The sequence below is a fragment of the Scyliorhinus canicula genome, chromosome 2 (genome assembly GCF_902713615.1).
Source record: "Scyliorhinus canicula chromosome 2, sScyCan1.1, whole genome shotgun sequence".
NCBI classification, from domain to species: domain Eukaryota; kingdom Metazoa; phylum Chordata; class Chondrichthyes; order Carcharhiniformes; family Scyliorhinidae; genus Scyliorhinus; species Scyliorhinus canicula.
This window is the reverse complement of record NC_052147.1, coordinates 131,279,788-131,505,890: the sequence shown is the minus strand read 5'-3', so window position 1 is coordinate 131,505,890 and position 226,103 is coordinate 131,279,788. Positions and strand designations below refer to the sequence as shown.

Below are 226,103 nucleotides of genomic sequence, written 5' to 3'. Positions count from 1 at the left end.
CACATTAGACTAACATGTTTGAGACACTGGATCTGTTGTCCTAACTTAAAGTAAACCCCATGTTTAAAGTTTTAAAAGAAAGACCTTGTATTTCCTTGAGGATTTTTCACAGTGCTCACTACCATGAATTACTACTTGAACTATACTCATAGGTTCTATGCAGCTTTGCCGAAGATGTGTTCTGGCACTTCATTGATGTTAACTGAAGTGTCCCTTATAAATCAATAATTGCGTGATTGGGTCCAGCACTTTAGCAGAAAGACATTAAACTGCTATTCGTATCTTATTCCTCAAATTGAAGTTCTGCAAAAAGTTCACTAGCAAAGAAATGAAGTTTGCTTCGCCTAAAAATTCAGGCAGCTGCATTTTCACTGGGCCAGGGATTGAATTGCATCGATGTAATGACCAAAAAAAACCTTAAGAACCAAAAGCAATTGTGAGGGTTTTTCATTTTTTAATGTGCTATTTCTTGCTTATTGTTGATCTCCTGCTTTGCCTCTTTATTCAGTCACTGAGTGGCCAGCGGTGACTGATTTTTCTCCATACACCTCCCAATTTTTGCTCTTTTTTCCCCTCCTGTATTATGCTTCCTCTCTCACCTTTTCCTCATCAGAAGATTTTTCTGGCCTCGGGTGGAACAACTGAGATTAGGAGATGGAAGTATAAACAACAGGTTGCAGCTTCTCACTTCAAGCGCAGTAAGGCCATAATCCCAGTTTTAGCCTTGACTCAAGTGATAATGGTTGTATCTAATGAAGCCACATAGATCATACTCGGTTCTGATCTTAACTGGGGCAAGTTGTAGGTTTCGTTTTGGACAGGTGGTGGTGTTTGCTACTGAATGTTTTCTGGTGGTCTTTGAACATGTACATCAAGTGAGGGTAGAAGCAGACTTGGCTGGGCATGATTCAATTGCAGCCAGGTTACTTGGATTAGGCACTAGAATGGTGACTATTGCCTGTGAAATTATACTGGAAAGTGGGGTAGAAAATGTGATGCAAGTAATTTGTTAGTTTGATTTATTTAATAGTTGGACAGCATGGTAGCACAGTGGTTAGCACTGTTGCTTCACAGCGCCAGGGATCCTGGCTCGATTCCCAGCCTGGGTAACTCTCTGTGCGGAGTCTGCATCTTCTCCCTGTATCTGCGTGGGTTTCCTCCGGGTGCTTTGGTTTCTTCCCACAAGTCCTGAAAGACGTACTTGTTAGGTGAATTTGCCGTAGTGTGGCGATGAGGGGATTTTCAGTTATTTCATTGCAGTGTTAATGTTGGCCTATTTGTGACACTAATAAAGATTATTATGAGTAATGTCCAAGAGACACCTTATCAATGTGTAGTTTTGACTGGATCACCGTATTCCAGGCAAGTCTAAGGCTATTCTAACGTCTATTGGTTAGAAGCTGCAGTTTGCCTTGTTTGAAGACCCATTAAAAATACTTTGCAAATATCATAGCCCTACCCTAATAAAAGAATGAAGCCTGTTTAATGGATGATGTTTGTTGCTAGGAAAATTATTTCAAATTACTCTATGATGACTAAGATCTTTGTTTTATTATCACCAAAAAGACTTTCTTCTCATCCCTTTTCTGCTTTTCATCTCTCCTGAAGACTTGGCTGTTGCTGCAGTCTGGTTCTACCAGTGGCAATCAACCCGAGAGTGCCTCAAATAAGTCCCTGGTCTTGCATGAGTGTGGACAGCTCTTTGACCCTGGGGGGGGGGGGGGCATTCCTATGGCAAAGGACCCTATCGTTACTTGACGTAGTTGTGGCTAGTTTCCAGCTAAAGTCACTAGATAGTCAGGAATGTGTATCCTGACCTATTCTGTCCCCCCTTCTTATCTCAAGTGATGAGGCCTGCCTTCTACCATCGTCCCAACTAGGAAAATAAATTTTGTTTATTTTACTTACATCTGGAATTTTCACCAGTAATTAAGTGCAGATCTCCACTAAACTTGTGGCGGCATGATAATCCATTGACTTCCTTGCATCATGGCATTCAGCATAAGTACTAAGTACAGCTGTAAACCTCGAAGAGAAAACAAAATCCTATAATTGCATAAAGCAGAGGGCTAAAGAGCTGGCTTTTAAAGCAGACCAAGGCAGGCCAGCAGCACTGTTCGATTCCTGTACCAGCCTCCCCGAACAGGTGCTGGAATGTGGCGACTAGGGACTTTTCACAATAACTTCATTTGAAGCCTACTTGTGACAATAAGCGATTTTCATTTCATTTTCAAAAGACAGTTGGTCCTCGCCGTCTGTGTGGACAACTACTCATTCTGGTTATGACTCGGAAATCTGGTTGTGAGTGCAGTTGAGGGCAAAAATGCGTGGTATTCCCAATTCTGATTGCTGTCCTGTGACCACCCCCACCTCAAGTATTTGTGAACTTGGGGTGAAGACACCTTCAAGTTTGATAATGATTGTCACAGTCTCTAGGATTCAGATACTCGTTTTGATCTGTTCTTTCAGTTTGATATTATCTGGCGCTCAGAATTATTTCTGTTACTCATTAATCTACTGTTCAGTATATAAACTCAATTCTCTGCAATCTAGCATGTTGCTCTGTCCATAACACATTCAAATTTATCGATCAGATTCCACCCTCCCTAAGAGTTCAGTATCCTGCACATCCAATTAAATTACAAATCTTCCAAATTACCTTCACTAGATGACATTTAATGTTGTAGTAATCCATCCCAGATACGATTTTGATTGTTGGTGTTTTAATGATTTATAATTTATGAAAACAAGTTCTATTGACCACATATTACATGAGATACATTTCGATTTGTCTGGCCTTGCCATTGGTAGGATTAAACCACATTGATCATGGTGACAATAGAATACACCTTTCAATTTATTTTGCCAGAGTTGTCTCCTGCATTGAAATTCCGCGCTTTTACCTCTGGGGCGCTCTTTTGCAGACATTGATACTGCTCTGCTGTTGGCGTAGTTCCGGTGTTTCTGCTATTGGAAATTTCCCAATTTCAAAGATCTTATTCCGTCTTTATAAATGGCCCAGCTATATATTTTTAAATGCAAACGTTCAGCATTTGGTCGTGTTCTTGGCCCGACACAGTTCGAGTCAATAAAGATTGCAAGAGACCAAATCACTGCCGACTTTTTTGACCTCTGCTTGTTGAGGTCACTGATGACCCCTGTTCTGGGTGACGAAAATGTTACTGAAAAATCACTCGGTGCTTCTGCTATTGGTAGATGCAAGTAAAACACAGGTGGTAACTGTAAGTTTACAATTTTCTTGTTTGGTAAAGGTGTCCTGTGTTTAAGCAACTTTCTCATGGTCTAAGACCACATTTTGCAGAAGCAGACCCAATGACTGTTAGTTTAATGCTGCTGACCAAATGTTTAGGAGTTGTTGAGATTCGCTCAACAATTGAGAAATGCAACTATTACAACCTTTGAACTGGAAACTTCCTTTGTATTGCATGAAACGTACGTAAAACAAGTAAAGCGGATGATTAGCAGGAGGCATTGTGTGTTCATTAATTGCTGTAATTTTCTTTCAAATGTAAAAAGGGGTTGGTGGGACAAAACTGCTGATTTCAGTCTGCACACTTGGGGGGAGGGGGGAAATCATATGTTGACTTGTGCTGAACATGTCTGGGTTCCTCAGTGCTATTTTGCCTTTTCTACCGCGATCCTTTTTCTTTCATCACAAACCTTACACCCGACCACAGCACCCAGACCGTGGTCATGTTATCTTCACCCTCTTGGTGAGCTTAAAAGTATTGATATCTCCCCGATTGGAGTGAGTGCGCCAATTTACCTCTGCACAGCTGAAGTCAGGACTGAGATTCACAAAATGACAAGCAATCAGTTTAAGAGTAAGTTGTAAAATGGAAACGTCGGAAACCTGGACATGATGCCTTTGATATGAAGTGCCGACAACAGGGATGGAGTGATACGATGAGGGTGCATGAATATGAAGATCAGAGAAGCACACAGCAAATGCCAAAACAGTTTAATTTTCACAGACTGAACTGAAAAAACAGCTGGTCAAAAAAGCATTGATTTTGCCGTGTGTCCAGGACATTAAGTTTCCACTAAGAATATAATACGTTGGACACTGCCTTGATTTTGCTGCAGTTGCCACCCATAAAATATCCTGAGTCTGCAATCAACAAGTAGCACCATAAAGGGGAGTTGGGTTGTTAGGACATGAAATTAAGTCGCCAGAGGACCTTCTCTTACTCCTTTGAGGGTTGACTGGTGATTTAACCTGAGGGTCACCACGCCTCGGGTGGGGGGCAATCCAACTAACCGACGCTCCAATTGCCAGGTCACAGAATCTGTGACTAGCGGGGTCCTACACTCTAATTGAATATAGACTATACTGAATACACAATTACAGCAGGAGAAATACAACTGCAGGTTTCTAGATTGAGACTGAAACGTGGCCACGGGTATTTTAATCAGGGTGGAATGTGATAACCCCCCACCCCCGACACCAATCTCTTACGTGGAGCAATTGCTTGCCAGTTTTGTGGGCAGGAACTGACGTTTGAATAGCCGCGAAACAGCATTAAAGATCGTCAAAACTCCAGCATCGTGATTATAGGCGCAATTAACATTTTAAGCGTTATTTCATTCAGTTCCACCCAGATTAAGCTGATGTCTGGGTGGAAATAGTGCGGAAACTCTCGGCTAAATGCGTTAAAATGGAAAAGGAGCAGGTTATAAGCCTGCAATAATTGATTCACCTGGCAGTAAGGAAGCAACTGGCAAACATACAATTTTCGAGAAGGAGAACGCTTGCACTGGAACCAATTTGAATGAATTCAATTGAATGAGGTCTTAGGTAAATGTATTAAACTGGGCTGAGCTGTTCACAGGTAAACCTCGGGAAAATGCGAGATAGTGGTGCTGAGTCCATTGGCCACTGTTTACAGCGACAATTTGAACATGGGAATCAGAAGGGCAGTTTCAAAAGTTGTGCTTCACACCAAATTAGGTAGTATAGTTAATACTAAGGGAGGGTGGCAAATACAAGAATATTAAAAAATTTACAAAATGGATGTGTAAATGGCAAATTAATTTCAATAATAATTGAGGTCCATTTTTTCCAGAGGAATAAAGAGGCCACATATCCCCATTTAGACTTGGTGAGGAGATGCCGGTAGTAGGCACAGTAAGAAGTCTTACAACACCAGGTTAAAGTCCAACAGGTATGATTGGCATCACTAGCTTTCAGAGCGCAGGTGAGTCATCTGATGAAGGAGCTGTGATCCGAAAGCTAGTGATGCCAAACAAACCTGTTGGACTTTAACCTGGTGTTGTAAGACTTCTTACTATTTTCCAAGGAGTGAGGATCAAAAGGAAAGAGTAGAATCTAGTTGTACCAATTCACAAATCATTGAAAGTAACAGCGGCAGGTTAACAAGGACACTGAACGCATTGGGTTAATTTCTCGAGGTTTAGAATATATACTTTTAATACTTTTCACTGTATACTAATACATGTGACAATAAATCAAATCAATATATAGAACTCAGGTTAGACTAGCACTGTGCACATTTCTGCTCTCCATCTTACAAAATAGATACAGAGACAAAGTACAAAAATATTTACAAGGATATATCAGAATTGAGGGTACAACTATCAGGAAAGTAGGGGTTTTTTTTGTCCAGAAAGACCTCAAAAATTATGAAGGAGGTTGGTAAGAGTAGATGGGGGAATTTCAAATCTGGGCATCATAAATATGAGGTGGTGGTGTGTTATAGTTCACTCAGAATCTGTAATTCGTGTAGGCTGGTGCTATGAGTGGTGATGGCTGAAGCACCAACATTCTTTCCATCACATGGCAGACTAGGAATCTAATTCCCCCCTCTTACAGCCTGCAGTTGGTTTGTGTTGGATGGATTTGCAGATTGATAAGCACCTTCATTTGATCAAGTCCTGAGGTGTGATTCAAACCCAGCGCTTCAGGATAAGAGCAGTAGTATAGTGGTTAGCATAGTTGTTTCACAGCTCCAGGGTCCCAGGTTAGATTCCCGGCTGGGTCACTGTCTGTGTGGAGTCTGCACGTTCTTTCCGTGTCTGCGTGGGTTTACTCCGGGAGCTCCGGTTTCCTCCCACAGACCAAAGATGTGCAGGTTAGGTGGATTGGCCATGCTAAATTGCCCTTAGTATCCAAAAAGGTTATGTGGGGGTTACGGGGATAGGGTAGATACGTGTGCTTGAGGAGGGTACTCTTTGTAAGAGCCCATGCAGACTCGATGGGCCGAATAGCCTCCTTCTGCACTGTAATTCTATGAAGAGGCAGGAATGCTACCTTCTGTGCCACAAAACTTCCTTCATAAATATAAACAGTCCCAAATGAGCCTAATCAGGAATTGAAGATCAACTTCTTTACCAAGAGTAGTTAGTATATGGAACCACAAAGAGTAGTTGACTTAAAAAACATAGATATATTTAAGGAAAGATAGTACATGAGAGAGAAAAGAATAGAAGAATATGCTGGTGGGGTTAAATGGAGTAGAGTGGGAGAGGGTTTGTAGGGAGCACAAATGTAGGCAATAGAACTTATTAGCTTCAATTCAAGTAACAAAATGCCACTGGAGAAAATAACAATTAAAATAGATAAATCTCTGGACCTGATGGGTTCCACCCCAGGCTATTAAAAGATCTCTAAGGAAATTGCAGACCAATCTTTCAAAACTCACTTGATTTGGGAATTTTGCTCATGATGCTCCATTATTTAAGACTAGGACAGAAATGTCAAGTAACTACCAGGCTTATCTAATTCCAGGAGATTCGCCACAGCTTGAACAAATAGCTGATCAGAGATGGTCAACATGGCTTGGTTAAATGCAAGGCTTGTCTGCGTAATTTACCTTAGTTCTTCAAGGTCATTAGTCACAGTCAGAGATCTTAGGGGTCGGTTTTCAGGATTGAGGGAGCTGGAAGCGAAGGTTCCTGGAAGCTGGGGGCTGGAGCAGGGAGAAATGTTTAGATACATGCAGGTTTGGGATTTTGCCAGGAAGGAGATACCGAGCTTCCCGGAGGGACCGGCCTCCACATTGCTGGAGGAGGTGCTGACAACGAGGGGACTGGAGAAGGGGGTAGTGTCAGCGGTGTACGGAGCTATTTTGGAAGAGGATATAGCACCACTGGAAGGGATCAAAGCAAAGTTGGAGGAAGAGTTGGGAGAGGATATGGAGGAAGGGTTCTGGTGTGAGGTGCTCCAGAGAGTAAATGCCTCCACCTCATGTGTGAGGTTGGGGCTGATACAGCTGAAGGTGGTATATAGAGCGCACCTCACGAGGGTGAGGATGAGCCGACTCTTTGAAAGAGTAGAAGATGTGTGTGAACGTTGGGGGGGGGGGGGGGGGGGGGGGCGCTAATCACGTTCATGTTTTGGTCCTGTCCAAAGCTAGAGGATTACTGGAAGGAGGTTTTAGGGTAATTTCCAAGGTGGTGCACCTGAAACTGGACCCAGGACCCCGAGAGGCCATATTCGGGGTGTTGGACCAGCCAGGGTTGGAAACAGGTGCGGAGGCAGATAGCGTAGCCTTCGCCTCGTTGATCACCCGAAGGTGGATCCGGCTGGGATGGAGAGCAGCCTCTCCACCCTGTGCCCTGGTGTGGCAGGGGGACCTGTAGGAATACTTGACCCTTGAGAAGGTTAAGTTTGAACTGAGGGGAAGCTCAGAGGGGTTCTACAAGTCATGGGCATTATTTATTATGCACTTTCAAGAACTGGATCACATCGAACATTAGTTGAGGGGGAGCTTGGGTATATTAAGGATGACTATGGGTAATCCCTGATTCCTTTTTGTCATTTGTTTATGTAAATATGCGGGCTGATGTTTGGGGGTTGGTGGGAGGATGGGATCGTTGTTATTGTTATGGGGTTTGACATATCTGTTGCTGATTATTGTTTATTGTTGGTGGGTATAAATATGGAGAAAATGTGAAAAAGGAGAATAAAAATATTTCTTTAAAAAAAGTCATAGTCAGAGTTTTACAGCACAGAAAGAATCATTCCAGCCCAGGTAACATCCAAGTGAATCTCCGCTGCACCCTCTCGTGCAATAATATCCTTTCAAGTGTGACGACCAGAACAGCACACTAGCTGTAGCCTAATGAGTGTTTTATACAGCTCCACTATAACCTCCCTGATCTTGTATTCTATGCCTCAGCTAATAAAGGCATGTGTCCCATATGTCTTCTTAACCATCTTATCGATCTGTCCTGCTACCTTCAGGGATCTTTGGATATGCACCCCAAGGTCCCTCTGGCCGTCTGTACTTCCTAGTGTCTTACTGTTGTAGCCACCTGGGGTGGCCACTTCCCGATTCCAAAATGGATGCCCGCAAAGAATGCAGGAAAAACAAGCAGGTGCAAGGTTTCCTGTGTATTAAGATTTGCAGAACCCAGACAGAACCGAAACCAATAGCCATCTACATACTAATGAGCGATCCCCAGAAACAATCAGAAACATTAAATCAATCGGGACCAAACCAGACTCCCCGGCACCAGCGGGAGCCAGGACAAAGGCAGGCCAACGGACACATAGGGCCCGCCCAACGATCAGCTCCAGTATTGGAGAAATCGATAGAAACGATTGGGACATGGTCCAATTAATTGGGACCAAGTCCGAGGTCCGCCCAAAAGGGCGCAAAACCCCTGGGGACTATAAAGTAGAATCCCCAAGTTCAGTTCGCGCTCTTGGCTCTCAGCGAGGAGAGACCTGCCTAACAGCTCTTGGCAGCTCTCAAAGAACTATTGACCGTGACTCTCAGCAAGGAGAGACCTGCCTAGCAGCTGCACCAACCAAGTAAGTCTCCAGTCAACGCACGCTACGAGATAGACGCTCCTAGCTACTATTCTTAACTTTCTTTAAGCTACCTGCTTAAAGCCAGCATATTCAAAGGCCATTGTTCCTCTGACCTGGTGGGCCATTTGAAAGCTAAGTATAGGCCTTTAGTAGTAGTGATAGTTCAGTAAGTAGAATTTTATGCATGAGTAGTGATTGACTGTGTGTATAATAAATGTGTTTTGATTTGAAACTTACTAACTGGTGTATTGAGTTATTGATCAGCACTTGGCTTTGAACCTCGTGGTGGTATCAGAAAGATACCTGGCGACTCTACAGCAAGGTGATTAAAACAGAGCAATTAAGTAAAAGCATAACGAGCAACACTGTTCAATGAGTATTCCCTTGCCTTGTTATTCTTCTCACAATGTATCACCTCACACTTTTCAGGGTTAAATTCCATTTGCCACTGTTCTACCCATCTGACCAGCCCATTTCTATCATCCTGTAATCTAAGGCTTTCCTCCTCACTATTTACATCACCAATTCTCATGGGTTTCCTCCGGGTGCTCCAGTTTCCTCCCACAGTCCAAAGATGTGTAGGTTAGGTGGATTGGCCATGCTAAATTGCCCCTTAGTGCCCAAAAGGTGAGGTTGGGTTACGGGGATAGGGTGGAGGGTGTGGGCTTCAGTAGGGTGCTCTTTCCAAGAGCCGGTGCAGACTGATGGTCTGAATGGCCTCCTTCTGCACTGTAAATTCTATGATTCTAAGTGATTGTGTAATACTGTAGTATGGTATAAGAGGTCACCCACTTTGGGAAAATAAATTGCATTATTTTCTAAATGCTAAGAAACTATAAAAGAACAAAGAGTACCAAGTACACAAATCATTTAAGGTAAAGACAGGAATAAAAAGCAAATTAAATGCTTGCCTTTACGTCAGGAATACAAAAGGGTGCAAGAAGTGTAGTGTTCAATTTTGCATTGAATCTGAGGGAGGATATTTTCAGTTGGAAGGGTTGCTGTGCACATTCACCAGAATGAAACTAGGACTTTGGATGGTTAAAGTATGAAGACAAGTTGCACAAACATGCTTTGTATTCCTTTCTGAATATGAGATAGAGGAGTGATCTGATTGAGACATTTTAAAGAATTAGGCAAGGGACAAAGAAACTTAGGGCAAGCAAAATAAAGGGTCTTGCTCTTAAAATTAGAGCTAGGTTAGGAGTGAAATCTGGAAGCACCTTTCCATAAAAAAAAGGTAGTGGAAATCTGGAATTGTGTTCAAGAGGCTTTGGATGTTGAATCAATTGGAGCTTTCAACAATGAGATTGATAGATTTTTGTTCGATAGGGCAACGGAACCAATGCAAACTGGCATTTATGCTTCATTAAATCCTTAGGAGAGGGTGTCAAGGGATAATAGGTCAAAAGTGGGGAAACAGTTGAGGATCTAATTGAATGGTAGAGCAGGCCTGAGGGACTGAATGGCGAACTCCTATTGTTTCTATGTCACATTGCCTAACTAATGCTGGTTGACACCTAAAGATAGATGAAAACATAGCTAAAGATAAGATAAAGTTTGTAGTTGTGCGCTTTCCCTTTTGAGTTAGCAGAAATACAGGACTACAGTACCTGAAGAGATGTTAACAACTTTTACAGAGTCTGTTGTGAAGTAAAATCCTGAAGTGCTTCACGTGTAAGTGGTAGAGGAACCAAATGCACTGATGGAGTTTAGAATTGATGAAAGCTTTTGGAGAGAGTGGTTCTTAGGGCTAGAAAGAATTCCAGAGCACAGTAAACAAAGCAGGGAGGAATTTAGGCCAAGTGGACCAAAGATCGCTTGAAGGGTGATCTTCAATTCGATGTTCTGGTGCCTAATGGGTTTTGTGAGGGTGGATGTGTGAAATTGGACATAGGCCGTAGGGTATGGGGCAGTTTGAAGGAGTTAAGTAAAGTTGTAAAAGCCAGTGGATAAAATATTCCAGGATAACGGAAGTGTGGGTCACAGTTTTAGCAGAAGGTGCATTAGTTATGAGGTTTGAAACCCATTGAACAGGATTCTTGCAGGTTCAGGCTCTGCAAACAGTGGAGTAGAGATGGAGTTGATGTTTCAGGTTAAAACATTTGTGCTGGGAAGCAAAATAAATGTGCCTAATGTTAAGCACAGCATATGAATCAACCTTTTTCGCACATTTGAGATCGAGCAGTAGAATTGGGTGGAAATTGAACCAATGAATGTAGAAAATGGCTGTAGATGAGGTATTGGTTGTGACTGAGTCTAAAGCTTTGGAATACTTAGCCATGATTACCTCAGTGTTGAGAGAAGTGGAAATGGAACTAAGAATGGATTACAGAAGGTGGTCACGAAGAGCCCTTATAGAATAAAATGGTTGATTGGGGTGGAGGTTGGCAAACCTGCAGACCATGGCTCTTCACATAGGATGCTGGCATCTTAATAACAGCTACCATCTACTTCATATACATTTTAACACTGCTGAGATTTTCCAGATGAAATTTAAACTTTACCTGGTAATTTTAAAGGTGCTGACCTCTGGCAAAAAATAAAAACGTGACTGATAAATATCGTAATTAATATTAAATACTAACGTGTCTCACTGGGAACAGAAGGATTTGTTTTGGTTGTATAAAGGTGCATTTCAAGAAGAAAAATAAAGCCGCGAAGCACATGTTGAGAAATTACTGTTTTTAATAGAAGAGGCAGTTTCCAGACAATCATTCAATAGAAAATACAAGTACTCAACCAGTGCAGAAGCTTAAATCCTACGCTTTCATTTTTGACAAAACATTTTTTTTAGTGTCAATAAACTTTAGTGATATTCCTTCTTTGTAAAGTTACACTCCTGTCATTGCAACATGGCGCTCCCTTAAACATGGGAAACAAGATTACATAGTCCACGCAAACTGCATTTTCCATGTATGCAATTCGCATTACTGATATGGATTTGATTGGGTGCAATTCTGGAGCAACCACTGAAATTCTCGGTAGTAGGAATGTTGATACTGAAGATGGTCTGTGCATAAAAATCAGTGGAATTATTATGTAACTTTACACAGTATATAGATGTGTAAATACTAATGGATTAGTGTTATGTATTTGGTGATTCGCGCTCCCTTTACTCCTGCCAGCCACTGACATGCTAATTTAAGGTTCACTGGATACTGACAATTTACTCAAGTCGTTACAATTCACATGAGCCTGGATAGTGGGCTAGCAGGAGATCCCCAATGGACAACATACAGGCCACAATCCAGATCAACCAACAAAGCGGGAAACAAACCTCTCAATGCTACCAACAAAATAAAGGAAACAGACTGACTTTGTGGAGGGAAGAATTACATTTTATGTACGTCATCTTTAGAAAAGTATCCATTAGGGCAGTACGGTGCGTGGGTTAGTCCTGCGGCCTCACGGTGCCGAGGTCCCAGTTCGGCTCTGGGTCACTGTCCGTGTGGAGTTTGCACATTCTCCCCGTGTTTGCGTAGGTTTCGCCTCCATAACCCAAAGATGTGCAGCTAGGTGGATTGGACATGCTAAATTGCCCTTTAATTGGAAAAAGTGAATTGGGTACTTGGAATTTAAAGAAAAAGAAAAGTATCCATGATGTGGAGATGCCGGCGCTGGACTGGGGTGGGCATAGTAAGAAATCTCAGAACACTAGGTTAAAGTCCAACAGGTTTATTTGAAATCAAGCTTTCGGAACGCAGCACTTCAGGTGAAGCGCTTCACGAAGGAGCAGCGCTCCGAAAGCTTGTGATTTCAAATAAACCTGTTGCATTTAACCTGGTGTTGTGAGACTCCTTACTTAGAAAAGTATGATACAGACAGGGTTCACTACACTCTTTAGATTAATCCAGTGAATTATTTTTTTAGTATAGCTTTTTAAATATTTCCAACATTTCAATGGGTTGAGTGTTCCAGTCTTTAGAGCACCTGGCAGGCTATCAAAAGGCCCATCCATCTTTCATAATGGTTGTTCCAGACACCAAACTGCTTTGCCATGTGAAGAATATTCCAAATGTCACAAAGCAGTTGAAACTGGGTAGATTTTTCTATACTGGAGAGCTTCTTTATAAAACTAAAACAAAGCACACAGACAAATCATAAACCAACAAATGGTAATGAATAGTGCGAAAGATTTTAAGGCTGATATGGTCACTAAATTACTGCTTCTTCGGTTTATAGTATAAGGTTTAGTTTAGGGATTATTGGAATTGTTATTTGTCACTAGACTTTTTCCCCTTAGTCCTGTTCTTTCACAGACACAGTCTAATTGGGGTCAGGTTCCCATCTTGTAACTCACTTAAGGAGCCATTCCTCATGTATCAGGCAAGAGCAGCTGTCATGACAGCTGAGAAGTGGCATGCGCTCTTACACCACTACTATTCGGACTTTTAGCTGAGGTTTGTATGTAATCTTTGTATGTGATTTGCATTATATCCCATACAGGCTGGACAGTTCTGTAACTGGCATGGTGGGCATACACAGTTTTGCTGCATGGGCAAGATCTCAATATATAGAAAGTTGCAATCAAATATAACTACATTTTTATACATGCACTTTTGCAATCAAACCTGGCCAAACCAGGGATCTGCTGGGTCTGAATGGCTCAATTTCACATAATAAATTGACTAGTTCATAGTTCCAGATTTTAACTTCATTGTTACAGTACAGTGTGTGGAATGAGGCAGTGTTTAATTCCAGTGTTTGACAAGGTAACGGTTTCTCTTAATAGAGATGCTCTGTTCGAGTGCACTTCATCACAGAAATATTTTCCGATTAAATGGTTGTAACTTAACAGCACAAAATGTAACAATTTTCTGCATATTATTTCTTCATTTGTTCCCATAAGATCCATAGTGATAGCTTTTTGTATAAATACATCTTCTGTTCAAAATACACCCTTTTCTAGATTCTCCCTGGCAGCATCCTCCTCCCCGCTTAAAATTCGGAATTAAGCACGGAATTCTAACCAGTGGACAGTGCCATCTGTCCAATTTGAGCTTCAAACCTACACCTGATGATGATAGTACAACACGTAATGGGAGCCTGGGAATGCCACTCAGCATCTCAGCTCATTAGAGGCTTTCACAGCCCTTAAGGCGTCAATGAAGTTCAGTGAGTTCCTGAGGGATAAGTGAAAACAAAAACTGCTGGATGTTGCACATCCTAGATCTTGTGTCAGTGCTTCAGTTCCACAGGTACTGGGTGCCTCCCTAGTCTTCAAGGGCAAAGCTGATCATCAGGCTAAACGACTGGAACAGATTATTGCTGACAGTCAGTTTCTCGCAGGTTTTGCCAGGTAACGAGCTGGAGGGTAGGAGCCCCGGCTGATTGCTACCTCATTAACATAATGGCACTAAGGTTATAACTGAAGTTCAGTTAAAATATGCTTACTTAGTGTCGGATTTGTTATTCTTCAGGCTGGCACCACCAGGAAATCATTTGTGTTTCCTGCTTTCTAAGGCCACAGTTAAAGATGTGACTTTTAACTGCCAGAAAGGTGCGGTTTGTTACTTTTACCATACTCCAACTCCCCTTGCCTCCCTGACTAGTAGTGTATGAATGGAGTGAATATTTTAACACATACATCCTCCCAGCGTACAAGGAAGGGTTTAGATCTCTCTCCAGCTTGGTCAAGCCACAGGTCCTCTTCAGAAGAGGGTGCTCGAGCATGGCTCCGCAGAAGGCATTGAAAGGAGGGATAACTTCTGCTGCCCATAACATCAGTGATAAACTCAGCCTATGTGCCGCAGGAAAAGCTTTCACTAAAATGACAAACAGCTGATGCAGTGTTTTTGTGGTGGAGTTAATAGCAGCGCACTTCTCCCACCGCAAGGAAATTAATCAAAATGAGATAGACCTGTGTCTGGTAACAAACAATTTGGTCCATTGTAGCTTATAGATATCACACAAAACAATCCCGTTTACTTCTTTAGTACATTTTATAACCTGCTCAACCATAAAAGGTAAATAATTAAACTCAAGAGATAGACATTAACTATTAATTATACATTCAAACAGCATCTCCTGATTTCAATGTTTTAAAAATTGTTTATGAAAGAAACAGTATATAAGCTGCTGCAGCAAAACAATGCAACAGCAATGACGATGACATCCTTTATCTATACTGAGATGATCCAGACAGCGGGTGTTTCCTAACACAACCAGAAGACTGGACTGACCTGTTGTGTCAGCACAGCTTCTACAGCAAGTTTGCAGCCCTGTCAAACAGCCCAGGACCTGTGGAGGACTAGTTAACCTCTACCCAGTAATCAACAACCAGGATTGCAGCAGCAAAGTCTGAACATGGGAAAATAAACAGGAAATCGGTATCACTGACACCACATCCCCAGGAGCTTAATGGTTTTGTAACGTTCCATTTAACTGTTTATAATTCTGTAGCTTAAGAGATAGTAACCCAGTGTTTTACTAAATATATATAATATATATATATTATATATTTATAAAATTGCAGTAGTTAGACATTTGTGTATTACATAACTTAGTCACTTCCTTCCTCCTTCTCCCCATTTCCCCAGCCTCAAGCATTAAGGAGTTCCTCATCTGTTCGGCCGATGGCATCAGGATTAGAGAGAGGATCCAGGTCCGCAAACAGATTGAACCAAGCTGATTTGTCCTGAATGTTGCCCTTAGCAGCTGTAGGGAAGAGGAAAGATTTATTAACATCTTCAAGCAGGGCAGCACTGTGGCCTACGGTTCTGAGGACCCGGGTTCGATCCCGACCACAGGTCACTGTCCACTGCTAATTTGACATCCTTCACTCTGCTGTACAGATCCGTTGCCAATATAAACAAACCTCATCATGGAGGTCAAGACCCAATGTGCTGATTTCCAACCCTCTGGTCTGGCACTTGAAGACACCGAGGGTCTCCATCAGTTTCCTGACCTCAGGGACCAGTGTCTAATTTTTCAGCATTATCCTGCACATGGCCTCAGAGGATAGAAAAAAAATAATTGGTGCATTTGACCAATAACTGCCTTCTGGCACAATCTGTACAGTGAGACATTTTCATTCTCAATCTTTCTCTCCAGTGCCTTCTTCAAACGAAGATGCAAACTCACACTGGACTGGAGTTCCACAGCTTCTGGCATCATTATTCACCATAATTGAGCCTAGACAGGGAGTGCCAGTAAGCTACCTGCGTGGGTTTCCTCCGGGTGCTCTGGTTTCCTCCCACAGTCCAAAGATGTGCAGGTTAGGTGGTTTGGCCATGATAAATTGCCCTTAGTGTCCAAAAGAAAAGTTGGGGGGTTACTGGGTAGGGTGCTCTTTCCAAGGGCCGGCGCAGAATCGATGGGCCAAATGGCCTCTTTCTGCACTGTAAATTCTATGATTTTATGAACTATGACTCCAGTGAAGCCTGTGTCCACTCTGCCCGTATGAATTGTTGAGAAATATGAAACACACCATACTGACTTTGGTTATCTCGGTCACATACCTTTGGACGGGACCTTTGGCAAGGTCTGAGGGGGATTCACTGGAACCTTTGGTTCTGGATGCTGTGGGGTTAGAGTTGGTGCTGGCTGCGATTTGGGTGGATCAGTCCAACCTTAAACAATAACACTGTATAATTAGAATAACAGACTCAAACCACACCGAGTAAAGGACTGAAAGGGAGTCTTGTGGTATGGCAACTGTGTATCAACTGTGGAATGATAGGGCAGCATGGTGGCGCAGTGGGTTAGCCCTGTTGCCTCACGGCGCCGAGGTCCCAGGTTCGATACCGGCTCTGGGTCACTCTCGTGTGGAGTTTGCACGTCCTCCCCGTGTGTGCGTGGGTTTCCTCCGGGTGCTCCGGTTTCCTCCCACAGTCCAAAGATGTGCGGGTTAGGTGGATTGGCCATGCTAAATTGCCCGTAGTGTCCTAAAAAGTAAGGTTAAGGGGGGGTTGTTGGTTTACGGGTATAGGGTGGATACGTGGGTTTGAGTAGAGTGACCATGGCTCGGCACAACATCGAGGGCTGAAGGGCCTGTTCTGTGCTGTACTGTTCTATGTTCTATGTTCTAAATTGGCCCTTAATTGGAAAAAAAATTGAATTGGGTATTCTAAATTTATTTTTTAAAAACCGTGGAATGATGCTCAGGCCTGTTTTGCACCCTGCCCTGATCTAGCCAGTCCTTAGCGAATCCTATCCCAAAGTTTCCAAATCTACCTTTCCAACTTATTTATTGTAACATGGCAGAACATTTTCACATCAGACACTGAGATTTTCCAGGGGAAGTTTCCGTGGCTGACAAGTTCAAGGAATGTGGGTTGAGGTGACCCAATCTTTCCCCCTATATTCTTTCACAGGATGTTGTGTCACTGACAAGGCCAGCATTTGTTGCTGCTGAACTGAGTGACGTGATCGGCCATTTCAGAGGGCAGTTCAGAGTCAACCACATTGCTGTGGGTCTGGAGTCACATATAAGCCAGACCAGGTTCGGACGGCAGATTTCCTTCCCTAAGGGACATTAGTAAACCATATTTTTTATGACAATCGACGATAGTTGTGAGCTCACCTCTAAAGGGGCTGATTTAGTTCAGTTAGTTGGACAGTTGATTTCTGATGCAGAGCGAGGTCAGCAGTGCGGGTTCAATTCCTGTACCATCTGAGGTTATTATTCATGAAGCCCCGCCTTCTCAACCTTGCCCCTCGCCTGAGGTGTGGTGACCCTCGAGTTAAATCACCACCAATAATCTATCCCCCTCAAAGGGGAAAGCAGCCTATGGTCATCTGGGACGATGGCAACTCTACTTTTACTTACTGAGACTAGCTTTCAATTCCATATTTATTAACTGAATTTAAATTCCATCATGGAATAATTCCACAATGGAATCTGAACCTGTGACCCAGAGCATAGGCGTGGGCCTCTTAATTACTCATCTATTTTTTTAAAATATAAATTTAGAGTGCCCAATTAATTTTTTCCAATTAAGGGACAATTTAGCGTGGCCAATCCACCTACCCTGCACATCTTTGAGTTGTGGGGGTAAAACCCACCCACGCAAACACAGGAAGAATGTGCAAACTCCACATGGATAGTGACTCAACGCCGAGATCTAACATGGGACCTCAGCGCCGTGAGGCAGCAGTGCTACCCACTGCGCCACCATGCTGCCCTTGATTCCTCATCTGTTGACCATGCCACTACGCCATTGCCTTCTCAGTGCCCTGCCCTTCACAAAAGAATGAGAACTCTCTCGGGCTCGGGAATCATGTGTGTTGTTGCCACACTGGACAGTGGGAAACACCTCTCCACATTCAGGGATCCGATCTCATCGCTGTGGCAATGTAGCCATCACCTGCTTCTTTATAAGTTATTCCCTCCAAATGTCCTTGGAGTAATAGGAAGGAGCAATAAATGCTGGTTTGCTAATGTTGTTCTGATTGTGCATCATAGCAAGCAAGAGCCGATTAGAGAGAGAATGTTTTCCCTCGTGGGATGGGGTGGAAGGAAAAGTGGGTGGAAGAAAACAAAGACGAGGGGCAGCAAGGTGGCGCAGTGTGTTAGCCCTGCTGCCTCATGGCGCCGAGGTCCCAGGTTCGATCCCGGCTCTGGATCAATGTCCGTGTGGGGTTTGCACATTCTCCCTGTGTCTGCGTGGGTTTCACCCCCACAACCCAAAGATGTGCAAGGTAGGTGGATTGGCCATGCTAAATTGCCCCTTAATTGGAAAAAAGTGAATTGGGTGCAATAAATTTAATTTTATGAAAATTAAACAAAGACGCTTTTGCTGACTACACGGTAGCATTGCAGAGGCCTGTGAGCTAGGTTTCAAACCATGATATCAGCAAGGGAAGGTTTGTGGTGCATGGAGTGTATAGGAAAGGACAATGAGATGGGGAAAAAAATGTGATTAGGCTTTATTATAAAGGTTATGTTTTTGACATTGTATCTCGGTTGGATAAAATGTAGCTTTTGCATGTCAGTGAATGGGAAAAGTGTGATTGAATAAACAATAAGACTCACCAATGAAAGCTCCTGCTGGGTCATGGCTGAGGTCAAAGAGCTCAGATGGCAGGAAACCGGTTGGTGCATCAGCCAGTTTGGGTTCGACCGCTTCAGTTAAAGGCCCTGGACTGAGCCCTGAACTTCCAAATGTACTCTGCCACTCATGGCTCAAGTCATTGGGTGCACTGGGTTTAGGGTTCAACAGGTCACTCAAAAATGTTAACTCGTGCTTCTCCAGACTCTCATTGTCTAACATGTCTGGCAGTAGGTCCTTCGGCACTGAAACATAATAATAATAATTCTTCAAGGGGAAGTAGTGATACAAACTGAGTGAGATAGACATTTCATACAAGTATTTCCTAATCAATGCATGACAAAATTGTACAGGTTACAATCATATGGCATTTACTTTGGGAACACTTGCTGAAATTGGGATGTATGTTGAATGACCGTAGACAGCACAAAGACCTGAGATAATCAGAGAAGATAGTAATTGTGAAAGTATTGATGCAAGATTCATTAACTGCTCCAATGAGGGGGAAAGTCTCCATTTGTGAAAATAAATAATATTTAGTGCATTGTTCGTCACAACGAACTGGAATAGTCCAAGACAATTGACCAAAGACACTGTACATACATAACCAACACAATGCGTCTCACAAAGCTGCAAAAACTTTTAAAGAAATAAAAAAATAACTTGCATTTATATAGTCCATTTCATGACCTCCAGATTGACACCGTCCACCAATTGATCTTCATGTTGAAACCCCGTCCAGGATTGCCCGTCTATTTTTGTAACCTTCTCCAACGCTACCACTTCCAAAGACATTTGGGCTTATTGTGCATTGTCACTTATTTTGTTCCATCACTGCTTGCTGGGACTTCTGCATCTATAAGCTCCAGACCTCCCCACCTCTCTCCTACTGTAATACCTTCCTTAAAACCTCGTTGACCAAGCTTAGAACATAGAACAGGCCCTTCGGCCCACGATATTGTGTCTAACTTTTGTCCTAGATTAAGAACAAATTAATCTACATCCCATCATTCTACCGTAATCCATGTACCTATTCCAATAGCCACTTGAAGGTCCCTAATGTTTCCAACTCAACTACTTCCACAGGCAGTGCATTCCATGCCCCCACTACTCTCTGGGTAAAGAACTTCCCTCTGACATCCCCCCTATATCTTCCACCATTCACCTTAAATTTATGTCCCGTTGTAATGGTTTGTTCCACCTGGGGAAAAAGTCTCTGACTGTCTACTCTATCTATTCCCCTGATCATCTTATACACCTCTATCAAGTCACTTTTAGTCCTCTGATCTCCAAAATAAACCTTAGTTGCATTAGCATTGAAATTTGGGTCTGATTAGGCTCCTGTGAAACATTGTGGAACATTTTTCTAAATGAAAGTTCTTGTTGTAATAGAGACAAAAAGGACATTAATAAAATGTGTTTTATTCATTCATGGGATCTGCATGTCACTGGCAATGCCAGCATTTATTGCCCATCCTAATTGCCCTTGTAGAATGTAGTGAGCCACCTTCTTAGAAGCACTGCAGTCCTTATGAAGGTTCACCCCACCAGTGCCGTTAAAGAGGGATTCCAGGATTCCCAGGAATGATTAAGGTATGATCCTGTCCAGGAGATCATGGTATAAGACTGGTAAGTAGTGGTGTTCCCACGCATCTGCTGCCTTTGTGTTTCCAGGTGCTAGCGGTCAGAGGTTTGGGAGATACTGTCAAAGAATGAGTTGCCACAATGCATTTTGTAGATAGTACACACTACAGATATGGTGTGCTGGTGATGGAGGGGCTTAATCTTAAGATGATGGATGGGGTGCCGATTAAGCAGGTGGTTTTTCCCTGGAGCAGTACAAATTGGATATTAAAAATTGAGAAATTTGCAGTTCAAGGATGGACATCAATGGGAAAATCAGGGTGCTAAAGAGCCACGGTAGTGGAGGGATAGGCTTTAATAATAGTTGTATACTTGAGAGAGGTATTAACTGAAAGAGTTTCTGTACTGGAGGGATGGGTTGAATAGGCTTAATGTAATAGGATGATGTACAAATGAGAGTGGATGAGAGAACGCCAACATGGTTATGTCTGACTGATCTAACTGAATCTGTCGAGGTAATTAATTACATAGATAGAATTTACAGTGCAGAAGGAGGCCATTCGGCCCATCGAGTCTGCACCGACTCCTGGAAAGAGCACCCTACCCAAGGTTAAAACCTCCACCCTATCCCCATAACCCAGTAACCCCACCCAACACTAAGGGCAATCTTGGACACTAAGGGGAATTTATCATGGCCAATCCACCTAACCTGCACATCTTTGGATGGTGGGAGGAAACCGGAGCACCCGGAGGAAACCCACGCACACACGGGGAGGATGTGCCGACTCCACACAGACAGTGACCCAAGCCAGAATCGAACCTGGGACCCTGGAGCTGTGAAGCGATTGTGCTATCCACAATGCTACCGTGCTGCCCCGGTAATAATGTAGATAAGAGTGGGGTGGCACAGTGGTTAGCACTGCTGCCTTATGGTGCCTAGGGGTTCGACCCCGGTCCGGGTCACTGTCAATGTGGAGTTTGCACGTTTTCCCCGTGTCTGCGTGGTTTTCACCCCCGCAACCCAAAGATGTGCAGGATAGGTGGATTGGTCACGCTAAATTGCCCCTTAATTGGAAAAAAAAATAATTGGGTAGTCTAAATCTATTTTTTTTTAATGTTACAGTTATCTAGAATCTTGGTCTGACAGCAAGTACATTCAGTTTGGAGCACTGCATCTCAAACTTAATGTACCAGTGGGATGGGGCTTTAATAGGAGAGTTCACTAGGATGATGCACTCTGCTGTGCCTAATGGCCTTTACAAAATACTGCGGTTATTGGAAATCTGAAAACTGGAAATACTCAGCAGGTCTGGCAGCATCTGGAGAGAAACAGTGTTAACATTGTGAATCTGATGCAACTAAAAACATTAATTCTCATTTCTCTCTCCATAAGTACTGCAGGACCTGCTGAGTATTCCCAGCATTTTAGCATTTAGTCATACTAGACTTTGAATTATGTGAAATACTGACACACTATGAATATTAGCAAAGTGATCATTTCTTTTCTATTGAAGAGGAATATGATTGTGAATCAAATTTCAATAACTAGGGATAGCATCGTATTTGTTTTCCAATGCTTAAAGGCAGAATCAGTACTTCTGCAGCACTAAGACCCCCTTGTCACATTTGCACGGGAACAGAGTCAGGTTGGCTACCCGACACGATCCCCCTCCGAACAATCTTGCCGGAGTTGGGGGTCATATTAGCAGTGGCAGCCAACAAATTAGTGGCAAATAAGTGGCCACTTGGAAACAGATTAAGGACGCTGCTGGGATTGTACCAGTGGTGGATGGGCCTCCTGCTGAAGCCAAGTCCCGTTAGATGCTGGAGTTGGCCTCCCAGCATCAGACCCAGGGGGGTGGCAGCAAGGCTACCATTATCTCTCCCGCCCACCCCAACCCCACTCCACCATTATTCAAAGACTATGGATGAAATCTTTGCACCTTTGTGTTCCAAACTCCAGCCCTTCCCTCTGCATCAAGTGACCTTTTGAACCTGAACATACCCACGGTACTGTTTGAAGTTTGAACCCTGTTTGAACCCAAGGAATTTTGAATGGAAGTTTAAAGCAAGGGAATTAAATGAAACATTGGCTGAAAGCAAGTTACAGACAATTATTCCATTCTGCACAGTCACGTCACAACAGAAATAACTAGCACTGTTACACAGTAGCTGACTTTCTTCCCTGCAGAGCACAAGTCCTTTTCACATGACAGGTTTGGGACTACAAACACTACTGTGGCGTTGGGCTCAATATTTATTCCTCCACTCAAGTTTAAATCTGATGAGGGCCTTGAAAAAGAGTTGAGACCAGCAACATATTCATATTCATTACTGTGGCACCACCGTCTGGTCTGAGCTGCTTTGTCGGTGAATGAGTTACAAGCTGTTCTGGCAGTTCCAGAATTATCCCAATCTGAACTATCACTAGGCTGCCAGAGTTTGGACATAGGGGACATAGATAAAGGGTAGTTTATCAGTGGAACATCTGACACGATCTTAAATGGCAGGGATCTGGGATCTATTTCATATAACTAGCAGGGGAGTTGGGAGACAAAGCTAAAGGTACAAAGACTGGGAAAGAGGCCTGTGAACATAGAGTTAGGAAACGCCTGAGGAAAGAGGTGGAGAGAATTAGAAGCACAAAAAGAAAGGGCAAAAGTGGGCGGCAGATAAAGACACCAGGATCATTTCTTTGTTGGATACAATTCTTGGTCATTGGCACCTCATTCAAGTCATCAAGTCTATGATCCTCTTTAGCGGGGAGATTGAGCAGAAACCAATCACAACCAAATCCAATTCTGTTACCATCATTTCATACGCATGCACTTTCACCATGGGTCACTGGACAGGGATCCGCAAGAAACAGTCGGAGGCACAGAGGTCAATGTGATACATCATACTAATGAAGATCTGCCAGCTTGGCACTAACTAGGGATCAAAACTGCTAGCTTCCTGACCAGTACTGCTCAGCTATTTCCTGCAGAAATCATTCATCAGAGAGCCAGTCAATATTTCCTGTGACAAGTGAATTATTCATCAGATCAAAATGGTTCTCATTCCTACAAAATGCAAAGCATCTGCAGATCACATTGTCCATGAACCTCTCTACACTTGAAGCATGGGTTTTGAGATCTGAATACAGAGTTAGTGGATCACCACTCAGAACAGTTTGAAAACATTCACAATGTTGACTGCCTCCAGGCAAATTCCTCCCCAGCTTATCACAGGAGCAGTCCCACGTTTCCTTTGGAATTAATAAATTCAATCCATTCTGGAGCTAGATGAATCATATGTCTCCTGTACATTGAAAAATTGGTGGGGTGAGAGTTATGAACTTTCTTGGCATTTTCCCCATTACCATTGAAGCAAATTGGTACAACTCAAAAAGTTGTTGTTTCGGGAAGTCGTCGATCAGCGCAACAGTGCATAGTGACTGGTCTGTCAGCGTCTCAGTGCATAGTGACTGGTCTGTCAGTGTCTCAGTGCGGAGTGACTGGTCTGTCAGCGTCTCAGTGCATAGTGACTGGTCTGTCAGTGTCTCAGTGCGGAGTGACTGGTCTGTCAGGGTCTCAGTGCGGAGTGACTGGTCTGTCAGCGTCTCAGTGCATAGTGACTGGTCTGTCAGCGTCTCAGTGCGGAGTGACTGGTCTGTCAGCGTCTCAGTGCGGAGTGACTGGTCTGTCAGCGTCTCAGTGCGGAGTGACTGGTCTGTCAGAGTCTCAGTGCATAGTGACTGGTCTGTCAGCGTCTCAGTGCATAGTGACTGGTCTGTCAGCGTCTCAGTGCATAGTGACTGGTCTATCAGTGTCTCAGTGCATAGTGACTGGTCTGTCAGCGTCTCAGTGCATAGTGACTGGTCTGTCAGCGTCTCAGTGCATAGTGACTGGTCTGTCAGCGTCTCAGTGCATAGTGACTGGTCTGTCAGCGTCTCAGTGCATAGTGACTGGTCTGTCAGTGTCTCAGTGCATAGTGACTGGTCTGTCAGAGTCTCAGTGCATAGTGACTGGTCTGTCAGCGTTTCAGTGCATAGTGACTGGTCTATCAGCGTTTCAGTGCATAGTGACTGGTCTGTCAGCGTTTCAGTGCATAGTGACTGGTCTGTCAGCGTCTCAGTGCATAGTGACTGGTCTGTCAGCATCTCAGTGCATAGTGACTGGTCAGTCTGTCTCAGTGCATAGTGACTGGTCTGTCAGCACCACAGTGCATAGTGACTGGTCTGTCAGTGTCTCAGTGCATAGTGACTGGTCTGTCAGAGTCTCAGTGCATAGTGACTGGTCTGTCAGCGTCTCAGTGCATAGTGACTGGTCTGTCAGCGTCTCAGTGCATAGTGACTGGTCTGTCAGCGTCTCAGTGCATAGTGACTGGTCTGTCAGCGTCTCAGTGCATAGTGACTGGTCTGTCAGCGTCTCAGTGCATAGTGACTGGTCTGTCAGCGTCTCAGTGCATAGTGACTGGTCAGTCTGTCTCAGTGCATAGTGACTGGTCTGTCAGCGTCTCAGTGCATAGTGACTGGTCTGTCAGCGTCTCAGTGCATAGTGACTGGTCTGTCAGTGTCTCAGTGCATAGTGACTGGTCTGTCAGTGTCTCAGTGCATAGTGACTGGTCTGTCAGCGTCTCAGTGCATAGTGACTGGTCTGTCAGCACCACAGTGCATAGTGACTGGTCTGTCAGCGTCTCAGTGCATAGTGACTGGTCTGTCAGCGTCTCAGTGCATAGTGACTGGTCTGTCAGCGTCTCAGTGCATAGTGACTGGTCTGTCAGCACCACAGTGCGGAGTGACTGGTCTGTCAGCACCACAGTGCATAGTGACTGGTCTGTCAGCGTCTCAGTGCATAGTGACTGGTCTGTCAGCGTCTCAGTGCATAGTGACTGGTCTGTCAGCGTCTCAGTGCATAGTGACTGGTCTGTCAGCGTCTCAGTGCATAGTGACTGGTCTGTCAGCACCACAGTGCATAGTGACTGGTCTGTCAGCGTCTCAGTGCATAGTGACTGGTCTGTCAGCGTCTCAGTGCATAGTGACTGGTCTGTCAGCGTCTCAGTGCATAGTGACTGGTCTGTCAGCGTCTCAGTGCATAGTGACTGGTCTGTCAGCACCACAGTGCATAGTGACTGGTCTGTCAGTGTCTCAGTGCATAGTGACTGGTCTGTCAGCGTCTCAGTGCATAGTGACTGGTCTGTCAGCGTCTCAGTGCATAGTGACTGGTCTGTCAGCGTCTCAGTGCATAGTGACTGGTCTGTCAGTGTCTCAGTGCATAGTGACTGGTCTGTCAGCGTCTCAGTGCATAGTGACTGGTCTGTCAGAGTCTCAGTGCATAGTGACTGGTCTGTCAGCGTCTCAGTGCATAGTGACTGGTCTGTCAGCGTCTCAGTGCATAGTGACTGGTCTGTCAGTGTCTCAGTGCATAGTGACTGGTCTGTCAGCGTCTCAGTGCATAGTGACTGGTCTGTCAGCGTCTCAGTGCATAGTGACTGGTCTGTCAGTGTCTCAGTGCATAGTAACTGGTCTGTCAGCGTCTCAGTGCATAGTGACTGGTCTGTCAGCGTCTCAGTGCATAGTGACTGGTCTGTCAGCGTCTCAGTGCATAGTGACTGGTCTGTCAGCGTCTCAGTGCATAGTGACTGGTCTGTCAGCGTCTCAGTGCATAGTGACTGGTCTGTCAGTGTCTCAGTGCGGAGTGACTGGTCTGTCAGCGTCTCAGTGCATAGTGACTGGTCTGTCAGCGTCTCAGTGCATAGTGACTGGTCTGTCAGCGTCTCAGTGCATAGTGACTGGTCTGTCAGCGTCTCAGTGCATAGTGACTGGTCTGTCAGAGTCTCAGTGCATAGTGACTGGTCTGTCAGCGTCTCAGTGCATAGTGACTGGTCTGTCAGTGTCTCAGTGCATAGTGACTGGTCTGTCAGAGTCTCAGTGCATAGTGACTGGTCTGTCAGTGTCTCAGTGCGGAGTGACTGGTCTGTCAGCGTCTCAGTGCATAGTGACTGGTCTGTCAGCGTCTCAGTGCATAGTGACTGGTCTGTCAGTGTCTCAGTGCATAGTGACTGGTCTGTCAGCGTCTCAGTGCATAGTGACTGGTCTGTCAGCGTCTCAGTGCATAGTGACTGGTCTGTCAGTGTCTCAGTGCATAGTGACTGGTCTGTCAGTGTCTCAGTGCATAGTGACTGGTCTGTCAGCGTCTCAGTGCATAGTGACTGGTCTGTCAGCGTCTCAGTGCATAGTGACTGGTCTGTCAGCGTCTCAGTGCATAGTGACTGGTCTGTCAGCGTCTCAGTGCATAGTGACTGGTCTGTCAGTGTCTCAGTGCATAGTGACTGGTCTGTCAGTGTCTCAGTGCATAGTGACTGGTCTGTCAGCGTCTCAGTGCGGAGTGACTGGTCTGTCAGCGTCTCAGTGCATAGTGACTGGTCTGTCAGCGTCTCAGTGCATAGTGACTGGTCTGTCAGTGTCTCAGTGCATAGTGACTGGTCTGTCAGCGTCTCAGTGCATAGTGACTGGTCTGTCAGTGTCTCAGTGCATAGTGACTGGTCTGTCAGCGTCTCAGTGCATAGTGACTGGTCTGTCAGCGTCTCAGTGCATAGTGACTGGTCTGTCAGTGTCTCAGTGCATAGTGACTGGTCTGTCAGCGTCTCAGTGCATAGTGACTGGTCTGTCAGCGTCTCAGTGCATAGTGACTGGTCTGTCAGCGTCTCAGTGCATAGTGACTGGTCTGTCAGCGTCTCAGTGCATAGTGACTGGTCTGTCAGCGTCTCAGTGCATAGTGACTGGTCTGTCAGCGTCTCAGTGCATAGTGACTGGTCTGTCAGCGTCTCAGTGCATAGTGACTGGTCTGTCAGAGTCTCAGTGCGGAGTGACTGGTCTGTCAGCGTCTCAGTGCGGAGTGACTGGTCTGTCAGTGTCTCAGTGCATAGTGACTGGTCTGTCAGTGTCTCAGTGCATAGTGACTGGTCTGTCAGCGTCTCAGTGCATAGTGACTGGTCTGTCAGCGTCTCAGTGCATAGTGACTGGTCTGTCAGTGTCTCAGTGCATAGTGACTGGTCTGTCAGTGTCTCAGTGCATAGTGACTGGTCTGTCAGTGTCTCAGTGCATAGTGACTGGTCTGTCAGTGTCTCAGTGCGGAGTGACTGGTCTGTCAGCGTCTCAGTGCATAGTGACTGGTCTGTCAGCGTCTCAGTGCATAGTGACTGGTCTGTCAACGTCTCAGTGCATAGTGACTGGTCTGTCAGTGTCTCAGTGCATAGTGACTGGTCTGTCAGCGTCTCAGTGCATAGTGACTGGTCTGTCAGCGTCTCAGTGCATAGTGACTGGTCTGTCAGAGTCTCAGTGCATAGTGACTGGTCTGTCAGCGTCTCAGTGCATAGTGACTGGTCTGTCAGCGTCTCAGTGCATAGTGACTGGTCTGTCAGCGTCTCAGTGCATAGTGACTGGTCTGTCAGCGTCTCAGTGCATAGTGACTGGTCTGTCAGCGTCTCAGTGCATAGTGACTGGTCTGTCAGCGTCTCAGTGCATAGTGACTGGTCTGTCAGAGTCTCAGTGCATAGTGACTGGTCTGTCAGTGTCTCAGTGCATAGTGACTGGTCTGTCAGCGTCTCAGTGCATAGTGACTGGTCTGTCAGTGTCTCAGTGCATAGTGACTGGTCTGTCAGCATCTCAGTGCATAGTGACTGGTCAGTCTGTCTCAGTGCATAGTGACTGGTCTGTCAGCGTCTCAGTGCATAGTGACTGGTCTGTCAGCGTCTCAGTGCATAGTGACTGGTCTGTCAGCACCACAGTGCATAGTGACTGGTCTGTCAGCGTCTCAGTGCATAGTGACTGGTCTGTCAGCACCACAGTGCATAGTGACTGGTCTGTCAGCGTCTCAGTGCATAGTGACTGGTCTGTCAGCGTCTCAGTGCATAGTGACTGGTCTGTCAGCACCACAGTGCATAGTGACTGGTCTGTCAGCGTCTCAGTGCATAGTGACTGGTCTGTCAGCGTCTCAGTGCATAGTGACTGGTCTGTCAGCGTCTCAGTGCATAGTGACTGGTCTGTCAGCGTCTCAGTGCATAGTAACTGGTCTGTCAGCGTCTCAGTGCATAGTGACTGGTCTGTCAGTGTCTCAGTGCATAGTGACTGGTCTGTCAGCGTCTCAGTGCATAGTGACTGGTCTGTCAGCGTCTCAGTGCATAGTGACTGGTCTGTCAGCGTCTCAGTGCATAGTGACTGGTCTGTCAGTGTCTCAGTGCATAGTGACTGGTCTGTCAGAGTCTCAGTGCATAGTGACTGGTCTGTCAGTGTCTCAGTGCATAGTGACTGGTCTCTCAGCGTCTCAGTGCATAGTGACTGGTCAGTCTGTCTCAGTGCATAGTGACTGGTCTGTCAGCGTCTCAGTGCATAGTGACTGGTCTGTCAGCGTCTCAGTGCATAGTGACTGGTCTGTCAGCGTCTCAGTGCATAGTGACTGGTCTGTCAGCGTCTCAGTGCATAGTGACTGGTCTGTCAGCGTCTCAGTGCATAGTGACTGGTCTGTCAGCGTCTCAGTGCATAGTGACTGGTCTGTCAGCGTCTCAGTGCATAGTGACTGGTCTGTCAGCGTCTCAGTGCATAGTGACTGGTCAGTCTGTCTCAGTGCATAGTGACTGGTCTGTCAGCGTCTCAGTGCATAGTGACTGGTCTGTCAGTATCTCAGTGTGGAGTGACTGGTCTGTCAGTGTCTCAGTGCATAGTGACTGGTCTGTCAGTGTCTCAGTGCATAGTGACTGGTCTGTCAGTGTCTCAGTGCATAGTGACTGTTATGTCGGTGTCAGTGTTGAGGGAGTGAACCCTCTGTGTCACAGTGAGTGGTGCAATATGTAGAAATTGTTACAGTGAGGGACAAGGGATCTTAAATCAGAAAATTGAAACTCTCCCCATTTCAGGTACCTGGTGTCAGCATCAAACACTCCTAGGGAGGTACAGCACAGGTTAGACAGAATAGAGCTTCTTCTGCACTCTCACATCAAACACTCCCAGGTCAGTTATGGCACAACTGGATAATCCTAGAATCTGCTTCACTCATAGAAGACAGCCCCCTCTCAACTGCATAGATTTGACATTTGTCATCTCCACCATAGCAACCCAATGGCCTCAGGTTGATATTTTCTCTTATGTGACGAGTCAGGAGAGCTGTGCTCATATTCAAACCCTGTCGGATTACACCACATTGCATTTTGAACAATCTCAGTTCACTTAAAACGAGTGCCAAGTCTCACATTGTGTGGTTTGCATTTGAATATAAATGTGACAACCCAATTTCTAACATATTGTGCCAACTTTTCTTTCCTATGTTTCTTAGGACTATTTGATAGATATTTATTGGGCAAATTTGCCAAATTCTCAGCTGATCAGATTGAAGGTTTTTGAGCATGTGTAACCTAACATTAAACATAAACCTGAAGAAGGAGCCGTGCTCCGAAAGCTCGTGTTTGAAACAAACCTGTTGGACTTTAACCTGGTGTTGTAAGACTTCTTACATTAAACATAAAGGCTGGGCAATGGAAATGTTGTCTTGAAGGTCAATGAAAGGATGAGGCCTTTTGTTTTATTGCAGCAACCAATTGGAAATGACTCAATGCCAGACCAAAAGGGGTATATAAGAGCAATCTAAATTTTAAGCAGGCAAACAACATGATCTTTTTAATCCATTATGTTTTATCTTACCTTTACGTTTCATGATGTTACACAATATTCATCCTATGCTATTCAATAATTGGATATTGGAAGGTATGAAACACTGACATCCTTTTGTTCAAATCCCTGCATTGATTTGCCCTTCCCTATCTCTATAACCTTCTCCAACCTTACTACCCTCAGATTTCTATGGTCTCTACATTCTGGCCTCTTGCACATCCCCAACACCACTGTCCCAATTCAGGAAGGCCTGTGCCTAGAAGGTGCTGAGGAGAGAATTCCTACTCAACACTTTCCATCTCTCTTTCTTCCTTTAAACACTCCTGAATACCTACTTCCTTGACCAAGCTTTTGTCACCTTTGAAAACATCTCTATTTGGCTGTGTCTGATTTTTACTCAACGGTGCTCCTGTGAAGCAGCTTATTCCATTTTGCAATGTTAAAGGTGATACATAAATGCAAGTTGTTGTTGAACATTCCAAGTAACTTATCCACAGTCCTCTCACTCCCTCTGGTAGACTCTCCCAATACTGCCACCAAAATTGGAACTTTCCAAATAGGCTTTACTTGATAAAAATATTTATCCCAGTAATTTACAGCAAGTGTTACTAAGCAAATACATGGCACTCATTCTCAAGGTTGCTGTTAATGTTTTAAAATTATGAATACTCTGCACATGCTTTTTAAATTTGATTTCTGGATTTGGATATTCCATAGAATCATTTGGATATGTCATAGAATCAGTGCAGGAGGCCACTCAGCCCGTCGAGTCTGCGTCGGCCCTCGGAAAGAGCACCCTACTTAAGTTCATGCCTCCACCCTATCCCCATAAATCCAGTGACCCAGTCTAACCTTTTGGACACCAGGGGGCAATTTAGCCAGGCTAATCCACCTAACCTGCACATCTTTGGACTGAGAGGAAGCCAGAGCATCTGGAGGAAACCCACGCAGACCCAAGGAGAAACTCCACACAGACAGTAACCCTAGACTGGAATTGAACCCGGGTCCCTGGAGCGGTGAGGCAGCAGTGCTAAACACTGTGCCGCCAAAATTTGTTGCCATTTTCTAGTTGCCCTCATAACTGAGTGACGCGGGGCAGCACGGTGGCCTAGTGGTTAGGGGGCAGCACGGTGGCCTAGTGGTTAGGGGGCAGCACGGTGGCCTAGTGGTTAGCACAACCGCCTCACGGCGCTGAGGTCCCAGGTTCGATCCCGGCTCTGGGTCACTGTCCGTGTGGAGTTTGCACATTCTCCCCGTGTCTGCGTGGGTTTTGCCCCCACAACCCAAAAATGTGCAGAGTAGGTGGATTGGCCACGCTAAATTGCCCCTTAATTAGAAAAAATAATTGGGTAATCTAAATTTATTTAAAAAAAAAGAAATAACTGAGTGACGTAGGAGTCAATCACATGTCGGGAGTGACATGTCGGCCAGACCTGGAACGATTGGCAAGTTCTCTCTAACGCTGAACCAGTTGGGTTTTACCAGTAACCTGGCTACTTTTATGGTCATTTTCAGGTAGCATGCCACAAATGATCAGATTTAGTGATTTACATTTCACAATTTGCCATGGTGGGATTAAAAACTCCTAATCTCTGGGTTGCTATTCGGTTACAAGAGGCTGCTACACCCCACAAGTAGCATCATGTACTGAATTCCTGATTCTAGCTGCAGCAATCACTCACCTAACAGCTAGTTCAGCAAGGCACACATATTGGCTCAAGTGTAGGTCACCAATCACAACCCTTAAGCAGTGGGCAGAAAAAAAAATGCTTTTATATTGTGTTTTGCATGTCCTCAATGTCCTGTCCACTTTACAGGCAATGAAGTAGTCTTTAAGTGTATAACTATTAGTTTGTGGGCAACCAATTTGCGCACAGCAAGGCCCTCCAAACAGCAACGGCATAATGATCACATGAACTGTTTTTGCTGTTGATTGTGTGATACGGTGTTACATAGCCTTTACAGCGGGGAAGCAGGCAAGTTCAGCCCAAAAAAATCCATGATCGTGCTTCTGTTCTACCAAGGGTCCTCCCAACTTACTTCAGCTAACTGCATCAATGTACCTTTCTACTGTTTCTCTGTCATCTGTTTATTTCACTTCCCATTTAATGCATCGTTAACTAGTCATCCAACTTTTCCCTGTGGTAGAGCTCCACATTCCAACCTCTCTCTTGGTAAATAGGTTTAATTCATGACTAGCTATATTTATAGCCACTACTTTTGGCCCGCACCCCCAAATGGAAATATCTACCACGTGCCTACCACACCGAATCCTTTTCTAATCTAAAAGATTATGAATCTCGTCTTTTCTAGAGAAGAGAATTGGTCCTTTTTAATCTTTCTTGGTAAGTGTGCCCTCTCAATTCAGGTATCATTCCGTGAAATCTCTTTGTACTATCTCCAGTATCAGGTATCTTTTTCATAATGTGGAGACCAGAACTGTTCACAATACTTCCAAGTGTGGCCGAACCAAGATTCTAGAGAGGTTTAACATTGCGTCACTGCTGTTAAATTCTATTCTCTAGAAATGGACACTAGTGCTTTGTTTGGATCCTTTAGATTCTCACTGATCTGCATTGCTTCTTTGTTTTTTTTTGTATCTGTAATCCAGATCTCACCAGCTCCTCTAACCAATTTGGATAGATCCGATCCCCCCCCCCCCACCACCACCAAGTGCCGCAGGATACCAGACATGTATCTGTACAGGCAAACAAGGCCTTAACTTTATGTCTTGTCTGAAAATGACACTACCTCCAACAGGACGGCATTGAAGGAGTCACATATAATAAGTCTTTGGAATGGGACTTGAATCCACGACTTAGCTGTCAGAGTGCTGAAAGTGTCTTAAGTATTGAATATTTCATTCAAGTACTTTGTAAACTAGATTGAAATATGGTATTACGGCTTATATTTTTTTCACTTTGTAAATAGACCGAAAGGAGTTGGTTGAGTGGTCTTTTATTGTTCCAAACTTATCCAAATCAAATTTGAGGGTTTTTTTTATTATCAAGAGATAGGGATCAAATGTGGGTAAATAAATTGAGGTGCAAATTAGCCATGACATAACTGAATGAGGGCTGCAGGATCTCCTGTTTGTTGTTGCAATGAATGTAAGAAATTGTCATATTTTATATTTTTTGAGTAATGTTATTAAAACATGGATTAAGATGCACACAGACAGTATGACTGTTTGAGCTGTGATTAAGGTATCATAAAAGTGAGATAATCATTGATTTGCAGGTGAAGTATTCTTCCAAAAGATATTGAGAAAGATTTACTTATTCACAGATAGCTAGCTAAAAGAATATTATTCATGTTGAAGGACCACTGGGGTGTAGGTAATTTATGTGGGGTATTATGTTTGACCTTGGCTAGACATATTTAGCTCAGTGGGCTAGACCGCTGGTTTGTGATGCAGAACAAGGCCAGCAGTGCGGGTTCAATTCCCATACAAGCTGAGAATTCTGAATTCTCCCTCGGTATACCGGAACAGGTGACGGAATGTGGCGACTGGGGGCTTTTCACAGTAACTTCATTGCAGTGTTAATGTAAGCCTACTTGTGACAATAAAGGTTATTATTATTATGTCAAGGGATATCTTGTAAGAAGAAACAAAATAACGCCTTTTGCTTTGGGTGCAGATGACGTAGTTAATGGAAGGACCCTGGTCTGTTTGAAAAGTCAGTTGGTCCTAGAACTGCTCATCTGAATGGAGGTATTTTAGTTTGGTCCTGAAATGTTTTCCCTCCAAATATTCTGCACAGAAAAAAAATCAAGTAGAATAATAGTAATCTTTATTGTCACAAGTAGGCTTACATTAACCCTGCAATGAAATTACTGTGAAAAATCTCCTAGTCGCCACACTCTGTTGCCTGTTCGGGCACATGGAGGGAGAATTCAGAACATTCAATTCACTAAACAATACGTCTTTGGACTGTGGGAGGAAACCGGGGCACCCGGAGGAAACACATACAGACACAGGGAGTTCGCGCAGACTCCGCACAAACAGTGACCCAAGTGGGAATTGAACCTGGGACCCTGGAGCTGTGAAACAACAGTGCTAACTACTGTGCTAGCGTGCTGCCCAACCTGGTTGTTAACTTTACTCATGAGTAAGCAGTCAGCGGGCATGAGATAGGGGTAAGACCAGCCCTGGGAGGGGGGGTCCACCACACTAGCAGGGATAGGTAGTGCAGGAGGTACGATAGCAGGGGGGGGGGGGGGGGGGGGGGGGGGGGGGGGGGGGGGGGGGTCCATGGCGCACCTGCACCGACGGGGGAGGAGGGGGGGAAAGATAGTCGGTGGGGGAGAAGGAACACGAGAAGAAAGGGTTGGGTCTCAGATTGGTTTCAGCAGGTAAAGTGCAGGTTGCAGGAACAAGATGTCGCCGCAAACAGCCACTTTGGACGGTTCCTAAACAAACGGAAACCCCGGATACAGGGGCGTGTCATACACACATTTGGTGTCCATGATGGGTACCCCCTGGTCAAAGGGAAACTCTGGAGTGCAGGGGCTGACCTGATGGTGAGAGCAGTGACCACGGTCATTTTGGACAGCCCCCTAACAAAGGGAAACCCCAGAGTGCAGGGACACATCCACCAGGTAAGCATGGTTGATAGGAAGGAGGGCACAGGATTATTACCTGGAATGTCAGGGGACTTAACGGCCAACTGGAAAGACCCAGAGTCTTCGTCCATTTGACATGTCTTCCTGCAAGAGACACACCCGAGAGAGAAGGACTGGTAAGGAAGGGCTGGGTGGGACAGGCATATTTATGCTATGGAACGAAGGCGAGGGGGGGTAGCAATACCGATTAGCAAGAGGATGGTGTTTACGGTGTCAAGGACGGTTACGGACCCAGGGGGAACGGTACGTCATGGTCAGCGGTGTCCTGGAGGACATTTACTAATTGGGATGACGCAGATTTCATAAAAAAGACCATGGAGGAAATCCCCGACATTAACACGCACATACTGTTCATTGGGGGGGGGGGGGCAACTTCAACTGCGTACAGGATCCATTGATGGACCGATCAAGCTCCAAAACGGGGAAAGAGACAGGCATGGCTAGGGAACTGGGAATTTTCATGGAGCAGATGGGGCAATGGACACATGGCGGTTCCTATTGATTCCTTTGCAGTGGGGCAATTAGTGCTTCTAGAAATAGTCAGGGTGGAATACTCCGCGACAGTTATCTCTGACCACGCTCCACATTACATGGATGTGAAGTTGGAGACAGGCTGTGTCCCATGTCCCGCATGAAGGTTGGACACTTGACCGACAAGGTCTTTTGCCATAAGATATCACAGGCCATAGGTGAGTACATCACTAACAACCAGAACGGGGAAGTCACACCTTCCACGCTCTGGGAGGCATTGCACTGAAGGTGGTGATTAGGGGCGAGATTATAGCCTACAAGGCACGTAGAGACAGGGAAGGATGGCAGTCCAGCAGCAACTAATTGACTCCATCCTGAAGGTTGACAGAAAATACTCAAAGGACCCGACCGTAGAGCATCTGGTGGAGAGGAAAAAGCTACAGGACTTTAACCTGTTTTCCACCAGGAAAGCAGTGCACCAACTCCGCCAGCCACAGGGGACCTTCTACGAACACTGAGAAAAGGCTAGCCGCTTGTTGGCTCACCAGCTGAGAATGCAGGCAGCCACAAGGGAGATAGCACAGGTGAAAGATAGCAGAGGCGGACTGGTAGACAAACTAAAAAAGGTCAACCAAGCATCCTACCGAGGACTGTACACCTTCAAGCCCCCCAACAGGGATGCAGGGATGAAACAGTTCCTCGATGGACTGGGCATTCCAGTCATGGCGGAGGACAAATGAGGGGAGCTGAAAGCACCTATAGGACTGGGAGAGATCATCAAGAGCATCAATTAAATGCAGGCGGGGAAGGCGCCGGGACCTAAAGGCTTCCCGGCAGACTTCTGCAAACAATTTGCACCAACCCTGGCCCCACACCTACGGGAAACATTCGCAGATTCACCAGCGAGGGGCACCCTGCCTCCAACACTAACACGGGCCATGATATCGCTGATACCCAAGAAAGACAAAGACCCAGTAGAATGCGGATCATATAGACCCATTTTGCTGCTTAACGTAGACGCGAAGATACTTCTGAAAGTCCTGGATACGAGACTGGAGAACTGCATACCAGAGGTAAGGGTAGACAGCTAACTGAGAACATCAGGCGACAGCTGAATGTAATAATGACTCCATTCGGCGAGAGAACACCAGAGGAGATCGTCTTCCTGGACGCAGAAAAGGCCTTCGACAATCGAATGGAAATACCGCATTGGGGTACTGGAACGGTTTGGGCTAGGGACGGGGTTCACCTCATGGATGAAGCTCCTGTACAACACCCCCAAGGCGAGCATTTGGACCAACGTCACCAGCTCTGAATACTTCCAGCATGAGGCACAAGGCTGGAATGCCCACTGTCCCCGCTCCTGTTCGCCCTGGCAATTGGACCCCTAGCAGTTGCTCTGCGAGACGCAAAAGGCTGGAAGGGCATCCGAAGAGGAGGCAGAGAGCACAGAGTCTCACTCTATGTGGATGACCTGCCCCTCTACATCTCGGACCCACAAAACGGCCTGAAAGTAATCATGAAGCTCCTGGAAGAGTTTGGGGCCTTCTCGGGCTGCAAACGCTACCCGGGCAAAAGTGAGGTTTTCACGGTGAACCCGAACAGGGAGGGGCAGAGCTGGTTGGGGGGGGGGGGTCTACGACTGAGGATCCAGATAGCCCATGACTGGACACGGATCCACAAATGGAATCTGACCAGTCTGGCGGAGGAAGGACCTACAGAGATGGGATGCACTCTCGCTTTCTCTGGCAAGTAGAGTGCAGACGATCAAGATGACCGTGCTGCCAAGGTTCCTCTTCAGATCCATACCGATCTGTCCTCATAACCGAGATGTCCTCCATTGCCCCCATCTATGGTAACCACAAATTACCGCCAGTCATGCTAGACGTCACCTTTAAGAAGTGGAGACAGGATGAGGGTCAGGAACTTTTACATGGGGGACAGACTCACGACCCTAGACAAACTAACGGAAGAACTGCAGCAACCAAAAAGACAGGCGCTCCGGCACCTACAAATCAAAAACTTTCTCCACAAGAAGACAATGAGGTACACCAGTGTCCCAAGAGATACTTTACTGGAGGAACTACTGGACACGGACAATAGGAAGGGGAACTGTGGGACATTTATGGATAACTTCTGGAAGGGCAAGAACACCATTAGACGGGGCGAGACAGAAATGGGAAGACAAACTCGGAACGGAAGTAGGATGGGGACTCTGGAGTGTAGCATTATGTAGGACCAACTCCACCTCCTCCTGAGCAAGGCCTCATGCTGTTTAAATTAGTGCACAGAGCTCACCTAACCAGAACCCGAATTAACAGGTTCTTTCCGGAGGTGAAGGATAAATGTGAACGGTGCCAGGGAGGACCGGCCAACCATGCCCACATGTTCTGGCCCTGCCCCAGACTTGTCTGGCTCTGGATAGCCTTCTTCGGGGCGATGTCCAAAGTTGTGGGGGTAATGGTGGAGCCGTGCCCGAGAGTGGCAGCCTTCAGGGTTTTGAACCAGCCAGAACTATATATGGGGAAGAGGGTCGATGCCCTGGCTTTTGTTTCTTTAATCGCACGCCGGAGAATCCTGTTCGGCTGGCGATCAGCAACACCACCCACAGCTGCAGACTGGCTGGCAGACCGGTCGGAATTCCTCCACCTGGAGAAGATCAAGTTCACCATCTAAGGGTCGGAAGAGGGCTTCCACAAAGCATGGGAGTTATTCATCAGCCTCTTCCAAGACCTGTTTGAAGCCAATAATGATTAGGAAGAAAGGGGGGAGGGGGACCGATGAGGGAAGACAAGGGCACATATAGCACAGAGGAACAAGGGGAGGGGGGAGGGGGAGGCAAGGAAGGAACCCAGGGGAGTATCAGGGAGAGACACGGAAAAAGAGTGAGGCGCTCCTCCCCAGCGAACAACAACGGGAAACACACAAGGAAGGAAATAAGTATAACAATATGACACCCAGGGTGAAAAGTGGAGCCAGGAGAGAGCCCGACAATCAATGGTGTGTGTGGGAGTGGGAGAGGGCTTATTGAAAGGGTGTGTGTAAGCATCATACTCTGTAAATGTTATGCGCATTATGCGTCAATTTGTTAAACTGCTAAAATTGGAAAATGCCAATAAAAATATTAAAAAGACAACTTTACTCATGAGTGGTATTTGAAATATATTGGTTTGCTTAATTGGAATATAGTGGCAGGTCTGGGAAGTAGGTTAAAGTTTTCTCTTTTTTATGAACTGTTGCAACTGTTAACTGTAAAGCTATTTCTTTGTTGCAAATGTGGTTAATTATATGTTAAAACAAACATAGAAGATACCCATGGGTCAGTGTTATCACTCCTGGTGATAAACTGAAAATAGTTGGGTTTTTGTCCAGGATCTTCACATTGTTTGTCACTACACTGTGCATCCAATTTACTTCTTTAAAAAGCCTGTGATCATGTTGATACCTACATAAACTCTGGCTGTCAATACAATTTGGTTTTTGTTAGAGCTTTAGATAAAAGATCTCACCAACACCAAAAAAGAGTTTGAGCATGCACATGGTTTTTACCCATCTCATAGAATTGCTGTGTGTTGCTAGATGGTTCCAGCTCTGCATTTAGCTGCGGGGCATCCTGGCTGGCAGTGTTCATTGCTACTTCACTCTGACCCCCTGTTAAATGTGGAGCAACATAAAATGAGGCTACAAGACACATAACTTTAAGACTAAAAAACTAATGTACAGGAAAAAAATGTATAGTCTCCCCCCCACACCACAATACAAGGCTGGAAAAATTCCAGAGTCGTGTATACACTTATTTTATTCCACAATCAGTAAGAGAATTGGGACTGTCTCTCCATTCTGGAACTTCTTTGCATAGAAATTATGTAGAATTGCTCAGCATCATTCCCAAGTAAGCTGGATTAAATTGGGAAATTAATCAATGGCATTATGGATAAGCAAAGAACATTATACACTAATATGCTATGCCAAAGTGTAGTTCAGTACAATGAGATTTGTGAGATCTTGAATCATGGCCCTGTTGGGCTAAATGTCCTGTTCCTGTGCTATAATTACTATGTAATCTCTTAAAATACTTCTTGCTGCATCAACATTGCTAATTCTTCCAAAATACCGAATGATTATCTCTAAGAGAACACAATCTTACTGCTGTGACAGAATTACTGCTCCTCTGCAACATCTGAGCTCTAATGCTGTATGAAAGAATGCCCATTTGGCAAAGCTGGCCTATTACTGAATGGCTGCCTGACTGGCAGGCGATTAACTGTTAAAATTACAATGTCAATTTAATGCAGTGCATTGCTGTCTGTGTGCCCAGCTGGTTCCTTGTCCTCATGGTCTCAAAAGAGTACCAATCTAAGATAGATTACTCATTGCCTGTCTCCATAATGTTACCAAGTACTTGCATTACTACTTAACACGTCCGGACAAATAAAAACCCTCAGGCAGAGAGAACAGAATCTGCTGCTCCACATGTATCAGGTTCTGACTTTAAGAAGCCACATAATAAAGACAGAAAATGCTGAAAAACGCAACAGGTCTGGCATCATCTATGGAAATAGAAACAGAGTTAATACTTAGAGTCCAATAGGACTCCTCTTCTGAACTGGAGAGGGGTGGAAACGTGATAGGTTTTGTGCTAGCGAGAAAATGGGGCGGCTGGTACAAAACAGAAGGTCAAGATAGGTTGATGGGCAGCAGGGATTAAATGAGAAAGGAAACACGGAACACAACACAAAGGGAGTGAGAATGATGATGATTGTATAAAGATGAAAGCTTTTCTCAGAGTAGGTGTTATCGTAGCAGAATAAAGATCAACACTGTCTGAAAGCAAAATAGTTGAATATGTTAATAGCAGAAAAAGAGGTCAGCACTGTCTGAAAGCAAAAACAAGAGAACATATACAGATTGGGGAAGAAAATTCAAAAAGGAGGGCAGAGTTCATGCTTTGAAATTGCTGAACTCAATGTGGACTCCAGAAGGCTGTAAAGTGTCTAATCAGAAGTTAGGATACTGTTCCTAAGAAACCACATCTCCAGAAGGAAAATCACTTCACAATTTGACTTTGCAAAGAGCCCATGTGACATATATTCATACATAAAGACCTATCCTCTATCGGCAAAAGGAAGATGTCCAGGCATTGTACCATGTTTGAATTAAACAAAGTGCGGGACAATAATTTCTTGCATTTTCCAAATCAATACTTCAACCAATCAGAACCCTTTTCCCTGCATTTTAATCTCTTGCTCCTTTAAAATTGGTATTCTTGCATCTGTTCTGATGAGTGAAAGATGAAAAACTTTTGTCAGCATGTCTCTTTTTTCAGCAATAAAGATAATTAATTGTAATCACTTCTCATACTTGTGAATAATGCACAGGGGATACGGGGATGGGATGGGGAAGTGGGCCTAGGCAGGGCCTATTTCGGAGGGTCGGTGCAGACTCAATGGGCCAAATAGCCTCCTTCTGCACTGGAAGGATTCCATGATGCTATGGACATTTAAAATGAGGACCTGTACTGGCCGAGGCTATTCATGAATTGTTCTCAACCTTGCCTGAGGTGTGGTGATCCTCATGTTAAATCATCACTAGTCAGCTCTCCCCCTCAAATGGGAAAGCAGCCGATGGACATCTGGGACTATGGCAACTTTAGTTCTACCTGAGGAAAAAAAAGATATACCAACAGTAATTTAGGGCAGCATGGTGCACAGTAGTTAGCACTGCTTCCTTATGGCGCCGAGGACCTGGGTTTGATCCGAGCCCCGGGTCACTGTCCGTGTTGAGTTTGCACATTCTCCCTGTGTCTGCGTGGGTCTGGCTCCCACAACCCAAAAAGATGTGTAAGGTAAGTGAATTGGCCATGCAAAATTGCCCCTTAATTGGAAAACAAGAATTAGGTACTCTAAATGTATTTATTTTTTAAATGAGGGGACTACTTCTAGAATTTTCCAAACTCTGCCCTCATGAGCAGAGCAATGGGCAGCACGATAGCACAAGTGATTAGCACTGTGGCTTCACAGCGCCAGGGTCCCAGGTTCAATTCCCCGCTGGGTCATTGTCTGTGTGGAGTTTGCACGTTCTCCCCGTGTCTGCGTGGGTTTCCTCCGGGTGCTCCGGTTTCCTCCCAGTCCAAAAACGTGCAGGTTAGGTGGATAGGCCATGGTAAATTGCCCTTAGTGTCCAAAAAGGTTAGGCGGGGTTATTGGGTTATGGGGATAGGGCGGAAGTGAGGGCTTAAGTGGGTCGGTGCAGACTTGATGGGCTGAATGGCCTCCTTCTGCACTGTATGTTCTATATCTATGACTCACTTTGTACCCAATGTAATACTGAGACCAGGTTTGATTCCTAGTCTATAGAGAGATAACTGATCTCGATTATAGCAGCAACAGGTACAATTTTACAAATGGTCTCGACTTTTCGTCTAAAGAGGGGAAAATCAGCCAGAATTTCCACCCTCAATTATTATCCAATAATCCTTAGCAGAAAGTAACAGGGGATCAGCCTCACCAGGAATGCCCTCTACAACTGGATAACCTACTGATATGCAATGTCTAAGCTCAATTTGGGGGTATATTCATAGTTGCTGGCATCAATGCAAGCGGGACAAATAAAACAACAGAATAAAATTTGCCAACTACAGAGCATTCTGATACTATACTTGCAGTTAGAGTCAGATGACTCAAAGGTGCTAACCAGCTATACTAACCAGAGTATGCACAATGGCCAGTTTTTAAGCCCAAAGCCTTTTAGGCTCTACAGGAAAATCTGACCTTCCTCCAAGCAACAAGTGTTTTATCTGCTTCAGGTCAACAACGACTATCGACCAGGGAAAGCAATTAGCTGGGGAGATTCCTGGAGTTACTTAGGAATCAGGGTTTGGAACATTGCTCAAAAGCAATGAAAGACACAGGTAAATTGATCAAAGACTTGGGAGTACTTAATCAGAAGTTCCCCTGAGCACCAATAATAAAAATATGAACTGCCATTTTTGTGAACATCCACATCCTGCATTGGACTATTCAGTCATGAGAGGCCCAACTAAAGATGATGATGATGATGAAATCATTGACAGCTTAGATCAACTGGAACCATGAGTCTATTACAAAACTTTATACATCGAGTCCTGTGTACTGTCCCCAAATAACATTACTGCTCAAAGACAATAGGCCTTGTAGACTAGTGATAGAAGCACCTTCTCAAAACAGTCCGGTATTTTTGTCACTTTCCTATGAAGTAGGACCAAGGACACATGTTAACTAATCTATGGCAGGCAGGAGGGAATACTTTTGACCAAAGTTTCAATGAATCTTGTTTGAATTGGAATTGACGCACCCCTCTGGTACTGCTGGCAACACATTGTGGATGCAACTCCCTCCCAAGCATTTACCTGCACCAGGTCCAGGCTCTTGATCTTCATCCAGAAGTACCAATCTAAAAACAAATAGAATCACATCAGATAGAGAAACCTTTGGATCATCCTACCAGTTTATATCATAGTTCACTAATCCTCCAACACCTGTACCAATAAACATTCGGAGTCCAGAAGGCTGACTTAATGAGCAAAAATGTCCTTGAGGATCAAAGAAATGTCCGGAATAACAGACATCAATCAAACAAAGCATCCTTGTCAGAACTCAAACTCGACCTCTTCATCCTTCTTGTGCATGTTTCAAATACCATCTCTCTCTACATCCTGGAAATCATTGTTCGCAATATCAGCAGATCATACTAAACAGGCTAAAGCCTGCAATAACAGTGGACAAAAGAATTCCATCGTGCCCTCTAATCAGCAACAGTAATTATTAGGTTTATTTTTAAAAAAAATTTAGAGTACCCAATTTTTTTTTCAATTATGGGCCAATTTAGTGTGGCCAATCCACCTAGCCTGCACATCATTTGGGTTGTGGGGGCGAGACCCACGCAAATACGGGGAGAATGTGCAAACTCTACACGGCCAGTGACCTGGGGCCGGGATCGAACCCAGGTCCTCAGCGTCGTGAGGCAGCAGTGCTAACCACTGTGCCGTCCGGTTTATCTAGGAGTTACTTTTAGTCCCCCTTTTTGGTATTAAGTGTTTCCTCATTAGCCTCCTGTATTTGTATGCCTCCTGCATGCTTTTGTATTCATTTCTGTGCATATCTTTCACTTTGTAGCTCGTTCTCATTTTATGTTTGTGCTTGGCACTCTATGTGCCTCTTGTGCTTTCCGTCTGCTATATTCACGTCTTGATTGTTCTGAAAGTCCCAGAAATAACTTTGTCTCTTTGAGGATGGCATGGAAATCAGCCAAAAAGCCTTCTCCATTAGAATTTCTATGGTTCCAACTTCATATCTGTGTCCTTCATCGATTTCCTTTGTCCTTCTTACTAGAAAGCCAGGTTAATAAAGTTTCCTCCCATTCTTCCTTCACTTGTTTTTATCATTCTTTGCTTTCAGTTTGACTTTAGTTCTCTCCCATTCACTGCTATATTGTGTCCTTGTTTCCTGTCTATCCTTCATCTTTATATTGCACACTATTTCAATTCTGCATCACTCTATCTCTTCTTTTACTAGTCCCTCTCCCCTGTTTTTCTCTCTCCCCTGGTCTTCATTTGTTTTGCTCTCCTTTTTTTCAGTTTCTCCCTCTCCCTCACCTTCACATGTTTCTCTTGTCTACTTCTAAACATTATTTTATCCTCACTCCACTTGTTGCCTCTTTTGTTTCTTGTTCAGCAAGATGTTATGCTCTATTTCTTCCAACATTCAGCAGGATGGAAGCAAGAAGGGAAGAGGGAGGGAGGGATCTGGTGGGGCCTCAAATTTACAAAGAGGACAAGGAACTGGATCAGAATTTTTTTTTCATTTCGTGTACCCAATTTTTTTCCAATTAAGGGGCAATTTAGCCTGGCCAATCCACCTACCCTGCACATCTTTGGGTTGTGGGGATGAAACCCACGCAGACATGGGGAGAATGTGCAAACTCCACACGGACAGTGACCAGGGGCTGGGATTGAACCGGGTCCTCAGCGGCATGAAGCAAGTGTTAACCACTGTGCCACCGTGCCGTCTGGACCTGAATATTAAGAACTGAGAGTGCAGGAGGAAAAATGAATTCCTGGTCAATATTTATCCAGTAACCACTATCTCTTAAGCAGACTATCTGGTCAGTTAGCTCATTGCTATTCATCTGACCCACCTGAGCGAGCAGATGAGACCACGTTTTAACATTGCATCCAACTCCAACAGTGCAATATTCACTCTGTATGCCACTGAAGTATCAGTCTGGATTATATGTTCAAGTCTTTGAAGTACAGCTTGAACTCACAACCCTCTAACTCAAGATTATCACTGAACCAAGGCATGATGTGATCCACTCAGACCTGGAAATGAAGGGAGGGTAGACTAATAGCACTTCAGATTAATTGAAATCTGCACTCCTTGAACTTTAGGCTGTGAAAATAGAGGCCAGTGTAGAAGGAACAACCACGGTGGGAAAGAACTACCTCCTCCTCCATACTCTTCATCCTCTCTGCATTCACACCGAGGGGAATGGACATTCAATTGACTACTTTAATACTTTTATTTCCAGGGCCTCAAGATGTGAAATTCTGGACTTTGTTCCAGTCATTTTCTCCTCCTAGAATCTAAAGCTTTAATACCTAGCCTCAGCATGTCCAATCATTAGTTCCCATTTTACTTAGATTTCGTCTTTGCTCTTTTTAATACTAATGGTGTCCTTTGGCTCATTCTCTTGGTATCTAAATAATTTGCTTTTGATAAGCATCTAATATTCTTTATAATGATTCTTCTTAATGGGGAAATATGTGAGATCGAACAGCAAATAATAAAACACAGCAAGGTACTTTAAAACAGTCTACAACTATTTTGATTAACATAAGTCCACCATCAAGCTAAATGGCAACATCCAATTATTTACACAGTAAAAATGAAAGGCTCATTGTTGTGGCCCCAGCCTAAAATGGTGTTGGGGGGGAGGGGGGCGGGGGGTTAATAAAAATACTTTTGAGATTATGACCTTACTTTTAACAAAACAATTATTTGGTATGTGACCAGAGTCTTTGATTCATGACTTTGGTCTTCAGTAAAACTATCAGTGTGGGAACTGTCGGTGTGCTGCTGCCTTGACCATTACCTAGCAAACAACAGAAGGCTGTCATGTCTTTCATCCTGCTTCTTGGGCACCTCTTACAGCCAGCTCAGGAAATAAAAAGTGGAAAGTCAGGAAATGAGTGGAGGAAGGGGAAATCTAAATGTACCTTTCCTGCCCCCAAAAAGCTTCCATGTTACTCCCTGAATTACCTCAGTGCATCTTATCGCAATTCTAGACTACTCTATAGACAAAGATGTTCTAGAGTCGAATAAGGCTAGCGACTAAACTAAAGACCAAAGAGGTTACCCCATACTTTTAGTAACTTGATATTCGTAACAGATATTTAGTAACAGAAACTATTTGTTCTTGCACAGTAGCCACTTTTAAAAAAGGAAACTGATCATTTAAATCAAATTAGATCATTGCACACCCAGTGGAAAAATAATAAACGTTACAAGTAATTTATAAGTTGCTGAGGCAACCCTTTGAGGACTACAATAACACCACAACGTTTCAAAGTCAGAAACAGTGCAACAAGATCACCATTTTTATCTTTGTCCTGGAAAACATTCCTTCATTTACATTTAACTTACTATATACAAGTTATAGAACAGTACAGCACAGTACAGGCCCTTCGGCCCATGATGTTGTGCCGACCATTTATCCTATTCTATGATCAACCTAACCTACACCCCTCCAATTTACTGCTGTCCATGTGCCTGTCTAAGAGTCGCTTAAATGTTCCTAATGACTCTGACTCCACCACCTCTGCTGGCAGTGCATTCCACACACCCACCACTCTGTGTAAAGAACCTACCTCTGATATCTTATAACACTTATCAATAGAATTTATTCTTTATATCTCTAAGTGTTCCTCCCTATTACTTCTTAAAAAGTGTGTACATGCGTATGTCCAGTAGGATCAGAAGACTTCCAGTATTTCATCCTGAAGAGCATTCTTCTCTGAAAACCCAGAGCTCTGGTTACTCAACCAAGGAAGGCAACACAGGTAAGCCCCACCTTGAGGAATCTGGACGGCATATATAGCGACAAACTGTTCCTACTTATGAAAGGATCATGAACGAGAGGGCACAGATTCAAAGTACTTTGCAAAAGAAGCCAAAGTGATTAGGGTTCGGAATGCACTGCCTGAAAGTGTGGGGGGAGGCAGGTCCAATTGACGCATTCAAATCGTGAATGAGCCAATTTGAAGTCAAAGAATGTGTAGGGTGCTGTGGAAACACAGGAGAATGGCATTAAATTAATTGGTCATTGGGAGAGCTGGTGCAGATATGATGGGCCAAATGGCTTCTGTACTGTACATTCTCACTGTCACGATTCTAGTCTCCATCCAGTATCCATGCACAGGTGCATTCAAGCAGCAGATGCTGGACTGTGATCATGAGAAGAAACTCTGGCTCTTTCTCCATTACACAGCTTAGAGTTACCTACCTTCTGCTCCAGCTGAGATGAACAAACTCAGGACAGCCTGACGAATCACATCAGGGACCATGTTCGCAAATCAGAAATACGAAGTATAATGCACATCATTGCATCTCCAAGACGCAAATACAAGCAAGCTTTTAATCAATATTCCATACAATTTGCAGCAGCAAAAGAGCCTAAAAAAGACAAAGATGCTCCACTCCCATCACAAAGAAAATGCCCTTTTCTCACTCTGGACTTGCTTTCCCGTCTGGCAGTGATTTTCATAATATAAACACTATTTGTGATCCTCAAACTGTTCATCTGCAATGCTTGGCAGATAGCGCTCCATGTGCCCACAGCTTGGATTGATGCCAAGTCTGATCCAGATGATCAATGCTATTTTCTTTTCATGCTCTCCAGCCAGGTGATGCTACTCCATTTTAGTTACCTCAGCTCCCAAATAATACTTATAAAGGTTGGACATAGGATGATTGAACTTGGGAGTTTATTTTTGCCTCCATTTCACAACTGCACACAATTGAAAGATTGAAATTAGGATCTCTGCGTATGGGAACAATTACAAGCATGGAATTCTGTGAACCACTTTCTTCAAGAGGTTCTCAACGTTAGTTAGAATTGTGGTCATGCCAAAACAAAAGTGAGCAGATATATAAAATACTCACATCTGAACGTTGAGCATAGATAATCCTACATATGAATCCCCCCCCCCCCCCCCCCCCATCCGCTATCCTTAATGTGTTAGCAGGGGGAATGTAACAAAGAACTTTTAAACACACAGAAACTTAAGTAGCAAAGCACACTCGAGCACAAGAAGCTTTGCAAGTTGCAGTAGAACAAAGGAGGGTCACACCTACATCAGATAATATAACATCTATTCTATGGAAGGCACGGTAGCACGGTGGTTAGCACTGTTGCTTCACACTCCAGGGTCCCTGGTTTGATTCCCGGCTTGGGTCACTGTCTCTGTGGAGTCTGCACGTTCTTCCCGTCTCTGCGTGGGTTTCCTCTGGGTGCTCTGGTTTCCTCCCACAGTCCAAAGATATGCAGGTTAGGTGGATTGACCATGATAAATTGCCCTTGGTGTCCAAAAAGGTTAGGTGGAGTTGCTCGGTTACAGGGATAGGCTGGAGGTGTGGGCTTAAGTAGGGTGTTCTTCCCAAGGGCCGTGGTAGATGGGCTAAATGGCACTGTAAATTCTATGATTCTATTCTATGATTCTATTCAGCTTTTCCACATTAAATGAATTTTATCAAAGCAGTTACAAAGTCAATGGAAGACTCTAAGCCAGAGATAAGGCCAATTTGGAGAACAGCAGAAAGTATATAATAATCTTTATTGTTAAAAGTAGGCTTACAATAATACTGCAATGAAGTTACTGTGAAAATCCCCTAGTTCGGGTAGAGGGAGAATTCAGATTGTCCAAATTACCTAACAGTACATCTTTCAGGACTTGTGGGAGGAAACCGGAGTACCCGCAGGAAACCCACGCAGACACAGGGAGAACGTGCAGACTCTGCATACACAGAGACCCAAGTGGACTGATGATTGAAGAGGCTGGAAACAGACAGTGCTGAGACAGACAGTGCTTTGGAAGGGCAGATCCCCTGTGTGAGCGCTGGAGGGTAAACAACACAGACAACTCTCAGTGTAAGGGAAGCAGGTGAGTTAGCTCCAAGTCCATGTGGAGGTGTCGGTGTTTGGCGAGAGAGGAGGTGAAATAATCCTGATACAAATTGATAAATATGATGATAATACCACTGGATGGTCCCTAACTAAACTTCCCACCTAGAAAATCCCTGACCTTTCTTTCCATACAGTCAAACTACATCACGTAGTATCATTATTCTGAATTCGGAAGTTTGTTACCTACTAAAAATGATTAAAAACTTAGATTAGAAATCTTCTTTTACACCTCAGAACACCCCAAAGCACTTGACAGCCAATGAAGTGCTTTTAAAGTGCAGCCACTGCTCTAACGTCGAGAAAGGCAGTACCTTGGTGCACAGTAAAGCCCCACAAACAACAATAAGATAATGACCAGATAATCTGTTCTAGTGATCTTGGTAGAGATAAATATTGCCCAGGAAACTGAGGAAAATCCCTCTGCACTTCTCTATATCATATCTTGGGATCTCTTACAAACACTTGACAGAGCAGATGGCAGTTCAAATTATTGTCTTGTCCGAAAGTCAGTGCTACCAACAGTGCAGCACTCCCTCAGCGCTGCATTGAGTTGACAACCTAGACTTTGGGCTCAAGTCTCTGGAGTGATACAGAAAAGCAAGCAGTGGAAATGTTAGGGGTAGAATTAAGAAATAGAAAATAATTTAAATTTGCACTGAGAATTGTGTGTAGGGCTCCGTGTAGCAGCTGTGTAGAGCTAAAAGAGTGTATTAATGCAGAGATTACATTTACTGCATGTCTATTGTACTTTCATTTTCATATCATTTCAAGTAAAGGCATAATGGTGTTAATGGGGGATATCAACTTTTATAGACTAGAATAAGAGACAAACTCCAGTCAGAAGCATAATGGATTTCTTAAATGTATTCATAATTTCCACAGCAATATGTGCAGGAACCAACAAGGGAGCAGATCATATTAGATTTAATGAGCAACAAGCCAAATTTAGCTATAGCCTAATGGTACGTGTACATTTATTTAATAGTGACCATAATGTGGTTTGAGTTTAATGTTACATTTGATAAGTAGAAACATGGAACAAATATGAAGATTCTATATTTAGATAAGGATGACTTCAACAGGATGAAAGAGACTGGCCGTAGCAAACTACACAATGTGTTAAATCTTCCAAGAAGTCAAACAGCCTATCATCTGTTGTTGGGAAATTACTAAAGTTTATAGTTAAGGATGGAGTTGCTGAAAAATTACCACTGATCACAGAGAGCCAGCATGTATTTTCAAAGGTATAGTCATGCCTGATGACGTTGAATTACATTTTCCAAAGATGTGACTAAAGTAGTGAATCTAAGAATGCTCATGTTATTTATATGGGCTTCCAGAAAGCATTCCTTATAAGAGACTGCTAGCTAAAGTTGAAGCTCATGGAATTGAAGGTAAATTATAGAACTGGTTAGGAAACTGGCTGAGCAGACAGGAACAGAAAGTAAACAGAGAATAGACAGATATTCTAATCGGCAGAACGTAATGAGTAATGCGCCACAAGGACTTATACAGTAAGTTCTCACTTAAAGTTTTAAAACTGCATCCCTGAAAATTGCAATTGGATGTGAAACAACTTGAAGCAAACAGCTTTTTCCACTACAACTAATGTAAAAGCTCGGTAAAAGTTAGGTTTTGTAGGACCCTTTCCATCAGTGTTAATAGGTCTGTATCCTGGTGTAACTTGTTATAGGAAAATGCCCATCATCATGAATGAATTCTCAACACTAGTTCTCAGATGATTATTCAAAGCCAGAGTTTATGGACGCGATTCTCCGGAAAAATTTCTAAGTGTGGTAGCGAGCAGGAATTGCCGTGAGCCACCCGGCGTCGGTCCAGCGAGGCCGGCAAAACAATTTAATGTTAATTGGTCTACTTTACAAGGCCCCACAGACGCCTCGCCACAAATGGAGGCTCGCCAGCTGACTCACCGGGACTGCGCTTGCCAAACCCCTGCTGACAAGGTCGAGCAGCACTTCAAGTGCACTTGCTCAGCCAACCCCAGCCAGCTCACAATATGGCGCCGAAGAGATCCAGCTCCTCATGTGACCCCAACCCTCCCTCCACCCCCTCCCTCTTCAACCATGCCTTCCACCACTGTAAACCACACGTATGGCTAATAATGCTGCTTCCGTATCCCTTCAGGAAAAGCTCTCCCATAATCATCGGGAGAGGGTCCAGACTGGCTGAGGGTTGCCGGACTTAAGAATCCTCTCTTCCTTCGTGGAGCGTGCCTGGAGGTGACTGGGGTGCCGAGGACAGATCGTGCACCCACGCGGAGACTGGCGGACACCACTAAGGTAAAGAACCTCCGAGCTCCACCCGGAGGACCAGTCAAACGTGAGTTGTTATAGCCTTATTGACTGATTCTTCCTTCCCACTGACCACATGTCCATTCTCCCGCAGGTCGACTAGCCGATGGCACCGGCTCATCCCGGGCTGCACCCTCTCCTGAATCCCAGGAAAACACCTCGGAGGAGAGCTTGAAGGATGTAATTCGTAGTCGAGGCACAGCTGTCATCTCCACCCTCCATCAGCGCAGAAACACACACCTCGGTGGGACACATTAGTGGACAGGCTTCGGGGGCACAATCTGGTGAGCACCACACTGGTGATGATGCACATCAGGTGGAGGCAGGAACCCCCAGGCGATACAGCTGGATCCCTGGACCTAGCTGGGTCCCAGCCTGTGGTACAGAGGTACTTGAAGCTAATGGAGACGATAGAGAGCAGCTGGGACATTCAGAGGGAGATGTCAGTGTAACTCCAGCAGATCCTTAGCCGATTGGAGGAGTCCCAGACGCTACGGGCGCAGGAAATGGCGCCGGCAATGAGTGGCACAGAAAACAACATTGTTAGGGTGGCGACTGCAGTGGAGAGCCTGGTGCAGGTTGTCTAATCAGTACCAACGTGAGCAATTGCTGTGGAGGCTGCTGAATGACAGGAGGCCGTTGGATATCGGATGGCTCCCGTTAATTGGGCTTAAGTGGTGATAATTGGTTTCTCGCCTCGCTAGGGCGAGATTCTGATTTCGCCTACGGGAGCAGGGTGGTTGCATTGCAAATGGTTTGGTGCCTGGCGCTGTTCTCGTTTTTGGCCTCTCCCGCTATTCACCGGCCTCATTTCACAAGGCCAGAAGATCGTGCCCTATATCTATTTTACTACTTCATAGAATTGTTGCCATAAGAACACAAACAAAGCATGAGGCAAGAAAAAGTCATCCAACAGAGTAATTTAGCTTCATCGAATGGGAATTTCAGCTGCTAAATAAATCTAGGCTAGGGTAAACCATGTAAATCGATACACTATATGGCAACAAGAAGGAGATAGATATATTTCTGATTTACAAAAATGGATTAAAGAGATATGGGCACCAGGTTGGGAGGTGGATTTGAGACCAGGAAGAGGTCAGCCATGATCTGATTGAATGGCGGAACACGCTCGAAGGGTGGAATTGCCATCCTGTGCTCCTAATTCCTATGTTCCTATATTAATATATAAAGTGAATGTGCCAAATAGACATGTGTAAGGCCAGCCACTTTGGACTTAAAAAAGATAGAGTACTTCCCAAATGGTGAAAAGCTAGAAATTTAGGGTGCTATGAACATAAATCATCAAAATGTCACAGACAGGGGCAGCACGGTGCAGATGCAGTGGTTAGCTCTGCTGCCTCATGGCACCAAGGACCCAGGTCGATCCTGGCCCTGGGTCACTGTCCATGTGGAGTTTGCACATTCTCCCTGTGCGGGTCTCACCCCCACAACTCAAAGATGTGCAGGGTAGGTGAATTTGCCACCCTAAGTTGCCCCTTCATTGAAAAAAAAAGAAAAAAATGCCTCAGAGGACAAAAACATAATCAAAAAGGGTACTGAATTGCTTGCCTTTATATCTAGAGGAATAGATACAAGAGAGTCGAAAGTGTGCTGTAGCTATACAAAGCACTGGTAACAGCATTCATTTCTGGGCATCACACTTTAAGAAGGATCCACTGGCCTTGGAGGGAGTACAGTGTAATCTTACTAGATGATACCTGCACTCCAAAGGTTAAATTTGACAAACTAGATATATTCCCTGGAATTTAGAAGTTTAAAAAGTGATCAAAAAGTGAACAACTATAAGGTGGATAGAAATAAATTATTTTGGCCAAGTGGGAGATATTGGGCGGGATTCTCCGAGCCTCCATGCGGGGGCGGAGAATGGGGTCCGGAGAATCGCCGCCCGATCCAGCGCCGGTTGGGGGCCGTTGAAAGAGACCCCCGCTGCGTTTCTCCACGATCGACCGGCCGAGTTCCACCGGCGTGGTTCCAACCTGGTTCCACCTGGCAGCAGCTCGGACTCGAGGCCGCGCTGCGTATCCTGGTGGGGGGCCTCCGTTACGGACAGGCCTGCGATTGGGGGCTACCGATCGGCGGGCATGCGCAATCCGGGGGGGCCTATCATCTTCCGTGCTGGCCCGCTGTGTGGCTTCGCCATGTTGCGCAAAAACAGCCGCCGCACGCACGCGCAGACCCACGCCCGAAGTGTAGGGCCCCGTATCGGCAGCAGGAGCTGTGCGGTGCACGCCGGGGCTCTGCTACTCCTCTTAAAACCAGAGAATCACTCGCACCCATTTTCCGGCAGGCGTGGGGACATAGCCCCATTTTCGGAGAATCCCAGCCCATAAGTCTTAAAATAAGAGTCAATTATTTCAGGAGTGAAGGTATTCACAAATACTGAATCAATTGTTCACTTTAAACCTGGGATTAACAGGTTTCTGTTAACCAAGGATAAAAAGGATAAGGCACACTGGTGTGCATACGGAGTTAGGTCACAAATAAACTGTGATCTCACTGAATGAGAGAAGAGGCTCAAAGAGCTGGATCATCTTGATCTTCAGACACAGAGGCAAGAATGCTATAACTGAGTCATGACTTACATCAATGATGAACCTCGGTCAATTTGCTTGTCATTTCAGGCCACTTATCAGGAGTGTGCAATATAGATAACACATGTAAGCCCCCTTTCCAATACATTCCACTGTTTGCAGATGTACAGAAAGTCTTCCAAATGCAAACCAATAAAGTTGAGTCATCCTCAACTCAAGTCAATTTCAACTGATCTCTGACAGACAACTGATGAAGGTTGTTAAGTGAAATCATCTGGAAGAATTTTTCCCGCAACATTGGAATAAAGTGATCACTGAGCTCATCCTAAAATGTACTGCACATGTGCCTTGTGGACAGACACGTTTTATAGCAGCATCTGTAGATTGCCCAGGCTTATTTCTAAACTGCCAGAAACCAGCTCCAAGCAAGGCATAACATGAGTGGTCCAGCAAGTGAGCAATGTGGTTGCTGCCCAGATACAGTTATTTCCTTCTATCTCCCCCCCAACTTGTGAATACAGGAATCATTACTCACTTGTCTATGTCATCAGTTATGCATTCCTTCTCTTTCTCCTTACTCTGGTTAAACTCCTCCTCAGTCAGATGATGAAATGGGTCCTGCAAACTCTGTTTAAGAAAAAACAGCCAAAACATTTAAAGCCTGAAAAGAGACCTTGTAAATAACAACTAGACAGGATTTAATTATTCCTGAGTCTAATATTGCATGGGGGTGGATTGTACATGTTATTGAGTACTGTGGTATGAAATCGTGACTCCTTTACTAAACAGTCTCATTAACAATCTGCAACAAAACACAACTTTGGGTCTGGTATTAGTCAGCAGTGACTGATATTAATGTCAATTGATGGTACAATTGTCATGTCTGCCCTCTCTCCTCTCAGATAGATTTTAAAAATCCCATGGCACCAATTGAAGAGAAGCAGGAGGTTCTCCCCAATGTCCTGGTCAATATTCATCCCTCAACCAAATTAGATCCATGAATCTTTTATATCACTGTTGTTAGTGGCGTATAAATTATCTGCTATTGTTTCCAAAATTAGGTACTATGTAAAAATGCACATTTGTTTTAATCTTCAAGCAGGTCATTGCCTCAGTGATACTGACTGCAGAAATTCCTTGACCAATAACACTTCCTTCAATGTAAGATGAACTCTCTGCTTGCAACTCAAGTCTAGTGGACCACGTGCTCCACGAATGAGTTTTGATTATCCATTATTATTCCATTTATATACAAATATACATTGAAACCCTCACTGGTCAAGACCCCACGTGGCTAAGATGCCAGGGAAGCGGGTTGCTTCCAGCTCTTTGATAAGCAACTCTATTGGCAACGAGAAGCTAACAGTGTAGCCTGGGAAAGATCAGCTCCCCTTTTAAAGAAACCGGTGATGACACTACAAAAACAAACTGTTGGCAGTGGATGACTTTGGTAATGTTCTGAGATGTTGAAAGTTATAAATGGAAGCGGAATCAGTCCAAACTTGACACAATGCCACCTGATGGCTACTGGGATTGCAGTCACATTCACACAAATGGACGACATTATACCTTGTTTGTTTTTTGCACTAAGATTGAGAGCTCAAGCTATACCAGAATCCCATTTATGACTGGCCACCTAGTATACTCAAATATTGCTGAAGAGACATGTTGCCAAAGCTTTTTAACTGGCACTCATCAGGACAAGAATGCCAAATTTCAAATGATCACAACAATTTATATTGCAGGAGAAAAGAATGCTGATTGGTTGACAGATTGTCTTTGTCGTAAAGTTTTATAGCACAGAAAGAGGCCCATTCGACCCATCATCTGTGTGCCAGCCATCAAGCACGTATCTGCTCTAACCCCATTGTCTGTAGCCTTGTATGCTATGGCATTTCAAGTGGGCAGCACGGTAGCATGGTGGTTAGCATAAATGCTTCACAGCTCCAGGGTCCCAGGTTCGGTTCCCGGCTGGGTCACTGTCTGTGTGGAGTCTGCACGTCCTCCCCGTGTGTGCGTGGGTTTCCTCCGGGTGCTCCGGTTTCCTCCCACAGTCCAAAGATGTGCGGGTTAGGTGGATTGGCCATGCTAAATTGCCCGTAGTGTCCTAGGAAGTAAGGTTAAGGGGGGGGTTGTTGGGTTACGGGTATAGGGTGGATAAGTGGGTTTGAGTAGGGTGATCATTGCTCGGAACAACATCGAGGGTCGAAGGGCCTGTTCTGTGCTGTACAGTTCTATGTTCTATGCTCATCAAAATGTTATTTAAATATTGAGGGTTCCTGCGTCGAACACCCTTTCAGATAGGGTGTTCCAGATTCCCATCACTCTCTGGGTGAAAAAAGGTTTCCTCAAATCCCCTCTAAATCTCCTGCTTCTTACCTTAAATCTAAGCCCCTTGGTTATCTACGGAGGGGGACGTTTCTTCCTATCTACCCTATCTATATCCCTAATAATTTTGTACACCTTGATGACATTCCCCCTTAATCTTCTCTCTCTCTAAGGAAAACAACCCCAGTCTATCCAGCCTCTCTTCACAGCTGAAATGCTCCAGCCCGGGCAACATAATTATGAATCTGCCTAGCTACCCTTTCTAGTGCAGTCACATCCTTCCTGCAGCGCGGTGACCAGAATTGCACATAGTACTCTAGCTGCAACCTAACAAGCATTTTACAGAGCTTCATCATACTTCCCAGCTCTTATATTCTATGCCTCGGCTAATAAAGGCAAGTGTCCCATATGCCTTCTTAACCACCTTTTTTTATCTCTCCTGCTACCTTCAGAGATCGTCAGATATGCATCCCAAGATCCCTCTGATCCTCTGTACTTCCTAGCATCCTAGTTCATTGTGGATTCCCTTGCCTTGTTAGTCCTCTCAAAATATATCACCTCACACTTTTCAGGGTTAAATTCTGTTTGCCACTGTTCTGCCCATCTGACCAGCCCATCTATATCATCCTGTAATGCAAGGTTTTCCAGCTCGCTATTTACTACACTACCAATTTTCGTGTCATCTGCAAATTCACTGATCTTACCCCCCACATTCACGTCTAGATTATTCATGTACACTAAACAGCAAGGGACCCAGCACTGATCCCTGCAGTACACAGGTTGCTACTCACAAAACCAACCTTCGACATCACCCTCTTCCTCCTACCAGTAAGTTAATTTTGGATCCAATTTGCCAAATTGCCCTGGTGACCATGGGTTCTTACCTACTTGATCAGTCTCCCATGCTGAACCTTGTCAAAGGTCTTACTGAAGTCCATGTAGACTACATCAACTGCACTTTGCTTGCTGAGCATTGCCATAGCGAAGGCAACTGCAGGGTCTCCATGCTTCCGGGTAATAAAAAAAAGTGCAAGGCTTGAGCATATTCCTTTTATTTGCAGAAAACGGTTCCGTGTGTAAGAATGTATGTCTCTTCTAGCAACTGTAAATGTGGTTGGTGTAAATGAGCCACGTTACGAGCTCAATTGATCATCTTACATTTCTGTTAGTGTAGGTATTAGCATAGTCAGGATTAATCGGCAGGTCCTGCCCAATCGCTGAATAGCATCTAAAAGCAGACTTTAATTTTGGGTTCAGCAAGCGCAGACTGTTCATAATAAGCAATTGTTCCGAAGACAACTTAGTATGGATCTCTTAGTGTGTTGTATGAACAAAGAAAGCCTACTAATCCATTGCCATCCACAATCTGTTGCAAATGACTCTAGTCGTATGTGATATTTGTGTTGCTTGCTCGTTTTAATGCTGAGGGTACAGCCAACGCAAACCATTCTAGTCATTGGTTGCACATCTTGTAAGATCGGGCCAGAAATTGTGTTGATGATGCCAGTTAATGGCAGCCTGCACTTGTTAAAGAGAACACCAAGGAAACACTTCTGATTGAGGAAATTATAGATTCGGGACTTCTGGTGGCAGCCATGGAGTGAGTGGTCGCACATTTGGTAGCTCCCGCTCAAGGTGGAATTTTGCGGTCCTTCCCCCGTCTGAGGGGTGAAATATTTGGATGGAAAGAGGTGTAGGAATGCCAGGAGAAGGTGTAAGTCCTCTGATGTGGTTGGTGGATAGATCCACGGACTAGGAGTGGGTGGAGAAAAAAGGGGCTGTTGGACTGTTGGAACAGGAGAGTCTTCGAGGTGTGTCACAGGTTAAGATGGTGGAGGGCATAGGGCCTGCTCTGTCCGCCCAGTGGTCAACGGAGCAGCTGGTGGAATTTTGAAATGGTAAGTTCAGCCAACAGAGAAGGGAGGCCCAAGGTGGTAGAGCCACTCAAAGCAGGGATGGAGTACCAGGGGAACAATCGGAACAGCTCTCCGCGCTGGCGGCCGAGATTCGGGAGACCGAAAAGACGCTGAACTGGAAGGTGGAGGACCTGGAGAATAGCTCCAGAAGGCAAAATTTGAGGAATATGGAGATGCCCGAAGGCATCGAAGGAGCGGAGGCCGGCTTGTACGTGGCCAAAATGTTGGAGAAGCTGGTGGGAGAGGGGGCCTTCAGCCGGCCTCTGGAAGTCGACCGAGCATACACGGCATTGATGAGGATGCCACAGGCAGCTGAGCTGCCGAGGGCGATGGTGGTGCAGTTGCACCGCTTCTTGGACAAAGAGAAGATTCTTCAGTGGATGAGGCAGATGAGGAGGTGCACCTGGGAGGGGAACGAGCTGCGGGTGTACCGAGGCCTGGGTGCAAAACTGGCTAAGAGGAAGGATTAATTAGGTCAAGGCCGCCTTCTTTAAGATGGGGTGAAGTTTGGAGTGCCGTATCCGGCCCGCCTCTGGGTGACATTCCAGAATCGAGAATATTATTTTGGTATGCCAGAGGAGGCGATGGGGTTTTTGAGGGACAATGAACTAGCAAGACATTGAACTTTGGAGGAGGTGTTTTCTTTCTGCGTTCTTGGAAAACTTTCTTCCCTTTGAAATGTTTTGTTGGGTTTGGTGGCAGGTTCCTTGGAGAGCTTCAAGGGTGAGTGCACCTTTTTTTCTGTTTCTTTATTTCTTGAGGGAGTGTGGCCGGGGGAGGCCTTGGCGGGGGCTGCCATGCTAGCTGGGAGCACAGTGGGGGGTGGTCAGGATGTAGGTACAGGGGAGGAGGATGGGGTTGGTGTTTATTTTGGGGGGGGGGGGGTGGTTGTTATGGCGCAGTTGGAAAAGGAGTGATGACAGTGGACATCCGAGGGTGAGCCGGGTGGGTCGCATGACACAGGCTGAGGGCTGGCCCAAAAATGGATGTGGCTGATTGGCATAAAGGGGGCAAGGAGCCCCCTAACGATGCTGGTCACGTGTATCATGATGGGGCTGAAAGGGCCGGTCAAATGGTCACGAGTCTGAAGGCGGAAGTGGCTTTTCTACAGGAGATGCATTTAAAGATAGGGGACCAGGCAAGGTTGAAGAAAGGATGGGTAGGGCAGGTGTTCCATTCGGGACTAGACATGAAGACAAGGGGGTGGTGGTGCTGATGAATAATGTTGGTGACGTTTGAGGTGGGGGACATTGTGGCAGATTTGGGGTGGGGGGGGGGGAAGAGGAGAGATACGTGTCGGTTAGTGGGACGTTGATGGGGATGCCGGTGGTCCTGGTAAATGTTCATGCCCCAAATTGGCTTCTCCAACATTTTGGCCAGGTACATGCCGGCCTCCGCTCCATCGATGCCTTCGGGCATCTCCATATGCCTCAGATTTTGCCTTCTGAAGCTATTCTCCAGGTCCTCCACCTTCCCCTTCAGCGTCTTTTCGGTCTCCTGCATCTCGGCCACCAGATCCCTGACCTGGACATGCATGTGCACAGGGTGTACACCCGGATTAACTTTTTTTGTGGTGGACAAGGCATTGCTGCGGGGTGGTCAACTCGGAGCATTTGGCAATTGTGGTCTCAGATCACGCATCGCACTGGATGGATTTGCAAGTGGATGGAAGCGGGATGTATGGCTGTTGTCGGATGAGGAGGTGTGTGAGTGGTTGGGGGCCGCTATTTGAGGGTACGTGGAGCTGAATGACATTGGGGAGGTCATGGCCAGCATGCTGTGGGAGGCATTCAAGGCGGTGGTTCAGGGGAGTTCATTTTGATTTGGGCACATAGGGAAAAGGCGCAACAGGTAGAGATGGCAAGGCTGGTGGAAGAGATTCTGAGGGAGAACAGGAGTTATTCGGAGTCCCCGGAGGTAGGGTTGTTGAGGGAGAGACTCCAGGTGTAGTTTGGATTGGTGTCCATGAGGAAGGCGGTTGGGCAGTGGCGGAGGGCTGGGTGGCAATACACGAGTATAGGGAGAAGGCGAGCAGGATGTTGGCCCATCAGCTTAGGAAACTGGAGACAGTGAGGGAGATTGGTAGAGTGAAGGATGGGATGGGAAGGGTGTTGCTCGACCCGGTGGGGGTGAATAGGGTATTTGAGGAATTTTACAGGAGGTTGTATGAGTCGGGGGGGGGGGGGGGAGGTGTGGCGCTTCCTGGATGGGTTGGAGTTTCCCAGAATGGACGAGGACTTAGGGATTGGGGGCCCCTATTGAGTAGAGGGAGATGATGGTATGGGGGTGATGCAGTTCCCAGGCCCGGATGGGTTCCCGGTGGAATTTTATAGAAGGTTTGGGGGGGATCTGGGGCCATTGCAGATGAGGGCATACAATGAAGCTACGGAGAGAGGGGAACTCCCTCCTACACTGTCGCAGGCATCCATCTCCCTGATATTGAAAAGAGATAAGGATCCGGAGTGTGGAACCTACTGTCCAATATCGTTGCTGAATGTAAAGTTGTTGTCGAAGGTGTTGGCTTCGTGAATTGAGGACTGTGACCTGTGGGTGATAGGCGAGGACCAAACAGGGTTTGTGAAAGGGAGACAATTGTCAGCAAATGTGAGGAGGCTGCTTAATGTGATTATGAGCCTTTGGAGGGGCAGGAAGTGGAGGTGGCAGTGGTGATGGACGCCGAGAAGGCTTTTGACCAAGTGGAATAGGAGTATCTGTGGGAGGTGCTGGGGCAGCTCGGGTTCGGGCAGGGGTTTGTGGACTGGGTCCGGTTGCTGTATCAGGTGCCGGTCGCAAGTGTGGGAATGTACCGAGTGAGCTTGGAATATTTCAGGCTGCACGGTAGGACAAGGCAGGGCTGCCCGCTCTCCCCATTGCTTTTTGCCCTGGCTATAGTGACATTCGAAATGGCGCTGAGAGTGTCGAGGGACTGGAGACGGAGGGAGGGGCGTCGAGCACAGGGTTTCGCTGCAAGCGGATGACCTGTTATGTATTTCGGACCCATTGGCGGGCATTGGAAGCATTTTCTGGGATTTTAGAGGGGTTTGGTCGGGTCTCCGGGTACAAGTTGAACATAGGAAACAGCAAAATCAAAGAGAAAATGCTGGAAAATCTCAGCAGGTCTGGCAGCATCTGTCAAAGGAAAGAGCGAGGTGTTCCTGATTGAGATCAGAGGCCAGGAGCGGAAGTATGGAGAGCTGCCGTTCAAGGTGGTGGGGCGAGCTTTAGATACTTGGGCATTCAGGTGATGCAGGGTTAGGCGTGGTTGCACAAGTTAAATTTGGCTCAGCTGGTGGAGCAGATGACGGGGATTTTAAGAGATGGGATGTGCTGCCCCTGTCGGAACGGCTGCAGACTGTGAAGATGACGGTGCTGCCAAGATTCCTGTTCATATTTCAGAACCCTCTGATCTTTATCTCAAAGTCATTCTTTAAGAAGGGTAATGCGCTGATCTCGGGGTTTGTATGGGCGGGGAAGACCCCGCAGGTCAAAAGTGCTTTTTTGAGCAGGGGCGAGAAGAGGTGGGCGGTGGCGAATATAATGAATTACTACTGGGCGGCAAATCTCACTATGGTCAGGAAATGGGTAATGGGGAGGGGGCGGATGGAGACGGCTTCTTGAAGGGGAACGTGCTTGTGGGCATTACTAACGGCGCGTCTGTTGTTCTCACCGACCAGGTACTCCGTGAGCTCTGTAGTGGTGTCAGCCTTCAGGATATGGGGGCAGCGTTACGAAATTAGAGGACCTGGAGGAAGATTTTGAGCTGCCCAATGAGAATGGTTTCAGGTACTTTCAGGTCCGGGATTTTGTGAAGAGAGAGGTGCCATCCTTTCCCGAGGTGCCACCCTTAGGGTTTCAAGATAAGGTGTTGTCAAGGGAGCGGATATGGGAGGGGAAGGTGTCTGAGGTCTACAAGGAGTTGATGGATTGGGAGGGGCCCCAGTGGGGGACATTAGCGGAAGTGAGAGGAGATGGGGGAGGGGGGGGGGGGGGGGGGGGGGAGGACGTAGGAGGAGGCTCTGTGGAGGGTGAATGTGTCCTCGTCGTGTGCGAGGCTCAGTTTTATTCCATTTAAAGTAGTTCACAGGGTTCATATGACAGTGGCAAGGATCAGTAGGTTCTTTGAGGGAGTAGAGGACAGGTGTGGGTGGTGCGCAGGGATGCCCATGAATCATGTTCACATGTTCTGGGCATGTCCGAAGCTAAAGGGGTTCTGGCAGGGGTTTGCAGACGTAATGTCCATTCGGCGGTAGGTAGCGATATTTGGGGTGCGAGAGAAGCCCAAGGTTTGGCCTTTGCCTCCTTGATAGCCGGAGACATATTTTGCTTGGATGGAGGGACTCGGAGCCGCCGAAAGGGGGGGGTGTGGGCGAGCAACCTGGCGGAATTCCTGTTGCTGGAGAAGGTCCGGTTCGTCCTGAGGGGTCGGTTGATGGATTCGCTCGGAGGTGGCTGCCGTTCATTGACTTCTTTAAGGAGGATTGAGGTGTCAGGAGAGGGAGAGGGTGGGAGGTTAAAGGGGTTAAAATGGGGAAGGCAGGACACTAGGAGGGGAAAGGCAGGGGTGGGGGGGGGGGGGGGGGGGGGGAGAGGGAGTGAGTGTTGGTTATTTATTCCATTGTATAATTTTACTTCTGCTTTAATTTCTTTAATTTGTTGTTTGTTTATGCAAATGCCTGAATAAAATATTTTTCTTTTAAAAGAAGAAATTATAGTGTCATAAATATAATCATAGCATAATGCAGTGTAGAAAGAGGCCATTTGGCCCATCATGCCTGTGCCGGTTCTTTGAAAAAGATAAGTCTTATGCCCATAGCACCAGAAATGTTTACTGTTCAAGGTTATCTAAGTCCTTATTGAACATTATAGAATGTGCTTCCATCATCCTTTCAGACAGCGCACACCAGATCATCACTCATTGCATAAATAAATTTACCATACCTCTGATGAACTAGTGAAAATGCATGAAGGTGTTCCAATGCTGCCATGGAGGCCCGATGGACGCAATGGACAGGAAGACACGCATCTTCTCTCCACACTGAGCATAAAGCTCTCTAGGCATCAAGCAGCATGTTAAATTCCCTTGAAAACATTGATTGCAATCTTACTCTATAGTATTGTTTTGATGGAGTGAAGAGAAAACCTGTGGGACCATTCGTCAGGAGACGAACTGATGGATTTTTGGAAGAAACAGACTCAATGAGCTGAAGGACCTCTTGCTGCTTCAAGCTTTCTTTCAGTCTTACCTTCAGCGCAGTAAATTTGTATGGCTGATGGCCCTTGAAACTCTCGTGAATCTGAGACATCATATGGGCTGTCCTCTCCCAGAAGTGAAGCAATGTATTCTAGTGGAAGGAAGAAAAAATAATCGTCATTTCCATGTGTACAATGAGAAAATAGATAAGACCACCAAATGAGATTAAGAACGAAAGGTGACAGGGCACACAGTGTTAAGTCTGACTAGGCAAGTTGCTATTATAAGACATAGGAGCAGAGAATTAGGCCACTCGACCCATCGGGTCTGTTCCTCCATTCAATCATGGCTGATATTTTTCTCATCCCCATTCTGCTGCTTTCTCTCCATAACCCCTGATCTCCTTATTAATCAAGGACCTATCTATCTCTATCTTACAGACACTCAGTGATTTGGCCTCCACAGTCTTCTGTGGCAAAGATTCACCACCCTCTGGCTGTAGAAATTCCTCCTCATCTCTGTTTTAAAGGATTGTCCCTTTAGTATGAGGTTGTTCCCTCTGGTTCTAGTTTTTCCTATTAGTGGAAACATCGTCTCCAAGTCCACTCTATCCAGACCTTGCGGTATCCTGTAAGTTTCAATAAGATCGCCCTCATCCTTCTAAATTCCAACGGGTACAGACCCAGAGTACGACAAACTCTTCATTCCAGGGATCATTCTTGTGAACTTCCTCTGGACCCTTTCCAAGGCCAGCACATCCTTCTTTAGATACAGGGCCCAAATCTTCTCTCACTCCTCCAAATGGGGTCTGACCAGAGCATTATACAGCCTCAGAGGTACATCCCTGCTTTTGTATTCTAGCCCTCTCGACATGAATGCTAACATTGCATTCCTAACTGCTGACGGAACCTGCACATTAACCTTACGAGAATCTTGAACAAAGACTCCTAAAGTCCCTTTGAGCTTCTGATTTCCTAAGCATTTCTCCATTTAGAAAATAGTCTATGCCTCCAATCCTCCTTCCAAAGTGCAAAACCTCACACTTTTCCGCATTGTATTCCATCTGCCACTTCCTTGCCCACTCTCCTAGCCTGTCCAAGTCCTTCTGCAGCGTCCCCTGCTTCCTCAATACTACCTGTCTCTCTGCATATCTTTGTGTCATCTGCAAACCTAGCAACAGTGCCTTCAGTTCCTTCTTCCAGATCGTTAATGTATATTGTGAAACGTTGTGGTCCCAGCACCGAACCAAGGTACACCAGGAGTCACCAGCTGCCATACTTACAAAGATTCCTTTATCCCCACTTTCTGCTTTCTGCCAATCAGCCAATCCTCTATCCATGCCACGATCTTACCCTTAAACCATGGGCTCTTAACTTATTTAACAGTCCCCCAAGCGCCACCATGTCAAAGGCCTTCTGGAAATCTAAATAAATCACATCTAACTTCCTTGTTACCTCCTCAAGAAACTCTAACAGATTTGTCAGACATGACCTCCCTTTGATGAAGCCATGCTGACTCAGTCCTATTTTATCATGTACTTCCAAGTGCTCCGCAATCTCATCTTTAACAATGGACTCTAAAATTTTACCTCTGACCAAAGTCAGACAAACCGGCCTATAATTTCCCATCTTCTGCCTCCCTCCCTTCTTAAACAGCGGTGTTACATTAGCCATTTTCCAGTCCACTGGGTCACTCCCTGTCTCCAGAGACCCCTGAAAGATCACCACCAATGCCTCCTCAATTTCTTCAGCTATCTCCTAGAACCCTGGGGTGTAGTCCATCCGGTCCAAGTAATGTATCCACCTTCAGACCTTTCAGTTTCCCGAGAACCTTCTCCTTAATAATGGGCACCGCACACACCTCCACTCCCTGATTCTCCTGGAGCTCTGGCATCCCATTGGTGTCTTCAACCATGAAGACTAATGCAAAGTACCTGCTTTCAGATTCCAGTATCAGCAGTAATTTGCTTTTAATGCAAAGTGCCTATTCAGTTCCTCTGCCATTTCTTTGTTCCCTATTACCACTTCTCCAGCCTCATTTTCCAGTGGTCCAATGTCTATTCTTGCCTCTCTTACCTTTTATATATAGAAAAAATCTATTCCCATATCTTTATATTACGAGCTCACTTACACTCATATTTCATCTTCTCCCCCCTTATTGCTGTTTTAGTTGTCCTGTGCTTGCTTTCAAAGGCTTCCCAATCCTCTGGCTTCCCACTTCCCTCATCAGGCATGGATGCATTGTCCTCGATTTAAAGTCTAGTATTTCTTTTATTTAGTTAATTAACTTAAAAGTTGCTGTTTGGTCTATAAGGTGGTGAATTTTGAATCAGCTTTAAACAAGGTTCTACTTGGACTTACTTGCAGCTGGAGCTTGTTAATTAGTTAATTGCATTAGGCCAGTTTTCAGAAGCTAGAGTCACAGTATAAATAGGAGCTAGTTACAGTGCAGACTTTGTTTGCACTGGAGTGCTGAGCTTGTGGCATTTGAGTGCTACAGTGAGAGTTTGGTGACTGAGGGAGTGCTGAGCTTGTGGCATTTGAGTGCTACAGTGAGAGTTTGGTGACTGAGGGAGTGCTGAGCTTGTGGCATTTGAATGCTACAGTGAGAGTTTGGTGACTGAGGGAGTGCTGAGCTTGTGGCATTTGAGTGCTACAGTGAGAGTTTGGTGACTGAGGGAGTTAGGTGAGGAGGGAGTAAGGTGCTCCTTACATTTCATTTCCTATATTTATCAAAGAGCGTGAAGGGAGCCAGGAGTTTAGAGTACAGCTGACTGGAAGTAGAGTCGGAGGGCGGAGGTCCAGTTGGTCCAAGAGGCAGCTAATTCTGTAAAGTAAGAGGGGATGGAGGCTAGGGCAGTTGCATGCTCCTCCTGTAGGATGTGGGTGGTGAGGGATATCACTGGTGTCCCCGCTGACTATACCTGCGGGAAGTGCACCCAACTCCAGCTCCTCAGAGACCGTGTTAAGGTACTGGAGCTGGAGCTGGATGAACTTCGGATCATCCGGGAGGCAGAGGGGGTCATAGAGAAGAGTTACAGGGAGGTAGCCACACCAAAGGTACTGGACAAGAGTAGCTGGGTTACAGTCAGGGGAAAGAAAACTAAAAGGCAGACAGTGCAGGGATCCCTCGTGGCCGTTCCCCTTCAAAACAAGTATATCGTTTTGGATGCTGTTGGAGGGGATGACCTACCGGGGGAAGGCCCCAGCGGCCAGGTCTCTGGCACTGAGTCTGGCTCTGGGAATCAGAAGGGAAGGGGGGAGCATAGAAAAGCAATAGTAATAGGAGATTCAATGGTTAGGGGAATAGATAGGAGATTCTGTGGTCGCGAGGGAGACTCCCGAAAGGTATGTTGCCTCCCGGGTGCCAGGGCCAGGGATGTCTCTGATCGTGTCTTCAGGATCCTGAAGGGGGAGGGTGAGCAGCCAGAAGTCGTGGTGCACATTGGTACCAATGATGTAGGTAGGAAAAAGGGTGTGGAGGTAATAAACAAGTTTAGGGAGTTAGGCTGGAAGTTAAAGGCCAGGACAGACAGAGTTGTCATCTCTGGTTTGTTGCTGGTGCCACGTGATAGCGAGGCTAGGAATAGGGAGAGAGTGCAGTTGAACACGTGGCTGCAGGAATGGTGTAGGAGGGAGGGCTTCAGGTATTTGGATAATTGGAGCGCATTCTGGGGAAGGTGGGACCTGTACAAGCAGGACGGGTTGCATCTGAACCAGAGGGGCACCAATATCCTGGGGGGGAGGTTTTCTAGTACTCTTCGGGAGGGTTTAAACTAATTTGGCAGGGGAATGGGAACCGGATCTGTAGTCCAGCAACTAAGGTAGACGATAGTCAGGACGCCAAAGCACGTAGTGATGCAGTGGGGAAGGTAACAATGGCAAAGGAGAGTACTTGCAGGCAAGGAGATGGGTTGAAGTGTGTATACTTTAATGCAAGAAGCATCAGGAATAAGGTGGGTGAACTTAAGGCATGGATCTGTACTTGGGACTACGATGTGGTGGCCATCACGGAAACTTGGATAGAAGAGGGGCAGAAATGGTTGTTGGAGGTCCCTGGTTATAGATGTTTCAACAAGATTAGGGAGGATGGTAAAAGAGGTGGGGGGGTGGCATTGTTAATTAGAGATAGTATAACAGCTGCAGAAAGGCAGTTCGAGGGGGATCTGCCTACTGAGGTAATATGGGTTGAAGTTAGAAATAGGAAAGGAGCAGTCAACTTGTTGGGAGTTTTCTATAGGCCCCCCAATAGCAGCAGAGATGTGGCGGAACAGATTGGGAAACAGATTTTGGAAAGGTGCAGAAGTCACAGGGTAGTAGTCATGGGCGACTTCAACTTCCCAAACATTGAGTGGAAACTCTTTAGATCAAATAGTTTGGATGGGGTAGTGTTTGTGCAGTGTGTCCAGGAAGCTGTTCTAACACAGTATGCAGATTGTCCGACCAGAGGGGAGGCCATATTGGATTTAGTACTTGGTAATGAACCAGGGCAGGTGATAGATTTGTTAGTGGGGGAGCATTTTGGAGGTAGTGACTATAATTCTGTGACTTTCACTTTAGTAATGGAGAGGGATAGGTGCGAGCAACAGGGCAAGGTTTATAATTGGGGGAAGGGTAAATACAATGCTGTCAGACAAGAATTGAAGTGCAGAAGTTGGGAACATAGGCTGTCAGGGAAGGACACAAGTGAAATGTGGAACTTTTTCAAGGAACAGGTACTGCGTGTTTTGATATGTATGTCCCTGTCAGGCAGGGAAGAGATGGTCGAGTGAGGGAACCATGGTTGACAAGAGAGGTTGAATGTCTTGTTAAGAGGAAGAAGGAGACTTATGTAAGGCTGAAGAAACAAGGTTCAGACAGGGCGCTGGAGGGATACAAGATAGCCAGGAGGGAACTGAAGAAAGGGATTAGGAGAGCTAAGAGAGGGCATGAAAAATCTTTGGCGGGTAGGATCAAGGAAAACCCCAAGGCCTTTTACACATATGTGAGAAATATAAGAATGACTAGAGCGAGGGTAGGTCCGATCAAGGACAGTAGCGGGAGATTGTGTATCGAGTCTGAAGAGATAGGAGAGGTCTTGAACAAGTATTTTTCTTCAGTATTTACAAACGAGAGGGGCCATATTTTTGGAGAGGACAGCGTGAAGCAGACTGATAAGCTTGAGGAGATACTTGTCAGGAAGGAAGATGTGTTGCGCGTTTTGAAAAACTTGAGGATAGACAAGTCCCCCGGGCCTGACGGGATATATCCAAGGATTCTATGGGAAGCAAGAAATGAAATTGCAGAGCCGTTGGCAATGATCTTTTCGTCCTCGCTGTCAACAGGGGTGGTACCAGAGGATTGGAGAGTGGCGAATGTCGTGTCCCTGTTCAAAAAAGGGAATAGGGATAACCCTGGGAATTACAGGCCAGTTAGTCTTACTTCGGTGGTAGGCAAAGTAATGGAAAGGGTACTGAGGGATAGGATTTCTGAGCATCTGGAAAGGCATTGCTTGATTAGGGATAGTCAGCACGGATTTGTGAGGGGTAGGTCTTGCCTTACAAGTCTTATTGAATTCTTTGAAGAGGTGACCAAGCATGTGGATGAAGGTAAAGCAGTGGATGTAGTGTACATGGATTTTAGTAAGGCATTTGATAAGGTTCCCCATGGTAGGCGTATGCAGAAAGTAAGGAGGCATGGGATAGTGGGAAATTTGGACAGTTGAATAACAAACTGGCTAACCGACAGAAGACAGAGAGTGGTGGTGGATGGCAAATATTCAGCCTGGAGCCCAGTTATCAGTGGCGTACCGCAGGGATCAGTTCTGGGTCCTCTGCTGTTTGTGATTTTCATTAACGACTTGGATGAGGGAGGTGAAGGGTGGGTCAGTAAATTTGCAGATGATACGAAGATTGGTGGAGTTGTGGATAGTGAGGAGGGCTGTTGTCGGCTTCAAAGAGACATAGATAGAATGCAGAGCTGGGCTGAGAAGTGGCAGATGGAGTTTAACCCTGACAAGTGTGAGGTTGTCCATTTTGGAAGGACAAATCTGAATGCGGAATACAGGGTTAATGGTGGGGTTCTTGGCAATGTGGAGGAGCAGAGAGATCTTGGGGTCTATGTTCATAGTTCTTTGAAAGTTGCCACTCAAGTGGATAGAGCTGTGAAGAAGGCCTATGGTGTGCTGGCGTTCATTAGCAGAGGGATTGAATTTAAGAGCCGTGAGGTGATGATGCAGCTGTACAAAACCTTGGTCAGGCCACATTTGGAGTACTGTGTGCAGTTCTGGTCGCCTCATTTTAGGAAGGATGTGGAAGCTTTGGAAAAGGTGCAAAGGAGATTTACCAGGATGTTGCCTGGAATGGAGAGTAGGTCATACGAGGAAAGGTTGAGGGTGCTAGGCCTTTTCTCATTAGAACGGAGAAGGATGAGGGGCGACTTGATAGAGGTTTATAAGATGATCAGGGGAATAGATAGACAGTCAGAGACTTTTTCCCCGGGTGGAACACACCATTACAAGGGGACATAAATTTAAGATAAATGGTGGAAGATATAGAGGGGATGTCAGAGGTAGGTTCTTTACCCAGAGAGTAGTGGGGGCATGGAATGCACTGCCTGTGGTAGTAGTTGAGTCGGAAAAGTTAGGGACCTTCAAGCGGCTATTGGATAGGTACTTGGATTAGGGTAGAATAATGGAGTGTAGGTTAACTTCTTAAGGGCAGCACGGTAGCATTGTGGATAGCACAATTGCTTCACAGCTCCAGGGTCCCAAGTTCGATTTCGACTTGGGTCACTGTCTGTGCGGAGTCTGCTCATCCTCCCCGTGACTGCGTGGGTTTCCTCCGGGTACTCCGGTTTCCTCCCACAGTCCAAAGATGTGCAGGTTGGGTGGATTGGCCATGAAAAATTGTCCAAAATTCTATGATTAACCTAGGACAAAGGTTCGGCGCAACATCGTGGGCCGAAGGGCCTGTTCTGTGCTGTATTTCTCTATCTATATCTCCCCTTAGCATGTGTCCTCCTTGGGATGAATGTCTGTTGTGTCTCGCGAAGAACCCACTAAAACTCCTGCCATTGGTGTTCCACTGTCTTCCCTGCTAGGCGCCTCTTCTAATCAACTCTGGCCAACTCCTCCCTCATATCTTTGTAGTTATCTTTATTCAATTGTAATACCGTTACATCTGATTCCAGCTTCTTCCTCTCAAATTGAAAGGTAAATTCTCAGACACGCCACTGGGATACACATTGAAAGAGGTGCAATACTGCTGAATGGACTGTAGTAGGCAGGACAGGTGGGGCCGAAATGGGAGAATTGCCTCAGCCCTTCTCGAGTACTAACAAGTAGGATTGTCAATAGTGACGTTGACAAATAAGCTGAGTCCCCTCCTATTCAAGCAGGAAATGGCGCATCATCGAGGAAAGAAGGGAGGAGGGATACAAACCTCAGAGCCTGGGCACACAGTAGCACAGTGGGTAGCACTATTGCTTCACAGCTCCAGGGTCCCAGGTTCGAATCCCTGCTTGGGTCACTGTCTGTGTGGAGTCCACATTCTCCCCATGTCTGTGTGGGTTTCCGCCGGGTGCTCCGGTTTCCTCAACAAGTCCCAAAAGACGTGCTTATTAGGTGAATTGGATATTTTGAATTCTCCCTCTGTGTACCTGAACAGGCGCTGGAGTGTGGTGACTGGGGCTTTTCACAGTAACTTCATTGCAGTATTTTGTTAATTTTTAAAAATAAATTTAGTGTACCCAATTCTTTTTTTTTTCAATTAAGGGGCAATTTAGCATGGCCAATCCACCTAAACCTGCACATCTTTGGGTTGTGCGGGTGAAACCTGCATGGGGAGAATGTACAAACTCCACACGGACAGTGACCCAGGGCTGGGATTCGAACCTGGGTCCTCAGCGCCGCAGTCCCAGTGCTAACCGCTGCGCCATGTGCCATCCCCATTACCGTGTTAATGTAAGTCTACTTGTGACAATAAAGATTATTATTATAATAATTTGTAGGGAGGGATGGATTTATGAAGTGGGATAAAGGAAAAGGCTGACTTCATGCTTGTTCTAGGCTTATATGCAAGACCATAAGAACTAGGAGCAGGAGTAGGCCATCTGGTACCTCGTTGACTATTTTAAGGCAAAGATAGATAGATTTTTGACCAGTAAAGGAATTAAGGATTACGGTGAGCGGGCATTATTGAATGGTGGAGAAGGCTCGAGGGCCAGATGGCTTACTCCTGGGATAGGGCGGTGGAGTGGGTTCAGGTAGAGTGCGCTTTTGGAGGGTTGGTGCAAACTCAATGGATTGAATGGCCTCCTTCTGCACTGTTGGGATTCTATGGATTCCAGTAACTGAGCAAGAAAAATCCTATTTATTTTCGCTTTAGATCTTTTGCAGAAGTTTTTAAGTCCATGACCTCTGGCTCACTTGTCGGAAGGAATAATTTTTCTCTAGTCACTCGATCAAAACCTCACATCATGAAAATCTCATTTTGGTCACCTCTTAACATTCAGGATCGTCTGCAATACTTCACTAAGGCTTAGCTGGTGATTTACAAAGTTTAACGTGAGCCCTTTGCTTTTGTATTCTATGCTTCTACTTATAAAACCAAGTAACTTACATTCTTTTTTAACCACATCAATTTGCCACACTACCTTTAATAATTTGCCTATAAGGGCCAAGATCTCTCTGCTCATTTGCACATTTCAAAATGTTATTATTTATAGTATACGGTCTTTCTATATTAGTCTTCCCATAATGTATAATTTCACACTTCTCCGCACTGAAATCCATCTGCCATGCTTCTGCCCACTTCATCATTCTATCTGTCATCCTGAAGTCTACAACGATCCTCATCATGGTTTCATATCACCTGCAACCTTTATAATGCTGAGTCTAATTTAAGTTTTTTAATGATCTAAAGGGCAACTGATCCTTGGAGAACACCACTGCAAACTACTTCCTTGTCTGAATACCATTCATCACCAATCCCTCTACCTCCTGTCACTGAGCCAATTCTGTACTCATACTACCAATTTTCCCTGAATTCCATACACATCCACCTTCTTAAAAGTTTTCTGTGCGACACTTTACCAAAAGAGCAAGAAGTCCAACGATTCATCATATTGGACTCAAAACGTTAACTCTTGCTTCTCTCAGGGCAGCACGGTGGCGCAGTGGGTTAGCCCTGATGCCTCACGGTTCTGAGGTCCCAGGTTTGATCCCGGCTCTGGGTCACTGTCCGTGTGGAGGTTGCACATTCTCCCCGTGTCTGCGTGGGTTTCATCCCCACAACCCAAAAAACGAGATGTGTAGATTAGGTGGATTGGCCACACTAAATTGCCAATTAATTGGGAAAAAATGAATTGGGTACTCTAAATTTATTTAAAAAGAAGAAAAAAAACCCTCTTGCTTCTCTCTCCACAGATGCTGCCAGGCTGGCTTTTTCTCTCATTTTCTGCTTTTACAGTATTTCAAATTTCCAGCATCCGCAATATTTTGCTCTTAATTAGACATGATTTGTCTTTCACAAATCCGGGGCAGCCATGGTGTGTGTGGTCGCACACAGGGCAGCTCTGGCTCGAAGGTGTTGTTTTGAGTTTTCCCAAAGCAAAAGTGGGGTAATTTTGACAGAAAAGTGTAGCTGAGGTCCCCCTTTGAGTGGCATGTCTGTTGGTTACCAGACCCAGCAGAAAAAGGAGAAAAAAGACCTAGCCAAGGAACAGGAGGAGACCAGTGCCGCAGGAGCAATGGGGAAGATGGCGGAGGGGGAAGGGTTGTCTAAAAATGTGGGTTAGGTGGATTGGCCATGCTAAATTGCCCTTCGTGACCAAAAAAAAGATTGTGTGAGGTTACTGGGTTACGGGGATAGGGTGGAGGTGTGGGCTTGGTTAGCGTGATCTTTTCAAGGGCTGATGCAGACTCGATGGGCGAAATGACGTCCTTTTGCACTGTAAATTCTATGATTCTAAGTTGGAAAACCCGAGAGGGGACAGTGGATGGAGTTTATTACAGAAGAGCTCCGTCAGCAGCGAAAGGAGATGGATGAGTATCAGTTGAAGGCCATCGAGGGTAGAACCCATGAAAGGATCGATGGAGTGAGTTGAGAAGAGTTTGGAGGCACAGGGGTCACAGATCCAGAATATGGAGACGGTGGTGTCCGATCACAGAGATCGGTGGGTGGCATTGGAGGTGGAGGTGGGCTCCTCGGGTCCCTTTGCAAGTCGCTATGGGCAAAGGTAGAGGAGCAGGAGAACAGATCCAGAAGGCTGAACCTGCGTATCGTTCGCTTGTCTGAGGGTTTGGAAGGCACGTGCCATGACATACGACTCAAGGATGCTGGTGGGGCTGGTGGTGGAGGGGGTTCTGGACAAGGCCCCGGAAGTGAACAGGGCTCACAGGTCCCTAAAGCAAAAGCCGAGAGTGGGGAAGCCACCACGGGAGGTGATTGTGAGGCTTCATAAGTTTGTGGAGAAGGAGAAGATCCTATGATTGGCCAAGGAGAAGCAGAACTGCGAATGGGAGGGGAACAGGGTCCGAATCTATCAAGACATCAGAACAGAGCTGGCAGGGCAGCACGGTGGACTAGTGGTTAGCACAGCTGCCTCACGGCGCTGAGGTCCCAGGTTCGATCCCGGCTCTGGGTCACTGTCTGTGTGGAGTTTGCACATTCTCCTCGTGTCTGCGTGGGTTTCGCCCCCACAACTCAAAAATGTGCAGAGTAGGTGGATTGGCCACGCTAAATTGCTCCTTAATTAGAAAAAATAATTGGGTACTCTAAATTTATAAAAAAAAAATAAAAAAAGAAAAAAAAAAGAACAGAGCTGGCGAAGAGGCACGCCGGATTCAGCAAGGCCAAAGCGGGTGTACATCGAAGGCAGATCGGGTATGGGGTACTGTACCAGGCAAAACTGTGGGTGACTTTTGAAGGCTGGATTTGATGCAAAGTCTCAGGGATGGCTATCTTGCTGAGCAAAAGGACAGGTTTTGTAGAGCTAAGGAAATGCGGGACCTGGGTAGGAGATATGTGATAGTGAGCGGGGAGTTGGAGGGGACGCCGTTGGTACAAGTGAACATTTACTTTTTAAAAAATAAATTTAGAGGACCCAATTCATTTATTACAATTAAGGGGCAATTTAGCATGACCAATCCACCTACCCTGCACATCTCTGGATTGTGGGAGTGAAACCCACGCAAACACGGGGAGAATGTGTAAAGTCCACAGGGACAGTGACCCAGAGCCGGGATCGAACCTGGGACCACTGCGCCGTGAGGCAGCAAAGCTAACCACTGTGCCACTGTACTGCCCTACAAGTGAACATTTACCTGTTGAATTGGGACGACGTGGGGTTGCTGGGAATGATTCCGGACTTGGACACCCACCAGTTGTTTATGAAGAGTGATTTTAACTGCATGCTGGAACTGAGGGTCGATAAGTCGAGCCCTAAGTCACTGGGAAGGTTGAGGATGGCGAAGGAGCTGAGGGTTTATGAAAAGGATGGGAATGGTAGATCCGTGGAGGTTTAGGTATCTGGGGGGAGAGGGAGTACTCCTTCTCGCACATGTACAAGGTATTTTCTAGAATTAACTTTTCTGTAGTGATCCGAGCAGCGTTGGTGGGGGTGGTGGGGGCAAAGTACGCGGGAATTGTGATCCCAGACCATGCGCCACAATGGCTGGAGGTCAGGCTTAATTCGAGGCAGGAGCAGAGGCAGAATGGAGGTTGGATCGGGGCTTTTGGCAGACAAGGGGTTCTGAGAGGAGGTGCGGTCGGTGATCAGAGACTATGTGGAATTGAATCAGAATGGAGAGGTATTGCCGGCCACAGTTTGGGAGGCGTTGAAGGCGATGGTTCAGAGGGAGGTTATCTTGTCAAGGCACACAAAGACAGAAGGAGGAGGGAGGGGTATGGGCGGTTGTTGGACGAGATAGTCAAGACGGACAGGAAATATTTGAGCGCCCCCACCAAGGAGATGCTGTGAAGAGAAAGAGGTTACAGGGGCAGTTTGATAGGTTGACGATGGGGAAGGCAGTGGGGCAACTATGGAGGGCAAGGGAGTGCAGCATGAATATGGAGAGAAGGCGCGCCGTATGCTAGTCCATCAGCTATGGAGGCAGGACGCATCCAGGGAAATTCTGAGGCTGCGGACAGGGAAGGTGGGGGTAGTGTCGGAGCCGGGGAAGATTAACAAGGCGTTCAGGGAACATTACGAGAAGTTATTTAGGGCAGAGCCTAGTATTGAGGAAGGGGATATGGGGCGGTTTTTGAATAAGCCGGAATTCCCACGGCTGGATGAGGAGAGGAGGCAGGCACTGGAGGAACCGCGAGGGCAGAGAGAGGTGATGGATAGTATAAAAGGGATGAAGTCGGGGAAGGTCCCGAGACTGGCTACCCAGCGGAGTTCTATAAGGGGTTTTCGACAGAGTTGGCAGCACACTTGCTGGGGATGTTTAGCAAGGCGCTGGAGAAGGGGAGCTACCGGAGACACTGACCAAGGCGTTGATCTTGATCACTCTAATCCCAAAGAAGGGGAAGGACCTGTTGGAGTGTGGGTCATATCGACCCATTTCACTGCTAAACACGGATGTGAAAGTGTTGGTCAAGTCAGTGATGGGGAGGGTAGAAGAATACGTTCCAGGGGTGGTTGCAGAGGACCAAACGAGTTTTATAAAGGGCAGGCAGTTTTCCAGTAACATCAGGCGGTTATTAAATGTGACCATGACCCCCCTCGAATGGGCAGGTGCTGGAGATAGTGGTCTCTGTGGACACATAGAATCGGGTGGAGTAGCGGTATCGGTTTGAGATTTTGGGAAGGTTTGGGTTTGGTCCGAAGTTTGTGGCGTGGTTGTGTCTGTTGTATGTGGCCCCGGTGATGAGTGTACGGACAAACGAGATAAGTTCATGGAGCTTCGGGTTGCACAGAGGAATGAAGCAGGGGTGTCCGCTGTCGCCGCTGCTGTTCGCGCTAACAAGAGCGCTTGGCGATGACCCTTGGGGGGGGTCAGTAGAGTGGCAGGGGATAGGGAGGCGGAGTAGGGAACACCGGGTGTCGCCGTACGGGCCACCTGCTGCTGTTCATATCGGACCCATTGGAGAGTACGGAGAGAATTATGGACATACTAGAGAGGTTTGGGGCCTTCTTGGGCTATAAGCTGAATAGCAGGATGAGTGATGTGTTTCCAGTGAATGCGGCAGGTCGGGTGCCAATATTGGGACATTGCCATTTAGGGTAGCCAGGGACAGGTTCAGGTATTTGGGGGTTCAGGTAACAGGGGAGTGGTCGACGATGCACAAGTGGAACTTGCCAACATTGGTGGAGGAAGTTAAGGGGGACTTTAGGAGAAGAGATACTCTACACCTGATATTGGCGGGGAGGGTTCAGGTGGTAAAAATGAAAGTTCTGGGCAACACGGTGGCACAGTGGTTAGCACAGCTCCCTCATGGCGCCAAGGACCCGGGTTCGACACGTGTGGAGTTTGCACATTCTCCCTGTGTCTGCGTGGGTCTCAGCCCCACAACCCAAATATATGCAGGGTAGGTGGATTGACCATGCTAGATTGCCCCGTTAATGGAAAAAAAATGAATTGGGTACTCTAAATTTATATTTAAAAAAAGGATGGAGGAGGAGTCCTGTAGTGGGTTCAGCCTCGGGACCCTGATGACGGCATCGCTTCCGATGGCACCGAGGAGGTACACTGTGAGCCTAGTGGTACAGACGACGATTAGGGCATGGAACCAGTTGAGGAGACACTTTAGGATGGAGGGGATGTCGGTGCTGACACCGTTGTGCGGGAACCATGGGTTTAAGCCGGGGTAGACAGATGGCATGTATAGGAGGTGGAGAGAGGTGGGTCTGGTGAGGGCAAGTGATCTATTTCTGGAGGAGAGGTTTGCAAGATTTGCAAGAGGTTTGCAAGAGTTGTGGGAGAGGGTGGAGCTGCCAAAGGTAAGTGAGTTCAGGTATATGCAAGTGAGGAATTTGCGTGGAAGGAATGGAGAGCGCTTCCCAAGCTGCCAGAGTATACCCTGTTGGAGCGGCTGCTGCTCCCACATGTGGAGGGGGCGGGTAGGATTGGTGACATATATTGGTGGCTGGGGGAGCAGGGGGAACGCAGGTGATGAGGATTAAGAATGAATGGGAAGAGGAAGAGGAGCTGGGGGGGTGGGGTAAGATGGGGAGTGTGGAGTGAGGCGACACACAAGGTGAATTCAACCTCCTCATGTGCGAGGATGAGTTTGATTCAATTTAAGGTGGTGCACAGGGTGCATATGACTCGGGCAAGGATGAGTGGGTTCTTCCAGGGGGTGGCGGACGAGTGCGAGAAGTGTGGGCGAGAACGAGCAAATCACGGGCATATGTTCTGGGTCTGTGAGACGTTGGAGAGATACTGGGAGGGAGCGTTCAGGATGCTGTCAGAGTATGGGGGTAGAGGCTGGGCCGGATCCAATGATGGTGCTTTTTGGGGTATCAAAAATGTGGAGCTGATGGAGGGGAGAAGGGCCAATGTTGTGGCCTTCGCCTCACTTGTTGCCCGGCGAAGGATTCTGTTGGAATGGAGGTCGACAATGCCACTGGGAGGGCAGCACGGTGGCCTAGTGGTTAGCACAACCGCCTCACGGCGCTGAGGTCCCAGGTTCGATCCCGGCTCTGGGTCACTGTCTGTGTGGAGTTTGCACATTCTCCCCGTGTCTGCGTGGGTTTTGCCCCCACAACCCAAAAATGTGCAGAGTAGGTGGATTGGCCACACTAAATTGCCCCTTAATTGGAAAAAATAATTGGGTAATCTAAATTTATAAAAAAAAAGACAATGCCACTGGGGGTGGGGACCTGGTTGAGGGACCTGTACGACTTTCTCCGGCTAGAAAAGATCAAGTTTGAATTGAGGGATTCAGCGGAGGGATTTGTGGCACAGTGAGGACTGTTCATTTTTTACAAAGTATATTTTATTACAAACATGTTTCAGCCAATAAATACCGCAACAAACATTCTTCCCAACAATCAACTATACAGTCTGTACAGACATCCCCCTCCCCCCCATCCCACCGACGAACAGCTCCTCAAACACGGTCACAAGCATCCCCCACCTTTTCTCAAACTCCCCTGCTGAGCCCCTTAACTCATACTTTATCTTCTGCAGGAAGTCATACAGGTCACCCAACCAAGCTGCTACCCCGGGTGGTGATGACGACTGCCACTCCAGCAAAACTTGCCACCGTGCAATCAGGGAGGTGAAGGCCATGACATTGGCCTTCCTCCTCTCAATGAGCTCTGGCTTCTCTGAAACCCCAAATATCGCCACCAAAGGGTCCGGGTCCATCTCCTCCTCCACTATCCTGGCTAAGACCGCGAACATTCCCGCCCAGAATCTTCCCAATTTTTCACAACCCCAAAACATGTGCGCGTGATTCGCTGGCCCCCGCCCACAGCTCTCACACTCATCTGATACCCCCTGAAAGAACTCACTCATTCTCGCCTGAGTCATATGCACCCTCTGCACCACCTTAAACTGCATCAGGCTTATCCTTGCACAAGAGGTGGTCCCGTTTACCCTTCGCAGTGCCTCACTCCATACTCCCCAATTGATCTTCATTCCTACCTACGCTTTCCATTTCTCGGTGGGGACTGTTCATGACCATGGTTGAAGAATTGTTTGTCATGGGGTGAAAAGGGGAAAAAAACTTGCACGAACTGTGGGTTGTGGTGAATGTTTCTTGATTGATGTCTCTGTACTTTTGAATATGTTTGGAATAAAATACATTAAATCCACAACTTTCAAAATTAAAGTTTATTTTGTCCTTGGTAATGGCTTCTTTGCTACCATAATAAGTTGATTAGCCAGTAGTCTCCTGGTTTATCCCTCTCCCTTCTCTTGAATAGTGGTGTAACATTTGTAAAACTCCAGTACCACTCCTGCATCTAATGAGGATTGAAAGATTGTGACCAATGCTTCTCTGTGCAAAGTAGAAGGCATTCCAGCTGGGCTAAGTAACTGAATTTCCAGTAATACTAACCTTTTCAGTATGTCTTCTCTATCTATTACTAGCCTGCCCAGAACTTCTTCTAAGTGTAACCTTCATATATTTAACTTCCTTTGTACAGATGGAGACACTCATTTAATATTTCAGCCTTGTCCTTTGCCTCTGCATAAAAGGCCTATGAAACCCAACTCTTTCCATTGCTAACCTGCTGCACTTTATGCATATGAAATCATAGAATCCCTACAGTGCAGGAGGCAATTCAGCCTATCGGGTCTGCACCAAACCTCTCAAAGAGCACCCTACCTAGACCCACAGCCCCGCCCTATCCCCGCAATCCCCAATGGCACTAAGGGCCAATTTAGAATGGCTAAACCACCTAATCTGCATATCTCTGGACCGTGGGAGGAACCTGGAGCTCCTGGAGGAAACCCACGCAGACTCCACAGAGACAGCACTCAAAGTCGAAATCGAATCCGAGCCTCTGGTGCTGTGAGGACATCGAGTTAACTACTGTGCCACCTTGCTGCCCACAGGATGCCACGAACTAGCAAGCTATTCTGTGGTGTAGGGATGGACAATAAATACTGACCTTGTTCGTAATGCAAACTTCCAGAAATTGAATAATATAAAAATAACTGGGCAGCCTCACAGCTCAAAGGAGTTACAAAAATGTTTTAGGGATCATGGAAGGCCCCCCTTCAAATAAAACCTCTTCAGCAGATATTAATAATTCTTATTAGTTAAGCATCAACTGTGCACCATGCCAACTGATGCCAATTATTTTAGTAGTGTGATGCTGTTCTGTTAATTGACAACAAAGACAAGACATGAAAGGGTTAAAGCACTTATCTCCCTGCAGAATGAGCACAGTCCCAAAGTTTACAGATGTTATTATGTATTGCTCCTTGGTTGTGTGACGTGTTCAGCTCCAAACCCTCATTACCTGGTAAGCAGCAAGTGACTGGGAGAGCAGATTGCAACGGCTGGCTCCAAGTAAGTCCACTTTCTGACAGACATCATTCTTTAGTTTGTCAAAGTGAACTTTAGTATTCCGCACTTGAGCCTGGACCTGCATTGAATCACACATGAACATTGTTCAGCCCTTAGCCTATTCAATTAACAGAAATAATATAAACTCTGCTTTTCTTTGTAAAGCACAAACTGAGTTTTCACACGGTCACATGATTGACATGTATGTTTTGATTCTGCCAATTATTCCATTCCGCTCTCTCGAAGGCAGGACTTTTGTTGAAGGAACTGTTCTATAGGTGTTTAAAACCCTCACCAGAGCAGCCAATCATCATGTCAAGACCAGTCGGTGAACAGTGGCAGAACATTCAACCATTAACTGTATCACAGCTGAGCCCAATCCTTTTCTCACCCGTCATCTACACACCCGAGTTTCACAGCAAAGGTCATGTACAGTGATCGGGAGCAGTGTTTCCACTTCCTTGACCCAATCACTAATGATGTGAAGATGCCAGCATTGGACTGGGATGGGCACAGTAAGAAGTCTTACAACACCAGGTTAAAGTCCAATGTTTGGAGTCATTAGCTTTCGGAGCACAGCTCGTGCATCAGGTGAGTGAAGAGGTGGGTTCCACAAACTCATATATAGACAAAGTCAATGATGCAAGACGATACTTTGAATGCGAGTCTTTGCAGGTAATTAAGTCTTTACAGGTCCAGATGGTGCGACTGGAGAGAGGGATAATCACAGGTTAAAGAGGTGTGAATTGTCTCAAGCCAGGACAGTTGGTAGGATTTTGCAAGCCCAGGCCAGATGGTGGGGGTGAATGTAATGAGACATGAGTCCAAGGTCCCGGTTGAGGCCGTACTCATGCGTGCAGAACTTGGCTATCAGTTTCTGATTGGCAATTCTTCGTTGTCGCGCGTCCTGATAGCTGCCTTGGAGAATGCTTACCCGAAGATCAGAGGCTGAATGCTCTTGACTGCTGAAGTGTTTCCCGACTGTGTACCCGAACAGGCGCCGGAATGTGGCAACTAGGGGCTTTTCATAGTAACTTAATTGCAGTGTAAATATAAGCCTACTTGTGACAATAAAGATTATTATTATTAAATAATAATCATTAGAAAAAAGTATGAGGCAAACTACGGGACTAAAGGCTGACAATTCCCCTAGACCTGATGCCCTACATCTTAGGGTCTTAAAAGAAGTGGGATGCAAAGATAGTGATGTATCAGATGTAATCTTCCAAAATTCCATGGATTCTGCAATGGTCCCACGATAGGAATACTTCAATGAAATATCACAATTCCATGCAGGAGGGAGACTGAAATCGGAAACTATAGGCCAATTAACTAACATCTGCAATTTGAGAAATGGTGGAATCCATTATTAATAGTAGTAGCAGGGCAGTTAGGAAATCATAACACAATTAAGCAGATTCAACATGTTTTTATGAAAGGGAAATTGTGTGTGACAATTATTCAAGTTGTTTGAGAATGCAACAGACAGGGCGGATTAAGGAGAACCAGTAGATACAACTGGTGATTTTACAGAAGGGCTCATTCCTCACTACCCAACGTCCCTCTCTATCAAAAAGTCAGTCAGCATCATGCCGACTTTAAATCTGGCTGCTCCACATCAATAATAAACCAGGGAAACACTTAATGAGTTAAGATCTGGACTTCCGTTCCTCAGGGTCAGAAGGTCCACCCTCAAGAGCTGCCGGCCAATTTACTTTTCCAGCAGCTCTCTAGCACCATCAGCATCAGAACAAAGTAATGGCCACTGCTGGCACTGCAATGAGTCCCGATAAAAACAAAAGATAGATTCCGGACTCTGGGTGTTTTGGTTGGGGATATTTTTGTGAACCCAGGAAGAGGGTGAGTGGGAAGGTGTTGAGGTAGTCAGGCTCATGATAGGCACAGGGACATAACCCCAAAAGGAGGCAATCACCTTATTGGGCTGGCTACTCAGCTTTCCACCTTCCCCAGCCACATGCATTATTGCTACGTGTTGTATGATCTTGTATGTGTCTGAATGCCACAGTAATGTAAAATTGCTTGGCAGAGCAAGTGTTAACGTAGGATTGGAGAATAGCACTGCCCATGGCATGATAGAATTCCTACAGTGCATACAGGGGCCATTCGGCTCATCGAGTCTGCACCGACCCTCTGAAAGAGCACTCTACCTAGGCCCACTCCACGCTATCTCACCTTAACCCCACCTAATTTGCATATCTTTGGACACTTAGGGGCAATTTAGCATGGGCAATCCACCTAACCTGTACATTTTTGGACTGTGGATGGGAACCGGAGCACCCGGAGGAAACCTCATGCAGACACAGGAAGAATGTGAAAACTTCTCACAGTCGCCCAAAGCCAGAGTTCAACCCGATTCCCTGGTGCTGTGAGGAAGCAGTGCTAACCACTCTGCCACCTTGCATCAAAGCACATGGGAATAGACTCAGAACATTCTAGAAAAAAAAACCAATCTGCATTGCAGCACCATATATGACTGTAACTGGGATTTGTGCATTATTAAAATGTTCATGTTTCAAGATACAAGTCTCAGGACCTTATTGAGACACCAAATGATTTTCACAGTAACTTCATTGCAGTGCTAATGTAAGCCAATTTGTGACAATAAAGATTATTATTATGCACACATAATAAAACATGGTGCTCTGTCGTGTAAGAAAGGTGGCATTTAAACAATGTGCATTCTCCCCATGTCTGTGTGGGCACTCCGGTTTCTTCCAACAGGCCAAAGATGTGAAGATTAGGTGGACTAGCCTTGCCAAATTGCTCCTTAGTGTCCAAAGATGTACAGGTTACGGGATAGGCCGGAGGAGTGGGCCTGGGTAGGGTGCTCTTTCGGGGGGTCGGTGCAGACTCGATGGATTCTATGAGAATCCCCAAGATATAAAATAAACTAAAAATAGCTGAAACCTGACCAGAGAGATGTGCAGCCAAGAAGAAAAACTGAAGAAACAGTTGAAGAGGCTTTTGTACAGACTTAGAAGTTGGGGAAACCCCCAGAGTAAGTGACGGTCCACTGCAAGACCCCAAGCGACCTGGTCAGGTCACAAAGATGGGTGAGCAAAAATAAAATAAAGGTAAAACCCAAAGTGAAGCAGAGTTAAGGAACCTGGTCAGGTACAGGTGAGCAAATTACACAAAAAACCAGAAGCTGTACTGACATTATAAATAGGTGGGTTTCCCAGGGGAGAAGATTGCAGACGGTGGAAGAGAGCAGCAGGAAGGGTCTCCAGTGCCACCATAACACGTGGTCGCTGTGCTGCACTGAAGTGAACTTTAAAAAGTTAGAGAGAAACCTGCAAAGTTTAAGAGAAAGGGAACCTCTTTTAGTGGAAAAAAGTAGTTTTGCAGCAAAGAAAAAAACAACAGTTGTTCTGAAGATTTATTTAAAAGAGGTCTTTGTTATTGAAAAAAGGCTTCTGCAGAGTTGACAGTTTTAAAAGTTAGAAAAAAGGACCATGATTTTGAGGATCCTGAACCTGAAAAAGTGTGGGTAAATCACAAAGACAGAACTGACAGCTACAGACTGTTACTGCAAAGATAGCCTTAAAGAGGCAACAACATTTAAAGTGCAATCACTACAAAAAAAAAGCCATAGATAGATAATTAGAAGAGCCAAGCATAGTTTGGATAAGCAAAAGGCTAAGCCAGACCAAAGAAAAGACATTTTTTTGTGTACAAGATAATTAGAAGATTAAATAAGGAATCAGAAGAAGTACAAATTTATACGTTTTTTATTTGTCTTTGGTTCATTTTTGGGTGAAGTGCTCCATAGCCAACCCAGTACTCAACAACATTTGGTGAGTTATTAAAAGGCTTTGGCAGATATGTTAAAAAAGTTGTGGAGAGCATGCACCAGTGATGGGCAACTTAGGCAAGTGAGTAAGCTGTATGAGTGGTCCTTTTTCATCTCGGTGGGCTGCAAGACTGATATCAGTTTGTTCGCTAACCATGACCCCCATGAATAAGATTAAATACATTTAATACACTAAATATTTCAAACAAGTTACAGAAAATGTTTAATAATTTATATATTAATAGAATTATCAACTTCAAATGGTAAAAACAAAATTAATATTTACAGTTCAGATGCAGAGGGAGCACATGGCTCTCACAGTCAATGTTGTGAGCTATCAGCACGCACCTCACTTCACTTATCCTGGCTCTATATGCGAATTGCTTCAGTCATACCAGTAGGAAAAAAAAACGACGCAAACAAACAATGGTCAGCAAAATGCCTCGTGGGCTGCACACAGAACTCAGATGGGACACATGTAGCCCCAAGCCGTAGGATGTCCACCACTGACATGGACCCACGGAGAAAGTCTTGCACACCCCCAATAAAGATAAAGAGAGGACAACAGAATAACCCAAAGAGAGGGCAACCGAATATATCAGAGCAAGAGAGACCGAATACTCCAGAGCGAGAGAGACAGAATACCCCAGAACGAGACACAGAATACCCCAGAACGAGAGAGACACAATATCCCAGAATGAGAGAGACACAATATCCCAGAACGAGAGAGACAGAATATCCCAGAACGAGAGAGACTGAATACTCCAGAGCGAGAGAGACAGAATACCCCAGAACGAGACACAGAATATCCCAGAACGAGAGAGACACAATATCCCAGAGTGAGAGAGACACAACATCCCAGAATGAGAGAGACAGAATACCCCAGAGGAAGAGAATATTCAAGTAAACCGCAAGATAGCTGCCGATCCTGTCAGTGCAACTAAATGGATGAGCTGAAGACTTTAGTGCGGAAAAATAAAATAGCTGAGAAGCAGCCGAAAGGCTTAAAAATAGAGTTTTTTGAAAATGCTGACAGAGTACCCAAACTGCAAGAGCAGATAGCAGTGCAGAGCGGGCAGGTGGCTGTGAATGAAGGAAAGCTATCCGAGTTAACTCAAATCAAACAAAATGTGTAAAAAGCAAATGTAAGTGTTCTATAAGAAAATATTGACATCAGAGCTGAACTGGAAGTTTTGAAGCACAGGATTCAAACCGAGTACATATCTTTGAAATTGCACGATAAATTGAAGTCTTCAACGAACCAAGCTTTTCAAGAACTGAACAAACAAATTTCAAAGGCAGCACAAAGGTACCAAGAAGAAATAACAATCTTCAATTCCACAGTTAGCAAATCAAAGCAGAAATTGGGAATACTCAACCGGATATACAGACAGGCAAAAACAGCAGGCAGAAAAATTGTGTGACCCTGAAAGACTCCTTGAAGAATCAATACTAGCCATGGAAAAAGATGAGGAGCTACAGAGGACATTGAATATTACTTCAGAAAAATCAACTTTGGAACTACTGTATTAGCAGCAACAGCACGATGCACTGAAGCACAGAGCGAGTTGGTAAGAGGTCAACAATAAAGTAAACGGATCAAAGAACAAATGATTGTCCTTCAAGATCCAGTGCAAAAGGAATGCATAACCATTCAGGAACATGAAAAAATGGAAATGGTTTTAAACAGCAGAATGGAAGATCAGCAAAAGAAATTTGAGGACATTCTGCTAAATTACAGGAAAACTCAAGATGAAGTAAACGCGCTTCACTAAGAAAAGGAAAACCTGTTGAAGAATCATCCCACAAGTTTTTCCGGAAAATTTTGAATTTAACATCACTCGAAACAAACTGAACAACCAGTTGGCACAGAAGACTTAATAATGTTCTAAATTCCCAGAAGAAGCCAAAAGCTACAAGATACAAACTGAACAGGGAGCTGAATGGTGAGGCCAGGAGTAGCATAATTACAGAATTGAAACAAGTTAAGATTTTGCCACAGAGAGCGCTGGAACAGTGAAACCAAATGAAGGGTAAGAACAAAGCTCTGCTGCAGAGAGAGAAAGACAAGATAAAAATAATTTAAGAAAATATAAATCCAAAACTGAAGTGCAAGAACCTAGAAGAAAAAGCACTGGATGTCTCTGATGTACAGAGGATCACAGAGTTACTGAAAAATGAAACAGCAAACAAATGTTTGGCTGAAATTGTGAGGTGTGGAAATGAAGGTTCAATTCGCAAAACATATATGTCCAGTAGAAACATGGCAGATACCATGGAAGAAGAAAATTAGAATCCTCTCCATATGAACCTTTCCAGGGGTACGGTACCACAGTGGGTAGGGGGGGGGGGGGGGGGGGGCACAGTAGCACAGTGGTCAGCACAATTGCTTCACAGCTCCAGGGTCCCAGGTTCGATTCCCGGCTTGGGTCACTGTCTGTGCGGAGTCTGCACGTGTATGTGTGGGTTTCCTCCGGGTGCTCCGGTTTCCTCCCACAGTCCAAAGATGTGCAGGTTAGGTGGATTGGCCATGATAAATTGCCCTTAGATTAGGTGGGGTTTCTGGGTTATGGGGATAGGGTGGAGATGTGGGCTTACGTGGGGTGCTCTTTCCAAGAGCCGGTACACTCGATGGGCCGATTGGCCTCCTTCTGTACTGTAGATTCCATGTGACTTTTGGAAGATTGCCCTCAGACGGAACAGGACAAACCACAGTGTCCTGAAAAAGCAGACGGGTTATTAATAAGGCAAAACACAATATGCAGGAGTGCAAAAGCGAATCAAATGGATATAACCAATTACCAGAAACATGGAGTACCACTACCATTCCTCCTAACGTGACAGACCAAGATGTGGAAGAACCGTCAAGCCTCAGAACTGCCTGAATTTATACCGTCAGAGACTTGAGTTAAGTTTTCTTTTGAGAAGGAGGTTGTTGTATGTCCTGAATGCCATTGTAATGTAAAGGTGCCCGGCAGAGCAAGAGTTAACATGGGACTGGAGAATAGCACCACCCATGGTATGATGTCTAGAGTCACATGGTAATAGACCCATAGAAAATTCCTGAACCAAGCTGCATGGTAGCAGCATCATGTTTGACAGTAACAGTGATCGGTACATAGTTAAGGATTAACAATAAAGTGTGCATGATTAAACGTACAAGTCTCAAGATCTCATAATTGAGACACCATGGGGCAGCATGGTGGTGCAGTGGTTAGCACTACTGCCTCAAAGCGCTGAGGACCCGGAATTGATCCTGGCTCCAGGTCACTGTTCGTGTGGGGTTTGCACGGGTCTCACCCCCACAACCCAAAAAGATGTGCAGGGTAGGTGAATTAGCAACGCTAAATTGCCCCTTAATTGGGTACTCTAAATTTATTTTTTTTAATTAATAATTGAGACACCAAACAAACCATAACATGATAGCGGAGGCAGAATTAGGTCCTCAAATGTTCGTTAATTGGCCATTTATGAGCCTCAATAGGTATAAGAAGCGCATTTGATAAGCTGACATATAAAAGGTTACTACACAAGCGAAGATTGGGGGGTGGTGCCTGGTGCAATATTACCATAGATAGTGTCTACCTAACTCAGGAACCAGAAGCAGGACAAAACGGTCATTTTCAGATTGGCAAACTATAACCAGAGGTGTACCACAAGGATTCAGTGCTAGGGCCTCAATTATTTCCAACTTTTATGAATGACTTTGTTGAACGAACCAAGTGTATTGCAGCCAAATGTGCCGATGATACAACAGTCTGTACGTGGGAATATAAGCTGTGAGTAGGACACAGAGAGTCTTCAAAGGGGTATAGCTAGGTTAAGTGAGTCGGCAAAAATGTGGCAGATGGGGAATGTGAGGTTATCTACAGTACTTTGGTAGGACAAATAGAAGAGCAAAACAAATAGAAGAGCAAAACAAATGGCCAATTGATGAGCGTTTGAGGACCTAATTCTGCCTCCGCTATCATGTTATGGTTTGTTTGGTGTCTCAATTATAACTTTTTAAAATAGAAGAGCAAAATGCCACGGTTTATGTTCATTTCTCAGTGCCTGCCAATCTTTTTGCCAAAGGTGTTTTTAAGGAAGTGGAGAGGATGATTACCTTGTTTGTTTTGGGGGTGGGGGTGGCTTAGGAAGGTAGATTTGGAAGGTGTTGTTGCAGAGGACGGCAGTCAGGGGGTTGGGTCTCCCAAATTTACTGTATTATTATTGGCGGCGAATGCTGAAAAGGAAAGGAGCTGGGTCGGGGGGAGGGGGGGGGGGGGGGGGGGGGGAGAGGACTCCCAGTGGGTTAGAATGGAGGAGAGTCTGTGCAGGGGGTCGAGGTTGAGAGCGCTGGCAACAGCGCCGCTCCCAATGGCCCTGGGAAAGTATTCGGGGAGTCCGGTGGTGGAGGCAACGTTGAAAATCTGGAGGCAGTTGTGCCAGCACTTGGGCGGGGTGAAGGGAAATGCCGATTCAGGGGAACCATAGGTTTGAGCCAGGGAAGTGGGATGGGAGTATTCGGAGATGGGAGGAGAAGGAAGTTAGGGTATTAAAGGACAGGAAGTTAGGGTATTAAAGGATGTATTTCTGGGAGAGATGGTTTGCAAGGCTGGAAGAGGTACTGACGACAGGGAGAATGGAGAAGGGGGTAATGTCGGCAATTTATGGGATGATTCTGGTGGAGGACAAGGTATCGCTGGAGGGGATTAAGGCAAAGTGGGAGGTAGAGTTGGGGGAGAGCATGGGGAGGGGTTGTAGTGTGAGGTGCTCAGGAGGATGAATCCCTCAACTTTGTGCGCAAGGTTGGGGCTGATAAGGTGGTGTATAGGGAACACCTCACAAGGACCAGGATGAGCCGACTCTTTGAGGGGATGGAGGATGTTTGTGAACACTGTGATAGGAATCTCGCAAATCATGTTCATATGTTTTGGACCTGTCCAAAACTGGAGGAGTATTGGAGGGAGGTCTTCAGAGTAATCTCAAAGGCAGTGCACGAGGCTCGAACCAGGTCCCTGAGAAGCCATATTCGGGGTGTCGGATCGGCCGGGGTTGGAGGTGGGTGCGGAGGCAGATGTCTTAGCCTTCGCCTTGCTGATCGCCCAAAGGCGGGTCCTGTTCGTGTGGAGGTCAGCTTCTCCGCCCTGTGCCTCGGCATTGCGGGGGGAACCTGCTGGAGTTCTTCAAGCTCAAGAAAGTGAAGTTCGAGCTGAGAGGGAGGATGGAAAGGTTCTACAACTCATGGGCTTTGTTCATCATGCATTTTCAAGAATTGGATGACATTGAACATTAGGGGAGACGGGGGGGGGGGGGGGGGGGGGGGGGTGGGAGCGTTTGGAATGTATAGGTTATTGGTGATTATGTATGGGATGATGGTGGATTCTTCATTCTTTTTCTTTCATATTTTGTATTTAAAATGTTGGAACTGTTTGGGGATGGGTGGGATAAAGAGATTGTTGGCCAGGGGATTGTCATTGTATTTGTTATTGCTGATTATTTGATGAAAATGCGAAAAAGGAGAATAAAAATATATATTTTTTAAATGGAGAGAGACTACAGAATGCTGCTGTACAGGGGAATCGGGATATCCTTGTACATAAAACACAAAGTTAGCATGCAGGTACAGCAAGTAAGTCAAATAGAATGTTGGTCGTTTTTGCAAGGGAGATGGAGTATTACAATAGGGATATCTTGATACAACTGTACAGGATGTTGCTGAGAGCGCACTTGGAATATTGCGTGCAGGTTTGGTTTCCTTATTTGAGGAGGGATATATTTGCATTCGTGGCAGTTCACTGAAGGTTAACTGGATTGATTCCAGGGATAAAGGAGTTGTCTTATGAGGAAAGGTTAAACAAGTTGGGCCTATACTCATTGAAGGTTAGAAAAATTAGACAAGATCATAGTGAAACATAAAAGATTCTGAGTGAGCTCGACAAGGTAGATATTAAGAAGATATTTCTCCTCATGAAAGGAATTGTAAAGTCGGAGGCACAGTTTCAGAATATGGGCTCACCCATTTAAGGTGGAGATGATGAGAAATTTCTTCTCTGAGAAGGTTGGGTATCTTTGCAATTCTCTACCCCAGATAGATGTGGATGCTATGTCATTGAATAGATTTGAGGCTGAGACTTTGTTTGAACTGTAGGGGAGTCAACGGTCATGGAAACAGACAGGAAATTGGAGTTCATGTCGAGATCAGATCAGCATGATCTTATTGAATGGTGGGCCAAGTTCAAGGAGCCATAGGGTCTACTCCTGCTCATATTCATTATGTTCTAATATAACATGTTGAGGTTAATTGTAGAGCCCTGCCTAATACCAGCTAAATGAAAGGGGATTCTTAATGCCAGATCAGATTTGCATTTACTCATTCTCAACTGAACTGTAAGGTCTGGACAAAGCAACTACACTTTCAAAGGCTTCAATAAATTATTTTTAAGTCTATGATGCAAAATGTTACTTCAAAGAGATGTACTGTATCCAAAAACTGATTAAAACAGAGTGTTCTCTTCCCCCCGAGCGAAATCACCTGAAAAACATCTGCCGTGCAAATTTCAGCCACGTGCTTAAACATACTGACACAGCCTGTTAATGATTTTCCTTTTGTTTAAAAAAAGAAATGATTATCGTAAAGAATGTCTGGGAGCAGACTTCAGAGTCAAAGCCACGTTTAGGATTTCAAAAGCATGACCCTAATTTACATGGTGGAAAAATGACAGGAAATTCATCTTTAGATGGCATACTTTTCAAGGGACAGAGGCATGTTGTAGTGAAAAAATAAAACTCAATGTATTACATGCGAGCAAAGCCCACAGGTCAGAACCGAGTTCAGATGAGGGCAGCACGTGGCATAGTGATTAGCACTGCTGCGCTGAGGACCTGGGTTCGAATCTCCCCGCCTCTGCGTGGGTTTCACCCCCACAACCCAAAAGATGTGCAGGTTAGGTGGATTGGCTACGCTAAATTGCCCCTTAATTGGATTAAAAAATCATTGGGTACTCTAAATTAAAAAAAAACAAAAAGAACTGAGTTCAGATGAAAGCTACCCGACCTGAAATACAAATTTTGCTTTGCTCTCTCAAGATGCAACTAAGTATTTCCAGCATTGTTTTTATTTCAAATTTCCATCATTCACAATATTTTTCTCAAGATTTTTAAAATTCTTAGTGAGCAACACTGGCAAAGCCAGCCTTTATTGCCCATCCCCTATTGCCCTTAAGAAATGAGTTTCATCCTTACTGTATCCATTGGATTGGAAACAATGAAAGAAGTCAGATTTTAAAATTCCCTCTAATATTTTAACTTTACAAACCGCTGGTCTCCTTGGACCAGGATGGCAGGTGGCGAGCTCTCATGTCTTCAACTAACTGCTCTTGGTTTAATTAATCCATACTTCCAGATTGCCTAAATCCATTGCAATTTGCATACTGCCACAGCCGGTCCACAGTGAACGCTATCTCCCTGGCCCTACAATCATCCCTGGAGCATCTCAACAACATGGGCTTCTACATCAGACTCCTATTCATTTACTACAGCTCCACCTTCAACACCATAATCCCAGCCAAGTTCATATCCAAACTCCAAAACCTAAGACCTGGCTCCTCACTCTGCAACTGGATTCTCGACTTCCTGACCCATAGACCACAATCAGTCAGGATAAACAACAACAGCTCCTCCACGATAGTCCTCAATACCAGGGCCCGCAAGGTTGCGTACTTAGCCCCCCACTATACTCCCCATACGCACACGATTGTGTGGCAAAATTTGGCTCCAGCTCCATCTACAAGTTTGCTGATAGCAAAACCATAGTGGGTCGGATTTCAAACAACGATGAATCAGAGAAAAGGAGGGAGATAAGAACCTAGGTGCAACGACTGAAGAAAGACCACACCTTGAGCACTGGCATTAATCCATGTCACACCAATCTCAGTGATGAACCACTCTGGTACTGTGGTTGCCCTACTAGTTTCCCATGTATTTTCTGCACATAACCATAGCAGATGATAAAAGATTTATAGTTGTTTTGGCACATTACAAAAATGAAAATAAATATAATTCCACTTCAGGAGTTTTATAAAAACAAGAAACTACGTGGTGTTTAAAAAAAAACTCACATGCACACAGCAAGAGTTTTATTCAGAGATTACCAGAGCATTTGCTAGAACGTCATTAAAAAAGCATATTGGAGTATACTGATTGCCACAAGGTACTTCGAGTTTTTGCCGAGTATGTGTTTTGCTGTGTTTATTTGTCCTATTAGCTAGAGAAACAATTTAGAGCTGACAGACTACAGAACCATTTAATCTCTGCTGGAACAATTGGCCAATTGAGGGAGGTTGTCAGCAAGTGAAAGCATTTCATGTGCTACTGCTTTTGCAACTTAACAACAACTCTGTAAACGATTAAAGCTGCCCCAAAAGACTTCAAAGCTTTGATTGGGTTTTGTCCCATAGCATGGATAATTCAGGCTACAGTTTGTAGTCACTACACATTGGGATAGTGCCAAACCCCAGAGAGGCTGAGGCATTCATGCAGGCAATTCTCAAAGTAATGGCTCCGAGACTAGATTCTAGAGCAAGGATCTTTTTACTTCAACAATCAGGCTCATCATCAACCCAGCAATTGGCAGAATACTCTTGATCTTGCATCCTCCTGAGGATCGTAATGCCTGCCTGTTTTTTTTTCTATTTTTCTCTTCAGTAAGAAAAGCCCCCTCCTAATTTACTAGGGAACTACACAATAGGTAGTGTACTATCCTTTTTCTGGTTTTAATAACATGTTTGCCCATATCAGGTGTGATTCAGTGAGTAGCCCCCAAGTCAAAAGGTTGTTCGTTAAAGATCCACTCCAGAGACTTGAGCACAAAATCTGGGCTGATGTTTCAGTGGAGTACAGAGCTGCTGTCTTTTGGATGAAATATTTAACTAGGGCCCTAAACTGCTCTTTTGAGTGAACATAAAAGATCCTATGGCATTATTTCAAAGATGAACCAGGGTGATGCTCTGGTCAATATTTATTCCTCAGCCAACATCGCTTCAAAACAAAAAATCAGGTTATCTGTTTGTGGAACTTTGCTGTTCAGATTGGCTGCTGTGTTTCTTACAATACTTCAGTGGGCACAGCTCAAAAGTACTTCATTTTGTACAAAGGAATATAATGAGGTCATGAAAGGTGCTTTATAACACAAATTATTTCCTTCACCTCTGGAGTCTTGAATATCAGCTCAGTCTATGGCAGCGCAGTGGTTAGCACTGCTGCCTCACAGCACCAAGGACCTGGGTACAATTCTGATCTTGGGTGACTGTGTGGAGTTTGCACTTTCCCTCCATGTCTGCATGGGTTTCCGCAGGGTGCTCCAGTTTCCTCCCACAGTCCAAAGATATGCAGGTTAGGTGGATTGGTCATGATAAATTGTTCCTTGGTGTCCAAAGGTTAGGTGGGGCTGTGGGCCTAGATCACGTGTTAGTTCAATAATTTATTTTTAAAATTTAGAGTACCCAATTATTATTTTTTTCCAATTAAGGGGCAATTTAGTGTGACCTATCCACCTCACCTGCAATTCTTTGGGTTGTGGGGGTGAAACCCACACAGACACGGGGAGAATGTGCAAACTCCACACGGGCAGTGACCCATGGCCGGGATTCAAACCCAGGTCCTCAACGCCGCAGTCCCAGCGCTAAGTGAATCCAGATTAATAAAATCAAGTCTCCAGTCAAATGTGTCTGCTGTGGGTCAGTTGGTAGCAATCTCACCTCTGAGTCAGTTGTGGGTTCAAGTCCAACTCCAGGACCTAACACAAAAATCAAGGCTGACAGTCTGGTGTATTACTGAGGGAGTGCTGCACTGTTAGAGATGCTATCTTTCAGATGAGGCGTTAAATCGAGCCCTGTATGTAAAGCACTTCAGGACATCCAGTAACCATGAAAGGTGGTACTCCATAAATGCAATTAAACATAGAAACATAGAAAATTGGAGCAGGAGTAGGCCATTCAACATGGTCATAGCTGTTCCTCAATCACAACGTTATACTCCAACATTCTTCCATAAATCCCAACCCCAGACTTAGAATCTGTACTTATTTTTCAAATGACTGTAACATTCGTAAGAGAAATGAAACTGAAATTGCACAATTAGGTTTGTCACTGGTTATGAATTTATATTTTTTTCTGAAATAAATTTAGAGTACCCAATTATTATTTTTTCAATTAAGGGACAATTTAACGTGGCCAATCGACCTATTCTGCACATCTTTGGGTGTGAGGCAAGACCCACCCAAACACAGGGAGATGTGTAAACTCCACACAGGCAGTGACCCAGGGCCGGGATCGAGCCCGGGTCCTCAGTGCCGTGAGGCAGCAGTGCTAACCACTGCACCACCGTGCTGCCCCCACTGCTTATGAATCTAAAGCACATATTCATACTGATTGCTAGTCTCATTCAGTTAAGCTGCGAGAGTGACTGGTTTGGGAACTCATAAACATGATTATACAGTGGAGGGACACTCAGAAAGCAAATTAGACATTTTACCCTGCTTCAATCTTGTACTATATCTGACCTGGAACTTCTCGAGGTCAACACTGGGTACAAAAGGATGATTTCTAGTGGTAGTGATGTGCTTATCGGCTGCACATTAGCTGGCTCTCCTCTGAACCAGGACAAAAAAAAAAGCACTTTTAGTTGTATTTTGCCCAAATTTCAAGGGAAAGAAAATCCCTCAACAACAAAAGGAGGGTTACCAAGGAAAGATGCTCAAGCGGGAGCTCAAGGGGCCGAAGAGACGGCAGAAGCGGCGGGAAGTGCCATTGCCAGCAGGCAGTCGAGACGGCGAACCCACGAGGCGAAGGGGCCCCGGCCACCCAGGACAGAGGGTGGCCAACAACCCGAGCATCAGCTTCTAGGATTGTGGGCTTGCCCGAAGGCATTGAGGGCAAAGATCCGACGGACTTGGTTGCCCAAATGCCGGGCAACTTAGTGGGGACAGACAGCTTTCCCAAACCCCAGAGCTCGACGAGCGCATAGGTTGCTTAGACCGAAACCCAAGGCCGGGGAACTGCCCAGGATAATTATTGCAAAGGGCGGCACGGTGGAATAGTGGTTAGTACTGCTGCCTCACAGTGCCAGGATACTGGGTTCAATTCCGGCCTTTGGTGACTGTGTGGAGTTTGCACTTTCTCCCCGTGTAAGCGTGAGTTTCCTCACGCAGGAAAGTGGTGCTTCCAGGAATAATCTGCTAAATTGCCCTTTAGTTCCCAAAAGGTTAAGTGGGGTTACGGGGAGGGTAGAGGCGTAAGTAGAGTGCTCTTTCCAAGGGCTGGTGCAGACTCGATGGGCCGAATAGCCCCCTTCTGCATTGTAAATTCTATGATCAAAGCTCCACCAACCAAGACAATGAGAGGATCCTGCGTTGCACATGGCAAATAAAAGCAAGCATTTGGGAAGGACATCGAATCAGAATTTCCACGACATTGGGGCAGAACTAGCAAAACGCACAGCCAAGTTTAATCAGGCAAAATCAGCCCTGTACAAGAATCTGTACAGGCTCTGAGTCGCATACCAAAAGAAGGAACATTACTTCAACTGCCCAGAGGAAGCGAATGAGTTCGTCAGAAGCAACGGCTGGGACAAGGGACAGGCACAGCAACGATGAGAGTTGTACAGGGAAAGACTCTGAAAGAGCAAAAAACTCATTGGACAGCGAGCATGTTTCTGCGGGACTGTGCGGCCTTGTTCGAATCATACAGGGAAGACTAGGTCTTAGAAAGGAGTGGTGTAGCCATGCTGGCCACGCAAAATGGACACTGAGCCAAAGTAAAATGGAAGACAGAAGGAAAAGCCTGTTTAGTGAGAACAGACAGCCTGCTCTCAACTAATTAGCATTTTGCAAGCAGCAAACCAGTTTCTGGCCAGGTGCAAGATCTCCAAGCCAAAGGTGTTAATGGCAAAGCGCTTAGCATTCTGATGAGGCAGCCCAGATCCAGGCACGAACAATGGCAACATTTCCATCTCAATGTAACACTTGATTGGTTGCGCAGACAGGATGGCACCAGAGTAACGAATATCGAAACCACCCCCCAACATCGAGGAAGGCCCTCGCATTGGAGGATTTCGAAGGTAACCGTTTGGAAACGCTCCAATCGGTACCGAAAGGTAGAGCCCGCCTAGAAGGGGGCAAGGACATTAGAGAGGGGTATAAAGGCAAATTCCCCACATAGCCCGGTCTGTTAAACCCGTGCTCCGGCTCTGACTGACATCTTGCATCCTGACTCCAGCCGTTGAGCACCAGCCGCCGAAACTGTAAGTTCAACGCTCGCTACGCGATCCAAGCCCACTAGACCCCCAGTACCAGAACGCTTGCTGAAGGCTGCAGTACAAGACCAGGACGAAGGCCTCGTTCCCTGACCTTGCCTGTTCCTGTTAGATAAGTATTCTGTTCACTTAAGTTTAGTTATAGCTTAGTCTCTTAGTGTGTGCATGAGTATTTATTATAACTGTATAATAAATATTATCGTTTGGACCTTACTAATCGGTGTATCGTCTTTATTACTTTGAACTTGACCTTGGAATACTTGTGACGTTGTCTATACGGCAACTGGCGACTCCTAAAGCTGAATAAATACATACAACAGAGCCTAGTAGTGTTAAGCACACGTCGAATACGGAGGCGTGTTAATACACTCCAATAAACGCGTTTTACGCCCATAGTAAAACGTGCAACATTTAGTGGCGACTCCCTGGCGGGATACGGTTGTAAGTGGAAACCCCACACCGTCCAGGACCCTGAAATTTGAATTAGAACTCCAAATTGCAGAGAAAGAAAGAGATCACAAGTATTCAAGGTGTTCAAAATAATAAGCGTAATTCGGAAGTGTGTTTAGTGCATGCGTACTAACAGGGCTGTAAGGTAAAACTGAAAGCTTTTTGTTGCGACAAACTATCGGTAGTTTTGTTAACGGAACATAGCGTAAGCCGTACCCGTTTCTTGAAACACAACCCCAACAACCCCCTGTTCCAAATTATACAAAGAGAGTCAGAGGAAATGGCCATGCAGGCAATGGAACGTCTGATGGACCCAGAAAGGTTTGTGGTCGCAGCGACCAGCAACAGTAGCAGGGTAGGCCAGTGTCCCACGTGGGAGCTGGAACTCCGCAAATATTTACAAGGAAAGGGATGGCCCCTTTGGAAAGAGTTTTGTGCAAATGAGGAGACAGGTCCCGGGAGTATAGGTCATACTTGGTGGGAGAACCTCTCTCAAATACACAAAAAGAACCTAGGTAAAGCACGCAAGCCGATGGCGATTGTGTCCTGTTTGGCACAGTTGCGAGGCGCAGAGGAGGTCATCAGGACGCTCCGGACAGATTTAGAAGAGAGGAATAGGATGAGTAAGGTCGATGTCAGGGACATCGAGAAGGAGAATCTGGATCTCAAAGGGAAGTTGGCAGAGAAGGATAGAGAGGTGGATGATGCCAAAAGGGCTCATCAGTCTTGTCTAGCTCATCTGAGCAGTTCCCAGACCCAGTATGAGAAAGCCTATCAGGACGTGCAACGTGCCGTTCTGATAAGACAGGAATCAGAAAAGCAGGTGGAGGCATTGCAGAGGCAATGTTCTGATCTCAAAGCAGCTTTGAGAGCACTCCATGCTGCAACGACCGAACAAAGACAAAGCACAGTTGACCACGCGAAATGTAGGAAACAGATTGCGGAATTGCAATCTCTGCTTTCGGTGCAGAATGGCTTCCAAAGCACCTTTGGAGCACAGTTAGATGGGGAAAATGCCCCAGATTGGCAGGAATTAAGCGAGACAGCGCAGCGTTATGTTCAGGGAACATGTGCGCCAGCAGCTCAGCAGAAACGACAGGCACCCCAACCCCCCACAGCTCAGACCATAACCGCACCCATGAATCCCGTAACCACGCAGAGAAAAGCCGAATCAGAAGGCGCCCCAGACATAACCTACACCACCCCTTTAACAGTAACCCAGCTAAGGGACGCGTGTGAAAAGATCACTCCGTTCCTCCCCACCGCAGACCCCCACCAATTTTTCGCAAAAGTAAAACAGCAGGCTACCATGTACGGCCTGGATGAGAGAGAGCAGGTTAAGCTCACAGTGCTGAGTTTAGACCAAAGTGTAGTAGCAGCCCTCCCCGACCCACAGAACGTGGCAGGAGGCAGCCTAGAGGAGATGCACACCGCCATTTTAGATGCCATAGGGTACAATAGAGGTGACCCAGTAGAAGGATTAAACAAATGCAGGCAGAAAAGATCCGAACACCCCACAGCATTCGCAGGAAGGCTGTGGATTCATTTCAGCGCAGTTTTTGGACAATTAGATAGAGCGCATTTAACCCGCGAAAACATGGTTAAATGGACGCGCACAATAATCTCCCACGCAACAGAAGCAGGACAGAGCGCTTGCAACAGCTATGACCCCTCAGAAGAGGCCCATAACGAAAAATGGGTCCTGAAAAGATTGTCCCGCGCTTGGGAGCAATCGCTTCAGGGAAAAGGCAAAGTTAGATCCCCAGAAGAGGCTCAGGCTGCTGCAGATATTCAAGCAGTCAGAGAGCACCAGAAGCCCGCATGGGTAAATGAAGGCAAGAGCAGCCCTCAGCAGAAAGGACAGGAATGCTATAACTGTGGACAGTTAGGGCATTGGGCTAAAGAGTGCAATGCACCCCAGCGATCTCAGAGAGGCCAGCAGACAGGCACTCTGAACCGCAATAAGCCAAAACTGATCCATAATGTTACAGTACAGTCAGGACCCACCAATGTGGACGAGACGGACTGACGGTGTCCGGGCTCCCCCACTTGGGTCTGTGACACACTATGGGATCCATCAGGGAGGCCCGTAGTCACAGCGAAAGTCAAAGGGAAGCCCATAGAGTTACTGTGGGACACAGGAGGATCCCGCACCACCATTAACTCCACCACCACGGCACACTCAGACACGTGGCCGACCACATCCACCATTACACTTAGCGGGTTCACCGGACACTCGCAGCAGGGGCACATTACAGCACCCATAGCAATTCAGCTAGGGAACATTAGCACAAGGCACCCCGTAGTTCTAGTAAATCTTCCCAGGACAGCAGAACACATCCTAGGGATTGATTTTATGAACACACACAGCTTATCGTTCGACCCAGTAAACCAGTGTGTCTGGCGAATGGCAAGAGCAGACAGAGCACCAGCCACCCTCACAGTAGGAGACTACGCTAATCGGATTAGCGCAGTGGGAGAGTACTCATTCGACCTGACTACACTCCACACAGACAGACACATTAAAGCATTACTGAACAAACACAGGACAGCATTTGCAAGTCACCGTCATGACTGTGGCAGAATGACTGGACAAGTTCATGTTACCGGACAGGACCCCCGACCGCAAAAGCAATATAGATTTCCCCTTGAAGCAGAGGTGGAAATAGAAAAAGTTATAGGTAGCTTGTTGGACCAAGGTGTACTTAGAACGGTAGCCTCCACCAACAATGCCCCTATTTGGCCAGTGAGGAAGCCCGATGGATCATGGCGTCTGACCATCGATTATCGGGAACTCAATAAAGTAACCCCCGCAGTAGCCCCAACGGTAGCTACTAGTCCCGAGACCATGCTCAAGCAGGGTCTCAACACCAAGTACTTCACGGTATTGGATATCAGTAACGGATTCTGGTCCATACCATTGGCAAAAGCGTGCCAATACAAATTTGCATTCACTTTTAAAACTCAGCAGTATACGTGGACATGCCTCCCACAGGGATTCCACAATTCCCCCTCCATTTTCCACCGACAACTGGCAAGTGGATTAGAAAAATTTTCCCGACCCGAATGTCTGGTACAGTATGTAGACGACCTACTACTGCAGACAGACACAAAGGCAGAGCACATTTCGCTTCTGGCCGAACTCCTGGAATTGTTGACTTCAATTGGATGTAAAGTTAACCCCAGAAAGGCCCAGATATTGGAAAGTAAAGTGATGTATTTGGGAACAGTCATCACGCACGGCAAACGCGAGATCGAATTCAAAAGAATTGATTCGATTGTCAAATTGCCCCTTCCCCAGAATGTTTCAGCCCTCCGGTCGTTTTTAGGACTGGTTGGCTATTGTCGGAACCACATCGACGGATTCGCGACAAAGCAGCCCCACTCTCAGACCTCCTTAAGAAAGGAGCCCCCTGGGAATGGCTTCCGCAGCATACAGAGGCTGTGGAGGAGTTAAAATGAGCCCTTAGTGCAGCACCCGCGCTGCTAGTCCCAGACCAACTTTCCCCGTACGCAATCGAGGTAGCTAGCACAGATCTGACCCTCTCGGCCGTGTTGCTTCAGGAACGGCACGAGCAGCTAAGACCAGTGGCTTATGCCTCCCGACTGTTAGACCCAGTAGAACAAGGATTCTCTGCCTGTGAGAGGCACCTCCTTGCTGTCTTCTGGGCAGTACAGTACTTTTCATACATAACCGGACTAAACCCCATCACCATTCTAACCGAACACACACCCACACAGCTACTACTAGACGGTCGACTGAAGGACGGTTCAGTTAGCCAGATTAGGGCAGCTAGGTGGACCCTACTTTTACAAGGACGGGACATTACTGTCAAACGGACACGCACACACACATATTTAGCAGACAACCTCCAATACCCCGGACAGCCCCATGACTGTGAAATTGTAGCTCCCCTGCATAACACAGGCCCCTTCATAGCAAAAACACCCCCCAGGAAGCTAGGAAACCCAACACAAGGCACCCCACACACAGACACGTGTGGACCCCTCAAGATATACGTGGACGGTTCATCCACAGTTTTAAATGGTGAGCGTATCACTGGATGCGGCATCTACGTCGAGGACGCGCAGGGGCGCGCTCTCGAGGAAATAGCACTGAAGTTACCTGGTCACTTAGGCGCGCAGGCAGCAGAGCTAGCAGCCATCGCATATATAGTGGACCACCCCGCTTCTTTCCCCAGCCCAGCAGACATATATTCGGACAGTTTACATGTCTGCAACAGCCTAACAGATTTTTTGCCCCTGTGGAGGACAAGAGGTTTTGTATCCGCAGACGGAAAACCCCTTCCATCAGCCCCTCTACTCCAGCATATTCTAGACAAAGCGAAGGACAGGACCTTCGGCATAATAAAAGTTCGCAGCCACCATAGGTCATCACCCCCTGGGAATGTAAAAGCCGACGCATTGGCTAAGGCAGGTTCCAGGAGAGGACACTTATGGACCCCCCCAGCTAGCGCACCAGCTAGCGCCCCTGTGAGCGCAGTACAAGTCTCACAAACAGAGGTTAAAGATCTCGTAGCAGCACAGAAACAGGATGGAGACCTCAGGGAGGTTTTCAAGGGAAACTTTGTGCCTGCGTACGAGCACTTTAAACACGCACTGACCACACATGAGGGTGTGATCATTAAGGATCAACTTTATGTGGTCCCACAGCAGGATAGAAATGCAATGATCGCTTTATTTCACGATAACCACGGACACCAAGGAATTGATTCAACCACGAGGCACCTCAGGCAACTCTGTTGGTGGCCTAATCTCAGGACAGATGTAACACACTATATAGAGAATTGCCTGATTTGTGCTCAGAATAACCCGGAGCGGTATTCTAAGAAAGCACAACTTCGGCATACTCGCCCAGTTAACGGCCCTTGGACAAACCTCCAGATCGATTTTATAGGTCCATTGCCCCCTTGTCGGAATGGCTATAAATATGTTCTGGTGGTGATAGATACCTTTACAAAATGGGTAGAGGCATTTCCATCACGTACAAACACAGCTAAGATAGCTGCAAAGATCCTGACCCACCACATCTTCACGAGATGGGGTTTACCCCGAAGTATCGATTCGGACCAGGGATCTCACTTTACAGGACGGGTCATGAGGAACGTCCTGACAATATTCGGTATCAAACAAAACTTCCATATTGCGTATCATCCACAGTCCAGCGGGATTGTGGAGCGCATGAATCGGACCCTAAAAACGACCCTCAGGAAAATGGTTCAAGAGAACAATTCCACATGGGATTCAGTGCTCCCATTTGCACTTATGTTCATAAGGAACACTGTCTCCACATCTACAGGATACACACCACATACACTCATGACCGGACGCCCTATGAAAGGTACAGAATTCCTTTTAGGACTGGACATGACAAGCCCCGAAGTGACGGCCCTCACACATGAAAGGCAGTTAAAGATCTAGTTGAGACTGTGAGGTCTGCACAGATCGCAGCCGCAGTCCAGCTAGGGAAACGCCGACAGCAACGCACTGCCTGTTTCAATAAGACCGTACACACCACAGAATTCCAGGTTGGGCAACAGGTAATGTTATCTGTTTATAACCCCAGCAGTTTTTTGGCTCCAAAATATTCTGGCCCATACTCAATTTCGGACAAAATTAGCCCCTCCGTTTACAGGATAAAGTATCCTAATGGGAAGACCGCGTGGTTTCATATTAACCAGCTTAAGGCGTATGGAACACAGTCTAACCATGCTCATCATGTACTGCTGGATGCGGCAGAACACTTCACCCCGCCCACCAGAAACACTTTTCCACCATCCCCCTCCCAGACCAGTTCATCCACGGACTCGCCCACGACTCCGCCCACAGACCACTACAGACCACGCCCCGACACGCCCACAAGCTGCCACAGCAGAGACAGCAGGACTGACACTGACTCTGAAGGCAGCGACAGCACACAGCCATACAGCCCACACTGCACCAACTACGACCCCGACTCCAGTGACCCCATGGAAGTCACCTACCTCAAATATCCAGAACCACCACCCGACCCCGACTACCCCGACAACACACTCGACACTACATTATGGCACAGGGACAATTCGTACAGACTTGTCCGTAACGATGAGAGTGACCCCCGGTCACACAATTCCAAAGTTGCATGCCTGATCCACACAAGGGTGTGGGATCCGGGAGAGCAGGACGACGCAATGTCTGAATCCCGACACGGCAACCCCTTTGTGACCCTGTTCACAGAGGCAGAATCAAAGTGAGGTGTCCAGATGATGTAAAATAGGAATCGTTTGAGGGAAACGATGTCCTTTCTGATGGAACCTGCACGTATGTTTGTCTTCGTTTTATGTTTGTTTGTTTCCAGGATTGTAAATTGTTCAGCTGGAGGATGGACATCTTCTTTTCAGCTGAAAAGATTGTGACCATCTCACATACACAATAGTTTGTCTGCCGAAACTTTTGAGAACTTCGGTTTGATTGGAGATCTTTTCCAAAGTTGTAAGGCCACACGCCAAATAGCTTGTCCGCAGATATCTCTGAGAACTTCAGTGATGTCCTCAGTTGGAGCATCTTGGCTCCCTTGGTTTTTTAGGTGCCCCTCTATTCGGCGAATAGAGGCTGCAAGTCATGGTAAATACATTCATACCCGTTTTTCTCTCCAGGTTACTCAGGCAGTGGACAAACGGCACTGAGGACCCGCCCTGTCTGAGAACCAACCCTTGGTCAGCCAAGCTCGGGTATGGCACAGCACGCCCTACTCGGGGATCCCATCCAACTCATACCCGTCGCGGCCCATACGCAACTCATTCGGATGTTTGTTTCAAAGTTTGTTTTCATTTTAAGTTAGGTAGCCCTTCGGCCGCCATCCCACATGCTATTTACATCCGGGAACATTCGGATGGTAAATCAGCAAAGCCTGCGAGACGGCTCGCAGAAGGAAGGATTGTTAGGTGTATGCTGGTCTTTAAATTCGCTTTTTGAAAAAAAAAAAATGAGGGGAGTCACAGGGTGTGACTTAGCCAGTCATTTTAAAGGGTCAATTGGGTTTTGAAAGACAGATGCACTAACAAGTAAAGGTCTTAAACTGTGTATTGACAGATACTGTGCTTGATCCCAAAGGTTTCAAAGGACGAGACAGGGGTCGAAGCCAGGATTGTCAATACCGGAGGAAGAAGGAAGAGAAAGAAGAAGAACAGCAAAATGATGGAAGCCCACCTATTGTTTCTAAATGTTATGTGTATATGTGTGGAAACAAGACACGTTTCCCCCACAACCCCCACCGTAAATGTTTCAATTACAGCAAACCCCCAGTGCTCAGCCCTGATCAGCGAGGTTCAGACCTGGTGCACTAAATTCATGACGTGGTACTCCATGTCCTATATAATCGAATCACTGTTGGTGATCGCGATCCTCATCATACTAGTACAGACCCTCAGGTTGAGGAAATGGAAGAGGAGAGCCTCTCGTTCCAGCACCTCACCCATCTATAGAGTTCAATCCCCCATCTTCGGATTCCACCAAACCCCTCAACCCCTCACTGATTACAACACTCTGTAAATAAAAAGTTCAGCCATGTATTATATTGTTCCATACTCGACTGCCGAGTTGGGAAGTGTGATGTTGTGGTGTGAATGGTTAAGGTTTTAGAGTGATGAAATGTTAAGTTAAGGTTAAGGTTAATAGTGATAGGTAGAGGTTCCCAGTTGTAGTAATGCATGTCCCTTTGACATAGGGCCAAGTAGAAATGTTAGTTAAAAATTTTTTCTCTTCTTCCCATAGTTTAAGATAGAGTAGAACAGGAACTGGCAAGAGGTCAGAACACCAGGAAGGCAACGTACATAGGTGATCCTTCACAATATTATGATTGTGAGGATCACAAGGAGGGAATGTAGCCATGCTGGCCACGCAAAATGGACACTGAGCCAAAGTAAAATGGAAGACAGAAGGAAAAGCCTGTTTAGTGAGAACAGACAGCCTGCTCTCAACTAATTAGCATTTTGCAAGCAGCAAACCAGTTTCTGGCCAGGTGCAAGATCTCCAAGCCAAAGGTGTTAATGGCAAAGCGCTTAGCATTCTGATGAGGCAGCCCAGATCCAGGCACGAACAATGGCAACATTTCCATCTCAATGTAACACTTGATTGGTTGCGCAGACAGGATGGCACCAGAGTAACGAATATCGAAACCACCCCCCAACATCGAGGAAGGCCCTCGCATTGGAGGATTTCGAAGGTAACCGTTTGGAAACGCTCCAATCGGTACCGAAAGGTAGAGCCCGCCTAGAAGGGGGCAAGGACATTAGAGAGGGGTATAAAGGCAAATTCCCCACATAGCCCGGTCTGTTAAACCCGTGCTCCGGATCTGACTGACATCTTGCATCCTGACTCCAGCCGTTGAGCACCAGCCGCCGAAACTGTAAGTTCAACGCTCGCTACGCGATCCAAGCCCACTAGACCCCCAGTACCAGAACGCTTGCTGAAGGCTGCAGTACAAGACCAGGACGAAGGCCTCGTTCCCTGACCTTGCCTGTTCCTGTTAGATAAGTATTCTGTTCACTTAAGTTTAGTTATAGCTTAGTCTCTTAGTGTGTGCATGAGTATTTATTATAACTGTATAATAAATATTATCGTTTGGACCTTACTAATCGGTGTATCGTCTTTATTACTTTGAACTTGACCTTGGAATACTTGTGACGTTGTCTATACGGCAACTGGCGACTCCTAAAGCTGAATAAATACATACAACAGAGCCTAGTAGTGTTAAGCACACGTCGAATACGGAGGCGTGTTAATACACTCCAATAAACGCGTTTTACGCCCATAGTAAAACGTGCAACAGTGGGGACTGGGGAAGGCAGCTGAGGGTTTAAACAGGGAGAATGGGCAGTCTGCGGACATAAGGAAGGGGCTAGACTAGCCCAGGGAGGTGTGCCACCACACTAGCAGAAATAGGTAGCACAGGACTTCTGGTTGCGGTGATGCGGAGCTAAGCCGCATGTTCGGTGGCTCCCGCTATTTTCGGTCTTTTGGGCTCTTTTAAGGGCCCGTAGCGGCGCTGGTTGGACTTTTCCTGGTGAGGGAACACATCTGCTACGCTTATTTGCCGGTGGATGGACTGGACCAGGAGCGGGGAGGTAAAAAAATCGGCTTTGGAGCAAAGAAAGGAGCGAGGCAGGAAGAACAAGATGGCAGCGGGCGGGGAACCGGCAGCGTGGCAGCAGTGGGCGCAGCAGCTGCTCCAGAGAGCTGAAAGCTGAGCTGCTGGAACTGCTTAAGGCCTCACTGGATAAGCTCATGGCGACTCAGGGTGCAGAGATCCGCGAGTTACGGCAAAAGGCCTCGGAGAACGAGGATGAAATCCTTGGCCTGGCAGTGAAGGTGGAGTCGCACAAAGCGCTCCACAAGAAATGGCAAGCAAGGATGGAGGAAATGGAGAACCGCTGCGGCGGAAGAACTTGCGGATCCTGGGCCTCCCGGAGGGGCTGGAGGGATCGGACCTGGGGGCCAATGTGGCCTTGATGCTGAACTCGCTAATGGGAGCGGGGTCCTTCCAAGGGCCCTTGGAGCTGGTGGGTGCCCATCGAGTGTTGCTGAGAAAGCCCAGGCAGAACAAGCCACCAAGGGCGGTGCTGGTCCGTTTTCACTGCTTCGTCGACCGAGAATGTGTGCTGAGATGAGCTAAAAAGGAAGAGCAGCAGGTGGGAGAACGCAGAGATCCGGATTTATCAGGACTGGAGCGCGGAGGTGGTGAAGAAAAGGGCTGGTTTTTAACCGGTCGAAGGCAGTGCTGCACAAGAGGGGTGAAGTTCGGCCTGCTACAGCCGGCACGCCTCTGGGTCACTTATAAAGACCGCCAGCTCTATTTTGACTCCCCGGAAGAGGCCTGGGCCTTCGTCCAGGCAGAGAAGCTGGACTCGAAGCGAGGATTGAGGGGGGGGGGGGCGTTGGAGAGTGATGGACATTGTCCGAAGGCTCTGTTCTCCCTTGTACTTCTTTGTTGATCTTTTTTTTCTCTTTTTTGGGGCTTTTCTACTATTTATTTCTGTTCCTTTCTCTCTGGTGGAAAGTTGGGGGGCTGTTTTGTAGGCCCATTGGGATGCGCGCCTTTTTCTTTCCCGCGCTTTGGGTCGGGGGAGCGGGGTTTAAACTGGAAGCGCAGGCTTTTCCCGCGCTGGAGGCGGAATGGGAGGGGTCTGTACCGTTCCGGGGGAGTGGCGGTTGGGTTACACCGGGGCGGGGGGGGGGTCGTTGGGGGTGGCAGGAGCAGCTGGGGTCAGCAGGAGTCGGCTGACTTACGGAAGCATGACAAGAGGGGCAACGCAGCTTGGGGGGGGGGGGGGGGCTAGCTAAGGGGGGGAAGGGGGGTGTTTGGGGGGGGCAAGGGGGGTGTAGGGGGGGTACTGGAGGGCCGAAGGGGAACAGATGGTGATGTGGGGGGGGGGGGGGGGGGGTCGGGATGGAGATTTGCCACCGCGGGGAATGGGCCGTGGGGGTGCTGCGGGCACGTGGTGGGCCGAGGGAATATTATGGCTGACCGCCGCAGAGGGAGGGAAATAGCCCCCCGATTCGGCTGGTCACATGGAATGTAAGGGGGCTGAATGGGCCGGTCAAGCGGGCTCGGGTGATTGCACATTTGAAAAGGCTAGGGGCGGATGTTGCTATGCTCCAGGAAACGCACCTTAGGGTGGCGGATCAGGTTAGGCTGAGAAGAGGGTGGGTTGGACAAGTGTTGCATTCGGGGTTAGATGCGAGGAACCGGGGTGTGGCGATTTTGATGGGAAAGAGTTTGTCATTTGTGGTGTCGAGTGTGGTTGCAGATAGCTGTGGCAGATACGTAATGGTGAGCGGTAGACTCCAAGGGGAGCGGGTGGTGCTGGTTAATGTGTACGCCCCAAATTGGGATGATGCAGGCTTCATGCGGCACATGTTGAGCCGAATTCCAGACCTTGAGACTGGAGGTTGGGAGGAGATTTTAATACAGTGCTGGGCCTGGCCCTGGATCGTTCGAGGTCCAGGACCGGTAAGAGGCTGGCGGCGGCTACAGTGCTGAGGGGGTCATGGACCAGATGGGAGGGGTGGACCCTTGGAGGTTTATGAGGCCGGGGGATAGGGAGTTCTCGTTCTTCTCCTACGTCCGTACGGCTTACTCCCAGATTGACTTTTATGTCTTCAGCAGGGCGTTGATTCCGAGGGTGATAGGGGCGGAGTATTCGGCGATAGCCATATCAGACCACGCTCCGCATTGGGTGGACCTGGAGCTGGGGGAGGGGAAGGATCAACGCCCGCTGTGGAGGTTAGAGGTGGGGCTGCTGTCGGACAAGGAGGTATGTGGGCGGGTCCGGAGGTGTATCGAGGGGTATTTGGAAACTAATGACAATGGGGAGGTGCAGGTGGGGGTGGTTAGAATGGAGCTGATTTCTATCAGGGCACACAGGGAGAGGGGGGAGAAAATGGAGAGGGAGAGGTTGGTGGAAGAAATGGTAAGGATGGACAGGAGGTACGCGGAGGTCCCAGATGAAGGGCTTTTGAGGAAGCGTCCTAGTCTCCAAGCGGAGTTTGACATATTGACCACCCAGAAAGCGGAGGCGCAGTGGAGGAGGGCGCAAGGGGCGGTATATGAGTATGGGGGGAAGGCAAGTCGGATGCTGGCCCACCAGCTCCGGAAGCGGGAGACGGCGAGGGAGATAGGGGGAGTCAGAGACGGAGGAGGGAGTCTGGTGCGGAGTGCAAGGGGCATTAACGGAGTGTTCAGGACTTTCTATGAGGAGCTGTACCGGTCAGTGCCCCCTGGGGAGGAGGGTTGGATGGACCGCTTTTTGGACAAGCTGGAGTTCCCGAGAGTAGGGGAGGAGCGGGCGGAGGTCTGGGGGCACCAATCGAGTTGGAGGAGCTGATCAAGGCGATGGGGAGTATGCAGTCAGGGAAGGCACCGGGGCCCGACGGGTTCCCGGTGGAATTTTACAAGAAGTTATCAGACCTGTTGGGCCCGCTGTTAGTGAGGACCCTGAATGAGGCAAGGGAGGCCTTTCCCCCGACGATGTCCAGAGCATTAATCTCATTGATTTTGAAGCGGGATAAGGACCCCCTCCAGTGTGGATCTTACAGGCCGATCTCGCTCCTCAATGTGGACGCGAAGCTGCTGGCCAAGGTACTGGCCAGGAGGGTGGAGGATGTGGTCCCGCAGGTCATTCACGAGGACCAAACACATTTTGTGAAGGGGAGGCAGCTGAATGTCAATGTGCGGCGGCTTCTTAACGTCATAATGATGTCGGTGGTGGACGGGGAGGCGGAGATAGTGGCATCGATGGATGCGGAGAAAGCTTTTGACAGGGTGGAGTGGAGTTACCTGTGGGAGGTGCTGAGGAGGTTTGGGTTTGGTGAGGGATTCATTAGGTGGGTGAGGCTGTTGTATAGTGCTCCGGTGGCGAGCGTGGTGACGAATGGGAGGAGGTCAGAGGACGTTCGGTTGTACCGGGGGACGAGGCAGGGGTGCCCCTTGTCTCCCTTGCTGTTCGCGTTGGTGATCGAACCCTTGGGCATGGCACTGAGGGAATTGAGGAACTGGAGGGGGATTGTGCACCGGCTGTCGCTGTATGCGGACGATTTACTGCTGTACATTGCAGATCCGGCGGGGGGAATGCCAGAGGTGATGAGGATCCTGGGGGAGTTTGGAGACTTCTCTGGCTATAAGCTCAATGTGGGAAAGAGTGAGCTGTTCATGGTGCATATGGGGGATCAGGAGAAAGAGATAGGGGAGCTCCCGCTGAAAAGGGCAGAGAGGAGCTTCAGATACCTGGGAGTCCAGATAGCCAGGAGCTGGGGGCCCTGCATAGGTTAAACTTCACGAGGCTGGTGGAGCAGATGGAGGAAGAGCTCAGGAGGTGGGATGTGTTGCTACTCTCCCTAGCGGGCAGGGTCCAGTCGGTTAAGATGACGGTGCTCCCAAGGTTTTTGTTTCTCTTCCAGCGTTTACCCATTATGATTCCGAAGGCTTTCTTTAGGAGGGTTAACAGGAGTATTATGGGGTTTGTGTGGGCGCAGAAGACCCCGAGGGTGAGGAGGGTATTCTTGGAGCGAGGCAGGGAGGTGGGTGGATTGGCGCTGCCCAACCTGTGTGGGTATTACTGGGCTGCGAATGTGGCAATGTTTCGTAGGTGGGTGATGGAGGGGGAGGGAGCCGCATAGAAGAGGATGGAGGCGGCGTCCTGTGTGGGCACGAGTTTAGAGGCGCTGGTGACGGCCCCGTTGCTGCTCCCCCCAGCAAGGTACTCTTCGAGTCCAGTAGTGGTGGCTACCCTCAAAATCTGGGGGCAGTGGAGGCGGCATAGGCAGGAAGTGAAGGCCTCAGTTTGGTCCCCGATACGGGGGAACCATCGGTTTGTACCAGGGAGGATAGATGGAGGGTTTCTGAGTTGGCACAGTCTAGGTATCAGGCAGATGGGGGGGACCTCTTCCTAGACGGGAAGTTTGCGACCTTAGAGGAGTTGGAGGGGAAGTGGGGTCTCCCCTCAGGGAATTCCTTGAGGTATATGCAGATTAGGGCGTTTGTTAGGCGGTAGGTGGCGGAGTTTCCGCTAATGCCGCCAAGGGGGGTTCAGGATAGGGTGCTCTCAGGGACGTGGGTCGGTGAGGGTAGGATCTCTGTAATTTATCAGATGATGCAGGAGGGGGAGGAGGCCTCGGTGGAGGAGCTGAAAGCGAAGTGGGAGGAGGAGTTGGGGGAGGGGGTTGAGGGGGGGGACGTGGGTGGATGCCCTGGGGAGGGTGAATTCCTCCTCTTCTTGCGCACGGTTTAGTCTAATCCAACTAAAGGTGCTGCATAAGGCGCATATGACTGGGACCAGGCTGAGCCGGTTCTTTGAGGGAGAGGACAGGTGTGGCAGGTGTTCGGGGAGCCCAGCGAATCACACCCACATGTTCTGGGCATGCCCGGCGTTGGAGGGTTTCTGGAAGGGGGTGGTGGGGACCTTGTCCAAGCTGATCGGCTCCAGGGTGGAACTGGGCTGGGAGCTCGCCATTTTTGGGGTAGCATCGGAGCCGGGAGTGCAGGAGGCGAGAGGGGCCGGTATTCTGGCCTTTGCGTCCCTAGTAGCCCGGCGAAGGATTCTTTTACAGTGGAAGGACGCGAAGCCCCCCCGAGTCCGGAATCCTGGATTAACGTCATGGCTGGGTTCATTAAACTGGAGAGGGTTAAGTTTGCCCTGAGGGGGTCGGTGCAAGGGTTCTTCCGGCGGTGGCAGCCTTTTCTTGATTTCCTGGCGGAGCATTAGAGGGGGGTCAACTTCAGCAGCAACCCGGGGGGGGGGGGGAGGGGATTGGGCTACGGGATTGTTATGGGGGTTTGTTCACATAATTTTACGCTTATTTCTTTTTCTTGTTGTTAATTTATTGTTTTTGTCTTGGAGGAGGGGTTACTGTTCTTCTTTGTTGTGGTAAAATTTGTTGTTGGAAAATTTGAATAAAAATTATTTAACAAGAAATAGGTAGCAAGGGAAGATAGAAAGCAAGATGGTGACCGCTGCCATTTGGGACGGTCCCCTAACAAAAGGAAGCCCCGGAGTGCAGGGGAGCATCCACCAGGTAGTATAGTTGATCCCACAGGAGTGGGTACACAAGAGCCCGCCCACCAGGATTATCACCTGCAATTTCAGGGGACCTAACGGCCCGGGGAAAAGCTCCAGTCTTCGCCCGCCTAAGAAGCCTGAAAGCTGACATAGTCTTCCGACAGAAACACACCTGAGGGAGAAGGACTGACTGCGGGTGAGAAAGGGCTGGGTGAGACAGACATGCCATTCATGTTAAGGGACGAGGACGAGGGGAATGGCCATATTGATTATTAAGAGAACAAGGTGCATGGCAACAAGGACGGTTACAGACCAAGGGGGAAGGTGCGTCACGGTCAGCGGTGTCCTAGACAGGGAACCGGTAGTCCTGGTTAATGTGTACACACCCAACTGGGATGACACAGATTGCATTAAAAAAGACCATGATGGAAATCCCCGACATTGGCACGCACATACTGATCAAGGGAGGCGACTTCAACTGTGTACAGGACCCATTGACAGACCGATCGAATCCCAGATCGTGGAAAAGGATGGATTATCAGGGAGCTGGTAACTTTCATGGAGCAGATGAGAGCAGTGGCCACATGGCGGTTCCTACACCCGGTGAGAAGGAATTCTTATTCTTTTCACCGGTCCACAAGGCATACACGAGAATAGACTTCTTTGAAGTGGGGAAAGTGGTGCTTCCAGGAATAATAAGAGCAGAATATTCCACGATAGTTATGTCCGACCACGCCCCACATTATGTGGATGTGAGATTGGAGACGGGACGTTCTGGGAGGCACGAAGAGATAGGGGAGAGAGGGCGGCCAGGCAACAACTGATCAACTCCATCCTGGAGGCCGACAAAAAACATGCTATCCACCAGAAAAGCAGTGCACCAACACCGTCAGGCATGGGGGACCGTCTACAAGCACCGGGAAAAGGCTGGCCGCCTACTGGCTCACCTGAGAAAGCAGGAAGCCACAAAAAGGGAGATAGCACAGTAAAGGATAGCAGAGACAGACCGGTAATGAAGAAAATATAGATCAACCGAACATTTGAGACATTCTACCGAGGGCTGTACACCTCCAAATACCCCGACGGGGATGCGGAGATTAAACGGTTCCTCAATGGACTGGACATGCCAGTTGTGGGGGACAATAGGCGGGGGCAGCTGGAAGCACCAGTAGGACTGGGAGAGATCATGCAGAGTATCAGCTCCATGCAGGCAGGGAAGGTGCCGGGATCCAACAGGTTCCCAGCGACCTTCTATAAGAAATCAGCCCTGGCCCTGCACCTACGGGACATGATCGCTGACTCGGTAGCGAGGGGCACACTGCCTCCTGTGCTAACACAAGCCACGATATGGCTGATACCCAAGAAAGACAAGGACCTGACGGAACGTGGATCATACAGACCCAGAGGTGATCATCTCCCTGGACGCAGAAAAGGCCTGGACTGAATCAAATGGAAGGACCTCATCGAGGTGCTGGAGTGGTTTGGGTTAGGGGCATGTTTCACCTCATGGGTGAAACTCTTGTACAGCGCCATCAAGGCGAGGGTTCGGACCAACACCACCAGCTGTGAATACTTCCAGTTACACAGGGGCACAAGGCAGGGATGCCCACTGTCCCCGCTCTTGTTCGCTCTGCAAGACTTGAAAGGCTGGAAGGGTATACAAAGAGACAGAGAGCACAAATGTGTCACTCAACGCCGATGACCTGCTCCTCTACGTCAGACCCACAGAATGGCCTGAAGGCAATCATGCAGCTTCTGAGAGAGTTCAGAGCCTTCTCAGGATACAAACTGAACCTGGGCAAGAGCGAGGCATTCCCGGTGAACCCGAACAGTGATGGGACAGAGCTGGAGGGACTACCATAATAATAATAATAATCTTTTATTGTCACAAGTATGAAGTTACTGTGAAAAGCTCCGAGTTGCCACATTCCAGCGCCTGTTCGGGTAAGCTGGAACGGGAATTGAACCCGCGCTGCTGGCCTTCTTCTGCATCACAAACCAGCTGTCTTGCCCACTGAGCTAAAGCAGCCCTTGTAATAGGGCCAACTCCACATCCTCCTGCACTAGGCTAAGCCTTATGCAGTTTAAAGTGGTGCACAGAGCCCACCTGACCAGAACCCAAATGAGCAGGTTCTTCCTGGAGGTGGAGGACAAATGTGAATGGTGCCAGGGAGGCCTGGCCAAGCACGCCCATATGTTCTGGGCATACTCCAGATTTGTCGGGTTCTGGACAGCCTTCTTCGAGGCGATGTCCAAGGTTGTGGGGGTTAGGGTGGAGCCGTTCCCGAGAGTGCTGGTCTTTGAGGTATCGGACCAGCCAGATCTTCGTATGGGGAAGAGGGCCAAAAGCCCTGCCGTTTGCATCCCTAATTGCATGCCGGAGAATCCTGCTCATCTGGCTATCGCAGCACCACCCAAAGCTGCAGACTGGCTGGCAGACCTGTCGGAATTTCTCTACTTGGAGAAGATTAAATACACCATCCAGGGGTTGGATGAGGGCTTCCACAAAGCGTGGGGGACATTCGTCAGCCTGTTCCAAGACGTGTTCAAGGCAAACAGCAACCAGAAAGAAAGGGGGAGGGAAGGTGAGAGAAAGACAAGGGAGGGGACGTACAAGAGACAGGGGTGGGGAAGGAATCCCAAAGAAGGTACAAATGAAGCATAGGGAGTGAGGGGAAGGGCCACACAGCTCCCCCCCCCCCCCCCCCCCCCCCCCCCCCTCCCCCCACACCAAACAACAAAACCCCTAGCTGGGGAAAAAAGCAGAACATTCCTCCGCTTCTCAGCCTTTTGGCTAAGATGAGCGTGAGGTCAGGTGGAATGCCTGGATCTGATATGTCTCTCTTGTGGGGACCATGAATTGGATTCAAATTGAATTGGTTTTTGAAGCAGGCAAGGAGCTGGATTAGGGGTTTGCCCCTGTTCACACTCTGAGCTCTGGCTTTGTAACTTTGATAAAGATAAAGTGAAGAAGAGTTCCATTCTTCAGCTCTGGAATCCCTCAATTTATTGTTTACCAAGAAAAAGGAGCTTATACAAGTGGTCATCCAAATAATTTATTTAAGTGGACACAGCTAATAAGGTTAGTCTTGTAGAAAAGCCAAGAGGTGCAAGACTATAATTGTTGATAAATGGGAAAACATTAACAGCTGGAACAGTTTTAAGCCAGATAGGACACAATATCAGCTGGTTTAACCGAGCACACAAGAGACAGGCAGAGAGAACTACAAGCAACTTAGCATTGAAGGTGAAAAATCTGCAAGGTACTCCCAGTCAGCACACTCACCATTTTGCAAACTAGCATTTTAATAATACACTGTGAGCCCTGTAACGAATAAAATTCAGCCAATAACTCTTGACGCACACCAGCAGTCGTCTTCCACGGAGATAGTGGGCTGTATGGTGTGGAGTGCTAAGTGTCCTTCTTTCTGGGTCTTATAATAATCTTTATTGTCACAAGTACAAGCAATTGAAGTACCTTTGAAATGACGTTACTGTGAAAAGCCCCTAGTTGCCACATTCCGGCACCTGTTCGGGTCAGAGTGATAATTTAGATTGTGCAATTCACCAAACAGCACTCTTTCGGGACTTGTGGGAGGAAACCGAAGCACCCGTAGGAAGCTCACACAGACTTGGGGGAAACGTGCAGACTCCGCACAGACAGTGACCCAGCTGGGAATCGAACCTGGGACCCTGGCGCTGTGAAGCCACAGTGCTAACCACTGTGCTGTCGTTCTGCCCATCTACCAAATCATTTGTTGTAGATAAAGAAAAACAGCTCCTTTCATGTTCTCACGATTTTCAAAAGCACTTTGCGGCAATTGAAGTACTTTTGAAATGTAGTTACCAGTGCTTTAGGAACCTCAGCAGCCAATTTTCACACAGGCAGGTCCCTGCAAACAGCAATGTGATAAATGACCTGTTTTTGGGCAGCAGGGTGGCACAGTGGTAGCACTGCCGTCTCACGGAACCGTGGTCCCAGGTTCAATTCCGGCTCTGGGTCACTGTCCGTGTGGTGTTTGCACATTCTCCCGGCCTTTGCGTGGGTTTCGCCCCCACAACCCAAAGATGTGCAAAGTAGGTGGATTGAACACACTAAATTGCCCCTTAATTAGAAAAAATTAATTAGGTACTTTAAATTTATTTTAAAAATATAAATGACCTGTTTTATGGATTGGCAGAGGGAAATGTTTGGCCATAACACCGGGGAGAATTGTCCTGTACTTCTTTTAAATAGTGCCATGAGATATTTTATAGCCACCTGAGGTGACATGACAGGGTCTTTATTTGATGCCTTAATTAAAAGACAGTACACCTGACAGTGAAGCATTCCCTCAGTACTGTACTGGGAGTGTTGGCCTAGATTATACGTTCAATTCTCTAGCGTGATACTTAAACCCAAAACATTTTGACTCAGAGGAAAGAGCGCTTCCCACAAGCACTCATGTACTTCCCAATAAACAGAAGTGAGTGGAGAACGGTAACAGAAAATGAAGATTATTGGTGCTTAGTATTGTGTAGAACCTGTCCACTTTATTGGCCTTGTGTGTGGTTCAACCCAGGACGCTCGGCCAACTTGCGTATGTGACAGAGGCTGATGAAGAAACTAAGAGCCTGTGACAAATTTCAGATAGAAAACATTTCCTTTTTCCAAGTGAGCTTCAGATACTTTAAGGCACAAGAAGCATGAACAGCATAAGATATAGAAACAGGTCACATGGCTCGTTGAGCCTTCTCTGTCTTTCAATAAGATCACAACTGATCTACTATCTATTAAATCTAGTGGTCCTAATGGATTGCTGTTCAATAGCATCAGGTCTCAGTCTTCCTCAATACAAGATAGTTGCTCATCTCACACATATTCATCAGTGGTTCCTTGCAATGCTGTGTGTTTGATGCTGGCAAATCATGAATTTTAGGCAATATTTCCAATGCGATACTGGCGGGGTGCTACGCTGTCAGTGGTGAAACCTCCCAGGTGAGACATAAAGCTGAGACCCAATATGGCTGTTTGGGAAATGCAAAATATCCCATGGTTTATCCTTGATGACATGGCCAATATTTATCCCTGAATCAACACCACAAAAACAGATTATCTGGTCATTGTCACAATGCTCTTTGTGGGAGATCACTGGGTGCAAATTGGCTTCCTGTTTCCTACATTACAACAGTGACTACACTTCAAAAGCACTTCATTGGCAATAAGTGTTTTGAGACATCTGTGAAAATCGCTATGTAAAGGCAGGTCTTTCTTTCTTTTCTCACAGACCTGGGCCGGGATTCTCTCCAACCCGGAGGGGCGGGGGGTCCCGGCGTGTTGGAGTGGCGTGAACCACTCCGGCGTCGGGCCGCCCCAAATGTGCGGAAGTCTCCGCACCTTTAGGGGCCAAGCCCTCACATTGAGGGGCTAGGCCCTCGCCGGAGTGGTTCCCACTCCGCCAACTGGCGTGAACGGCCTTTGACGCCACGCAAGCTGGGGCCGAAAGGACTTCGCCGGCCGGCGTAAGTCTGCGCATGCGCCAGAGCGTGAGCGGCTGCTGACGTCATCCCAGGGGAGGGTGTCTCTTCTGCCTCCGCCATGATGAAGACCATGGCGAAGGCGGAAGAAAAAGAGCGCCCTCACGGCACAGACCCACCCGCCGATCGGTGGGCCCCGATCACGGGCCAGGCCACCGTGGGGGGCACCCCCGGGGTCAGATCGCCCCGCGCCCCGCACCCCCCCCCCCAGCGCCCGCCCGTGCCGCCTGCTCCCGCTGGTAAGGTAGGTGGTTTAATCCACGCCGGCGGGAGGGGCTTGTCAGCGGCGGGACTTCGGCCCATTGCGGGCCAGAGAATCACCACGGGGGGCCCGCCAACCAGCGCGGCGTGATTCCCTCCCCCGCCGAATCTCGGATGGCGGAGAATTCGGGACACGGCTGGGGCGGATTGACCTGGGCGATTCTCAGACCCGGCGGGGGGTCGGAGAATCCCGCCCCTGGTCTCCATATCCCAAAAGGATACAGAGGAATTGGAGACGGTGCAAAGAAAATTTACATGGATGATCACAGAACGGAGAGGTTATACTGGTTATCCCCATCAGAAGTGGATGAACAGGTTGGGGTTCTTTTTTCTATTGAGGGGAATACTAAAAGATGTTTGATAGAAGTCTTTAAGATTATGAAAGGGTTTGTTGGGTAGACAAAGAGATGTTTGTTCTCATGGGAAAGATCAAAACAAGGGGCTATAAATAGACTATGTTGCATTGTATGCAGTTCAGAGAAGGTTCACACGGTTGATTCCTGGATGAAGGAATTGTCTTATGAGGAAAGGTTGAGCAGATTGTTCCTAATACTCATTGGAGTTTAGAAGAATGAGAGGTAATCTTATTTAAACAAATAAGATTCTGAGGGGATTTGACAGGGTGAATGGTGAAAGGATGTTTCCAGCAGAGGGCAACAGAGCAGAGCTACTGATTGGCTGTTCCGGTGAGATTTGCATACGTGCAGTGCGGTCAGCGTAATTTGAAGGTGGTTTGTGAAGGGGCTGTTGTCAAGTGACAGTTAAACCCGAAACACTTCCTCAGTGTTTCCCTTCCTACCTCCTCCTCTAACAACAAAAAAAACAACCGTGGTTGTTGGAAAGGTAAGTTTATCTCTTTAAAAATTTACCTTGAAGGGTGACATCACAGCAAAGCAGTGACCTGATTGGCTGGCAAGGAAAGTGCTCCAGTTAGCAGTTGCTGCGAGAAATTTAACTCTTCGTGTGTTGGTGAGTATTGTGATTGGTAGGTAAAATCTTTATTCCTTTCACATAGTAATTATTTGATACTATATTTGTAATCAGTTAGGGTAAAGGGTAAAAATGGCAGGAGATCCCAGACCCGTGTTATGCTCCTCGTGCGCAATGTGGGAGTTCAGGGACGCGGCCGATGCCCCCGACTCCGTCATGTGCGGGAAGTGTGTCCAGCTGCAGCTCCTGTTAGACCGCATGACGGCTCTGGAGCTGCGAATGGACTGACTTTAGAGCATCCGCGATGCTGAGGAGGTCGTGGATAGCACGTTTAGTGAGTTGGTCACACTGCAGATTAGAATTGGTGATGGAGACAGGGAATGGGTGACCAAAAGGCAGAGAAAGAGAAGGAAGGCAGTGCAGGTGTCCCCTACGGTCATCTCCCTCCAAAACAGGTATACCGTTTTGGATACTGTTGGAGGAGATGACTCACCAGGGGAAGGCAGTCGTAGCCAGGCTCATGGCACCGTGGCTGGCTCTGCTGCACAGAAGGGCGGGAAAAAGACTGGCAGGGCTATAGTCATAGGGGATTCAATTGTAAGGGGAGTAGACAGACGTTTCTGTGGTCGAAAATGAGACTCCCAAATGGCATGTTGCCTCCCGGGTGCGCGGGTCAGGGATGTCTCCGATCGGCTGCAGGACATACTGAAGGGGGAGGGTGAACAGCCAGTTGTCGTGGTGCATATAGGCACCAACGATATAGGTAAAAAAAAGGGATGAGGTCCTACAATCAGAATTTAGGGAGTTAGGAGATAAGTTAAAAAGTAGGACCTCACAGGTAGTAATCTCAGGATTGCTACCAGTGCCACGGGACAGTCAGAGTAGAAATTCAAAAATAGTCAGAATGAATACGTGGCTTGAGAGATGGTGCAGGAGGGAGGGGTTCAGATTTTTGGGACATTGGAACCAGTTCTGGGGGCGGTGGGACCATTACAAACCGGATGGTCTACACCTGGGCAGGACTGGAACCAACGTCCTATGGGGTGCTTTTGCTAACACTGTTGGGGAGGTTTTAAACTAATGTGGCAGGGGGATGGGAACCAGATTAGGAAGTTAGAGGTCAGTAAAGAAGCAGCAACTAAAGCCAGTAAGGTACGAGACAATAAACTCAATGTGACTAAGAGGAAGAGTAAACAGGGAAGAGATGATGAACGCAAAGGGACAGGTGGTTTAAGGTGCATTTGTGTTAATGCGAGAAGTGTAGCAGGTAAGGCAGATGAACTTAGGGCTTGGATCAGTACCTGGGAATATGATGTTATTGGTATTACTGAGACTTGGTTGAGGGAAGGGCAGGACTGGCAACTGCATATCCCAGGGTATAGATGCTTCAGGAGGGATAGAGAGGGAGGTAGAAGGGGTGGAGGAGTTGCATTACTCGTCAGAGATGATATCACAGCTGTGATTAAGGAGGGCACGATGGAGGATTCGAGCACTGAGGCAATATGGGTGGAGCTGAGAAATAGGAAGGGTGCAGTAACATTGTTGGGACTTTACTACAGACCTCCCAAAAGCGAGCATGAAGTAGAGGTACAAATATGCAGACAGATTATAGAAAAATGTAGGAGCAATAGGGTGGTTGTGATGGGAGATTTTAACTTCCCCAACATTGAATGGGATTAGTGTAGTGTTGGAGGCGTAGATGGAGCAGAGTTTGTAAGGAGCATCCAGGAGAGTTTTTTAGAGCAGTATGTAAATAGTCCAACTCGGGAAGAGGCCATACTGGACCTGGTATTGGGGAATGATTCCAGCCAGGTGGTTGATGTTTCAGTCGGTGATTACTTTGGGAATAGCGATCACAATTCCGTAAGTTTTAGAATACTCATGGACAAGGACAAGAGTGGTCCAAAAGGAAGAGTACTAAATTGGGGAAAGTCAGAGTATAACAAAATTCGGCAGGAGCTAGGGAATGTGGATTGGGAGCAGCTGTTTAAGGGTAAATCCACATTTGAAATGTGGGAATCTTTTAAGGAAAGGTTGATTAGAGTGCAGGACAGACATGTTCCTGTGCAAATGAAAGATAGAAATAGCCTTTTTCTCTCACGTCCATAGGGTTTATTCCCGGATAGACTTTTTTGTCCTGAGCAGGGGGTTGATCCCGAGGGTGCAGGATGCCGAGTATTCGGCCATAGCGATTTCGGACCATGCCCCGCACTGGATTGATCTGGAGATGGGGGAGGCACGGGACCAGCGCCCACTCTGGCACCTGGATGTGGGGATGCTGGCGGAGGAGGAGGTGTGTAAGAGGGTTCGGAGAAGCATTGAGGGGTATCTGGATACCAATGATACGGGGGAGGTCCAGGTGGGGATGGTCTGGGAGGCTCTGAAAGCAGTGATCCGGGGGGAGCTGATCTCCATCCGGGCCCACAGGGAAAGGAGGGAGAGGAAGGAGAGGGAGAGACTGGTGGGAGAGCTTCTGGAGGTGGACAGGAGATATGCGGAGGCACCGGAGGAAGGGCTGCTGGGAGAACGGCGCAGGTTGCAGGCCAATTTTGACTTGTTGACCACCAGAAAGGCGGAGACACAGTGGAGGAGGGCGCAGGGCGCGGTATATGAGTATGGAGAGAAGGCGAGCAGGATGTTGGCGCATCAGCTCCGTAGGCGAGATGCGGCTAGGGAAATTGGGGGAGTGAAGGATGGGGTGGAAATGTAGTGCAGTAGGGGACAGAAGTAAACGGGGTCTTTAGGGACTTTTACGAGGGATTGTACCGGTCGGAACCTCCAAGGGGGAGAGAGGGGATGGAGAGCTTCATGAACAGGCTTCCCAAGGGTTCAAGAGAGGCTGGTTGAGGGGCTGGGGGCGCCGATAGAGTTGGAGCTAGTCAGGGGGATTGGGCAAATGCAGTCAGGTAAGGCCCCGGGGCCGAACGGGTTCCCGGCAGAATTTTACAAAAAATATGCGGACCTGGTGGGTCCCCTGCTGGTGCGAACTTTCAATGAGGCGTGGGAGGGGGGGGGGGGGGGCTTTGCCCCCGACGATGTCGCGGGCACTGATCTCTTTGATCCTAAAACGGGATAAGGACCCCTTGCAGTGCGGATCATATAGGCCTATCTCACTCCTTAACGTAGACGCTAAGTTGCTGGCGAAGATCCTGGCTACCAGGATAGACGATTGTGTGCCAGAGGTAATTCATGAAGATCAGACAGGGTTTGTCAAGGGGCGGCAGCTCAACATGAATGTGCGGAGACTGCTCAATGTTATCATGATGCCGGCAGTGGAGGGGGAGGCGGAGATAGTGGTGGCGCTGGATTCAGAGAAGGCGTTTGATAGAGTTGAGCGGGGGTACCTATGGGAGGTGCTGGAGAGGTTTGGATTTGGGGAGGGATTCATCAAATGGGTGAGGCTGCTTTACGCGGCGCCGATGGCGAGTGTAGTCACAAATGGAAGGAGATCGGAGTATTTTAGGCTTTATCGTGGGACCAGGCAGGGGTGTCCCCTGTCCCCCCTGCTCTTTGCACTGGCGATTGAACCGCTGGCCATGGCGTTGAGGGAGTCAGGGAAGTGGAGGGGTCTGGTGCGGGGGGGGGGGGGGGGGGGGGGGGGGGGGGGGGGGGGGAGCACCGGGTATCGCTGTATGCGGACGACCTGCTGTTATATGTGGCGGACCCAGAGGGGGGAATGCCGGGGGTGATGGAACTGTTAGCGGAATTTGGGGGCTTCTCGGGCTATAAGCTGAATTTAGGAAAGAGCGAGGTATTTGTAGTGCACCCAGGAGATCAGGAGGAGGGAATTGGGAGGCTCCCCTTCAGGAGGGCAGTGAAGAGTTTCAGGTACCTGGGGGTGCAGGTGGCCAGGAGTTGGGGGGCTCTTCATAAGCTTAACTTCACCAGACTAGTGGAACAGATGGAGGAGGAATTTAAAAGGTGGGACATGGTGCCGCTATCGCTGGCGGGCAGAGTGCAATCCGTCAAAATGACGGTTCTCCCGAGGTTCTTGTTCCTCTTCCAGTGCTTGCCCATCTTTATCCCTAGGGCCTTTTTTAAAAGGGTGACCAGCAGCATCATGGGATTTGTTTGGGCGCATGGCACCCCGAGGGTGAAGAGGGTCTTCTTGGAGCGGAGTAGGGATGGGGGGGGGCTGGCGTTGCCCAACCTCTCGGGGTACTACTGGGCGGCCAACGTGTCGATGGTGCGTAAGTGGGTGATGGAGGGGGAGGGGGCAGCATGGAAACGGATGGAGAGAGCGTCCTGTGGGGATACAAGCCTGGGGGCCCTGGTAACGGCGCCGTGGCCGCTCCCTCCCACGAGGTATACCACGAGTCCGGTGGTGGCGGCTACCCTCAAGATTTGGGGGCAGTGGAGGCGACATAGGGGAGAAGTGGGGGGCTCGATGGAGGCTCCGTTAAGGGGGAACCATAGGTTCGTCCCGGGGAACATGGATGGGGGATTTCGGGGATGGTATAGAGCGGGCATTAGACAGCTGAGGGACCTGTTTATCGACGGAAGGTTTGCGAGCCTGGGGGAGTTGGAGAAGAAATTTGGGCTCCCGCCGGGAAACATGTTTAGATATCTGCAGGTAAAGGCATTTGCTAGACGGCAGGTGGAGGGATTCCCTGCGCTCCCCGCGAAGGGGGTGAGTGACAGGGTGCTCTCGGGGGTCTGGGTCGGGGAGGGGAAGATATCCGATATCTACAAGCTTATGCAGGAGGTGGAAGAGGCGTCAGTAGAGGAGCTGAAAACGAAGTGGGAGGGGGAACTGGGGGAACAGATCGAAGACGGGACATGGGCTGATGCCCTGGAGAGGGTAAATTCTTCCTCCTCGCGTGCGCGGCTTAGCCTCATCCAATTCAAGGTGCTGCATAGGGCCCACATGACTGGGACGAGGATGAGTAGGTTCTTTGGGGGTGAAGATAGGTGTGCCAGGTGCTCGGGGAGTCCAACAAACCATGCCCATATGTTCTGGGCATGCCCGGCACTGGAGGAGTTCTGGAAGGGGGTGGCGAGGACGGTGTCAAGGGTGGTGGGATCCAGGGTCAAGCCAGGATGGGGACTCGCGATCTTTGGGGTTGGGGTAGAGCCGGGAGTGCAGGAGGCGAAAGAGGCCGGTGTGCTGGCCTTTGCGTCCCTAGTAGCCCGGCGAAGGATTTTGCTACAGTGGAAGGACGTGAGGCCCCCAAGCGTGGAGACCTGGATCAATGACATGGCGGGCTTCATTAAGCTTGAGAAGGTTAAATTCGCCCTGAGAGGATCGGTGCAAGGGTTCTTTAAACGGTGGCAACCTTTCCTCGACTTTCTGGCTCAACGATAGGGTACTGGGACAGTAGCAGCAGCAACCCGGGGGGGGGGGAACGTTGATTATGTTGGCTTATTTTATTTAAATTTGATTTATCTAATTTTAATTTATGGTTAAGTTCTCTTGTTTGGGGGGGGGGGGGGGGGGGGGGGGATGTGATACATGTGATGTTACGGTATGGGGGGAATTGTGGGTGTTATGGGGCTGTTAGTTGCATATTACTGCTTTTGCTATACTTGTTATATTTTCTGTAAAAAATGCCAATAAAAATTATTTAAAAATAAAGAAAGATAGAAATAGCAAGATTAGGGAACCATGGATGACAGGTGAAATTGTGAGATTAGCTAAAATGAAAAAGGAAGCATACATAGGATCGAGGCAACTCATAACTGATGAAGCTTTGGAGGAATATCGGGAAAGTAGGACGAATCTCAAACGCGCAATAAAGAGGGCTAAAAGGGGTCATGAAATATCTTTGGCTAACAGGGTTAAGGAAAATCCCAAAGCCTTTTATTCGTATATAAGGAGCAAGAGGGTAACTAGAGAAAGGATTGGCCCACTCAAAGATAAATGAGGGAATTTATGCGTGGACTCAGAGGAAATGGGTGAGATTCTTAATGAGTACTTTGCATTGGTATTCACAAAGGAGAGGGACAAGATGGATGTTGAGGCTAGGGATGGATGTTTAAATACTCTAGGTCAAGTTGTCATACGGAAGGGGGAAGTTTTGGGTATTCTAAAAGACATTAAGGTGGACAAGTCCCCAGGACCGGATGGGATCTGTCCCAGGTTACTGAGGGAAGCGAGGGTTGAATTAGCTGGGGCCTTAACAGACATCTTTGCAGCATCCTTGAGCACGGGTGAGGTCCCGGAGGACTGGAGAATTGCTAATGTTGTCCCTTTGTTTAAGAAGGGTAGCAGGGATAATCCAGGGAATTATAGACCTGTGAGCTTGACGTCAGTGGTAGGCAAACTGTTGGAGAAGACACTGAGGGATAGGATCTATTCACATCTGGAAGAAAATAGACTTTATCAGTGATAGGCAGCATGATTTTGTGCAGGGAAGGTCATGTTTTACAAACCTAATAGAATTCTTTGAGGAAGTGACAAAGTTAATTGATGAGGGAAGGGCTGTAGATGTCATATACATGAACTTCAGTAAGGCGTTTGATACGGTTTCCCATGGCAGGTTGATGGAAAAAGTGAAGTCGTATGGGGTTCAGGGTGTACTAGCTAGATGGATAAAGAACTGGCTGGGCAACAGGAGACAGAGAGTAGTGGTGGAAGGGAGTGTCTCAAAATGGAGATGGGTGACTAGTGGTGTTCCACAGGGATCCGTGCTCGGACCACTGCTGTTTGTGATGTACATAAATGACCTGGAGGAAGGTATAGGTGGTCTGATTAGCAAGTTTGCAGATGATACTAAGATTGGTGGAGTTGCAGATAGCGAGGAGGACTGTCAGAGAATACAACAAAATATAGATAGATTGCAGAGTTGGGCAGAGAAATGGCAGATGGAGTTCAATCCAGGCAAATGCGAGCTGATGCATTTTGGAAGATCAAATTCAAGAGTGGACTATATGGTCAATGGAAGTGTCTTGGGGAAAATTGATGTACAGAGAGATCTGGGAGTTCAGGTCCATTGTACCCTGAAGGTGGCAACGCAGGTTGATAGAGTGGTCAAGAAGGCATACAGCATGCTTGCCTTCATCGGACGGGGTATTGAGTACAAGAGTCGGCAGGTCATGTTACAGTTGTATAGGACTTTGGTTCGGCCACATTTGGAATACTGCGTGCAGTTCTGGTCGCCACATTACCAGAAGGATGTGGATGCTTTGGAGAGGGTGCAGAGGAGGTTCACCAGGATATTGCCTGGTATGGAGGGTGCTAGCTATGAAGAAAGGTTGAGTAGATTAGGATTGTTTTCGTTGGAAAGACGGAGGTTGAGGGGGGACCTGATTGAGGTCTACAAAATTATGAGAGGTATGGACAGGGTGGATAGCAACAAGCTTTTCCCAAGAGTGGCGGTGTCAGTTACAAAGGGTCACGATTTCAAGGTGAGGGGGAGAAAATTTAAGGGAGATGTGCGTGGAAAGTTTTTTACGCAGAGGGTGGTGGGTGCCTGGAACGCTTTACCAGCGGAGGTGGTAGAGGCGGGCATGATAGCATCATTTAAGAGGCATCTTACAGGTATATGAACGGGCGTGGAACAAAGGGAAGTAGACCTTGGAAAATAGGAGACAGGTTTAGATAAAGGATCTGGATCGGCGCAGGCTGGGAGGGCCGAAGGGCCTGTTCCTGTGCTGTAATTTTCTTTGTTCTTGTGCAGAAATTTAGAACGAAGGGGCATAGTTTCAAAATAAGGGGCTTGCCATTTAGAGGGAGATGAGGAGACATTTATTTTCTCAGAGGCTTATTAGTCTTTGGAATTCTCTTCCCCAGTGAACAGTAGATGCTGGTGCATTGAATATGTTCAAGGCTGGGTTAGACTGATTTTTGATTGGCAAGAGAGTCAAATCATGAAGGTCAGACAGGAAAGTGGAGTTAAGGTCATATCAGAACAGCCATGATCTTACTGAATGGCAAAGCAGTCTCGAGAGGTCGAATGGCCTTCCACTGATCCCATTTCTTATATTCTTAAGATGCAATATAAATGTAAGTTGCTCTTATCAATTGCTCTGTCATGGTCACAAACCCTTCTGAAAATACAAGCCGGTATGCTGGACTTGCCAGGCTTACTTCTCATTGGTTGCTCCAAGAGAACCCAGAAGGCCTCAACTTGTACAACTTCCATTTCTTTCTTCAAGGCTGGCATATAGTCTCAAGCTCGCAACAGTCAACTGGCATCCATTGATTATCACTTGTGATCACACCATTAGAAGATTGGCAAGACTACAGCTCTCTTTTATGGCATCTGAACTGCTCCTCTGCAAGCTGGCTTTCTTTTGCCTTCAGGACATATTAATAGTGGTGAAGTCTGTAAACAGAATGTGTGATTACAGAAGCTGACACAGTCAGCCTGAATAAAACAAATCTTCAACTGCCCCCTCTTCTCTGTAAATAAGTAGCCCACAGAGAATAGCTTTTCAAGCTGATTCAGACTGACAAGTAAACAGTGCGCCCAGCCGTGCTGAGAAGGAATGGATTTATTCTTGGCAGTTTGTGCTTGATGCAGCAGAGGTAACCGCTGCAAGTCAAGGCACTGAGCACTAGCATCCTTCTCCAGGAAAGGAATCAGCTCATCTTCGATAGACACATTTACACATTCTGCTGCAAAACAAATGGTTTATTCATGCCAAGCTGTGTGGCAAACCCCAGTAACAAACAGCATGGTACTTAAGAGACAATTTCTTAAAATGTGCAGCGCTGCCACTGTAAACCACAGAAAAGCATTTGAAGCACAGGACTGAAATTAAGACATTATGTTTTCCAAATTCTATTAATATTTATAACGCATGGCAGCACGGTGGCCTAGTGGTTAGCACAGCTGCCTCACGGCGCTGAGGTCCCAGGTTCGATCCCGGCTCTGGTTTACTGTCCGTGTGGAGTTTGCACATTCTCCCCGTGTCTGCGTGGGTTTCGCCCCCACAACCCAATAATGTGCAGAGTAGGTGGATTGGTCACGCTAAATTGCCCCTTAATTGGAAAAAATAATTGGGTAATCTAAATTTTTTTTTTTTTTAATATTTATAACGCACATTTATTTACATTGCTGCAACATTTTACTTCCCAATTGTAGCCTACAATACAATTGCAGAGCCAATGTAAGGTTTGTAAAACCACTTAGAAACTAGGAACACACTGCAGTTAATATTAAACCAATATTTTTCTGATAGTCGGGAGTGTGAGAAAATTATTAACCAGCGGACTCCAATGAAAATCTCATTTGAGTCAATACACATGTGCAGGATTTTTCAGACGGCAGACTTTCTCTCTCTTCCCCTCTGACCCCAGCAGCCCTCCAGCCATTTAACATTCTGAAAAGTATTAACTGTCTTTTCTGCAGCTGGGACTTTTGCCTCTCAAACAGGTGGACCTTCTAGCTCAGAGAGCTATCGGCCAATTTGATTGGCCAGCTGCTCTGTAGTTCCAGTAGCGTCAGTGACTGGGGGGGGGGGGGGGGGGGGGGGGGCACGCAAGCTCTTTGTATCCATTGCATGTGGATATTCCCAAGAACCTACACTGCAATACTAGTTTCCAGAGTAAGAAATATTACCCCTTAAACTCCTAACCTCTAAATAAATGAAGGAAAATGTATTTTATATTTGTGAATCAGCATGTGTCATTGCGGTCACTGAGCTAATTAGTACCAATACACAAAAGGGAAAGTGCCCTTTGGCAAATCCATCTTCTGTGCAATAGTCTTAATTCAACACCTCCAATTGCAGCTATATATTGTGACACAATTATTCATTGTCAGAATGAGATAATTGGGGAATTTCTCCAGAAATCACGTGTGGAGACCATACTGCTGCACTTGACTTGGATTAATACCGAGCACTTAATCTGTTTGTAACTATCTACCAGTCACTGCACATTGCTGGAGACACCACCTCGCTTTAATCAGGAGAGGTTTGCTGTGGTTTGCTTGTCCTTTTTGCTGTGGCTAATAAATGATCTTTTTCAATGGATTCTGTAAATAGAACATGCTTGCTGGGAAAAAAAATCCCTGTCTGACACAGTGGTGTCAACACTCTGCCCAATTAACTTGCAGTGGTGTTGCATCGGAAGACAAATTACCAGTACTTATTTCACCCTCTTATTTATGTAGCTACTCAGGTCAGTCGATCTGCTGTCATGCTACGGTATGTCAATTGTCTGTCTTGCGCCAGCCTCACACTTCCCCTGGAGCTCGTCAGCAACCATTCTGTGGCATCCATCTTCCAATTACATCTAGGTTGGCCCCTCTTTTAGCTGCCCTCCACTTTGCCATCCACAAGAGACCTCTGGAGCATTTCAGTTCTGATCAAAAGGCTGAAATGCGGACGTTTTATTTTCTGGATATCATTTTTGAGAGTTCTTTCAGCAGAATCAGAAGAGGCCCCACAAAATATCTTAGATCAAGTAAAGTTTAGAAGTCAGAAGGAATACTTTAGAAGAAACTGCAGCAAAGGTCCAAGTGGTTGCTATCACCAATGTACAAAGCCTCAGTCTGGGACATACCCAAGGTATATTTAGGTTAAAGTAGTGCGAATGAGAGGAGCTACCAGATTCTCCCTCAGAAAAGTGTTCCAAAGTATTAATTATCTTGAAAAACAGGATCAGTAGCCCAGGCCTTTGGTATTGTGGGTCCACAGGTCTGCTGTTAGAACAAGGTTGTGCTACCTGAACACAAGTGGTTGGTTCCTCATGGATGTATGTCTTTAGATCAGGTCTTTCTATGTTGCAATGCACTCAACTGGCCCACAGAGAATAGCTAGTTAGAAACATAGGGACAGCAGTAGGTCATTCAGCCCTTCTAGCCTGCTTCACCATTCAATTAGATCATCGTAATTCCACCTAGCTGGCTTGGTTTCGTATCCCTGCACACCCTTGCCTAAAATTTTTTATCAGGCTCAGTTTTGAAAGGAGATGGAGAAAAAGCTATCCGACTATGAGGACGAGTTGGTCGTATTGGCCCTTTAGGCGGCGGCGCAGGATGACCTCCACAAGAAGTGGCAGGAGGCTGGAGGACCTAGAAAACAGGTCCAGGAGACAGAACCTGAGAATTGTGGGCCTCCCTGTAGGTGTGGAGGGGTCAGGTGCAGGAGCATTTGTGTCCAAGATGCTGGAGACGCTGATAGGGACGGGGGTATTCCCTCGACCCCTGGAGCTGGACGGGGCGCACAGAGCCCTCGCAAGGAAGCCCAAGGCGAATGAACCGCCGAGGGCCATGGTGGTGAGATTTCATCGCTTCTCGGACAAGGAACTTGTCTTGCGGAGGGCAAAAAAAGAACGGAGCAGCAGATGGGAGAACAGCGTGATACGCATCTACCAGGACCTGGGTGCGGAGCTGGCCAAGAGGCGTGCTGGATTCAACCGGGTGAAGGCGACCCTCTTCAGCAAGGACGTGAAATTTGGGATGCTGCACCCAGCGAGGCTATGGGTCACGTACAAGGAACAGCATCACTATTTTGAGACGCCGGACGAGGCGTGGTCATTCGTCAAACAAGAAAAGCTGGACTCGAAAAGAACAGTTAAGCTTTGCTGGATAGCGGCGGTGGGGCTGGGTAACACAGTACCATTTCTAATATAAGATTGTAGACAATGTTGGGTGCGTGTAAGGGCTGTGGTGGTGGCTGGAGGGCGCAGTGTTTTCGGCAAAGTTGAGATACGGAGGGGGGAGGGGGCCCTGTACTTCGTGCGAATTTTCAGGAAGTTGGAGTCTTGGTTCAACAAGTGTCTCCTCACGGGGCAATGTTAGTGTCTTCTGTTTATTTTGTTTTGTATTACTATGTACTCACTGGGGCTGGAGAGGTAGTTTAATTGGTTTATTCATGTGGGGAGAGGGGTCGGACGATGAGGCGGCAGTCTGATCGGCACCAGGGGCGGGAGCTGCCAGAGTCAGCTGACTCTCGGGAGCGTAGTGGGGGGGGTGAGCAAGTGCTCAGCTGGTGCTTGGCAGGGGGTTTTGGGTCGTGGGGCTGTTGGGGGGGATGCTGCTTTGCTGACAGAGGAGGTATCAATTTTGGGTACCAATTGAGGGTCGGGGGCGGCGGCTCCCTGTGGGGGCGCTCGAGGAAGCGAAGGGCATGGGCTCGAGGTTGGCCAAGAAAGGGCGATGGCTAGTCAGCAGGGGGGTGGGGGGTTAGCCCCCCGTCCAGGCTGACCACGTGGAATGTGAGGGGTTTGAATGGACCGGTCAAAAGAGCGCACGTGTTCGTGCATCTAAAGGGGTTAAAGGCAGACGTAGCAATGCTTCAGGAGACACATTTAAAGCTTGCAGATCACACGAGATTGAGAAAGGGATGGGTAGGCCAGGTGTTCCATTCAGAGCTGGATTCGAAGACCAGGGGGTAGCAATTCTGATCAGTAAGGGTGTGGCATTCGAGACTGGGAGAATTGTGGCAGATAAGGGGGGCAGGTATATAATGCTGAGTGGAAAGTGGGAGGGGATCCGGGTGGTGTTTGCTCCGAATTGGGATGATGTGGAATTTATGAGACGCTGCTCGGCAAAATCCCGGACTTAGTCACACAACCTTATCACGGGGGGGAGACTTTAACACAGTCATTGACCGTGAGCTAGACCGGTAGAAGTCCAGGACAGGGAAGCGACTGGCAGTGGCTGGGGGGGGGGCCTGGATCCCTGGAGATCCGCGTGGCCGAGAGCGAAGGAGTTCTCTTTTTTCTCCCACGTTCATAAGGTTTATTCCCGCATAGACTTCTTTGTCTTAAGCAGGGCGTTTATCCCAAAGGTGGCGGGGACAGAATACTCAGCAATCACAGTCTCGGACCATGCCCCGCACTGGGTGGACCTGCAGCTTAGTGAGGAGAGAGGGCAGTGCCCACTCTGGAGACTGGATGTGGGGCTGTGGGCGGACGAAGAGGTTTGCGGGCGGATTAGCAGGAACATCCAGGATTAGCTGGAAACAAACGATACGGGTGAGGTAGCAGCAGAAACGGTCTGGGAGGCTCTGAGGGCAGTTGTCAGAGGGGAACTCATCTCAATTCGATCCCATAGGGAAAAGAGAGAAAGAGCGGAGAGGGAGAGACTGGTGGAGGAGATACTCCCAGTGGACCGGAGATACGCGGAGGCCCCCGAGGCGGGGCTACTGAGCAGTGGAGTCTGCAGACGGAGTTTGAACTGCTGACCACAGGTAAAGCGTTAGCACAGCTGAGGAAGACAAGGGGGCAGTCTATGAGTACAGGGAGAAAGCGAGTAGAATGCTGGCACACCAACAGAGAAAGAGGGAGGCGGCCAGGGAAATCGGGGGAGTAAAGAATAAGGAGGGTAACATGGGTCTTGGATCCAGGGGGCGTGAACAGAGTCTTTTAAGGAATTCTATAGTAAACTATACGAGTCGGAGCCCCCGACGGGAGCGGAAGGGATGAGGCAATATTTGGACCAGTTGAGGTTTCCAACGGTGGAGGGGCTGGGGGGCCACGATTAAATTGGAGGAGATTGTCAAGGGTATAGAGGGCATGCAATCGGGTAAAGCCCCGGGGCCGGATGGTTACCAGGTAGAATTCTATAAGAAATGTTCGGAAATATTGAGCCCACTCCTGATGAGGACCTTCAGTGAGGCTAGGGAGAAAGGAACCCTCCCCCCAACAATGTCACAGGCCTTGATCTCACTCATTCTTAAACGAGGGAAGGACCCGGAACATCGCGGGTCATACAGGCCGATTTCGCTTTTAAACGTGGATGCCAAATTGCTAGCTAAGATTCTGGCCACAAGAATTGAAGATTGCGTCCCAGGGGTGATAGAAGAAGACCAGACTGTGTTTGTTAAAGGCAGACAACTCAATACTAATGTCCGGAGACTTTGAATATTATTATGCCCTCAGAGGGAAGTGAGGTGGAAGTGGTAACAGCGATGGACGCAGAGAAAGCCTTTGACAGGGTGGAGTGGGAGTACCTCTGGGAAATGCTGGGGAGGTTCGGGTTTGGTGAGGGCTTTATTGGCTGGATGAAATTGCTGTACCAGGTACCTGTAGCAAATGTATGTACAAACCGGCTGAGGTCGGGGTACTTCGAGCTTCACTGGGGAACGAGGCAGGGGTGTCCCCTCTCCCCGTTACTATTTGCCCTAGCTATAGAACCACTAGCTATGGCGCTGAGAGCCTAGAGGAACTGGCAGGGACTGGGTTTGGGGCGGGGGTGGAATATCGGGTCTCGCTATACGCGGATGATTTGCTCCTGTACATTTCGGACCCTGTGGAGGGGATGGGGAAGGTTGTGCGGATCCTGAGGGATTTTGGTAGTTTTTCAGGTATAAACTGAACATGGGAAATAGCGAGTTGTTTATGATCCACGCCAAAGGGCAGTGTAGCCATCTGGGATGGCCACTTCCAGAATACAAAATGGATGTTTGCAAAGACTATAGGGAACTATGGACAATGCTAAGAAAGCAGGCAGGCACAGAGCCTGTATGCGTATTAGAACCTCAGCCCCCAGACGAGACTGAAACTAAGGCAATTAGCATATTGATGGCCCATCTCCGGGAACAAAGGAATGACACTCAAGTAACCGATACTGTAGCAGACAGCCCGGTGCCAGAAAGACACAAACAAAGCAAGGCCAACGGCCGCTAAAGACACGCCCAGCCATCAGGGCACCCACCCCTTTATTGGTCAAGATCAATATGAGTGATCAAGATACGGCCCAATTAATCGGGGCCAATTCAAGGCCCGCCCAAAAGCTTGCGAAGCCCCTTCGGGTATAAGAAGCCCCCCGAGAGAGAATCGCTCTCTTGGACTCAGCTCTCGAAGCGGAGAGACCCGTCCACCAGCTGCACCAGAAGCAAGTAAGTCTCAGGTCAACACTCGCCATCAGACGGACGACTTTAGCTGTTCTCCTGTTACATCTTCGAACCGAACAGCCTCAGATCCGAACAATGGCCATTGTTCCTCTGACTGAGTGGGCACCCGAAGTTAAGTATAGGCGTTAGCGTTAGAGGTAGTTTAGTTTAAGGTATTTTGTGCATGAGTAGATATTACTGTGTGTAAATAAATAGTATTGACTTTGAACTAACTAACTGGTGTATTGGTTCTTTGATCAGTATTCAGGTTTGAACCTTGTGGTGGTATTGAAAGGTACCTAGCGACTCTAGAGCAAACATAATTAGGATTAAGGAAGGCAACCATATTGACCGCTGTATTTATAACCAGATAAATATAGCAACAGCAGGAGGAGAGACTGAAAGAGCTGCCGCTCAGGATGGTAGAGAAAAGTTTTCGTTACCTGGATATACGAGGCCAGGAAATGGGATGCCCTGCACAGGCTCAACCTGACTCGGTTGGTGGAGCAAATGGAAGGGAACTTTAAAAGGTGGGACATGCTCCCGCTGTCACTGGCAGGGAGGGTGCAGACCGTGAAAATGAATGTCCTCCCCAGATTTTTGTTTGTCTTTCAGTGCCTCCCCATCTTCATCCCTAAGGCCTTTTTTAAGCGGCTGAGTAGGATCATTACGGGCTTTGTGTGGGCGAATAAGTCCCCGCGAGTAAGGAGTTCACTGTTGGAGTGTAGTCGGGGGGTGGAGGGGTTGGCGCTGCCGAACTTTCACAACTACTACTGGGCGGCTAATATAGCTATTATTAGGAAGTGGGCGATGGGGGCATAGGAGCAGCTGGAGGTGGCGTCATGTAAAGGTACTAGTCTGGGAGCTTTGATAACGGCTCCTGTGCCGTTCTCGCTGACCCGTTACTGCACAAGTCCAGTGGTGGTGGCGACACTGCGGATCTGGGGACAGTGGAGGAGTTAGAAGAAGGTGGAGGGAGCGTCTGTCTGGACCCCGAAATGCAACAACCACAGGTTTGTCCCGGGTAGATGGATGGTGGGTTCCAGAGCTGGCAGAGGGCAGGCATCAGAAAGATGGAAGATCTGTTCATAGACGGAAGCTTTCCCTGTTTGAAGATGCTAGAGGACAAATTTAATCTGCCGCCAGGAAATGCCTTTAAATATCTGCAAGTACGAGCTTTCCTGAAAAAACAGGTAGTGGCCTTTCCGACGCTGCTGCCACTGAGGATACAGGACAGGGTGGTCTCCGGCACCTGGGTGGGGGAGGGGAGGGTGTTGGATATCTACCAGGAACTACAGGAGGTGGAGGAAACCCCGGTGGAGGAGCTCAAGGGCAAGTGGGAGGAGGAGCTAGGCGAGAAGTTGGAAGCGGGTCTGTGGGCATAGGTCCTGGGCAGGGTTAATGCCTCCTCATCATGTGCCAGGCTCAGTCTAATTCATTATAAGGTGGTCCACCGGGCACACATGACGGCAGCGAGAATTAGCAAGTGTTTTGGGGTAGAAGACAGTTGTATGAGATGCAAGGGCAGCCCTGCAAACCATGTCCACATGTTTTGGGCATGTCCGGAGCTTAGAGAGTTCTGGCAAGGGTCCGCGACGGCAATGTCCAAGGTACTTAACACATGGGTGGTGCCGAGTCCAGAGATAGTGATCTTTGCAGTGTCAGAAGACCCGGGAGTTCAGGGGGCGAAAGAGACCGACGTTGTGGCCTTTGCCTCCCTAGTAGCCCTGAGATGGATTTTATTAATGTGGAGGGACTCAAAGCCCCCGAATGTAGAGACTTGGGTTAACTACATGGATGGGTTCCTCAGCCTCAAGAAAATAAAGTTTGCTTTAAGAGGGTCTATGCTAGGGTTCTGGAGGTGGCAGCCGTTCATCGACTTTCTCGGGGAAAATTAAATGTCAGCAGCAGCAATCCGGGGGGGGGGGGGGGGGGGGGGGGGGGGGTGCTGCTTCATTGGGATGGTGTGGGAAGACTGAGTAGGTGGGGTAATGTCTATTTAATTGTTATTGTATATTCTCTTTTTACACTATGTTAATGTTCACTCTAGTTTGTTTTATTATGGTTACTACTGTTTTATTATGAAAAATTCTGCAAACCTGAATAAAAATACTTTTTAAAAAATGGATGAAAGAGAATTCCAGCTTTCCACTACCCTTGGAAGAGGACACTCTTCCCAGATGGTAAACTGCAAGACTAATGGAACAGAAGCAAGTTTCGGCCATTTGATCAGAACTGAATGAAGACTAATGAAACTTAAAAGCATTGTCAAACCAGAGTCAAGTGAAAACATTCTTGCTTCTGGAACCACCCGAGTTAGAGTGCCCATCCTTTTACATTGATACAAATCCAAGTTAAAAAGCACGCCCAAATAAAACTGGAGTAATTTTCATGCTCACTAGAACCGCTATACCTGCACAGCACCCATACCTTTCTAAACTTCTCCATCTGTTTGTATGTGTCAGGATCCAACTCTTGAGATACATCCTTCATCCAGAGCAGTGCCCCCCTGTACTCTGTTCGAGACTGTTCCATTCGATTCACAGTGAGAAGTGTGTCGGTGACTGCTCGGCGCCGGAATGTTTCTACTTCCTGCTCCAGTCGGAATAGCGGAGCCCGCAACGCTAATCTGGGATGGGAAAAGAGGAAGAGCAGGTGGATGGTACAACAGCAGACTTACTTTGCATATTGGTATACCAGGTACGGCAGATCAGGCTAAAAACCAACATACAATGGCTTTGTACAATGTTGTTAATTCAACAGCTCATGTCATTCTCCCTACCAGTGAGATCTACAAGCTCATTCGCTTCAGGCATTAAACATGCCTGGAACAAAACCATAATTGTACCGTTGGGCGCTTCTCAGTGCACAGTATGGGACAATTGAAACATTAGATACTTCACTGAAATCTTCCCTGAGACAACACTCAATACAATACATCTTTCTCTGCAATGACATCCCTATTATCAAATTTACAACCAATTTCAACAACAATGTTAAATATGCCCCTCTCTGCATATCATCTTATCTAACTAGCTTTCAGAATCCCACTGGAGAAACAGGTTTGCCGAATGCTTTTGGACTGGAACTTAAAAGGCGGAATCTGCAAATTCAGTATCATCTGAGAATTCAACTATAGTTTGTATACTTTGGCAATCTAAAAGTTACCTTGTACTAATGAGACATTAGGGGAGCTTGAAGTTCATTTTTATTCAATTGAACCACATGTCATACATACAATTTGCTCACAAACACTAACAGCATGCACTGTATCTCCACCGATTATTCTATTTTTCAACATCAAGCATGCACATGATAAAGGTAAACACCAGGTCAGGCAACAAGCCACAGCAAGTAAGGGGGGGGGGGTTGTTGTTGTTGAGCCCTAGTGAGCAAGTATACCTTTGCTTTGCAGAACCACACAGAGCCTTACTGGTAGCATTCATCATCCTCCCAGCTGGGGTTTTATCCTGTTCGCTCTGTCTCCTCAGGAACATGCCCAGCTCATTTTCTTCCTGGGATAGAACTGCAATGTACAAATCAGACAGCCATTACCATTAAAATCAGAAAAGTGCTGCTGAGATTCATGATCAGACAGTTGCCCTCCTAAAATAAATTATAATTCAGATATTAAGTATTGCATTTATATGGCTCCTTTTAGGGCAGCACAAGTGATTAGCACTGTGGCTTCACAGCGCCAGGGTCCCAGGTTCGATTCCCCGCTGGGTCACGGTCTGTGCAGGTGTGCACGTTCTCCAAGGTCTGCGTGGGTTTCCTCCGGGTGCTCTGGTTTCCTCCCACAGTCCAAAGATGGGCAGGTTAGGTGGATTGGCCACGCTAAATGACCCTTAGTGCCCAAAAAAGGTTAGGAGGGGTTATTGGGTTACGGGGATAGGGTGGAAGTGAGGGCTTAAGTGGGTTGGTGCAGACTCGATGGGCCAAATGGCCTCCTTCTGCACTGTATGTTCTATGTTTAACATAGCAAAGGAGTTTCATAGGGGCATAAGGAAAAAATGGGCACTGAGCCAAGACTTTGGGAGGGGGCAAGACTGCAAAATTAGTTAAAGAGGTTAATATTAAAGAGAATCTTAAAGGAAGAAGCATACTGGCATTTTACAAGGCAATTTGAGACTGTCGGCTTACTTGGCTGAAGACATGATTGTCAGTGGTCGGTGAAAGAAGGGGGCAATAGGCAAGAGGATCAGAGTCCAGGGGTGGGGGTGGTGGAGCAGGAAAGATGGTAGGGCTGGAGACTATTAGACATGGAGGGTGAAGTCAGAAGGGATTTGAACACAAGCATGAGGCATTGTTGGGCCATGAGTCAACATAGATCAGTGAAGGGAAGGTCATGAGTGACTGGAACCTGGTCGGTGCTGATATGGGACCAGCAGAGATTTAAACAAACTGAAGTTTATAACGGGTGGAGAACTGGCACATTGGCTTTAGAATAGTCAAATCTGGAGGTGACAATACATGGGTGAATGACCCACCAGCAGATGGGCAGAGCACAGGATCTTACAAAGATACATCTTCGTAATGGAGAGAAAGAAAGGGTCAGAATTATTATTATTATCTGGCTGTTTTCCCACGAGGCAAAGTTTTAGCTAAGACAGTCCATAAAAGAGAGGATTTAAGGCTGATCATCTCCAACAATGTCTAGCTCCCGTATACACCATGGTCAGAATCACTCAGATAACTCGAGGATCTGCCCAACCTATGAACATCAGTAAAGGGCCTCCAGCCCAAGGTCAGAGGTAGCAGTGTCACCAAATTTTGACCCAAATAGGAACACAGGAAAAAGAGGAGGCCATTCAGCCCCTCGAGCCTGTCCCACCATTCAATGAGATCATGGCTGATCTGTGACCTAACTCCACATCCCTGCCTTTGGCCCATATCCCTTAATACCTTTGCTTAACTAAAATCTATCTATCTCAGATTTAACATTAACAACTGTTCTAGCTTCAGCTGCTGTTTGTGGGAGAGATTTCCAAACTCTCCCAGCCTTCTGAGTGAAGAAGTGCTTCCAAACATCTCTCCTGAACGGTCTAGTCCTAAGTTTTGGACTATGTCCCCTAGTTTTTGAATCTCCAAATAGTGAAAATAGTTTATCTTTATCTGGTCTGTCTTTCACTGTTAATATATTGAATACTTCATTCAAATCACCCCATACCCATCTAAATTCTAGCGAAAACAGGCTATTTTGCGTAATCGTTCCTCGTAACTCAACCCCTGTAATCCAGGTATCATTTTTGTAAACATTAAATGGAACTTTGAACATTCATTAGCTTTTACTGTGGGCACCTAGGTTTGAAACCAGATAGAGTTGACTAAATCACACGTGAAATGAACGCAGACAGGCTTAACCAACTTATTTTTGGTATAGTTGCAAACACAATTTGCATGCATCAGCAAGCTTCTTCAGGTAGGCCTCAAGATGGCCGATGTGGGGGATGGAAACACATGTTAGATTTTTACTTTGGGGCAGGGGGAAACAATTCCAAAGTTGAGAGGCCTTTACTCTCTAACTTACCAACCTATACCCTGACCGGAGAATATTTGTCGTAATTACTGACTGACTGAACTGGAAGCCATTCAGTTTCTTTTAATTACAAATGTGATCCACCAGTCTGGAGATTGTGGTTACAATATTGCGTCGAACCAACATTGTCATTTCAATGCAAGACAACATTTTAAAAACTATCTTTTCATTTTCCTTTTAATATGCATGCTGTACTAGACAAGCAATGTTAGCAGTCTGGAACACACCATTTCAGCTGTGCACTGTCAGCAGCAACTGAATCTGATTCAGCCACTATAATTGCAATAACTTTCTGTTTTGCATAATTTGCCACAGCCCCAATCTATCTGGATATCTTTCTACTTCTTACAGTGGGCATTTTATAGCCTTCCTGAGACAGACTGCCAATCCAATGCCAACCAGTCTGAACTGGGGCTGGTTTAGCTCACTGGCTTTTAAAGCAAACCAAGCAGGCCAGCAGCATGGTTAGATTCCCGTACCAGCCTCCCCGGACAGGCGCCAGAATGTGGCGACTAGGGGCTTTTCACAGTAACTTCATTGAAGCCTACTCGTGACAATAAGCGATTTTCATTTCATTTTTCATTAAAAGCAATTCTACATTATTGGTACTGGAACCCAGATTCAGCTCACTGAATGTAACACAAAAACAACAGATGCTTTCATCCCATCAGTCTGGCGAGTGCACCTTGGTGCCAGAGAGGAGTGTCTAACCCACTGCACCCATCAGAGAATCATAGAATGGGTGCAGCATAGAAGGCGACCCTTCGGCCTGCTGTGCCTATGCTGGCTCTTTACGAGAACAACTCAGCTGGATCCCTCATTTTCCCTGCAGCCTGCTTTTTTTTCTCCTCAGATAAGTTTGTTTCACTGCATTTGTTTGGATATGGTGGTATGACATTAAGAGTTTGGTCATTAATTTAATGCCTGCTGATATAAATTCAGCACACCATACATTGGTACAAAACGTGCAAATAGCACCATCTAGAGGCACAAGTCAATACACCAAAAAGCAGAACTAGGCCCAGAATCCAGGTTTTTATTACTCTGCCAATTAGGATAGTTAGTTACACTTGCAAAGATACAGTTAGCATCATTGAGTAAAGGTGTGACATATGCTGTACTATCAGGTGCTGAAGCCACTACAGTATTCTGATTTCTGTCACATTATTGTATGGTGACTGGAAATTTTGCAAAGCAAATTGATGGTGTGTCATATTTTATACTATGTCCACTTGAACTGGATTTGTCTTTCCAAGCTTGGGCTGTGTTTGGAGAATGCATTTTGTGCTGAATGGTACAAGGGTGCAGCACGGTAGCACAGTGGGTAGCACTGTTGCTTCACAGCTCCAGGGTTCCAGGTTTGATTCCGGGATTGGGTCACTGTCTGTGTGGAGTCTGCACGTTCTCCCCGTGTCTGTGTGGGTTTCCTCCCGGTGCTCTGGTTTCCTCCCACAAGTCCCGAAATACGTGCTGTTAGGTGAATTGGATATTCTGAATTCTCCCTTTGTGGACCCAAACAGGTGCCGGAATATGGCGACTAGAGGCTTTTCTCCGTAACTTCCTTGCAGTGTTAATGTAAGCATGCTTGTGACAATAAAGATTATTATTATTATACTGGTTGGTAATGGTGAGTCTTTGCTGTTGGCAGTAATTTAAGTCGATGAATGAAAAGCTGCACAGGTGTTCCATCCCCTAGGATGTGATTTTTCGAACAGTGTGTTAAATTTGGAAATGTCAGATATACCCAGCAACAATATTGATACTGTGATGTACCCAAATCTGATCCAGCCACTATAATTGCAATAGCAAATGTAATACCCAAAATCTCTTTTATCTTATCTGCTGCGATGACAGGGGTAGACCATTTATAGTTTAGAATGAGTTGAATCCAACAGCACGTCTGGATTGACCGTGTGTTCAATGTACTTAGGTTTTCCTCCCTACCTTATCAGTCAGAAGGAGGGTAAGTATTTGACTGCACATGCTCTTTCTGAACAGCACGGTGACACAGTGGTTGGCACTGTTGCCTCACAGCGCCAGGGAGCCAGGTTCAATTCCAGCTTTGGGTGACTGTGTGGAGTGTGCACGTTCTTCCCCTATCTGCGTGGGGTTTCCTCCGGGTGCTCCACTTTCCTCCCACAGTCCAAAGATGTACAGGTTAGATGGATTAGCCATGCGATATTGCCCCTAAATATTCAAAAGGTTAAGTGGGGTTACAGGTTATGGGGAAAGGGCGAGGGCTTTGGCCTAGACAGGGTGCTCTTTCAGAGGGTCGGTGTAGACTCAATGGGCCAAATGCACTGTAGAGATTCTATGATTTCTATGACCGAGGTCCCATGTCAGCCTAAAGGAGTAGTGTGCCAAACCGAATGCCTTTCCAGCCATTTAAGAGCAATTTGACACTCAGTTTACTCCATGACAGACATGCAGAAAAATCCCAACTGGACAGAATTTTACCCCATTTAGATCTGGTATGAGGTTTTAACCTGGTCTATGAAGTAGTGGAGATCTACTATGATGGTGCAAACCACCAACCTTCTAACCATGTTTGCACAAGTGCAAATCACAGTTCTGAAGGCAAGTCTGAAATAGAATTAGCCCGTTTTGTAATTGAAGATGAATTCCACATTTGAATTGCAGGTGAAAAGAAAGATATTCAATGCTTGCCCATTTTAATGTTGCAAGATCTTAGACCAGTTGGCTGGAAGCCCTGCAAACCTTCATTCCAAATGTCAATCAGGCTGGACAGCATGTACAAGAATTTCCTAATTCAGCTGGAATCCAAAAGTGCACATCCTTCTGTCTTTTCAACAAGTGTTGCACCAATTGGAGCCATTTACTTAAGTTTCCATAGCTAGCCAGCTCTCGGAATTGGTTTTGTCAATACTCCAGAAAGGAAGCATTCGAGTACTTACTCTGAGTCAGGGTGGCACAGTGGGTAGCACTGCTGCCTCATGGTGTCGAGGACCCGGGTTCGATCGCGGTCCCCGGTCTCTGCCTGTGTAGAGTTTTCACATTCTCCCTGTGTCTGCGTAGTTCTCACCCCCGCAGCCCAAGGATGTGCTGGGTAGGTGAATTGGCCACTAAGTTGCCCCTTAATTGGAAAAATAAAAATAAAATTTAAAAATATACTTACTGTTGAGTCTCTGCTGATATCTCTCAATCACCTTCAGAAGATCTATGCATGACGTCTGTATAATATGGAAAACCTGGAACAGATACATTAGAATTTTGTGAGGTATTGTTGCAGGAAAGGTTGGAAATTCCAACCAAGACATATCAGCTAAAGATCTCTTGGGTGAGCCAATGAGAAGTTTCTTTGGTGAAATGACGCTCAGCAGTTTTAACAGCATTTCAAATAAGTGTGAAACACAATATAGTCTACTTCACTGTAAATTGCTAATTTAATTCAAAGATCACATGGCCAACTTGCATGGAAAACATTCATACATCACCTGCAAGATATTGGTTTCCTCAGTCTTGAAAGTTCAACTTCCAGACACAAAGCCATTTGTGCTCCCAACTTCAGTCCTCATTGGGAGGTAAGTCAATTTGTGTTTTTTAAACTTTTATTTGTACCATTCAATTTACAGAGAACATTTTGAGGATCTAGTCATTGTGAACTTTACTCTGGACTATCCCTTTAAAATCATTTGCAAGTCTGACATAATATTTTAATAGCACAGGCTAAACTTGCTTCAGTTTCTTAAAGGATTACATTTCATGTTGAAGTATCTATTTATAAAATCCCTGGCATTTATAAAACGTTCTTTGTGCGAATGCAATACTTCTTTTTAGGTAGTAATCTAATAAACTACAAATGTCATTGCACTCGCTTCATCTCCATGGAGTTGTTTATCAGCTGGATGAAGGCTATTCTCTCCACAGCAGCACGAAGTGCCTGAGTCCTTCAATACCCAAATGTTGCCCCCAGTTCTGAGAATGGATTCAATACATACAAGAATCCCATTTGGAAGAACTGATGTCAATTGCTGCCTCTGTCCGTTGTCCGAACCAGGTTGCCGAGAAAATGCCATGGAGTTCAGATAACACTGCAAGACTTCAACACATGAATGCCATGGCACTGTAAACTACTTCAACCCTTTTCCACACTCCACCGGAGGAAGCTTGGGGAAAATTCAGAAGTGAGACGGGAAGTAATGTCGGAGAAGGACCAATTATATGAAGGCCAATCATATGAAACGTACTAGCTACTCAAAAATGGTTATCGAGATTTAGAGCTGATATTGACCACATTTTTCAGGTTTGTTTCCGAGTCCACCCGGAAGACGAATGAAAGGTATTACTGGGATCCTTAGCACATTAAATTGTTTTTAAACTGTCTCCTGGGCTTCCATTGGAGGTCTTCTTAGATACCCTATGGTTGACGAATTGATAATCTTTTTTTAAAAATATTTTTATTCTCCTTTTTCACAATTTTTCTCCCGAATTTACACCCAACAACAATCAATAACCAACAAATATCTCAAACCCCATAACAGTAACAACGATCCCATCCTCCCACCATGCCCAGACATCAGCCCGCATGTTAACATAAACAAATGACAAAGAAAAAAAAAGGAATCAGGGATTACCCATAGCCATCTTCAACATACACAGCCCCCTCCCCCCGCACCCCCCCCCCCCCCCCAACTAATGTTCGATGTTATCCAGTTCTTGAAAGTGCATAATAAATAGTGCCCATGACTTGTAGAACCCCTCCGAGCTTCTCCTCAGTTCGAACTTAACCTTCTCAAGGATCAAGTATTCCAACAGGTCCCCCCCGCCACGCCAGGGCACAGGGTGGAAAGGCCGCTCTCCATCCCAGCAGGATCCGCCTTCGGGCGATCAACGAGGCGAAGGCTATGATATCTGCCTCCGCACCCATTTCCAACCCTGGCTGATCCGACACCCCGAATATGGCCTCCCGGGGACTCGGGTCCAGCTTCACATGCACCACCTTGGAAATTACCCTAAACACCTCCTTCCAGTACTCCCCAAGCTATGGACAGGACCAAAACATATGAACGTGATTCCCCCCCCCCCCCCCCCCCCCCGCAACATTCACACACATCTTCTACCTCTTCAAAGAATCGGCTCATCCCTGCCCTCGTGAGGTGTGCCCTGTACACCACCTTCAGCTGTATCAGCCCCAACCTCGCACACGAGGTGGAGGCATTCACTCTCCGGAGCACCTCACACCAGACCCTCTCCTCTATAACCTTTCCCAATTCTTCCTCCCACTTCGCTTTGATCCCCTCCAGTGGTGCCTTATCCTTTTCCAACATAGCTCCGTATACCGCTGACACTGTCCCCTTCTCCAGGCCACTTGCCGCCAGCACTTCCTCCAACAATGTGAAGGCCGGTTCCTCCGGGAAACTCTGTATCTCCTTCCTGGCAAAGTCCCGAACCTACATATAGAATAGAAACCATAGAACAGTACAGCACAGAACAGGCCCTTCAGCCCTCAATGTTGTGCCGAGCCATGATCACCCTACTCAAACCCACGTATCCACCCTATACCCGTAACCCAACAACCCCCCCTTAACCTTACTTTTTTATTAGGACACTACGGGCAATTTAGCATAGCCAATCCACCTAACCCGCACATCTTTGGACTGTGGGAGGAAACCGGAGCACCCGGAGGAAACCCACGCACACAGGGGGAGGACGTGCAGACTCCACACAGACAGTGACCCAGCCGGGAATCGAACCTGGGACCCTGGAGCTGTGAAGCATTTATGCTAACCACCATGCTACCCTGCTGCCCTAAACGCTTCTCCCTGCTCCAGCCCATACTTCGCTTCCAGCTCCCTCAATCCTGCAAATCGACCCCGAGGAAACAAATCTTTTAGAGTCTTAAGTCTTAATCCCCTTCTCTTCCCATTTCCGAAAGCTTCCGTCCCACCTCCCTGGCTCAAATCTGTGGTTCTCCCGGATCGGCATTTCCCTCGACCCTGCCCCCAACCTGAAGTGTTGGCGAAACTGCCTCCAGATTTTCAATGAGGCTATTACTACCGGACTCCCTGAGTATTTCCCCGGAGCTATCGGGAGCGGGGCCGTTGCTAGTGCCTTCAGCTCCAACCCCCTGCACGAACTCTCCTCCATTCTGACCCACTGGGAATTGACCCCTATGACCCAGCTCCGCACCGTCTCCACATTCGCCACCCAGTAGTAGTACACCACGTTCGGGAGACCCAAACCCCCTGCCTGCCTTCCCCTCTGTAGCAGCACCGTCCTCACTCTGGCCACCTTCCCTCCCCATATAAACGAGGTAATCCTCCCCTCAATCTCCCTGAAAAAAGACTTTGGCAGGAAAATTGGTAGGCATTGAAAAATAAACAGAAATCGCGGCAACACATTCATTTTAACCGCCTGCACCCGACCCGCCAGTGACAGAGGGAGACCATCCCACCTCGCCAGGTCAGCTTTCACTCTCCCCACCAAACTAGTGATGTTGTATCTGCGAAGCCTTCCCCACTCCCGGGCAACCTGCACACCCAGATACCTAAAGTGAGTCTCTGCCCTACGGACTGGCAGCCCCACCACCCCTGCCCCCACCCCCGGTTGAGACACCACAAAATACTCACGCTTGTCCAAGTTCAGCTTGTACCCAGAGAAAGACCCAAATACCTGCAGCAACTCCAATATTCCTCCTGTTGACGCACTCGGCTCCGACACATACAGCAGCAAGTCGTCGGCATACAAGGACACCCTATGCTCTATCCCCCCCTCACTATTCCTTTCCATGCTCCCGAACTTCTTAATGCGATGGCCAATGGCTCAATCGCAAGCGCAAACAGCAGGGGGGACATAGGACATCCCTGCCTCGTCCCACGGTGGAGAGAGAAGTATCTCGAACTGATATTGTTCATGCGGACACTCGCCTTCGGCTCCTTATATAATAACTTTACCCAGTTCACAAATCTTGATCCAATCCCAAACCGTTCCAGCACTGCCATCAGGTACCCCCATTCCACCCGATCAAACGCCTTCTCGGCGTCCAGTGCCACCACCACCTCTGTTTCCTTCCCTTCCGCCAGTGCCATAACGACATTCAAGACCCTCCTAATATTCGAAAACAGCTGCCTCCCATTCACGAACCCTGTCTGATCCTCACCTACCATCTTCGGGAGGCACCCCTCCAGCCTACCCGCCAGTACCTTTGCCAATACCTTTGCGTCTACATTAAGAAGTAAAATGGGCCTATACGACCAACACTCCGTCGGATCCTTATCCTTTTTAAGCAACAGTGAAATCGATGCCTGCCCCAAGGTTTGTGGCAGCACTCCCTTCCCTATCGCCTCTTCAAACATCCCTACCATCAGGGGTGCCAACTTAGCCTTAATTTTTTAATAATATTCCACCGGAAACCCATCCGGCCCTGCCACCTTCCCCTAAGACTGCATCCTCCCAATCGCGTCTTTTATCTCCTGCTCCAGTATTGCTCCTTCTAATGTAGCCTTGTCCCCCTCCCCTAGCCTCGGGTACTCCAACCCATCTAGAAATTCCAGCATCTCATGGTCTCCCCCGGGTGGCTCTGACCTGTACAACCTCTCGTAGAATTCCTCAAAAACCTTGTTAATCAGCTCCGGAGCCACCACCAACTTCCCGGCCCTATCCCTTACCTGAAGAATTTCCCTTACTGCTGCCTCCCTCCGGAGCTGACCTGGTGAGCGCCTTATCTCCATGCTCATAAACTGCACCCCTCGCTCGCGTCAGTTGGCGCGCCGCCTTCCTGGTGGATAGTCGGTCGAAGCTCGCCTGTAGTTCCTTCCTCTTTCCCAGCATCGCTGGGTCCCCATCCTCCGCATAACTCCTATCTGCCTCCAACATCTCATCTATTAGCCTCTGCCGCTCCAACCTCTCCTCTTTGTCCACCCTGGCCTTAAACTAAATTACCTCACCCCTCACTACCGCCTTTAGAGCCTCCCAGACGACTGCCATTGACACCTCACCCGTACAGTTGAATCTTAAATATTCCTTAATTACCTTTTCAATTTTTTCACAGAATACTTGGTTCCCCAAAAGCCCCACATCCAGTTTCCACCCCGGCCTCTGCACTACGCCCTTCTCCAGCACCATATCCACCCAATGTGGCGCATGATCTGACACAGCAATTGCAGAGTATTCTGACCCCTGGACTCCAGCAGCAAAGCCTTTCCCACCACAAAAAAGTCAATCCACGAGTATACCCTATGGACTGCTGAGAAAAACGAGTACTCCCGTTCCCCTGGGTGCAGGAACCTCCAAGGGTCCACCCCTCCCATTTCCACCATTAGCCCAGCTAGCGCCTTTGCCCCCCTGATGGGACCAGCGAGCGCGGCCATGATCTGTCCAACCTTGGCTCCTGCACCAGGTTCCATTCCCCCCCCCCCCCAAAATCAGCTCGTGTGTGCAAGTCAGGAATGGCCCCAGACACCTTCCTCGCAAATCCCGCATCGTCACAGTTGGGACCGTATACACTTACCAGCGCCACTAATCTCCCGTCCAGCGCCCCGGCCACAATCACATATCTACCCCCTGATCTGCCACTACCTTCTCCATCTGGAAGCGCACCCTCTTGCTGACCAACACTGCTACCCCTCGAGCCCTTCCATCAAATCCAGAGTCAAACTCTTGGCTAACCCAACCCTTTTTAAGTCTCACCTGGTCCTTCATCCTCAAGTGAGTCTCCTGCAGCATTGCCACATCGGCTTTCAAACTTTTAAGATGCACAAGCACCCTTGACCGGACCTCCTAGCCCTCTCACGTTCCACGTAACTATCCTTACTGGGGGTCTCACACCCCCCCCCGCCTTTCTTATCCACCATCAACACACCGCCGGGCCCTGCCCCATAAGCCTGACCCGCCCCGCCCCTGTCCATTGTTAACATCGAACCCCTTCCCCCCCCTCCCGAAAACTCCCCCTACCTTTCCCCCAGAAACAACATCCCCCAGCATCCAACCCTTCCTCCCCCCCCCCCTCTCGCTCGCCTCGTAGGCCCATTGACGCCTGCTATCCAGGCTCCAATGTCCGCAGCCCTCCTCTCCTCTCACCTCCGTTCACTAGCTGACTGACTTTAGCTAGCTGGTGCGGGTGGCTCCCCCCCCGCCAAGACATATAATCCCCTTCTACCCAGTCCCAGAGAAAAAAAATACCAAACCCAACAATCCAACCCGTACAATTCACTAGCATAACATTTAACCGTCGCTACACAGAGCGCCCATCAACCCACCATTAACTTAAACTCTATAACAATACAAAGAGAAGTAGATTACGATACAAATCCGTAAAAAGAAAGTTATAACATTTGTACATTTTCCGGCTGTTCAAACACAGTCCACAGTCTCTCTTCCAGCTCCGCTCTTCATGTCTGTCCCAAGCCTTCTGCCTTCATGAACACCTCAGCCGCATCCGCTGTCTCAAAATAAAAGTCTTTGCCGTTATACATTACCCTCAACCTCGCTGGGTACACCATACCAAACCGTACCCCCTTCTTATACAACGTCGCCTTCACTCGCCCAAATGCCGCTCGTCTGGTAGATCTGGACCGTAGTACCATCCCATAGTATCTCCCGCTTCTGCTTCGCCCAGTTTAACACCTTCTCCTTCACGCAAAACTTATAGAAGCAGATAATTACTGCCCTTGGCGGCTCGTTCACTTTGGGCTTCGGCCTTAATGACCGATGGGCTTGGTCTAGCTCGTACTGGGAGGGGCTCTCACCCTCCCCCATCAGCTCCGCCAACTTCTTAGCGAAGTATTGTGTTGGCCTTGGGCCCTCTGTCCCTTCGGGCAAGCCCACAATTCTCAAATTATGCCGCCTTGAGCTGTTTTTCAAGTCTTCCAGCTTTGCTCGGAGACCTCTATTAATCTCCACAGCCCTCCGCAAACTCATCTCCCATCGAGGTGACCTGGTCACTGTGTCGTGACATGGCTTCCTCCACTTCTTTCATCTTCTTGCCCTGCTCTCTCACCTCGGCCAATGCCTTTGCAACCGCCACCTTCAACAGGGCAATTATCGGGGCGATTGCCTCCTCCACCAGTAACTTCAATGCGGCCGCTGTCTCCTTTTTCCAAGCCTCAATGTGCCTCACAAACTGTTTTTTCAGCTCCCCCGTCATCACCTCGGTCACCTTCTCCACCGTAAATAGTGCGGCCCCGCTTTGCAGTTCAGCTTCCGCCATCCTATCACCACTTCTATTCGTCTTCTCCTTCAGCGGCGACCCCGCATTTCCTCCTTTCTTCAACGCTGCTTTTCGTTGCATTCTTTAGCAGCTTATTGTTTTTCCCTTTCTTTCTCTTCTCCTCTCTCTCCCTCCACCCTTCTGTCCTTCATCAATCTGAATTATTCTTTTTTTTAAAGACAAAGGGGTTGGGAAAAAAAACTTCACCAAACTTCTTTAAATCTTCCAGCTCTCTTCCTTTCCCCTCTGTACTCATCCAGAACTCCCCTGGGACCAGGTTCCAGCGTTCCTTCTTCCTCTTAGGTGGGAGCCATCCGTCGTGGGACACCGCTCTTACATGGTGCCCTGGACTCGGGCCTGCCTCCTCGTAGCTCCGCCCCCGCTGCTCTGGCCCCGATGCCGCGCTGGGCCCAGGACCTCAGCCCCCGCCGCCCCAACACCCGCACGGGGTTCTTCACCGGTTTTTAAACCGGCCTCGCTGGCTGCTCGCGACGGTCCCAAAGACCGACGGTAGTCGGGGGGGTGCGTCGAAACTCGGGGATTTCCCCGAAATCGCCGCGACTCGCGGTCACCAGCGGTAGCTCTTCGCGCTGCGGCCACCCTGCGTGCCCACGCCACCCGACGAATTGATAATCTTGATACTCACCCCAATGTTGTGGTATTAGAAAATGCTGCCCTTTTAACTTCTTAGCTTTAAATGCTTTGAAAGACTGTTAAATTTAAGAAATTAACTCAGACTAAACTAAGGGTAATTTGTTTAGGTTTGGATTTCCTTCAGGAGACAAATTGGCAGCTCTCAGGCCGATTCCTTGTCCAGCACCAATCCAGAAGAAACAAAAAACAATGCCATCCAAACAAGCCATCGCTATTCAAAACTTCACTGCTCTTTCTTCGCCTGACAGGATATTCAGAGCTCTGTATGATTTTATTTGTCCATGAGAGAACTAGTCAGCCATACCAGGACGGGTAACTGCAAATAATCAAGCTCAAGAGTGGCAAGGTAGAAGCCAGAGAGAGAATGGGCTCCTGACTCATCTTTAGACTGACTATGGCACTGTACTGTTAGCAAGAGATGGTTTTGTTTTGCACTAAACACAAGACATCGAAGCGGAAATCCAGAGTCACAGGGGCGGCAGTGGTTAGCACTGTTGCTTCACAGCGCCAGGGTCCCGGGTTTGATTCCCGGCTTGGGTCACTAACTGTGTGGAGTTTGCATGTTCCCACCATGTCTGAATGGGTTTCCTCCCGGTGCTCCCGTTTAAGTCCCGAAAGATGTACTGTTAGGTGAATTGGACATTCTCAACATTCCCTCAGTGTATACGAACATGGGCCGGAGTGTGGCGACTAGGGGATTTTCACAGTAACTTCATTGCAATGTTGATGTAAGCCTACTTGTGACAATAATAAAGATTATTATTATAAGCAGGATGTGCAGTGAAGCAGATTGAGACTCTCTCGAACTAGGGGGAGGAACCATGACTCGCAATTTACACTCAAGCTATTCACCCGATGTACAAAGCAAAGCCATTTTGCGCGAAGGCGAGAGTTATACTGTAAATACGGCCCAAGGATTCCTGGTGATTTTAATCCCAAACATGAGACATGAGAAGCCATCTCACGCAGCACTAATGGCAGTCTGTAGCCTGTAGCAACAACACAGAATTTCTTTTACATTCCCCAGCCTTTCATAGTTAACTGCAGGCCATCTGCCAAGAGTCAGGGCACACACCCTACATCACATTTGTGTACTGTGTAAGCACAGCTAATTACCAGACCTCAGCCATAATTGGGAATTGAAAGCACTGGCTGCTGATACAAATAGCAGCTAATAAATGGCATGTAAAATTATTTTTCCAATTATGAAGCAATTTAGCGTGGCCAATCCACCTAACCAGCACATCTTTGGGTTGTCGGGGTGAGACCCAGGGAGTATGTGTAAACTCCACACGGACAGTGAACGCTTTTAGCATGCAAGATTTAACTAGACAGATTTGGTAACTGCAGGGTGTCAGACATTCGAATGACTTGTACTCTGCTGCTCTCTATCAATTAGAAATAAACTGAAAAATGCAACTTTCAAAAAACTACTGCTGAACATTTTCGCTATGACCTTACATGAATCGCACAAAAATTCCCTGTGGAATATATTTCCCCCAGTTTGTGCCAATGCCGGGCGAATGCTTCCGGAGTATCCTTTACTTCAATCCCCCTTCATCCCCCAATTTTATCCCGTCTGTACTGAGTGAAAGCACTGAGTCTTCCCAGGAGTTTTGGTCATTTTTTGTCATACAAGTCACTACAACAAGGATATGTATGGGGAAATTGTAGCAAAGCCAAACCCTTCCCATGCCAGACATTCACATGCACATAAAGTCCTGCAAGTGTCAACTGGTTCTTTTCTTACCCATTTAATCATATCCAGAGTATCACTTGCAATGGTTTCTCTTCCTGCTCCCACGCTGTTAACTTTGGCATTCCAAGGATCTATCTGTGACCCTTTCCTATTTCCCATCAACATCCTGTTGGACAGTAACCAGGTGTGGGAAACTGGCATCTTTTCCTTTTACCTTGTCCATGGCACTGAGTAGCATCCCTAATGTTGCCCTGGTTGAGATCAGCTAAAATCAGACCAGGGCATAAATCTTAAATTACACCAACAATCACACTTCAAAATATTTCACTGGCAGTGAAGCACTTTGGGACACAGGTTTTGAAAAGGCACAGTGCACATGTAAGTTTTTCCTTTATGGGAACAGTTGTCCAAACACATCTCTTACTGTTGTTAACCCAACTGGAATGTAGCCAGGCACAGAGGCCTTGTAGATGGAGCAGTGACATTTGAGTTTTGGAGGCCTTAACACAGGTTTGTGATTCTCTCCAGCTTGCGTTTGAGTTTAATAGAGTTTGAGTGACATTTTTAAGCCCATTCGACCAGAAGGTCCCAGAGCGACATCTGAATCTGTACTTAGTCACAGTTTATTGTGTGCATTTTTGGTCTCGGTTTTACCAAGCCACTGAGACAGGGGAAGAAGAGTAGAATCATGTACAAAGATGCTACCAGATTGGTGTAACTATCAGAAAAGATAGGCCTTCAAAATCATGAAGACATTTGAACGAATGGATCAAAGAAACTTAGATTGGAGAAACAAGGGAGGAAAAATAAAATACTGCACTGCATTGTGAGCCTAGAATTTAAGATCAAGTATCTGGAGTGGGATTGGTACCCATAATCCTAATTCAACAAGTGAGATTATGGAGCAAGAGCTAATTAATATCTGCTATATCACAAAAAATAAATATTTGACTACTGGACAGTGCAGTGACCAACTGGATGTTACACTCCCTTGCTTCTATGAGATATGAAATAAGTATGGAAAAATGTTAACCCAGTTCCTAGTGGATGCAGGCTCATAGGATAGAAAACCTTGCAATGATAATTCCAATTTGAAAGGCTATAAGGATGCAACAGGAATAACCCATTCAACCCCATGCCTGTTTCACTTTTCAATGAGATGACTGCTGAACTGTGTATTAATTACATCTGCCTAGCTTGATTCTGTACCCCATAATATCCTTACCTAACAAAAAGCTATCAATCACAGTTTTGAAATTTTCAATTGAACCCCAACGTCAACACCTTTTTACAAAGAGGTTTCCACTATCTTTCCTGTGAATTAGTCATTCCTGACACTACTCCTGAGTTCCCTCGCTCTAGTTTTAAGATTACTCCCCTTGTCCTGGACACCCACCACTAGAGGAAGTAGTTTCTTTTTATCTACTATGTTAAACCCTTTAATCGCCGCAAACACCTCAATTACATCACTCTTTTTTTTTTCCATTCAAGAGAATACAAGCCTAGACACTGCAGCCTGCTCTTATAATTTAATGCTTTGAGCCGAGGATACCATTCTGGTGAACTTGCTCTGCATGTCTAAGGCCTATCTCCTTCCTGAGGTGCAGTGCTCAGAACCGAATGAAGTGCCACAGGTGGGGTTTAACTAGAGCACTGTGCAGTGATAAAGTAATTCCCATCCCTTTGTATTGCAGCAATCTTAAGATTCCTTTAGCCTTATAAATTATTTTTTGAACATTAGTTTTTAGTGATTCCCTGAATCTTTCTGCTACTCTACAATTCCTAGCTCCCTTTAATTTATAACATACTCTGATCTATGCTACGATGAGCGGGAGGTCAGGTGTAATGCCTGGATCTGGTATGTCTCTCTTATGGATTCAAATTGAATTGTTTTTTGGGGCAGGCAAGGAGCTGGATTACAGGTTTGCCCCTGTCCACACTCTGAGCTCTGGCTTTGTAATTCTGATAAAGTAATAAAAAATTTTTAAATGTTACAGTCAAAGTGGATGATATTACATTTCTTCACAATAACCTCCACCTTCCACAGTTTTATCCACTTAATCGATCAATGTTCAGTGCAACTTTAAGCCCCCATCTGTATTAGTTGCTGAGCCACCTAGCTTGGTGGTTACTGTGAAAAGTCCCTAGTCGCCACATTTCGGTGCCTGTTCGGGGAGGCTGGTATGGAAATTGAACCGTGCTGCTGGCCTGCCTGGGACTGCTTTAAAAGCCAGCGATTTAGCCCAGTGTGCTAAACCAGCCCCTCATCTGAGTGACAGATATGAGTGACAACACAAGTCACATCTTTCCAGTTGGAATAGATACCGATGTTTCCCTTTCTTCCGTGCAGAGGGGAGAAGGTGCTGATTTTAATGTCTTTTCTCAACTCCAGTAACTGCAGAGTATTCGAAGATATTAGTTAGGTGAACAGGTTGGTAATTGATTGGTGAGTTTTAAAGTTTTTATCCCTCTAAATGGAGGTAGTAGTTTAAACCAGTACAAGGACGATCTAAGTATTGCATTAAGTTTATTGCTTAACTATTTAAACTACTTAATATAACTACAGATAATAGTTCAGTGATATTCTAAACTTGAAATATAATTAGTTAAATAAAACACAATAAACAAGGCAGAGCACATGATGTGTTGTAGCTGTAGCACGTGGGAGCTGGTGCATACTACTATAGTGTGATCCACAGCAACCATATCTGCAGCTCGAGGAACTACAACTCGGAGTTAATTAGCAGGAGTCCAAGCTGCAGACATTGTAATGCACCAACAATGGGAAAGTTACCTGGACACATAGTTCCAAAAGGTAGTCACATCCCTTAGGCTAAGTATTCCTGGTTTGATCCTTGGTCAGGGACAGGAAGGTATGACTGTGAGTGAGGCAGGAATGGCGATCTGGAAGGTAGCAATGGAGGATTTTCAGCCCCTGCAATTGTTCAACAGGTTCAATGTTCTTGCAGGTTGTGTGGATGAGGCAGTGACTGCAGGGAGGATGAGTAAACTGACCATGGCACTGTGGTGCAAGGAGCCATTCAAGTGGATGGAATGAAAATCAATGTAGTTATAATAGGGAACAGTATAGTTATGGGGACAAATACTATTCTCTGCGCTGAGAGCAGAAGTCCTGAAGGCTGTTTGTCCTGCTCGGTTCCAGGGTTAGGACATCTCCGATCTGGGTAAGAACTTGGATTGGGAGGAGGAGGGTCCAGTTCATAGAATTTACAGTGCAGAAGGAGGCCACTCGGCCCATCGAGTCTGCACCAGCTCTTGGAAAGAGCACCCTACCCAAGGTCAACACCTCCACCCTATCCCCATAACCCAGTAACCCCACCCAACACGAAGGGCAATTTTGGACACTAAGGGCAATTTATCATGGCCAATCCACCTAACCTGCACATCTTTGGACTGTGGGAGGAAGCCGGAGCACCCAGAGGAAACCCACGCACACACGGGGAAGACGTGCAGACTCCGCACAGACAGTAACCCAAGCCGGAATCGAACTAGGACCCTGGAGCTGTGAAGCAATTGTGCTATCCACAATGCTACCGTGCTGCCCACAGTTGCTGTGGTCTACTCAGTACCAAAGATATGGGTAAGACTAAGAGGCTCGGCTGAGAGGGTCTGAGCAGGTAGAAGCTAAATTAAAAAGGGCATGGAAGAGGGGAGGGAGGGTGGGAGATGCGGACCAAGGTGTTGCTATGACGTTATATGGGAGGGAGTGTGATGGTGGACATCCAGGGTCGGTCTGGAGGGTCATGTGGCACGGGCGGGGGGAGCTGGACGAAGAAGGGGTATGGTTGAGCGCATGGGAGGAGTGGACCCTTGGAGGTTTGGGAGGCCGAGGGCGAAGGAGTTTTCATAGTTCTCCCATGTGCATCAGGTCTACTCGGTGTGAGTGGTGAGTAAGTCATTGCTGGTGGAGGTGATGGACTCGGGATATTCGGCGATCTCTCGGGCTACGCGCCAAATTGGGTGGACTTGCTTGTGGATCGGGGGGTGGGCTGTTCAACGGTCGCAATTGGCTCAGCGGTTGCAATGGAGATTGGACGCGGGGCTGCCAGCGGAGGAGGAGGAGGTATGTGAGTGGGTGGGGGCCGCCATTCAGGGATACGTGGAAGTAAACGACACAGGTGAGGTCTCGGCTGCCACGCTAAAGGAGGCACTCAAGGCAGTGGTCGGGGGGGTGGGGGGGGGGGGGGGGGGGTTATGGCAATTCGGGTTCACAGGGGGAAGGAGGAATGAGCAGAGTTGTTAAGGTTGGTGGACAAGATTATGCAGGTGGACAGAAGGTATGCAGAGGTCCCAGAAGCAGGATTGTTGAAGGAGAGGCAGATGCATCAGATGAAGTTTGGTCTGGAATCCACAAGGAAGGCTGTAGGGCAATTGTGGAAGGCCAGCCGGCCGCATACGAGCATGGAGAGAAGGCTAGCATGATGCTGGCCCATCAGCTCAGGAAGCAAGAGGTGGCAAGGGTGTTTGGTAGGATGAAGGATGGCAAGGGTGGAGTGGTATTCGACCTGGTGGGGGTGAATGGGGAGTTTGAGGAGTTCTACAGGAGGCTTTATGAATCGGAGCCTCAGGTCGGGGTGGGGGTGGTACTTTTTTGATGGGCTGGAATTCCCCACGGTGGAGGAGAGCCTGGTACAGGGGCTGGGAGCTCCCACTGGATTGGTGGCTGTGCTAGAGGGTATGGGGGAATTGCAGGCAGGGAAGGCCCCGGACGGCTTCCCAGTTGAACTTTATAAAAAGGTTTCAGGAGACCTGGGGTCCCTGCTGGAGGGCGTTTAATGAGGCGAGGGAAAAGGGTTAGCTCCTCCCACGTTATCAGAGGCCTCACTATCTCTGATCCTGGAGAAAGGGCAGTGTGGACCCTACCGCCCAATATCACAATTGAATGTGGGTGCCAAGTTGTTGGCTAAGATTCTGGCCTTAAGGATGGAGGACTGTGTGAACCAGAGGGGATTCGTAAAAGGTAGGCACATGTTAGTCAATATCAGCCACCTGTTAAATGTCAGAATGAACCCCTCGGAGGGACTGAATGTGGAGGTGGAGGTCGCGATGGACGCAGAGAAGGCCTTTGATCGGGAAGAGTGGGAGAATTCGTGGGAGGTATTGGGGCGGTTCAGGTTTGGACAGGGGTTTGTGGATTTGGTCCAATTGCTACATCGGGCACCGTGGTGAGTGTATGAATGAATCGGGTGAGTTCAGGGTACTTTAGGTTGTACCAGGGGACGAGGCAGGGATGCCCACTCTCCCCGTTGATTTTCACCTTGGCGATAGAGCCACTGGCGATGGCGTTTAGAGCATCGGGGTTGGAACGGGATTGTGCGGGTGAGGGTGGAGCATAGGGTTTCCCTATATCCGGATACCCCGTTGCTGTATATATTGGACCCACTGGAAAGCATAGAGGGTATTCTGGACATTTTGGTGGAATTTGGCCAGTTTTTGGGGTATGAATTAAACATGGGAAAGATGGAGGTCTTCCCAATCCAGGCGAGGGGGCAGGAGAGGAGGCTTAAGGCAGTGGGATCGAGTTTTAGGTATCTAGGCATCCAGGTAGCGTGGGGGTGGGAGCAATTACACAAGTTGAATCTGGCTCAGTTGGTGGAGCAAATGAAGGGTGATTTTGAAAGGTGGGATGTGCTTCCGTTGTCATTGGCAGGGAGGGTACAGTCCATAAAGATGACTGTGTTCCCGAGATTTTTACTTGTATTCCAGAACCTCCCGATTTCCATCTCCAAGGCCGTTTTCAAGAAGGTTAACTCATTGATATTGGGATTTGTGTGGGTGGGGAAGGCCCCTCTAGAAAAGAAGCCGCTGTTTGGGGGGGGGGGAGCCTTGCCAAATTTACTGAATTATTATTGGGCGGCAAATACAGCCATGGTAAGGAAATGGGTAGTGGGGGAGGGATTGGTATGGGAGCGGATTGAGGCAGTCTTGTCTAAGGGTATTAGTATGGGAGTACTCTTGATGGCGCCTCTGCCATTCTCGCCAACCAGATACTCCACAAGTCCAGTACTGGTGACGGCCTTGAGGGTGTTGGGACAGTGGCGACAGCGCTCGAGGCTTGAAAGGGCCTCGGTTTGGTCTTCGACTTTCGGGAATCACAGGTTTGCTCCAGCGGGAATGGACAGGGGTTTCAGGGTTGGCCATGGGCGGGGATCGAGCGGCATGGGGATTTATTCGTGGGGGGGCAGCTTCCCGAGCTTGGAAGGACTGGTAGATGATTAGGAGTTGCCCAGCGGAAGCAGGTTCTGATACTTATAGGTGCGGAACTATGTGAGAAAACAGATGCCGTCCTTTCCTGATCTGCTGCCCCCGGGGTTGCAGGAAATGTTGCTGTCGAGAACAGACGTTGGAGAGGGCAGGGTGTCAGTGGTATATAAGGAATTGATAGGCTGGGAGGGCGCCCCGATAGGAGTAGTTAAGCAGACATAGGGGGGCTGGGGGGGGTGAGCTGGAGGCTGGGGGGGGTGAGCTGGAGGCTGGGCTATGGGAAGAGGCTCTAAGGAGGCTGAATGGGTCCTCTTCGTATGTCAGGCTGTCTCATTCAATTTAAGGTAGTTCGTAGGGTTCATATGACAGTGGCTAGAGTGAATAGGTTCTTTGAGGGGGTGGAGGATAGGTGTGGGAAGTGTTTGGGGGCGCCCTCGAATCATGTTCTTATGTTTTGGGCCTGCCCGAAGTTGGAGAGATTTTAGCAGGGTTCGCTCACGTGATGTCGGAGGTCCTGAGTGTGAAGGGTGTTCCGAGTCCAGAATAGGCAGGGTTTGGAGTGTCGGAAGACCAGGAGGTCCGGGGGTGAGAGAGGCCGACCTTCTGGCTTTGCCTCTCTGATAGCCCGGAGACGGATCCGGTTGGGGTGGAGGGACCCGGAGCCTCTGAAACCGAGGGGATGGGTGAGCGACCTCACGGATTTCCTCAGGTTGGAGAAAATTTAATTCGCCATAAAGGGGTAGATGGAAGGGTTCGCTCTTTTGGTTATCTTTTTGAACTGGTGTTTGATGTTTATTTATAAATGCCTTAATAAAAATATTTTTTTAAAAAGAAAGCATATGGAATGCTTACCTTCATTGGACGGGCATCAAGTATAAAAATTGGCAAGTCATGCTGCAATTGGGTAGAACCTTGGTAAGACCACATTTGGAATATTGTGCACAACTGTGGTCGCCACACTACCATAAGGATGTAGGCTTTGGAGAGGGTGCAGAGGAGGTTTACCAGGATGTTGCCTGGTCTGGAGGGTGTTAGCTATGCGAAGAGGCTCAATAGACTTGGGCTGTTTTAATTAGAACAACGGAGGTTGAGGGGCTACCTGATAGGAGATCTACAAGATTATGAGGGGCATGGATAGAGTGGATGGGCAGGCAAACTTTCCGAGGGTGGAGCGGTCAGTAACTAGAGGGTCCTTCGGCCAAAGTTTAGAGAAGATGTGCGCGGCAGTTTTTTACACAAGAGGATGGTGAGTGCCTGGAACACACTGCCAGTGGAGGTTGAGGAAGCAAATACACTAACGGCGTTCGAAAGGCTTCTCGACAAATACATGGATAGGATGGGTACAGAGGGATACGGCACTAGGAAGTGCTGAGCGTTTTGGCCAATGATAGTATCATGACCAGTACAGGCTTGGAGGGCCGAAGGGCCTGTTCCTGTGCTGCATTGTTCTTTGTTTGTAATGCACTTAGAAAAGTACGGTATGATTGAAACAAGTTAACATGGTTTTACAAAAGGGAAATCCTATCTGACAAACTTCTAAGAGTTTTTTAAGGCTGTCATTAGTAGGGGAGATAAAGGGGTGTACTGATGTGGTGTACTTGGTTTTCCAAAAATAAGGTGCGACACAAAAGGTCAATCCACAAGTGAAGTTGGAGGTAATATATTAGTGTGGATAGAAGATTGGTTAATGAACAAGAGGCAGTGCATGTGGGGCATTTTCGAGTTGGCAGATTGTGGCTCGTGGAGTGCTGCGCCCTCAGTTATTCACAATGATTTAGACGAAGAGACATGTATCTAAATTTACTGACAATACAAAGCCAGGCGGGAACGCAAGATTTGAAAAGGACACAGAGGCTGCAAAGCGATATAGACAGGTTAAATGACTGGGCAACAAGATGGCAGACAAAATACGAGGGAAGTGTGAGTTTATTTACGTTGATCCTAAGAACAGCAAAGTAGGACATTTTTTAAAAGGTGTGAAATTTGTAGATATTGATGTTCAAGAAGACTAGGTGTATTTGTATAAAGTTAACATGAATGTACGACAAGCAACTAAGAAAACAAATAGTATGTTGGTCTTTATTGAAAGGGGACTGGAGAACAAAAATATAGTCTTGCCACAATTGTATGGAGCTTTGGTGATTCCACGGAATACTGTGCACAATTCTGGCCTCCATATCTAAGCAAGGATATACCTGCATTGGAAACAATACAGCGAGGGTTCACTGGATTTTGTTGAGAAGGTTGCCTATGATGAAAGGCAAAGTAAATTGGTCTATAGTCTCTAGTTTTGAAGAAAGGGAAGTGACTTCATTGAAACCTTCAAGATTATGAAGAGGCTTGACAGGGTAGATATGGGACATTGTATCCCCTGACTGGGAAATCTAGAACATAGAGACATAGCATCAGGATAAGGGGCAGATCATTTAGGACCGAGTTGGAGAAATTCCTTCTTTGGAATTCTCTACTGTACAGGATTGTTTGTGCATGATCACTGGATATTAATTGGACAGCTCTACCAAAGAGCCAAATTGCCCCCTTCTGTGCTGCATCATTGTATTATTCTTTTAATTAGATACATATAAAGCAGACACGTAATCTGCCAGCACACAATGTTGATTAGCAAAATCACAGATGTTATCCAGTCTGTCTGCAATTGCTTTTTTTTTAAAAACATCTTTGAAGGCAAAAGTAAACACCAAAGATTAAATCCAGATTTCCCTGCACATTTTGTGCTTATGCCAAAACTGCTACCATAGTCCTCAGTGAGTAAAGACTAATCAATCAAGCAGAGAGCTAAAATAAATGGCAAATGTTGGAAAACTAAAACAAAAATAGAAAATATTGAAAACACAGACCGCGTCTGTCAGAATCTGAAGCGAGAAAAGACAGCTGGATGTTTTAGTTTGGGATTCCTTGGCGCTCCACTCAAAACACTAATTTTTCTTCTCAAATGCTGCAACACATTTTCTTTTCATTCAGTAAATGTTGATTTGCCTCTCAACATAACCTTTGTGATTGATCTCCCATTGTCAGCAATTAGCACAGGGCTAAATAGCTGGCTTTGAAAGCAGACCAAAGCAGGCCAGCAGCACGGTTCAATTCCCGTACCAGCCTCCCCGAACAGGCACCGGAATGTGGCGACTAGGGGCTTTTCACAGTAACTTCATTTGAAGCCTACTTGTGACAATAAATGATTTTCATTTCATTTCATTTCAATGTTGTCACAAGGCTAACTTAGAATACTGGCACTAATAAACCATTGTAAAAGAACATTTTCCCAATATATTAGTATTGTGCCAATATACATCTTGTGTTAAAATTTCACTGGGGGGTTGGTTAGCTCAGTTGGTTAGATGGTTGTTTCGTATTGTGGAGTGACACGAATAGCGTGGGTTCAATTCCCATACCAGCTGAAGTTATTCATGAAAGCCCCGCCATCTCAACCTTGTCCCTCACCCGAGGTGTAATGACCCTCAGGTTAAATTGCCACCAGTAAACTCTCAAAGGGGAAAGCAACTTATGGTCCTCTGGGATTGTGGCCAATATTTGCATTTATTTATACTCTCGCTCCATTATCTCAAATCTCCTACCACTAATAGGATATGTGGGTTAACTGACTCCACGCAGCCCAAATTTGGAAGCATACCATTTATAGTTGTGCTTCTGGATGTATAATAATAATCTTTATTATTGCCACAAGTAGGCTTACATTAACACTGCAATGAAGTTACTGTGAAAATCCCCTCATTGCCACACTCCGGCGCCTGTTCGGGTGCACTGAGGGAGAATTCAGAATGTCCAATTTTTGACAGTTTGCTGAAGGTGGTCAAATTCACACACCTACCTCCAACTTTGCGTCCAAATCTGCATCAGACGCCACCACATGCTCATCCTCTTTCTTTCCTGTTGCTTTGATGAGTGCCTGCTTTGTCTTCCAGTATTTCCTCTGCATCTGGCTCACCACAGACTTATCGTCATTGAGAACATGTCGATTAAACATTTCTCCAGAATACCTGGTGACAAGGACAGCCAGTCACTTATTGCTTCAAATGCCCCAAAGTTTTTATTTTTTTCCCCACTCACAGATTCGAAATTACGTCATGTTGGTGAACTCTGCTTTAATTCACAGCCTTAAGATATCCCATAATCATGCTAGGTCCTATGTTAAATTCACATATTCTGGGTGCACCAACCAACAAATAATGAGGAGTCACCACTATCAAAGGTGTCTTTTAATCTGTATTTGATAAGGGCCTGCCTCCTTGTCTTGCCCCATGCTTCACAGGGAGCGGTATAACCACTGGTCTCTTTCTCTCTCCTAAAAGAGAAGGCAATGCCTTTGATCCCTCGTGCACTATGGCTCATTACATATACTGGACACATATCAGAGGCAGAAGTCTAACTGCAGTTTTCTGAGCCCCGTGATAGCAAGACATCAGCAGCTATCATTTATCTGCTATTTGATTCAATTTCTGGAGTAGATTATTTCAGGCCTTTCAAGTTTTTCTTTTATAAATATTTTTATTCTCCTTTTTCATATTTTCTCCCAAATTTGCACCCACCAACAATAAACAATTAGCAGTAACGAATACAATGTCAATCCTCATATCAACAACAATCCCATCCTCCCACCAAACCCCCAAACAACACCTTGCATGTTAACATAAACAAACAACAAAAAGGAATCAGGAATCACCCATAGTCACCATTAACACATACAGTTCCCCTCCCCCCTTCCCCAACCCTCCCAACCCCCCCCCCCCCCCATCCCCATCCTTCCCCCTAATGTCCGATGTTATCCAATTCTTGAAAGTGCATAATGAATAACGCCCATGAATTGTAGAACCCCCTCCATTCTTCCCCTCAGTTCAAACTTAACCTTCTCAAGAGTTAAGAATTCCAACAGTTCCCCCCGCTGCGTCAGGGCACAGGGTGGAGAGGCCGCTCTCCATCCCAACAGGATCAGCCTTCGCGCGATCAACGAGGCGAAGGCTGGGCAGCACGGTGGCACAGTGGTGAGCATTGCTGCCTATGGCGCTGAGGACCCGGGTTCGAATCCCAGCCTTGGGTCACTGTCCATGAGGCGTTTGCACATTGTCTGCGTGGGTTTCACCCCCAAAAGATGTGCAGGATAGGTGGATTGGCCATGTTAAATTGCCCCTTAATTGGAAAAAATAATTGGGTACTCTAAATTAATTTTTAAAAAAAACAAAAAAAAAACGAGGCGAAGGCTACAACATCTGCCTCCGCACACGTTTCCAAACCCGGCTGGTCAGACACCCTGATTATGGCCTCCCGAGGGCCCGGGTCCAGTTTCACGTGCACCACTTTAGCGATTACCCTAAAAACCTCCTTCCTGTAATCCTCCGGCTTTGGACAGGACCAAAACATATGAACGTGATTAATGAACCCCCCCCTCCCTCCAACGCTCAGACACATCTTCTACCCCCTCAAAGACCTGGCTCATCCTCGCCCTTTCTCAGCTGTGCTCTGTATACCACCTTCAGCTGTATCAGCCCCAACCTCGCGCACAAGATGGAGGCGTACACTCTCCGGAGCACCTCACACCAGAACCCCTCCTCCATACCCTCTCCCAACTCTTCCTCCCACATTGCCTTGATCCCTTCCAGTGGTGCCTTCTCCTCTTCCAAAATAGCCCGTAAACCGCCGACACTACGCCCTTCTCCAGTCCCCTTGTCGTCAGCACCACCTCCAGCAATGTGGAAGCTGGCTCCTCCAGGAAGATCTGTATCTCCTCCTGGCATTTCCTTCTGTATCTCGAACCTACATGTATCTCAGCATTTCCCCCTGCTCCAGCCCATACATCGCTCCCAGCTTCTTCAATACTGCAAACCGGCCCCCAAGAAACAAATCTTTAATATCTTAATCCCCTTCTCCTCCCATCTCTGAAAATTTCCATCCTACTTCCCTGGCTCAAGTCTGTGGTTCCCCCGAATCAGCATTTCCCTTGACCCCGCCCCAACCCAAAGTGTTGGCGAAACTGTCTCTAAATTCTCAATGAAGCTATTATTACCGGACTCCCTATTTCCCCAGGGTCATCGGAAGGGCTCTGTTGCTAGCGCCTTCAATCCCGATCCCCTACACAAACTCACCTCTATTCTGACCCAGCTCCACACCTTCTCCACCTCCACCGCCCAGTAATAATACATCAGGATCGGAAGACCCAAACCCCCTGCCTGCCTTCCCCTTTGTATCATCACCTTTCTAACTCTGGTCACCTTCCCTCCCCATATGAACAAAGTAATCATTCCTTCAATCTCTCTAAAAAAAAAATACATTTGGCAGGCAAATCGGCAGGAATTGGAAAATAAACAGAAATCGCGGCAACACGTTCATTTTAACCGCCTGTACTCAACCCGCCAGTAACAGAGGGAGACCATCCCACCTCGCCAGATCAGCTTTCACCCTCCCCACCAAACTACAAATGTTGTACCTACGGAGCTCCCCCACTCCCGAGCAACCTGCACCCTCAGGCACCTAAAGTGAGTCCCTGCCCTATGGAATGGCAGCCCCCCCATCCCTGCTCCACCCCCAGCCAAGACACCACAAAATACTAATTCTTGTCTAGATTTAGTTTGTATCCCAACAAAGACCCAAACACTCGAAGCAGCTCCAATATTCCCCCTATTGACACACTTGGTTCCGACACATATAACAAGTTATCGGCATATAAGGACACCCTATGCTCTATCTCCAACCCCCCCCCGCACTATCCTTTTCCATACCCCCGAACTTCTTAACGCGATGGCCAATGGCTCAATTGCGAGTGCAAACAGCAGGGGGGACATTGGACATCCCTGCCTAGTCCCATGGTGGAGAGTAAAGTATCTCGGGCTGATGTTATTTGTGCGGACATTTGCCCGTGGCTCTTATACAGTAGCTTTACCCAGTACACAAATCGTGGACCAATCCCAAACTGCTCCAGAACTGCCATCAAGTATCCCCATTCTACCTGGTCAAACATATTCTCGGCGTCCAATGCCACAACCACCTCTGTTTCCTTCCCCTCCGCCGGTGCCATAACCATATTCAATACCCTCCTAATGATCAAAAAGAGCTGCCTCCCTCTCACAAACCCCGTCTGATCTTCACCTATCACCTTCGGGAGGTACTCCGCCAGCCTACCTGCCAGTACCTTCGCCAATAGTTTTGCATCCACGTTTAAAAATGATATGGGCCTATATGACCCATCGGATCATTATCTTCTTTTTTTTTTATAAATTTAGAGTACCCAATTATTTGTTTTCCAATTAAGGGGCAATTTAGCATGGCTAATCTACCTAACCTGCACATCTTTGGGTTGTGGGGGTGAAACCCACACAGACATGGGGAGAATGTGCAAACTCCACACGGACAGTGACCCAGGACCGGGATCCGAACCCGGCTCCTCAGCGCCGCAGTCCCAGTGCTAACCACTGCGCCGTTTGCCGCTCCCCATTATCTTTTTTAAGCAAAAGGGAAATCGATGCCTGCCCCGAAGTTTGTGGTAACACCCCCTTCCCTATTTCCTTATCGCCTCCTCAAACATCCCCACCATCAGGGGTGTCAGCTTATACGGGCCTTTCAAGTTATAAGGTTTTTAAGCTTTCTCCCTAGTCATCAGGGATGGAAATGCAAACATAATTAATTGGGGGAGGGGCAGTTTTCATTGGCGGAGAAAGATTTCTGTTCTTGTACAGAGTGAATTTTAAGTTAAGGCAAAGACCTGTAGCCACTTTCAACCCGATTCAAAACTTCATCAGGTAGAAAAGTGGTACTCAAGTGTGCTAGTTCAGGGTGGAATTCACGCCAATTCCAAGTGTTGGGGATGTTGTCTTTTAAGTGCGCAGGAATTTGTGAGATGACTGGGGGAGGAGTGATCAGAAGGCCTTTTTACTAACTATAAATATTTATCTTGTGGCACAATTATGATTTAATCAATCCACTGTTCAGGCTGAATAAAGATATGCAGACAAAGTATATAGCTGGTGTTTTTGGGAGACTATTTTAAGATTATTTTGGTGGATATTAGAGAAAGATATTGGCTCAAGAGGAAGTGGATGGGGGAATTCTGGGAAAGGGGTGGGGGGTGGGGTAGCTTGCTGTGGGGACTGGGGGTATGCCCTTTGTCCCACCCGATGGGTAGGGCTGGGTGCCACCTTGGGAGGGGTGGGGGAGTGGGGTGGGAATCACCACCGATCCGTTTGGTGACATGGAACGTGCGGAGGTTGGGGAACCAGGTAAAACGGGCGAGAGTTTCAGCTCACTTGAACAGTGTGAGGGCTGATGTGCTGCTGTGGCAGGAGACTCTCTTAAAAATAAAATAAAATGGGCTTCCGGTTGCGTCTATGCCTGGGTAGGTCGCACGGTCGGCAGCTCCCGCCGATAACAGACTTTCGGGACCTTTTAAGGAGCCCCAGCAGCATTTGGTCGACGATTCCCGGTGTGGGAAGGTAGCAGTGAGGGTCTCCCAGCACTGTATGGAGTGGACTAGGAGCAGCGCCGTCAAAAGAGAGAAGAGAGAATGAGCGCGAAAAAACAAGATGGCAGCGGGCGGGGATCAGGCAGCGTGGGCCCAGTGGTCACGGGAGCAGCAGGAGTTTTTAAGAAGCTGCTTTGCTGACTTGAAGGCGGAGATGTTGGCCCCTACGAAGGCGTCGATTGAAAGGTTGGTGGAGACCCAGAAAATGCAGGGGATGGCGATCAAGGAGGTGCAGCAGAAGGCCTCTGACAATGAGGACGAGATTCTGGGACTGGCGGTTAGAGTGGAAGCGCGAGGCACTACACAAAAAATGGCAGGAGAAGCTGGAGGACCTGGAGAATAGGTCGAGGAGGCTGAACCTGCAGATTCTGGGTCTCCCTGAAGGCGTGGAGTCGTCGGATGCTGGGGTGTATGTGACCATGATGCCGAGTACGCTGATGGGTGTGGGGGCTTTCCCGAGGCCCCTGGAGATGCATGGAGCACACAGAGTCCTGGCCAGGAGGCCGAGGGTGAACGAGCTGCCGAGGGCGATGGTGGTGAGGTTTCACCGCTTCACCGACACGGAGCGTGTCCTGTGATGGGCAAAGGAGCGGAGCACCAGGTGGGAGAATACCGAGATCCGTATTTATCAGGACTGGAGTGCAGAGCTGGCCAAGAAGCGGGCAGGATTCAACCGGGCTAAGGTGGTCCTCCACGGGATGGGGGTGAAGTTCGGGCTCTTACAGCCGGCGAAACTGTGGGTCACATACCAGGACCGACACCACTATTTTGCTACGCCGGATGAGGCGTGGACTTTCATCAAAAACGAGAAGCTGGACTTGAATTAATGGTTTGCGGCATGTTATGGGCGATGTTGGTGGGGGAGAGGGGGCGATGTTTGTTTGGGTGGGGGTTTTTCCCCGCGTTTTCTTGGGACTGTGTGGGCCCGTGGCCCAGGGCCCTCGGGGATTGGGGTGAGGTCGCAGATGAGAGGAGCTGCGCCACAGGGGGTGGGACAGCCCAGACAGGGAGCGTGGCTTTTTCCCGCGAAATGGTGGGGGCGGTACCCGAAGCGGAGTAGCGGTATTGTGTTTGATGTCCGCATTGGTCTATATGGGGGGGGGGGACTTTCTTTACTCCACTTTGGTGGGGGGAGGGCTGGAGATTTGGATGGGAAATCCAAAGGGGGATTGGAGGCGGGAGAGGCCAGGATCAGCATGAGTCAGCTGACTTATGGGAGTGCAATGGGCCGGGTAGGGGGGTAAAGCAGTTGCTTGGCCGGGGGTGGGGTGGGGGCGATCCGGCTGATCACGTGGAACGTGAGAGGCTTGAATGGGCCGGTCAAGAGGGCCCGGGTGTTTTCGCACTTAAAGGGGCTGAAGGCAGACATTGCCATGCTACAGGAAACACACCTGAAGATCGCGGACCAAACTAGGCTGAGGAAGGGATGGGTGGGACAGGTTTTTTACTCAGGGCTGGATGCGAAAAACAGGTGTAGCCACCTGGGTTGGCCACTCCCCTAGTTTAAAATGGAGATTCGCAAAGAACGCAGGGAAAAATGGACAGGCTCAGAGAAGCAAGCAGTTTGCAAAGTTTTCCTGTATATTCGACTCGCAGAAAGCAGACAGCATTGAAACCAGCAATCTGAATATTAATGAGCGATTCCCGGGTACAATGGTAACAATCGAGAATGGTCAAAACAAGTCAGACTCCTCGGCACCAGCAGGAGGCCAAGACAAAAGATGCTAACGAGTACCCAAGGAACGCCCAGCGATCAGGGAACAGCCCCAGTATTGGGGAATTCAAACCGATCGATTGGTACGTGATCCAATCTATTGGAGTCAGGAACGGGGTCCGCCCAAAAGGGCGCGAAGCCCCTGCGGCCTATAAAAGACAGGTCCCAAGTTCAATTCAGTCTCTTGGCTGGCCCTCCCAGCAGAACATCTTAGCAGCTTGAAAGAATTCTTGACCGTGAAAAGGAGAGGCCTGGCTAACAGCTGCACCACCAAGTAAGTGTCCAGTCAATGCACGCTACGAGATAGGCGCTCCTGACCCTTAGTCCATACCAGTTGGAAGCCTGCAGCCCAGGATTGAACAAGAGGCCATTGTTCCCTGACCCAGTGGGTTCTTTTCCAAAGATAAGTATTGGCCTGTAGTGGTAGAGATAGTCTAGTTTTGTAGTGTTTATGCATGAGTAGCGATTAACTGTGTATATAATAAACGTGTTTTGATTTGAACCTTACTAACTGGTGTATTGAGTTATTGATCAGCACTTGAACTTGAACCTCATGGTGGTATCATTAAGATACCTGGCGACTCTAGAGCAAGGTAATAAAACAGAGCCAATTGAGTGTAAAGCACACTCAACAGAACAAGCAACACAGGGGGGTCACAATGCTGGTGAGTAAGCGGGTGGCATTTGAGGCGGTGGGTATTGTGGTGGATAATGGGGTCGATATGTTATGGTGAGTGGTAGGCTGCAGGGGGCCCGGGTGGTGCTGGTGAATGTGTATGCTCCGAACTGGGACGATGCAGGGTTCATGAAGCGGATGTTGGGATAGACTTTTTCATGGTAAGCAGGGCGCTAATCCCGAGAGTGGATGGGGCGGAGTATTCAGCCATTGCAATCTCGGACCGTGCCCCGCACTGGGTGGTCCTGGGGATGAGGGAAGAGAGAGGCCAGCACCCGCTGATGCGAATGGACGTGGGATTACTGGCAGACGGGGAGGTTTGTGGGCGGGTCTGAGGGTTCATCCAAAGATATGTGGAGGCCAATGATAATGGGGAGGTGTCGGTGAGTGTGGTCAGGGGGGAGTTAATCCCAATCAGGGCCCACAGGGAGAAGAAGGAGAGGATGGAGAGGGAGAGATTGGTGGGGGAGATACCGACGGTGGATAGGAGATATGCGGAATCCCGAGGAGGGGTTGCTGAAGGAACGCCGGAGCCTCCAAACGGAGTTTGACTTACTAACCACGGGAAGGCTGAGGCCCAGTTGAGGAAGGTACAGGGAGCAGTGTATGGGCCGATGGGTTCCCCGTTGAGTTCTACAGGAAGTTCTCGGAGCTGTTGGGCCCACTGTTGCTGAAAACTTTTAACGAGGCTATGGAAAAGTGAATCCTTCCCCCGACGATGTCGCAGGTTTTGATCTCGCTTATCCTCAAGCGTGATAAGGACCCGTTGCAATGCGGCTCCTATAGGCAGATTTCGCTCGGATGCCAAGCTATTGACCAAGATCCTGACCACTAGGATTGAGGATTGTGTCTCGGGAGTGATTCATGAGGATCAAACAGGGTTTGTGAAGGGCAGGCAGCTGAATACGAATGTGCAGAGGCTCTTGAATGTCATCATGATACCCTCGGAGGGGGCGGACGCAGAAGTGTTAGTGGACGCGGAGAAGGCCTTTGATCGGGTGCAGTGGGAGTACCTGTGGGAGGTGTCTGGCAGGTTTGGGTTCGGGGAGGAATTCATAGGGTGAGTCAAATTGTTGTACCCGGTAGCGAGTGTTTCAACGAACCGGCTGCGGTCAGAGTATTTTAGGTTATATCGTGGAATGAGGTAGGGGTGCCCTTTATCCCCCCCCTCCTGTTTGCCCTGGCGATTGAGCCGCTGGCCATGGCATTGAGGGAGTCCAGAAACTGGAGGGGGTTGGTTGGGGGGGGTGGGGTGGCATCGTGTCTCACTATATGCGGATGACCTGCTTTTGTACATTGCGGATCTGGTGGAGGGGATGGGGATGTCATGCAGATTCTTAGGGATTTTGGAAACTTCTCGGGATGCAAGCTAAATATGGGGAAAGGCGAGCTCTATGTGGTGCATGCAAGGGGCCAGGAAAAAAGGTCGGGGGAGCTACCGCTCAAGAAGGCGGAGAGGAGCTTTCGGTACTTGGGTATCCAGGTGGCCAAGAGTTGGGGGGGTCTTGCACAAGCTCAATTTAGCGCGGCTGGTGGATCAGATGGAGGAGGACTTTGGGAAGTGGGACATGTTGCCACTCTCCCTGGCGGGCAGGGTGCAGTCTGTAAAGATGACAGTCCTCCCTAGGTTCCTGTTCATCATCCAGTGCCTGCCCATTGTCATCCCCAAGTCCTTCTTTAAGCGGGTAAACAGGTGTATTACAAGATGTGTGTGGGCAATAAGACCCCGCGGGTTAAGAGACTGCTTTTGGAGTGCAGTCGGGTGGGGGTGTGTGTGTGTGTGTGTGTGTGTGTGTGGTTCCAGGTAAGATAGATGGTGGGTTCCTAAGCTGGCATAGGGCGGGAATCAAAAGGATGGGGGACTTGTTTATCGATGGGACATTTGCTAGTCTGAGGGCGCTGGAGGAAAAATTTGGGCTACCCCCGGGGAATACCTTTAGGTACATGCAGGTTCGGGCGTTCGTGAAAAAGCAGGTGGGGGAATTCCCACTGCTGCCTTCTTGGAGGATACAGGATAGGGTGGTCTTGGGCGTGTGGGTGGGGGATGGCAGGATATCAGAAATATACCAGGAGCTGCAGGAGGCGGAGGAGGCCTCGGTAGAAGAGCTGAAGGCTAAGGGGGAGGAGGAGCTGATGAGGGCCTGTGGGCTGACGCCCTGGGCAGGGTCAATTCCTCCTCATCTTGTGCCAGGCTTAGCCTGATTCAGTTTAAAGTGGTGCACCGGGCGCATATGACAGGGGCGAGAATGAGTACGTTTTTTGGGGTTGAGGACAGGTGTGTGAGGTGTTCAGGGAGCTCAGCAGACCATGCCCATATGTTCTGGACATGCCCGGCACTTACGCAATTTTGGAGAGGCTTTGCAAAGGTCATGTCCAAGGTCTTGGATATTCGGGTAAAACCAAGTTGGGGGATAGCGATATTTGGGGTATTGGACGATCCGGGAGTGCAGGAGTCGAAAGAGTCCGGAGTTCTGGCCTTTGCCTCCTTGATAGCCCGGAGAAGACTCTTGTTAATGTGGAGGGACGCAAATCCCCCAAGCGAGGAGGCTTGGATCAGTGACATGACGGGATTTCTCAGGTTGGAGAAGATAAAGTTTGCCTTGCGAGGGTCTTTGCAGCGGTTCTCCAGGCGGTGGCAACCGTTCCTTGACTTTCTCGCGGAACGTTAGGTGGAGTTGGGGGGGGGGGGGGGGGGGTGTTGTTGATTTCATGTTATTGTAAGGGGCGGGTGCCCCATTTTGTCTTGTTTTGTTTATTACATTTTTTAGTTGGTTAGAGGGTTAAGTTGTTTTTGTTGACATATTGCTTTGTTCTATTTGCATTATTTTCTCTTTTGTAGTGTTTTGTAAAAATTACTGAAAAATCTGGAATAAAAACATTTAAAAAAAATAAAATAAAAAATAAAATAATCTTTATTATTGTCACAAGTAGGCTTACATTGACACTGCCATGAAGTTACTGTGAAAATCCCACAGTCGCCACATTCCGGCGCCTGTTCGGGTACACAGAGGGAGAATTCAGAATGTCCAATTCACCTAACAAGCATGTCTTTCGGGACTTATGGGAGGAAACCGGAGCACCGGGAGGAAACCCACACAGAGTGAAGGACCAGGTAAGGCTCCATAAGGGTTGGGTCGGTCAAGTATTTCACTTGGCTTTGATATTAGGATCCGGAAGGTAAAAATACTGTTTAACATAAGAGTCCGATTTCAGATGCAGAAGGTGGTGCCTGACCAGGGGGGGTAGATATGTCATGCCCACAGGGGTGCTGAAGGGTAAGTCAGTGTGCTTTTGGCAAATATATACACTCCAAATTGGGATAGTGTAGATTTTATGAAGAGGATGGTGGCGGCTTTTGCGGATATGGATATGCATCAGTTGATTTTGGGGAGACTGGAACGCAGTCTTGGATCCGAAGATGGACCGTTCTAAGCTAAATTTATTGTCCCCTTCAGGGGCCAGCTGAGGTGGCAGGCAACCTCCCAAAAGATCGTCCAGGTGAGGGATATAGGAGGTGGGCTGGTGCCGCACCAAACCAGGTGAACGGGACGTTTTGAGACGTTTTTTAAAAATTCATTTACGGGATGTGGGCGTCGCTGGTTAGGCTGCATTCATTGCCCATCCCTAGTTGCCCTTCAGAAGGTGATGGTGAGTTTCCTTTTTGAACGGCTGCAGTCCTTGAGTAGGTACACCCACTGTTCTGTTAGGTAGGGAGTTCCAGGATGTTGCCCCAGTGACTGTGAATAAACGGCGATATATTTCCAAGTCAGGGCGGTGAGTGACTTGGAGGGCAACCTTCAGGTGGTGGGGTTCCAGGTATCTGCTGCGCTTGTCCTTCTAGATGGTAGTGGTCGTGGGTTTGGAAGTGCTGTGTAAGGAACCTTGGTGAGTTACTGCAGTGCATCTTGTAGATGGTATACATGGCTGCCAATGTTCGTCAGTGGTGGAGGGTTTGAATGTTTGTGGAATGGGGAGCAATCAAGCAGGCTACTTTGTCCAAGATAGTGTCGAGCTTCTCAAGTGTTATTGGAGCTGCACTCAGCCAAGCAAGTGCAGAGTATTCCATTACTCTCCTGACTTGTGCCTTGTAGATGGTGGACAGGCTTTGGGGGAGTCAGGAGGTGAGCTACTTGCCATAGGATTCCTCGCCTTTGACCTGCCCTGGTAGCCACAGTATAATTTTTCTAAATTTAGAGTACCCATTTATTTATTTATTTTCCCAATTAAGAGGCAATTTAACATGACCAATCCACCTAACCTGCACATCTTTGGGTTGTGGGGTGAAACCCACGCAGACATGGGGAGAATGTGCAAACTCCACACGGACAGTGACCCAGAGCCGGAATTCAAATCTGGGTCCTCACTGCCACAGTCCCAGTGCTAACCACTGTGCCACATGCCGCCCTGGTGGCCACAGTATTAATACAGGTAGTCCAGTTCAGTTTCTGATCAATGGTAACCCCCAGGATATTGATTGTGGGTGATTCAGCGATGGTAATGCCATTGAATGTCAAAGGGCAGTGGTTAGATCATCTCTTGTGGGAGATGGTCATTGCCTGGCACTTGTGTGGCGCGAAGGTAACTTGCCACTTGTCAGCCAAAGCCTGGATATTGTCCAGGTCTTGCTGCATTTGAACACGGACTGTTTTATCATCTGAGGAGTCGCGAATGGTGCTGAACATTGTGCAGTCATCCGCAAACATCCCCATTTCTGACCTTATGATGGAAGGGAGGTCATTGATGAAGCAGTTGAAGATGGTTGGGCAGAGGACACTACTCTGAGGAACACATGCAATAATGTCCTGGCGAGGAGATAATTGACCTCCAACACCATAACCATCTTCCTTTGTGACAGGTATGAATGACTCCAACTAGCGGAGAGTTTTCCCCTGGATTCCCATTGACTCCAGTTTAGCTAGGCCATACATGGTCAAATGCTGCCTTGATGTCAAGGGCAGTCACTCTCACCTCACCTCTGGCATGCAGCTCATTTGTTTGAACCAAGGCTGTAATGAGGTCAGGAACTGAGTGACCCTGGCAGAACCTAAACTGAGCAGCCTTGAGCAGGCTACTGCTCACTAAGTGCCGTTTCATAGCACAGTTGATGACTCGTTCCTTCACTTTGCTGATGTTTTATGAAAGGTTATACAGGTCGGAGCCACCAGAGGATGTCAGGCATGGGGGAGTTCCTGAAGGGGTTGGATTTTCCCACATCGGGGGACGAGGATCTGGAAGGGTTAGAGGAACCATTGGGGTTGAGGAATTTCAGATGGCAATAGGATGGACAAGGCACCGGGGCTGGACAGGTTCCCGGTGGAACTTTTTAAAAGTTTGCCTACTGGTTGGTATTGTTGTTATTGATTTGAAGATTCAGTGGCGTGGGGGTCGCTCCTGGAGGTGAAGGATAAGGATCCAGTGGAGTGTGGGTTGTACCGGCTGCTCACGTTATTGAATGTCAATGCAAAGATTTTGGTTACGGTGCTGGCGCTCAGGTTCAGGGGGTGTCTCCCTCAAGTTGTTGAGATGTTACGGACATAATGGCCCTGTTGTAGTAGGTTTGGGACCTTCTCCAGTTAGAAGTTAAATTTAGTGAAAAGAGTCTGCTTTTTCGTTTTTTAAAAATATATTTTATTACAAACATGTATCAAAACAGGTTACAGCGAATAAACACCCTGGGAAACATACTTCCCAACAATCAACTATACAGTCTGTTCAAATTTTTCCCCTTTTACACCCCCCCGCGACGAACAGCCCCTCAAACACGGTCACAAACATCCCCCACCTTTTCTGAAACCCCCATGAAGAGCCCCTTAACTCATAGTTTATCTTCTCTAATCGCAGGAAGTCGTACAGGTCACCCAACCAAGACACTACCCCGGAGGCGATGCCGACCACCACTCCTGAAAAATTTGCCACCGTGCAATCAGAGAGGCGAAGGCCACGCCATCAGCCTTCCTCCTCTCCATGAGCTCCGGCTTCTCTGAAACCCCAAACATTGCCACCAAACGGTCCGGATCCACCTCCTCCTCCATTACCCTGGTTAAGACCGCGAACACTCCCGCCCAGAATCTTCCCAATTTTTCGCAACCCTAAAACGTATGTGAGATTCACTGGCCCCCACCCAAACCTTTCACACTCATCTGCTATGCCCTGAAAGAAACCACTCATTCTCGTCCAAGTCATATGCACCCTGTGTACCAACTTAAATTGTATCAGGCTCATCCTTGCACAAGAGGAGGTCCTGTTTACCCTACGCAGTGCCTCACTCCATACTCCCCAATTGATCTCCCCTCAAAACTCCGCTTCCTATTTCTCCTTGATCTTCACCACCCGCTCGCCTCCCTGCTCCCCCAGCCACTTGCATATCTCCCCAATTCTTCCCTCCCCTTCCACATCCGGAAGCAGCAGTTGCTCCAGCAGGGTGTATGAAAAGAGGGTACCCCAGCGGGGAAGGGACCTAATCAAAAGTAGGAGGGACCTTAAGCAAGGAGTCAGGAGGGCTAAAGGGGGTCACGAAATGTCATTGGCAAACAGGATTAAGGAAAATCCCACGGCTTTTTCCACATATATAAAGAGCAAGAGGATAGCCAGGGAAAGGGTTGGCCCACTCAAGGACAGGGGAGGGAATCACTGCGTGGAACCAGAGGAAATGGGCATGGTACTGAATGAATACTTTGCATCAGTTTTCACCAAGAGGAGGACTTGGTGGATGATGAGTCTAGGGAAGGGTGTGTAGGTAGTTTGGGTCACAGTGACATCAAAAAGGAGGTTGGACGTCTTGAAAAACATTAAAGTAGATAAGTCTCCAGGGCCTGATGGGATCTACCATAGAATACTGAGGGAGGCAAAGGAGGAAATTGCTGGGGCCTTGACAGAAATCTTTACATCTTCACTGGCTCCAGGTGAAGTCCCAGAGGCCTGGAGAATAGCTAACGTTGTTCTTTTGTTTAAGAAGGGTAGCAAGGATAATCCAGGAAATTATAGGCCACTGAGCCATACGGTCAGTGGTAGGAAACCTTTTGAAGAGGATTCTTCGAGGCAGGATTTACTCTCATTTGGAAGCAAATGGTTTTTGTGAAGGATAGGTCGTGTCTCACAAACTTGATTAAGTTTTGAGGGAGTGACGAAAAGAATTGATGAAGGTAGGGCAGTGGGAGTTGTCTACATGGACTTCAGTAAGGCCTTTGACAAAGTCCCTCATGACAGACTGGTACAGAAGGTGAAGTCACACGGGATCAGCGGTGAGCTGCCAAGATGGATACAGAACTGACTCGGTCATCAATTCAGAGGATACAGAAGAATATAGATCAGTTGGAGACTTGGGCGGAAAGATGGAGATGAAGTTTAATCCAGACAAATGTGTGGTAATGCATTTTGGTAGGTCTAATGCAGGTAGAAAATGTACAGTAAATGGCAGAACCCTTAAGAGTATTCACAGGCAGAGGAATCTGGGTGTACAGGTCCACACATCATTTAAAGTGGCAACACAGGTGGAGAAGATAGTCAAGAAGGCATATGGTATGCTTGTCTTCATCGGCCGGGGCATTGAATATAAAAATTGGAAGTCATGCTGCAGCGATATAGATCCTTAGCTCGGCCACACTTGGAATATAGTTCGATTCTGGTCACCACACAACCAGAAGGATGTGGAGGCTTTGGAGAGGGTGCAGAAGAGATTCACCAGGATGATGCCTGATATGGAGGGCATTAGCTATGAGGAGAGGTTGGACAAAGTCAGTCTGTTCTCACTGGAACGACGGAGGTTGAGGGGCGACCTGATGGAAGTCCTAAGACTTATGAGGGGCATGGACAGAGTGGATAGTCAGAAGCTTTTTCCCAGGGTGGAAGAGTCAATTACTAGGGGGCATAGGTTTAAGTTGAGAGGGACAACGTTTAGAGAAGATGGGTGATGGAAGCTTTTTTTTTTTAAACACAGAAGATAGTAGGTGCCTGGAACACATTGCCGGAGAAGATGATGGAAGCAGGTACGATGGTGACGTTTAAGGGGTGTCTTGACAATAGGATGGGAATAAAGGGATATGGATTCTAGAAGTCTGGAAGGTTTTAGGTTAGATGGGCAGCATGATCGGCGCAGGTATGGTGGCCCGAAGGGCCTGTTCCTTCTCTGTACTCTTTGTTCTTTGCTCTTTGGGGGTGCTGCCGTTATGTTTGACAGCACTCACTTTAGGTACTTAGGGGTGCAGAATTGGACCCGGCTTCGTAAATTAAATTGTACTTGTCTGGTGAGTATGGTTAAGGATGATTTACATAGGTGGGAGTGCCTTCCTTTATCTTTGGCAGGCCAAGTTCAATCTGTGAAGATGAACATTCTGCAACGGTTTTTGGTTTTATTCGAATGTCTACCGGTTGTTTTTTAACAAAACGTTTTTGTTGGGGTGGAGATTGTGATCACGTCCTTCATTTGGGTGAGCAAGGTAGCCAGGATTCGGAAAATGGTCCTGCAGAGGGACCAGCAGTTGCCGAGCCTGATATGTTATTATTGGGCTGTGAATGCGGAGAAGGTGTTGGGCTGGTGCGGGCAGGATCCACTTTGGGTGAAAATGGAGTCAGGTTCATGTAGGAGGTCGGGGCTGCAGGCATTGGAGACGCCCTCACTTTTGTTCTCTCAAGGGAACTATTTGGGTAATCCGATGGTGGTCACCACATTGAAAAAAATGAAGACAATATCTGCAGCACTTTAAATTAGGAGCAGTGTCAAAGATTTGTGCTAACCACATGCTCAAGCCGGCAAGATTGGGTGCCAGGTTTAGAGGCTGGGAGGACAAGGGGGTGGAAGGACTAGAGGATTTGTTTTTGGAGGGCGGTTCACGAGTTTGGAGGAACACGGTAGCATGGTGGTTAGCATAAATGCTTCACAGCTCCAGGGTCCCAGGTTCAATTCCCGGCTGGGTCACTGTCTGTGCGGAGTCTGCACGTCCTCCCCGTGTGTGCGTGGGTTTCCTCCGGGTGCTCCGGTTTCCTCCCACAGTCCAAAGATGTGCGGGTTAGGTGGATTGGCCATGCTAAATTGCCCGTAGTGTCCTAAAAAGTAAGGTTAAGGGGGGGGGGGGTTGTTGGGTTACGGGTATAGGGTGGATACGTGGGTTTGAGTAGGGTGATCATTGCTCGGCACAACATCGAGGGCCGAGGGGCCTGTTCTGTGCTGTACTGTTCTATGTTCTAACTGTCAGAGAAGTGTGGGCTTTCACAGTTGCAAAGCTTTAAATATTTGCAGATTCGAGACTTTGCGTTGATGCTGAAAAGGGTTTCGTCCCTCACGGGAACGGAGGAGGGAGTACTTCTGGAATTTATAGGAGGATCTTGGTGGAGGATACTGCCGCCCTGGAGGGGATTAAGGTCATAAGGCGTGTAATTGAGGATTTCTACAAAAGATGGCAGCCATTTGCCCTGCACTTTAAAGAGCGAATCACCTTCAGCTGTTGCACTGTCAGTGTTTTTTGGGCTTGTCTTTCTTGCTTTGTACTTATCAAAAAATGTTTAATAAAAATATTTTTAGAAATAAGATTATTTTGGTGTCCTTCATTGCCTGGAGGTCAAATGGCTGGTGTACTGATAACAACCACCACTGCAGTGCATCATTGGAAACCCAACTTGGGAATAAAGAGCCCTCTGTTCACATTCAAGGGCTCTAAAAATAAACTAGAAAACATAGCAGTGCAAAGAGAAAGAGCAGCAGGAATGAGAGAGGAATGGACCATCGGACAGTGGTACAAAGGATCAGCAAGGTTAGAGAAGAAGAAGAAATGTCATTGAGAATATAACTGCCCATCAGCCAACATTCGCCTGAGGAAGGAGCAGTGTTCCGAAAGCTAGTGCTTGAAACAAACCTGTTGTAAGACTTCTTACTGTCATCAGTCAATAAGCTGATAAGCACAATACAAAGGTGAATCAATTCTAAGAATGACCCATAGGTCACAGAGCTAAACCACTGCTGAAAATGGTTTCTTCCAGCAGTGCTTTTGCACAAGTGATCAATGCACTGTGGAACGGCTTTGTTCACCAATGTGCAGAGGCAAGATGCAGGCTCCATTCTCCCCTTCTGCAATCTTCCTGATCTCCACTAAGTGGCTGTAGGGAAGCATCAAGCAGTGATCAATTCCACTCAGCCATTCATACCTCTGACTGCCCAGTCAAGAAAACACTACAAATCACAGAAACCTGATTGGTAAAACTTAGGCCACAAATGCAAACTCAGAAAAGGTAACTGAGCCTTTCCCTTGTGACGCCATTTGAACTGGAACTGAGGAACGGCCTGTTAATGGATTTGAATATCCAGTGTCATTTCATCGAATTTCATAGAATTTACAGTGCAGAAGGAGGCCATTCGGCCCATCGAGTCTGCACCGGCTCTTGGAAAGAGCACCCTACCCACGGTCAACGCCTCCACCCTACCCCCATAACCCAGTAACCCACCCAACACTAAGTACAATTTTGGACACTAAGGGCAATTTAGCATGGCCAATCCACCTAACCTGCACATCTTTGGACTGTGGGAGGAAACCGGAGCACCCGGAGGAAACCCACGCACACACGGGGAGGATGTGCAGACTCCACACAGAGTGACCCAAGCCGGAATTGAACCTGGGACCCTGGAACTGTGAAGCAATTGTGCTATCCACAATGCTACCGTGCTGCCCCTTGGGTTGCATCAGAAAGCTGTCTGATATTACTTCTGCTGCATAATAAATGCTTACCCTTGATGACTGTCCATTGTGTACTGCTTCTGTTGTGGGAAACCTAAAAAGAGAATCAACAGAAGCAATTAGATCCAGACTTTACAATTTCAGAACAATTTCAAAAAGCCTTGCATTTTTACAGGGCCTTTCACAAACTCAGTACATCCCAAGACACTTCATAGCCAGTAAAGCATCTTTCTGAAGTACAGTCATTATCTTACAAAGGCAACAATAATTTTGTTGTCACTAGGATTTTAGAACCAGCCTGTTAAATTACAATCTCTTGGTCTTTACCATCGTTAAGAAGCATTCTATCGAACTGATCTAATAATTACAGCATATGACAGCTTGTTAAATAGAAAAGATTACAGATTTCTCCAGAGAAGCTACCTCCAATGGTTACCAGGCCAATGTCATTGTGCTGCGGTAATAAAGCAGTCAGAGAAGATGTTGGGTTCAATCCCTAATCAGTGCTGAATAAATTGCTTTCAGCTGGATCCGTGGGAAGGCCTCTAAATTAATCTGAGCATTCATGAAGTGGGGAGGCGCATAGAGAGGAAAGGAAATCAGCCAGGTAGTCTGTATGGGCAGGATAGGACTCAGATATGCTACCCTCCCACATTTAGATAACCGACTCATACTCATTATTGGGCTCCCTGACTTGGGTGCGGCACTAGACAACTGTTGGCCGGTGGCAAAGGAAAGGGAAATTGGAAAAAGAACATATTCCCAATAAAGTATTTTAATATAGTAGCTTCATTTCCATCACATACGTTCGCTCACATGCAGAATCATTATTATCAATCAAATTCCAGTCACACAGAGTGTTGGCATATCACTGCACTGTGCAGACTGTAATTCGCTAAATCAATATTTCCAGTCCCTGGGTATATAGTTAGAGGCACTAAAATTCTAATTTTCATGTTAAATTTCTCCCTGGCCATCCCGCCCACCCCTAACCTCTTCCAGTCCCACATCTTCTGCAAATTCTACATTCTTCCAACACTGGCCTCTTAAAATCTACCATTGTATTCATCCTACATTGGTGGCTGTACTTTCAGCAATGAAGGCTCCAAGCTCAGAATTCATTATATAAACAACGCCAACTCTTTCTCTTCACCTTTAAGGCGCTTCTTTGGCCATGATTTTAATCACCTGTGTTAATATCTCCATTGGCTAGGTATCGCCTTTGTCTGATTATGGCTCTGCGAAGCACCTTGGGATATCTTCCTGTGGTCAAGGTGCTACATCAATGCAAAGTGGTTACACAGCAAGAACAACAATAAGAAGAGGTTGGTATGTCTCCAGCAAAACACTTTGGAGAGCTCTCCAAACAACTCGGCTGGTTAAAGCAATAAATAGTTGAGCTGTTAAAGGGGAGCCTGCAGACATGCTGTACTTGGATTTCCAGGCAGCAATGAATAAGGTGCTACACATCTCAGGATATTGAGAAAATAAAAGCTCATGGTGTAGCATGGATAGAAGATTGGCCAACTGGCAGAAAACAGAGAGGATGCAGGAATGGGTCTTTCTCTGATTGGCAGAATGTAACAACTGAGTCCTGCAGGGGTCAGCTTTTTACAATTTAGACTGTGATTTGATTGGCTAATAAGGAATCTGTGAAAATTTCAAAAAACATTTTAAAATTTACATTTTGCATTTTACATTTACAGTAGAAATCTAGTATTAGGAAGCATATTGATAGCTGTAACTTATTTTAATTTAATAAGTATTTATTTTTAAATTAATTCATTAATTAGTTCTAGAAATGGCAGTTAGAGGGGCAAAGTGCTTCACTTGTGAGACGTGGGAGGTCCGTGAAGCTTTCAGCATTCCAGACAACTACATCTGCAGGACATGCACCCAATTACAACTCCTCACAGACCATTTGGATTGGTTGGAGCAGCAGTTGGATACACTCAGGAGCATGCAGGCGGTGGGAAACGCCATAGACAGGAGTTATAGAGACATTGGCCGCAATTCTCCGCAACCACGATGGGTGGGAGAATAGCGGGAGGTCCGCTCCCACACCTCCCGCTATTCTCCCACCCCCGCCAAAATGGCGTGTCCGGTTTTCCGAAATGCCACTCGGAGAAACGCGGGCCACCGTTTTTCACGGCGGCCCGCGATTCTCCGACCCGGATGGGCCGAGCGGCCTGCCGTTCCCGACCGGTTCACGACGGCGGCAACCGCACCTGGTCGCTGCCGTCGTGAACATGGCCGCCAGGTAAGTGTGGGGTCCACACTTTGAGCTGTCCAACCCGCGCATGCGTGGCTGACGTCATTAGGCTCAGCCGCGGCGTCATTCTTGGCGTGCTGGGCCTTGAAGCCAGGGACAAGGCCCGGCCGCCGAGTTTCCGGTACGGCCCGCCTATCCCCCCCGGGTAGGGGAGAATAGGGGGCCGGGAGAGGCTTCTGATGCCGTTGTGAACCTCACCAGGTTTCACGACGGCGTCGGGCCTTGCGGAGAATTCCGCCCATGGTGTTTACACCCAAGGTGTAGGAAGATAGAGGGGCAACCGCTAGGAGCAGGCAGTCAGTGCAGGAATCCGCTGTGGCTGCCCCCTCTCTAACAAGTATATGCTTTTGGTTACTGTTGGGGGGGTGGGAAGGTTATCAGGGGAAACCAGCAGCAGTAGCCAGAGTAATGGCACCACGGCTGGCTCTGTTGTTAGCAGGGATTAATTTTCTATTAACAAGGTAGTACCATCAACCCAAAAAGACATTCTGCCTACCACAAAATTGAGAAATGGTACATATGAGTTTCAATGCCGGTGCGATGACAGGTACATCCCAGCGATTGGCTGATTCAATCAAACAGTATGTTCCTTTGGATGTTCGTAATAGGGAGAGTACAATCTGTACTCAACCATGCTTGTAACAGAACAGTTGGATATGATTCAACGATTAGGTAACACTTGCTGAACAATCCTGAATACGCCAACAGCTACACTTACAACCAATTTAAGGTAATCAGTCAAGCTCAAGATGTGACTCAGTTACGCTTGCTCGAAGCGACATATGTTCACACATAGAGATCTGTTCTCTGCAAACAAAATAAATATGTTCAAGCCTTGTGCCTTTTTTGAATGACCTAGAAGCTGGGTCAGGCTATAGTTCCCCATTGCTTTTTCCATGTCAAGGCCTCAGCCAATCAATCAGCTCCCATTTCTTCTGTAGTATACAATTGTTGTGATAGTTTGAAATTTTGCATTCATGCAACTGTCCTGCTAAGAGCAAAACAAAAAGCTTCAGAAACATAACTCCTTTTCCTTAAATAATCTAGTAAGAAGTCTTACAACACCAGCAACATCAGCAATAATTTAGTCAGTCCCAGTCCCTACTTACACCACCACATCCCCACTTGATCCCCTTTGCACTGCAGGTTTATTTACTTCAAGTGCCCATCCAATTTCATTTTAAAATCACTGATTGTTTCTTCTTCCACCATCATCATAACGAATTCCAGGACAATACCCCTCGCTCTATAAAAAAGGTTCTTCCTCACATTTGCCCTACAGCTCTTGCCCAAAATCTGAAATTTGTGTCCTTGAAATGGTGCTATATCATGTTGATTTTACTAACTCAATGCACTCTACTGAAACCTAAGACTCCAGAGTCAAACACCAATCCTCAGCTAACCTTGGAACAGCACAGTTGTGCCCAAGAGAAAATGACATTGTATTAGAGAATCCATAGCACAGAAACAGGCCATTCTACCTACCCAACATGTCTATGTCAGTGTTTATACCTCCCACTCCTCTGCATTTAACCCTCTCACTGTATGCTTCTACTCTTTCGTCCTTGTATGTTTATCCAACTTTGCTTTGATGCTTTTCTCCTCAGCTACTCACTGTGCCAGCAGGTTTCACATTCAACTACTCTCTGGTTAAAGAGGTTTATCCAGAATTCTGTACCACAAAAACATACAGGTCTCTGTTCCCAAACTCTCTTAAGAATTGTACCCTTTATTTTATATTGTCTCTCCACATTCCTACCAAAAGGCAATTCTCCACATTGAACTTTGTCTGCCGCCTATCTGTCCACTCCACCAATTTGTCTTTGTCCTTTAGAAGTTATGCACTGTCCTTCTCATAGTTTACAATGCTTCCAAGGTTTGTATCATCCGCAAACTTTGAAATTGTCTCCAGAACACTATGATCTAGCTCATTAATATATATCAGGAAAAGCAACGGTTCCATTCTGCTTCTCCAATCATAATCATGAGTTTACATGACGTATCTTATAGAAATAGAAGACCTTTAAATATTCAAATATATTAAGTCTACTCCATTACCCTTATCTACCTTTCATTATTTCTTCAAAATTTTTAGTAGGGTGGGACAAATGTGACCTTTCCTTTCGAAGTCCACGCTGACTACTCTCCAGTGTGTACTCAGTTTCTAAGTAATTAGAAAAATAGGTGAACATTTTGGATGAGATATTTTTAGATCTGAGCTCCACCCAAAGCACTAACACTTTGAAAGTTGACAGACCTGCTAGCAAATTCTTTTGTTTTCCAGCATGCAGGATTTTGTTAAATTTCTGAAAGACCTGTAATCAGTATATTTATTAATGTAATTCAACAAAACTGGTGCTCAATAAATTATTCAAATTCAGCTGAACAGAACTCGGGCGGCATTCTCCCCTACCCGGTGTGACGGAGGGTCCCGGATTAGGGGAGTGGCGCCAACCACTCAGGGGTCGCGCCTCCCCAAAGGTGGGGGCTTCTCCCCACCTTTGGGGACCAGCCCCGCGCCGGAGCGGTTGCCACCTGAAGACCGGCGCAAAAAACCGGCGTCCCCAGCAGCGGGGCTGGCCGAAAGGCTTTCGCCGGTCCGCGCATGCGCCGGCAGTGACGTCAGGCGGCAGCTGGCCACTGACGTCACTGCCGGCGCATGCGCGATGTGGGGTTCTCTTCCGCGTCCTCCATGGTGGAGGCCGTGGCGGACGCGGAAGAAACTAGTGCAGCCAGGGCACTGGCCCGGACTCTGAGGGGGGGGGCCCCGATCGCGGGCCAGGCCTCCGTGGGGGCACCCCCCCCCCCCCCGGGGTTCGATCGCCCCCCGCCCCCCCAGGACCTGCTCACGCCGCTTAGCCCGCCGTTCCAGAGGTGGTTTAAACCTCGGCGGCGGGAGAGGCCTCCCAGCGGCGGGACTTCGGCCCATCCGGGCCGGAGAATTGCCGCAGGGGCCTCTCCGATCGGAGTGGCGAGATTCCTGCCCCCGCCACTTCCCGGGTGGCGGAGAATCTCTGCCACAGTGGGGGCGGGATTTTAGGCGCCCCCAGGTGATTCTCCGACCCTGCTGGGGGTCGGAGAATTTCGCCCCAGATCTGTTCTCCGCCCATGGGCTGATTAGAGCAGAGATATGTAAGCTCAACAGTGGTATGTGCGGGAGCAGAGTAATCACAATTAACCCAACACAGTCACCACCAGTGAAAGATCTGTACCCACCATTATTGTATCTCATTGCTGTCACAGATCTGTACTCACCGGTACTGTAACCTGTGCTCTATGGTGACTGGCCTGTCTCTGTTAATACTACATTCATCCGTTTGACAATTGAGGAAGATAATTTATATCAGTGATAAATTAGAAACTAAAAGTAAATCAAGAGGAGGAACGTCTTGGAAATAAAATAAGTAACAATATTGTGACAGCGAACATAATTGGACGTTAGATAGTTAAATCTCCAGGTCAAGATAGCTTTCACTGCAGGATATTAAAAGAAGTGGGTAAGGAAATTTCAGGAGTGTGCGTCATAATCTTTCAACGTTTTCTTGATTCACAAATTGTGCCATTACAATGGAATTTTGCTAATACCATTTCATTACGTTGTGCACTCCCCTCCGAGTCACAAAGTTCAAGGTTCCATTCCAAAGCTTTAGCACAAAGATTAATTCGGGCACTCCAGTGCATGACTGAAGGAGTACTCGTTTGGAAGTGCTGTCTTTAAAAGTGCTGAGACATTAAAATTAAACCCCCATCTGCCTTCTTGGCTGGATATAAAAGATCCCATGGCACTATTTCAAAGAGCAGGGGAATTACCCCGTTTCCTGGCCAATATTTATCCCTCAATCAACATCACAATAAACAAATAATCCGGTTATTATCTCATTGCTGTTTGTGGGGTTTGCTGCACACATGTTGCCTGCTGTGTTTCCTACATGACAATCGTGGCTTCAAAAGTATTTAATTGGCTTAAAGTGCATTGGAACAGGGCAGCACAGTGGTGCAGTGGTTAGCACTGCTGCCTCATGGCGCTGAGGACCCATGTTCAATCCTGACCCCGGGTCACTGTTCATGTAGAGTTTGCACATTCTCCCGTGTCCAAGTGGGTCTCACACCCACAACCCAAAGATGTGCAGGTTGGTAGATTGGCCACACTAAATTGCCTCTTAATTGAGAAAAAAATAATTGGGTACTCTTAAAACATATTTTTTTTAAGTGCATTGGAACATCCGGTGGTCATGAAAAATGCTATGTAAATACAAGTCTCCTTTTAGGGGTGGAGAGTGAAACAGATGACCAGAGGACTGTCAACTGTAAAGTGAGTTATGAAGAAGCTAATTGAATCGGTCATTAGGGATAGAGAGACAAAGCATTTACACAAATATGAGTTGATTGGAGAAAGCCAACAAAGCTTTGTCAAGTGTAAGCTTTGTCTGATTGATCTAGCTGACTTTTTTGAGGTCACCAATAAGATAAGTAATAAGTGTGGACTTCCAGAAGGCATTCACTAATTATTAACAAATATGAGAGGACACGAGAGTGGAAATAACAATATGATTTTGATTGGAATTTGATTGGGAGACAGTGAGAATTCAGGATTGGAGGTACATGACCAATGATTTTCACAGGCATCTTCTCATCTTATTAATTGGGCGGGAAAGAGGGCTTTAAGCTGAATAGTAGGGTCGAGGGATCAAGTAAGGCAAAAGAGGCCAAGGTAACACAGCAGGGTAGCAATAAGAGAAATTATAATCGTGGTGCAGTCGCACAGTGGTTAGCACTGTTGCTTCACAGCGCCAAGAACCCAGGTTCGATTCCCACTTGGGTCGCTGCCTGGACAGAGTCTGTATGTTCTTCCTGTGTCTGCATGGGTTTCGTCCGGATGCTCCAGACAAGTTTCCTCCCACAAGTCCCGAAAGACATGCTGTTAGGCGAATCGGACTTTCTGAATTTTCCCTCTGTGTACCCGAGCAGGCACCGGGGTGTGGCGACTAGGGATTTTCACAGTAACTTCATTGCAGTGTTAATATAAGCCTACTTGTAACAATAATAGATTATTATTACTCAGAGCATGACAGGAAAGGACAGAGATTGCAAAAGTGGTAAAGACAGAACTGAAGGCTCTGAACCTGAATGCACACAGCATTCACAACAAAATGGATGAACTGACAGCTTAAAATAGAAATAAATATGTATGATCAGATAGCCACTCCAGAGACATGGCTGCAAGTTGGCAAAGACTGGGAATTGAATACTCATGGCTACATTACAGAAGGACAGGAAACTAGGAAAAAGTGGAGGATTGACCCTGTTAATTAAGGATTACATTTGTACATTAGAGGGGGGTAACTTTAGTTCTAAAGATCAACACACAGAATCAATTTGGGTAGAAGTAAAAAAATCAATGGAGGTATAAAGTGACTTGCTGGAGTAGTTTATAGGTCCCCTTACAGTAACCACACTGCAGGACAAGGTATACTGGAAGAAATAATGAAGGCTTTAGAAAAGGGTAGAGCAAAAATCATGTCCTGGAGTTAACCAGCGAGGGGAGGCAGCAATTGCTGGACGAGTAATCCAGAGATCCAGGGTAAAACTCTGGGGACTACGCTCTGGGGCAGATGGTGAATTTAAATTCAATAAAACAACCGGAATTAAAAAGTCTAATGATGACCATGAAACCACTGTCGATTGTTGTAAATACCCATTTGGTTCACTGATGTCCCATAGGGAAGGAAACATGCCATCCTTATTTGGTCTGGCCCTACATGTGACTCCAGACCTACAACAATGTGGTTGACTCTGAAATGGCCTAGCAAGCCACTCTCAAAAGCAACTAGGAATGGGCAGAAATGCTGGCCCAGCGAGTGACACTCACATCACGTAAATGAATAAAAAAGGCTATTCTACATCTGGTAATGTGCAATGAGACAGGGTTAATAATCTTTTTAATAGAAATTTAAAGTACCCAATACGTTTTTTTCCAATTAAGGGGCAAAATAGCTTGGCCAAACCACCTACCCTGCACATCTGTGGGTTGTGAGGGTGAATCCCATGCAGACACGGGGAGAATGTATAAATTCCAAACGGGGACAGTGACCAGGGGCCGGGATGGAATCCCGATCCTCGGCACTGCGTGGCAGCAGTACTGTGCCATCGTGACACCCTGAGGCAGGAGTAATTGATTACTTCAAAATATAAAAAAACAATAAATAATAAAAGAATAATAAGGGAAGGGCAGCACGGTGGCCTAGTGGTTAGCACAACCGCCTCACGGCGCTGAGGTCCCAGGTTCGATCCTGACCCTGGGTCACTGTCCGTGTGGAGTTTGCACATTCTCCCCGTGTTTGCGTGGGTTTCGCCCTCACAACCCAAAAATGTGCAGAGTAGGTGGATTGGCCACGCTAAATTGCCCCTTAATTGGAAAAAATAATTGGCTAATCTAAATTTTAAAAAAGAAAAAAAAAAGAATAATAAGGGAGAAATTACAGGTACGAGAAAGCTAGCTAAAAACAGACAATAAGAATTTCTACAAGTGTTCATAAAGAAAAAGTGTGATTAAAGTGAGCGTTGGTCCTCTTGAGAATGTCTTTTGTTTTAATTCAATCAGGGATGTGGGTGTCACTGACTATGCTAGCATTTATAGCCCATCTCTAATTGCCCTCGAGAAGGTGGTAGTGAACCGCCTTCCTGAACCGCTTCAGTGGTAGCACATTGGTTAGCACAGTTGCTTCACTGTTCCAGGGTCCCAGGTTCGATTCCCGGCTTGGGTCACTGTCTGTGCGGAGTCTGCACATCCTCCCCGTGTGTGCGTGGGTTTCCTCCGGGTGCTCCGGTTTCCTCCCACAGTCCAAAGATGTGCAGGTTAGGTGGATTGGCCATGCGAAATTGCCCCTTAGTGTCCAAAAAAAGGTTGGGTGGGGTTGCTGGGTTTAAGGGGATAGGGTTGGGGCTTGGGTAGAGTGCTCTTTCCAAGGTCCAGTGCAGACTCAATGGGTCGAATGGCCTCCTTCTGCACTGTAAATTCTATGATTCTATGTGATGTAGGTTCACACATAGTGCTGTTAGGGAGGGAGTTCCAGGACTTTGACCCAGTGACAGTGAAGAAACATGTTACAGAGTCAGGATGGTGAGTGGTTTGGGGAGTGGTTTGGAGGGGAACCTCTCGGCAGTGGTGTTCCCATGTATCTGCTGCCTCTGTCCTTCTCGATGGTAGTGGTCTTGGGTTTGGAAGGTGCTGTTTCAGAAGCCTTGGTGAATTCCTGAATGCATCTTGTAGAAGGTACACACTGATGCCACTGTGCATCAGTGGTGGAGGGTGTGAATGTTTGTGGAAGAGGTGCCAATCAAGCTGGCTGCTTTGTCCTGGATGGTGTCAAGCTTCTTGAGTGTCATTCAAGCTGCACTCATCCAGGCAAGTGGAGCCTATTCCGTCACACTCCTGACTTGTGCCGTGTAGATTGCAGAAAGGCTTTGGGTAGTCAGGAGATGAGTTATTCACCACAGGATTCCGAACCTTTGACCTGTTTTTGTAGGCACTGTATTTTTATGGCTAGTCAAGTTCAGTTTCTGATCAATGGTAACCCCAGAATGTTGAGTCTGGGGAATTAATAATGGAAAATAAGAAAATGGCGGATGAATTGATCAGATGTTTTCCTGTCAATCATCAATACGGAGGATACAAATAGCATCCCAGAAATAATTGTGATTCAAAAGGTGCAAGGAGAGAGGAACTTAAAATAATCATCATGAAAAGGGGGAGAATAAAATCATAGATATCATAGAATTTACAGTGCAGAAGGAGGCCATTCAGCCCATCGAGTCTGCACCGGCTCTTTTTTTTTTGAAAGAGCACCCTAGCCAACACCACACCTCCACCTTATCCCCATAACCCAGTAACCCCACCCAACACTAAGGGCAATTTTGGACACTAAGGGCAATTTATCATGGCCAATCCACCTAACCTGCACATCTTTGGACTGTGTGAGGAAACCGGAGCACCCAGAGGAAACCCATGCGCACAAGGGAGAACGTGCAGACTCCGCACAGACAGTGACCCAAGCCAGGAATCGAACCTGGGACCCTGGAGCTGTGAAGCAATTGTGCTAACCACTGTGCTATCGTGCTGTCCACGTCCCCAGGTACTGATGGACTTCATCCTCGGGTCTTAAAAGAAGTGGCGACAGAGGTAGTAGGTGACTCGGCTGTAATTTTCCAAAATTCCCTAGACTCTGAAAAGTCCCATCAGATTGGAAAATAACGAACACAACTTAACATCTGTGGGCAGCATGGTGGCGCAGTAGTTAGCACTGCTGCCTCACGGCACCGAAGTCCCAGGTTCGATCCCGTCATCTGGGTCACTGTCCATGTGGAGTTTCCACGTTCTCCCGTGTTTGCCTGGGTCTCACCCCCACAACCCAAAAGATATGCAGCATAGGTGGATTAGCCACGCTAAATTGCCCTTCATTGGAAAAATAATTTACTCTAAATTTTTTTTTTTAAAACGTAACATCTGTCTTGGGAAAATGCTGTAATCTATTATTAAAGAAGGTTTTGTGAAGCACTTAGAAAATTTCAATGCAAAAAAGCAGAGTCAACATGGTTTTGCAAAAGGGAAATCATCTTTGACTAATTTATTGGAGTTCTTTGAGAAAAGTAGCAAGTAATGTGAATAAAGGGGAACCTGTGGATGAAGCACACTTTGATTTCCAGAAGGCTCTGTTCTGCTTATTTGACAAGGTGCCACATCAAATGTTACTGCACAAAATAAGAACTCGTGGTGTACCATGTACTATATTAGCATAGATAGAGAATTGAACTAACAGGAAACAGTGTATAGGCTTAAATGGGTCATTTTCAGGTTGATAGGACATAACGTCTGGACTGCCACAAGTATCAGTGCTTGGGCCTCCACTCTTTATAATTTATATCAATAACTTGGATGATGAAACCAAATGTAACGTTGCTAAATTTGCAGATGACACAAAGGTATGTAGGAAAATAACTTGCAATGGGGATAAAAGGAGTCTGTAAAGGGCCTGGGTGGGTTAAGTGAGCAGGAAAAAAAACTGGCAGATGGAGTATGATGAAGGAAAATGTAGATTTGTCCACTTTGGCAGATAGAATAGAAAAGAGAGAGAGATTGCATAACTCAGAGGTACAAAAGGATTTGGGTGTGCCGGTACATGAATCATAAAAAGTTAGTATGCAGCTACAACAAGTGATTAGGAAGGAAATGGAATGTTGTTGTTTATTATAAGGGGAGAAGAATATAAGAGTAGGGGTGTCTTGCTACAGTTGTACAGGACATATGTCAGATCACATCTGGAGTGCTGTGAAAAGTTTAGGCCTTCTTATTTAAGAGAGAGCATAGCCACATTAGATGCAGTTCAGAGAAAGTTTACATGTCTGATTCCTGGCATTGGGAGGGTGGAGGATGTTGTCTTACAGATAATTTTCACAGTAACTTCATTGCAGTGTTAATGTAAGCCTATTTGTGACACTAATAAAGATTATTATTAAGACTTGGCATGTATTCACTGGAGTTCGGAAGAATGAGAGATGATCTTATTGAAACATCAAAGATTCGGAGGGGACTTGACTGGGACTGAAAGGATATTTTTCCCCTAGTGAGAGAAACTAGAACTAGGGCATTAATTGAAGATGGAGGTAACAGAAATTATTTTCTTTCAGAGGGCCATAGACTGTGAAACTCTCTGTCCCAGAGAAAGGTGGAAAAAGGGTCTTGAATATTTTTAAGAACTTAAGAAATGGAAAGCCATTCAGCCGTTTGAACTCATTCTACCATTGAATGAGATCATGGCTGAGCTTCTACTATAATACCATTTTCCTGCACTGTCCCCATATCTCTATTAATTTCAGTCTTGAACATGCTCAATGACTGAGCCTCCAAAACCCTTTGGGGTAAAGTATTCCAAAAATTAAACACCCTCCGAGTGACAAAATCTTCCTCAATCCAGTCCTAAATGAGATGCCCTTTATTGTGGGACTGTCCCTCTAAGGCAGAGGTAGATAGATTCTTGACTAACAGGGGAGTCAAAGGTTATTGGGGTAGGTGGAATGTGGAGTCGGGGCCACAAAGGCCAAAATCAGATCAGCCATGATCTTATCAAATGGCAAAGCAGGCTCGACAGCCAAATGGCCTACTCCAGATCCTAATGTGTATATTCATACATAACTTAGGTGAAGGAACAGTGAGTTTCATGTATACAAATTTCACCAAGAGGGACATTAAATAGCGCAAATGGAGCCAGGAAAAATAAAGCTGAGCATTTCTTATATGGCACGAAAGAACGGACTGCGGAGGTGAGAAGAGGTTTGGGAGTTCAAATAAATAAATCACTAAAATCTAGTTTTCAGCATCAAAACAAAAAACAATCATAGAATCCCTACAGTGTAGAAGGAGTCTGCACCAACCCTGTGAAAGAGCACCCTACCCAGAACCCCCCCACCATCCCTATAACCCACCTAACGTTTTGGACACCAAGGGACAATTTAGAACGGCCAATCCACCTAACCTGCACATCTTTGGACTGTGGGAGGAAACCGGAGCACCTGGAGGAAACCTTCTCAGACATTGGATGGCGAGAAACGGGCACGGGGACGACCGATTCTGACCCCCACAGGGGGCCAGCACGGCGCTGGAGCGGTTCATGCCACTTCAGCCTCCTTTCCCGGCGCCAAATGGGCATCACGCCAACCCGCGCATGCGCAGGTGTGCCGTGCCAACCTGCGCATGCGCGGGGGACTTCTTCAGCGTCCCGGCTCCGACTCTACATGGCAATATGGCGTCGGTGTTCAGGGGCCGGCTGCGCAAGAAAGTAGGCCCGGGGTGGGGGGGGATCGGTAGGCACCGATCGCGGGCCAGATCCCATCGGAGCCCCTCCAGTGAAGGATCGCTTTTTCCCGCCCCATAGGCTGCCCTCAACCCTTCGCGCAGAGTTCCCACTGGCAGCGACCAGGGGTGAACGCCACCGGTGGGACTCTGTCGTATCTGCACGGCCACGTGGCCCATCCGGGCTGGAGAATCAGCGATCCCGCCGATTCCAGCGACCCACGGCCGGTGCCGCGTCAAAAGCGCCGTGCAAATGGCGCCGATACTCGGCACCTCGGAGAATCGCGCGCTGGCGTCGGAGCGTCGTGGCGCAGTGATTCACCGACCCAGCGCAAACTTCACACAGTAACCCAAGGCCAGATTGAACCCGGGTTCCTGGCACTGTGAGGCAGCAGTGCTAACCGCTGTGCCACCCAAATCAAAAGACTTATGAAATGTTGGCCTTTATCTCAAGGAGGCTGGAGTACCAAGGGGAGGAAATTATTCTTTAATTGTACAGAGTTTTGATCAGGTCACATCTGAAATATTGTGTTCAGTTCCAGGCACCACACCTCAGGAAGGATATACCAGCCTGTAGATAGATTCACCAGAGTGATACCAGAGCTTAGAGGGTTAAATTGTGGGATTTGTTGCATGAACTATTCCTTTGAGTACATGAGGTTGAATGGTGAACTGTTCTCTAGTATTTTAAAAGGATTTGATAGGGTGGATATGCAGAAACTATTTCCACTGATGGGGGGATCAAGCTCAAGAGGACACAAAACTAAAAATTAGAGCCAGGATAGTCAGAAGCCAAACCAGAAGGTAGTAGAAATGATGAACTTTCTCTGCCTACACTGTTATGGATGTTGGGACAATTGGAGCTTTTAAAACAGAGATCAATAGATTTTTGTTTGACAATATTATCAAAAAGGAACAAAGCTGCAGATCGGATGGAATTTAAGTTGAGAGGAGAGTGTAAAGGGTCTGCACAGGGAACAAGAAAAGTTCAGTGATTTGGCTGATGGAGTATATATGAGAAAATGTGAGGTTGTTAACTTTGTGGGAAGAATAAAAAAGCAGTATATTATTTAAATGGGGAGAGACAACAGCATGTTGCAATACAGAGGGATCTGCTTGTCCTTGTACACAAATGGCAAAAAAGTTAGCATGCAGGTACAAGTAATTAGGAAGGTAAATGTTGGCCTTTATTGCAAGAGGATAGTGTATAAAAATAGGAGATTTAAGGAGACGTATATACTGACTTTGGAAGGTGTTCATAGAAGGTTCACTAGTTTGATTCCTGGGATGAAGGGGTTGTCTTACGAGGAAAGGATGAGCTGGTTGGGCCTAGACTCAGTGGAGTTTAGAAGAATGAGAGGTGATCCTATTGAAATATGTAATAGTCTGACAGGGTACATGTTTACTTTTGTTGGGAAATTAAGTGGCCTCCCCTATCTTTGGAATTTTCAATCCCAGAGAGCAGTGGAGGTTAGGAGGTTAGGTCACTGAATATACAGTAGTCCCCCTTTATAACGCGGGTGTTGGGGTCCAAGACAGCCACCCGCGTTGTATCCGAGCCGCGGATATCCATGATGGGGGTTTTAAATTTATTTAAAAATCTATGCTAGCGCTTCCCATTGTGAGTCTACGGGGGGCAGGGGGAGAGGGCAGACCCCCGTAGACTCACAATGGGAAGCGCTAGCATAGATTTTTAAATAAATTTAAAACCCCCATCGTGGATCCAATTAAAACAGTGTCAATTTCAGCGGACGGCTCACTTTGATCCAGAGAGGGAAGCTGCTCTCTCACTGAAGCAATCAGCCGGCCGCTGAAATTGACACTGCCCGCTGCTCTCTCCCTCCAATCAGAAATCTCGAGGGAGATTTCATAGAGTGTATGAGGGATTGTTTATTCGAGCAATATGTTATGGAGTCAACTAGGGAACAGGCTATTTTAGATTTAGTATTATGTAACGAAGAAGGGTTGATAAATAGTCTTGTTGTTAAGGACCCTCTTGGAAGGAGTGATCACAGCATGTTAGAATTTCATATTCAGATTGAACGAGCGAAGACAGTGCCATATTAGTTTTAGTGCTGGGCAGGGGTAATTTTACAGGCCTGAGGAAAGAGTTGGCCCAAGCAGACTGGGTACAGATAATTGAGGGGGTAGGCCAGTTGAGGGACAATGGCAGATGTTCAGGGAGATATTAAATACCTCTCAATTAAAGTATATCCCTGAGAGGAAGAATTGTAAAAGGGAGAAAATTGTTCCATGGCTAAACAGGGTCAAGGAACTAAACAAGTCAAGGAAGACATAAAGGCAAAAACTAGGGCATACATACTGCAAAGGTTAGAGATAAGCTGGAGGACTGAGAGAAATTTAAGGTTCAGCAAAAGGCTACTAAAAATAAAATCAAAAGAGTAAAGATGAACTACGGAAGGAAACTAGCAGAAAACATAAACGCTGTTACCAAAAGCTTCCATACGTATATAAAGAGGAAGAGAATAGCTAAAGTAAATGTTGTCCCGTTCGAGGACAATATTGCTGAGGTAATAATGGTGAACAGATGGCAGAGGCACTGAAACAATATTTTGCCTCTGTCTTCACAGTAGAAGATAATAAAAACTTTCCTTACCACAGTTAATGCAGAAGAACTTTGTGCAATAACTATCACTAATAAACTAATGGGACTAAAGGCAGATAAGTCTTTGGGACCTGATGGCCTGCACCTAGGGTATTAAGTGAGGTGGCAGCAGAGATAGTGGATGCATTGGTTATGATATTTCAGAATTCCCAGGATTCTGGAAGGGTGCTAGTGAATTCGAAACACGCTATTATGACGCTGCTATTCAAAAAGGGAGGCAAAAAGTAGGAAACTACAGACCGGTTAGCTTGGCCTCTGTGGTGGGGAAGTTACTGGAATCAATCATTAAGGAGGAGATGACTGAACATTTGGAAAGACAAAGCTCAATCCACCAATGTCAGCATGGTTTTATGAAGAGAAGTCATGCTCGACAAACTTATCATAGAATTTGCAGTGCAGAAGGAGGCCATTCGGCCCATCGAGTCTGCACCGGCTCCCGGAAAGAGCACCCTACCCAAGGTCAACACCTCCACCCTACCCCCATAACTCAGTAATCCCACCCAACACTAAGGGCAATTTTGGACACTAAGGGCAATTTATCATGGCCAATCCACCTAACCCGCACATCTTTGGACTGTGGGAGGAAACCGGAGCACCCGGAGGAAACCCACGCACACACGGGGAGGATGTGCAGACTCCGCACAGACAGTGACCCAAGCCGGAATCGAACCTGGGACCCTGGAGCTGTGAAGCAATTGTGCTATTCACAATGCTACCATGCTGCCCAACTTGCTTTTGCTCTTTGAGAAAGTAACCTATGTAAACCAGATATTACATCAGGAACACTGGAAACAAACACAGATGCCTGGAATCTGATTTAAATGCTGAACATTGCCATCATAATCACATTACTGGGTGTTTTTCTCAGCTCAAATGGAGCTAAGGTACAGAAACATCACCCCAGTGACAACGTTGTTAACATGACCTGAACCGTACAATGGGATTAAGACTTCAAATCATTCGAGAATATTGGTTACTGTGATATTATCATCTGAATGAGGCCTAACCTTTGGTAAACCAGCAGCTAATGTCACTACAAATATTGACTTGTTAGTGTGTTCGACGTTGTTGCAACGTTAACAATCACTATATTGTCCTTCTAATAGCTGTGATAAGGGCATTAACCAACCCAGCACTGTAAGGATAACAACTTAGATTTATATAGCAACTTGGGGCAGCACAGTGGCGTAGTAGTTAGTACAACCTTTCACAACCTCAGTTCATCCTGAAGCACTTTACGGCCAATTAAGTAGTTTTGAAGCATGTTCCGTGTTGTAATGCAGTTACAGTTTTAAAAAAATCAAAGTCACTACTTTTCAATGGGCAGTGAATTGACATATTGAGAAGATACCACTTGAAACAACTTCTGTCCAGCATGCTCAAACAGCAATGTGATAAATGATCAGATAATCAGTCTTATCAATTAGTGCTGTACTTTAGTGATATCGTTTGTAGGATAAACATTGGAGAACTTCACTGTTCTTCTTCAAATATGTCATTGGATCTTTAACATCTACATGAATGGCAGACTCATCTGAAACTGCACCTATGACAGTGCAACATTTCCTCAGTACTGAATAGGGGTCACTGCTGCCTCACGGCGCCGAGGACCCAGGTTCGATCCCGGCCTTGGGTCACTCTGTCCGTGTGGAGCTTGCACATTCTCCCCGTGTCTGCATGGGTCTCACCCCACAACCCAAAGACATGCAGGGTAGGTGGATTGGCCACGATAAATTGCCCCTTAATTGGAATTTTTTTTTTTAAAGTACTGAACAGGGGTATGAACTTGGGTAAGTGTTCCAAGTCTATGGAGTAGAATTTGAACCCACTACAGTTTGACTCTTTAAATCAAAAAGGCCTACCCATTAAATTTAAAGCTGTAGAATTCACAATAATCCCTGGAAATGGGATATATTAGTTATTGGCTGTAAAACAAATAGCTGTTGGAAGAATTCTCAAGACTCAGTCTGGGGCTGTTTCTAATTTGCATGAACAAATTTAAATTCAAAAACTCAAAGCAAATTAGTCAAACTGACAGATGAACACACCAAGAGGGCTTGCGCCTTGGAAGGGTCAGCTCAGAAAGAGAGAGTCTATAAAAATACAAGTGAGCAAAACAATGTCAGCAGAAATGAGCCACATAGAGGTATTACGACAGATAACCAAAGATTTTGGTTTTAAGGAAATTCACAAAGGAAGAATGAGAGGCAAGGAGAAAGAGAAAGTTATGGGTGGAATTCTAGAGCTTAGAAGTTGGGGCAACTGAAAGACAGTCGCCACGTTAGAGCGATTAAAATAGGGATGCAAGAGGGACAAGAAGTGGCGGAGCACAGAGAGTGATGTACGGTCAGGAGAGGATGAGGGCGTGAAGAGATTTTAAAACAAGGATGAGGATTTTAAAATTGGGGCGAAGCCGGACTGGGGGCCACGTTAGGGGTCACTGAGCACAGAAGTGATAGGTGAATGGGACTTTGTGTGAGTTAGGGTAGGAACAGCAGAGTTTTGGATGAGCTCCAGTTTATGAAAAGTACAAGAAGCCAGGAGTAGACTGGAATAGACAAGTGTAGGGATAACAAAGGCCTGGATGAGTTTTCAGCAGCAGATAAGCCTGGTCTGTGTCTGGGACCAGGAATGGCATGTTGTGCCCCTCAAACCTGGTCTTCCATTCAATTAGATCACTGCTGACCCGCACTGGGCTCTCCCCCCAGTGGAAATAGTTTATATCTCCCTGATCAAATTCTTCTCACCCCATGATTTTCAAGGGAATACAAACCGAGTCTCTTCAACCTGCCCCCAGTATTCTGGTGAATCGACACTGCTCCCTCTCCAAGGCCAATGTCTCCACCCTAGTGACTGGGACCATTTAAACGCTCCACTTGTAAGAACAGCTTTTTCTTCCCCCAGATTTTAAAGTTATTTATTTAGAATAACGACCTGAAGAGTACGAAAGGGAGGGGTGACTCCCACAGTCACCTGCTCCAGATTGCAGCCCTGTCCGCCGGGCTGCAGCTCCACATCAAACCCAGGCCCCGCTCCCTCTGACAGGCCGCGGCGCCGATTGCCGGCTTCAGGCCAGACTGGCAGCTCCTCCCCTCGCAGGACAAACTGACTTTGGTCGGCGTTATCGGCACAGCGATGGCCGTCTTCTCAGCCAACGTAGCGATTTCTCGCAGCTCTCTGTTTCCATCAGAAGATCCGCCGGAGCAGGATGTGATGACGGCTCCTCCAGCCGCGAAGCGGCGCTACGAAGTAAACGAATCCTCCAGGCCGTGGGGCGATGCTGCGGAGGCGACGAGTCCTCCAGGCCGGGAGGAGGCGCTGCGGAGGCAACGAGTCCTCCAGGCCGCGGGGCGGCGCTGCGGAGGCGATGAGTCCTCCAGGCCGGGAGGAGGCTCTGCGGAAACGATGAGTCCTCCAGGCCGGGAAGAGGCTCTGTGGAGGGGACGAGTCCTCCAGGCCGGGAGGAGACTCTGCGGAGGCGATGAGTCCTCCAGGCCGGGAGCAGGCTCTGCGGAAGCGATGAGTCCTCCAGGCCGGGAGGAGGCTCTGTGGAGGGGACGAGTCCTCCAGGCCGGGAAGAGGCTCTGTGGAGGGGACGAGTCCTCCAGGCCGGGAGGAGACTCTGCGGAGGCGATGAGTCCTCCAGGCCGGGAGCAGGCTCTGCGGAAGCGATGAGTCCTCCAGGCCGGGAGGAGGCTCTGTGGAGGGGACGAGTCCTCCAGGCCGGGAGCAGGCTCTGCGGAAGCGATGAGTCCTCCAGGCCGGGAGGAGGCTCTGTGGAGGGGACGAGTCCTCCAGGCCGGGAGGAGGCTCTGCGGAAGCGATGAGTCCTCCAGTCCGGGGGGCGGCGCTGGAATATAAAGTGAAATGGAAGAAAATAATGCTGCAGGGCGTTGAGAAAATGTTTGGACTAATAATTAGGAATGAGAATGAGTCCGCCTGGATAGATTTTGAGCATAGTTTCCTTGATCATCACAATTTATTTTCCTCCTGTGAAATGAATAGCTTTTTGAGGTTATGTTTTTTGAGTATCAGTTTCTTTACTGATAACTCAACCAGGAGTCTATTGGTTAATTATGAGAGTGGATAGTGGAAACCTAGATTTTCTGACTGGGGTCATTTCAATCTTGACCGTCACCCATTTATTATAACGAGTTATTATGGACGTTGGAATAATACCAATCAACAAATCTGGGCTTTAGTTTAATGGCCCTTTAGGTAGTGCTTACCCATTAGATAGTGGATAACCTTCGAGCCAAGCCTAATCCTCTCCACTCACCCAATATCTAATTTCATACACACATACACTTTCTAAAATAGATCCATGATTATCTTTGTGTCTCCATGAATCAAAAATTAATGTGGACATTGCTGCAAGCAAATCAGGAGAATAAGATCATGTTAGAGAAAATTGTGAATTTTTTTTCAATTTCTTTTAAAGTGTTTGATTATTAGTATTGGAGAGGTGGAACACGAAAGCCTCTAGGTAACTGTGAGGGCATGTGCTGAAACTTCTGGCAATATATTCAATCAGAGTTGTGAATAATAAAGATTATTTATTGGTTGGCAATGTTTATTACTGTATCTCGCTGAGCGACATGGTGGCACAGTGATTAGCACTCTTGCCTCAGTGCTAGATCCTCTACACGCGGCTTTTTTCCGCTTATCCAGGACGCGCCGACCTACAATGAAGCCATGGCGCTATTGAAAGAGAATTACGCTCAGCGGACTAACACGCTTTATGCTAGGCACGTCCTCTCAACTCGTAGTCAACTCCGTGGTGAGTCAAAAGAAGATTTCTGGCGTGCCCTAATTCCCCTGGTCAGAGACTGTGACTGTCAGGCCGTCACGGTCACGGAACACTCGAATTTACTCATGCGGGACGCTTTCGTTACGGGGATTGCGTCAGATCACATCCGGCAGCGACTTTTAGAGGGGGCCACGCTCGACCTCGCGGCAACCAAAAAGCTGGTGCGATCGATGACGGTCGCCTCGCGCAATATCCAGGCCAACATCCTGGCCGCGCGGCCCACCCCTCCTACGCATCATGGACCCCGCAGACGGCCGCCCCATCGGGGACCCCACTCAGCCAACCCTACGCCTGTTCCACGTGCCAACCAGCCAACACCGGGGGCTCCAGATGTTACTTCTCTGGGCAGCCAAAACACCCCCGCCAACGCTGCCCGGTCCGGAGCGCCCTTTCCAAGGTCTGCGGCAAAAAGGGGCACTTCGCTCTGGTGTGCCAGGCTCGCTCAGTTGCCGCTATTGCTTCGATCCCCCCCACGTACGAACAGTGGGCGCCAACATCTTCCCCCCCCCCCCGCGGACCACGCACACAGCCAGTGGGCGCCACCATCTTCCCCTCCCCAGACCACGTGCGACCCATGGGCGCCACCATCTTGATCAACCTCCGCCACCATCTTGTCTCCCCCACAGCACGTGGGCGTCACCATCGTTCCAGGACCTGTGCCCCCGGGGCACCTCATTGTCTGAAACCAGCGATGACCAGTTGCGACTCTCTTCAGTCACGATCGACCAGTCTCGCCTGCACAATCTAGCAACTGCCTCCAAAAGCGTGAAGATTGATGGGCACGAGATCTCCTGTCTGCTGGACTCCGGGAGCACCTAGAGCTTCATACATCCCGATACAGTAAGGCGCTGCTCCCTCGCGGTACACCCCGTCAATCGGAGAATCTCCCTAGCCTCCAGGTCCCACTCCGTGGCGATCCGGGGGTACTCCATAGCCACGCTCACTATCCAGGGCGTAGAGTTCAGCGGCTTCCGCCTCTACGTCCTCCCCAACCTCTGCGCTGCCCTGCTACTCGGCCTGGAATTCCAGTGCAACCTCCAGAGCCTAACACTGAAATTCGGCGGGCCCCTACCACCCCTTACTGTGCGCGGCCTCGCGACCCTAAAGGTCGACCCACTTTCCCTATTCGCAGACCTAACCCCGGATTGCAAACCCATCGCCACCAGGAGCAGACGGTACAGCGCCCAGGACGGGACCTTCATCAGGTCCGAGGTCCAGCGGTTGCTTCGGGAAGGCATCATCGAGGCCAGCAATAGCCCAAGTGGTCATGGTGATAACGGGGGAGAAACACAGAATGGTCATGGACTACAGCCAGGCCATCAAGCGGTACATGCAGCTCGACACGTACGCCCTCCCATGCATATCTGATATGGTCAATCAGATTGCACAGTACCGGGTCTTCTCAACTGTAGACCTTTTTAAAAAAATGATTTTTATTCAAATTTTTCAACAACAAATTTTCTCCTAACAATAAAATAAACAAGGCGTAGAAAAAACAGAAACCAAGACCCCTCCCCCCATACAAAGCAATAAATTAACAACACAAAAAGAAAGAAAAAAAGTAACAAACACATAGTTACAAAACAAACACCCTTAACAGACTGACCTCCCACACCTGTCCTTACCCCTAAAGAACGGGCTCAGCCTAGTCCCAGTCATGTGCGCCCTATGCAGCACCTTCAGCTGAATTAAGCTGAGCCGAGCGCAAGAAGAGGATGAATTCACCCTCCCCAGGGCGTCTGCCCACATCTCCTCGTCGATCTCCTCCCCCAGCTCCGCCTCCCACTTCGCTTTCAGCTCCTCCACCGAGGCCTCCTCCCCCTCCTGCATCACCTGATAAATTGCCGAGATCCTACCCTCACCGACCCACGTCCCCGAGAGCACCCTATCCTGCACCCTCCTTGGCGGCAGTTCGCGGAGATTCCGCCACCTGCCGCCTAACAAACGCCCTAACCTGCATATACCTGAAAGCATTCCTGGGGGGAAGACCCCACTTCCCCACCAACTCCTCTAAAGTCGCAAACCTCCCGTCGAGGAAGAGGTCCCCCATCCGCCTGATGCCTGCCCTGTGCCAACTCAAAAACCCACCATCTATTCTCCCTGGTGCAAACCGATGGTTGCCCCGTATCGGTGTCCAGATTGAGGCCTTCACTTCCCCCCTATGCAGCCTCCACTGGCCCCAAATTTTGAGGGAAGCCACCACTACTGGACTTGTAGAATACCTTGCCGGGGGGAGTGGGAGCGGGGCCGTCACCAGTGCCCCCAAAGTCGTGCCCACACAGGATGCCACCTCCATCCTCTTCCATGCGGCTCCCTCCCCCTCCATCACCCACCTATGGATCATCGCCACATTTGCAGCCCAGTAATACCCACGCAGGTTGGGCAACGCCAAACCACGCACCTCCCTGCCTCGCTCCAAGAATACCCTCCTCACTCTCAGGGCCTTCCACGCCCACACGAACCCCAGAATACTCTTATTCACCCTCCTAAAAAAGCCTTTGGGATCAAGATGGGGAGACAGTGGAAGAGAAACAAAAACCTCGGGAGCACCGTCATCTTAACCGACTGGACCCTGCCTGCCAAAGAGAGTGGCAGCGCGTCCCACCTCCTGAACACCTCCTCCATCTGTTCCACCAGCCTCAAAAAGTTTAGCCTATGAAGGGCCCCCCAGCTCCTGGCAATCTGGATACCCAGATATCTAAAGCTCCTCTCCGCCCTCTTCAACGGGAGTTCTCCTATCTCTCTCTCCTAGTCCCCCACATGCAGCACAAACAGCTCACTCTTTCCCACATTGAGCTTATAGCCCGAGAAATCCCCAAACTCCCCAAGTATCCTCAACACCTCAGGCATCCCCCCCGCCGGGTCCGCAATGTACAACAGTAAATCATCTGCGTACAATGACAGCCGATGCTCCTTCCCCCCCCCCCCCCCCCCGCACAATCCCCCTCCAGGTCTTCGATTCCCTCAGCGCCATGCCCAGGGGTTCAATCACTCACGCGAAGAGCAGGGGAGACAAGGGGCACCCCTGCCTCGTCCCCCGGGACAACCGAAAATCCTCTGACCTCCTCCCGTTTGTCACCACGCTCGCTACCGGAGCACTATACAGCAGCTTCACCCACCTAATGAATCCCTCACCAAACCCAAATCTCATCAGCACCTCCCACAGGTAGCTCCACTCCACCCTTTCGAAGGCCTCCTCCGCATCCATCGATGCTACTATTTCCGCCTCCCCATCCGCCGCTGATATCATTATAAAATTAAGTAGCCGCCGCACATTGACATTGAGCTGCCTCCTCTTCACAAACCCCATTTGGTCCTCATGGATAACCATCGGAACCACATCTTCCAGCCTCCTGGACAGTATCTTAGCCAACAACTTTGCGTCCACGTTGAGGAGCGAGATTGGCCTGTAAGACCCACACTGGAGGGGGTCCTTATCCCGCTTCAGAATCAGTAAAATTATTGCCCTGGACATCGTCGGGGGCAAAGCCCCCCCCCCCCCCCCCCCCCCCCGCCTCATGCAGGGTCCAGCAGGTCTGAGAACTTCTTATAAAACTCCACCGGAAACCCATCGGGTCCCGGTGCTTTCCCTGTCTGCATGCACCCCAGCGCCTCAATCAGCTCCTCTAACTCGATTGGGGCCCCCAGCCCCTCCACCCGCTCCTCCTCCACTCTTGGGAACTCCAGCTTCTCCAGAAAGCGGTCCATCCCGCCCCCTTCCCTAGGGAGCACCTGATGTGACCATCAATTCACTAGACACACGATTGGAAGTAAACTGTGGTTTTAATAGTCTTACAACTGAGCCAGCCTGCGACCAGAGGAACTGAGAGCAGGCTTACGGCTGCAGTACTTTATACTTCCGGTTAGTGGGAGGGGCCATGGGCGGAGCCAAGGGTGAAGCCCAGTACAAGCTCCTCATCTCCCCCTATGGGCAGAGCCGTGCAACGGCTCATATACAGAGCCCACAAGGACATAATACAACGCAATGCAATACAGTGTGAATTACAATGCAGCATAATTCACCACATTCACCCCCTGTAAAAAAAATCAAGTCCAGCGGGGGTGACGGTCTACAAATTGAGCCGGTCCGGTGGCCGAGTCGTCCTTTGGGATCGGCGGAGCACTGGGGTTGCAGCCTCTTCGAGTGGCTGGGTGGTGGCGGTCGGTGAGTGTACTCCGGGGGTGTTTCGGCCCAAGCTTCATTCCTGACCGGTGCGACGAGCGACGGGGGCGCAGGAAACCTATAGACGCGGGGGCGCCGAGCGTGGGCAGTGAACCCATAGGCGCAGGGGCGCAGTGCATGGGGGGTTGGGTGGGGTGTAGTGTGAGGGGTACCTCGGCGGTGGTGGTGGTGGAGTTGGATCCTGCAGGCGCCAGGTCCCGGAGGGAAACGGTGTCCTGACAGCCGTCAGGGTATTCAATGAAGGCATATTGGGGGTTCGAATGAAGTAGTAGCACTCTCTCTACTAGCGTGTCTGTTTTGTGTGCCCGGACGTGCTTCCGGAGGAGAACCAGGCCCGGTGTCCTCAACCAGGATGGGAGCGAAGCCCCCCGTGGTAGTGCCCCTAGAGAAAACAAATAGTCGTTTGTGCGGGGTCTGGTTGGTGGCGGTGCATAGGAGGGACCTAATAGCATGGAGCGCGTCGGGAAGGACCTCCTGCCAGTGAGAGGTCGGAAGATTCCTGGACCGGAGGGTCAGTAGGACGGTCTTCCAGACCGTCGCATTCTCCCTCTCCACCTGCCCGTTCCCCCTGGGGTTGTAGTTGGTAGTCCTGCTCGAGGCGATGCCCTTGTCGAGCAGGTACTGACGCAGCTCGTCGCTCATAAAGGACGAACCCCTGTTGCTGTGTACGTAGCTGGGGAAACTGAACACTGTGCAGGGCTCTGATGACAGTGTGGGAGGTCATATCGGGGCACGGGATGGCAAACGGGAAGCGGGAGAATTCGTCGATGACGTTCAGAAAGTACACATTTCCATTGGTCGAGGGGAGTGGCCCTTTGAAATCGATGCTCAAGAGTTCAAAGGGCCAGGAGGCCTTTACCAGGTGCACCTTGTCTGGTCTATAGAAGCGCGGTTTGCACTCCGCGCAGATCGGGCAATCCCTGGTGATGGCTTTTACCTCTTTGGTGGAGAAAGGCAGATTTCGGGCTTTGACGTAGTGGGCGAGCCGGGTGACCCCCAGGTGGCAGAGGTCATTGTGGATAGCTTTCAGGCAGTCGTCCTGCGCGCTGGCGCACGTGCCGCGGGACAGGGCATCTGGGGGCTCGTTGAGCTTCCCCGGTCGATACATAATATCTTAATTGTAGGTGGAGAGTTCGATCCTCCACCGCAGGATTTTATCATTTTAAATTTTGCCCCTTTGCGAGTTGTCAAACATTAAGACAACCGATCTTTGGTCAGTGATGAGGGTAAACCTCTTACCTGCGAGGTAGTGCCTTCAGTGCCGTACGGCTTCCACGATGGCTTGAGCTTCTTTTTCGACCAAGGAGTGTCGAAGTTCCGAAGCGGAGAGGGTTCGGGAGAAGAAGGCGACTGGTCTCCCTGCCTGATTCAGATTGGCTGCGAGAGCAACCGCTGAGGCGTCGCTTTCCACCTGGAAGGGGACGGATTCATCAACAGCCCGCATGGAAGCTTTGGCGATGTTCTCCTTGATGCAGTTGAAGGCCTGGCGAGCCTCAGCTGATAGAGGAAAGAGTGTGGCCTTAAATAGTGGGCGAGCTTTGTCCGCATACTGAGGGACCCACTGGGCATAATAAGAGAAAACTCCCAGGCACCTCTTGAGGGCCCTGGGACAATGAGGGAGAGGGAGTTGTAAGTGGGGGCGCATACGGTCCGGGTCGGGGGCCAGGACCCCGTTTTCCACGACATAGCCGAGGATGGCTAGCCTGGTAGTGTGGAAAACGCATTTCTCCGTATTATAAGTGAGATTAAGTTTCTGGGCAGTTTGGAGAAATCGGTGGAGGTTGGCGTTGTGGTCCTGCTGGTCATAGCCGCAGATGGTGACATTATCCAAGTACGGAAACGTGGCCCGCAGCCCATACTGGTCCACCATTTGGTCCATTGCTCGTTGGAACACCGAGACCCCATTCGTGACGCCAAAGGGGACCCGGAGGAAATGGAAGAGGCGGCCATCTGCCTCGAACACCGTGTAGTGGCGGTCTTAGCCTCACCTGATCCGCCACCTTAAGGTGCGTCTCCTGGAGCATGGCTATGTCCGCTCCCAGCCCCTTCAAGTGCGCCAAGACAGGGGACCGCTTCACCGGCCCATTCAGCCACCTCACGTTCCATGTGACCAGCCGAATCGGGGGGGTCGTCCCCCGACCTCTGCGCCGGTCAGTCATGACTCTCCCTCGGCTCACCAAGTGTCCACAAAACCCCCCAGGCCTGTTCCCCACGGTGGCAGACCCTCCTCCCAACTCCCAACTCCCCCCATCGCCAGCAGTTCCCCTTCAGCCCCTCCAGCAGCAACCCGATACCTCCCCCCTATTCTCCCCGACCCCCACCCCTAGCTAGGGCCCCCCCCAGCTGCGTAATCCCATCCATCGTATTTCCGTAAGTCAGCCAACTCCTGCTGACCCCGACTGCTCCCGCCACCCCAATGACCCTCCCCAGTGCAACACAACCATCACTCCCCCCACCCAGTGCCCATCACGTCCACTGCGCCTCCAGCGCGGGAAGAAAGCCAACTCAGACCCCCCCCCGACCCAACACGCGGGAAAAAGAAGGGCGCGTGACCCAGCAGGCCTGCGAACAGCTCCCCAGCCCTCCACCCGTGAAAACACAAGAAAGCACCAAAATGAATAAATAAGAGCCCCAAAAACGCGAAAAAGCAAAAGGACATTAACAACCACAACCAGAAAAACGAAAGGATACCAAGGAGGACAAGGCCTCCGGACTATGTACATCAGTCCCCAGCCCCCCAGTCCTCAGTTTGAGTCCAACTTCCCTGCCTGGACGAAGGCCCAGGCATCCTCCGGGGAATCGAAGTAGAGCTGGCGGTCTTTGTAAGTGACCCAGAGGCGTGCCAGCTGTAACAGGCCAAACTTCACCCCTTTCTTGTGAAGCACCGCCTTCGTCCGATTAAAACCAGCCCTTCTCTTTGCCACCTCCGCACTCCAGTCCTGATAAATCCGAATCTTTGCATTCTCCCACTTGCTTCTCCTCTCCCTCTTCGCCCATCTCAGCACACACTCACGGTCAACGAAGCGGTGAAAATGGACCAGCCCCGCCGTAGGTTGCTCATTCGGCTTGGGCTTCCTCATCAGCACCCGATGGTCATCCTCCAGCTCCAAGGGCCCCTGGAATGATTCCGCGCCCATGAGCGAGTTCAACATCACAGCCACATAGGACCCCAAATCCGAACCTTCCAGCCCCTCCAGGAGGCCCAGGATCCGCAAGTTCTTCCGACGGGAGCGGTTCTCCATCTCCTCCAACCTCGCTTGCCATTTCTTGTGGAGCGCCTCGTGCAACTCCACCTTCACTGCTAGGCCTAGGATTTTGTCCTCGCTCTCCCGAGGCCTTTTGCCATAGCTCCAGGATCTCGACACCTTGGGCCGTCTGAGTCGCCATGAGCTTGTCCAGCGAGGCCTTAAAGGGTTCCAAAAGCTCAGCCTTCAGCTCTCTGAAGCAGCGCTGAAGCTGCTCCTGCGCCCACTGCTGCCACGCTGCCGGCTCCCCGCCCGCCGCCATCTTGTTTCTCCTGCCTCACACCTTTCTCTGCTCCAAAGCCGATTTTGTAATCGCTCCGATCCTGGTCCAGTCCATCCACCGGCAGAAAAGCGCAGTGGATGTGTTCCCACACCGGGAAAAGTCTAACCAGCACCACAACGGGCCCTTAAAAGAGCCCAAAAGGCCGAAAATAGCGGGTGCTACCGAACGTGCGGCTTAGCTCCACATCACCGCAACCGGAAGTCCTCAACTGTCGACCTAAAATCTGCCTACCACCAGCTCCCTATCCGTAAGGCAGACTGCCCATACACTGCCTTAGAGGCAGATGGCCGCCTCTGCCATTTTCTTAGGGTTCCCTTCGGCGTCACCAACGGGGTCTCGGACTTCCAAAGGGAGATGGACCGAATGGTCGACTGGTAGCGGCTGCGGGCCACTTTCCCGTACCTAGACAATGTCACCTCTGCGGCCACGATCAGCAGGGCCATGATGCCAACCTTGCCAAATTTCTCCGCACCGCCGCTCTCCTAAACCTTACTTATAACAAGGAGAAGTGCGTATTCAGCACGAACCGCTTAGCCATCCTCAGCTATGTGGTCCAGGCGAAGTTCTGGGGCTCGACCCCGACCGCATACGCCCCTCATGGAACTCCCCCCTTCCCCACTGCCACAAGGCCCTCAAACACTGCCTGGGGTTATTTTACTATGCCCAGTGGGTTTCATACTATGCGGACAAGGCCCGCCCACTCAACCAGTCCACCCTTTTCCCCCTGACGGCCGAGGCTCAACAGGCCTTCAACCGTATTAGGGCCGACATCGCCAAGGCCGCGATGCATGCAGTCGACGAGACATTACCCTTTCAAGTGGAGAGCAACGCATCAGACATCGTTCTAGTCGCCACCCTCAACCAGGCAGGCAGGCCCGTGGCATTCTTTTCACAAACCCTTCATGCCTCCGAAATTTGGCACTCCTCCGTCGAAGAAGAGGCCCAGGCCATCGTTGAAGCTGTGCAGCATTGAAGGCATTACCTGGCCGGCAGGAGATTCACTCTCCTCACTGACCAACGGTCGGTAGCCTTCATGTTTAACAACACACTGCGGGGCAAGATCAAAAATGATAAAATCTTGAGGTGGAGGATCGAGCTCTCCATCTACAACTACGAGATTTTGTATCGCCCCGGCAAGCTCAACGAGCTCCCCGATGCCCTATCCCGAGGTACATGTGCCAGCGCACAGGTGGACCGACTCCGGACTCTGCACGACAACCTTTGTCACCCTGGAGTCACACGGTTGTACCCCTTCATTAAGGCCCGCAATCTGCCCTACTCCGTCGAGGAAGTCAGGGCCATCACCAGAGACTGCCAGATCTGTGCGAATTGCAAACCGCACTTCTACCAGCCAGACCGTGCGCGCCTGGTGAAGGCCTCCCGCCCCTTTGAACACCTCAGCGTGAACTTCAGCGTCCCCTCCACCGACCGGAACACGTATTTCCTCAATGTGGTCGATGAGTACTCCAGATTCCCCTTTGCCATCCCATGCCCTCACATGATGTCTGCCACTGTCATCAAAGCCCGCAACACCATCTTCGCTCTGTTTGGCTTCCCTGCCTACATCCACAGTGACAAGGGCTCCTCGTTCATGAGCGATGAGCTGCGTCAGTTCCTGCTCCACAAGGGTATCACCTCGAGCAGGACGACCAGCTATAACCCCCGGGGAAACGGACAGGTGGAGAGGGAGAACGGGACGGTCTGGAGGGCTGTCCAACTGGTCCTACAGTCCAGAAATTGCCCGGCCTCCCGCTGGCAGGAGGTCCTCCCTGATGCACTGCACTCCATTCGGTCACTCCTATGCACTGCAACTAACGACACACTCCATGAACGTCTCTTTGCCTTCCCCAGGAAGTCCACCTCCGGGGTGTCGCTCCCGACTTGGCTCGCAGCTCCAGGACCCGTACTCCTCTGTAAGCACGTACGACTCCACAAGGCAAACCCGTTGGTGGAAAGGGTGCAGTTACTCCACACCAACCCCCAGTATGCCTACGTAGCGTACCCCAACGGCCGCCAAGATACTGTCTCTCTCAGGGACCTGGCACCAGCAGGTTCCGTACACACACACCCCCCCAGCCCGGCACCACCCTCCCATCCCCTGGCGCACCCAGCAGCAACCCCCCCAGGACCCTCCGTCCTTCCCCTGCCCCGCCCGAGGATGAAGAGGATCTCGGCAAGCTCCTGGAGTCACCAAGGACCCGACCGATGCCAGAATTGCCGCCACCACTGCGTCGCTCCCAACGTCAGATCAAGGCTCCGGACCGGCTAAACCTGTAATTGGTTCTGGACTCAAAATGTTTTCTCTGTATATTAAACTTGCTCTGTATATAGTTCTCCACCACCCCACCGGACTCAATTTTAACAGGGGGTGAATGTGGTAGTAACCACTGCTGTATATATGGTAAGGCCCTGTACTACAGGTATGGGGGTAGTCCCTGCCTGCTGGCTCTGCCCAGTAGGCGGAGTGTAAATATGTGTGCTCCTTGTACAGAAGCCATTTTGCCAGCTGCTGTAGGAGGCCACACATCTTAGTGTAATAAAGCCTCAATTGTATTCAACTCTCGTCTTTGTGCAATTGATCGTGCATCATTGCCCAAGTTTGGAACCTGAATATTTAAGGGTATTTATCATATTGGAAGGACTGAAAGAAAGGAAGAGGAGGTTGGGGAGCTCTGCCAATAAAGAATGAGATCAGTACAGCAGTGAGAAATGATCTTGGCACGGAAGCTTTAAATTTAGAATCAGGTTAGGTAGAGGTACGAAATAGCAAATTAAGGAAGTCACTAGTGGGAGTAGTTTAAAAGCCCCCTAACAGTAGCTACACTGTAGTATGAATCAAAAAATAATGGAGCTTGTAAAAAAAAGATACTGTATTAATCATGGGTATTTTTAATCTTCAAATAAATTGGACAAATCAAATTGGCTAAGGTAGCCTGGAGGATGACTCAATAGAGTGTATCGATAGTTTTTTTTTAGAACAAAACATTCTGGAACCAACATGGTAACAGGCTTCTTTAGACCTAGTAATGGAAAGGATCCTTTCGGTAAGTGATCACAACGTAATGCAATTTCATTTTCAGTTTGAGGGTGAGAAATGGGTCTAAAACTAGTGTCTTAAAGTTAAATAAAGGTGACTTCCGGTGGTGACCATGGAGTGAACGGTCGCACATTTAGCAGCTCCCGCTCTTAGTGGTCTTTTAAAGACTTTTAAGCTGGATTTCCATGGGAATTTTTCAACATAAGTGGATAAAAGTGAGAGGAGAGGAGGACGACCCCTAGTTTATGGAGTTGCGATCGTAAAGAAAGAAGAAATCAAAAGTTGGTTGGGAGTGAAGCTCAGAGATTGGTGTATGCAATGGCAGAGAAGCAAAGTTCGACCGTGCCAGCTCAATGGATGATGGATCAGTGGGCTAAATACTTGGATGAGAAGTTTGCCCGGCATCGTAAGGAGTGTGTGGAGGACCCGACCCGGGCGGTGGTCTCGATTTTAAGGAGGTGGTCGACCGGGTGGAGAGAAAGTGACGAACCAGGGATAGGTGATCCAAAAGTTGCAGGAGCTGGCGGGGGAACAAGAGGAGCTGTTCACTGCGATGGCAATGGAAATTAATATCCTACAGGATCGGCAGAAATGGCTGTTCGAGAAGGTGGAGGACCTGGAGAATCGCTCTCGCAGGCAGAATATCCGGATCGTCGGTTTGCCAGAGGGATCGGATGCCAGTGCATATGTGAGAAAGATGCTGGGAAGATGCTCGGGGCAGATGCGTTCCACAGGCCGTTAGAGGTGGACCGGGCTCACAGGATGCTCATACGTAAGCTCCAGGGGCGGTGAGTGCCCGAGGGCGATGGTGGTGAAGCTGCATCGGTTCCTGGACAAGGAACGCATTATGAGGTGGGCCAGGCAGACAAAACGGTTCATGTGGGAAGATTCTGAGATCCGGGTGTATCAAGACTTGGGAGCAGAACTCGCAAAGAGGAGGGTGAGTTTTAATAAGGTTAAGGTGGCCCTGTATGTGAAGGGATTAAAATATAGACTGCTCTATCCGGCCCGTCTTTGGGTGACCTACGAGAACCGGGAACTATATTTTGGCTCGCCGGAAGAAGTGGCGGTCTTTATGAAAGATATATTCTGGGAGAGGCATAATGACTTTAAAATCTAGATGGTAGTGGGCTGAGTTAAACGTTTTGTGTTGTTCTATATTTTAAAAACTCAGCTTTTCACTGTATCTTAAGTTGCGGGGGTCGCCCACATGTCCGGGACGAGGATGAGTAGGTTTTTTGGGGGTGAGGACAGGTGCACCAGATGTTCGGGGAGTCCAGCGAATCATGCCCATATGTTCTGGGCATGCCCGGCACTGGAAGAATTCTGGAAGGGGGTGGCGGGGACAGTGTCGAGGGTGGTTGGATCTAGGGTCAAACCAGGGTGGGGACTCGCGATTTTCGGAGTTGCGGTGGAGCCGGGAGTGCAGGAGGCGAAAGAGGCCGGTGTCCTGGCCTTTGCGTCCCTAGTAGCCCGGCGGAGGATCTTGCTGCAGTGGAAGGATGCGAGGCCCCCAAGTGTGGAGACCTGGGTCAATGACATGGCGGGATTTATAAAGCTGGAAAGGGTCAAATTTGCCCTGAGAGGATCAGTACAAGGGTTCTATAAACGGTGGCAGCCTTTTCTGGACTTCCTGGCTCAAAGATAGGTAACTTGGTCAATACCAGCAGCAATCCGGGGGGGGGGGGGGGGGGGGGGTGTTCCTTATTATAGTTTCTTTTTTTTTCTTTTCGCTACGGTTATGTAACTTAACATTGTGTTAATTTAAGTTGTTGTTAATATGTTGGGTTGTTCATTGAGGAGGGGCAAAGGTTCATGATTGTTGTCATTACTGTTATTGTTGGTATTTTAGCATGGTTTGATGTTGTTGTATAAATTCAAAATTTTTCAATAAAAATTATTTTTAAGTTGCGATGTTCTAGGGGGGAAAGAAAAAAGATGTTTGCGTTTTTGCATGCAAAAAATATTTTTTTCTTAATCTGCTTGATGTTTCTTCTATTGTTTGGGGCTCTGTTTGAAGGTGATGGGACTGATAATATGTTGTAAACGGAGGAGGGGTTGGCCTCTGCTTCCGGACCTTGGGGGATTGTTGTTTGCTTTCTGTTTGTTGCTATTTTTTTGAGAACTTATGTGAAGAGTAGGGGGGTGAGGATCCAGCAGGTGGTAGGATGCTAGGCGCCAGAGGTGAGAGTTGCTTGGCTAGCTGGGAGAGCTGGTTCACGGGAGCAAAGTGGGGGAGAGCTGAAGAGAGACGGAGTAGAGGGGAGGGGGGTGGGAGAGGACTGCTGACGACTAGGGGACTTTTAGGAGTTTGGAGATGGAGGTGGCTGCCAAGGGGCAGGCCAGGGGAGGTGCGGGACATGGGTCAAGGGATGGCCTAGGAAAGATCATGGCTGATCGACAGAGGAGGGGCGCAGGCAAACCCCCCCCCCCCCCCCAACAAGACTGGTTACGTGGAATGTTCGTGGACTGAATGGGCCGGTCAAAAGGGCCCGTGTGTTCGCACACATGAGATAGCTAAAAGCAGATGTGGCCATGCTACAGGAGACACACTTGAAGCTGGGAGACCAGGTTAGACTAAAGAAGGGATGGGTCGGACAGGTATTCCATTCAGGACTGGACTTTAAAACAAGGGGGGTGGCCATCCTGATTAACAAAAGGGTGGCATAGAGGCAGACCCGGGAGGCAGATTTATTATGGTTAGCGGGAAACTGGAGGGAATGGCAGTGGTGCTGGTAAATATATATGCCCCAAACAGGGATGATGTTGTGTTTGTCAGGAAGGTGCTGGGAAAGATCCTGGACCTTGACTCGCACCGGTTGGTTATGGGGGGTGACTTCAACACAGTTCTAGATCCGAGGATGTACCGGTAGAGTTCTAGGCCAGGGAAGGTATCAGTAATGGCGAAAGAACTGCGGGGCTTCATGGAGAGCATGGGAGGGGAGATCCGTGGAGATTCAAGAGGCCAAGGAGCAAGGAGTATTCATTATACTCTCATGTGCACAAGGTATACTCCAGGATAGATTTCTTTGTTCTGGATAAAACACTTGGCGGGAGTGGAGGACACTGAGTACTCGGCAATTGTGGTGTCAGACCACGCGGCACATTGGACCTGCGGGTAAGCACAGGAAAGTTCCACCGCCCGCAGTGGGGATTAGATGCAGGGCTGTGAGCGGACGACGGGATCTGTGAGCGAGTGAGGGAGGCCATTCGGGGGAATATAAAGAACAACGATACTGGAAAGACCGCAGCTGGGTTGGTGTGGGAGGCATCGAAGGCGGTTATTTCGGGGAATATAGTTTGATTTGGGCCCACAGGGAGAAGACTGAACGGGAGGAGCTGGACAGGTGGTAGGAGACATCTTAAAGGTGGACAGGAGATATGCAGAGTCTCTGAATGAGGAGCTCCTGAAGGAGTGTCGAGTGACTCCCGAATTTGGGCTCCTTTCCACAGGGAAGGCGGAGGGACAGCTGAGGAGGGTAAAAGGGGCAATTTATGAATATGGGAAGAAGGCGAGCAGGATGCTGGCACATCAGCTGAGGAAGCAGGAGGCGGCGAGAGAAATAGGGAAAATAAAGGATATGAGGAGAAAGGTAGTGATGGACCCCGGGGGGGGGGTTAATGACATGTTCCATGAATTTTATAGTCGACCATATGAGTCGGAACCCCCGGTCGGGGAGGATGGTATGAATCAATGCTTGGAGAGGCTAGAGTTCCCGAAGGTAGATGAGGAGTATCTGGAAGTCCTGGGGGGGGCCCAATTGAGCTTGGGGAGGTGATAGACGGATTTGAAGCGATGCAATCGGCCAAGGGCCCAGGACCTGATGGATTCCCAGTGGAATTTTATAAAAAGTTTTCTGGGTTACTGGGGCCGCTTCTGTTAAGGCTTTAACGAGTCCAAGGAGCTGGGAGTGCTATTACAGGCATCAATCTCTCTCATCCTGAAGCGAGACAAGGACCCGGAGAGCTGTGGATTGTATAGGCCAATTTCCCTTTCGAATGTGGATGCTAAATTGCTGGCATAGACCTTGGCCACTCGAATACAGGATTGTGTCCCAGAGATGATTGGGGAGGATCAGACGGGATTTGTGAAGGGCAGGCACCTGACATCCAATATTAGCCGGCTGCTTAATGTTATAATGATGCCAGCGGAGGGGCGTGATGTTGAGGTGGCAGTAGCCGTGGAAGAGGAGAAGGCTTTCGACCAGGTGGAGTGGAAGTACCTATGGGATATTTTAGGCAGGTTTGGGTTCGGGCAGGGATTTGTGGATTGGGTCCGGCTGTTATACCAGGCTCCGGCGACAAATGTAAGAACCAACCGAGTCCAGTCAGAATACTTTAGTCTCTGTAGGGTGACAAGGCAGGGATGCCCGCACTCCCCGTTACTGTTTGCCCTAGCAATGGAGCCCTGATCTATGGCCCTTAGATCATCGAATGCCTGGTGGGCTTAGTGAGGGGCGAGGTGGAGCACAGGGCCTCTCTCTATGCGGACGACTTGCTGCTCTATGTCACAGACCCGGTGGGGAGAGGGGGGGTGGCCAAAATCATGGAAATACGAGGGGAATTTGGGCGATATTCAGGTTACAAGTTAAATATGGGAAAGAGCGAGATGTTCGTGATCCAGGCATGGGGGCAGGAAAGGAGACTGAAGGAGTTACCTTTTAAAGTGGCTGAGAGGAGTTTTAGATATCTGGGGATTCAAGTGGCTATTGATTGGGGGCAGCTTCATGTGGTGAATGTGATTCACACCGGATTATAATCTGTACATACATGTGTCTATATTGTAAGTGCAGTTGCACTACCTGTCCTCCAGGGGGAGTAGCTCTGGGAATGCTCGAGTTGTACGGGGCTTCTCCCTTGGCTCTGCCCGGGACTCCTCCCCCGGAAGCTGCTGTATAAAGATCAGTGCCACATGGTTAGCCGGTCAGTTCACCGAACGTTCAATGGCTAATAGGCTGGCTCTGTTGTGAGTATATTAAAACCGCTATTCTAATCCTACAAGCACGTGTCCGTAGAATTGTTGGTTCCAACAATTTAATATACTCAGGAAACAGTCGAAGAAATCATGGAAGCAGCCCTCAAGCCTGGACGCCTAGAACTCGACCCAGAGGATGCAGAGGCTAAGGAAATTTTTTCCCACTGGCTGAGATGTTTTAAAGCCTACCTGGCAGAAGCCAGCACCACCGGAACAACGGAGGAACAAAAACTCAGCCTACTGCACGCGAGGGTAAGCCACAGAATATCCACACAGCTGAATCCGGCCGGTTCTTACACTGCAGCGCTGGCAATATTGGACAAAATGTACGTTAGGCCCATTGACGAGGTTTATGCACGCAACGTGTTTACGACCCGCCGTCAGCAGCCTACAGAAACGCTAGCCGAGTTTGTAAGGGAATTGAACAATCTTTCCAATGACTGTAATTATCAAGCCGTTACCAAGCTGAACATAGGGAGCTTGCTGTGCGGGACATTTTCGTGGCGGGCCTTAGGTCTAACTATGTGCGCCAAAGACTGCTAGAAAAGGGGGCCCAGGACTTAGACACTACTGTGGAGGCTGCTACCACTATGGAAGTTTCCTTCCGCAGCCTCACCTCGTTTCCCGCGGACCCCGCGACCTCATTGTGGACCCCCGACCAACAGACCCCCCAAGCCTGTGCCGCACGGCCCCCCAGCTACCGCACTGCCAAAGCCAGTTACTCTGCCGCCCCAGCCAGTTACTCTGCTGCCCCAGCCAGCTACTCGGCTGCTCCAGCCTGCCATTTCTGTGGCCAAAGCCAGCACCCGCGGCAGCACTGCCCGGCCCGTAACGTGACCTGCAGCAGCTGCGGGCGAAAAGGACACTATGCCAGAGTGTGTCTGGCGACGAAAGCCCCAGCCTCTAACCCTCCCACGGCTCAAAGCAGTCATTCCCTGAATTCACAGGCCTGCAGGCCCCGAAATGCTGCAGCCTTATGCCGACTCCGCCCCACCCGACATGTGCGACTCATGGGGGCGGCCATCTTGGCAATCCTCCTCCATGCGGCCGGCCATGTACGCTCATGGGAGCAGCCATCTTGGCAATCCTCCTCCATGCGGCCGGCCATGTGCGACTCATGGGGGCGGCCATCTTGGGATCCATCCCCTTCAAACTCTGAAACTCACCTCGACGACTACGAACTCAGAGGGCAGTCATCACGGGGCCACTCCAGCACAGCTGATCGAGCCGCCGACTACCCGCAACTCAGCACAATTGCCCTGGATCAATCCCGCCCCAAGCACCTACGAAGTTCGATGGCGGAGGTCCAGATCAACGGGTACAGCACGCCATGCCTCTTTGACTCCGGGAGCACCGAGAGCTTTATAGATCCAGAGCTGGTAAGACGCTGTTCGCTTTCTATTTTTCCGGTGAGCCAAACTATCGCCCTCGCTTCGGGCTCCCACTCAGTCCAAATCCAAGGACGCACCGTTGCTACGCTCACAATTCGAGGCGCTAGTTATTCTAAATTTAAACTTTATGTCCTGCCCGACCTCTGCGCGCCACTCTTATTAGGCCTGGATTTCCAGTGCAACCTCAAGAGCCTCACCCTCAGCTTCGGCGGGCCCCTGCCCCCACTCACTACCTGCAGCCTAACCACGCTGCGCATCTCCCCCCCTCCACTCTTCGCCAATCTCACTCCAGATTGCAAGCCAGTAGCTACTCGCAGCTGGCGATACAGCCTACAGGATAGGGTCTTTATCCGATCGGAGGTCCGACGGCTGCTCAGTGAGGGGATCATAGAGGCCAGTAATAGTCCCTGGAGAGCTCAGGTGGTGGTCGTCAAGACCGGGGAAAACTTTAGCATGGTCGTCGACTATAGCCAGACCATAAATCGCTTTACGCTCCGAGACGCGTATCCCCTCCCCAGAATTGCAGACATGGTTAATCAGATCGCCCAATATCGGCTATTTTCCACGGTGGATCTGAAGTCTGCATACCACCAGCTCCCAATCCGCCCGGAGGACCGCCACTACACGGCATTCGAGGCCGATGGCCGCCTCTTCCATTTCCTCCGGGTCCCTTTCGGCGTCACTAACGGGGTTTCGGTGTTCCAACGAGCAATGGACCGAATGGTAGACCAGTACGGGCTGCGGGCCAAGTTTCCGTATCTGGACAATGTTACCATCTGCGGCTATGACCAGCAGGACCACGACGCCAACCTCCACCGTTTTCTCCAAACGGCACAGAAATTAAATCTCACTTATAACAAGGAGAAATGCGTTTTCCGCACAAACAGACTGGCCATCCTCGGCTACGTCGTGGAGAACGGAGTCCTGGGCCCAGACCCAGACCGCATGCCCCAAGTCTTAGAACTCCCCCTCCCTCATTGCCCCAAGGCCCTCAAATGGTGCTTGGGGTTCTTCTCATACTACGCCCAGTGGGTCCCTCACTATGCGGACAAAGCCCGCCCACTCTTTAAGGCCACACGATTTCCCCTGTCAGCTGGGACATCGCCAAAGCAGCCATGAGGGCGGTGGATGAATCCACTCCCTTTCAGGTTGAGAGCGACGCCTCAGAGGTAGCTCTAGCAGCCACTTTAAATCAGGCAGGGAGGCCCGTTGCATTTTTCTCCCATACCCTATCTGCTTCAGAACTCCGATACTCCTCAGTCGAGAAGGAAGCACAAGCCATCGTGGAGGCTGTTCGTCACTGGAGGCACTACCTCGCAGGTAGGAGGTTCACCCTCATCACCGACCAACGATCGGTTGCCTTTATGTTTGACAACTTGCAAAGGGGCAAAATAAAAAATGATAAAATCCTTCGGTGGAGGATCGAACTCTCCACCTATAGTTACGATATTAAATATCGACCGGGGAAGCTCAACGAGCCCTCGGATGCCCTATCCCGCGGGACATGCGCCAGCGCACAGATCAGCCGTCTGAAAGCCATCCACGTTGACCTCTGCCATCCAGGGGTCACCCAGCTGGCCCACTACAACAGAGCCCGAAACCTGCCTTTCTCCAATGAGGAGGTAAAAGCGGTCACCAGGGACTGCCCGATTTGTGCAGAGTGCAAACCGCACTTCTATAGACCAGACAGGGCCCACCTGGTCAAGGCTTCTAGGCCCTTTGAACGCCTTGCGATCGATTTCAAAGGGCCATTCCCCTCCACTAACAAGAACATTTATTTCCTCAACATCATCGACGAGTTCTCCCGATTCCCTTTTGCCATTCCATGCCCTGTTATGACCTCCCACACAGTCATTAGGGCCCTGCATAGTGTCTTCACCCTGTTCGGTTTCCCCAACTACGTGCACAGCGACCGGGGTTCGTCCTTTATGAGCGACGAGCTGCGTCAGTACCTGCTCGACAAGGGCATCGCCTCGAGCAGGACTACCAGTTACAACCCCAGGGGGAACGGGCAGGTGGAGAGGGAGAACGCGACGGTCTGGAAGACCGTCCTACTGACCCTCCGGTCTAGAAAACCCCAAGTTTCCCAATGGCAAGAAGTCCTCCCAGATGCGCTCCACGCAATTAGATCCCTCCTCTGTACAGCTACAAATCAAACCCCTCACGAGCGACTCTTCATTTTTTCTAGGGGCACTACCACGGGAGTCTCACTTCCGGCGTGGCTGAGGACACCAGGCCCGGTCCTCCGGAGGAAGCACGTCAGGGGGCACAAAACTGACCCCCTTGTTGAAAAGGTGCGCCTCCTCCATTCCAACCCCCAGTACGCATTTGTGGAGTTCCCGGACGGTCGCCAGGACACAGTATCCCTTCGAGACCTGGCACCCGCTGGACCCAGCCCCCCCACCCCCGCTGAGGAACCCCTTACCCAGTTCCCTATGCTGCCGCCCCCTCGCGCCCCCGATTCCGCAAGCTCACCCCACCGGTTCCACGCGCCAGAACCAGCCCGCCCCAGTCTCCGGTCGAGCCAGAGGTGTATAAAGTTCGGACGAGACCCGCCCCGGAGTCTGCCATCGTACCCCAGCTCTCAACACCCACCCAGCCACCTCAAGAGGCTGCAACCCCGGTACTCCGCAGATCGAAAAGAACAATTCATCCACTGGACAGACTAACTCTGTGAGCCACCACCCCCGCTGGACTCGATTTTTTTCACAGGGGGTGAATGTGATTCACACCGGATTATAATCTGTACATACATGTGTCTATATTGTAAGTGCAGTTGCACTACCTGTCCTCCAGGGGGAGTAGCTCTGGGAATGCTCGAGTTGTACGGGGCTTCTCCCTTGGCTCTGCCCAGGACTCCTCCCCTGGAAGCTGCTATATAAAGATCAGTGCCACATGGTCAGCCGGCCAGTTCACCGAAAGTTCAATGGCTAATAGGCTGGCTCTGTTGTGAGTATATTAAAACCGCTATTCTAATCCTACAAGCACGTGTCCGTAGAATTGTTGGTTCCAACACTTCACAAGTTAAATCTGGGCAAAGCGGTCGATCAAATGAGAAGGGATTTCCATAGATGGGATATGCTCCCACTGATGTTGGCGGGGAGGGTCCGGATGCTAAAGATGACGGACCTTCCGAGACTGCTCTTTTTTCAATGTCTTCCGATTTTTGTCCCAAAGGCTTTTCTCAGGAAAATGAAAGCGGCGATATCGGGTTTTGTGTGGGCAGGTAAAACTCCGAGAGTAAAGAAGGCACTCCTGAAATGGGTTCGCGGCGAGGGAGGCTTGGCCCTCCCGAGCTTTATTAACTATTACTGGGCGGCCAACATATCGATGGTCAGGAAGTGTGTAGTGGGGGAGGGGTCGACCTGGGAGCGAGTGGAAGCAGCATCCTGCAAGGGTACGAGTTTGGAGGCTTTACTAACAGCGCCTCTGCCATTCTCGCCGGCTCAGTACTCTACAAGCCCTGTGGTGGTGGCAGCCCTGAGAGTGTGAGGCAATGGAAGCAGCACATGGGACTGGAGGGGGTGTCAGTGTGGTGACTGATTTGTGACAACCACCGGCGGAGGGGGGGGGTCCTAGATGGGGGCTTTAAGAGATGGCAGCAGGCAGGGATTGAGAGGTTTGGGATCTCTTCATTCAGGAGGGTTTCCCGAGTCTGGAGGCATTGGAGGAGGAGTTTGAGTTGCCAGGTGGAAATGGGTTTCGGTACCAACAGACGCAGGACTTTGTACGGAGGCAGGTTCCAATCTTTCCTTGCCTCCCCCCCGAGGGGACTTCAGGACAAGGTGATGTCAAAAACAGGGGTTGGAGAGGGGAAGGTTTAGAAGATATACAAGTTGATGGAGTGGGAAGGGGCTCCGATCAGAGAGGTGAAGAGGAAGTGGGACGAGGAGCTGAGAGGAGAGCTGGAAATTGAACTGTGGGGAAAAAGCCTTGAAGAGAGTCAATTCATCTTCGTCGTGTGCCAGACTTAGCTTGATCCAGTTCAAGGTGGTCCACACGGCGCACATGACAGCGGCCCGGATGAACAGGTTATTTGAGGAGGTGGAGGTCAGATGTGGGCAGTGTGGGGATAGCCTGGCGAACCATGTACATATATTCTGGGCATGTCCGAAGTTGAGGGGATTCTGGCAGGGATTTGCGGACGTTATGTCAGAAGTCCTGGAAGGGAGGGCGACTCCGAGTTCAGAACTGGCAATATTTGGGGTATCGGAAGATCCGGGGGCCGGCGGGGGGGAGGGAGGTCGATGTCTTGTCCTTCTGCTCCCCAGTGGCTCGGAGACGGATTTTGCTGGGATGGAGGGCCTCTGGGCCCCCGTAGGCAGGAGTGTGGGTCAGTATGGTAGGCTTTCTCAGTCTGGAAAAAATCAAGTTCGCCTTGAGAGGATCAACTCAGGGGTTCGCCCAGAGATGGCAGCCGTTCATCAACTTCTTCAAAGAAAACTGAATGTTAGCAGTAAGGAGGGGGGGGGGGGAGAGAAAATAGGAGGCATGGCAGTGTTAGATAAGGACAGGGAACTTAGTATACGTGTAATTAAGGACTAGGACGGGGTAGCAGGGGACGTTGTTTTCTGTTTTTTATTCTGCATGTGTCGGCCCGCGTGGTTGTTTAAGAAATGTTACTGTGTTAAACTGTGAAAATTACAAAGTCTTCAATAAAATATTTTCTTAAAAAAAAAGTTAAATAAAGGTAATTAAGGGCAGCACGGTGGCCTAGTGGTTAGCACAGATGCCTCACGGCGCTGTGGTCCCAGGTTCGATCCCGGCTCTGGGTCACTGTCCGTGTGGAGTTTGCACATTCTCCCCGTGTCTGCGTGGGTTTCGCCCCCACAACCCAAAAATGTGCAGAGTAGGTGGATTGGCCACGCTAAATTGCCCCTTAATTGGAAAAAATAATTGGGTACTCTAAATTTATAAAAAAAAAAAAAAAATAAAGGTAATTACAGGGTATTAAGACAGAGTGAACCAGCAAAATAGGTTAAAAGTTAAGATGGCATGGGCAGCATGCTGGTTCAGTGGTTAGCACTGCTGCCTCGCGGTGCTGTGGGAGGAACTTAAAAGAATCATGATCACTAGCAAAATGTGCTGGGAAAATTAATGGACGAAAGATAGATAAGTCCCCTGGACCTAATGGTCTGCATCCTGGGTATTAAAATAGGTGACTGCAGAGATACTGAATGCACTGGTTCTAATCCTCCAAAATTCCTTAAATTCTCCAAAACTCCCAAGTTTGGGGCAGGACCAGAACATGTGTGTGTAGTTGGCCAGGCCCTTGGAGCACAGCTCACACTTATCGCACATCTCTGGGAAAAACTACTCATCCTCTCCATGGTCAGGTATGCCCTAAACACAAGCAGCACAGTGGCACTGTGGTTAGCACTGCTGTCTCACGCCGCTGAGGTCCTAGGTTCAATCCTGGCTCTGGGTCACTGTCTGTGGGAGTTTGCACATTCTCCCCGTGTTTGCATGGGTTTTGCCCCCACAACCCAAAGATGTGCAGGGTAGATGGATTGACCACATAAATTGTCCATAATTGGAAAAAATTAATTGGGTACTCTAAATTTAAAGAAAAAAGGTATGCCCTAAACACTACCTTAAACTGGATCAAGCCCAGATCAAGCTGCGTTCCCCCTCCCACTTCACTTTCACTCCATCCACTGAGCTTATTTCTTGTGATAGGATCTGGGCCTGCAACATGGTTATGGTTGGTCGGGCCACCCTGACACCATTCACATTTGTCCTCCACCTCCAGGGAGAACCTGCTCATTTGGGTTCTTGTCAGCTGTGCTCTGTGCACCACTTTCAGCTTTAAAAAAAAATCATTTATGGGATGTGGGTATTGTTGGCTAGGACAGCATTTATTGCCCATCCCTAGTTGCCCTTCAGAAGGTGGTGGTGAGTTGCCTTCTTGCACCCCTGCAGTCCTTCAGGTGTACACCACCACTGGGCTTGTTGTGTGTTTCATTGGAGGGGATGGGAGTGCTGCCGTAGCAAAGGCCCGGAGGGTCGTTCCTGTGCACGAGGTCTCCTTCACCTGAGAGTTCGGCTCAAGTTAGAATCAGAGCTTGATGGGAAATGGAATAAGATTGTGCTGTGAGGGAGGGAGTTCCAGGATTTGGTCCCAGCAACAGCGAAGGAACAGCGAAGGCAACATTGCACATGAGGAAGTATTGTGCTTCGCTCCTGAGTACCCACCCTATTTCCATCCCTAGTTCTTCCTCCTATTTTTCCCGTGTCTCGAGCAGTGCGGAGCGTGTCCTTTCTAAGAGTCGTCCATACAGGTCCCCACAGTTTTCCTCCCCTAGACTGTCCACGTCCACTAACTCCTCAAACATTGTATTTCTCGGAGTTCATGGGTAAGCAGTCATCTCCTTGTGGAGAAAGTTTTTGACCTGTAGATGTCAGAGTTCACTCCCGTTTGATAGTTCCAGTCTCTCTGTCAGTTCCTCTAGGGTCGCTAGTCTGTCTTCCGTGTAAAAGTCTCTAACCGTCAGTGTCCCCCACCCTGTCTCCACCTCTTAAATGTGGCGTTGAGCATGGCTGGTGCGAACCTATGGTTACCGCAGATGGGGGCCATGATGGACATTTCGGTCCGATCGAAGTGCTGCCTTATCTGGGTCCAGGTTCTCAGTGTAGCTGCCACCACTGGGCTTGTTGTGTGTTTCATTGGAGGGGATGGGAGTGCTGCCGTAGCAAAGGCCCGGAGGGTCGTTCCTGTGCACGAGGTCTCCTTCACCTGAGAGTTCGGCTCAAGTTAGAATCAGAGCTTGATGGGAAATGGAATAAGAGTTTGGTCAAGTTAAAATCAGAGCTTGATGGGAAATGGAATGTCAAGTTTGTGTAATATGTGTTCGTGCCTTGTGAGATGAATTACTTCTGCGTTCGGCTTGGTATGGCCTTGATGCGATTGTAACTGCCTGTGGGAATCTGTGAATTGTCTGTGGGAACCTGTGAACTGTCTGGGAACGAAACGCAACCGTGGGATGGGATACTCCTTCCTTGATAAAGAATTGCTATGCTATGCAACTAGTGAGCTAACTGTGTGATTAATGATGGGAAGAAATAATTATATGAAGGAGGGGTTTGATGAGCTAATTGTATGACTAATGATTGAAAGGTTTGAGGGGTTTTGTAATAATATATAGTCAAATGTAACTAAGAAAAAATTGCTTTTCACTTGCTGTAACTCAGTTACACTTGTGCAGCAGCCCCGCGGTAAATAAAAGGTTCTTTGAAGTTATCTGGTGTTTGACTGATGATTACCTCCGGACTGAAAATTTAGAATTATCATATGGTGGCCCGTACGGGGATCTCTGGTGCTTCGACAGAAGCAAACGGTGTAAGCGGCAGATTGCCTCCGGACGCATGGGGAAAATAGGGCCCCCAATTGTGAGTATTTTTATCACTTTGGTTTTTCCCCTTCGCTGTCCCGGTTGCGAGCCTGTCCTACTGCCTGCTGCTGGAAACGTCCCTACGAGATTCAGGTCAGTCCGGCGAACCCCAGAAATTCAAAAAGCTTGGGTTTGAGTCCCTGAGGTTAGATTCCTCTAAAAGCTTGGGTTTGAGTCCCTGAAGTTAGATTCCTCTAAAAGCTTGGGTTTGAGTCCCTGAGGTTAGAGTCCTCTAAAAGCTTTGGTTTGAGTCCCTGAGGTTAGAGTCCTCTAAAAGCTTGGGTTTGAGTCCCTGAGGTTAGATTCCTCTAAAAGCTTGGGTTTGAGTCCCTGAGGTTAGATTCCTCTAAAAGCTTGGGTTTGAGTCCCTGAGGTTAGATTCCTCTAAAAGCTTGGGTTTGAGTCCCTGAAGTTAGATTCCTCTAAAAGCTTGGGTTTGAGTCCCTGAGGTTAGAGTCCTCTAAAAGCTTTGGTTTGAGTCCCTGAGGTTAGAGTCCTCTAAAAGCTTTGATTTGAGTCCCTGAGGTTAGATTCCTCTAAAAGCTTGGGTTTGAGTCCCTGAGGTTAGATTCCTCTAAAAGCTTTGGTTTGAGTCCCTGAGGTTAGAGTCCTCTAAAAGCTTGGGTTTGAGTCCCTGAGGTTAGAGTCCTCTAAAAGCTTTGGTTTGAGTCCCTGAGGTTAGATTCCTCTAAAAGCTTGGGTTTGAGTCCCTGAGGTTAGATTCCTCTAAAAGCTTGGGTTTGAGTCCCTGAGGTTAGAGTCCTCTAAAAGCTTGGGTTTGAGTCCCTGAGGTTAGAGTCCTCTAAAAGCTTGGGTTTGAGTCCCTGAGGTTAGAGTCCTCTAAAAGCTTTGATTTGAGTCCCTGAGGTTAGATTCCTCTAAAAGCTTGGGTTTGAGTCCCTGAGGTTAGATTCCTCTAAAAGCTTTGGTTTGAGTCCCTGAGGTTAGAGTCCTCTAAAAGCTTGGGTTTGAGTCCCTGAGGTTAGAGTCCTCTAAAAGCTTTGGTTTGAGTCCCTGAGGTTAGATTCCTCTAAAAGCTTGGGTTTGAGTCCCTGAGGTTAGATTCCTCTAAAAGCTTGGGTTTGAGTCCCTGAGGTTAGAGTCCTCTAAAAGCTTGGGTTTGAGTCCCTGAGGTTAGAGTCCTCTAAAAGCTTGGGTTTGAGTCCCTGAGGTTAGAGTCCTCTAAAAGCTTGGGTTTGAGTCCCTGAGGTTGGAGTCCTCTAAAAGCTTGGGTTTGAGTCCCTACGGTTGGAGTCCTCTAAAAGCTTGGGTTAGAGTCCCTGACGTTAAATTCCTCAAAAGAGCTGGGTTGGAGTCCCTGAGGTTAAAATCCTCTAAAGAACAAGGGTTGGAGTCCCTAAGAAATAGTTAAAAGAGGTAAAGAGACACTGGACGAACTGACAGAGAAATTTCGGCTAGCTGGGGGGAACGAGCTACGGTACCTGCAGCTCAAAAACTTCCTACGAAAGTAGACAAGGACGTACCCACAACCGCCACGACAGACACTACTGGAAGACCTACTGGACGCAAGTATCCTAGAGAAAGGGAACTGTAGCGACATGTATGACCGACTGGTAGAAAGGGACGACACCGTACTGGACGCAACAAGAAGGAAATGGGAGGACGACTTGGGGATGGAGATAGGGTGGGGACTCTGGAGCGAAGCAATGCATAGGGTCAACTCCACCTCCATGTGCGCAAGGCTCAGCCTGACGCAACTAAAAGTGGTACATAGAGCCCACTTAACGAGAAACCGTATGAGTAGGTTCTTCCCGGAGGTGGAGGACAGATGTGGACGGTGCCAGAGGCCCGGCCAACCACGCCCACATGTTCTGGTCTTGCCCCAGACTTGTGGAGTACTGGACAGCCTTCTTCGAGGCTATGTCCAAAGTGGTGGGGGCGAGGGTGGAGCCATGCCCGATAGTGGCGGTCTTCGGAGTTTCAGACCAGCCAGATCTATTCCTGGGGAGGAGGGCGGACGCCCTTGCCTTTGCCTCCCTGATCGCCCGCCGTAGAATCCTGTTTGGCTGGCGGTCAGCAGCACCGCCCAGAGCTGCAGACTGGCTGTCCGACCTCTCGGATTCTCTCCAAATGGAGAAAATCAAATTCGCCATCCGAGGGTCGGACGACGGCTTCCACAGAACGTGGGAGCCATTCATGCAACTGTTCCGGGACCTGTTTGTGGCCAACGTACAAGAAGAAGAATAGTCGGGGGAAGGTAGCCGGAGGGGGGGGGGGGGGGGGGGGGGGGGGGGGGTGGGGGGCTACGGGGTTCGTTACGGGGGTTTGATGGCTAGCTAAGCCCCAAAACCAAACTAAATAAATGCCAATAAACATGTTGGGGAATGTAAAATATGTATGCCGGCTAAAGGGGGGAGGCCACAGTTATTACTACGAAGATGCTTACCTGTAAATATATATGTTAATTTTTGCGTGTTCTTTTTTTTTTCTCTCTAACAATTTGTAATTTGTTCAATATAAAACATGAAAACTGAATAAAAAACATTTATAAAAAAAAAAGAGGTAAAGAGATATTGATGCCAACATGGTCCTTGTTATTACCTAAAACCTTCGCGATAAAAGGTTCCTGTTAACTTTGTAAGGCGGGTGACATAGAATCTGTACGGTGTCACTTTCGAGCTGTTAATTGGCTTGTACAGAGCGCGATTACTCCGTGATTTAAATTATAATCCCCTGCAGATGCAGATAACTCTGCTTAACAACACATAAACAGGGCAAAAGCGTGCGGACCCTGGCATAAAACACCACACACGTAATCTCCTTAATCAATTGGAAAACAGGGCAGGATAACCCTGAAATACATTCAAAATTGGATTAGTGATCTAGGATCACTATTAAATTGTAATCGGAAGGACCATCTGGCATCAGACAAAGGGTACAATGGGTAATACTTTAGACAACTTTTGAAAATGGCAATGCATTGCAAACGCTTTGTAAACAATATCTGGAGCAATCTGAGCAGCTGAGATTATTATCTGGGGAATTGCATAAAAATTTAGGAGAAGAAAAATGGCCACTGGGGGAAAACTAATGCATTAAAATTGGGTATAAAATTGGA

The 226,103-nt window shown here is 47.8% G+C and overlaps 1 protein-coding gene across 4 annotated transcripts; it reads right to left on the bottom strand.

The window, feature by feature from the left end:
- Positions 1-11,470: 11,470 nt before the first annotated feature.
- Positions 11,471-197,389, bottom strand: ical1 (islet cell autoantigen 1-like). Of its 4 annotated transcripts, none has more exons than XM_038786891.1 (14): positions 196,644-197,384; positions 178,017-178,059; positions 160,274-160,442; positions 140,817-140,889; positions 135,544-135,667; positions 134,572-134,770; positions 79,544-79,669; positions 62,695-62,793; positions 53,743-53,834; positions 42,510-42,553; positions 38,672-38,773; positions 18,780-19,040; positions 16,264-16,374; positions 11,471-15,460 (listed from the first exon to the last, which is right to left on the bottom strand). In XM_038786891.1, the coding sequence occupies exons 2-14, from the start codon at positions 178,031-178,033 to the stop codon at positions 15,345-15,347; spliced, it is 1,533 nt and encodes a 510-aa protein (XP_038642819.1). In that variant the 5' UTR covers positions 178,034-178,059; positions 196,644-197,384; the 3' UTR covers positions 11,471-15,344. The 4 variants fall into 4 exon arrangements, with proteins under 4 accessions (XP_038642819.1, XP_038642810.1, XP_038642835.1 ...); XM_038786882.1 differs by having other exon boundaries at positions 196,683-197,381; XM_038786907.1 differs by lacking the exon at positions 79,544-79,669 and having other exon boundaries at positions 196,683-197,389.
- Between the last annotated feature and the right edge of the window lie 28,714 nt (positions 197,390-226,103).

What these genes read in the sequence shown, in the direction of transcription:
- ical1 (XM_038786891.1), bottom strand. An exon ending in AGTCACTTGCTGCTTACCAG is followed by an intron (nt 62,794 to 79,543) that starts GTAATGAGGGTT and finishes TCCTTCCACTAG; the next exon opens with AATACATTGCTTCACTTCTG. An exon ending in CCCAGCAGGAGCTTTCATTG is followed by an intron (nt 16,375 to 18,779) that starts GTGAGTCTTATT and finishes TTATTGTTTAAG; the next exon opens with GTTGGACTGATCCACCCAAA.